At 40.1% G+C, this 288,358-nt stretch overlaps 2 protein-coding genes and 1 long non-coding RNA gene across 4 annotated transcripts; all 3 read right to left on the minus strand.

Moving 5' to 3' along the window:
* Positions 1-34,380: 34,380 nt before the first annotated feature.
* On the minus strand, positions 34,381-107,694 carry ken (ken and barbie). Of its 2 annotated transcripts, XM_065221920.1 has the most exons (7): positions 107,471-107,694; positions 63,321-63,388; positions 37,660-37,825; positions 37,373-37,587; positions 36,664-37,313; positions 35,282-35,543; positions 34,381-35,212 (listed from the first exon to the last, which is right to left on the minus strand). In XM_065221920.1, exons 2-7 carry the CDS (start codon positions 63,328-63,330, stop codon positions 34,524-34,526), a joined length of 1,992 nt encoding a protein of 663 aa, XP_065077992.1. In that variant the 5' UTR covers positions 63,331-63,388; positions 107,471-107,694; the 3' UTR covers positions 34,381-34,523. The 2 variants fall into 2 exon arrangements, with proteins under 2 accessions (XP_065077992.1, XP_065077991.1); XM_065221919.1 differs by lacking the exon at positions 63,321-63,388.
* A 2-nt stretch (positions 107,695-107,696) lies between these two features.
* LOC135701196 (uncharacterized) lies at positions 107,697-225,807 on the minus strand. Its single transcript, XR_010517620.1, has 3 exons — positions 225,096-225,807; positions 223,900-224,012; positions 107,697-107,760 (listed from the first exon to the last, which is right to left on the minus strand). It is a non-coding gene; the product is annotated as an uncharacterized LOC135701196 (long non-coding RNA).
* A 29,588-nt stretch (positions 225,808-255,395) lies between these two features.
* On the minus strand, positions 255,396-272,904 carry LOC135701100 (uncharacterized). Its single transcript, XM_065221806.1, has 3 exons — positions 272,646-272,904; positions 272,243-272,586; positions 255,396-255,437 (listed from the first exon to the last, which is right to left on the minus strand). Exons 1-3 carry the CDS (start codon positions 272,902-272,904, stop codon positions 255,396-255,398), a joined length of 645 nt encoding a protein of 214 aa, XP_065077878.1.
* Between the last annotated feature and the right edge of the window lie 15,454 nt (positions 272,905-288,358).

A 288,358-nucleotide genomic window follows, 5' to 3' on the forward strand; every position in this document is an offset into this window, starting at 1 on the left:
TTTTTGCGAAACCACTCATAGACATCTTTTCACAATAAATTCGGAGTTGTGTTCGGAATATGGTCCCTGGAGACAACGGTATGGTCCATTGGAAGATCCGGAACGTCCGTTAAAGTGGTCAATGCATGAAACTGATCCTAGAGCTCCCCAGTTTATTCAAAACCATTCGTAGACTTCTTATCGCAATAAATTCGGAGTTGTGACCAGATAATTTATACTGAGGACATCGGGTTGGTCCTCTAAAAGATTCGGAACATCCGTAAAAGTGTTCAATTCACGAAACTGATCCTAGAGCTCCGTGGTTTTTAGAAACCACTCATAGACGTTTTATCAGAATGGATTCAGGATTGTGCCCGAAAAATGGACATTGGGGACTGCGGGATGGTTAACTAGAAGATCAGGAACATCCGTATAAGAGGTCAATGCATGAAACTGATCCTAGAGCTCCACGATTTTTTCGAAACCACTCATAAATTAAAATAAATTATAACTCAATGAGACGATATTTTTCAATGGCTTGTTGATTCAATTTTGATGTGATGAATTAAAATTATAAACATTGAATATAGTTCCTCGTTAACTTGTAACTCAAAAGATAGATCTCCAAGAAGTCAAGACAAAGAAGTCCAAGAATAATATTTAAAGCGCCTAGAAGTGGTTCCAAAGCCGTATTTAGGAAGACAAAAATGTTTGCGCTCAAACCGTCAGTTTTAGGTACAAAGTGTCTTCGGGAAAGGTTCTTCATATTTTTTTCCGATCTTTTTATGTAAGTGTAATTAGGGTGGTCGATGAAATTGGTGAATTGAATATACAAACTTTTTTTTATTATTTGAGATAGACCAATGCAATGTTGCAAAAAGTTGTAGAACAATCAATTCGAAGCAACGTTGCTTCAGACACTAAATTTATATCGCTTATGGTTCATGAGTTATGATTTTTTTAAACAAGTAGGTGGACCCTAAAAAACAGATTTCGTTGAATATATTTTCACATTCAGTTTCATGTATTGACCTGTTTTACGGATGTTCCTGATATTCTAGTTGACCATCCCGTAGTCCCCAGTGTCCACATTCCGGTCACAATCCCGAATCCATTCTGATAAAATGTCTATGAGTGGTTTCGGAAAATTCGCGGAGCTCTAGGATCAATTTCATGAATTGACAACTCTTACGAATGCTCCGGATCTTCCACAGGACCAGACTTGTGTCTTTCCGGAAACTGACTGTTTCTTAAAGGAGGCCAACTATCTACTTAAATTTTTTTTCCAAAGACATCAGGAAGTTATCTCTTAAAACTGCCGTACAATCAGTGTTTGGTCCCAATTAGCTCAAATCCCATATGCTACATGTATTCGTTAATGCCGGTTCCTATTGTGCGGTACCTATTAACCGTACTATAGGAATCTTGACTGTATACTCATTGACCAATCGAGGCATTAAGTAACGCTTCCGTAAGATCGTTTTCCTCATATGATCACTGCAGGAATCAATCCGTGATGGATGCTGTTTATCGAAAACGTTCAGATCATTGAACATGTAAACTTTGCTTTCCTTCTCGAAGATCTCCGCTAATCTGGAACAGGAAAACTTTTTAGAATACTTCTCCTAAATTTCACCATGGTTGTATTTCTTTTCCTTACCTCGTAACAATCGGAACTGCCGCCAAAGCTCTATTTTCCAGAGCACGTTTTTAGCCGCTGGCTCAATTACATCTAACTTGTGTGACCTTATAATTACAGCACTAGTCGGAGCACTTTTGCCGAGAATCTCATAGAGAATTTCAACCGATTTGCAAGAATGGCAAAACATTTCGCAATCTGAATACTCCGCGCTTTCACGTTCTCAGTTCATTAGACTGTTGACAATTATTATTAGTTTTTACTCATTTTTTCTGCCTTAAGATATTTTCAAAAATGGGGTACTTTTACCCTTTTTATCATTATGAAAATACCAATTTTTTGACAAATCAGAACAAATATAAAAAATGATACTTTCGAGTAAGCGTGTACGCTTATAGTAATTTCTCCATACGAATGAGTAAAAATGACTCACTCTCTGAATAAGATTCGTTTTCAGTGCAGTATTTGGAAAACATTTTTCTGTTAGCCTTTTTGATATCATACCAATCTTAACAAGAAATCTACAATTTTCGCTAGGCATGTGAATTGTAATACTTAAATTTCAATTCACTTTGCGGATTGAATGATGAGCTCGCTGCAGGTCAATATGACACATTTTTTTTTCTCCACAAACAATGCATTTGAACAACATGAATTTGAGTACCTAGGGCAGGTCATTTAGAAGAAAGTGAATGGCAATTTCGCGTTTTGTTTGCTTACTAGCACCTTCGAAAGCACTGTAGGTTATCAACACAAGAATCACGCAAAAAGTCCCCTCTAAGAGCCTTTGTTGCCGCTTATTTTTCAACTTTCAACCCCCTGAAAACCAAAATGAAGAGAATTAAAACAAGCCTTTTAACGAGAACATTTGTGACAAAGATTGAATGAAGAAACTATATAGTTATTAGGAGTTTTGAAAGGTACACGAGCGAAAAGAACTTCATCTATTATACAATGTTTAATCCAAACTCAACACTCATCAGTACACCGAAATCAGAGTCTATACAAGCGCAGATCACATCGTATATATATTTACTCTATATTACTAGTTGTAACGAAAAAAAAGTGAATCAAGAAAACAAAAACAAAAAGAAGAAACGTCGTATTAAGTGTATTTCAAGCTAAACTCGTCCTATTTGAGTGTCGTTAATTTTTCAGAGAAAAAAAAACAAGATCCAAATCCCAAAACCTTCGCGCTTCAAAAATGTTTTTCCTTATCCCTCTAACTCTCTCTTTATACTAACTGTCCCCATCACTGTCTGGAAGTTGTTAAATGAAATTAGAAAAAAAAAAGCCTAACGCTATCTGTTTTATCAATCTCATTCTTGAAATTTTGAAGAAAACAAAAATAACTCGCACGGTTTTAAGCATCACACTACTAAGACATCTGAAATTCACAAAAAGGTCAACGGTGCCGTTAGAATATGTGGACAGTAAAGCATAAAAGGCCATGTTCTAAGCTGAATATTGTGTTTTGAAAACTTACATCCATAAACATTACACACAGCCCATCTCACACATGATAAAAAAAACCCCGTGCAAGCTAACAGAAAATTTAAAACAAAACAAAGTTATATAGATGTTGTATTCAATTTCAAGCTAACAAAAGTGAAAAGAGTCAAATTTATAATAAAAAAAAAAACACTGAAATCACTTGCAAACACGAAAGGAAAACATTGAAAAATACACACACACATACACACACAGACACATAAAAAACCAAAATCGTACGCAAACAAAAAAGAGAGAGAAAGAGTCTCTATAACATTAGTTGTAATAGCGGTTAAGGCAGTAAACAAACCAAAAAAAGCAGCACACATTTGATTCTCCCCTCAAACTAAATTAGTAAAGACAAAAGCGATTTGAAAAAAAACATTAAAAACAAACCAAAAGATACGAACCAATCGAAGTTATACATATTACCAGTAAACTTTATTATATTATAATTCATGTGAGAGAGAGAAAGAGAAGAAGATCGTCAAAATCGAGCTACTCCATGCTGACGGATTCAAGATTATTTTAATATTGAATAATCACATTCAAACCCCACCCCACGCCCCCGCAGTAGGCTCCGGTTTCCTTTTTGACTATAGACCATCCGTTGCCGCTTGGTAAACATTTTGCACACGATCGCAGAGCACACTCGAAGCAAAGTAGGCCGTAATGGTAGTAGAATCGTAAGTTGTGACACCCAGAAACAAACAAAAAATGTCAAAATATCACGTGGCGTCACACGTCAGTTAGCAGCAGCCAGCCATCTCACAGGGACTGAAACTTGGTAGCGTTACGGTAAATCGGTAGTTGTTATACACCGGGTCAAACATGTACCCAATAGGAAATGAGTGTAGTGCGATTTGACTTTTGCATCCCGAACAATACCAAAAAAAAAAACACTAGTTTCACTCTGTTTTCTTTATCGATTGACCCTTGATTTATCTGTTGTGGCACTAATTTACACTGAATAAAAAAGAATCAAAGAGGCGCAAACACAATTAAAAAAAAAAACGAAAGTGAAAGGGACGTAGCAATTATACAATATTAAAATAAATTGAAAATATCCTAAAGGACAATACATAGTGTTAAAGAATATAAAGAAACTTTAAACCGAAAAAAAAACAAAAGAAAAAAAAGGTTAAGAAGCAAACACAAAAAATAAAAACAATGGAAGAAAAATGTGTATGAATTATTCCGTGAATCAGTGTGTGTGTATAAACAAATGGTGACAGCAAACGAGGTAAAATTTCAATTGATACCATACAACCAAACTCCGTCGTCCAGCATCACACGGAACATTGCACCGATTGGCCAATGATTTTCGCGTGATTGTGCTTTGGCGACGAGCGATGGAAGTTATCCTAAAACAAATACAAAAAGAAATCTGATTAACAATCGTAACAACAATAGAGAGACATCCATAGAATGCAAAACGAACACAGATGCACTTGAGACAATTCGGACACCCCGACCCACTGCTAGAGGTGGTAATGATGGAATCTAACTTTAAAATTAAAACGAGAAAGAAGTAAAACACAGAAGAAGAGATACAGAGATAAGGTCGTTAATTGTGATTCATTAAAAGTAATATAAATATATATATAAGATAAAGAATAAAGCTAACAAGTGAACGATTCTCAAAATGGAATGGGAACGGTTTTTTTTTAGGTTGATAAGTTGTGAAAATTCCCATCTGTTTAGTGGACTTTTTTTTGGATTCATTTTGGTTCCCAAACAGCTGTGCAAAATTTTGGGACGATTGGTTGTAAGCCGGCTTTCCGCATAGCGTTTGAAATTTGTTCGGACATTAGTATGGAAAACCTACTGCATTTTTATCCCTACACGAAACGAAAATCAATTATTTTATTCATGCGTTTCACTTATACAGTTTTGCCAAAACATCAGCCTTATACATTAAATAAAACAAACCACCTAGGTCCTATAAGAATGCATAAAAGGTATGTGTGACCGCTTTTACATTTCATTTGACGCATGATCTTCATTAACTTTTTGCAAGGCGTCTGGTTATTAGTTGACTTATACATTTTATGAACAATCAGCAATAGAAATTTGTCAAAAGGTATAAGGAGATTTCTATCCGTGTAGAGACCACAAATGCAATTAACCAGTCCAGAAAGTGCCTAAGAACTTTGCTAAAAGAAGTACGGTGCTGGAATGTCTCTAAAATAGTTATTACTATTCAAATCAAGGAGTAGGTCACTCCGCGCACCAATCTTGGGTCATCTTTTTTGTCAGTGTGCCATTGTGCCGGTCATAGAGCAAGCTGCAATTAGATCGTATGAATAAAAGCGTTTACTTTATATTTCTCGTTACTTACTCTTTTTATTCATACGGCCCATTGTTTGTAAAATAAAGCCCTACTGTAAAAGTATGGAGGTCTGTCAAAAGTGGTTCCAATCGCTGCACCGCTTTGCTCGATTGGAACAGCTTTTTTCAGTTTTGTGGTGACAGTCGTCCACACTTTAACTAGAGGGTTTTAACGGCGCCGGTGGTGTAGTGGTAAGCGTGATTACCTCTCACCCCAGCAGGCCTAGGTTCAATCCCAGCCGGCCCCGCCGGGATGTTCTGAGGCATAACATCTCTGATCACGCCTTCCTTCGGATGGGAAGTAAAGCCGTTGGTCCCCGGTTCATGAGTTGATGGGTCGATAGGTAGGGTCCAGGTGTGGGAGCTGCCTTCGTGGCACGTCGGTAGCATTGGTGCTCAGCACGGAAAACAAGATCGACGGAAAAAACAAACCAAAGAAAAAAAAAAAAACTAGAGGGTTTTATTGTAAAACACTCATTCCGGCAACCCGGTTTTACGGTATTACACCTTGAATGTTTTGTTTTGAAATCGGATTGAGGATGACGCGGGAAGTGGCGGGTGTGCGAAATTTTGGTGTTTTGTGTTCATAGGATAATAAAAGACCTGTGTTTTAGGGTTTTATAATGCCCTTAAGGCAGACCAGAAACCTAGTCTTTCGTGTTGGAACCGGTGGGGAATATTGTTGGAGACCGACTTTTGACGTAAGCCAGCGCCGGTGGTGTAGTGGTAAGCGTGACTGCTTTCTAACACCCCGGTGGGTCTGGGTTCAATCCCAGCCGAGGTCGGTGGGATTTTTCTGAGGCATAAAAATCTCTGGTCACGTCTTCCTTCGGAAGGGAAGTAAAGCCGTTGGTCCCGGCCCATGTGTGTTGAATGGGTGCGATATCCTACGCAGGTGTAGAAGCTGCCTTCCTGCACATTCGATTGCCGTCAATGGATGGCAATCGATGTCCGTCGGTGATTGGCACTAGATTGTGGAACAGAGACGGACGTTAAATAAAGGAAAGAAAAAGGACTATTGGCGTTGACGGCAGCTATGTACCTCTTTACTCCTATGAGAAAATCCATAAGCAAACGTCAGACTGTGCGTGAAACATGGCGGACCTTCTTCTTCTTCTCCTTCTTCTTCTTCTTCTTCTTCTTCTTCTTCTTCTTCTTCGCATTTCAAGTTTATTGCATATCGCATATAAGCTTATTGAGTGCTCTCAACTTAGTGTTCTAGATGCACTTCCACAGTTATTAATTGAGAGCTTTCGATGCCTGTACCATTTTTGCATTGGTTTAATTGTGTGGCAAAGTCCAATCATACTCTATGCCCAGGGAAGTCGAGAAATTTTCCAACCTGAACCGGACCGGGAATTGACCCTAGCCACCTCCAGCATGGTCTTGCTTTGTAGCTGCGCCTTTACCGACTGAGCTAAGGGAGGCCCCTAACATGGCGGACATTGTACTATCCTTTCACTCCAACGAAAATTCCCATAAGAAACTGTCTATAAGAGCAAATTTTTCGTCGGTGCCGTCAACGCCAATAGAGGATGATGAATATGACATCTGTAGTTTGTTTTGTGTGAGCTGCAGCATTATTTGAATTAGAGGAACTATTCACAAACGAAGTGACAGACGGAGCGGCTGATCTTACCCCTGCAAAGGTTTGAGCTGGACGATTTATCTTTAAGATAATTAAATATGACATTTTAACCAGGTTAGCAAACAAAATCGAACTGGTTTCAGTTACAGATATAAATTCCCTCTAGAGTTTACAGTTGCTTCACAGCGATATAAATGTGGAAAAGCTCAGGCGTCCACCTCTTAGTTCGCCTTTTTGTCCACCTAAAATATTCATAAGTATTACAAGCAATCAAGAGTTAATGAACAATCAACAAAGCATCCTATTGCACTAGCAACCCCGCAATCTGATGCTATCATAATTTTCAGCAATGTCAGGAATGCTCACGAACCCCCAACATTTGCCAGAAAAACTTACTACTAACTCAAGGTATCTTCCAAATAAGTTTCAAAATTGCATTATTTTTTTTATCAAATGTTAAATTAAGTCCTCTATATCCGTAATACGCGCGCGAGGCTCAAACCTTTGTAGACTACTTTTTTTTTAAATTAATCTACTATAAAATCATATATTAAAAATCCATCATCACCCTCGTGGCGAACAGAAATAGTTTTTGCAGTGCTACAATAATTATTAAAAAGTCGTTATGACAGCTATCCATATAAAATAATCCGTTAGAGATAACTTCGTCAAGATACATAATTTGTCAATTCATAAAAAAAATCACTGGATAACTGTTCAAAAGACAGTTTTAACGTGTGAAAAGCAGTGTCTTTTAAATTCTGTAAGTGTTGCTGAACGTTTGATATGTCTTGGCATCGAATTGAAAATATTTATTCCTTTATAATATAATGAATTTTGTGAAGCACACGTCAAGAAATGTGGTGTTCTTATTTCAACCGCGTTTCTAGTATTATATCTATGAAAGTCACTTCCTCTTTCCATTCGATCACACAAATATCGAGGCAGCAAACCGTTAGCTACTTTAAAAATGAACACCATAGTCAAATATACAATACTTTGCTTCACCGACAACCATTGTAAGGCGTCTAGCATCAAATTTGAAGAATGAATATATTACATCTCAAAATCAAACGCATTATTTTATTCTGCAAGCGCTTTAATCTCGATATTTGTATTTCATTGGCCAGAAATAAAATGGAAGGGCAAAAGTCTAGATGAGGGAGATGATTGATTTGTATAGCTGTATTTTACTGCCAATAGTTAAATAGTTTTTCAGTCAATATAGAATTACATACTTCTTGGCAATTTTCTTTATGACATTGTCAATGTGAGAGTTGAATTTAAGTTTGTCATCAATAATCACACCAAAATAACCGTATCTCCCGAACGCGATCAATAGTCTCATAATCAATTACAACAGAGACGTTCTCATTTACTCGATTCCGTGAAATTACCATAAATTTAGTTTTACTTGTATTCAATTTTAACTGCTTATACTTCAACCATCTACTTAGAGAACGCAAATCTTCATTCAAGTGTAAAACGGCATCAGCTGCAATGAATAACACAGTATCATCTGCAAAAAGATTAATTGTAATTGTAATTGTAATTGTTCAGTGTATAGGCTGTGCCAACCGCTAAGTTGGCTTATCTAGGGACTAACCCCCTAGTCTATACACCTACTGTCCTTCCCGTTGCACTCGTCAGCTCGTGCAATACTCTAGACACACATGGGTGGTCGTATCCGGGTCCTCCCCTGGGTAGGCTCGTGTCCGTCCAGGTTCTGGTACATTAACTTATATCTATGCATGGTAATTATACTTTACAACTCACCTTTAGATTATAAATGTCGATAATGCTGAAACTATATGAATGTTAGTGATCATTATTAGGTGTGTGCTGCAATGGAGTAGTAATTGAAGGAAATGAGGCTTATAGGTAATTCTAAAATAGGTAAATCATGCAAGCACACACCTTTTACAATTCTTATCCTACTTACCAGTTCCATCCAGTATAAATAGGCTGTTTCCAAATGGCCTAATCCTTTCTGACTGCTTACTCTCTTACGTTTTCTCGCTTTTTTCCTTCTTCCTATTGAAAATCTGGCCGTGTTCCCATATTTTCTCAGGTAGGTAATATTGATACATGAGGGGAAGAAAGAAATAGAACAAGTTAAGTGTGAACCGCATGCGTTGATTAGTCGTTTGGGTCATGGTGTTGTGTTCCCTATTTTATTTGCCTCTATTCAGCTCTCAGATCGCCCCCCCCCCCCCAACTATTGTGGACGAGAAAAAGAACCCATATTTGGTAACCTCTCGCGAGCTGCAATGCATAAGATATGAATAACAAACAAATCTAGAACGGGGCTTAAACATATAACATTTTCTAAGACTGATCATGATTAATATAGTATGAATAATGAGAATAGTATGAAGAAAAGACGATCCCAAAAGAAAGTTCCCTAGCAATAAAACTGTTACTCTGTGCTAATATGAGTTATTTCAAAATGGGCATCCATACTGAGAAACTATACCCGACCTCAACAAACTGTACCGAAATCAGAACAGCTAAACTACTCGGTAAGATTTTGGCATTTCTATTTAATTGTATTAAGCTATCTCACAAAGACCAGACGTCCAAGTTCGGTCAGAAACTTGTGTAAAGTTAAGTGGAAACGTTGCCGTTACGTAGCGCTAGCATCTCCTGATTTCCTCTATAAATTTATCACTTTCGACCAATTTAGCGCTAGTATCGATACATTATCTGCTGAAAATTGCCACTTGGCGCTACCAGCACTTAGTTTTTTTTTATAATTACTTTATTTGTACAGGCTCAATCGAATAAACTTTACAGAGCCGAGTTATCCTTTGCGTTATACATTATTACTGTCTTAAATTTAAAGTTAAAGGAACTAGACCGAGTACTCGCGGTTGTCTCGAGGTTAGTGGAGATTTACATTTTTTTGGATGGGAAAAGGGAAGAAGGAGGTTTGAAATGTGGTTTACGATACAACTATTTAATTAATCCTAAAGCATGAAATTATTTCTATTCATCTTGAAAACAAACATTGAAAAAAAAAACCCACACGTACAAAATACAAACTAAGCACAAGGTTAATCAAACTTACAATCTAAGGTTAATATCCTTAAAGCAAACATATATGAGTTTCATAAACTCCAGATCGCGTCTAGCCAAAATATCCCGAACTGGAACATTAGGTTGTCTACCTCGAGCCCGAAGGGAATCATAAAAATGTGATCTGACTCCACGATACTCCGCACAAGACCAAAGGATGTGATCAGCGTCCTGGTAGCCTTGTCCACATTCACAGAGATTGCTGTCTCCCAACCCCACACGGAACAAGTGAGCGTTTAGACAATAGTGATTGGACATGAGACGAGACATCACGCGTATGAAGTCTCGACCCAAGTTCAACCCTTTGAACCATGCAAACTTCGACACCTTAGGGATAATTGAATGTAGCCATCGTCCCAAGCTCCCTTCACTCCATTGATGTTGCCAGCTAACGAGCGACTGCTGACGATAAATAGAGAAAAATTCACTATAGGCGATCTGTCGATCATAAATGTCGCCTTCCATAGCACCCACCTTCGCAAGTGAATCCGCCTTCTCATTGCCCAAAATTGAGCAATGCGAAGGGACCCACGCGAAGGTGATGATGAAAGAGCGCACGGATAAAGTACTAAGCAGTTCTCGTATTTTCAAGAGAAAATACGAGAAGTGCTTTACCGGCCTTATGGAACGGATAGCCTCGACAGAACTGAGACTATCCGTAAAAATAAAGTAGTGGTCTGGAAGAAGTGAAGCAATAGTTTCCAAAGTGTAGTGAATTGCTGCCAGTTCAGCCACATACACAGAACAAGGAGCTTCAAGTTTTCGAGAGGCGCTATGAAATTCATTAAATACACCAAAACCAGCGGACTCCTCTATTAGAGATCCATCTGTGAAAAACGTTCTTGCAGAATCAACATGGCCAAACTTCGCAGCGTATAATGACGGAGCAATCATAGGACGATGATGCTCTGGAATTCCGCGGATTTCCTGCGTCATAGATAAATCAAAATTCACTGAATTGCCGAAATCGGAGAAGATTACACGATTGGGAATATTTCTTGAAGGGCTGACATCCTGTGTTAAATATAGGTAGTACAAAGTCATAAAACATGTTTGAGGATTTAGCTCCAGAAGCTTCTCAAAATTTTCGATCACCAGTGGGTTCATTACTTCGCAACGGGTGAGGAGCCTAAGAGATAACTCTGAAAAACGGACGGATAGTGGCAACATGCCCGCCAGCACTTCGAGACTCATAGTATGAGTCGAGTGCATGCATCCTAACGCGATACGAAGACAACAATACTGGATCCGTTCCAGCTTGATGATGTGCGTTTTAGCTGCCGACTGGAAACAAAAACTACCATATTCTAGAACCGATAAAATCGTTGTCCGGTACAACGTCAGAAGATCTTGTGGATGGGCTCCCCACCACGTTCCGGTAATTGATCGAAGGAAATTGATCCTTAGTTGGCATTTTCGTCTCAGATACTCAATGTGGGATCTCCAGGTGCATTTGGAATCGAACCAGACTCCGAGATATTTAAAAGACATGGAATGAGTGATCGGTTTACCTAAAAGTTGAAGCTTCGGTTGTGCTGGGCTATGCTTCCTAGAAAAAACGACCAACTCAGTTTTCTCCGTGGAGAATTCGATACCTAGCTGAATAGCCCAAGTAGACAAATTGTCCAAGGTATCCTGTAAGGGTCCTTGCAGGTCAACCTCTTTTGGCCCTGTGATAGACACTACGCCATCATCTGCAAGTTGTCTCAACGTGCAATTGTCACTAAGACAATTGTCAATTTCTCTAACGTAGAAATTGTACAAAAGGGGGCTTAAACATGAGCCTTGGGGGAGACCCATGTAGCTAAATCGAAAAGCTGTTTCCATGAGAAAAGCTCATATGTTTTTCTAACAGCAAATTGTACAAAAAATTATTCATTAATGGAGACAATCCACAAGCGTCGAGTTTCTCTGAAAGAACTTCAACGGATACTGAATCAAAAGCCCCCTTGATATCCAAGAACACAGAAGCCATTTGCTCTTTCTTAGCAAAAGCTAACTGAATTTCCGAGGAAAGCAACGCGAGACAGTCGTTCGTTCCCTTACCCCTACGGAAACCAAATTGAGTATCTGAAAGAAGGTGGTTCGTCTCAACCCATTTGTCGAGGCGAAAAAGGATTATTTTCTCCATCAATTTCCGAATACACGACAGCATCGCGATGGGCCGATACGAATTGTGATCCGACGCGGGTTTATCAGGCTTTTTAATGGCTATCACCCTCACTCGTCTCCAATCGTCGGGAACAATATTGAGCTCCAAAAACTGATTGTACAAGTTCAACATGCGCCTCTTAGCGACGTCTGGGAGGTTTTTCAGCAAGTTGAACTTGATTCTATCAGATCCCGGGGCAGAATTGCCACACGAAAGGAGAGCGAGTGAAAGTTCCACCATTGAAAAAGGCTGACTGATTTCGTCTACCGAATTCGCGGTTTCGCGAGGAATCAACTGCGACGGCACGGAATCCGGACACACTTTTCGCGCGAATTTAAGAATCCATTGATCCGAGCATGCCTTGCTTTCGTTGTTAGTAGACCGGTTACGCATTCTTCGCGCCGTACTCCAAAGCGTATTCATAGACGTTTCGCGCGACAATCCGTCTACAAACTGCCGCCAGTAACCCCGTTTTTTGGCCTTGATCAGGCTCTTGAGTTCGCGTATGCGTTGAAATGCTCGCGTGTTCCGCGTTTCCGAAAAAGTTTAAACGCGTCGGACTTTTTACGGTAAACCTCCGTGCATTGTTGATCCCACCAGAGCGATGGTGTTTTCTTACGAATAGACGATCGCGGCACCGGTCGTGTTTGAGCTTGAAGTGCGCTGTCGACGATGAGATTAGAGAGGAAATTATATTCCTCCAACGGCGGAAGCTCTTCCACTGACGATACTGTATCGCCTATCGCGGATTGGAACTTAGTCCAATCGATGTTACGGGTTAGATCATACGCGACGTTAACGGATTCTGACGAGTTGAACCCACTGGCAATCGAAATTTTGATCGGCAGATGATCACTACCGTGCGGATCCTGGATTACATGCCAAGTGCAATCCAACGATAGTGAATTGGAGCGAAAGGTGAGGTCTAATCTGCTACCATTTGAGGATGGACCAGCCAAACGTGTTACTTCTCCATTGTTAAGTATTGTCATGTTGAAGTTGTCGCAGAGATCATAAATCAAAGTAGAACGGTTATCATCGTACAGCTCCCCCCAGCCTGTACCGTGGGAGTTAAAATCTCCCATGATCAACCATGGAGCGGGAAGTACCGCACATATGTCGAAAAGTTGTTTGCGATTAACAGAGACTCTAGGAGCAATATATACAGAAGCAATACAAAGGCTCTTACCTTTAATGGTAGCCTGACATGCGACAACTTCTATACCGGGAAATTCGGGAAGATTCACTCTATAGAAGGAATGGCACTTTTTGATCCCCAAAAGTACCCCTCCTCCACGTGAATCCTCACGATCCAATCGAATAATGTTAAAATCAAAAAAAGGGAGATCAATTTCTGAAGAGAGCCATGTTTCACAGAGGGCAAATGCATCGCAATTATTGTTATGGACTAAATACTTGAACGAATCTAATTTCGGAATAAGACTTCGACAATTCCACTGTAGAACAGTGATCAAATCCCCGACCTCGTTTGGAAAATTATCCATCGAAGGAGATGATAGCTGCAAGAAGGGGCCATTTTGAAGTCAATTGCTTCAAGAAGGATTTCACAGTCGGAAGCAATGTGAGGACAATGCTTTTCAGAGGATCAGAAATGTTGAGGTATTTGAGAATACCGTCCACAATGTCATCAAATGAGAACAGCCCAGATGAAGAAGGGGTTTCTGTTCTTAAAATTGGGGCATCAGGGGTTTTGGATGTCCCCGGAAGAGGTGGAAAATCCTGGGTATAATCAGTTCTGCGGAATCCAGGAGGAGTAGAAGTCTCCTTTTTTCCACCACTCCTTGATTTGGGCAAGCTGATTTGGGGTTCTTGATCTGCAACTTTCCGCGAACGGATGCGTTTTCGTTTCCGGGCAGAACCTTCCGGAAAACTGAAAGAAACTCCCTCCTCAGCCAAGTCAGAGCCAGACTCGTCATCTGACAAAAGAGCGAAGGGATTTGTTTCGTTGGTCGATGGCTTGGCTGTCTTAAGCATTTCTGCAAAAGACCGCCTGGAACGTTCCTTAAGGGAGCGTTTCATTTTGTCCCCGAGCTGTTTGTACGCCAGGCACGACGAGAGAGCATGAGGAGGAGTTCCATTGCAGTACACGCATTTTGGTGCAGTAGCTGAGCAGGCGCCATCCTCATGCTTCTCCCCACATGTGGAGTAGCGTGCCTTGTTGCCGCAGTGGGAGGCCGTATGTCCCAACCGCTTACAATTCTGGCAGTTCATGACCCGAGGTACAAACAACCGCACAGGAAGACGAAGTTTTCCCAGCTCGATGTATTGAGGAAGGGCAGATCCAGAAAAGGTCACCCGAAACGAGTCTGTGGGGGTAAAACTCTTTTTACCCTCGCTGAGCGATACTGACTTCATTCTATGAACGGCCAGTATCTTTACCGGAGGAAGCAAGGGGTTCTTGAATCGGCCAACCGCTTGCTTCTCCAGTATCTCGGGGTTCAGGCTCGCCTCAGTGACCACGCCTTCGATCTCCACATCAGAAGCTGGAATGTACACCCTATATTCCAGTGTGAAAAACTGGGAAACAGCAATTTCATTGGTCTGTTTCAGGTTAGCGACGGTCACACGAAGTTTGTTGTGCCTAACCTTCGTTATTTCGGTCACGGCAGAGAATCGCTTTGTCAGATCATCAGATATCTGAACAACATTCAAGGGTTTGTTTTTGGGCTGAAAATAGACAACCCATGGGCCAGTCGAGTCATTCGGGTAGGCCCGCAATATGGTGCTTTTCTCATCCTGCCCATTGACAGACTGAGACGACGAACCAGGGATGACATCATCATTATTCTGAGATGAATGGTCATCCATGTCGTCTTCTGACAAAACATCCATTTTGTTCAACTAGTGGGAGCGCAAAACGCTCTCCCACTGAACGCACAGACACAATACACAGAAAACACTACAAACACAGAAATACAAAATGAAAATTTAACTAATGGAGGAAGAAAAGAAACAAAAAAAAAAACAAAAACTTATCTGATAATTCTATACTTCTACCACCGAGCGTTATATGTGTAGGCGTTTACACAGATGGCTGGAAGAGACGCGCTGCGTGGATGACCTTCGTTGTGGTGCACTTGATCGAGGCTCGGTACTCAGCGCACACAGGCGCACGATGATTGATGAACGATGTGGATGTAGAAACGGGTGCTCACACTCGATGATGATGATACGTAAGCGGGTATGCGTGAGCGCGTATGCGTGACCACGCAACGATGATGCCCAAATTGGTTTGCGAATTACCAATAGCACGGATTAATCGTTCCGAAAATGACACTTTCTACTACAAAAAAAAAACTCACTTTTCGATCAATTTACCGGGAACTATGCCAGGAGTCACTTAGTGAGAAAAAACTGATAATTTATATTAAGCGAATACCGAGAAAACTTCCAAAACAACGGAGCGCGAAACAAGTCGACCGTACTTCTTGCTAGGACCGACTTAATTGCACCAGCACTTAGTGTCTAGGGTAAGTTTTGCAACGGCAACGCCATTATGTTGTCAAAGAAGGTTTTTAGGTGGGGAAGTCGCCGTTAGTGGCGCTTAAGTCGAATGGGAATCTTTACACAAGTTTTTAGAGAAATTTTGGAGCCTCAACGTCTGTTCTCTGTGGCTATATTATATCGAGCTCTTTTCAATAATTGCAACATGTGAATAAAGCAGAACAAGTTTAAAATTGTTCAAGAGCCAAATTGGTTTTGAAGGAAGGTCAAACTAAAGAGCCTGAATTTATAAAGAGGCGACATCTTATCCATTTGACAGGTCTTCTGCTCGATTGGAATGACTTTGACAGACAATCGATTGTTCCAATTTTGACATGTCGTCTCTTTATAAATTCAGGCTCTTTAGGTCAAACTACAAATAAACAGCTCAGCCGCTCTGAACCCTATGAAAATTATGCTTTCCCAATATGGTACATTCTCTCACTATAAACCTGTCATTTATAGCCTATCTGAACTATTTAATAAATGGAAACCATAACATGGGTTACGCTCCACCTAAGCGGGCCCTCCGCATCCTATCACTGTATATACATTGGAAATTACGTTCAATCAAATAAAACCATACCCCACTCACTTGGCCAGGCTTCAGAATCGTCCAGTGGGCAGTGCGCTCTACACTCCAAGTTCCCTTTCTTTCAAATTTACCCCAAATTTTATATTTTACCCCTTTGAGTGTTGATTAATCACAATGAAACATTGTGACAGAGCACGGACTTGAGGTTACTAGAGTATTAAATAATCTAGGTCCTATTTAGGATTATATCTGAAAAATCCAAATTTGGCCAACGCCCATCAGTATCATCTGCAAAAAGATTAATGCCGCAAAACCGTAAAACACGTCGCAAGTCATTAATATACATAATAAATAAAAGGGGCCCTAATACACTTCCCTGGGGCACTCCAAGGTTGTTCCCCACGGGATTGGAAACAGAATCATTAAAAACAGTCCGTTGAGTTCTGTCAGACAAATAGCTTTCAAACCATTTATATGCAGCACTCGTAATTCCAAAGCACTTGATTGATCTTAACAATAAGGGCCTAGAAATTGTTTCAAAAGCGCGTTTAAGATCCAAAAAAACAGCAACAATCGTATATTTACACTCCAAGTTATTTTTCCACTTCGCTAATACCAAATTCAACGTGGTTTCACAAGAATGACCTTCCCGATATCCCGATTGTTCTGGTATCAACAAACTATTACTATTTAAATACTCCAATACTTTGTTTTGATTTGAACAAAGTTGATTTTGTGTACAATGATCTTTGACAGCGTGCAAAGAGTGTATCATTTTGTAATTTTTTATGCATTCTAGGTTTGAGTAGAGTGAAAGAGATAGAACCAAAACATTTCAGTACATTTGGTGAAAATGCTAGTACAAACCAGTAGTAGTATAGAGGTAACTCAAAGACAAGAAGATCCCGAAGAAACGTGCTCAACTTTTTGGCTCAGCTCTGGTACTATCTTCGGTCCCAAGCTAATTGATGCACCCCTCGAAACATAGGAAAATACACGAACCCCTCATGTTATCTGTCAAACCACAAACGAAGTGACAGACGACTAACTGTCGAAGAAATCAATTAAAATAATGTGGTTCGCTGTAATAGAATTTTCTTAGAAGCTTGTGCCATCAGCCACCAGATGGGCTAGTATTTTTGTTTTGATTTGAACATAGTTGATTTTGTGTGCAATATGATCTTTGACAGTGTGCAAAGCAGGGCTCTACATTTTCGAAGCTCTAAAATGAACTCGAGTTTTGTTTCTCTCATACAAACGTGTTCAACGCTTCATTTCCATAACGCCTAGCTAGACTATCAGCAAGAAATGATAATGAAAAAGAAGGACGCTTAGAAGGAAACGCTGGCTGTGGATCTTTTCGTCGTTGCTTTGCTCATCGCTTTCAATCCCCTTTCACGAACACTCTATCACCGCTCTTTCAATTTGTTTAAAATGCGTTATGTCCCGTTTTCGTTCATTTTTTTTTAGATAAATATGAAGATGGAAGATAAATTAAACATATTACGTGTAATCTTCAAGTGTTTTCACGTGAGAAATGCTTTAAATGTGTTATTTCATTTTCCGTCATACACGTCATGAAACCTCTGTTGATGTGTTTCATGAAAGAGAAAACTATCAAAGTCGAGCGCTCTTTCGCTCATCCGTTTCACCGAAGCTTGAAAGGAAGACCAATGGAGCGACGGGAGAAAGATAGACAAGCGATTGAATATTTGTTTGTGCGCGCCGACTGAGGTTCTAGAATGCTGCGAAGCTGTTCGACTTTAACAGAAAAAGAAAGCCAGCAGTCTCTTCGTCGCATCGATTTGGTCGATTGAAGCTGATATTGTGACGCCCTGATGCAAAGAGTGTATCATTTTGTCATTTTTTTATGCATTCCAGTTTTGTGTAGAGTGAAAGAGATAGAACCAAAACATTCTAGTACATTTGGGGAAAATGCTAGTTCAATCCAGTAGAAACGTGCTCAACTTTTTGGGTCAGCTCTGGTACTATCTTCGGTCCCAAGCTAATTGATGCGCCCCTCGAAACATAGGAAAATACACTAACCCCTCATGTTATCTGTCAAACTTTCATAGCAAATCAAAACAAAAATTGTGTAGAACTAGAATTTCGACTAGAATGGGGTACGTTAATCGATTTGCTTGGGACCAATAGGCTAGTCAAGTAGTGAGCCAATTTAAAATCGTTGAGCACGTTTCTTCGGGACCTACTAGTCTTAGAGTTACCTAAATTGTAAATACACACTTTGGAAAATACACCAAAAAAATACGTAAATGCGTACACGCTGAAACTAAAATACCCTAATAAAAATACTCAAAAATACCTCGAAAATTCTTTGTTCACGAAAAATACGTTTCATAATGAATTAAATACACTTTAATACAAAAATACACAAAACTTGTAAATACATATATACGAAAAAAGAGAAAATACGACACCTTTTCAAGTTGAGTAGATGAATCGAAAATACTCAAGTTGACAGCCCCTTGGTTACCTCTATGGTGCTGTTTTCTCACTCATCGAAGGAAATTTTGATTAGAGTGAGAAAGTAAAGAACAGTCAGTGCGGGAACCGTGTGCGTTACTATAGGTGCGGCAGAAGGAATGTAGTCGACTCTTTCGTTCTAACGGTGTTCTTACGCATGATCCTACGTAACGTCACACTATATTATGCATAAGAACGTCGTGATAATGAAAGAGTTGACTTGTTTCCTTCTGCCTCACCAATCACATTGATCATAGCACTTGCGATTCTCCGTCGGTTCCTGGTGCATTTTTTGTGCCATACCATCCGATGATCGGACCGATCGGACCACCAGTCCAAACCCTAGATGTTTTAGAAGGTTCTCCCTCAGTACCTGCAAGCAGCGTGATACCACATGACATTCGCTCGTTATGGGTCAGGGCGGGTCCTGTTTGGCGTCCAACAACGATCTCTTCTCGGAAATCACTTCGACTCCACTTCTTGGCTAGCGAACGTAAAATAATCATTAAACAAGCGTTGCCTAGCAGTGAATATAAGTTAATTAAAACATGCATATACGAAGTTTAAACCAATAACTTATATGAGTGGATGTTTTTAGTAATGAATAAATATCAAAAAATGAATAAATAAAACTAAAAGGACCTTTTTTGGACCTTAAACGTTCTACTTACAAAGGTAAAACAAGATTTAATTAAACCGAAGACATCATATCAAGAAGACTGGCAACTCTTCCAATTTCTCATACGACCGCTATGAGACCGACACAATCTCGTCATCTGCCGCTTGTAAATGCTGCGAACGAATTTGATAGCAAAGATTTCAACCTCAGAAGAAAGGTTTGTGTATTTGCTCACTTTCTATGCAGTACTTCCACCTTCGCTCGAGCGCAGCGCTACTGTATCTGTCGCTTGGATTCTGTCAGAGTTGCCAGTCTTCTTGATTTGATGTCTTCGATTAAACACAAACAGGGGAGATGGCAACATTCAGGGTGGCAAGTAAACCAGGAAAACCGGGAAAAAGTCGGGAATTTATTTTTTACCAGGAAAATCCGGGAAAACCCCAGGAATTTCATAAGTCCACCAGGAAAATAATCTTGCTTATAAAAGTTGATAGTACCTTTTCAATTGTTGGTCTACAATATATTGAATTGGTTCCACTTTTGGATAGATCGAAATTCTATCCGTCAGACTATGAATATAGCGACTATACATATAGCCTGTTATAGAGTTCTCCAGATGCACAAAAGTGTACGTGAGTCCGCGCGCTACCTTTTCAAGGCTGTGAACCATTTGGCGAGTTAAATTTAACTCGTGGTTAAAAGTGACATTTCGAAAGTAATTTTCTATGTTCGAAAATCCCTGTGCTGTCGATCGACCGGTTTTCGACCCACGGTTGTCAAAATTTAACTTCTTGTCTGTCAGAAATAACCATGCTCGGATAGCAGGGTTCATCGATAACTTTCCAGGATATTCGGGAGAATTATCAATTACGTCTCCTTACGTGCAGCCCATTCATCATTTTAGGACCACCGAAATCATCTTAGCAACAAACAGTTCGATTTATTCACTTTAATAATGAGAAAGCGAAACGACGAACGTAGACTTTTAACGGGTTTCGCAGCGCTGTTACTTAAGTCAAACGGCATCTCCATAGAAATCGGATGACTTAAGTAACATCAAAAACTATTTTGATCGGAAGTTGATTACGTCAATAAGCAATTTGACTGGTAAATAAATTTAAAAATGGAATGTGATCCTATATTCGGACAGTATATAGTGTAATAGCAGGAGAATCGATTGACACTGATAGCTCGACTTTGTTTACCTTTGTTACTTTCGACGTAATGAAAATTTGCTCTTGATTTATGAATACAAGAAGAAGAAGCAAAAGCAAGTCGAGTGATGGTTAGTTGCCAGGAGACTGGCAATCCCATATCAATTTTATACGTTTGACAGTAGGCAAGATCACGAGCCTTATTTAAATACGGCCCGCCTGACATATACATAAAGGAAAGGGACGCAAAATCGTGTTGTAAGCAGAAAGACAAGAGCAGATGAAAGCATCAAAAACATGGCCGCCAGCCAGACCCCTGAGCAACTAAGAGGCAACTAATTTGGAGGGGCCTCCCTTAGCTCAGTCAGTAAAGGCGCAGCTACAAAGCAAGACCATGCTGGAGGTGGCTGGGTTCGATTCCCGGTCCGGTCTAGGAATTTTTCGGGTTGGAAAATTTCTCGACTTCCCTGGGCATAGAGTATGATTGAACTTGCCATACAATTATACTAATGCAAAAATGGTACAGGCATCGAAAGCTCTCAATTAATAACTGTGGAAGTACTGGAAGTGCATCTACAACACTAAGTTGAGAGCACGCAATAAGCTAAAAAATGCGAAAAGCATTAAGCTTGAAATGTGAAGAAGAAGAAGAAGTCTCCTCCTCTTGCTAGTACATATCAGGGGAAAACATGTCAGAAGGGTCTAACTCGAATCGTAAACAATGACATGGATCGCCGGTTTCTAACGAATGACAACACACCTACTCAAAGTAAATAAATCATCTGACAGAGCAATGTTTGTTCTATGTGCTGGTGTAGTCAGATTCCGTGGGTGTGTAGTAGAGTGATGCAAAATTTGAAATTTTCGCTCCACAATACTTAGACGATTCCAAATCGGATCCTGACTAACCTCTCAAAATTTGAACCCATTTGGTGAGAAACTGAAGTGGCACAAACCATTAGATGTTTGTATGGTAATTACTATGGTAAAACCACAGACAAACAGACATAACACATTGAATATTTCTCACTGTAAAACATCGTCGCTAAAGCATTACCGCCATCTGTTGAGCATACTGTGGTGGGTAGTACGCTGAACAGATGGCGCCACATGTGGCGGTACTACCAACTACGATACTTTTAAATTGACCGTTAAATGCTTGTTCGATGAACAACTTGCGACTGCTATGTCTGTTTGTCTGTGGTAAAACCAAGATTTTTGTTCATATCTATCTAATAATTCAAGAGCAAATTTCCATTATGTCGTAAGTAACATTCGCACCGATCCGAGAAAAATAAAGTTTTGTTTTGATTACCGAAAAGTTATTCCTATTTCCAATTAAACACATATAATCTCATAGTGATAGCAATGTTTAACATATTTAGCCGGGTTTTAATCATACAAAGGCAAATCGCTAGCTTTCATGCTAAGAAATGCTGGTTTTTGAGTCAAAAGTTATTATACGTCGTTTGGTGGCCCCTATTGTTACTTAAGTCAAAGTGTATTTACCAGGATATTCGGGAGAATTATCAATTACGTCTCCTTACGTGCAGCCCATTCATCATTTTAGGACCACGGAAATCATCTTAGCAACAAACAGTTCGATTTATTCACTTTAATAATGAGAAAACGAAACGACGAAAGTACACTTTTCACGGGTTTCTCAGTGCTGTTACTTAAGGCAAACGGCATCTCCATAGAAATCGGGTGACTTAAGTAACATCGAAAACTATTTTGATCGGAAGGTGATTACGTCAAAAAGCAATTCGACTGGTAAATAAATTTAAAAATGGGATGTGATCCTATATTCGGCCAGTATATAGTGTAATAGCAGGAGCATCGATTGACACTGATAGCTCGACTTTGTTTACCTTTGTTACATTCGACGTAATGAAAATTTGCTCTTGAATTCACCATATCTGTCTGCTTCATAAACTTTCAATTGTTCTTGTAGGAAGCAACTTTGCTGAAAACCACTTTTTGATTAAATGCAAGGATCGAAAGCTATCAATGGTTCAATGCGCTGATGTCTTATGATCATGCTCAATCAACTACTCAGCAGGCAACATTTGTGTTTCTGAGGCGTTGAATAGGACACATAAACCATGGCTACTATGTCACACTGCAAAATACAGTGTTGCCTACAGAGCAGCTGCTTGATCATATCATAAGTTTACCAATCTCTTAAATAATTAATAACTTTTTCCTGTCTCGTTTTACATAGAAACGATCTTCAGCAAAGTTGTAGCTGTAAAAATTTTCTATAAGAATGGCTATCGAACTGTTTCGCAGCTCAATATGGAAAAAGACTAGAAGGCAATGAACAAAAAGTTGAGATTTCCCATAGTAATTTACATGTAAACTTCAAATGGCTTGTGCAGTCTGTTTCTAATCAAATGAGTAGTAACTTTGGGAGGCTAATCAGGACCCGATTTGAAACCATTTAAGCACTGTGGAGTGAAAAAGTCAATTTTTGCACCAGTCTAGTGTGTTCTGACATGTTTCCCCTGATATGAGGATAGCACCGACACCCGAGCAAAGCTGAAGATCAAATTGAAAGCAAAATTTGCTGTTATGATGTAACTTATTTTGAATACTCCAGTTGATCTCATTTGTCAACCAAACACACGGTTAACACAGCAAAAATGAGAGCAAAATTTTACACTGTTGAAGCAAACGGAGAACTAATCCTGCTTTCAATGAAATCAATTTGTTTACTGATTTTGCATTCATAATGTTCAACTGAATACGGGCCTGGAGTAAATGGATACCATTGATGTTTCTCAAGCTGAAAGACTTGGGCTCCAATCTCACCCCGGGTACGTCACGAATGACCTAAAATGTGTTAAACAAATCAAATAAACAATAATCATTAGTTCAACGACAGATGAATTTCAATTAAATTTTAAACAAGACGTAAACAGCAGAACTTCAAGTTAAGTTGCTTTCATTTAAAAAGTCTTGACTGCATAATGAAAGCACAATATGATATTATCAGACTTATGTCGCAACCTTTGAAATCAAAATGAGTTTTCATTATGATAGCAACTGCACACTTTAATATCGATTTGCTTTCATTTTGATAACCGACTTTGCTCGGGCAAACCGACATGAATGACCATAGCAAAAGTTCTAAAATTTCTGACCAAAGCACACTACTGACATCTGGCTTCGTGTTCGCGGGAGATATTTAGCTAAGCCTTGAACTTGCATGCAAAAGTTGTCTGAACTATTCTGGACAACGTATTTTTTAAGTCCTATGGTTTTGACAGTTCGGATCACTGCACATTTAAATCGACCGTTTACGATTTTCGGGCATAAGTCAGAATTAAGTGTCATGTCGGTGAGGATAGTATCAGACCTCCTTCACTATTTGGAATTTATAGAGACAGATAACAGCGCCAAACGGTTTGTGACGAGACAACGTTGAACTGCTGCGTTGGAAGAAAACACGCACACCAACATCGATATATGTACGAACCCACACAACTGAGCGGACGATACAGCGCAAATCAAAACACGAAGCGGTGTCATCGCTTATCGTCATCACTCAGCTTCGGCAGCTTCCGATTCCGTTTGTATTCGCAGGCGTTGACAAATACCTTCCTATGTTATACAATAGTAAAGCATTCATTATCCAACATAATTTTTGAATTGAATGCGTGCTGCGTTGACTAAGGAAGACGGCATTTCCAATGGCTTGTGTGTGTAATCCTTCATGGAGAGTAAATGTTTCTCCACGTCTACTTATATGCTTATAAAGATTACATTGTGCAACAGCGTCGCAAATAATCAATTAGTTTTAGAGATTTGCTTCTTACCGGTGATGATATTGGAAACTCTTTCACTCCAAAGCAAAACATATTACAAGCCTCACCGAACGGGAATGTGCCACCAAAATGGAAGATTTCTTTCGCCCAGAAAACAAACGACCGTTGTGATTTTCAATTTTTCCAGTTTTATTGGCTTTTTGTCACTAATTTTTCCATCATCAATACTACACTTTTACAATAATAATAATAATAATAATAATAATAATAATAATAATAATAATTTTAATAATATAATCCGTATCACACTCGCTCGCTCTCACTCTCACTTCAATACCTTGCTCGGTGTGTGTGTTCGCCTCACACTTTAATGCGGTTCAACTGCTTTTTTGATTTAAATACCTTTTTGCAGTTCTAGATTTTTAGTTACTGTCCTCAAGATTGTAGGTTTGTTTTAGTTGTTATAATTCTACACGTCTAAACGAGAATTACACCAACTTTCTAGAGTTTAGTCAAGGTAGCAGTATTTAGATTTTAGTTTTCACAATTTTGCGTGTAATAGGTTTAATTTTAATTAAGTTTCCCCCTTTAATTTGAGTACATTTTTCCTGCTTCGACAGTGAGATAAAATTAAGAGGCATAACAGACGAAAACAAAACAACCGAAAATGATACTGGTGTCTTTTCTTCTTCTTATTCTTTTTGTTGTGGAGGGAGCGTGGGTGGATCATCTGTTCTTTCTAAGTAACACGAAATAATAGCTTTAATAATACAAAAATAATTACAGAAAATTACAACTCTATGCAACATTTACATTACAGATCAGCGAAAAATAATGGTTACAAACAAAAAAAAAAGACTATTTTCTTCGGTGGAAAATTCGGGCGCAGCCCTACGGGCTCGAACAAATCGAGGTAGGCGTCCTCCTGTTACTATGGTTGCCGTGGTGACCATTTTCTTCAAAATGGTTTCTCTACTATGTACATACGTGTCCGACGGAGGGAAAAACAGAAAAAAACAAAAACAGAATAACAGTTGTTGTTTCTCATTACTAGATGGACATTTCAAAAGGTCCCATCTGGTTGGATCGATTCTCTCCGTCGCTTTCGCTCTTTGGATAACCGCGGCCATGCAAACACCTTTCGGGCTATTCAAAAGAAGGTATTTATGATCTAGCATATAAAACGATAAGCACAGCAGGGAATGTTTTTGCAGCCGAGTCGAAAGACGGAAGTCGACGAAGTGAATCGATCAAGGCAGATGGCGGACCCTTGGGAAATGCTCGTTTAGTTAGTTCGAATGATTGCAGAAAGAAGATTGAGACCGCGACGTTCGAATGGGATGTGGTGGGTGACACACGACACGATGAAGATGCTGCGGGGGCGTTTGTTGTCTTTTTGTCTTTTCGCGCGAATTGCTATCTATGTACAATCTTACAACGGTTCTGTCCCTTGTTTTAATCTACTTACATGTGGAAGAAGGTAAAAGGTATAATCTAAAACGAAGTGGATCGGATATCTTCTTCTACTGTGCTTCGTCCTATGTTTGCCTACTTGTTCTATGTTTGTTTGTTTTTTTTTTTACCTATACATAAGATATATAGTAACGAATGTTTCATTTTTTTGGTGGTAAAGTTGTCTTTTCTTTCTTCATTCCAAGGAGGGGGGTTTGTTTTTGTTTGCCCGTCAACACTACTTTCTCGAGTATAAGGTTAAAATTACAACTAGAGGTTTTTTTTCTTCTTCTTAAGTAGCTGCATTCATAATACATGTTCAATATACATAATACACTAATGCGCTTTAAAGTTGGGGATTTTCGTACCTAGTTAAGTATGTTTTGATTGATCTAAGTTCAATTTGCTTAGATAAAAAGTGGAAGATGTTTACAAGGGTTGTTAGTTTTCGCAACGGACTGAGAATTATTTCCTTCAAACGTTTTGAACAATTGCATTTCATGTACTTTTCTTTTCATTTTCTGTTGTTTTTTTTTTTAATTTATTAAATATTAAATCACTATATGTACAGAGAAAAAAAAATATATAAATTTATATAAATTTAAACAGAAAAAATTAAACTATGAACAAATGGTATAGAATTAATACTAATCTTAAGGCGACGCAAAATTTACAACCTACTCTAGACAGAAGAAGTAGAAGAAGCTGTGGAAAGAAGCTGTACAAGTTGCACGTGTGCGGTTCTAACAATTTGTGTGTGCTTTTTGTTTGGAAGAACTTTAACTTTAAGTAATATTTTCTACTGGTTCTGGGAAGGGGGAGGCTTCTGCAGCACTCCGCATTCGTTAGTAGGGTGGAATTTGTCTTTTAATCTTCACTATCCGAACCGATCAAAACTTAACGCTTGATCGTTGGTGACTTATTTACTAACAGATTTTAGTCGAAAAGGGGACGGGGGGCGGATTAGCTTTGTGGCTGTTGTGGTGGTGGTGGTGGTGCGACAGTTTGTGTGAGTGACAGTTGAGTACGTAATGTAAATTTTTGGCTTTCATTGTTTCTGCTTGTTGTGTGGGTGAATGTGTCGGGTTTATTGTCGAGTTTTTATCTCTCTCTCTGTGGTGGTTGTCATTAGTTTAAGGTTAAGCAGCTTTCGTCGCTCATCGATTAAATATCCCCATGGGAAGAGGGGGAAAACATCTACACTCTACATTCGGTAAACATCTACTAGAACGTATCCTACTTGCGAACGGAATGATTGTGAGATTTTATCGTTTTTGCTTTGCATTCTTTATATGTATTACCATTAACAAGGTTAGTGTATGAATATCTTCACCGTCGTCGTCACATCGCTTCTTCTCTAAATGGTTGTTGGTTTAATATTTGTGCTTCACTACAAATGTAATTTGTACCATTGGTTCACTATATATTTTAAACTATCAACCACACACGCATTCTCTTCATTCAACTGGATTTGCTCAAGGTTCTTTACAAATATGGTTACTAGTATTTATGAGGATTTGATTTTGTTTCTTCTTCAAGAGTTAAATTTCGTTCTGTCTTCGTCTTTTCATTCTTGAATGTCGATTGATTCATCGAGTGGTTGATTTCCTAACAATTTACACGTGTTTCGAGTATATATTTTTTGGCATGTTGTTTTGAGTGTATGGTTCAATGGAAACTGCGCCTAGAGGAGGAATGTGTAGCGTTTGTGATTATTTTTGACCGTTTTTTGCTCATGTTCGGATCAAAAATTTGAATGTGAAATTGTATTTAAAACCTGAGTACTGCCATCTGGTGGAAACTAACGATTTTAAATTGGCTCACTACTTGACTAGCCTATTGGTCTCAAGCAAATCGATTAACGTACCCCATTCTAGTCAAAATTCGAGTACTACACAATGTTTTTTTGATTCGCTATGAAAGTTTGACAGATAAAATGAGGGGTTCTTGGATTTTCCTATGTTTCGAGGGGTGCATCGATTAGCTTGGGACCGAAGATAGTACCAGAGCTGAGCCAAAAAGTTGAGCACGTTTCTTCGAGACCTACTAGTCTTAGAGTTACCTCTATGGTACTGCGGAGTCTAAAGTCTAAACTGCTTGAACATGTTTGATAGCAGCAAGACAAAAACATCTTCAGTAGAATCCCACCAAAAACTCTGAGCCAGAAGTGCTCGAGCCCCCATGACTCTCAAAAAAGTTTGTTTACATTAATGTGCTAGTTTTTAAGCTTATTTCATTGAGTGTTTTGGTTTCTGCCGTTGAGCTTACAATCAGTAAGTGCAGTTCATTTCTATGAGATGACGATCCTTCACGATAGTTAAGAAGAATAACTGCATGTCAAGAACAACATGTGAAAAGTGCATATAAGCTTTTTGTAAACAAACCTTCTTATGTCCTTTTCTCGCCACCTATATGACGCCAACGCAAACCATCAACATCATCGGGTACGGGAAACTTTCCTTTTCCCGATAATGTTGTTGGTTTGCGTAGGCGACCCTCGGTTGGCGAGAAAAGGTCCAACAAAAGTTTCTTTACAAAAAGCTTGCATGTCCTTTTCACATGTGGCTCTTGATGTGTGGCTTCTGAATGTGTGGCTCCCGTTTGACAGTTCACATTGACTCCCAGTTGACAAGCATATTGAGTGAGTCCGCAGTACCCAATTTAAACCCCACCCAAAATATCCAACCTATTCTGCGTGGCGAATGAGGTGAGGTATCCCTCTGTTACTAGTGAAGTGAAAATAATTGTCACCTCCTGTGTGGTGACTCTCCGTGCAATTCAAATGGAGAGTCAGGGCACAGAATCGACTTACGCCTACAAAGGAGGAAAACCAGGGGCGGGATGTGCAGTCAAATCGGCCTACTGAAAATCCATCAATGAGATGTAAATGTGTAAGGCTCATTGAGTTTGTTATCTCTTTCGTTCTCCCGCTGTTTAAACGGTTGAAGGAGTTTGACGTCAAACTCTGTCATCCATTTAATCAGCCGGAGAACGAAAGAGACAGTAAATTTACTGGGCCTCACCTGTTTACGCTCATTGATTTTCCATATGTGAATTTGGTTCCAAATATCAACAAACCATCGTTGCTTAAGCGAACCCCACGCGAAAGGAAATTATTGACAATAATATTGATGATGTGAACACATAAATATCAACAATCAATACGAAACTATCGATTTGAAATTGGCTCACTACTTGACTAGCCTATTGGTCCCAAGCAAACGTATCCCATTCTTGTCAGAATTCTAGTACTACACTATGTTTGTTTTGATTCTCTATGAAAGTTTGACAGATAAAATGAGGGGTTCGTGGATTTTCCCATGTTTCGAGGGGTGCATCGATTAGCTTGGGACCGAAGATAGTACCAGAGCTGAGCCAAAAAGTTTAGCACGTTTCTTCGGGACCTTCTGGTCTTAGAGTTACCTCTATGGCTATACCAGCATACCTTCACACACGTGTGATGCTAAAGCAACGGTCTATCAGCGGCCGGAAAGAGTTGGAACCGGTGGAGAAAATTGTAGGAGACCGACTACAGAGGATGATGAATAGATTTCTGTAGTTTGTGTTGTGTTCTTTGCAGCATTATTTGAATTGAAGGTACTAATGGGTTCTGATGAACTGCCTCTTTCTCTTGAGCCCACTCTAGAACCTACATTTCGTATTTAGATCTATAAGTGAACTGCTGGTTCGAGCTCTTCTGGTATATTCAATTTGAGGATGTTCCTGAATATACAGTCAAACAGGACGTAATGTTGTGAACTACTTCAATGACAGTTGTCCAGAAGTGCTCCCATTTTATTTACAAAAACCCAATGACTACAAGATTGTGCCGATGGATATGCCCTCGCTGTGCCAAATCTAATTTAGGCAAAATGTGCTGAGTGATTTACCTCTTGAGCATCTCATTAAATTTTCACATCTGTATGACTTCTGCCAGTGAAATATTTAAACCGTAAATATTGTATCTGAACTAACATTTGCATGACCAGGTTTCAGAACAATATGCCCAACTAATTCTGTTTTCGCCGCAAATTAGATCAGATCCCAGAGCAACTCTGAGTTAAAGAGAATTTGAGAGGTACTCAAATTAAAAACAGTCTTCCTCCTCAGTGTAAACACCCCATTAAGCAGCTGATGAATTTCGAGTAAATCATGTATGAAAATCTTATCTCTGAGACGGGAGTCGTCTTAGTTACGGACACGATACGCCTTTTAATAGAAACTAAGCGATCGATTCAGTCTCTCGTGGTGAATGAGGGGGACGACTCTATCTACGATGCAGGAAATATTATGTTTTGCTGTAGATAGAAAGAAGATTTATCACGATTTTGAAGATTTCCTGCAAAAAGATGATGCGCGATGCAAGTAGATGCGAGAAATGAAAGAAGATTTTTCAAAGATTTATTGACTGGGGTGAGATTTTTTGAGCATCTAGAATTGAGATTTAGATGTGTCGCCCCCCTCGGTGGTGATTAGGAGAACGTCAAAAAGAGTGTTGTGAGCAGAAATCTCTGCCGTGAGATATATAGGAAGGAGAACACTTTTTTACTATTCGTGATCAATTGATTCATCGGACATCTTCAGATCTATGGAAAATCGTAAAATACGACAATTACTGATGGAAATTGGCAAGATGTTCAATGAAAAATGCTTTGATTTGCGTTGCGAAAAATCCTTATTCTGATGTAAACAATCGGTTTGTTTGACGTTTCCTCTCGAACTAACCTGGCGCTCCCTACATTGGTGGTGCATTTAAAAGGCCTATCCGAGTGGGTTAGCCATGAAAATCTCACCTCAAAGAAGTCGCAGCGGTGATGGATTTGAAATTGCCTGACAAACTACACATATTTTCAAGTTTGTGACCAAAAACATATTTTTATTCGTGTTATAAAATAACACGTTTTTTCATTAATTGATAGCAGACACGAACATAAAAGTAAAGCTGGTCAGAATGGTAAGTAACATGTAATACAGTTAAGGGGTTGGCCACTCCGCACAGTGTGCCAAAAACACTGTTGGGCACACTCGTTGACACTGTTTGGCACCCATGGTTGGAAATTGTCATTATCTTTGAAGTTACTGGCAACACTGTGCTATCTCTGTGCCTGCCCAGTGCATGCGTCAAATTATTGTTGTTTACACAATTCAATTTTTGGATTCGTATAACCGTAACCGCTAACTTTCGGCCGAAACCAGCTACAAATTCCGCAAAACCGAGTTGGGTTCCCCCGCAGCATATCCTAATTCCTGTCTGAAGCAGTACACTATCAGAAAAAAGTTGGCGTAAAATAAGTGTGTGGAGTGACCACCCCTTATGGTCTCCAAAAAGGTCAATCGAAACCCCCAAGGGTTCTGGTTCTTTCTCACAAGGTCCTAGAATTTATTCCTCATTATCCCTGTGCTTGTCTCACAAGGCTTCAGAGCTTACCCCACAAAGCTTCTAGACTTGTTCCATTTATCCTCTAGAATATTCTAGTAAGAATTCCTGATTTGTTCCACAAGGCCTCGGCACCCGTGTCATAGGATCTCTGGACTTAACCTCAACAGCTCTTTAAGGGCCACCCACATTAGATCCGTATCTGATGCGTTGTGGAAAAGTTACACCTAAATCTATTGTCTAACTGTCAAATTTACGTCAACGCAACGAAAACGGATCTAATGTGGGTGGCCCTTTAGACTTGACCCATTAACCTCTGGTAATAATAAGGAATAAGGATAGTTTAGCATGGTTTTAGACGAACTAGCAAAAGAATTACTCTACAGTCTTTTGAAGGATTTATCAAGCCTTGTTTTTAACACTGCGTCCGCACGAGTATTTTTCTTAAGTGTCAATAAAGGCTCAAACGCAATGTGGGTGGAAGCGGAACGGAAGCGGAAAGATTGACAGATGCCTAAGCGAAGTCTATTTGGTTCTAACTACTTTTCAATCCGACAATCGTATGTTGGTCTTCAAGACGGCTGGTCATCAAGGCTACGAATCTCAATGAAGAGACTAGTTTCCATAACCGCTGATTTTCAGGACTACTGATCAAGGCCGCTGATCTTCGGAATCGTCAGTTTCCACAATCGCCGTTCTCCGTCTGAGACAGCTGGTCTTTATCCAAGTTCGTCCAAAAATGACTTCCTAGATAATTTGTTAAAGGTGGATGACCCTAGTGTAGTGTTGAACAGCCATAACTCTCACACCAAAGTCACGAGTTCAAATTTCACCCGGACAAGTCAGGAATGACTCATGACTCAGTGACCATAACAAAAAAATGTTGAAACCCTTTGCGAACATCTAAGCATCATAAACCTGTCCATTGCACCTTTATCAGCAACCATGAATTTGTCCAGGTCCCAGTTGAAGGACAATTATGAATGTTTCTGAAACTTCTGTTGCCGGTTTCTGCAGATTGTCAATTTAGTGACATAACAGGCCACCATTGAAAACGGTCACAAAAGTTTTCATGTTACTAGGTACGTAACTCCATTTGCAATCTCCTTCAATTATTCTTGCTACGAAATCTTCCGAATCTTTCAGTGCCATAGTAAACAGGAGTCTACATAGGGGAAATGGATGTAATGTGGTCCTAAATGTCCCTAATTTGGGCCCATACATAAATTCAGCAATCGACTAAATTGGATTATTCAGAGTTTTACATTTCGAAGATTTGAACACCTTTCCAGCTCTCTTTCTGAAGCTGCTTTCGATTTTCAAGCCAATTCTATTGAAGTGCGCGATTCTAAAAAAATCATGATTTTCTCAAAAGACTAATCTAATCGCTCTGAAGTTCTTACTAAAATTATATATTGAAGGGACCATCGAGATATGGAGAGAACAAGATATAGAACAATAACAGCCTAATGAATTGACTGTACTTTTGAATGCAATCTAAGCCCTGATCTGAGCCCATTTTAGTAAGCTCACAAAACAACAAACAACTCTGTTAGGTTTTCCTTCATGTTGATTTTGCTAGTTCAATCAGAGATCTTGTTTACATGAAATTTGACTTTTTTCATCGAGTCACTCATAATGAGTGTGTATGCTCAAAAAATGATCAGGACTGGAGCGTTAGGAGGTACAACTGGTGGAAATCCTCCAGTGGAAATTTTAACAAAAGTATCAAAATCGCTCTAATCATCATCGCTCTAAAAGATAGCAAGAAATGGGAGACAAAACAAACCCTGCAGAACTGTTAGAAATCAGGGTTGTTAATCGATAACGTCTTTTCGTTAACGTTTGCTATGGTAATTTCCCATTGCAGAAGTTAACGAAAAGACGTTATCGAGTTATCGATTAACAACGTTATTCAGAATGTTTGTGGGTACACGCTAAATTGAAAGTACCCATTAATGATTAAAAAAAGAACCATTTTGAAGAAAAGGGGCCTAACTCATTAATGACTAAATTTGTTTACCCACTAATGAGTATCTGTTATCCGTTAATGAGTAACAATTACTCATTAATTTGTAACATATACTATAATGGGTAATTAATACTCATATAATGAGTTAAGCCACTTTTCTTCAAAATGTGTCTTTTTCCCCCGTTAATGAGTACATTCATGTTAGCGTGTTCGCTTAAATTTAGATTATGCCTTGCACTATGCACTGTTAAATCTGTTGTGGGTCAGCTAGTTTGGTTTTGTCACATTGGCCCAGCTCCATCAAGTTCAAATTAATCGCATTTTTTGTGGTCTCTTTTGCCTTCTCTTCGCATCAGTTTCCATTTGGTGTTCGTGTTTCTTTTTTAAAGGGTAAGATTATGTCCATCATGTGTGTTAAAGTGTGCGCAACCTCATTCATTCGCTATAGCTTGCTATTTTACTATTGTTTGTGCTGATGCATCGTCATTCGTGAGTAAGTAGCAATAAATTATGGGTAAACTTTTAATTTAAAACGAACGAAAAATACTATTACTGTATTCAACTTAAGTAACTTCCTTTGTAAGTGTGTGTTTGTGTATGTGTCTATTGTGTTTGTTTCTGAGTGGATGGTCTCCGTTTGTCTCACTAATGTGTATTGGTAATCATCGGTTTTCTCGGCTATTTGCGATTGTTTGTGCGTGTATTTGTTTTATACTAAATTTTGATTTCATTTGTTCTTGTCCTACAGTTCGAAAAAAAAAAAAAAACAAAAGACTCTTAAACATTAAATATTGCTTCGTATAGAAAATAAAAATTGAAAATTTCCCGAAAATTTAGCGTCACATTTCCATTGACGATTCTATTTTAAAACGAAAAACAATAACAAACTAAAGAACGCTACTCGCGGCGCAAAGGGAATTGCCGTCATGAAAAACTTTGTCTTTTTGCTACGTTTTTTTTTATGGGACATTTATGTTTGGAGTTTGTGAATGTGTTGGTATGTCTATTTTAAATCGTAGTAGTAAGGGCGTATACACGAGTATCCAAAAAACGAACAGCGTTGGCGTCTTTTTCTTTTCTTTTTTTTTTACAGGTTGTTGTGGATGTTGTTTGCTATGGGAATACAATCCAAGCTTACTTGGATGGGAATAATGGAAAAACAATATTTACACGAATAGCGTTCCGTTTTCGTGTGCGTGCGTTGATTTTTGCCTTTGTTCAACAATTGCAAAAAAAAGTTAGGTTATGTGCTGTGTTTCTTTGTTGCTTTGTTATCACAATGTCAATTCAAAAATTTAAACGTCTATCTTACAAACGGGTGGTGTACATTTCCAGCCGGTAGCAGCAGTAGTAGTAGTAGTAGTAGTAGTATCGGTCCAGATCCTCCAGGAGCTGGTATCATTCGTGGAGGTTCTTGCTCAGTAGTAGATTGTTATGATGCCCGGACAGATGTCGCACCAGCTCCTGTAGCGTCTCGAAGTACAGCGTACAGAAGCAGCAGGTATACCGGCCGCCCGCTTCCGGCGCGTTGATGATGTTCCGATGCACCGAACAGAGATGCTTCAGCAGGTGAGCCTTCTGTTTGAACATCGCCACGCATAACCGGCAGGCGAATGGTTTCTCGCCGGTATGCACCCGCAGATGCGTCTTCAGGTTCCAACTCATACCGAATGTCTTACCACAGTACTCGCAGCGGTACTCCCGGACGGCAGTGTTGCCGCCCATGCTGCCTCCACCTCCGCCTCCTGCATTTCCCGATCCGGGACCATTGCCTCCGCTGTTGCCACTACTTCCGGAGCGGGCATTCAGTTCGGCTTGGCTGTTCTCGAAGTTTTTCATCTGCTGGATCAGTTCTGCCGGACTGGTTTCCGCATTTGGACCACCGTGGACGTACGGAATGCCGAGCAGTTCGCCGGGGCCACCTGGAAGACCAGCCAGGGCAGCCGTCGGCCATGGGTACACGAAGGGGGCGACCGCCAGCTTGTTGTCCGCACTGGGTGGTCGTATCCGGTTGTTGTTGTTATTGTGGTTGTTCGCCAGAGCAATGTCGGTGGGCCGGCCAGAGTTCGGTGAACCCGGTCGCATATCTGTCAGGGGGTCAGTAGGTAGGTTTTTAGTGCTGGAAAACTGTATTGAGCCGGGGTAGCAGAACTTACCAGGCAGGTACGTTGGAGCGGACAGGAAGCACTTTCGCGTCCTCAGGTCATCCGGGCTCAGGTAGCTCGGAACGAAGGGCGGATTCTGGGCAGGGGAGTTGTGGAAACCGGGCCGACGCTTCCGGTGCGGCGTCACCATCAGGTTGTCCGGCGAGTTGTGGAGCAGCTCGTGCTCGAGCGGCTTGCACTGTTCCGGATCCGTATGGATGAAGTACGCTTTCCGTTTGCTGCGGAACGGGTCCAGGTACCGGGGTAGTAGATTCTGGAAAGGGGAAACATTAATTATCAACTGTGGCGTCATCGAAAAGTAAAAAATATTGCTTCCAATGGATACAAGTCAGCGAAACTGTGTCTTTGGAAACTGAAATGATTGTAAACATGACCCTAAATTAGGGTTTCAAAGTTGTTGAAGACCGCTAGTCTCCATGATAGTATTGGCTTTAAAAATCACAGGTTTCGAAGACCGCCCATAGTGAATATTTTTTATCTCGTTGACCAAGACCATTGCACAGTGGTCCAGAAGCTGTATTTAGGTGGAATCAGAGGCGTCACCCTAACCTCAATATACCTGTTCAACAGCTCTCAAACTGTAAACAATTAAAAATATATTGTTTTAAATCGATAAAAATCAGTGAAATTACAAGATGCATTTTGGGACCGATTTGAATATAGATATGGCTCTAAATTACGTTTTCAAACTTGTTGAACAGGTAAAAAGTGAGGTTAAGCGACGCCACTGGGTGGAATGCATTATTTATGCCTTAATCATTATTTTTAGGTACATAGTGTCATCGGGAAAGTTTTTAATTTATGTTGGCCAATATTTTTATTTGCAGGACATTACGGTGGTCCATACAGTTGATGAGTTCTAAATTTTAGATAAACCTGCGTAATGTTCAACAGATTGTAGAACAAGTTATTTGAAACAACTTTGCTCAAGGAAGCGATTGTCCATCTCTAATGGTTCACGATTTATACTGATTTTTAATAAGTGACTTAGGGTGACCCCTAAAAAATCGATTTTTGAACAGTTACTTTTTATACATTGTTTTCTCGTAAAATAACTGTTCTCGATTTTAAGACACAATCATTTGAAAAAAAAAACCGTATTTTTAAGTTAATAGTTAAAAACTTTTCAACTAATTGAGTTAGCAACAAAGTTGCTTGGACCAACCGATTTTTAGGGGCCACCCTAAGTTACTTATTAAACCATTAGAGCAGCGTTTCTCAATCTATGGATCGCGAGCTGCCCATAGGTGGGTCGCAAGAATTCATTTTTTTTTTTTAAATTATTTGGAATCAAACCTGAGCCGAACCTTACACCTATGTGTAAATGCTTATAACGGTTTAAATTGAGAATTAATAATAAAATATCAACTCACCTTGGCGGGTGCATTTCCTATCGTTTCCACGTCGATGTTCGCATCGTCCGAGTCGGCATCCTGTGTTTTCACAATCGACAAGTTCACCGGATCCGACGAACTTCGCCTCCTATTTCCAATCGCTTCACCGCCACACCGTTCCCGACCGCCTTCCGTGCTGTCGCCTTCCTCCCCTTCGCGATCCTCCACATCCAGCTCGTAGTCCTCGTCCTCCTCCGGATCCCGTTCACCACTCCCACTTCGCCGTCCACCGCCGATGCTCCCGCTCAGATTCGTGGGCGTTGGCCGATCTGTACTTTCGCCGGCCACCGACCCGGACCGACCTCGATCGCCACCGCAGCCGCCTTCACTTCCGTCGTTCCCGCTCCCACCGCCGGCGTCGTCGTCCCCGTCGTGTCGACTGATCTGATGGTGCTGCAGGTTGTTGTTGCTTTTGATGATCGCTTCGTCCACCTCGTCCATGTATTCGCCTTCTTCGCGATCACCTTCCTCACTACTTCCGGAATTTCGCTCACTTTTGACACTGACCTTCTGACTCGCTGGATCGGCGACGTACGACTCTTGGCTCTTGGATCTCCGCCGCGGGTGATGGCTCGATGCAATGCCCTCATTTCGGTTGATGTCCACTTGTGGTTCCGACTTGTGGGATTCTACAAAGGAAAATTGATCAATCGTTAGCTCATGATGACTCCGCACGTTGCGGTCTTACCACTGTCGTTGGACTCCTCGCCGTTCTTCCATATGCTGGCCTTAATTTGTAGCAGCGCTAGCAGATCCTGCAGGTGATGGTACTCCTCCACGGATCGCACGTATACCTGTCCGGAGTACAGAAAGTCCAGCAGTAGCCGGAAGTAGCACACCTGAACGTCCGGAAAGTATACCGTGGTGATGCCATCCAGGATGGGTGTGTCCTCCAGGATCATTCTGGTAAAGGAAGAAAGCAAATCATTATTGGACGTTGGTCCTGGGATCGATCGAGTTGCACAATGTTTGGACCTGATTAGTGGACTGGCCGCGGCCAGTACCAGCTTGTGTGCACGGACTGTCTCTTTGCCATCGCAGATCAGCAGAAGGTCTGTTGCATGCTCGCCCCGGAATGCTGCACCGATTTCCTGGAGTATGCATTCGCCGTGTTTGCTATATTGCAGCATCAGCATCCTAACTGGAATTGGAAAGGGGGAGAAAAAGAGACAGCCGATTAGTTGTGCGGTAAATCACCGGTTTGCGTGGAGAAAAAAAAAATAGTTACTTCAAGCTCGGAACGGGAATGACGGGAGCACGCAAAACACCGCCAGCCGCAGGGCTTTCCCCGTAATAGTGGTTGCGACTTGGAATTGGTAATGACACAAATTAGTTCTAATTGCGGTCACGACTTTGGCACGCTGGCTGTTCGCGATCGTTAGTCATTTTTAGAAAAGTTGCACCACTTATGACGTCAGGTTGGACTTTCTTGAAAGTTAGTTCACACACGTGTGCACTGCCAAGGTGGATTTGCATAATTTTCTGAAGGTGAATGTTGGAATTTACGTGAGTAATTTTACCTTAATCACGGTGGGTGTGTAAATTAAGCTTGCAAAATTTAATAGTAATAGTTTGCTCGGCTTTCTCTCTTATTTTGAATGAAGTGAGATAAATTGGTGATCAATTTTTGAAGTGGCTGATTCAGGTTCAGGAGGTCATGTACACGCGAATCAAACGGCAAATACATCAAATCTTCCCATCAACACATCAACTATCACATACCTAATTGTAGCAAAAAGGGAACGAAATGTTAGGTTGGACTTAGACCAACTGTACCATTGGACTCAGTTTTAATTTAGGAAAGCGCCACTAGAAGAATTCCAGTTTCATGTAACTATTGACGAGCACTCGATGGTTTACATAAGAAGACGGCAGCATGGATTTTTCCACTGGTCTATGCAGGTTTAGGTTAATTAAAGAGCCACATGTGAAAAGGGCCTGTATGTCAAATGTAAAGTGACTTATGACTCATTCAGACGAACAGACACCAGTTTGCTTTAATCAGCTTTCATGTACATACGATTTTTCTTCACCAAATGTTAGTTTGGGTGCTAAATTGGTTGGTTTCAGGCTCAATCGAATAAACTTTATAGAGCCAAGCTATCATTTTCTTTATACATTATAAATGTCTTAAATTTAAAATTTAAAGATTTGACCGATTACGCGTGGTCTTCTCGAGGTTAGTGGATGACAATTGTTAGGATCGGGAGAAGGAATATGGAAAATTAACATTGAATAATTAAAATTTCTACCGACACAATATTTTAAAATGAACCGATTTGTGAGAGGACCCAAACTAACTTTTGGCGTAGAAAACCCCGATGTACATGAAAGTTGATTAATCTAATATTTCGTACACACGTGCAGCGTTATAGTACAAAAATGCACCGTTTGGCGGCAGTAGTGTCCATTGAACAAGTGAAATAGTTAAACGAAGTTGAAATTTAATGAATTTCTTTTTGCATGGTTAAGAGATGAACTAGCCTATGGCTAAAAATCTCTCTAATAAAAAAAAAAAACTTTTGCATGGTCAGTGATTATTGAACTGCACCATATGATGGTGGTTTTGCAAGTAAATATACTTAGTTAGGAAAAAATCCAAATCTGAGAAGTTGTAATTTTTTTGCAAAAATATCTTGGTCAAGGTTCTTTTTTAATACCCGGTGTTAAAAAACCTCTCCCACGAGGCTACTCGCCCTCTTCAACGACCTATGGCGCACTGACTCGTATCCGGACCTCTGGAAACAAAGCCTAGTAGTGCCCATTCCGAAGAACAACGCGGCGAGTGGAGAAGCCTCCTCTTTTAGGCCAATTGCGCTCACTTGCTGCGCGGCAAAAGTGATGGAGAGAATGGTAAATCGTCGACTTAGGCAGTTCCTGGAGTCTAACAGTCTCCTTGACGAACGGCAGCATGCATTCCGGCAAGGACATGGCTCCTCCACTTACTTTGCAGCCCTCGGGAATATACTCAAGGAAGCCCAGGACAACGGTCACCATGCGGAGTTAGTATCCCTTGATATATCAAAGGCGTTCAACAGGACGTGGACGCCCGGCGTCATCAGGCAGCTCATCGGCTGGGGCCTGAAAGGCCACATCACGCACTTTGTACGGAATTTCCTCCTTGATCGTACCTTCCAGGTGACTGTCGGGAACACTCAATCGGATCCGTTCCCCGAGGAAACTGGAGTGCCCCAGGGATCCGTCATAGCGGTTACGCTATTCCTGGTGGCAATAAAAGGGGTGTTCAGCCGACTGCCCAAGAACGTGCACGTAATCGTCTATGCCGATGACATACTCATCGTCGTAACGGGACGAACGACTAAACGTACCAGGAATATTGCCCAAGCAGCTGTCTCCGCCGTCAGCAGGTGGGCGCTTTCTGTTGGTTTCCAGTTCTCCGCTCCAAAGAGTGTACGGTGCCATATCTGCCACTCGGGCCATCTGATTCGGGAACCACCGATCACCATCCAGGACCATCCAATTCCGCTTAAGAAAACAGTACGTGTTCTGGGGGTAATTCTGGATCGGACTCTAAGTTTCGACCAGCACTTCAGAACGGTGAAAGAAAACTGTCGTAGCCGCATCAACATCGTCAGGACAATCTCCCGCCCGCACCGCTCCAGTAACCGCGAGATCCGCCTTCGTGTCGCCCGGGCTGTTATCGACAGTCGACTTTTCTACGGCATTGAAATTACCTGCTTAGCCACCGAGAAGCTGAACCGCATCCTCGCTCCGGTATACAATACCTACGTACGCATCGTATCCGGCCTTCTACCTTCTACGCCTGCAGACGCTGCTTGTGCGGAAATCGGAGTCCTCCCTTTCCGCTATCGATCTGCTGCAGCTACTGCTACAGCCACTGCCCTCGCTGCTAAGACATCCGAGAATGATAGGGTCTTTCTCCTCAACGAGGGAAACAGAGCCCTCCGCACTGCAGCCAACCTTGACCTCCCCCCGGTGGCCAGGGTCCACTGGCATGGAGAGAAAACGTTATCAAAATAGATAAGCGGATTAAGAGAGGATTCCAAGCCGGAGATAACTCTGTAGCGTTGAGGCGTTCAGTTGCAGAACTTCTTGGGTCGGTCTATCCGGGGCACGTTCATCGCTTTACGGACGGATCGCGATCACGGGCTGGAGTGGGACTCGGACTGGCAGGACCAAACTCCGCAACAAGACAAAGTCTACCGGAGGAGTGTTCCGTTTTTTCCGCAGAAGCCACTGCTATTCTTGATGCAGCCATCACTCCTGCAGATCAACCGATCCTTGTGCTAACGGACTCACACAGCGTCATCCAGGCGCTGGAAGCCGAAGCCCCGAGCCACCCCTGGATACAAGCCATTACACGATATGCCCCACCCTCAACCGTTTTTAGGTGGATTCCCGGGCACTGCGGTGTTCCTGGAAATGAGGCTGCGGATAGGCTGGCGGGATCCGGTCCATCTGGTCCCCGCTTCACCAGGAACATACCACTCCTAGACGTCAAGCGTTGGATCGCGAATATTATCATGGAAGCCTGGCAGGAGGAATGGTTTCAGTCGCGGACCACTTTCCTGAGAAAGATCAAAGAAACCGTACGACCCTGGCTAGACAGCCACAAGTACAAGAACCAACGGATCATTTCAAGACTCCGGACCGGCCATGCGAGGATTTCCCACAATTTTGGTGGGACACCCTTCCACAAGGTTTGTCCAATCTGCAGCATCCCTGCCTCGGTGGAACACGTGCTGTGTGTCTGCCCAGAGTTTCAAAGGCTACGCGAACAACACCGACTCCCAGAGAACATCAGGGAGCTACTTGGCAACGACCCCTCGACGCTGGCTGCGCTGATTGTTTTCTTGAAGGACGCTCACCTGTACAACCAAATCTAGCACTCTCGTCGTTGGCTGCGCTGTCCGTGTTCTTTCACTTTCCTATTTTCCTACCGTCGGGGTATCTCTGCCGGACTGGGGCACTGTCTCTTACGGTGGAGCTCTACCTTGTTCGCGCATCCATTCCTCACCACAGTCCCGATGTAACTCCCATTTTACATTAAGTTTTTTTTTTTAAATGTTGTCTCAGAACCAGTTTTACGTTACGTTAATGTTAGACTGAAACGTTTCCTTAGAGGCAGGCCATAAGCCTGACCTTCTACTATCAAATGTGATGAACTAGCCTACGGCTAAAAATCACAAAAATAAAAAAAATCTTTCAAATAATCAAGTCCAAGAATTTTAAATCCTGTTAAATTATCTGGATTTTGATGATTTGTATCTTTCAAATAATGGTTTAAGGATTCCATAAATGTAATCTTGAAAATTATTATTAGGTAATCAAATATTAATTTTATTAATTCAATAATCAAATGCATTGTCTATTTCCTCACTCTGTACTGATTTTTCTGACTCGATTTATGACAACAAACAATTTATTAAGATGATTTTAAATTCCGATCGCGAATTGGTGTAATTGGCGAAAAATTGAGGCACAGAGAAAATTGTTCTGAGTCTCGGACTTGAACAAATTTTGAAAAATTTTTAGACAATCATATAAATAGATAACAGTCTAAGAAAAATAAATATATTAAATTCTGGAATGAGGAAAATTTGCCAAGATGGAGAGATCGCTGACATAGAACATTTTGCTTGCCTCTTGGACTTAAAATCTCGATCTGGGATATAATTTAGAGATTTTGAACCAATTTATTAATGCTGGAACTTAATAACTCTAGATCTCTATGACAAAAAAAAATTAAGAAAATTGTGCAGCTTGGAAAATTCATTGTATTTTGAATACATTTAAAGTAAGTACAAAGTCCTAGAAAAATTTATATGCATCTGAAACGTAAATATGGCATTTTTTTAATTCCATTTTACAAGTCCGGAAAAAGTACAATACAAGCCCATTAAGCTAAGAAACGAAGTCAAGATTCTGCGACACGATTTTTGCTCGATGTTTGAACCAATAACTACTTTTAAAATTCTAATCTTGGAAAAATGTCCAGAGCAAGAAAATTTTCCTACACCATTTTTCGAAATCTAAGGCTTGGAAAACTTTCAAGAGCACGATGTAAAAACGCCAGGATTTTGGGCCAGATTTTTTTTTTCGAGACATTTTGGGATCACAGGCAAGGGGAAAAAATTAAAAATTTATAATCTGGTTCGGACAAATTTGGAAGATAACGGACTTGAAGGTCTAGATTCTGGTCTGATCGCAACTCTTCTCATTGGACTTTATACGCTGATTTTTAATTAACCAAACCAAACTGTGATTTGAGGTGATTGTTTAAAGGCAAATTTCTTTACTCGCAACTTTATTGGTCGTAAAAAAAAGTGACTTTAGTGACTACATTTTAAGAAATAGTGACTTTAGTGACTTTTGGGTGGAAAAGTGAATTTTTAGTGACTGACTTGAGCATGCAACCCTGCAACCAACAATGCTAGTATGCATCTAAAAAAAAAAGTAGCATTTGTTGTCCAGGTTGAAACCCATATTAAAACATGGAAAAGACCTAATCCACCCAGCGTGACATGTGCCTTCTCGTAAAATGCATATAGAAAAGGTATTCGGAAAGAAAATATCTCCGGAACCGAAAGTCCGATCGGGACCAACAGAGTTCTACGTTAATCAGATTCGAACAAACTTGAAATTAAATCGATTCAGCGACATGCGATCCGAATAAAGTGAGTGAGTGGCATACACAGACCTGGAATAGTTCATGCACCCACAGATTACACATTTCCACATTTGACATGTCGGACAATTTTCGGAAATTTATTTCAAGTAATATTATACCCTTTCGGTCTGAGAAAAGCAAAATAATGAAGAGCTTTGAGTGACAGATTTTTTGACAGATACGCGTATTTCGTCTACTACTTGCAGACTTCATCAGTGCCAAGTACTCAACACCACTGAAGAATCCATCTTTTATCTACGAGTTATATACTTATCAATATGTACTAAAAATCAGCAGGTATCCACTGTCATGTCACTATTTACCTAACCAGGTAGGGTAGGTGTACCAGTTATGGCCATACGTTCCTATTATAGTGTGTTCCAGTTATGGCCTATGGAATTCCCATAGGCCATAATTGGAACACACCATAATAAGAACGTATAGTCATAACTGGTACATCTATCCTACCTAAATTTAGTCTCCAACAGGTAGAGGCATGCTACGATGTGTGGTGATTTCAGCTGATTTGTCCTGCTGCTGAATACTAAATCTAGGCCAAAACTTCTAAACTTCGAAATCAATGGTTTGGTATTTTTGTCGAAATTCACCGCTACCCGCCTTAAACCCTCAGTTACTGGTGTAAGAGTTGTCGAAATACGCTAAAATGATCCCTTGTTATTTTATCGATTACTGCTTGAATTGTTTTTTCTTGATACCCATTAAGTCTAGCGATTTGAAAAATGTGAGCTATTTCCTTTGATTTGCCTGTATCGCTAAGAGGAAGAGTTTGCATACTGTGAACTGTGGTGAAAAGCGGCCATTTTGTGTTGATGGGAATGGTTTGATGTGCTTGGTATTACTCTCTTTGTTTTTATTGGTTTCCTATAGATTTCGAAATTGAACGAAGACGTTTCCCTGATGATGAGAAGATCTAAGAAGAGGAGTTTGCCGTCTCTCTCCTCTTCGTGGGTAAATTTGATGTCCTTGTGAACGTTGCATATGGCCTCCAATTTTTTTTTAAATCTTCCCTTTTGACAATGCTAAAAATGTCATCCACGTGTCCATAGGAGCACCTTTAGTTTGTTTATAAAAATTTCCTTCGAAAATGAAATAATTTTCCTCCATACAAAGACGAGTAAGCTTGAGATATGACCGAACTTTGTTTTTCCAAGTAGAATCCTCATGTTGCTTCAGAAGCCAGTCCTCTAAAAGGTTGATGGCTTCCTTTACTGGTACACTCGGTTAAAGTGCTGTGACATCTAATGAAACCATGACTTCATCTTCCCGAATCTCTTCTGATGCCTGAAGTTGATTTGCGAATTCCTGTGTGCTGTTACCTGAGCGAGTGGTGAAGGGTTTAGGCATATTTTGAAATTACTTTACTAGCCATTTGGCAAACTTATGAGTGGGGGACCGTTCAGCCGAGATAATCTCTCTCATTTCGTTTCCTGGTTTGTGAATCTTTGGTAAACCTTTGATCCTAGGTAGAATAGGGTTTGAAACTTTCAATTGATTCGAAGTGTTGCCAATAAACGCCTTGCACTCTTTCAACGTTTTATCCACATGTTTAACCATAGATAGGAGGGGGTCAATCCTCAACTGCCTGTAAGGGCTGCTAGTATTTTTTCCATCATCCGATTACAGTCGGAAAAATCGAAATTTACTATTTTAATGCAGGCAAAAATTTAAACTTTTGAGCTAAGGTCGACCTTTCCAGGAAAGTTGGAAGAAATTTCCGGGAAATGTTTGAATTAGCTTCCAGAAAAATAAAAAAATAAAGATCTTCTGGAGGAAGCTTGAAGAAAATTCTATGAAAAGTCGGGAAAACTTGCGAGAAACTTCTGGAGAAAATTTAAAGAAAGTTTCGATAAAAATCGGATTTGGAAATCGGAAAAAAATAAATTCCAGTGGTAGCCATTTCCAGCGGAAGCTAGAATCATTTCGGGAAAACCTTTCAACAGATGCCGGAACAAACCTCCCGAAGAAGCTCATGCAGAAACTTCCAGAGGAAGAGGAATAAAACTTCTCCTTGAAAGATACTTTCGGACGAAAAAGAAGCTTTCTGGAGAAGACGGAAGAAACTTCTTGAGGTAGTCTAGAAGAATCTTATTGAAAAAGTCAAATGCTTCGTCCGACGGTAGCCAGAGGGTTTTCGGGAAGATGTCAAAAGAAACTTCTAGGGAAAGTTGGGATACCATTTCCGGAAGAAAGAAATTCCCGTGGAAATCGGTAAAATCTTCTAGTAAAAGTTAGCACAATTTTTCGGGGGAAGTTGGAAAGAACTGCCAGGAAAAGAGAAAGAACCTTTTGAGCGAAACCAGAAGAAACTTCCGAGGGAAGTCAAAATATCTTCCTGGCAGGAACCTATATACATTGCTTACATTAATGATATAAGTGTTTCCCAATTCCCAGTAATTACCGGAATGTGCCATCAGCTGTATCTCGATTCCTGGGTAGCCAAAATCGACGAGGAAATAGAAACCCTAGACAACATCGTATGAAGCTGAAAGTTGAACAATTTTATGAGCAATTTAAAGGCTATAAAATTCGAAATATTCAAAACGATAAAAGTCCTTCATAAAACCAGTTTCAGACCAAATAGGATAAAAACACACAAATTTTGACTTGACCTCCTCCGATTTGTAAGAAACACACAATTACTCAAAAATTACATGCATATTTTTCCCATAAAGACTTTATATTTCTGTAAAACTTTGTCTCACACATCATGCCGATCAGAAGTGACGTTTTCATGCTGCAATTAATTGAAAAATTGCATAGACGGCATTTTGAAAAAAAAAATGCAACATCCAATAATCATTTGAATTACACTGGAGTCGCTTTTTACGCGGTTTTTTTTACACGGTTTTTTACGCGGTTTTTTTTTACGCGGATTTCGGAATTTACACGGTTTTTTTTACGCGGATTTCGGAATTTACGCGGGACGTATACCCGCGTAAAAAGCGACTCCAGTGTATTTAAAAAATTGGTATAAAATCTCAAAAATCGGCATTCGGAGGAGTTTTATCTGTACATCGGTATCAAGTTCGAAAATCGGTACAAATGGCAATAAATCGGCATACGTGGCAACGCTGATCCCCACTGGAATTTCAGAATCAAACTGTTCATGTCTCAGAAATTTTGGAAAACTTTTTTTTTTAGTTTGAGGTGTCAAAAGTTTTGCAAAATCTTAGTTATTTTTCTGAGATACAGAAGCATGCACTTTTTCGAAGGCCACTTGGCTGAATGCTATTGGATTGAATGTTTCAAGAGGCCGAATTAAAGTGAGAGATTTACGTTATGAATATTGTTCTTGAAACTTGGAAAAGTTTTGAAAATATTTAAGTTATTTATAAAATAAAAACAAAATAAGATGTGCTTTGAAAAATTATCTCTTGACAAGTACAAAAAATGCTGCTTTCCGTCACTTTGAAGACATTTGTAGATAATTTTGATGAAAATTCCAAAGACATTTCGAGGGGAGCTTAAAGATATTCTACACACTGTTATAATCTACTGACTCCAGTTAAATATCAAAATGAACTGGAGTCAATAAATTATAAAAGTTCCGCAAGTAAAAATAAACATTCTGGCAACTCAATACAGAATCAGTGGGTTGAGATAAAATCTAACGATTCCAAAGAAGAGCTCCTAGAAATCTCGGAAAAGAATTTCATAAGAATTTTGGAAAGAAGTTTAAGAGTGTGTGTGTGTGTGTATTCCCTCTAACCCCAACTGGTCGGGAGTTAGAAAGTGATAGCTCTATTGCAGATCCAGCAACCCATTTCAGAATGTCTGGAGAGTCACGCCCATTCCGAGGTTACTTTCACTTACAATAAGCCCCGCATGTATGTATTACCTCTATCAATTGGATATTAGTATTACACACACACTTCTAGTTTCAAAGTGTTCTTTTGAATCCTGACACGTAATTAGTTTATGTTTTTTTAAATTGTAAAAAGTATTTGGACTGGTCTCACCATGTTAATTTGATCCTCCAATCCAAGGGTTCCGTAGATTTGCTTTTCTCTACGCTTTGCATCTCATTTCGTGATTCACATTTGTCGTAATACTTCCTTCAATCAAAAAAACACATACTTTGACTATATGTTTTTAGTATTACTTCTACGTGAAGTCATCGACACCCCTCACCATCCCTCTCCAAAGGGGGAGTTTGGTAAAGAGAGATGAAAAAACCGATTTGTACCTTCCTTAAAAGTTGTCCTAGCTCGCTTGTCTAATATCTATATACAATCTTCACACTGCCGTACTCTAACGGAACTATCAACTCTATGCTTTCATCTACTCCATCTATCGTATAAAAATTACCACTACAGTCTGTTATTTGAAATTAGCATCTTCAAAAAAACACAAATTTTCATGCATTTCCATGGTCATCTCGGAGGAGGTTCGCGTCTAATGCTTTCCCCAGGAACCGTTCGCGGTCTCCAGCTACGAGTGCAGTCTTCAGTCATCATTCAGATTATTCGCAATCTCCGACACTTGCGAGAGATCAGCAGCTTTTGCAAGCGGAAAACTTGCTGGTTCACGTTAACGTCGGCCACCGAATTACCACCAAAACTGGCGACGGACACATTATCAGCACGTTCCCTGGCTAATTCACCCACACTTGAAACGAAATTTCAGCATACAAATTAACAACTTTAAAGCAAAAAATGTTTAATTCACTACGTAGCAAAAGAAAAACACGTCAGCTTTCAAGCGCGGCCTACTGCGATCCAGCTACACTTTTGGTGCAATATGTGCTGAAATTGCAGGAGTTCTATATGCTGGAAGAAAAGCATTGGCAGCCCCCTGTGTGGACGATCTCCTAAACAAATATGGGACGTGGACACTGGCCAACGACCCTCCTCTCGCTAAACTGTCCAGGTCCACGTAGTTTATTGACAGTGATGTACGGCCTGCAAATCCATTACCCAATAGAGTAGACATCCCAGTAATGGCTATTATGATGGAATTCCATAGGCCATAATTGGAACACGCCATAATAGGAATGTATATCCATGATTGGCACATCTTTTCTATACTAGCCCTCAATATTTAAGCATGTAAGTACCATTAAACCCCTCTTGAAATTTCTCGGAAAAGTCACAGTGCCAGTTTCTCACCTATGGATCCATTGAAATCGTTCTTGATTCACACGCGTCTGGTCGTCCCCGCCAAAAGTGGGTGGTAATCGGAGCAATGTCGACACGATCGTCCTCTATCATGCTTCTCCCCCCCCCCCACCCACACGACCGGACGGACACGAACCGGGCGAAAGCTCATTTACCTACACACATCCTCTCTATCATGGCACTACAATGTGTCACCCTCTTTCACTCTCTTTCTCTCGCACTCAGACACGATGTGGGCAAACCCCCTTATCACATGCGAATTCATGGCACATGCTCAGAAGGTGGCACCTACCCAAAACAGACCGACTGCGACGCCGCCGAGTGGGGGAGGGAAAAGGCCAATCTCATTGACATTCCGACAGGTGCGCCCGTCCGAACCAACCAACCATCCATTTGGTGGTGACACCGGCCAAGGTTAGTCGAAAATCATCCCCCGCGACAAGTGCCTCCGTACCGCGGTGAAATCTAATTAACGATTCCGTCCACCGTCCGCGTTTTCGCCTCTATTCCAAAGTCATTAATTTCAAAGTGTGATTTTTTTTCCCGCGCTTCGGACTCCGGGGACTAGGTTAGGTGTATTGCTTCAAACGATTCAAGCGTTCCAAGTTGCTGGTTGTGGCTCAATGTCGTCCTTGGAAGGCCAACACGCACCGCTGACCGCTGGCTGACTGACTGACTGCGCCATCATAATCGCGGAGGAAAGAATTCGATTAAAATTCGAAAGTCGCTCCGTCCCTGGGGGCCTTTTTCGTTGTTGCGGGCTCTTGACCAACCTGTGGCTTGTGACAAACACAGTCGTCCGACGCACTATATACAAACATACCCACTAGGTTTAGATTTATTTCCTCATTAGCAAATGCGATCGAGCGAGCGAGCGACCATGCGTCTCCACCGTCAACGTTGCTCCGACTGCGGCCTGCTGGTTGCCGTTCGAAGGTAAACTGCTGCTTGGCCCCAAGCGAGCAGCGAAAGTCACTGTTGTTGTTCACACCACCATCACCACCGTCGTCGTCGTCGTCCGTCTTGTCGTGTCATTTCGCTTAGTGGACGACGGTAAATTAGTGGTTGTGCTGGTAGATTTAAACGTTCATCAGATTGCACAACTTCCCACCACTCGCCGCGCTCGCTTGGCTCGCTAGTCGCTGTAGAGGATCAGGTAGATATTTCTCAAGTGTAGCAACCTGCCGCCTGCCACGATCGAGCAGATTGATGGTGAAGTGGGTGGTAAGGGGAAGCGGGGGAGGGGCGATTCCAGTGAGACGAAGTGATTGTATCATTCACTCACAACTTATGACACATACGTAGTAACAGTTGTTGTGTGCACGAAAAGCGAAGAACAAAAAGAAGTGGGAAGTCGAGTCAAGTCCAAGGTCAACGTTGAGGCTGTCTCTTTCTGTCTCTCCTCCGGTATTATCCTCGGATGCTTTCAGATTGGATGTGTGATTTAGTGTAGGTAACGAGCAATGAATGATAATAATAATAATAATAATAATAATAGTGCTCCGTTGTATGCCTTGGGAAAGGGAAACCGTATTCTTCGTGGTCGACTGCGTAGCGCAATTTTGGAGATGTTATTTTTTTCTTTCGTAAGTTGGTTTTTAAATGCTTTGTTTGTATTTTTCCTGCGGATTACAGGTTCAGAGGTTTGAGGAAAGAATTTAAATGACTCAAGCGAGAAACCTGTTTACGAAAAAAATAATGGTCATTTTGCTGTTGAATTTAAGATGCCTGGGCTCGTGCTGCAAGTCGACAAAACATGTTATATTACATTTACTCAGTGCTCAATGCGATTCACTGTCACGGGATGAATTGGCTCTTTCTCTTTTATTTAAAATTAAATGTCAGCACTTAGCAGTGCACTGAAGTGATGTAAAAATCCATCGAAAAACAAAGATTAATCCACCTAACGTAATAATAAATAGCGAAAGAAGAAGGATTGAAGATCATCATTTATCTGACGAAGTCATCAAAAATGGTCACCATATTGAGAATTGACAAAACGAGAACGTACCAATAAAATTCGCAATTTGTTGTATTCATCTGAACGACTTTTCCAAAGACAGCAACCTTCTATGTAGCAGAGCAGCGAAGTTAAAGCAAGCAATCAGAAGTCAAATGGCACATAAGCATAAGAAATGAAAATTCTCCCCTTTGGTTTGTTTTCCGTCGATCTTGTTTTCCGTGCTGAGCACCAATGCTACCGATGCCAGGAAGGCAGCTCCCCCACCTGGACCCTACCTATCGACCCATCAACTCATGAACCGGGGAGAGATGTTATGCCTCAGAACATCCCAGCGGCGCCGGCTGGGATTGAACCCAGGCCTGCTGGGGTGAGAGGTAATCATGCTTACCACTACACCACTGGCGCCACTAAATGAAAATTCTGATTTCAGCTTCAGAGATTGAGTAACTTTTACTCATTCGTATGGAGACATTTCCAAAAGCATAGGTCACTCAGCGCATGAGTAACCTACGGTTTTAGAAATGTATCCATACGAATGAGTAAAAGTTACTCAATCTCTGAATAAGATTCGTATTCAGTGAATGTAGACTGCTTAAGCGAGCCTTTTCAATTAAAATGCCTCTAGCGCTGCATGGTGAGTCATTTCTGAACTGATAGGTCCATCCGAATAACTGAACAGAATACAGAAACCTGCTGGGGCCTCTCTTAGCTCAGTCGGTAAAGGCGCAGCTACAAAGCAAGACCATGCTGGAGGTGGCTGGGTTCGATTCCCGGTCCGGTCTAGGAATTTTTCGGGTTGGAAAATTTCTCGACTTCCCTGGGCATAGAAGTATGATTGGACTTGCCACACAATTATACCAATGCAAAAATGGTACAGGCATCGAAAGCTCTCAATTAATAACTGTGGAAGTGCATCTAGAACACTAAGTTGAGAGCACGCAATAAGCTAATATGCGATATGCATTAAGCTTGAAATGCGAAGAAGAAGAAGAAGACAGAAACCTGCTTTCTGGTCGTGCTGCCAAGTTAAAAATGGAATTTTATGCAAATTGTACACTGACCTTAACCATCCGTCCAATAGGCCTTATGCATCTGAATCACTTTATTTTCTAGCCGAGATGGCAAGTTACACTGAAAACTAATCTTATTTAGACAATGAGTCACTTTAACTCATTCCTATGGCGATATCTCTAAAAGCGTAGTTTACTCATACACTGAGTGATCTACACTTTCTGAATTTTTCCCATATGAATGAGTAAAAGTTACTCACAAACAGGCATGGAAAATCATTTACATTCATTTCATGCATTCATTTACATTCATTCGCCTCTAAAATTTTTCATCAACCGCAGTCCGCAAAATGATGTTCAGAGCTTTTGTAGGTTTTGTTATTAGCTACAACTTTTGCCAGTAACTTAAATCTGTATCTCTTATGCATCACGAACTAGAGCGGGCAGAACTTGATACTGTTTTTCAGTGAATGTAAAATACATTCACTGAAAAACAGTAGAGACTTCTGTTCGCTCTGGTTCGTCATGCATAAGAGATACGGATTTGAGTTGTTAACAAAAGTTGTAGCTAATAACAAAGCCTATAATAACTCCACATATCATTTTGCGGAATTCTGTTGATGAAAAAAGTTAGGGACAAATGAATGTAAAGAATGCACGAAATAAATGCAAATGATTTTCCATGCCTGCTCACAAATTAGTAAAATTTACTCTCTCTCTGAACTAGCTTCGTTTCCAATGTAAAGGATCATTTTTTGAGTATTTTTTTTCCAAAAAATCACTGAATAAGGCTGTGTTCCATTTGGAAAATTTTCACTTAGATTTGACACTTCGAAAATAAATTAAGATGTTCGAAAATCCCTCTGTTGTTGATCGGCCGATTTTCGAGAAAGCGTCTGTCAAAATTGATTCCTTGTCTGTCAGAAATAAGTCTGCTGGAATAGCAGGTTTATTTGAAAATTTTCCATCTGTCAAATTTAAGTAAAAATTCACCAAATGGAACACAGCCTAAGAGTGCATAGAATCGCAGTAGGCATTGTTTTTCAGAATAAGTTCATTTGTTTACATCATGGCTTCACCGGAGCAAGCACGTCGCGATTCGATCCTGCACGCTCGAAACAAAAATCCCGGTCTATCCGCTCCTGGCAGTTTTCGATCAAATTCCTGGGCAAAAAATTTATACCTCGGTTGACCGGGAGAACGTAAAACCAAAAAGAAGTCTGAATTCCCAAAAAAGTTCCTGCAGTTCTGCAGTTTTGGGCTGAAAAACGAAACTTTCGTTACTTCTGTGACCATGAACCAGCAAATTTACCGACCTACGGAAGAGACTACTGCCTATTCTGGAGCAGCATGAGGTGGATTGTCTATTCTGGCCGGACTTGGTAAGCTGCCACTACTCAAGTTCCACCCGACAGTGGTACAGCGAAAATGACGTTCCCAAGGAGATGAATCCGGCCAATACTCCGGAACCAAGGCCAATTGTGAAGCACATACTGAAGAAAAAGGGTGGAACTGCAATCGGCCTGAAGAATTTCAAGGGAAGATTAAATATTTCTCAAGTGTGAACAGGTGCAAAAGATGACGGGCCTTGTACGAAGCAAAGTTCTTGCCAAGGGGCAAGAAAGCTGCTAATTATGAGCAATTTCAGAGTTGCTTTTGAGGCACCTCGAGTAACTCAAATTTCTCAGTGAGCAAGATCACTGTCATTTGCTTTCTCACTTTTCGCATCACAACAACATTTGGAGGTGTGAAGCCGAAAAGCTGCTGTTAAGCAAAACAACAACAAAAACCGGGCTTCAGGCCTGCAACTCCAGGCGAGTATGATTGCGATTCTGAACTTTCGGTACCTAAAGTTTCTTCCTTCGGGTTTCAGCTCCCGGGATCGCTCCTCGAATAGTCTCCGGATTTATTACCAAAACGTGCGTGGGCTGAGGACTAAAATCGACTTGTTTTTAATGGCTGTTGCGAAGGCAGAATTTGATTTGATCGTACTGATGGAAACGTGGCTATATGACAGAATCTACTCATCGCAACTATTCGGATCACGCGGTGGAGTCATTCTGACTGCTGTCTCAACGAGCCTAACCAGCTACCTAAGTACCTCGCCAATTTCCAGTCTACTGGAACAGCTCTGGATTGTCATGGAATTTCGATTGAGTCTACACTGGGAGCTGGATTGCAGTGATGCTTCACCGACAGCGGCACACCATTCATTGACCATTGATGCTTCACCGACAGCGGCACACCATTCATTGATACAAACGACTGTTCAATTTCGCAAGCCATCGCTATCGAAAATACACACATTTTCTTTACAACCGACACGTGAGACGCACGGAAGCGAAAAGTTTTTGGTCGTTTGTTAACTCCAAACGGAAGGAATCCGGGTTGCCAAAAAGCACTTGCAAGACAGCAGGACTGTCATCTGATCACTCAATGCGCGCAATGTACTGATTTTCTGAAATAAACAAAGTGAGAATCAAGCAAACACAAAGTTTGCTTATCTTTCACCCTGCGCAAGTGTCAAGCAGCAGAGAAGAGAAGACAGACACACACCCAGAAATAACAAAAGCTCAATGTGTAGCTATCGCTCCGACGGCTCCGACGCAAAGAGTGCCACTCAGTGTAGGGTTGCAAATGGGAAACCCAGCAAAAAGACAAAATTATTCTTCGTTATGCCCTGCTGCATCTCCTACGCTAGCAGTTGTGGTAAGCAAAGTCTGCAAAGAACCTTAAAGAAGACATTAACGCTCGTTGTATTATATTCGCACCCTGCGCCGCACGGAGTGTACCGCTCATTGTGTGGATCGCTTTCTCACAGATTAGTTGGAAGAGAGTGTGCGAAGTAAATGGGAGAACCACACACTCTTTGTCGAGTGTTGTGAGATGCATGCACAAAGTTGCTTTGCTAACACTCTGAGGTGCTTTCCAGCCCTGCAAGACAGTAACAGCAGCAGCAGCAGCAACCAATCGGTACAGAGAAGCAGATGAAAATCCACGCGAATGCACTGGCGACGAAGGCCTCTTTTGGAAGCTTGCCCAGCATCGTTCGAACCGTTTTCTGGACAAATTCTGGAATTCACATCGTTTCACAAGACTGCGAAGGTGGTAAACGGAGTAAGTCAAGGAGTTAACAGGCTGAAAAATCGATGAACATCGATTACATTTTGAGGTACATTGAATTACTCGCGAGTTACTCACTGCAAAAAAGCAACTCAGAGCAAAGCTATCTCACCCCTTGGTTCGAGCAATGGCCTATGGTAAGAAGGAAGACTGAAACTATGCTCTTACAATACAGCCATTCCATAGCAAAATGATATAGTGATTCTCACAATTTCGGTAGTTTTGTTCCTTACCGAAAAATATTAGACCCGTATTTTTTATTTTCTCATTAGAGTGACCAGTTCCATGTTAGAGTGGTCAAAAAAATCGATTTGTTTCTATTTTTTTTTTCAAAAATGACATTTTTTTAAATCATAACTTTTGAACCACTGGGTCGATTTGAATTAACAAAATATCAAATTAAAGCTGGGCTGGGTACAGCTTTCATCGTGATGGGCGAAATGCAGAAGCGCGTGATTGGGTGGTGGCCAATCGATAGCAGAATGTGCAAGTTGAGGATCAAAGGCCGTTTCTTCAATGTCAGCATAATCAACATACACAGCCCTCACTTAGCAAGTGACGATGACGATAAAGACGCTTTTTACGCGCAGCTGGAACGGGAATACGACAGCTGCCCAAGCCATGACGTCAAAATCGTCATCGGTGATCTTAACGCTCAGGTCGGCCAGGAGGAGGAATTCAGACCGGTTATAGGAAAGTTCAGCGCTCACCAGCTAACGAACGCCAACGGCCTTAGACTCATCGATTTCGCCGCCTCTAAAAACATGGCCATACGTAGTACCTACTTCCAGCATAGCCTCCCATATCGGTACACCTGGAGATCACCGCAGCAGACAGAATCGCAAATCGACCACGTTTTGATCGACGGAAGGCACTTCGCGGACATTATCGACGTCAGGACCTATCGCGGCGCAAATATCGATTCGGACCACTACCTTCTAATGGTCAAGATGCGCCAAAAACTTTCCGTTGCCAACAACATTCGGTACCGACGCTCGCCACGGTACAATCTGAAGCGACTGAAGCTGCCCGAAGTCGCAACTGAGTACGTGCAGTGCCTCGACGCAGCGTTGCCTGATGAGGGAGAGCTCACCGAAGGCCCTCTTGAGGACTGCTGGAGCAACGTGAAAGTAGCCATTATCAGCGCTGCTGAAGTTGGGTTCGTGGAGCGGAATCGACGGAACGATTGGTTCGACGAATAGTGTCAGACGGTTTTGGACGAGAAGAACGCAGCGCGGGCGGCGATGCTGAAGCAAGGAACCCGTCATAATGTAGAGCGATATAAGCAGAAGCGAAGACAGCAAACCCATCTTTTCCGGGATAAGAAGCGCCGCCTGGAAGAACTGGAGTGCGAAGAAATCGAGCAGCTGTATCGTTCTCAAGAAAAACGCAAGTTCTACAAGAAACTCAACGCATCCCACAAAGGCTTTGTGCCGCGAGCCAAAATGTGTCAGACCATCTTTCGCCGTTTATCGCCGCTAGCAAGCAGATTTGTGGGAAGTTATCAAGTCTGGACGGGCGATCGACAACGGACCAAATCTTTACGTTGCGGCAGATCTTCCAAAAGTGTCGTGAATATCAAGTCCCTACGCACCACCTATTCATCGATTTCAAGGCTGCCTATGATACTATTGACCGTGAAGAGCTATGGAAGATTATGGACGAGAACAGTTTTCCCGGGAAGCTGACCAGACTGATCAGGGCTACGATGGATGGTGAACAGTGCTGCGTGAAGATATCGGTTGCGTTATCGGACTCGTTTCAAACTCGCAAAGGACTTCGACAAGGCGATGGTCTTTCCTGCCTTCTGTTCAACATTGCGCTAGAAGGTGTTATGAAACGTGCGGGCTTTAACATGCGGGGCACGATCTTCAATAAGTCCAGCCAGTTCATCTGCTTCGCTGATGACGTGAACATTGTCGGAAGAACGTTTCAGGCCGTGGTGGAGCAGCACAGGGGTATGTGAGAACGGTGTATGGAGGCGAAGGATGAACCAAGAGCTGGCGCAACTATCTGGCGAACCCTGTATCCAGAAAGTTGCGAAAGCTGGATGGGTACGATGGGCGGGACACGTTTTAAGAATGCCGGACAACAATCCCGCAAAAATGGTGTTTGCTTCGAATCCGGCCGGTACAAGACGAAGAGGAGCACAGCGAGCAAGGTGGTTAGACCAAATGGAGCAGGACCTTGGAGGTGTGGGATCGTCAATTGGAAATTGGAGACAAGCAGCCACGGACCGAGTGAATTGGCGTAACATTGTGATGCAGGTGCAATCCTGAGGGATGTCGGACCAGGATAAGAAGAAGAAGAGAAGTAATGTAACCATGTTACATCCGATATGTATCAATGGAGACGCAGGGTAATCTAGTCGTATTGGAGTAATGAGCGAAATTTCTAAACCAACCACTGAACCAAATTGGACGTAACAACCTCCAAATGAAAGGTTCCAGTTTTGGAAGCGGTGAACTGGTTCCGGAGATATGGACGGAATAAGATCCGAAAAACACGTATTTGAGGAATTAAGTCGTGTTTCTCGGGAAGTACTGAACCGAATTGGTGGCAACAAACACCCCCCCAAGTTAGCCCCGTAATGTGGGTAGATCACCTCTTCGTGGTAAATTACGGGATGTAAGATCTACCACCGATTCCTAGTCCTGACTACTTCAAACTAGGGGAACAGGATTTTTCAGTAATCCAAGGAACACATCACATCCTTGTTACTTTTTATGCCTTGTTGATATTGACAAGACTCGGCTTTGTCCACCGAGGGTGATCTTGAAACAAGGAAAAAGTAAGTTAGTTAGTCTTCATCTATGTGATTCCTAATCTTCTATTCGTTGTTCCCTAGTTTAAAGTGGTTAAGACTAGGGTTCTGATGCATGGTCATTATCGGTGTCATTCCTTATTTTTGTTGCAAAGGAATCCAATTTTGACTGACAAAGGGTCGCGCCTTTGGAGAGTGTTTCAACTCTCCGAAGGGTATAAATATCGGGAAACCAAATTAAAGGTACAATGGTCCCATACAATACTTATGCATATTTTTGTAATTGGAAAATTGGTTTATTTTGGTTATTAGATATGACTGGCAAATGTTCCGAATTGTATGGGCCATGAGATTAAATCCGATCTGAAACGAATAAAACCTATCATGTGACACCTTAAATCACTTAAGAATTCAAAAACTAGTCATTTGAAGTATCCACACTGGCCACATCCGGACATGTTCCGGGTACCCCCGAGAAAGTGGTCGCTTTCTGACTTGAACCAAAATCCATCATGCGACACCTCAAATCACATGAAAATCCAAAAACAAATGCAGTGGCCAAGGGGTAGGTCACTCCGCACACCAATCTTGGGTCATCGGTTTTTCGCTGCGATTGTTTGTAAAATATCCATCCCGGCAACCCGGTATTTCTGACACCTTGAATGTTTTGGTTTGGAATCGCAAGGATAAATCGGATTGAGGATGAAGCGGCAAGTGGCGGGTGTGCGAAATTTTGGTGGTTTGTGTTCCAGAGGGTAATAAAAGTCCTGTGTTTTAGTGCTTTATAATGCCCTCAAAGGCAGACCAGAATCCTAGCTTTTCGTGATGTGAAAAGCATTGGTCTATCAGCGGCAGGAAAGAGTTGGAACCGGTGGGGAGCATTGTAAGAGACCGACTATAGAGGATGATAAATAGACTTCTTTAGTTTGTTTTGTGTGAGGTGCAGAATTATTTGAATTAAGAGTACTAATGGGGTCCTATCTGCCTCTTCTCTTGTGCCCACTCTAGAACCTACATTTCATATTTGGATCTGCAAGCAAACTGCTGGTCTGAGTTCCTCTGGTATACTCAATTAGAGAATGTTCCTGAAAATACAGTCAAACAACACGTAATGTTGTGAACAACTTCAATGGCAATTGTCCAGCAGTGTTCCCATTTTATTTACAACAATCCAATGCCTACGAGACTGTGACGAAGGTGTGCCGAAGGTATGTCGAAGGTATGCCGATGAATGTGCCCAAGCTGTGCCGAATCTAACTTATCATATCAAGTGTCCAGCATCACAGTAGACACATTTGAACATGTCAAGACCAACAATTGAAATGGCCTCAACTCCATTTTGTAAACAAACCTTGTAAGGCCATTTTCTCGCGAACCGAAACCTACATTCGGAAACCTAAACCACAATCGGGTAGAGAAGAATTTCCCCTACCTGTTCATTCTGTTGTTTTGCCTTGGCGGACTTCGGTTCGCGAGAAAATTGCCTTCTAAGGTTTGTTTACAAATTGGAGTTGAGGCCTTTTCAATTCTTGGTCTTGATGTTTCGAGTTCACATGAAATCAATACAATAGAAGAGTTAGATCTCGCCACAGGTTTAACATAAAATTACACATTTAATGTGCGAGAGTAGGCTGTGCGTGTGTTCGAACCTGACGTTTGTTTTTTTCCGTCGAGTTTTTTTAAATCTATAATCGGTTACTGATCTGGCCATAACGAGGCGCAGGAGACAATTTCTAGTTCCTCATTCTAGGTCCCTATTATTTACCGCTGATAAGCTGTTCCGAAGCCAAGTAGAACCTCAACGAGGCGTCCCATCATTTGTCCCATCATTAGTTCCATCATTCGTTGTGTCGCAGCGTTGAACCTGACTATTGGCCACGAAAAGGCTTGCCAATGCACATCAAAACTCGGCTACATACATCCGAACATTTGTTTATCTCAAATCGAAGGAAGACATTCCGCGCAACTATCATAAACCGGACTAGTTCATGTTGATCTTCGCCAAGCTTCGTCTACAATTTGGTCTGGAGTTCGTTCCATTTTGTAAATTTTTATCTTTTCAAACCAGTAACTTTGGGAGATCACCTTTTTGTGGTGCGTTACTGGTATAAGATTTACCACCGAACCCTTGTCGTGACAACTTCAAACTAGGGAATCAAACTAGAGAATTTTACATGTTACTTTTTATGACTTGATAATAGTGACAAGACTCGGGTAATGTAATCCTTTTCCCTTTGACCTTCTCCTTTTCCTTTCCCTCTTCTCTTTTCAGAAAGCGAGTAACCCTGCTTAAATCCTTTTAAAACCAATTTGATCACAGTTGGGAGGAAATACTATACTTACATCAACATGAAGCCTTAGTGCGATATTTTATTAGCTAGAGAACGTTCTGAAGAGGATAGTTTGATAGTCTAGGCAGTGTGAAAATTGAGCAGAAGTTGAAATTGAGCGAAGGGCCTTTAATGCGATAGTGATAAAGGTAAAGAAGAATTGCATTATATCACACCATCGCATGGGAATGGATGCCCAGTTCCTTTTCCCTTTGTCCTTCTCCTTTTCCTTTCCCTCTTCTCTTTTCAGAAAGCGAGTAATGGCGCTATAGCCATTAGTGATAAAAGCTAGGACAAGAGTTAGTGCTCATGCCCCAACCGTCAGAAGAAAATGGAGCATCACTTAACTTTCTTGCTTTGATGCTTCCAATGACCAACCATCATATAATTACCAAAATCGGAACGTACGGTACGAGATGTCCACGTTTCATTGGATTCTGAAGCATCGTGTTTAAATCTTCGATTTAAACAGGTCCGATGTTTTCTGAATCATCTTGCCCCTTAAATGCTGCACAGTAGGCCTGGCCGTTTTGATATGTGTGACGCATCTTCGATGTGAAACATATCAAATAGAAATAGAAAATGCTTTCAAGAACTGGCTGTGTTGGTGTTAGATTAGATTAGATAAGATAAAATTACACGTTTAATGTGTTTCCTTGTAGAATCCTTTTTCTTAACATAATTCGCAATTTCAAGAGCACAAAGCTTACGAGGTTTTGACATCTGTAAATATCAGACATTGTTTGTTTCTCTGGAATAATCAACAAGTAGTAGTATCAGCTACTTGTATCCACAAAAACCTTAATATTTTGAGTTGTGGAATTGCGAAGTGTGATGCGAAACAAGGAATCACCAATCGCTGCTCCTTTCCGATTTGTTTTAGTTTAATTAGCAAGATTTTAAAGTTGCATGGACTGTCAATCAAAAAACTCATTGGTGTGAATTCAAATGTTCTCTGATCATACACACTTAGAAATAATTACTTTTACACGAGAGGTAATCCATATTGGACGTAAATCTTGGAACGTAAACAAACATTTCATGTAGGTAAAATAAAGTGTTCTCAAACCGAAACATAAGCAACTCGACAAAGAGAACGTTTGATTGAATTGATTTTCACGTTTCTTTCAACTGATTCTTATGTCAAAAGGGCCGCTTACATGTCATCAGGGAACTGAAATTAACATGTCTTTTTTGTAGTGTGTACTCTATCATTTGCTAAAAATAAGACCTAGTTTCATGAGCTGTGTGAAAAGTTATTAACAAAAGCGCAATTTGTGTAAAGAATGAGCATGCCAACCCTGATCCCAAGCAGGGTTGCTTGCACTCACTTGCTATAAAAAGTGTTTTCGCAATTATGAAATCATTAGATGATATAATGATATTTGGTACATGTAAGTAACAACAAGAGGATGTAAGGTATGTGTTTGACTCATAAAACCTGTCAATTCTAATGTTTGTTGGTACCTTTTTTCTTCAGTAGGCTGCACTGTTTATGTGATAACCCTTTTTAATAGAAACTAAACGATCGATTCAACCTCTGGTGGTGAATACGAGAAGGTCAAAAAGAGTGTTGTGAGCAGAAATGTTTGTCTTGAGACATAGGAAGCGGGACACTTTTTTACTTTTCCTGATAAATTGATTCATCTGAGATGCTCCAAAAAGATGCTCCAAAAGTTGAAAAATTTAATTCTGTAACGGTTTTGCAAACATCCTGCTGGTGTTCAGGAATATTTTTGTTGGGAAAAATGGAAAATTAGAAAAGTGCCTTAGTGGTTATGATCTTCCGAATTTCTGGTGTGTGAATAGTTAAGATACAAATCAGTTCAGATCTGTAGAAAATCGTACAATAAGATAAGTACCGATGGAAATTGGCAAGATGTTGAATGAAAAATTCTTTAATTTTCGTTGTGAAAAATAGTTATTCTGATGTAAACAACCGGTTTGGTTGACGTATCTTCTCTAACTCGCGTGGCGCACTCTACGTTGGTGGTGCATTAAAAAGGCCTATTATAGACAGGCATGGAAAATCATTTGCATTAATTTCGTGCATTCATTTACATTCATCTGCCCCTAACTTTCTTAATCAACCGAATTTTGCAAAACGATGTATGGAGCTTTTGTAGGTTTTATTATTAGCTACAATTTTTGTCAACAACTCAAATCCGTATCTCTTATGCATGACGAACCAGAGCGAACAGAATCCACTACTGTTTTTTTTTTCAGTGAAACAATTACATTCACTGAAAAACAGTAACAAGTTCTGCCCGCTCTTATTCGTGATGCATAAGAGATACAGATTTGAGTTACGGGCAAAAGTTGTAGCTAATAACAATACCTACTAAAGCTCTATACATCGTTTTGCGGAATGCTGTTGATGAAAAAAGTTAGAGGCACATGAATGTGAATGAATGCATGAAATGAATGTAAATGATTTTCCATGCCTGATTGTAGATAAAGGTATGTAAAAATGCTTGAAACATGTTAATATATACCATATTGTGAAAAATGTAAACCAGAGGTAAGACGGACCACTTTTGACGGGGTAAAAGCACCGACAAACCGACATGAATGACCATAGCAAATTCAATAAAATTTCTGACCAAAGCACGCTACTGACATCTGGCTCCGTTTTCGCGGGAAATATTTAGCTAAACCATGAACCCGCCTGCAAAAGTTATGAATTGGTTCGTGTCTGGACAAATTATTTTGATCTAGATCTTAAACTCCTATGGTTTTGACAGTTCGGATCACTGCACATTTAAATCGGCCGTTTATGATTTTAGGGCATAAGTCAGAATTAAGTGTCATGTCGGTTTGTCGGTGGTAAAAGCGTCACCCTTCTTTATTGCGTAGTGACTTTGATTGTAACTGAAATGACGTTTTTTCCAGATCAAGTTCTAAGCTACATTCATTCCTTTTCGCTATAATCAAGAATAAATACCTGGATTCATCCATATGTGGTGACCATTCTTATTAATTTACTTAATAAATTCTCCCGGGAGGTATCCGGGACACGTCCGTGAGTCGTCAATGTGTCTCATTCTCATGCGATTTTATGTGTCACAATATAGGTTTGTACCGTTATTGATCATTTCTAGACCTATGTTCGCCGAACTTATGGTCACTGGAAACTGTTCCGGTCATATATGTGGAACAAGTTCAACAAGATTTCAAAGATATTCAGTTATGATCTCTGTGACCATAGTACCTTTCATGTGGCGCTTGTTGCGACCAATGTTGTGCAATGGTCTCTTCTTGTAACTTACAAAGTACTAATTATAATTATAAAATCTAATGATTTCATAATTCCGAAAAACATTTTTTTATAGCAAGCAACCCTGATCCCAAGTTATAATTTTAGATTTATAATGGTTGTGTTGACCATGATTTAGACTTGTAGAATACTGTAAAACCGATATCCGACCAAGGAACTGTCCGGGTTGGATTTTTTTTTCTTGACTTTTAAACATGGTATGAACGTGTTTAGATATCTCTCAATTAACCGTTGTAAAAATGCCCAAAGACAATCACTAAGCTTAAGACAAACGCATAGCTCTACTTGGGAGTTCTTGGTTTAAATAAGAAAAACATTTACGTGGGAGAAAATTAAAGGGTAGTTGGCTTGTCCACTGACGCTGTTTTATGGTACTCACGAGTGTTCATATTTTTCCGATCTATTACAATTCCTGTGCCTTGGTTACGCTTATGTTCAAAAACATACCTGAAAATAAAAAAGCAAAAGACAAATGTTAGTGATCATTTCAATACAATGCTAAAGAAATTGTATATTCTTTGAGAATCATTCAGCATATTTTCGACAAGCCCCGATGTTTTGTTTTCAAGCTTTGATATGAAAGGCCCCCATACAAATATAAAAAAATATATAGAAATTATTTTGCTGATCTAGACTACGCAACAGTTTTCATTTTACAATTGTTAACCAAATTTGGCCAACTGAAACTAGAATTCAAAAGCAAACAGCGAGACAAATCCATTGAACGTGAAGTTGGTAACGATGGAATAATTTTCATATGAGGAACCATTATTGGTCCATTTATGAATATCGATTCAATCAGAAGAACCACAAGCCATTCGTTTGAATATACAGTATTGAACCTAAATGTACCCAAAAAAAAAGGGGTGCCGAAATGCTCTCACCCATGCATACAAATAGGTCCCGAACGAACTTGAACTTTCCACCACACCGGCGTCGACACACCATTTCGGTTCAACCAACGCTTTGAAGTGGTATGGACCTTCCCGGCCTTCTCTCTAATGTCTCCGAAAATCACCGAACTCCGATCGAACACGGAAGCATCAACCGTGCATTATTTTTCCACGCCAAACTGCCTCTCCCTGTGGTTGTTAAAGTACTCCGTGTCCGTACACACCATCATCAAACCTACTTTCATTGCAAAAAAAAGAAGTAAATACTCCTCGCTATTCGTGCCCATTATATTTTTATGAACCATCTGCGCTGCGAGAGAGGGAGTGGGTTGTGATGAGGACCACAGCATTCAATTCATATTTGCACATGCGAAAACGAAAATACGCAAACAGGGAAGTATGTAGGTCCTACCTACCTACATAAATGTAAACCAGTTTCGAACGAGGACGACGACGACGACGGCGGTTTCGCGGTGACCTTGAGTTGCGTTCACAAACACTCGCACTCACACTCACAGAAAAAAGGTCCTTTCTCTCCACTGTTTTGGGTTAATATTTTCTTCCGTGATTGTTTGAACGCGGGAAACGAAGGATTTCACCCCCCGTTTTCTTTTTTGGTTATCGCTAGCATCGAACTAACGCGTTCCATACAATTGTAGATTAAGGCGAAACGTGTTGGGGATTTACTCGGTTGAGTTATTACCTTCAATGGAAGAAATTTCATCGACCCCTTTCATTCAATTCGACTTTCAGCAGCGTGACTCAGAGACGTTCGTGGCGAGTTCAAGTTCATCATCTCGGAGCTCGGATGGACGGTGAGAGGAAGAAAAAAGTGTCAAGTTCACGATCAGTCATCAATCCCGGGAACCCATTCCGGCTGAGATCATTCATCTCGGATTTTTTTTCCCGCGAATTGCATAATCAGCAAGCGGATATGATTATTTCACAGCGCGCCAAGGCATCTAATTTTCTTTAGCCAACAAGCGTAGCTTGAAGAAATGAGCTTCGGAAATTATTCACCGCCAGTAAAGTGGAATTCGCCCACCACAACAATTGACACACAAACACACGTTGTCCCCCCTCCCCCCCGTCCTCCAAGGCAGAGTTTTTGTTTGTGTTATTCAGAATCAGAAGAGAGTGTGTAGAGGCCTGCCGCGCCTCAGGAAAGAGCGCGGAAATTCCCGCAATTTCCTGACGGAGCGCCGGCCCCCTACACCTAAGTTTGGTACGGCGCAATTTGTATGAGGTGTTTACCTTCTCAAGAGAAGCAGGGTGGCCAGATTATTTTTTTTCATTATCGGTAGCTTCTCAAAACTTTTATCGGTAGTTATCGGTAGGCCGTCTTAAGAAGGCTTCCCGAGACTTAAAACCTTTGTGAGCGGGGAAAGGATGAATACACTCAACAAATTTGTTACATAAATTTCACTGGAAAAAAAACGTTACCTTCAGATATTATAAACTATCAGAAAAGTACATGACGTTAATAGAATTCATTACAAATCATATTAAAAGCAATTTCATAAGCTTTAAAACTAAGATGAAATATATATAAATTTTAAGTGAATTTCATGTAAGATAATTTCACATAGATTCTACATGAATTTAGAGTGTGAAAATTTCTGAGTGGTGATGGCATAAACAAAACCTAATACGGCGTCCGAACGGTACATTACTGACGACCGATTGCTAGATTTGCAAATTCCATTGGATTTCTTGAATTTTCTGATAAGTATTTTGTTTTTATTTTCGTCATCATACACCATTTACTAATCATATATTTTTGTAGAACGAGGAATCGACGAGTTTGATTTCCTTACCATCTCACCCGAAAGATTGGCAGAGGAAGGGCAGCTGGCCGGGGGCGGCTGACAGTTGCATTGCATTGGATTGACAATAAGTTTTTTGTGTGTAAAAAATAGCTTAAACATGTCGATTTAAGAAACCATCTGCATTAAGCTGAACAATAAAATAAATAAACAAATATCTATCCAGTTATTTTTATTATTTCGAAAAATCATTTTAGAACGCCTCACAACAGTTTGGATGCTACGAAAATTGTTTTGCTAAAATTTAAGTGAAAGTGTAATAAAATTCACTTAGAAAGTACTATAAAAACTATGTTGCTTTCTAGTGGATTGGGGAAAGATCTTTTCACTTTGAGTAATTTTCACTCAGATGTTACATGAAAATATAGTCTAATTTACTACCTATTACAGTTTTATGTGGATTGAAATTAAAACTTTAGAGCCGATCTACATATGAAAAACGTAAAATTTATGTGAAAAACTAGATGGAAAAAATCTATGTATGTTTTCATGTAACATCTAAGTGAAAAAATTTCTGAGTGTATAAATGTACGCGCAATTTTGGACTTTTGAACCGAGCCATCAGTCCTTCAATCTCACACGTTGGATAGTCTAATCTAGAGTCGGTGTATAATGAGTCACACCAAGAGTGAAGCCAAGTCTACCTTTTGAACTGTCAAACCGGCCACCTATCGTGCAAAGTAAACAAACATGACAACGCTATGAAAGGTCCACGAAAGGTATTGCAATAAAATATAAAATATAATCGAAGAAATGATCATAAACACGCAGTGAGCATTTGTTATGGGATACGTTTGGTAATGATCAGTAATGAGAATTTCTACTATTTTTTGCTAAGATAATTTGACAATACAATGATACAATGATTTACTAAAAGCCACAATTTTCTTCTCTCGCTAGAAGTCATTTGAAGTTTATGTAGAAGTCCTCTGTTGCCAAGTGAAAAGAAAGGGAATCTTTCGAAAACCGTGATGCGAGTTCAACTGTTTTTCTTTTGGCGTGACTCATTATACACCGATTCTAGTCTAATCATAAGAAATAAGTGTGAGTAGGACGAACGGAATACGGAACCAAAAAAGGGAGAAATAAAAAAAAGTGCAAAAGTTTGTTTTATTGCAATTGAAAACTCAACTGAATCATAAAAACTATGCTAGGAGTTGTTATACATTCATCACTGAGTCTGATGTATTTTAACATTGTTCTTAAAATTAAGAATGTGTTATGAAAAAGTATGGATCATTTTTATGAGATTACAATGCTTGACGATAGATAAGAACAGTAACTTCATTTATTGCGTCTGAATGTTTGGCTCCAATTTGACAAGCACATTGAGTGAGTCCGCGCAATACTCAGGTCTCATAACCAAGCCGTATTTAGGAAGACTACAGTGTTAAGACATCATCTTTCTATCTCTTATGGTTCATGAGTTATGATTATTTTAAACAAGCAGGTTAGGGTGGTCCCTAGAAAATCAGCTCTCTTTTAATATATTTTTCAACGTTTAATTCTCGTAAAAAATTTGTTCCAGATACTGTTAGAACTTTTTCTGACGCACATTTTTGCTGAAGTTGTTATCTCTTTTACTTGAAAATTTATGGCTAGTTTTTGCTTTTAATGCTTTGAACAAGAAACGTGTAACGATAAGTTTAGAACCCTTTATAGTGACTTAATAGTTTGAATTAGTTTGCGCCTTTGATTAGCCTACAGACGGGATAAGCAACAATCTGCTTGACCCGTTTTTCTCATTTCCTTTACTGCTCGATTTGTTTCAATCTGATTATTTCATTTTCATTATGCAGCGTTTGGTGGGGCAATGGGAGCGCAAGTCAATCCAAAGTCGAGTATAAAGGACGGGTAATGGCTGAATAGTCTATGCGGACCACTTGAACGCCATGGGAAAAGGAAGGGATTGAAGAGGTCGGTTATTGGGGGGTTTTGAGGAAATGATACATAGTACTAGATTTGTGTTGCAAAATGTAAAGAAACCGAAAATCCATCTCCCACTGATTCATACTTTCACATATATACCAAATTGATATTTTAAAGCAACCATCAAAATAAACAGACAATATATGAAAAGGCTAGTTGCCTCCCTAAGCGGACCCCCCGCATCCTAACTCTTTTGTTAATCTACTTAATGTTATTAGGCTGTCTAAATTTTCTTACTTAAGTTCGTTAAGTATCTAAACTGCTATGTAATCTAAAATTTAACGTGTTTCAAGTAATTTTGACTTTGATCTATATTTATTATAGCTTAGATCACCCAGGTGACACCTTCAAGTGACAAAAATGCTTCACTTTGAAATTAGTTTCCTAGCTGATTTTTAAATTATATAAGGTATATGCTCCAACTACACTCACACGTTTCCACTATGTCGTCCCACAAAATTACGTATGGATATGTCACAATAGAAGCACGCCACAGTGGAAATCCCGAGCCATAGTTCAAACACTTATCCCAAACCAAAATGAAGCATATATAAGATTAGTTACAATACCATGGTGGTGTTTAATATTGTTCCTTGAGTAATGCTTCAATGAAAACAACAATGAAAGCTTGTCACGCAAATAGAAGGAGCACCGTTGAGCACTTTCTGAAATATTTCAATAGTATAATTCCCTTGCAAACCCAAATAAATCTATCTGCGTAAAAATAAATAAAATAAGAGTGATATGCGGCAAAACCCGCCAGTATCGCACCCAACGTCAGTGCCTATACGTAAGCGTACTACAACGCGGCTTTCAAATAAAGGAGTAACAAGTGTGATACTATCACTTCAGACTAGAACTTTGGTTCTCTTATGCAATGGTTCATCAGAGAGGGGAAGCTCAGTAAGCCTCATCGCATGCTCATGACGCTATTCTGTCACGGTATGAGCCAACGATGCCGGACCTAAACCAACCGTCTCCAACGCTCCACTATGAAGCATTAGATTAGGCCCGCCCACCAACGTCCAGGTTAAAAACTAGCCAAGGGGAGGGATTTGTTTCAATCAGATTATCACTTACTTACTTACTTAACGACCCTGCGCACCTCCAGGGGTGCAAAGGAACTCTGTGAAAGATTTCCATCCTGGGCGATTACTAGCTTTGGCCTTGACCTGTGCCCAAGTAAAATTTCGGTCAACGTTCTTAATTTCACTGTTTAGGCTCCACCGCCACGAGCCTCTGCGTCTGCCTCGGCTGCGATGTCCTGCTGGATTCCAGTCCACTGCTTGCTTGCAGATTTCGTTTCCGCTCCGTCGTAGTGTGTGGCTGACCCACCTCCACTTCCGTTCACGAATTTTTGTCTCTATCGGCTTCTAATGGCACAAACGATGAAGCTCGGAATTTGACATCCAATTGTGGGGCCACCAAACACGAATTATGTACCGCAGGCATCGGTTGATAAACACCCGCATCTTCTGAGTGTTCTCCGCTGATACACACCATGTTTCACTGGCGTATAACAGCACAGACTTCACGTTCGAGTTAAAAATTCGGGTTTTTGGTGCGTTGACTTATCTGGTTTGATCTTCATAGGTTTTGTAAACTCGCAAAGACAGCCCTAGCCTTCTTGATTCGTGCACCTATGTCGCTCTTGGTCCCGCCGTCCGACGCTATCTGGCTGCCAAGATGTTGGAAGCTTTCGACTTTCTCCACTGCTTACCCAGCTACCGTGAAATTGGAACGGTTTTCCGTGTTGACATCCCACGATTTGGTCTTGTTGACGTTGATGGTTAGACTTGCTTCAGAGGAGCATTCCACAAGGTCGGCGAGCTTACTCTGCATGTCAGAGCGTCGTTGTGCTAATAACGCAACATCATCAGCCAAATCGAAGTCGTTGAGATGCTCCATGGTAATAGGCTGCCACAGCATCCCACGGTTCGGTACATGGTCAACGGCTCCAACCATGATCTCGTCGATTACGATGAGGAACAGTAGCGGTGATAATATACATCCTTGCCTCACACCCGCGATTACCCGAATTGGGTCAGACAAAGCTCCGTTGTGCAACACTCTGCATGAGAAAGCCTCGTACTGCGCTTCGATGAGATTGACGATCTTATCAGGGACTCCCTAGCGTCTCAAAGCGCCCCACAAGTTTTCGTGGTTTAGTCGGTCGATAGCTTTTTCGTAGTCAATGAATACCAAGTACAGGGACTCTTGGAACTCATTGACCTGCGCCAAGAGAATGCGGAGCGTGACAATATGGTCCACACAAGATCTTCCACCACGGAATTGTGCCTGCTGTCGTCGGAGAGTCGCGTCGATCTTCTCCTGTATCCGATGGAGGATAAATTTACATAGAACTTTGAGAATAATACACAGTAACATGATGCCTAGCCAGTTGTCGCATACATCCCCCTTCTTGGGGACTTTTTCCAAGACGCCCTGCATCCAGTCGGCCGGAAAGGTCGCGGTGTCCCAGATTTTGACGAATTGTTGATGCAACATTTGTGAGGATAGCATATGCGATCGACCCCCGGGGCTTTGTTGGACTTCATACTTTGGATGACTGCTTCTATCTTCTGCAATTATAGAGCTTCAGTGTTGACGCGAGTAACGCGCCTCACCCTGGGCGGATCATGCCGAGATGTTGATGGTTGGTTGACCGTTGAAACTTCGAGAAGTTGTTCAAAGTGCTCAAACCAACGTTTCAACTGCTCAGTGGGGTCGGTGAGCAACTGTTCAGTCGCGTCTTTCACAGGCATCCTCGGGTTTATCCTTGCGTGAAAGGCGTCGTGAAACATTATAAAGGAGGCGGATATCGCCAGTTGCTGCGGCTTTTTCCCCTTCATCAGCCAGGGAGTAGACCCACGCTCGCTTGTCCCGTATACAGGGGCGCTTAACTTCCCTCTCTAGAGCCGAATACCATTAACGGGCCTCGTTCTTGGCTCAAGAACCAACCAGGAGATGATGGTCAGACGCGATGTCAGCGCTGCGTTTATTTCGAACATCAAGAAGGGTCCGTCTCCATTTTCGGCTGATGCAGATGTGGTCGATTTGGTTCTCTGTATATCCATCACGGGAGACCCATGTGACTTTATGCACTGGGCGATGGGGGAAGAGCGAACCCCCGATCACCATGTCGTTGTTGCCACAAAACTCTGCAAGCAGCTCGCCGTTCTCGCTCATATCTCCGAAACCATGGCGTCCCATAATGCGCTCATAGTCCGAGTTGTCGATCTTCGCATTGAAGTCATTCCATGTTCCAATTCTTGTCCGTTGTTCAACGCTAAAAGTCGTTGCCATAAAATCAATTCGTAATCTTTCACTATTGGTTTCTATAACAATTTGAAGGTTTCGTTTCGGTTAAGGCGACGCCACTGAGTAGGTGGTTGGCCTAAGGTCTCCGCCGTGATGGGACTGTTATCCTGGGTATAGCTTTCAGGGAGAAGCATTTCGTATTCAACCGCTGGATGCCAGTCAGACGCTGTTTGAGCCGCCCCTAACATGGAGAACAGACGCTAGGGTTTTTTTAACCTCATCCTCCGAAAAGGATGCAGCTCTCCCTTCGCTGTCAGCATAGGACCAAAGTTCCCACCGGGGTTGGCTACCCGATCTTCCCTGAGGCTACTCGTATCCCAGCCGACGCCGCGGGGAGGAAGGGATAGAAGTTACTGGGCAAGAGCCTAACGACCACTTTCACTTGCGTGACGGGTCTATTTTATAACCTTCAAGTACGCGAAGTAACGGTGGTACGCATTATCCCAGTCATTTACCAGCCCTGTATGTATCTGATTATCACGGGAGTTGATATACTTCTTTATTAATAATCCACAATATTACGACGCAAAATATTTCAAAAGGCCAGCTCAAGGACATAACCAGATTTGTTCGTCTAATAAAAATCACGGTTCTTTGTGAACAAAGAACTATTGCTTGTCTCATTTCGGAAAATTTAAAATATTAGAAGACGTGAGTTCTAGTGAAAATTTTCACAAAAAATTTGTGCCAAAGCAGTGTGGAATAAGTAAAATCTATTGAAGTTGTGAAAGTGTAAATGTTCGTTAGTTTAAATCTTATTTTGTAGATAGTTTATCGAAAACTTTTGGAACTCGAATTGTGAGATCGCCAGAACTACACAATAACTATGTAATGCCATGAAATTAGCATTTTTAATGTTAATTGTAACTTGTTGAATTCTAATTTAATAATAATAATAAAACTCGCCGAAAGGGGCAAACCGTAAACTAAACCTTGTGAAAAGCACAGGTAAGAATTGACATTGTAAAACAAGCGTCAGTACGTTAAGGCAACATATTTTCACGTTAATAGGAAACCCATTAACGTGGGTGTCGGTGTCGGCGTCTGGTTTGACGTCAGTGTTGGGAAAAGTGGGACCTTCTTCAACAGACTCTTGTTGGACGAGTCGACACGAGAAGATCTTTCCGTGTACGGTGGGCAGCATACGTATCGAGAAGCCAGCACGGTAGTGGCTGAAACACGAACATTCCACGCTCGACCGGAGACAACTCTACTCCTGGAATTCGCTAAGGGAAGGGATGTCCCAATGAGTGGGGAAGAAAAGCCCGCCTTCAATTCACGATCTGTTAACGACAGGAAGTTGGCAATTCCACTCTCTCCATCCAAATCGCTTCAATCGGGTGCCCTGGTTTGACCGTCCCATACCCAGCATATAATGTGTCATATAATAATGGAATGAATGTTAAGAGAACAATAAAGGAAAGATCTCACCCGATATGTTGCAAAGGAATCCATGACTTCACGGCGATTTCGAAGAGCTCCCATAGATTAGAGGACGTTTTATATCCTTCTGCAGTTAAATAAAAACTATCGTCTCTTGAAGACTCTTGATAGAACTACACGATGAAAGCGTGACATCCGAACACGGTGAACCGGCCTCCCAGGAGGCAATGCAATTCGCAGGCACACTTACAACCGCTGGTTACAAAAAACCCTGCCGTTCAAAGAAACGGATCCAATTAACGGCACTTTCGCGGGAATCGGTGGGAAATTTTGTGATTCGGAATTTCCACTGAAAATGAACCGGGAATGCACGAATTTAACCACATCCAACTGCGAAACACGTTCAAAAGCACTTTTAGAACACTTTCGATCGAAAACACTTTATTTTTTTTCAAAAATAGTTGCGAACGAACCAACATCATAAACTGAAATTAAAATTATCACTCGGGTTTTGTTTGCGGTGAAATGATATCATATTGAACTTGTTGATGCTGAGCGTCCAAAAAGTTACGTGAGCACCAATTGATAACTATATACATTTTTACATCGTCAGCGGCCGAATAGCCGGCATCCAGGTGGCAGTAGACACGAAAGCTCGTTGACGAAAAGCGAAAACAGAAGGCGTCCCAGGTTACTTCCTTGGGGAACGCCGGAAACGTTCGTGAACAATTCAGAAAGAGAAGGTTTAATCTTAACGAAAAGCGAAGGTAAGGTAAGATTTGAACCACGAGATGGATGATCCAGATCCAGATTTGAACCACGAGATGGATGATCCAGATGGATGAACCACGAGATGGATGATCCATCCAGAGTTTTTCAAGCTGGCTCACAAGAATGTTGATGTCTACTCGGTCAAATGCAGCCTTGAGATCAGTGTAAACAGCGTCGATTTGTTCGCCAGAGTCCATGGTCTGAACGCAGAGCGACACGAATTCGGTCAAATTGGTTGTATCTGACCGTTTTGTGTAGAATCCATGCTGAGCCGTGGAGATGTAATTTTTACAAGAGCTGAAAAGCGCCTCATTGATGATGATCTCGAATACTTTGAAGCAGCAACATTGCCGTTTAATCTATCTTATATCAAAAAGACTGTGGAATACGATGGTGCTCTCAAATCAAACAATTAGTTGCATCCACTAGAATAAATCGCGTCTTAAGGATTCAGTTGCAAAATTAAATTTAAATCTGGCAACACTGTAATAAAAAATAAGAGGTTGTATCCAAGACACTCCCGTAGATTTGACGTTGGATTACGTGCTCGGTACCAATATTCGGCGACTGTGATAGGGAAACCACTTTTTTGCAGGCAATCGGTGTTAATTTTGATCACCATTGCAAACAATTGGACATTTGTGTAATTTGCAATAGTGACCTATTGAAAATTGATAAAACGTTTATCTTAGCAGCATTTGTAGAAAAATTTCCAATCGATTGGATTGTTTAGGATTAAAATCCTTCCGCTATTGACAAAGTTGTAAGTTTTTTGAACTTGCACCCCCAATATGTTGTCGAAAGACGCAAACCTATGTCAAAAAAAATCTTGGTGGTATTATCAAGGAAGAACGCTAAGATCAAACAGATCAATACCCCTTCGTATGCAAGGTGTTTTGTGCTTATGCCCCTTGGTAAATTTGAAATTTTGCGCTTTTTTTTATCAAAACAATCACACCAAAATAAAAGATATCCCATTTTTGTAATTACTCGATTATTAACTAATCGATTGTTTTGTGTTCGCTGTGCTGTCATTTTCTTTGATTGAAAATGCAATCGCTCTGAAAAGACGCAAATAAGCCTTTGTCGTCAAGTGTTTCTTAAGTAAAAAAAAAAGGATGAGGAAACGATGGAGAAATCAAATCAAAAATTAATTTAAATTGATTTTGAGAAAAAAATTCAAACTCGAATGAAATATATTTGGCAACACTGTGCAAACATAATAATTTCATAATTTGATTCTTTGTTTGAATTTCTTGTGAAAACAGTACCACATTATCAAAATAGGAAGCAGGACTTACATGAAAATCATGAACAATAGAAATGCTGCTGAACCGAGGGGTGCTCTGATCGGCATAAGCATTTGGATTTTTAAAAGTTATTCTGAAATAATTGTCTCCTCCAAATTTGAATCTCACCGGAAGATGTCAATTTTACTTGCCTCGGACACTTGACGCGGAATGACCCATATAGACATGTTTTGCAGTGTCAGGTACTTTAGTTTGAAGTCTGTGAAAGGGATTTTTTGGATTTTTGACTGCACTGTCACGCCATGCAGAAATTAGATTTACTCGTTCTTCTTGTTGGCTTTTGGCGCTTCCCATGCGAGACTTTTGTCTGGTCTCAACTAAATGTTGAGGCACTAAAATTAATTTCCAAAGCAGCTTATTCTAGATTTTTTTTCTCACAGTTGGCAACACCCTCCGTGGTAGTCAAGTGTTTTCCCAGTATGGGGAAAAAATCGTTGATTCATGAAATTCTCAGAAACTTCGCTTTTATCTGAAAAACGGGTACTACCAACGGGTGCACACAAATTCTCCGCTTTTGCCAGGATATAAATTATTTATTTATTTATTTATTTATTTATTGTTTAGTAAATCATCTGACAAACAGTCTTAATGAATATCTAAATCATGTTCATAATTTACAATTATAGGGATAAGTGCAGTCGTTTTTGAGTAATCGAGCAAAACTTTGAGAAAATTTTCCATACATTCTTAGATTCAAAACTACCAAGCCCATACATTTAAAAGTGGGTGGCCTTCTAGATGTGACTGCTGTCAGAAGCTGTTTTCATCGGTTAATTAACCATTAAGTCAAGCTTCTGCATTCATTTTCCATCAGATGTCATTGCTGTTGATTGCGGTGACATCTATCGGAAACTACACAAAATCTGTTTTCCGTTAAATGGTCACAGGGGACAATGCAGTGCAAAACATTTCTGGTATCTCTCTGGCATTTGGATTAACATCCAAAGTCCCTCCTTTTTACATACTCTGCACAAAACCTTCTTTCTGAGCCCCACTTCAAACAGTATTTCCCGCCATTTTTATGAATAGGGCGAGGCTTAGAAAGCATATCTTGTGCAGAGTATGCAAAAAAGGAGGGACTTCGGATTTGCTATGTCAAGTGCTCTATTTTGTAGTCTGTGAGAGGGAAATCACAAATCGAGTGTCATCAAAATTGTTGGCATGTTGAGAGATTGAGCTCGCGAGAGAGAATTTTCTCTCTTAAATTAAATTTTTTTTTTGGCTCTCTGGGGACTGATCTTTTTTTTTAATCATTTCCCTTCACAGAGTTGTTTTCAGAATTCCTCTAAAATAAATTCGAGAATCTTTCCAGACTTCCCTTGAAATTTAAATTATTACAGTCAAGAAATTCTATGCAGAACAATCCTTACAAAAATCATGGAAATTATCCTAAGATTTACTGTGATTTTTTAATTATTCTTCCAAGAATTCACTATAAAGCTTCTTTCATAATTCTATTTACAAGTCGCTTAAATTCTCCATACAATTCACAACAGAAAAGTCTGTTAATTCTAATCTGAATTATTTATATTTTTCACGATGTGTTAAGCTGTTTGGGAAGCTTGAGAAAATTATTCAAAGCAGATAAAAAGGAACGATCTCATCCAAATAGACAAGCAGAGCACCTCTTAGCTCAGTCGGTAAAGGCGCTGCTACAAAGCAAGACGCTGCTGGAGGTAGGTGGGTTCGATTCCCGGTCCGGTCTAGGAATTTTTTAGGTTGAAACATTTCTCGACTTCCCTGGGCATAGAGTATGTTTGTACTTGCCACACAATTATAATACTGCACAAATGGTACATTTCTTCTTTTTCTTTATTTTTGTGATTTTTAGCCGTAGCCTAGTTCATCACATCACAAATGGTACAGGCATCGAAAGCTCTCAATTACCCAAGTAACATCGCGGCATTCTACAAGTCTAAATCATGGTCTACAGAACCCTCATAAAACCAAAATTGTTACTTGGGTTAATAACTGTGGAAGTACATGTAGAACACTAAGTTGAGTGCACACGATAAGCAATAAGCTTGAAATGCAAAGAAGAAGAAGAAGAAGAAGAAGAAGAAGAAGAAGAAGAAGAAGAAGAAGAAGAAGAAAGCTCATCTTTATCAGCGCACCCAGAAAGCTTGCTGTTTCAGGATCAGACAGTTTTTTTTCATAGCTCCGTGGTTGAAGATGCGCTCGCTAAGTTCCATTTATTTGATCCTGTTGTACCTCTAGCATTCGGTAACAATCGAACATCCAGCAGATTGAACAAGCAGCTTGTGAAGAAATACACATAGAAGTTCGGTTCTGGAAGCAGTTTTTTTATATCTTTATTAAGGAGATTTTCAGATTTTTAAAACACAACGAACATCGAAAAAATTACATTGATCACTTCTTGGACACTTGCAAATAAAGTTTAGAACATACATACTTCATAGTATTTTAAAAAGACTAATTGATCAACGAAAACGGAACGAAACAATCGCAGCTGAAAAACAACTGCTCCGATTTTTAGCGTGGCCTACTTCGATTCACGGACATATAAATTTTTGTGTTGTCAAACGATTTTTGCCATAAACGAATACCACGTTGCCAAACTCAAGAATTCAAGAACCATCCGTAGTATATATTTATTTGATAAGTATAGATTTTATAATGCTCCGACAGACAAGAAATGGCACGAACAGAGTTCAGAAAAATTCGGAAACTTCTTATGTTATTTGATTTTTTCAGATACATTTTTGGAATACTTCGGGATTTGTCGAAATGGGTAAATGACAATCCAAAGAAAGAGCACTCACAGAGAGGTAATCTGCATCGTTTGCTTTCGCTCACTCGTTCACAGAGCCAACAGTCGTTTAGTAAGAACATTCACCACCGTCTAAATTTAGCGAGCATTGGATACGTTTATTTTTATTTCATGTCAATAAATCAATGTAATCAGTAAATAGTATTAAGTAGAAAATAGTGCGGCATGGTTGCCAGCATAGTGGATTTTTCTTTAGATGATGCATTTCTTTTATGTGTTAACAACAGATATGGGCACACCTGGGCACACTCATTGGCACTGTTTGGCACCCATGGTTAGAATTTGGTATGATCTTTAATGTTTCTGGCAGCACTGCACTATCTGTGCGAATGTGTCAAACATTTGATAATCATAGTTGTTGATACAATCAAATTTTCGAAAACCGCAGCCGTGAATTTCCGCCAAGTCTCGCCATGGATTCCTTAAAACACATAGTCAGCTCACATGCCTGTATAAGAACGATAACAACACCCCACTCAATCAATCCCACATTCCAAAAAGCACCGCAGGCAGTGCCGGATGCGGTTAAAAAAAAAATGATCCTCCAAGAAATGGCCTAGTCCTCGGCAAATCTCTTATCCCTTCCGGATGCATGATACCCTCCAGCTCCGTTACCCAGAACTAGAAACCCGTCCACATTTCCTCATTTGAGCTCTATCTGTTCCGTACATTACAAACAACTGATTGTGGACTAATTTCCGGAATGTCAATGGCCAAACCAAAACATTGAAGCAGCCAGGATTACCTTCTAACTGAAGCTGCTCGTCGTGATTCTGAGCTGTTATTTTATACTGGACATTCCATCGCACAGCATAGAAACCTGCAACAAAGTTAAGGACCGTATCTCTGTTCACGTACTCCCAGTATTATTATCGGTTTCAGCAAGCAAAACAAAACATTCGAGATGTTAAAACAATCGGGTTGCCAAACATGTAATTATTCACAAACAAACAAAGTTAGCTCGATGACTGGCACTGTCGGCACTGCCGGCATAGCGGCGGCACACTGAGAAAAAAGTTGTGACCACCGCTTGGACCATACAATAAGAGACAAGTATCGATTTGTTAAGTGATGTTTTTGTTTAGTGTACAGCTGCTGTCGAGCTGTGGCTGTTGGATTATTATTTTTATAATTCTTTTGACATGGTCCAGATTTTCAGAAAAGGAGTGAAATTTTACTCATAATTGAATAAATTTGCTGGAATCTAGCTAAATTATGCTGAGAAATTCCAGGAAGCGTTCAGAGTAGAGTGCTTTGAATAGCCTCCTGAGGGAAATTAGAAAACTACTTCTAGAATGAATTCGTATGATTTCAAAGAAAAGTTAGAAGAACTTCGAATGGATGTTAAGGAAATTTGAGTGAAGAGCTGCAGGAAACTTCATCAAGAAGCCTACCCAATTTTGTAAGGAAAATTTTGGAAAATTTGATATACTTTCAATACAAACTCGGGGAATTAAGGAAGTGAATGTTTGAAATTATGTTGAAACTAGATCAAAAGAGGACTTGGAGAATTCCAAAATGACGATCGGAAAACTTCCGAAAAACGTTAAACGACGATTATGGAAGTTAAAAAAGATCAACGTTAAGTTCTGGAAGCCTGCAGAGGATTGATTGAGAGCTTCTCGGGTAAGTTCCGTGTGCTGCTCGGAGAATTTTTTTTCTCGTTTTTCTTATGGGTAATATTCTTAAAAATGCGATCTCAATTCCAGGTTGGAATGTAAAATCAACCTTTGCAGAAAAACAACAAAAATGGAAAGCCGTTGAACACCAAGTCAATCGAACAAAAAATACGAAGCTATAATTAATCGTCCGAAAAACCCATCCACCATACAATTCTAATTTTTCTAATTTCCTTCCAAAACCCTTCTTCCATTTGGGAGCGTGCAGAAAAAAAGAAGGAATTCTTTCTCCCGGTTTCGCATGCGAAACGATCCCACTGGGAAGCATATACAGACGTTGCTACCTCCGCCAAAAAGAGAAAGAATCCCCGTCGAAAAGAATCTAAACGCGCGCGCGGCGGCGAAAAGCAAGAAAACCGGTTTCAGTTCTTTTTTCAACCGCCGTCGAAATCCCTTTTGTGCACCAGGAAAGAGAGAGAGAGAGAGAGAGAGACAGGGGAACGGGAAGTTGGAAACCGAAATCGAGGCTGTTGCTGGCTGCAGCGGGATCATGCTCGTCGCGGGGTTGAGCAGACAGCAGCACTGCGGCTATGCTCCCACTTACATCCCCGCGAATCGGACGAAAGGCTCGCAGAAAAGAAAGGCGCAAAAAAAAAAAACTCGACCAAAGCCAGACAGAAAGTACAGAAGAAAGAGGAAACTGAAAGTGATCGCACAGCAGCAGCAGCGGAGAGTGGAGAAAGAAGCGAAATGAAGTGGGGAGAAAGGAGGAACGAGTCAGCACTGCGGAGCACTGTGAGGTGCTCCGCTGGAGGCGCGCAGAACGAGAGAAAGAGAAGAAAACGCAAAAAGGAGTGCATGGCCTTGAAAATTTTGCAATGTGTTACGAGTTTGCTCATCGTGCGAGCAGGAAGGAATGGAAGAAGGAAGAGCGGAGGAAACGTGAAAGTCGCGTCGCGCATATGTTGAGCGTGACGCGGTCGGTTTTTTGAGCCGTCGTCGTTGTCGAAGTCAGCGTGCATGCAGACAGGACAGGGAGACGTCATTGAAGAAAATTGGTGCATATTTATTCTTCTTCGTTGTCGTTTCATTATCTTTCTTTCGTTTTTTGAGTCGTTGAAAGAACAGAGGAAACAGTAGGCCTTGGAATTTTTATATGCCACTGGTAACGCTCGAGTTGGATTCCGGGAAGGACCGATCTCCCCCTCGATTTCCGTCAGCTAGTCACTAGAACGAGTTCCAAATATTGGAGGACCCCCTGCCGATTCGGCAATCGCTTCAACCCGACCATCAATTTATCGAGAGAAGGAAAAAAAAATGGTCGTTTGGATTTACCCTTGAAAATTTTCCGGTATTTGGAAGCGTTGCGTTGCCCACTGACCGATTCCGGATGTTAATTACTGTTCTCTTTGAAATCAATTCTCGCTTTAGCGTGCGCAGAAGGGATGGAAAATGGACGGGGGTTGCGAAAAAAAAACTCTTCTAATTGATGATTCATTTTGGTCGGCGACATGTGCCAAAATTATCGTTTATGCCCCTCGCTTCGCGGCATCACCAAGGGAGGCGTTTGTGATTATTATTTTTATTTTCCTCACAGTTGGCCATGTTGGTAGTGAAAATATGCTTCCTTCGATTGAGGGGGATGCCAATCGTAGGGGTGAACCTTCTTTTCTTTAATTTATTTGCAAGCGTTAGGAGCGAACGCTTGAAATGGAAAACAAATGATCTGGTTTTCAAATGATTGTTAAAATTAGCCTACATTAATCATTTTTGCCACTACGAGATCTAGTGACAGATAAACGATAAGAATTGTATTTCTAGAATTGTTGTTTTCTACATCGCAATAGTATCACCTTTTACTGTCGGGGTTACCCACCACCCACTAGGTATGGATTTCCATCGGGAATTTTCATCTACTTCCTCCAGATGCGGAGTGTGCTCAGCAAAAACCGCTTGACATTCTTTGCTGTGTTGCATTGCCATCTTGCGCGGGATTGAAAAAAAAGAGTGGGAGGAACGCGTTGCATCTGCTATTACTAATCCGATATACTAATAAGCACGATTATTCTGTGCGAATAATCGCTCTTTTTTCCCTTTAGCCAAGGGTGGGTGTTGAACACGCGCCTGACTGAGCTTTAGATAGTCGCCGTTAGCCTGCCTCTCCCACTCGATATTACTTGCCAGCAAGGGGGAATTATATAAGCTGCAAATAGTGGAGTGCAACCTCGTTCCGAACAATTTCCATATTCTCTTCTCGAATGGCCGTGATTGCCTATGCATGGGAATAGAAAATTAGCTTCCAATCGTCAATCGCCACAGGAATTCGATCAAGCTCGATATCGCCATTTTTTTTTGCTCTGACGTAAAAACGATAAATTTGCAAATTTGCTCTGTCTCGATTCGAATCAGCGAAATTATCTTCACACATTCGAATGCTTTGTTTTTGTTTTTTGCTGTCGCCATATTGTTCTGTTTTCCCACTCAATCAAAGATCTATTTTTTCCATCGAACGAACAAACGAACGGTTGCCATCTGAAAATCCGTTCGATCTCGATCCATTACACATAAATTTACATATTTTCCATAGGTTCAGCGCCAGTGGGATCGAATTCACCACCCCAACAAACGATTCTCACCACTCATCTCGGCATTTTTTTTTGCAATATAAGAATCAGCAGGGGTGGGACGAACTTCCCTCATTTCTCTTTTGCAACCCTTCACCATTTTCCCCGCATTCTCTCTCTCTCTAGCTCTCGTTATTGCATTTACCAGAGGAAAGGGCGAGGAAAATGGCAAACGGCCAGCTGCCGGGTTCTATGTGTTCCTAAACAACAATCACTCGAATTGTTTTCCCTTTCTTTTTCCCACACATCACAGTCTCAGTCCGTCAGGCAGTCAGTCAGTCAGCCAGTTAGCCGGCAAGCGATTAGAGATGCAAATATGCAAACTAAACGAGTTTGCAAAAAAAAAAAAAAAAATACGAAGCGGCGTACTAATAATAGTAATAAGACCAGAGGGAGGAATGGGATTCCAATCTAAAGCGGCAACAGGGTAAACCTCGGAATCTGCACCCATCGGGGAAACAGCGGCGATTCCGATCCTGATGGCATTTTAGCGCAGTGGGCCGAAATTCGCACCGTTTGGCAGATAAACGATAAGTTTCAAAATCGTTGCGTCTTGTGCTCATGTTGGCTCGACGATACCCCAATCAAGTTGAGAAAGATTAATGGATCGAGTGCAACAACGGCGACGGCAGTGCGACGATTGGTGGCGTCAGTGTATCTGATTGCATCGCGCCCGGCACTGCACACAAGATCCAATCAAAAGCGATCGAATAGCGGGTGGACTGCTCATTTGCATACGGTGATTGTAATGTGTGCGCAAAATTAAATCCAGTGCTGACGATATGGGCACGTGCTTGAAAGTGTTATGATCTCCGAGGCGAAAGGTTGGGTTTTTTTTAAAGTAAGGAACTGGGAGGAAGAAATGTATGTATGACAGGAAAACGATACAGAAGGGAAAATGACTTTAACAGTAGGGGCGGGACAACCTTTGTGAATGCGTCAAGATTGCATTGAAAACGAATATAGTCGTAGAACATAAGTTGTTCAGTACAAAAAACATTACAGTATATCTTTAAATAATTTCAGATAATCGTTATTCCTAATCTTTCTCAGTCCACTTCAAGATGGATGGTGCAATGAGACCACTGAAAAAGAACATTTTGTTGAACATTAGAAAAGATTATCAAAAAGGGGGCCGATGAAATCGGGGAATTACTGTATTAGTTTTTGAAAATTAAGTTAAATTTGGTTGCAAATTGAGATCAAACGATCAAAAATGAATTGCATAATTGTACTTAAATTTGGTTGATGATATTTTGAAATATTTGAAAATAGTTGCGTATATATCTAAGTTGTCTTGCCCCTGCTTAAAATGGTTTTCCTTGATATTTTTCTACTATGAAGCTCCTGTAACTTTTCACTCTAATGGGGAAATCTCACCATCAAACGTCAGACTGTGCAAAGCATTGCGGATTATTGCTTATTCGGTTACTAAGTACTTCACCGAAAAATCCCATAAGCAAGTGTCAAACTGTGCGTGAAAATGTCATACTCGCTCTGTTTCGTTGTAGTTGTAGTTTCATTTTTATACGTGTGATCTTGACATTTTTAACTAGGGGATGAGTGCTTGAGGGGGTTAGATTTTGATAAGTCACTAATGAAGACTGCACATTGTAGTGGGAAAATGCATTTTTCCTGTGCTCACTGGTCACCAAAGCCTGTCGAACATCAGCTTGGTCACAATTCACAACGCTTTAATGCCTGCGACCGACAACTCTCTGATGAGACAACGATACCCCATTTCCATGCTCCTCCCTTGACTCTTCCATCAAAAATGTTTCCCTTTCTAACCTTGAGCCAACCGCGAGTAATCGGTTCACCCTTACTAGACGTAGTATTTCTAAAAAAATGAACCATCGGCTCCGTAAAGCTAACGCGATTAAGCCTAACACATAAATTTATTGAAAAAAAAAAGAAGTTCTAAATAGGGTAGAGAACTGCTTCTACCAAATCGCCCATTTTGGGTCAATCGAGCAGACAACTTCAGATAAATCCATGATTTCATAGTTAACAAGTCAATTATGCGTTTGGTACGATACTTTAGTTAATAAGCTACCGAACGAAGTCAATGAGAACGCGTGATATGAAGGTTTGCACCCATAAACAAAAGAAGCACTCCGACCGAATCAATTTTTATCTTCATCCGATAGGCCGAAGTGAATTCATTGGCGTTTCAATGCCTTAGGCCGAGTTTAGAATCCGTAGGCCGAGTTTGACGTCAAGAAGCAGTATTAGACTTTTGATAATATCTCCAAGATTGGTTTCTTAATAGGCTTAATAGGCCGGGAATGGGGTAGTTAACCCTATCACTGCTTGATTTAAAAATCCAATCTCAGAAGTTTTCAGTGTTTTAGAGTTTCAAAAATTTGTTTGACTTCAAAATCTTGGAATCTCCTCAGCATTTTCTGAGTACTCCTCCAAAACTTCAATGGACTTATTCCTTGAATTACTCTTGCGTTTACTCAGGAATTTCATAAAATATTCTTCAGAATTTTCATGGTATGCCACATTGAGTTTTCCTAGTTAAGGCATTGAAATACTCCATGGAATCTCCTATGAATTCCCTTGGAATTCTCTTCAAAATTTGTTAGGAATACACCTCATATATTTTTTAACTATCATGTGAACTAACAAGGAGTACTCCTCATAATCATAATGAAATTCTATTTAGAACTATCTAATATTTCTCTCCAGAATTGTGTTAAAATTCTCCTTTAAATTCTCATGTGATCAGTTCAGGCTGAATTAAAAAAAACAATGATTTTGATTTGATAATTGGTGCTACAATTTATTGAAAAACGACAAACAAGCTATTACAAAAAAAAACAATATACAAAATGGCTGATTTTTTTTTAATAAAATGTGAATGATTGCCCATAACACACAATAATGCAAAACTTCGTGCAAATCGGAGAAGGTTGAGTTTTTCAGAATCGTCATTTGCCGTTAAACTGCTCATGTAATTCTTTTTACAATTCCTATTCAATATTCCATGGCATTCCTTAAATTTTCTCCTAAAATACCCGTGAAATCATACTTCAAACTTCCATTGAATTTTTCCTCAGAATTCTCTTGGAATTATTTTCTTCTATTTCTTAGCAATTATGCATTTATTTGCAACCTGGAATTCGTCGTAGAATTAATTTGGGATTCCCTTCTCCCTTGAGATTCTACTGAGCGCTTACCGGAAATCGAGGGGTCCTTAAGTTTACCTTGGAAGTATTTTTTTTGGGAAAATGGTTTTTGCGGTATGAAAACGATGAAATGCTCCTTAAACCATGGAAAAATGCTCGTTTACTGCGTAGCTTTCTCAGATTTACTGTCCTGGCCGTGTTTTTATAAGCCAGAGAAGCTCATATTAATATCTTCTAAACAATCTTCTAATTGAGGTTCCAATGAAGATTCTTTAATAAGTTTTCAGAAGTAGCTTCTTTAAAAAACGACGCATGCAGAATTCTGGCTTCTCCAGAAATTGCCTTTCGACTTCATAAGAAGTTTTTCCGACCTCGGAAGTTTATTCTGACATCATCCGGAAGTTTCTCCAAACTTTCCCGGAATGTTTTTCTAATCTCAAGTTGAAGTCCTTCTGGTTTCTCGAGGAAAGTTTATCGGATTTCCTTCAAAACTTGTTCTGACTTCCCCCGGAAAACTATACCATGATCTCCTGGTAGTTTTTTTTTTTTAATTCTCGCTGGAATTTGTTTGCCAACTTGGCCTGGAAGATCTACTGGACGACGTATGAAGAATTTTAGTTTCTCCATAAATTGTCTTAGTTTTTTTCTGACATCATCCGGAAGTTTCTCCGATTTTTCCCGACCAACCTCAAGTGTAAGTCTTTCGGGTTTCTCTTGGAAAGTTTATCGGACTTCCTTCTAAAGTTCTTCTGACTTCACCCGAAAGGTTCTACCATGATGTCTTTGTAGTTTTCCAACTTCCCCTCCCTTGAATTTGTTTGCCAACTTGTCCCTCAAAGATCTATTGAACGACGCATAAAGAATTCACGGTTATCCGGAAATTGCCTTTTGACTTCCCAAAAAGTTTTTTTTTTCGGCCTCTCCCAGATGTTTCTTCTGACATCATCCGGAAAATGCTCCGATTTTTTGCGGAAACTTTCTCCAACCTCAAGTTTAAATTTCTTCTCGTTTCTCCAGAAAAGTTTATCGGACTTCCAACAAAAGATTCTACCATGATCTCTCGGTAGTGGTTTTAACTTTCACTTGAATATGTTTGCCAACTTGGCCTGGAAGATCTATTGAACGACGCATGAAGAATTCTGGCTTCTCCAGAAATTGTCTTTCGACTTCCCAAGAAGTTTGTTCCAACATCTCCCGGAAATTTCTTCTGACATCATCCAAAAGTTTCTCCTATTTTTCCCGGAAACCTCTTGCAACTTCAAATCGACCAACCTCAAGTGTAAGTCCTTCTGGTTTCTTCAGAAAAGTTTATCGGACTTCCTTCTAAAGTTGTTCTGACTTCACTCGGAAGATTATACCATGATCTCTTTGTAGTTTTTCGACTTCCCCCGGAATTTTTTTGTCAACTTGCCCTCAAAGATCTATTGAACGACTCATAAAGAATTCACGGTCCAGAAATTACCTTTCGACTTTCCAAGAAGTTTTTTTTTTCGACTTCTCCCGGATGTTTCTTCTGACATCATCAGGAAGTTTCTCCGATTTTTCCCGGAAACTTACTCCAACCTCAAGTTGAAACCCTTCTCGTTACTCCAGGAAAGTGTTTCTGACTTTACCCGAAAGATTCTACCATGCTCTTCAAGTAGTTTTTTCAACTTCCCCTGGAATTTGTTTGCCAACTTGCCCTGGAAGATCTATTGAACGACGCATGAATAGCTTCTCCAGAAATTACCTTTCGACTTCCTAAGAAGTTTTTCCGACTCCTCCCGGAAGTTTCTTCTGGCATCATCTGGAAGTTTCTCCAATATTTCCCAGAAACTTTGTCCAACCTCAAGTTGAAGTCCTTCTGGTATCTCCAGAAAAGTTTATCGAACTTCCATCGAAATTTTTTCTGACTTTACCTGAAGGATTCTACCATGCTCTTTTAGTAGTATTTTCAACTTCCCCTGGAATTTGAACGACGCATGAAGTCTGGCTTCTCCAGAAATTACCTTTCGACTTTCCAAGAAGTTTTTTCCGACCTCTCTCGGATGTTTCTTCTGACATCATCAGGAAGTTTCTCCGATTTTTCCCGGAAACTTCCTCCAACCTCAAGTTGAAATCCTTCTCGTTACTCCAGGAAAGTGTTTCTGACTTTACCCGAAAGATTCTACCATGCTCTTCAAGTAGTTTTTTCAACTTCCCTGGAATTTGTTTGCCAACTTGCCCTGGAAGATCTATTGAACGACGCATGAATAGCTTCTCCAGAAATTACCTTTCGACTTCCTAAGAAGTTTTTCCGACTTCTCCCGGAAGTTTGCTCTGGCATCATCTGGAAGTTTCTCCAATATTTCCCAGAAAGTTTGTCCAACCTCATGTTGAAGTCCTTCTGGTATCTCCAGAAAAATTTATCGGACTTCCATCGAAAAATTTTCGGACTTCACTCGGTAGATTCTATTATGATCTCTCCGTAGTTTCTTCCAAAGTCCCTGGAATTTGTTTGCCAACTTGCCCTGGAAGATCTATTGAACGACGCATGAAGAATTCTAGCTTCTCCAGTAATTACCTTTCAACTTCCCAAGAAGGGTTTTCCGACTTCTCCCGGAAGTTTCTTCTGACATCATCATTTTTCCAACCTCAAGTTGAAGTCCTTCTGGTATCTCCAAAAAAGTTTATCGGACTTCCATCGAACTTTTTTCTGACTTTACCTGAATGATTCTACCATGCTCTTTTAGCAGTATTTTCAACTTCCCCTGGAATTTGAACGACGCATGAAGAAGTCTGGCTTCTCCAGAAATTACCTTTCTACTTCCCAAGAAGTTTTTTCCGACCTCTCCGGAAGTTTCTTCTGGCATCAACTGGAAGTTTCTCCGATATTTCCCAGAAACTTTTTCCAACCTCAAGTTTAAGTCCTTCTGGTATCTCCAGAAAAGTTTATCGGACTTCCATCGAAATTTTTTCTGACTTTACCTGAAGGATTCTACCATGCTCTTTTAGTAGCATTTTCAACTTCCCCTGGAATTTGAAAGACGCATGAAGAAGTCTAGCTTCTCCAGAAATTACCCTTCCCAATAAGTTTTTCCGACTTCTCCGGAAGTTTCTTCTGGCATCATCTGGAAGTTTCACCGATATTTCCCAGAAAGTTTTTCCAACCTCAAGTTGAAGTTCTTCTGGTATCTCCAGAAAAGTTTATTCCATCGAAAATTTTTCTGACTTCACTCGGTAGATTCTATTATGATCTCTCCGTAGAATCTTCCAACTTATCCTGGAATTTGTTTGCCAACTTGCCCTGAAAGATCTATTGAACGACGCATGAAGAAGTCTGGCTTCTCCAGAAATTACCTTTCGACTTCCCAATAAGGTTTTTCCGACTTCTCCCGGAAGTTTCTTCTGACATCAAGTTGAAGTCCTTGTGGTATCTCCAGAAAAGTTTATCGGACTTCCATCGAAATTTTTGTCTGATTTCACTCGGTAGATTCTATCATGATCTCTCCGTAGTTTCTTCAAACTTCCCCTGGAATTTGTTTGCCTACTTCTACAGAAATTGTATTTCGTCTGCACAGCAAGTTTCTCCTATTTTCCCGGAAACATCTTCCAGCCTTAAGTTGAAGTCCTTTTGGTTTCTCCAGGAAGGTGTGTTGGCCTTTTTTCGAAAGATTTTCTGACTTCACCATTCTACCATGATTTCTCGGTAGTCTTTTTTCAACTTCACCTGGAAGTTGTTTGGAAAATCTATTGAACGACGTATGAAGAATTTTGGCTTCTCCAGAAATTGTCTTTCGACTTCCCAAGAAGGTTTATTCCAACCTCTCCTAGTTTCCCGGAAACTTCTCTCAACTTCAAATTGAAGTCCTTCTGGTTTCTCCAGAAAAGTTTATCGGACTTCCTTCGAAAATTTGTCTTACTTGACTCGGTAGATTCTATCATGATTGCGCCTTAGTTGCTTCAAACTTACCCTGGAAGATATATTGAAAGACGCATGAAGAATTCTGCCATCTCCAGAAATTATCTTTCGACTTCCAACGAAGTTTTTTTTTTTCTAATCTCTCCCTCATGTTTCTTTTGACATCATTCGGAAGTTTCTCCGATTTTCCCCGGAAATTTCTTCTGGTTTCTCCAGGAAAATTTATCGAACTTCCTTCGAAAGTTTTTCTGACTTCACCCGGGAGTCTACCATGATCTCTCGGTAGTTGTTTTCAATTTCCCTGGAATTTGTTTGCCAACTTGTCCTGGAAGCTTCTCCCGAAACTTCTCCCGGCATTCCCCAGGATTCGTCCAGGCATCGCTTATGAGTGCCTGTTTTCTGATTTCGTTTCGTAATCTTGAGGAATTTTCTAAAAAAGTTTCTTAGACTTCCATCTTCTCCAGGAGCTTTAACATATTCTTTATATATATTTTATTCCAAAAGTTTTGTTCGACTTCAAGTGGAAATTTTTCTCCATATTTCAAACTGACTTTAAATTTCTCTCGAGATTCCCCTGACATTGTCTTTTGATTCTGGGAAGTTTTATTTCAGTTCCAACGGAACATTCTTCCGACTTCACATGGAACTGTCTTCCTCCAGAAGTGGTTTTGACTTCCTCTGGAAGATTCTTTTAACGTTCATCCGAAGGTTATTCTGACTTCCTCCAAAACAAGCTCCTGCCTTCCACTAGAATTATCATTTGTCTTCTGCGATTTTTTTAGATTTCCTTTGGAATTTGCTCCAGAAGTTTCTTTCTTTTTTTCGTATCTTTAAACTACCTGCAGAAAGTTTTTCCAACATTTTCCGGAAGTTTCTCCGGACTTTCCCCAAACACATTAAATAAAATTTCCAGAAATAATAAAATTAAGCTGTTTCGCGGGAAATCCAAATCAGATCCCCGGGAATCGAGAAACGTGAATTTTGGTAAATTCTCCGGAATGGCCCGATTTACTACTCTAGCAAACTTAAAACGCATTTTTCTTGGCTTTCTGATTTTTGCCATGGGACGGGCTTGGCATTAGCGGCAGTGTAGCAACGTTTGCTCTGTTAGTAGAAATTGCAGGGACCTAATTTTTTTTAGATCACTAAGCCTGGCCGAAACCAATTCCATCCGAAGAAGAAACGGGAGCGACTGTTGAAGAAGTTCGTAAGGCACCACTCGTTGCGATGACCGTCCTTCAGGTGGACTTCTGCGACGATTTGTTTGCTCGTTTCTCCAAGTTTCGTCGTGTTACAGCTGTCTGCTTACGCTACGTGCATCGCTGCGCCGTTGTGATCCGGTAAAGTACACCACCCTCAGCATTGAAAACCAGCCAATTCCTCCACTCCTCGGCTGTGTTGCCTGGAACAACAGCAATCGTTTCCCGAAGAAATTGCCGATTTAGTCAACGGGGAAAGAGTTGCCAAGTCTTCCGCTTTAAAGTGGCTGAGTTCATTCATCGACCAGGACGATATTCTTTGAGCCGAAGCTCAGCACGTTGAAGCTCTACGGTGGTCAGTGGAGGAATTGGCTGGTTTTCTGGCTGCTCATCGCAACGAGTGGTGCCTTACGAACTTCTTCAACAATCGCTCCCGTTTCTTCTTCGGATGGAATTGGTTTCGGCCAGGCTTCCGGAGCACGTGACAGCCACTCAGGACCGTTCCACCAGCGCTTGCATTGCTGAAGGTCCACTGGATTCAGTCCTCGCGAGATATCATCGGCAGGGTTCTCCATGCCAGCAATGTGTTTCCAGCAGTTCACGTCGCTTGCGTGCTGCATTTGCGCCACTCGATTCGCTAAGAATGCCTTCCAACAGCTAGGCGATGATCTTAGCCATTGGAGAACGGTGGTGGAATCCGTCCAGAAGAAAGCAGTGGCAGATATCTTCAGGGCAGCATTCACCTTCTTGTAGAGCTGCGTCGATAATCGTGCAGCGCAGAGTCACCATTCTGCTTCAAGGCCCACAAACGCTGCATGAATAGTTTGGCGACAACGATTGTAGGACCCACGAGACCAAGCGGGTCGAAGATTTGAGCGATGTAAGACATCACCTTACGCTTCGTCAGGATCGCAGCAGGAAGTGGTAGCTGGACCTTGAACCGAAGTTCGATGGTTCCCAGACGAGACCGAGAGTTGAAACTGCTGGCTCATCTTGTAGGTCGTGTAGAGGTTTGAGCGCCAGATCTTCCGGTGGAACGTCCTGGAGAACCTCAGGAATATTCGATTCCTACTTCTTGATTGGAAATCCAACAACATTAAGCATCTCTGTTACCTGTTTGCGAAGCTCGATGGCAGATTCTACATCGTCGGTACCAGACAGAAAATCATCGGCGTAGAAATCGTGGTTGACCGGATCGTGGATTGATCACCATTATCTAGAGCAATTTGTTGCAGAGTCCTCGTGGCCAAGAACGGAGCAGACGCAGTACCGTAGGTGACTGTCTGCAGTTCGTAGGTGGAAATTGGATCGGTGCGGCTCTTCCTGAAGCGGATTCGTAGGAATCTTCGGTCGCTGGCGAAATGAAGCATTTGGCGATACCTTTTCTCCACGTCGGCAGCCATAGCCACGAAGCGAATGCGAAACCTCAGCACCAGGACCAACCAATAACGTGTTGTTCAGGGAATATCCCGACGACGTCTTGCACTACGCGTCGAAGACGACCCTGACCTTCGTTGTTGTACTCGACTCCTTGAAGGCAGCGTGGTCCATGAAGCGGTGGTATGCATCCTTGGTAGCAGGATCACGTTCGAGTCGCCACTCGAGGCTTGGAAGACGACGGTCTGCGGTTTCCCGGGAGCTTCCTAGGACAACTTTGGGATTGTCGGTTCGAGGGGGACTGACGATGTACCTCCCAGATGGATCACGAGTAGTGGTCGATGCGTAGTGTTGCTCACAGCGATTTTCTTCGACAGATAGTGGTGATCCATCGGATATGGTTTCGATTTCCCAGAACTTCAGGAGTGCGGATTCTAGAGGATCGTTCTTTGTCGAAAGATTGTAGATCCGAGGAATGCATTTTGACTGACTGGATGCAGTCCCATCCGAATGGTATTTCAGTCAACCATGGAAGATCATTTCCTAATGACATCTTCCGACCAGTATGGAGTTTCCAGAAGGCTTCACTGCCGATGATGAGCTATATCCTTCTTGGGACGTGGAACTGTGGATCTGCAAGTGCAGTTTCCGGCAAATTCCATGACGAAATGCTGATCGGCATTGTCGGTTTTGTTTGAATTGTTTGAAAAGCCTTACATAATTCGTGGATGACCCTTTACTGGTGGAAATAATCCAGATTCGTTGAGCAATTCCAAATTCAAATGACGAATCGATTCTGACGCGGCCTTCTTCGATTTGTGCAAAACTTTGCAGTATTGCTTTTCATGGGTAATCATTCACATTTGAGCTAAAATTCGGCCATTTTGTGGATTCAATAATTTTCAAAAAACCATAGAACGAAAACGTCATTTCCAATTAAAATGTGAATCATTAGCCATTACAAACAATGATACAAAGTTTCACGCAAATCAGAGAAGGTCGAATCAAAACCTATTTAACCTGTCCTCTTTAGCTTGGCACCTAGCTTCAAATTATGTATTTCGAGGTTCACCTGTTTTTGATTTGCACTCATAAGCGCCACCTACTCCGATGTAGTTGCACCGTAACCACGAAAACGATTTACATTGCTCGAACTGACACTTAAACGATAAGTTTGCAATAGAGTGTCTAAAAATAGGTCACTCATCGTTCAACTGTTACGAAATTTGTTCGAAAATCCAGCTTAATCAAATCAGACACCGACTCCTCATTACGAAATCCAATCACACGCATTTCTCGTCTCGCCGTCATCGCCGTGGTCTTCGTATGGTATCATAAAATACACACATGTTCCACGCCGAACGCAATTTCCTTCCAGCCCACAAAGCCCCTACCCTCCCAGCCTCATCGACTCATCATCAATGGAGAAAACCTCGAAAGCAAAAGCCACGTAAATTTCAGGGTCAATCGAAACCCGCACTCGCGAGCGCCGTCGCCGCGTAGAATTGACAATCGTGTGACATTACATCTACACCACAGAGAAAGAAAGAAAAAATGCCGTGCCATTCCACACGCACACACCTGAAAAAACTGCTAATTGAAACAAAAATTACATAATTAATATTATTTTTATATTTATGACCGGAGCGCGATTTCACGTCTTTCACCTTCGGCGGTGTCATTTTGTTTCCAATTCCCGCGCCGTCGTGAACACAAACGACCCTATTAAAGACACTCCGAATGAGACCGATGAGTGACCCTCGAAGACCATCGAATCCATTGTTTATTTTTTTCTATAATGAGAAATTATGTCGTCGGCACGGAACTCTTTCACGTGACGAAACTCGGTCAAACCCTTGAGTAATCGGTTGAATAACGTCACAAAAATGATCGTTTTTCTGTCGCTTTCGTCGTCAAAAAGTGCATGGCAAACTAGGTTCGCTTTGGCATCGGATGATTCTTTTCCGAGAATTCTTCGGTAATTACTTATCGAAATTCAATCCCAGACTCGATTCTTGGAAAAGGCCTCATTTGGTGTGGCTGCCGGGAGCAGCCAGCAGCAGATCGAACGAAGATATATATATTTCGTATTTTTTCCCATCAAGAAAGCAGCAGAGACGACGGTTGGAGCACACGCGAATATTTTTTTTATTATCGCTTCGTTCTCCAGACAAGAGAACCAGTTTTGAGGTCCTTTTTCTTTCTTGCTGTCGCTACTTTTACTTTCATGCAAAACCGGTTCGGCTTCGAAGAAAGAAGTAGAAAAAAATTCGCACCGATCGCTCCGAGCCGAGCCGAGCCGAGCCAAGCTACCTGTTTTGACGATTGGCGATCTCCTTCCTTATTTCTTTCTTTCTAACCCGTTCTAAATTCATTTTCGTTTACACGGTTTTTGCTTCGTCCCATTCATTCTTCGCAAAAAAATGCGAACGAGAACCTCTTTCATTCGTATGTGCGAAGCCGATCTCTGAATAAATTAAATCTAAATCTTGCGATTCCATCATTTCTCTTTCTCCTGTTTTTTTTTTTTTTTTATCTCAGGCGGGAGTTCTTTTCTCCTTCAAGAAATTGTTCTGATTTTCTTTCGCTTGTTTTTGAAATTCGATCGCAAAACAGCGAACAGAAGACGATTCAAATTTATGCACCACAGTCGGCTGGTTTTTAGTGCGGCAGTTCCAGTCGGCTGGGTTCTCTTTTTCTGCCGGCAGCGATTCTGGACCCCATCCCTCTTCCACCCAAAATTTGACAGCAAAACGATAAGATGTGGATTACTGCGATGGCATAAAAACTTGGAAGAGCCATATTTGAAAGTTTGGCGTGACGGTATTTCCCCGAAGGTTCACCCGTCAGACACGAATAGGAATGTCTCTAGTAACTCAGCCCGCGGACTCGGTTGTCAGTCAATCATCAACACTGGATCCGGGAATGGGAAAATTTCGCTTGGCACTGCACTTAGCGCACAGGGTGATAATTGCTGCTCCTCTGCGAGCGTTGAGAATCCAAACGAGGTGAAAAGTAAAGTTGCGTGACCAAAGTGATGTTTCGCTGTCGTACATTGTAGCACTTTGTGTGCAATTTAGGGAATTACTCCGGGACGAATGAGTAAGTCCCATCAATGAAGCAAGCCTAATAAATCAGCGTGGACAACTATCATTAGAACAGCTCTGGAACCGGTACCGAACCGGTTAGCGAGCGTGAGAAAAATAGACTTGAACTGATCTAGCATGATTTACTACCTTCATTAACGTCTATCTCGTATCGAACCATAAAAAATGGCAACTTTAGAACCCCTCCGAAACGATATATTGCCCATGAAAACCCTAAAACGATCAATTAATTTCGTTTATCTGTCAATTAACACATTTCTAATATTGTACAAGCAGATCCCAATCGGATCGTATTTGTCCTGCCTACGCCAACACTATTTTCCATAACAAATCGCGGTTGTGTGTCTCAAAATTACACTTGTTGCTCGTTTTAGCTCGCTTTGTACGTCTTGGAATGAGTAATTAGATGCAACTACTCCGCACAAACCGCCTCTGTTCAACCCGCCCCATGCCCATTCGTGCAGCACACACATGGCAGGCAAGTGAATGGAAATGAGTAATTCTATATCTTTGCTTTCCCATCTATTCCCTTACTAGACACGGTATCATGGAGGTGCTCCCCCCCCCCGCCTCGTTCTCTCCCGCGCACGCCTTTAGATTGGTGTGCGATGAGGAAATGTCTAGATTATATAAACATAAACAAGCGAGCGAAGCGCTGCGCTGCGCTGGGCAGCACTTTCAAATTCGTTGGAGTTTCCACGTGTCGCCGTCGTGACGGAGCTCCTCCTCTTTCGAATTCGAATCGACGACGAATAAGACGAAATCCAGCCAAAGTTATCGGTTTCCTTTCACTTTTTTTTCTCTCTCTCTCTCTCTCGATGTGATTAGGTTTTGGTTGAGATGCGCGGCTGATCGTCAATGATCGTGTACTTTTGTATCTTTTATTTCTTACGTAACCATTCTTACGGGTGCTGCATTACTTATGGCACGCGGTAGCGACAGCAGTTTGACCTTGATCTTAGGTTAGCAATGAGCGAGATTGCAATATTTTTGCCTCCTCGCGTCGCGTTGCACTTTGTCGCTCTCTTGTCCCACCGGATGTGATCTTGGAAGGGAAAGAAAAAAGAGGGTTTGAATTCTTTCATCTGATTAGACGATTCAAAGGTCTGTATCCAGTATTTTACGATCGCTTATGGTCGACACAATCTGGCTGATTTTCTGGTAGGGAACATAAGATTTGAAGTTTGGGTTGTGTCACTTGACGTGTAAACGATCACATTTCAGAAATGTCGAAAAAGTCTTTCAATATTACGTAGATCTTCAAAAACGATATAAACGGTCAGTTGAGGTTGCTCCTTTTGCCTCTTTTGAATGTGAATTCAAACATGACCGACAGATGGAGCGGAGCGGGATTTGCGATTGTAACTACTTAGGAAAGATGCATAAATGACGTAGCATTTTAGGGTGACCAGCCATGAGGAAATACGCTGCAAGGGGGAGAGGGTTCAAAATTGGTGCTTCATCTAACGTAAATAAACGTTTAACGTTTGTTTACGTTTCATGAAGCCTTAGCTTTGGCTCCTCTCTCCCTTGTAGCGTATTTTTCTACATGGCTGGTCACCCTAAAATTCTACGTCATTTATGCATCTTTCCAAAGTAGTTACAATCGCAAATCCCGCTCCGCTCCATCTGTCGGTCATGTTTGAATTCACATTCAAAAGAGGCAAAAGGAGCAACCTCAACTGACCGTTTATATCGTTTTTGAAGATCTACCTAATATTGAAAGACTTTTTCGACATTTCTGAACATTGTTTTTAAAGCTTTCAGATCCTTTTTCAGAGGTACTGGAGATACATCTCTTGAACTTTTGGTTTACTCGAGAACCTACCAAACAATGTACCTTTCCATATCCTAAGATGTTAAAATGCTTTTAAACATATGTCTACACTTCCCATAGGAATTTTACGATTGCTTCTTTGTATCTCCTACGGAAATGTTCAAATATTTTCTCGGAGGTCATCAGAGACTTGTTGAAGGTGTTCCACACTCTAATGGATTTTTCTAAGGCAACTGAAAATTCTCCACAGCCTCAGTGGAAAGGCATCTTTCATTTCAGATCTGAACCCTTCTTTGAGTACTCTGTCAAACATTATTAAAGATAACGGATTGATCACATTACCACCGAATGGGTCTAGTCTAGAGTATAGCTTTGACACGCTTTATTCCAACACTATCATGTAAGAAGGCGGCAGACCTAACAGCCTAAAACGTGATATAGTAACAGTAATTAGAGAATAGAAGACTTCAAAATCCGATGTGAGAGAAGATATCAATGGGATTGTAATTCAAGTTAAACTTTCTACTTAGAATTCCCTTGAAAGGCTTCTAGAAGCTCCATCCCATTCTTCGCTCTGAACTGCGTTGTCATTGTCTTGGAATTCTTCTCGAAGCTTCCTTGGAATTCTTCTTGGAATTCTCTTTTAAAAAAATCTTCTGGATTTTTCATAATTCCCTGGGAATTCAATCCAAAATATTCCACATAATTTTCTCAGAAGTTTCCCAAAAATCATTATGAATTAGCTGAAAATTATCCTTGAAATTAACCTCCAAATTTTCTCGAAACTCTCCTTAGAATTCCCTTGAAATTCTTCAAAGAACTTTAGTGGTACTCTTTTAAAAAAAAAAGTAGAAGGGTCTGTGCCTAGGAGCACGATCGGAAGCTTGACGTAGGACCGCTAGTGGACGGAACAAATATACTGATCAATTAGTTCTTAACTCTTTCCGTTTTTGAATTGGTGGCCCTTAAAAGGTTGTTTTTCAAATGGTGGCCACACCAGTGCAAGTCGATGCCGACCGGATGACGGCAGCCTATTGCGGGAAGCCTTTTCTTCGGTCGATGTGGGTGCTTTCATCATCGTCTTCGTATCGGTGCGATACGTGCTGTTCCACTCATATTATCGCTGCTTTTGTCCTCCCTTCCTTTCATTGGTGAAATGGTGAGCGGTCAACCGAGCATTGAACTCGCTCATGTGAGCATGCGCAATGTGTCGTGTGTTCGATTTGCGCTCTATCGTTGCGTCCGTGTTTGGGATTTTTCGTTACATGTCTGAATTTTGATTTTTTTTATGTGAACCCCAGTATAGAAATTAAAGACGTAGTCCTAAGTCAAAAGTGTAAAATTCTTCAGAATATGTTTGAAAATCTGCTCCAAATTCTCCTTCAGAAATTCTCTTCATAAAAATACTCATCAGAACTCACGTGAAATTATCTTCAAAATTTGACAAAATTTTCCAAATTATCTTGAAATTTTCTTTGGAATTCATCAGGAGTTCTCCTAACCATTCCCTAAAAATTCAACATAGAAATACGTTGGAATTATTGTCAGACATCCATTTGATTACCCCTAAGAGTGCTCTCTTGGAATCTTCCGTAGAATTCTCCTTAGGAGCAGACGATTTTTTACACATGTAATTTGGTTGCAATCGGCTTGGAATTATCATTAGAATTCTCCAGAAATCCTCCTTTAGAAATGCATGGAATGCACCTTAGAATTCTTTAGGAATTATCTTTAAAGTTCGATTATTTTTTTTTCCGAATCATCTTGGAATTCATCAAAAGTTCTCCTTAAAATTCATTAGAAATTCTTCACATAAATACCTTACAATTATTATCAGATATCCGTTTGATTCTTTCTAAAAGTGCTCTCTTGGAATCTTTCGTAGAATTCTTCTTAGGAACAGTTGATTTACCTCTTCTTCTATTTTTTTCCAAGGACTTTGGTTGGAATTTCTGAATTCTCTAGAAATTCTCCTCAGAGTTTTTTAGGAATTTACTTCCCAAGTAACACTGTAAGTTTTATTAAGATTTTATAGCATTCTACAAGTCTAAATCATGGTATACAGAACCCTAAAAAAACCCAAAATGTTACTTGGGTTTGAACCTTTTATTTAATTTTTCTCAAAAAAATACTCAGCAATGCTTCTAGAGATTCTTTTCGGCGTTTGTTTGGAAGTAAACTGAGAATTGATTGTTTTTAGAAAGCTTATGGCGATTTTCAGGGAACTCTCCTCAGTTTTTTTTTAGAATTCCGCTAAAAATTTCTTTGGAATTATCCTCAGAATCCTCTTCAAAATCCCTTGTAGAATTATCCTCAAGCTTCCAAGGAAGTTCCATGGAATTTTTTTTTATTGTGATTCATCTGAAATTTTTCTCAGAATTATCTTGAAATTTTAGTCAGCTCTCGCTTAGAATTCTCCTTAGATTTGTTACTCAAATTCCGTTTCAAATCTCTTCAAAATTCATCATCAGAATTATCTTTTAATTTTACTCAAATCTATCTTCTTCTAAAGGCCCAAGCGCACTGACAGCGAAAGCGGAACGGCAGCGGCAGCGCAAAAGCCCGATCTGAGTAAACGTGTTTGTCGAATTGAAAGCTAGTTAGTATCAAATCGACTTCGGTTAGACATCTTGATATCATTTGTGACAACTGTCAAAATTTCCGTTTCTGTTCCGCTTCCGCCCACATTGCGTTCGGGCCTTAGGAATTCACCAGGCGCTCTCCTTACAATCCCACGGTAATCCTCCAAAGAATTACTTTAGGATTCTAGTCAGAAATTCGTAAGATACGAACCAGCCTACGGCGGAAACCAGCCAAAAACTCAGTAACTGAGTCGAATTTGTAAAGCAGAATGAGTAAAAATTGTCTCACTTTTTCAGCAAAAACTGCTTGAAATTGAGGAAAATTGACCAACATTTTACTCAGTTTAGGAGAACACTAATAGTCTGAGTGAAATATCTCAAGACTTTCTTCATGTTCAAGAAGTATTTTCTAGGAAAATCGAAAAAACAATTCGACTCAATTTTGAGAGTGGCAGTGTAATATTCAAAAATTTTGACGACGAGGACGCACATATTGACGCAGAATCAAAAAAGTTGGATTTCGTGCTTCATTCCCCTCGTTTTCCCCTTCTCCCGTACTTCTGAAGCAGGTGGGGCTTGCTGCAGTTGCCATTTGACTTGGAAAAGTCCGTCGGATATAAGCAATATACCCAAGTAACAATTTCGGTTTTATAAGGGTTCTGTAGACCACGATTTAGACTTGTAGCATGCTTTAAAACCTCCATAAAACTTGCAATGTTACTTGGGTAGTGAAGAGTAGAGAGGATCTAGTATAAGAGAGGAGCGGATTCCAAACAAACTGCCTTGGCAACCTATGCCTAGGTGAATTCTAGCAACACTGCCAATGCAATCAAGATAGGCGTTGCTCGATTGGCTCTGGCTTTGACAGTTTCTTTTGGCTCAAAACCAACCAGTCCGCTCCTCTCTTATACTAGGCGCTCTCTAGTGAACAGCATCCCTATGTTGATGACCCAGCAAAAATATTGCTCGAAGTATTGATATTCAAATATTGATGGAAATATTGACGAACTTCTGTCGGGTGGGGGTTCATTTTACAGATCGATCAACGATGATCAATATGGATTGCTTATTCTTATGCTTCCTATTGTTTATCTACTGTAAGTTTAAAAAATGTGACCTCGGAACAGGGATGCCAGCTGTAATTAAAAAAAAAAACTTCATCGAGATGGACGAAATGTCTTCACATGTCTTCACGACTGCTTTCAAATTCGCAAGTTCATGTTTATCAAAAAAGAATCTTTAAAGCAGTTGATTTCAGGGAACTTCGTATAAATTCTCGGAAAGTTTCATTACAGGGAACTTCGTAGATCTCCAAGAAACTTCATAGGTCTTCACGAAACTTCGTAGAACTTCAGGGAACTTAAAATCCAAAAATTCAGGAAACTGCGTAGAAGATCACGGAACTGCTTAGAAGTTTTGGAAACTTTCTAGAAGTGCAGCAATTTTTTTTTTAGGATTTCAGCAATCTTTGTAGAACTTCAAAGCTGTATAAGTACTTTGTAGAAGTTTAACGAATTAAGTAAAAGCTCAGCAATATATGACGCAGTTTAGTGAACTTTATAAAACTTCATTGAACTTTGTTAAATTTGTGTGAACGTTATAAAACTTTTCCCTAAAGTTGAGTATTTCTTTTCAACTTCAAGAAACTTCAAGGAACTTCGTAGATTTCAAGAAACTTCGTAGATCTCCAGGAAACTTCTTAGAACTTCAGGAAACTTAGTAAAAAATCAGGAAACGGTATTTCTGAGCAGTTTAGTTTTGGTAACTTTCTTTAGGAATAACCAACTTTGTAGAATTTTAGAAATCTTTGTAGAAGTTCAGCGAACTTCACAGCTGTTAAGAGGACTTTTTAGAAGTTAAGCGATAATATAACTTTGTAGAACTTCATCGAACTATGTAACAAAATTGGGTACATTAGATATATTCTCCTTGAACTTGATGTTCTGGTATTTATTTTCAACTTTTAGAAACTTCAAGGAACTTCGTAGATCTTCAAGAAACTTCGTAGATCTTCAGGAAACTTCGTAGAACTTCAGGGTACATAGTAAAACATCAGGAAACGGTGTAGAAGTTCACGGAACTGCTTAGAAGTTTAGGAAACTTTCTAAAGGTGTAACCAATTTTGTAGAATTTTAGCAATCTTTATAGAACTTCAAAGCTGTTAAGAGTACTTTGTAGAAGTTTAACGAATTAAGTAAAAGCTCAGCAATATATGACAAAGTTTAGTGAACTTTGTCAAACTTCATTAAACTTTGTTAAATTTGTGCGAACTTTATGTAACTTCTCCCTAATGTTGATGTTTAGGTATTTCTTTTCAACTTCAAGAAACTTCGTAGTTCTTCAAGAAACTTCGTAGATCTCCAGGAAACTTTGTAGAATTTCAGGGTACATAGTAAAATATCAGGAAACGGTATAGACGTTCACGTAACTGCTCAGAAGTTTAGGAAACTTTCTAGAGGTGTAACAAATTTTGTAGAATCTTAGCAATCTTTGTAGAAGTTCAGTGAATTTCAAAGCTGTTAAGAGGACTTTGTAGAAGTTCAGCGAAATATGGCGAAGTTTAGTAATCTTTGTAGAACTTCATTGAACTATGTAGCAAAATTGGGTACTTTAGATATATTCTCCTTGAAATTGATGTTCAGGTATTTCTCTTTAACTTCAGGAAACTTCAAGGAACTTCGTAAATCTTCAAAATACTTCGTAGATCTCCAGGAAACTTCGCAGAACTTCAGGGAACTTAGTAAAAATTCAGGAAATGGTGTAAAAGTTCACGGAACTGCTCAGAAATTTAGGAAAGGTTCTAGAAGTTAAGTAAATTTTGTAGAATTTTAGCAATCTTTATAGAACTTCAAAGCTGTTAGGAGTACTTTGTAGAAGTTTAACGAATTAAGTAAAAGCTCAGCAATATATGAAGAAGTTTAGTGAACTTTGTAGAACTTCATTGAACTTTGTTAAATTTGTGCGAACTTTATGTAACTGTTCAAGTATTTCTTTTCAACTTCAAGAAACTTCGTAGATCTTCAAGAAACTTTGTAGATCTCCAGGAAACTTTGTAGAACTTCAGGAAGCTTAGTAAAACATCAGGAAACGGTGTAGAAGTTCAAGAAACTGCTCAGAAATTTAGGAAACGTTCTAGAAGTGATTTTTTTTTTGTAGAATTTTAGCAATCTTTGTAGAAGTTCAGCGAACTTCAAAGCTGTTAAGAGAACTTAGAAGAAGTTCAGCGAAATTTGGCGAAGTTTAGTGAACATTGTAGAGCTTCATGTAACTATGTAACAAAATTGGGTACTTTAGATATATTCTCCTTGAAATTGATGTTCAGGCATTTCTCTTTGACTTCAGGAAACTTCAAGGAACTTCGTAGATCTTCAAGAAACTTCGTAGATCAACAGAAAATTTCGTAGAACTTCATGGAACTTAGTAAAAAATCAGGAAACGGTATAGAAGTTCATCACGTAGCTGCTCAGAAGTTTAGGTAACGTTTTAGAAGTGGTGTAAATTTTGTACAATTTTAGTACACAATTCTCTTAACAGCTTTGAAGTTCGCTGAACTTTTAAGCTGTTAAGAGAATTGTGTAGAAGTTCAACGAATTAAGTAAAAGCTCAACGAAATATGACGAAGTTTAGTGAACTTTGTAAAACCCCCTACCCCTTTGGAAGTTCAGGAAACATCGTAGAAGTTCAGGAAACTTTGCAGACATCCAGAGAGCTTCAGAAAAATTCGTAAAAATTCAGCAAATTTTGTAAAAAATCAGAAAACTTTGTATAACAGGGTAATTTATGCATATTTGGGAAACTTCGTGGAAGTTAAGATAACATTGTTTAATTTAAAGGAATTTCTTAAATGTTTGGGAAACTTCTCTTAATATCATGCCACTTCGTTGAAGTTTAAGGGACTTGAAATGGTTCAGGTAATTCCGTTCATGCTCAGGAAACTTTGAGAAAGTTCATGGAAAATCAACGAGAAACGTAGAAGTGTAGAAAACTTTGTATAAGTTTAGCGAATTTCGTAACAATTCGAGGAACTGCATTGAATTTCATACAAATACAGGGAATTTCTTAGAAGATCAAACAATTTCGTACATCTCAACGAGCTTCAAGGATTTTTTCTTTTTTTTTAGGGAACTTCGCAGCAGTTTGCCAGAGATCTACTTGCCTAAGCGGTGTTGCAATAAACTTTTCGAGAACTTCATGAAATTTTAAGGAACTTCCCAGATGTTCATGAGTACTCGTAGAAGTTCAGTGCAGTGCACAGATGTTCTATGGTCCTCATAGAGGTAAGAGAGTTTGATTGTGAAACGTGGAAAAAGTTCAGGGAACTTCGTATAGGTTGAGCATTTGTTCAAGAACTTAATGGAATTTTGCAGATGTTTTAGAAGTTCAAAGAGCGTTGTAGAAGCTAACGGATATTTTTGAAATAGGTGGAAAGTTTTTCAAGAAGTAGTCGAAAGATCTCCAGATTGACGAAGGTTTCAGTTGAGTTTTGTGGATATTTTTTTCAACTCAATAGGTTGATCAAGTATTATTCTTAAGATCTCCAGCTGTTTAAAAATATAATTTTGTCTTTCAAATATTAATCCAAGACGGCAAAATATATAAGCACGTAATACTTTAGACTGATCATGCTAATTATTCAGAAAATCATAGACAATAAATGGTAATTTCGTCGCTAAGATAGTCTCCCAAAATGGGATGCTGTGAAAAGGAAGGGTTTTCTTCTTCACTGAGCGTCAAATCACCAACTCTCATTAGAGTAAATTTGCCTAATTTTCGCTAACAAGTTTTACGAACCAAAATGTGAAGCGAAAATTCGTGTGAATCAATTCGGCGTCTAATTTAACAATCGTAGATCGCCCCTGGCCATATCACAACTAATCTTTCCGACTCAAGTTGGGAAATTTTCCAAGGACGTCCCTAAATTCCCTTCCTAACTGAGCTTCATTATCTCCTCAAAACACATTTCGCTATTTTTACCTATTTTCGGACGGGTCAACCTTACTCTTGCGGAAGCGGATTGAACCGGTTCCCGGCGCAACTATATCCGTCCCTTTCGGGCAGTTCTTACATCCACCGTCGCTCACCTAGATAAGACTTGTTTACAACGTTGGAACAACTCTTTTCCACTTCTCCAAAACAAAAAAGAAGGGGGCGTTGTAAATTGTCGATTAGATTACATTCATTTGTTTTTTTTTTCGGGAAGGGCCCCGGGACTGTGTAAATATGGTCACTTTCCTCAAGGGTTTCTCAAGGCTCGCGCATCGTTCGTTATCTTTGCCTTGGACTTCACTCGCCGTGTGAGCTTACAAGAAATTCCAGTGTTTACAAGTCTGTCGGACACTAAACTACATCGGGAATGGGGATGCCAGATTTGAAGACATGTCTTCATTTTGATGGTATTCGGTGATATTCTGCACACTTACTCTTTTTTGCCGAATCTGCCGGCAAACACACTTTGCCGAGTTCTCAGCAAAAGTGACGTTTGTTTACTGAGTCTTGGAATATGTTTTGCTGAATTTCAGCAATCAAATGTCATGTTTGCTGAGATATCAATAGAATGTATTGCCGATCACTAAGCTGTGCAAATCTCCGCAAAAAATTGCCGAGCAGGCGAAAACAAAACTAAGTGTGTGTGAAGACATTTCATGTTTGGTGATGATTTTTGAACAAATGTTGAAAGTAAAGAAGATTTTCGAAAGTTTTTTGAATTTCAAGTAGACAAGTGAAAAATTTTGATGAAGAAGTGGCTTCCAATTTGAAGCTCTTTGATTTTGATTATGAATATAAGACTTAAAGTGAACATTTTATACGATACACGAGGAGATGAAAGTATAGAGTTGGTAGTTCCGTTATTGTACGGCAGTGCGAAAATTGCTAGGTAAGAACAATTTTGAGTGAGGTACGAATCAGATCGCGCATTCCCTTTACCAAACTCACCCGTTGGCGAGGGGCGGTAAGGGGTGTTTCCCATCGCCACCACTGGTAAAAGGAATGATCGCCGATTCGCTTATGTACCTCCGATGTGTGGAAACGGTTCTATCGATCGTTACACACGTAAGTCGCCATCTGACGTAAGCATCACACTGCCGTTCTGATATGATATGATGATAGTGGTTTACCACCCATTGCAGTACGGAAACTAAGTCCAACAGCAGTGGGCTCTCTTCTCTGTTTGTCTTGATCAAGCTTAATAACCTCTGATTGCCCTCAACATGTCGCTGTATGAAGGGCCAAAAACGGATTGGGTAGATCGATAGGAAACAATAAAGAATCTCCTTCCAGCAACTTGATCAGCCAATTGGTCAAAAAGACAAGCCCCCAAACAGGAAGATGCCCCAATGAGTGGGGAGCAGAGCTCGCCCTTTATCCACGAAATGTTATCAATAGGGAGTTGGCATTCCCACTCTCCCCGTCCAAATCGTTAAGCATCACACTGCCGTTCTGTAACGAAACTATCAATTCTATACTTTCATCTCCTCATCGATGGTATTCAATGTTCACTTTAAGTCCTTAAGTTGGCGTTAAGCATCTCCAATTATGTGAGCAATGTATTGAACAAACATCTACAGGTCTTAACTGAAATTTTCGTTTATCTGGATATATCCCCTGATTTTGGGAGAAACCCTTAATCAGTCCTCTTTGATTCCCTCTTAAAATAAATTTAACACATTGTCCTGAATCTTGAACCTAGGATCTCAGTAAGTTATTGCATGCTCTAGAATGTATTTTTGTGTGCGGAAAGCTTTCCAACGCGTCTGATATGTTATGTTTAGTTGACTCACAGAATCCTGGAATGTTTTCAAATCCTATAAATGGTATTATTTTCGGGTTTGATCTAATTCTTAATTGGGATAGTTGGTCGAATTTTCTACAGAGATAAATTAGACTTTGGAATTATAAAAATAAAAATAAAACTCAAATTAACTAGGATGGCGAAAAGTTTTTATACTAAGATAACGCTTCAAAACTGTGGAACTTAAAAAAATAATAAATATCTGGCGTTTAATTTGATCACGCTCTAAAAAAACAAAACACATAGAAACGTTTTCGAAATCCAGGACCTTGAAAAAAATAGTCCAAGCTTGGAAACAATCAAGATTCTAGAACAAATATTTAACTGTCGGATTTTGAAAATTCTGAGCAATAACACTAGAATTTTTACTTTAAGCTTTTCACAATTACTAACTTGATCAGCCTGAAGTTTTGAAAAACATCAAGAGGACTTTATTCAAATCTTCGAACAGCTGGACAACTTTCTGGTCAATTGAATATCTGAGAGACGTCAATCTGAAGTCTTGAAAAAATATCTCGAGAACTTTACTGAATTATTCGTCTATCTTGGGATCGTTTGTATACTTCCTGATCAACCTGCCGTCTTGGGAGAATATCTGTATTTTTGAACAGTTGGAAATTTTCAGAATAACACTTGATCAATGTGAGAGAATATCTTATAACTTATACAACGTTCCCTGAACTTCTTCCAAGTTCCACATGTTTTTCAAACTCTCTTAATTCTTCCAAGGTCTCAGAACATATATGAACTTCATCAAAAACAACATCTGAAAAGTTCCCTGAACTTAAACGTTTCTAAACCTTCCAGGAAGATCATTAAGCTTTTTTGAAGAAAGATCTCTTTCGAACTGCTACGAAGTTCCCTAAACTGAAACGAAGATTGCTGAAGTTGTTAGAAGTTTGCTAAACTTAAAAAAAACAAATGATCTTCTACGAAATTCCCTGAACTTTTTCAAAATTCTTTGCACCGCTATGAGGTTTTACGCAATTCCTCGAATTGCTACGTAATTCTTTAAACTTCTACAAAGTTTGGTGCACTTAGATGATTTTCCGCGAAGTTCCACGAAGTTTCCTGAACTTGTCCGGAATTCACTGAACTATTTCAAGATCGTCGGCTCAGCTCCCAAGTAACAATTCAGGTTTTATGAGGGTTCTGAAGACAATGATTTAGACTTGTAGAATGCTTTAAAACCTCGATAAAACTTGCAATGCTACTGGGGTTGGTAATAGCGCGGCTACAAAGCAAGATCATGCTGGAGGTGGCTGGGTTCGATTCCCGGTCCGGTCTAGGAATTTTTCGGGTTGCAAAATTTCTCGACTTCCCTGGGCCATAGAGTATGGTTGTACTTGCCATACAATTATACTAATGCAGAAATGGTACAGGCATCGAAAGCTCTCAATTAATAACTGTGGAAGTGCATCTAGAACACCAAGATGATAGCACGCAATAAGCTAATATGCGATAAGCTTGAAATTCGAAGATGAAGAAGAAGAAGATTCCAAGATCGTTAAACTTCAATGAAGTGCCCTGAAATTAAAAGAAGGTCCCGAACATTTACGAGGTTACCTTAACTTTTACAAAGTTCCTCAAACTCATAAAATTTTTCCACTTCTACGATGTTTCCTGAACCTCTAAGAAGTTCCCAGAATTTCTACAATGTTCCCTAAACATCTAAGAAGCACCTGAAGTTAAAGATAAATCTCGATGAACTTCAAAATGATTCACTAAAGTTCGCTTAATTTCTATAAAGTTCAATGAAGTTCTTCAAAGTTCACTAAACTACTACAGTCTTCGCTGAACTTCAACAAAATTCGTTTAACTACTACAAAACTTCCTGGACTTCCACGAAGTTTCCTAAGGTTGTTTGAAGTTCGCTGAACTTCTACAATGTAAGTAACTTCTACAAAACTTGCAAACAATTCTAACAAGTTTCCTGAACCTCTATGAAGTTCCCTGAAATTCTACGAAGTGCCATGCAATGATCTATGAAGCTTCTGGAAGTTCTAATACGATCCCTGAACTTTTACAAAGTTCCCTTAAATGCCATCCCCTTCCCCGGTCGCAAATTTGAAAAATATCGCTGAAGACATATGAATTCCATTTTCCAAACACACCTGGCATTCCTAACCGGGAACGCAGATCGTCGTCAAGCAAGATCGGGGATGCAAATGCAGTGTCACTTTGTCGCGTTGAAATATGGGATTCGATTTAATTACCTCCAAGCATTTACACGGTCGCGTTTTGCGTACTGCCCGGCTGCCACAAAGTTGATGTTTGAGAAGCTGCGCAGCTTGGTAGTTGTGTGGTGGGGAATGTCCTCTCCTAGGTGTATATATTTATATATATCACTGGCCTCCACGTGGTCCGTACCGGATAGTGCACCGGAAACGGAAGGGGAAACGGGGAATGTTGTCGAACGGTGCCACCCCCAGGTGAGGAGCAGTGTCTCACCGCGCGCACTCTACGACGATGGACTGGACGGCATCAGAGTGGAGGGGGACGGGGGCTGCAATCAGAGAGCGAAACAAGAGAGTACAGGTTAGTTGTAATTATCAGGTTGTGTTGTAGATCTTTGCTATGGACAAAGAATGTTGATTCGAAATAAATATTCTTTTAATGGTACAAGTCAGATCAATCGCTGGGACGTTTCCCCGCGAGGAGGAGGTGTTACCGAATACATTTCCCCACTTCCAGTGGAACTCGTTGCACCACGGACCGGTCGCCTAGGTCGGCAATCATTAGAGTCACGTTGCGGTTGAAAGTTTGCCGCAAGATCGCTTCGAGAAAAGGAAAGGTATCCATCGGCGATGATATCACGTTTAACCTATCTCTCGCCTTGTGGATCGGAGGTTCTGATGAGCGAGCGAGGGGTCCATCGGTGCCCGTTTCGTTTATATCGTTTCGCTTTAAACAAAAACCTGCCCGACGGGTGTGATCCCACCTCTGATGCCGCTGCCGCGAGGAGGTAATTATTTAATCAAGAATCAATTTCCACATACAATCAAAACAACAGCGGCACGACTTTTGCGCACTGGTTGGCAAGCACAAATCACATTTTGCCCTATGATTATGATCTCTCAGTCCTTGGAGAAATATCCGCACAGAACAGAACTTCAGCGCATGCACATCAGAACACAGATGTGTCAAGCAACATTAATTTCGAATGGGGTGCTCCACTCACTCAGTTTTGCGCTTTACTGATGCGGTCCCGCTTCGCACTCATCGTTTTACTGTCAAGGAAAAAGTAGCAGTAGTGCCTACTTTGGGATGCTTGCGGCAATAAATGAGGTAGGTATGAATACGGAGCAGCAGCAGTAGGCGCGGGATGATTTATCTGTGCTCAGGAACGTGGAAGTCAACCGTCTCGGATGCGGTTTTGCTGTGGGAAGGAGTGTTCTTGGTCACCCTCTGACGATCCGTCGGCATCATCTGGTGAAGGTAATACGATCACGATGATTCATTTGGGGTGGTTGACGTGAGTTCGATAAAAGGGATGCTTTCACACTTGGCTGTTGTAGTTTCATCAAGTTTCATCATGGTTTTGATGAAGCTCATAAACTTATCAACTGTAATTTTTTTTCTTTTTTAGAAGGGTGATTGTATTTTTAGTACACTAACTGAAGATCCCTATGGTTTTTCTCAGATACATTTTAATAATTTAACTGTTAGACGCTTGATTTGGTCCGGTAGATGGAATAATCATCGAACGCCTGACGCTTAAGGCATGTTATTTTATCATGTTCCATGACTGTAGTTTAGACGAAATTTATGAACTAGGAAAAGGTCACAAGCCTCGGATTATTAAAAGACTAACGCGTTTCATTGAGTTATTTCAGTTACAGCTCTGAAGCAAGGCTTGTTCATCATAAATGATGAAATATTTATTTAATGAAAAAACGTTAAAATATTTCAGTTCAGTTTACTTTTCATATTAAACGATAGCAAGGACTTATTTTGGTAAATATCAGAGTGTTTTTCAAATACCGTTTTCGATTTAGGTTCAACTTGGATCTTGATTATTGTACTTGCTAAAACCAAACGTCAGAGGTTTGTGTTTGGCGCCAACGAGCACTTGATGTTTAAATATAATGGGTTTTACAATACATTTCAAAGAAGGGAATTACTAAAGAAGCTGTTGATTTTCAAAATAATTTTTAGCCATTTTTCGAAGAAATTTCCGGAATGTTTGTGAGTGTAGAGGAGTAAGGGGTATTTTCCTGAAACTTTGATTATCACACTCGGAAGAAACTTGGATGTATTTTCAGAACAATCTTGTATCTTGTTTATGAAGTTTTCTGAATTTTGAATACCTTCGAGGCGCAAGGAAGACAACCCTATATCCCTATCAGAGACGTGTTGGGTACCCGGGATCTCTGCTATATGCAGTCGATTTATATGTTTCTGCAAATGTCTAGTATAAGAATTTAATTCATTTGTCTTTTGTATCTCTTTATTAGTTTTTGTTTATCTTGTCCCCCGTCTCGATGAGTTTCATCGTCGCCCACTGGTCACCATAGCCGGTCGAACTCCAGACGAATCTAGAACCACACTACTGTTCATACTGTCGACATCGCTCTGATGAGACAACGAAACCCTACCCCCAAGATCCTCCCATTTTCCTATCATTCGACAATGTACCCCTCTAACCTCGGGTAAGCCGCGAGTATTCGGCCCAACTCCTACTAGACATAGAATCAAGTGAATTTAGTTACAAACAAAAAACAATAAATTAACGGCTCCGTAAATCTAACGCGATTGAGCCTTACAAATGAACGAACTAGATAAAAAAGAAGTTTTCTGAACGCATTTGCGCCGCGACTCGAAAAACTTTTGAGAGTCTTCACAATCATGTCAGAAGTCCTCTGAATTAGTTCACCGAACTCATCCGAAGTTTACTGAATAGCTAGGGAGCGATTTGAAACCCTCTGAAGTCTACAGAACTGTTCTGAGGATCGCAGAATCTCTCTGAAGTTCGCTGAATCTCCCTGAACGCATGTAAAGTTCATCAAATCTCCCAGAAGCTCGCCAAACTTTACAGCTTCTTCAATGTAGATCCTTTCAACAGATTTCCAAACCGCAGTACTGAGTACTCAGTACTGACTAAATTTGTCAGTAGTTCTGTAGAAAGCTCAGTATAAAGCTGCTTTAACGAGCTTTAGAGAAGCTCAGTGAACTCGGAGTCACTTTGGAAAGAACTGAATCATATAGAACATGTTGTGAATCACTTCGGAAAGTATTGAATCCCTTCAGAAATGATAGTAAGCACTTTGGAACATACTGAATCACATCAGAAATGTTCAGACATACTTCGAAAAGTACTGAATCACTTCAAAGAAATTCCAAATGACTTCTAAAAGAACTAAATTGCGTCAAAAATGTTCGGTATCACTTTGAGAAATATTGCATCACTTCAGTAAAGTTGTAAATTACTTCAGAAAGTGCTGAAATACTTTTGAAAAACTCGGAATCCCTTCCGAAAGTACTGAATCACTTCATCCATCATTTCGGAAAGTACTAAATCACTTTAATGAAATTCGTAATCTCTTCTAAGAGAACTAAATCACCTCAGAAAGTGCTGAATTATTTTTTAAATAATCGGAATCCAGTGCAGAAATGTTGAACACCGTTTCGGAAAGTGGTGATTCACATCAGAAAAGCTTGGAATCACTTCGGAAGGAACTGAATCAATTCAGAAATGTTCATAATCATTTCGGAAAGTGCTGAATCACTGTTCGAAATGTTCAACATTACTTTAAAAAGTGCTGAATTACTTTAAAAAAAAAATCGGAATCCCTTCCGAAAGTACTGAATTACTTCAGAAATGATCAGCATAACTACGGAAAGTACTAAATCACATCAGAAATGTTCGAATACACTTCGAAAAGTACTGAATCACTTCAAAGAAATTCCAAATCACTTCTAAAAGTACTAAACTGCGTCAAAAATGTTCGGAATCACTTTGGGAAACATTGCATCACTTCAGTAAAGTTGTAAATTACTTTAGAAAGTGCTGAATTACTTTTGAAAAACTCGAATTCCCTCCCGAAAGTACAGTATCACTTCAGAAATGATCGGTATCATTTCGGAAAGTACTAAATCACTCCAGAAATATTCGGAAACACTGCGGAAAGTACTAAATGACCTCAGAAAGTGCTGATTTACTTTTTAAAAATCTGAATCCGTCCGGAAAGCACTGAATCACTTTACAAATGTTCGGAATCACTGTGGAAAGTACTACAAAAATGTTTGACACCATTTCTAAAAGTGCTGATTCACTTCAGAAAAGCTTGGAATCACCGGAAAGGAACTGAATCAATTCAGAAATGTTCATAATCGCTTCAGAAAGTACTGAATCACTGTTCGGAATGTTCAACATTACTTTAGAAAGTGCTGAATTACTTTAAAAAAATCGGAATCTATTCCGAAAGTACTGAATCATTTCAGAAATGATCAGCATAACTTCGGAAAGTACTAAATCACTTCAGAAATACTCGGAAAGTACTGAATCACTTCAAAGAAATTCGGAATCTCTTCTAAAAGAACTAAATCACCTCAGAAAGTGCTGAATAACTTTGAAAAAAAAAAAAAAATCGGAATTCTTTTAGAAAGCACTGAATCACTTCACAAATGTTCGGAATCACTGTGGAAAGAACTGAAGCACTACAGAAATATTTGAAGCCATTTCGGAAAGTGCTGATTCACCTCAAAAAAGTTTTGAATCACTTCGGAAGGAACTGAATCAATTCAGAAATATTCAAAATCACTTTGAAAAGTGCTGAATCACTGTTCGGAATGTTCAACATTACTTTAGAAAGTGCTGAATTACTTTTGAAAAACTCGGAATCCCTTTCGAAAGTACTGTATCTCTTCAGAAATGATCGGCATCATTTCGGAAAGTACTGCATCATTTAAGAAATACTCGGAAAGTATTGAATTACTTCAAATAAATTCGGAATCTCTTCTAAAAGAACTAAATCACATCAGAAAGTGCTGAAATAGCTTGAAAAAAAAAATCCGAATCCTTTCGGAAAGCACTGAATCACTTCACAAATGTTCGGAATCACTACGGAAAGTACTGAAGCACTATAGAAATGTTTGACAACCTTTCTAAAAGTGCTGATTCACCTCAGAAAAGTTTGGAATCACTTCGGAATGAACTGGATTACTTCAGAAATGTTCATTATTACTTCGGAAAGTCGTGAATCACTGTTTAGAATGTTCAACAGTACTTTAGAAAGTGCTGAATTACTTTAAAAAATTCGAAATCCCTTCCGAAAGTACTGAATCACTTCAGAAATGATCGGCATAACATCGGAAAGTAGTAAATCACTTCAGAAATACTCGGAAAGTACTGAATCACTTCAAAGAAATTCGGAATCTCTTCTAAAAGAACTAAATCACCTCAAGAAGTGCTGAATTACATCGAAAAAAAAAATCGGAATCCTTTCGGAAAGCACTGAATCACTTCACAAATGTTCGGCATCACTGCGTAAAGTACTGAAGCACTACAGAAATGTTTGAAACCATTTCGGAAAGTGCTGATTCACTTCAGAAAAGTTTGGAATCACTTCGGAAGGAACTGAATCAATTCAGAAATGTTCATTATCACTTCGGAAAGTACTGAATCACTGTTCGGAATGTTCAACATTACTTTAGAAAGCGCTGAATTACTTTTGAAAAACTCGGAATCCCTTTCGAAAGTACTGTGTCCCTCGAGAAATGATCGGCATCATTTCGGAAAGTACTGTATCATTTAAGAAATACTCGGAAAGTGTTGAATCACTTCAAATTTTCTCTTCTAAAAGAACTAAATCACCTCAGAAAGTGCTGAATTACTTTGAAAAAAAAAAAAAAAAAATCGGAATCCTTTCGGAAACCACTGAATCACTTCACAAATGTTCGGAATCACTGCGGAAAGTACTGAAGCACTATAGAAATGTTTGACACCATTTCGAATAGTGCTGATTCACCTCAGAAAACTTTAGAATCACTTCGGAAGAAACTGAATCAATTCAGAAATGTTCATAATTACTTCGGAAAGTGCTGACTTGCTTTTAAAAAAATCGGAATCGCTTTGGAAAGAATTGAAGCACTTCACAAATGTTCGGAATAATTTCGGATAGTACTGCATCACTTCAGAAATGATCAGCATAACTTCGGAAAGTACTAAATCACTTCAAAAATATTCGGAAAGTACATACTGAATCACTTCAAAGAAATCCGGAATCTCTTCTAAAAGAACTAAATCACTTCGAAAGTGCTGAATTACAATCGGAATCATTTCGGAAAGCACTAGCAAATGTTCGAAATCACTGCGGAAAGTATTGAATCACTACCGAAATGTTTGACACCATATCGAAAAGTGCTGATTCACTTCAGAAAAGTTTGGAATCACTTCGGAAAGTACTGTTTGGAATGTTTGGAATGTTTGGAATCACATCAAAAATTACTCAATCACTTCAGAAATGTTCATAATCGCTTTGGAAAGTGCTGACTTGCTTTTTAAAAAATCGGAATCACTTCGGAAAGCATTGAAGCACTTCAGAAATGTTCGGAATTATTTCGGATAGTACTGATTCACTTTATAAAAGTTTGGAAACACTTCGGAATGAACTGAATCAATTCAGACATTTTCGGAGTTTCTAAAAAATAGTACTCATTTAATTCGGAAAATTTCTAAATCGCTTCGAAAAATACTGAATCCCTTAAAAAAAATAAATAAAATCAGAATCACTTCGGAAAAAAAACTGATTATCTCCAGAAAATCTCTAAATCACTTCGAAAAGTACTGAATCACATTTGAAGCTTTCGGAATCACGTTTAAAAAGCAAAATCCCTGCAGAAGCGTTCGGAATCTTTTCGAAAACTTTTTTTGAGATAAATTCATTTGTCAAGGCCTTATTGCGTTAGCTTTGCGGAGCCGTAATTCAACATTTATTAACAATATTTCTTATGAATTTGGAAACTACTGAATCACTTCAGAATAGTTCTAATTCACTTCGGAACGTACTGAACCACTATTGAAAAATTCAGAAACACTTCGAAAAGTACTGAATCACTTCACAGATGGTCAGAATCACTTCGGAAAGAACTGAATCACTTCAGAAAAGTTTGGAATCTCTTCGGAAGGAACTGAATCACTTCAGAAATGTTCATAATCACTTCGGAAAGTACTGATTCACTTCAGAAATTATCGGAATAATGCTGAATCACTTTAGATAAGTTTGAACTCGGTTTGGAAAGCGTTCAATCAGCTCAGCAAACTATTATAAGACTTCTTTCCGCCCCGGAACCACTGAGTTCCTGAAGGGAACCCTCTAAACCCCAAGCTGCTGGTCTTGACCAACGGCGGCTTCCAGGGATGGCACTCAAGACCTTTGTAGGTTCCGGGTCTCAGGGCTTTTAGGCGTGGGAGACTTTTCGGACACGGGAGAACCTAACCAACACTATGTAAACGGTTACATTGCGGGCGGTGGGCGGCGATGGTGATAGTTCGGAGGGGACGCTGGTCCATAGGACGCCGGTACAGTGCGGGTGGTGGGCGCCGATGGCAACGGTGCAGGAGAGACTTCGGGGTGAAGTGGAGATGAACGTGATGGCGGCCACTACATGGGCCGAGCCAATGGCCACGACCAGGGCGATCTCTTGGTGCCGGCGAAGCTAGTAGGACATCGCGGGGTACTCGGTGACGCAGTGACCAGTGGTATTTCTCGTCCGTAGCTCGGTAGCAACCCTCACAAAGGCGGTGGCTCCGATCAAGGCGTGCTATTGTGGTGGCTGACCGGTGGGGACGCCACTGGACAGGGCTTGGCACTAGTAATAGCCAAGACAATGGCGGCGGTGATGGAGGTTGACTGGTCGCCTGAGGCTAGATGCGTGCCGGATCCCCGGCAGCGTAGGTGCCCGTTAGCGCGATAGATGTTGCTTGGCGGAGCAGGCACGGAAGGTCATCCAACACAGCTTTTTCCAAGACCGTTCGCGGTAAGGCAAAGCCACGACGTCGAGGTGGCAGAAATTGGTCACTTAGACTCTTCCTCCGTAAACTACACGAACAAGGTTCACTCCGTGATCTCCTTTCTGTAGCTCGATCCCGATTGCCTTCGCCCCGTTGTCGTTCTCTGCTCACGATCATGCGCTCACTGGCTCTCCCCTGAGAGAGTTTCCGCCCCAACTTCATTCAGGTTCAGTGGATTCCATCCACCCAACATTAGCACTCAAACATTAGCTGTTCGGTCACTCTTCTGATCTCAGCCGCCCGCGCATTCAAACTTGTCGTTACAAATCGGAATAAATCAATTCCCTAATATAAACATTCTTTCTCTTCCGTGTTATTTAATTTTTAAGTCAGCAATGTTACCCGCCGGTAACACTATGGACTTGCTTCGGAAATGTATGAACTAACATGGAAAAGTATTGAGTCTCTTCAGAGAATCCAATTTAAAAAATATGAATCATTTAAGAAACCCAAGTAACACCCTGTTACATCCTTTTATGTACCTTTTTACCATGTTTTTCCTTTTAATTCTACTACTATTGTATGACTTTCGCTTTCATTATTCACTTTTACTTTCACTTAAAAAAAAAACTACAACAGATACGTATTTCGTTTACTACTTGCAAACTTCTTCAGTGTCTAGTCATAGACACTGATGAAGTTTGGAGATAGTAAACGAAATACGTATTTGTTATTGTTTTTTTATTTTAAAGTGATAGTGAAAGTAAATAGTGAAAGTAAATAGTGAAAGTGATACAATAGTAGTAGAATTAAAATGAAAAAAACATTGAAATAAAATATACCATTATTATACTAAAACGCCCATTAATCAATTTGGATCTTTTTATAATAATGATTAAAAGTAGCCATGAAATATATGCAGTTACATATCGTAGAGTTGATTGCCTGAGTAGCATTTCAAGTTTTATCAAGGTTTTAAACCATTCTATAAGTCTAAATCATGGTCTACAGAAGAGATAAACCAGCCTCTGGATGAAAGTCTCGCTAATAAAGATAACCTAACCTAACCATGGTCTACAGAACCCTCATAAAACCTAAATTGTTACTTGGGTGTCGATCTAATGTTATCAATTGGTTGAACTGTAACTGAGTTGCTACACTGTAGTGGCCGAAAAGATACGAATAACTTGACCTGTCAAATTCCTGCGAAAGAGTTGTTACGTTGGAACTTTAGTTTTAAGGCAAATGTGTAACTTGGCATTCATTGAATGCCGCATTTAAGGCTCGCCTCTCGCAAACAAACATGACCAAGGTTTAGGGGAAGACTTCCCCTACCCGATGGAGATGTTGATTTAAGTAACCAAGCCATGACTTTCTAGAAATCATCGAGAGAAGTCATTGTTTATAAAAGCTGTTACGTCCTAATTCCCGCTCTATCTAGATTTATTTGTCGCCAATAAGTGTAGACTATTTTACAATTGTTGCCTTATGTTTTAGTGACTTTAATAGTGGCAAGTTTTTAGATGGTTTACATGTTAACTCGCATCTTGTGCTTTTTTCGTTGCATTGCTGTTGCCTGTAATGATTTTAATGCGTAAAATTTTGTCACAAAATAGTGGCAGCAACTTGTGCTACTTGGGAAATATTACTTTCTTCGGTAGCAATTGAATCAGCTCAAAAAGTTTGAATTCAGTTAAAAACTGCTGAATTACTTCAGAAATGCTAAGCTCGGAAAGTATTCAATCACTTTAGGATTGTATTAACTCACTTCGGAAAGGTTGGGACTCGCTCCGGAAAAGAATTAATCAGCTTAATAAAATGTGGATTTAGTTCGAAAACAATTAAATCAACTCAATGGTCCATAATATTCGAAAAAAAGGTTCATAGAGGTTGTTCATGCATGATGGGAGTTGGGTTTAGAAAAATTAAGCAAATATCCACCTAGTTTGTGGACAGCTACCTTTCTGATCAGAATCAATTAATTCCAATGTAATTCCAGACTTATCCGGAAGTGATTTAATACTTTCCGAAGACAGTCCAAGCCTTCTAAAATTTTCGACCTGTAACCATCATAGATTCATTTCCGAAAGTGTTAAATTAGTTCAGAAAATTTAACACTTTCGGAAGTGAGTCTATCCTTGAGTGATTCAAAAAATTTCCTTACCGAATTCAAGCTTTTCTAAAGTGATTAAGTATTTTATGAGCTGAATCCGGAGATTTAAAATTTTCCTAAGTTCAGTACTACTAGAAATGATTCTGTACGGGCTAAACTTTTTTTAAATGGCTACTAGGGTAGAGAACTACTTCAGCCTAATCGCCCATTTTGGGCATATTGATCAGAAAACTTCAAATAAATCCATGATTTCAGTGTTAATAAGCCTATTATGCGTTTGGTACGATACGTTAGTTAATAAGCTACCGAACGAAGTCAATGAGAACGCGTGATATGAATGTTTGCACCCATTTTTCCCAAAAACAAAACAAGCGCTCCGACCGAATCATGTTTTATCTTCATCCGATAGGCCGAAGTGAATTCATTGGCGTTTCAATGGTATTTCAATGCGTTAGGCCGAGTTTAGAATCCGTAGGCCGAGTTTGGCGTCAAGAAGCAGTGTTAGACTTTTGACAATATCTCAATGATTGATTTCTCTTTATCAAATCTTACGGTACGTACGGAAAGGTAAATAAATTTGGAAGCCATCAGTAATAAAAACATTCCGTTCGGTGCTAAACTGCTATAGATTAAGAAAGACTAAGTGCGGGTTGTGCTTAATAGGCCGGAAATGGGGTAGTTAACCCTACTACTTTCCAAAGTGATCCTAAGCTTTTCTCAAGTGATTCAGTACTTTCTGACGTGAATCTGAAATTTTCCAAAGTGATTCCAAAATTTCCTAATGTAATGCAGTAGAGTGGAAACATAACTACTTCAATTATGCTGCCGAATTCGTCACCTTTTTCGATGTGTCACAATTGAGTGCTTATATGGCTTAACGATAAGAATCCCTCCCTTAAGTGAATCCTGTTGAAATTCAATTGAAAAACTCGTAGAAGCGAGTACTTTCTGAAGAGATTTGAAACTTTTCTGTCGTAATTCAGTACTCTTCGAATTGATTCCGATATTTTATTAATTGTTTCAGTACACATTTAGAACTTTATTAAAATGATTATATGCTTCCTGAAGTGATTCCGATTTTTCTGAAGTGATTACATACTTTCTGAAGGGATACCAAACTTTTCTGAAGTGTTTAGTTCTGCAAACTCAATTCAGTGATTGCAAACTCAATGAAATTGAGAGAACAATCCAAAACTTCAGAGTTTCAAAGATATTCAGCTACGGAGCAGTTCAGGTATAGGAAATTCAGTGAACATCAATGAAGTTTAGGGTTGAGGTTCCCTAAAACCTAAATTTCTATGGATTTTTTTTCCAGTGCCTTTCTCTGAAAATACCATAAATGTTTTACTATGGATTAGCTCACCATCCCTAAATACAGTTGGGATGCAAGTGAACTGTTAAGGAAATGATTCCCTTAACTTGTCAAATCAGTATCGCAGCCAGGAAACACTCTGGTTTCTCTTGTACTTTTTTCTGAATGTCTCAGACGTCCTGAAAAATCCTGGATGTCCATACGGAAATCATTGGACTTGTCCAGAAAATCTCTTACCCTGTAAGACTTTTGGAGTTCTTTGAACATTATTTAACATTAATCTTGGAAGAATTGTGCCAAAATGTGTTGTTTAGTTTCGCAAACATCGTTTAAAATCTAAAGCGGCAACACATTTAAAATTAAGCTAGCTGCTACTGAATAAGAATTATACTATACCTGCTTGACTCAGGATTTCCAATCAAAGTGCTAGCCATCAATAGGCTACTGGAATCTATCTACCAACACCCAACCTCCTGTCTCCACACATAGTTACCGCACCAGAAGACCGTTACCTATACACATTTCCCAACCAGATTTCAGCAAACATCACTTTCTTCTGATAAAACAAAGTCATTTCGTAACACGTGTGAAGCACTACCCACTCCAGCCAACAATGGCTAATATCGTGGCTCAGTTTTGAAAGTGAAAACAAACAGCCTGGGCTGTGAAATACGTTGCTCAATTTATGGAGCGAATTTTATCTCCCGCAAACAATACCCCCTAACTCGTTGCGTTCAAGATATACCTGGCTGCCCGCGGTCCTCTCGCTTGCTTTGATATTCAAATATGCAAGGCCTACTGCTTATGAGTGTGGCCTTCTTTGATTTGCTTAGCCCGCCAACACCTGACTGCCTGACTTGGCTGACTGACAGGCGACTCTGAAAAGCAGGAAATCTCCCAGAAGATGCGGCACGCTCGGAATGTCACAATACCGACCGACACGCACATGTGTACGCGGGCGCGTTCACGCATGTCTTCCGCTGCTTGTGCTTATCCGCGAGCCCACTTCTCCCGCACACGTGTCGTTCAAATATCAAAGCCACACACAGCTGTCGCAATTGCCGGGTTGAGATTAAACTATTCCACGCAACGCATAATAGGAAAACAAAGCCACGTACCGAAACATTGAGCGTTGTTTTTGGAAGGTTACCTTCCCTAAAGTCGCACACACCGTAGCGCTATCAATCGATAACGAATTGGTCATCGCCATAGTTGGTCTCCGGTCCAAGGTTGACCTCGTGTCGTGTGAACGCGATGTGCGCACTCATTCAACTGTCAAATAGCCGGGATCGTCGCGTCCCGCAACACAATGGCTGGATTTCGTTTTCGAACCTACTCCAATCTCTTTTCCATTAATCCCATTCCCGGGGCCGGGCGGGCATTGTTGCACAGTCGCAGCTCGCGAAGATTAGCCCCCTATACCTGTATAGCCACATCAGCCGTTGCTGCCGTTTGTAATGGCCGCGGTCGATAGAGCCGTGCAAAAACTCGTTTTCCACAGCGGGTTACATAACCTCACTTGATGCGATTGCAAGCATCCAAGCAACCGAGAGAGTCATGATCCAATTGTCATTCTTTCAAACTTTATCTAAGCTACTAGGTTAGGCACTGTGACTCTATGGTCGACAAGCACGCGGAGAAGCTGGGGCCTTTTGGCCGCGCTCAAAGCCACCCGAGAGGGGTTCACTCGTTCGTAGATAGTCTTTTATTTTGTTATTGTCATCTCCCGGCGTGGAACAATAAAACAAAAGATTTTACTATTATTGTTATTAGCGCGGGGATAGAGACAGAGAGTTGGAGGTTAGTTCATTCGGTGGAGATTGCTGCAGCATTCACTTCCATCCGAAACGACGACGACGACGATGATGACGGCCGGGTCTAGAACATTGCGCTATTCAAACGGGAGATGAGAACTATCACCACACCCTTTTACGGTCCAATAGGTACGAATAATCGAAATTTTCTGCCCGGGTGGAGTGGCAGATTAGGAAATTTGTGACGGGAAAGGGAGGGAGTGGGTGGCTGCCTCTAGCGATGGAATGTGGGATTAGCTTCCCCCCCCCCCTTCATGATCGTAATTGATGGTACCTATTTAGATAGATTGTTTGCGTAATCTGGTTGGTACAATGTATTCTAGGTAGAATGTATGGAAGTGGGTATTTCTATAGAATGGGATGTTCTGCGATTGAATTTACACTCAACTCTCATTTTTTTTGTTTTGCTGAATTTGAACTGATTACCGTAATAGTTTCGAAATAGAGTTAAGATCTAATTTCCGTTATGCCAAGCGCAACCCGCACTTTACCTCTATTTTACGAAGGGTTTGAACGACAAAATGGAATGTTTGGATCAACAATTACTTCTAAATGTATTTACCTTTACCTATTATTCGATAAAGAGTCACAAAGTGTTGAGATATTGTTCAAAATTCAACATTGCTTCTTGATTAAAATTGGTTAAAGGCAGAAAAATTGATTCGCTAGGAGTCTTCTTTTATTTTTGAGAAGATTGTTTATACATATTGATGACCTTATAGATTTTGATTTGTAGCTTTTGAACTAAACTATCGTACGAAACTTTAGATTGATTCGTTCATTTCCAAATCATTGATATATTTGATGTTTCTATCCGATAAGGTGGAAATGGGCGCTTATTTCCAAATAGTTTTGCACCCTGCTTCGAAGGTCATGGTCAACAATTTCAGACCTACACTCAAAAAATTCCACACGTCATCAACATGTGTATCACAATTAATTTTGCGCTTATTGTGAAACAGATCCATTTCATGTGTGAATCTTATGCTATGAATCATGATTCATGTGCCTCATTTGGTGATATCAATAGCTTTCCACATCATTGTTCAATATTCTACAACATTCGTCTTTATCGACTTCTACTTTACCGACTCTAAAAATGAATCGACAAATATATAAACAAAACTGCCAGAGCTTTCACATATTTTTTTAATGGGTCTGATTTTGGATTCAATCATGGACTGTTGGGGTGTGCTGCTGTCGGAGTCTTCGTTCAATGTCACTGTGCCACGGTTGTTCTCAAATATGAGGCGGGTTGATAGGATAAAGTCACAACTCTTGTTTTCTGTGTTTACTTTTCTGAGCAAGCAATTCACATCGCATTGAAATGCAAAACACTTTAAATCCATCTGTTAAACAGTAGTGTGATTCAATGTGCAATACACTTGAATAGATAGTTAAATTTTTTCAACATATCAAGGTTTGAAACACTATAAATTAACGTGTATAACACCTTGAACCAAGGTGAAATACATTTAAAGTAAATGTGATTATGCATTTAAAAAATCAAGTGTTTAAACACTTCGATCAAACGTGTGGAATTTTTTGAGTGTAACTGTATCTTGCAGGGATGCCAGATTTGAAGATATCTCGATTACTTTTTCGAAGGGACGTATCTGCTTTTGTAAACAATGCATTTGATCGTCTATTTGGCGTAACTGGTAGCTCGCCCACGCATGCTCACACTACCATCAGATAGGGGAAATTTCCCATTACCTGATAGTGGTATTAGTATGCGTGTGCGAGCTATCAGTTACGCCAAATTGACGATCAAATGCATTGTTTACAAAAGCTGATACGTCTCTTCGAAAAAGTTATCGAGATATGTCTTAATTTTTAAGATATATCTTTATTCAGAAGACAGTTGAAATCCGGTGAAGACATTTTTATCCCGCATATATTTACTTCAAAGTTTAAGCTCCTTCTTGATGTTGATTATGAATTAATAAATATTGTCTTAACAAATGTCTACAGGACTTAACTGGAATCTTCGACTTACTGAATATCTTCTGAATACTTCCTGATTAAGTAACCATCTTGGAAGAATAGCTGAAAGACGTAATTTGTATTTTTGAACAGTTGGAGGTCTTTAGAATAAAACTTGATCAACCTGATGTTTTCGAAAACATATCCAGAGAACTGAACTGAACCAGTAACGCTGCTAGATCACTTTTTCGTGGTGCGTTACTGTTGCAAGATCCACCACCGAAACTTAAACTTAAATTGATATAAGATCTACCACTTCAAACAAGGAAACAGGATTTATCAGTAATCATAAGAACCCATTTTAGTCAAATTGTCATATAGGGGAAACGGCTCTAATGTTGGCCTATGTACCTAAGATTGGGCCCATCGCTAAAAATCTGCTATTTATCTATTTTATCAAAGTGAACGCGTCATTGAGACAGTACTTATGGCTATTTTTGGTCGCTATTGAAAATTTAGTCGATTGCTGAATTTATTTATAGGCCCAAAATAAGGGCATTTAGGCCGTTATTACATCCATTTCCCCTATCATCGAAGATTCAACTGATTTTTGAGATTTCAAATGTTTTGTAAAGTAAATTTAATGTGCTTTCAGTTTGAATTATCAAAACTCATTTTAGGAGGTGCGTCTCTCACCCATGAGGTGGCATATTTGGATGATACAGATGTTTACATCACGAGATCCCAACCAAATTTTCAAAACTATGGATAGTTTCAGTGCTGTACATTCTCAAAATAAATTGAACATTTTTGATAAAAATGAGAAAAGCAGCTATTGGCTATCGAAGGGGACCTCCTTCGAATGGGTGATATCAGTTGCTTAGTCATTTAACGAAGGCATGGATCATTATCATTTGAGAAACGCTTGATATCATTCAATTGAGTGTAACCTACACATAAACAGCTCTGGTCGACATTCCGGCGAAAAAGCTAAGCCAACCCGACACCAACCTGACTTCTACCAAACCCCAACTCGATGTTGAGCTGACATAAACCCACAATTAACCCGACAACAACACGAAATTGGGTCGACATCGACCTTAAATTTGCCTTACATTGATCCGACATCGGGTCGACTTGTCTTTCGGGTCACTGTCGTATATCAAATGATAGTGAGTGACTCAATTGACAGTAACGATGAGGTTCGAATGAGAAAGGGGCTAAATATGGACCAGTTAGGTCTGTACCACAAATGGGAAAGAAAGGGGCTCTGTGTGTGTGTGTATGTGAGAATTTGTTTCCACAGAATTGATTGAATGGTTGTATTGGTTCATCTTTAATCGAATCATATGAAAATTAACAGCACTGGATAGTGTATGACAGAATTGACTCACTAGATGACGCTAAAACGCCCTAACTTAACATATGGACTAGATAGAAGCTTTTCGTCTTCGGTAAAGTTGTTCAGATGAACAAGACTTATCCTAAGGTAAAGGGTTTATTTCATAATTCACTCACTAAACAGCGCTTGTGTGACATTCATGTTTTATTGATTGCCCTAACTTAGCATGTGGACTAGATAAAAGGTTTCCGTCTTCGGTAAAGTTCTTCAGATGAACAAGATCTATATTAGGGTAAAGAGTTCAGTTCAGAATTAACTCACAAAGCAGCGCTAGTGTGACATTCCTTTTGAATTATTTGCCCTAACTTAACATGTGGACTAGATAGAAGGTAATCGCTGATCTTCTACAAAGTTAGCTGAACATCTACATAATTTGCTGCACTTTTAGAAGGTTTCTAAAATTGCTACGTAACGCAGTTTCCCGATCTTATACGAAATTCTCTGATGATGATCGACGAAGTTCCCTGAACTTTTACGAAGTTCCTCGAACTACTACGAAGTTCTCTAAAATCAAATGGTGTTTCATTCACTTTTCTGAACTTCTGTTGGACTTTTGATTTCAATCCACTTCGAGAAATTTTATAAACTCGCAACCCATCATGAGCATTTTCCATTCTTTAAAATAAAACAAATTGTTCCAATGGATCCTATTTTTTTCTCGAAAAATCAGTATTAATTGAATAAGCAAGAGTACGGTCCAATTTTAACACTATTTTTTCTACCTCGATTTTTTAAAACATATATTATGTTGATTGAAGATTCCCATCACGAATTGGTTTTCACCAAAACATACCTTTCGACGGCTTTATCTCAATTTTGTTCATGCATAGATCCTTTAAATTTGTTGAACCTCTTAACGGAATCCTTTTGTGAAGAGCTTTGAGTGGGTTGGTTTATTTCACTGATGAAGTCTGCAAGTAGTAGACGAACTTTGCGTATCTGTCATAGCCTATTTGTAGTCTTGAAATCGATCATTGACCATATTGGCCACTCCGGGGGAACCGGGATGCCCCCGGGAGAACCTATAATAGGGTACAATTGAAGCTTTCCATCAAAACATGCCTTTCGACGGCTCTAGTTTCATGGATTTTCATGAACAGCCTATTTATAGTATTGAACTGGACCATTGACTATTATGCCCACTCCAGAATTTACGGGGGGGGTTCACGTAACTTTTCTATTGATATCTAAACTTCTAAGTTTTTTTTTAATTTTTTTTTCTTTGTTAACAATGTATTTCTGCTCTGAAGTTCTCACAAGTGTTCTAAAGTTGACCCGAGAACTTCCTCAGGATATTTAAACATACCAGAAGTTTTCTGAACATCCATGAAGCTCTTGAAACTTGCGCAGGTTTTTCATGATGATTTTTTGCAGTGCATCTGTATAGGCGTCCAAAAAATTCCTTGGTCGAATTTGTTGATCAAAATTTCTACGCCTACTTAGTTTTGATTGAGGGAAAAACAGGGTGTCTACTCAACGATGAAACATAAATTCCCTGATTTTATAGTAGTTTTTCAGAAAACAGTGATAATAAAGGAAATTAATTAAATAAATTAGGCTTACTGACTAATGCTTAATACGTGAATCTACAGATGTGGTACTATGCTTTACTGGAAAATGATTGGTTTAATTACAAAATGAACTACTAAGCTCGTCATCCATTAATAGGCACCCTTGTTTATAGTTGTCGAAGTTCCTAATTTTGGTTCCTACAGTAGAGGAAACCATTGCTTCCTATGGATTCTACTATTTTAATAACGCTATCTTAACCAAATTTGATATTTGATATGAGCATGAGCATCGATGACCATACATTTCAGTAGGAGGAAGTCCGTGATTGACCAGATTTAGAGAAATTTGCACAAAGAACCATAAAGGCGTTAAAAGTAAATTTGTACGCACAAAAAGACCTGTAATTTGTGATTCAATAAGTTTAAAAAGTCCATTAATGGTTGCTTTACAGTACTTTGATTAAAATTTCAAAGTTACAGCATTGGATGGTTACATTTCTCCAGTTCGAAAGAAATCTCGAACCTTCCTCTTGATGGAGCCCATCAGCGCCCGCACAGTGGAAATGGACACGGAATCAACGCATTTCTTCCATTGTGCCCGCATTTGCTGGATGAACGGCAATACACGCTTTTTCAGGCATTCTTCGATTAAACTTGGTATGTCATCGTCGAGGATGTGCCGAATGGTTCCGTTTTCAGGCCACAACTGCAAATCACTTGCCAAATCATGGCCTTCTTCGCAAACTTGTCGGCAAACACGAACTCTTCCCAGCACATCCCCACGTCCAATCGCGATGTAAACCTTTTGACCGGGAAAATGCTTAAAATCGAGTATGTTTCGTCATCGATCAAAGTGCAGCCCTTGTGATTCATCAAAACACGGTTGTACAAGAGCCTTGCACGCTTTTAGGCCACGGAACTCTGCTTCATGAGCCGGTTCGGATGTTTACTGGCTTGATACGACTTACGACAGGGAAGGATACTGGCAAGGATGTTCCGCACCGTTTGAAAGTTGGCGTTGTACCTTCTGGCCACATCTCGGATCGAAAGACTGGGGTTTGGCTTTAACACACCTCAACACCTGCGCAGCTGACGATCCCTGGTTCCTGTTTTTTCGTAGGTCCACTGATTCCTTTCCGCACTCAGGGTTTGCTTATAGGTTTTGAGCACTCGACAAACTGTTGTTTTCGGCATCTTCAGCACTTCAGTCAGCTTGGAAACGGACCACTCCGGTTTTGACAGGTGTTTGCGAACAATATTTTTTATTCTTTCGAGTTCCATTTGACGTTATTTCTGAACGCGATCGACTACTTTGATCAAACTTGCACCAGTTGTTCTCTATAGAAGTTTAAACAAACCACTGTGAAAGATTTTCGATTCCCAACACTAGAGACGTGCTAGCGGCTAGAATCTTGAAAATATTTCATAGTCTGGAACCTCTGGGATCAAGATTTTATTGAAGTCCAGCAGCAGAATTCCGGGCATAAACTTTATCGAAGAGAATTAAATTTCTTAATAATAATATAGGGTAGAAATTGAAAAATTCAGGATTTTGAAATTTTTACATGTTCTTAAATCTATGAAATTGCTCCAAGCTTAAGATGTTGCTATGTGTGGTGTCTATTTAATCTTTCAAAGCCTGTGATTTTGTTTTATTAAAATCTAGAATCTTGAGTAGCCGCCGCCGGTGGTGTAGTGGTAAGCGTGACTGCTTTCTAACACCCCGATGGGTCTGAGTTCAATCCCAGCCGAGGTCGGTGGGATTTTTCTGAGGCATAAAAATCTCTGGTCACGTCTTCCTTCGGAAGGGAAGTAAAGCCGTTGGTCCCGGCCAATGTGTGTTGTTGAATGGGTGCAATATCCTACGCAGGTGTGGAAGCTGCCTTCCTGCACATTCGATTGCCGTCAATGGATGGCAATCGATGTCCGTCGGTGATTGGCACTAGATTGCGGAACAGAGACCAACGTTAAATAAAGGAAAGAAGAAGTAGAATCTTGAGTTGAAAGTATGTTTTACTCTTTGTCGTATTCCAAGATTTTAATTAGGCTGTTTCCAAGTCCAAGATACGTTACATTTAAAATGACCCACAACCTTGTTTTTTTTTGTTTTACGGCTGAGAACTTAAACAAAACTTAATTAAAAAATAAAAATAAATCGGGAGTACGAAACCTTGTAAGTCAAAACTCAAATGATCCATAATTTTGTTTTCGATGCGTTGGATTTTAATAAAATGCCAAGTCCACAATCTTCGAAATGTGGAATGCGTCCCAGAATCTAGAAATGGTCCATGTCTTGGATCTTTAAAAACTGTTTCTAATCCAAGAACTTGTCCCTGGATTTAAATAGTTCAAGTCCAAGTCTTCTAAATCAATGAATTGTTTCCATTCCTGGTGATATCATTATAGTTTATAATGCAGTTATGAATAAGGATTGAGAAATGCTTTCCTGAATTTCGTGAAAATCCCCTGAGATTCCCAAATTTTCCAGGTATTCTCAGGTAGTCGACAACCTGAACAAGTTTTCGGGGCATGTTAGTCATGAAGTAACTATGAGTAACCACGATGACAGGCCTGTTTCTGTACAGAAATCCAGTTTTTATGGAGATCATGTAACGGATAGTAATTCTGAAGACATTTTGAAATGATGCAAAGGAAATTCATGGCTCGAGTTCGAATCTGAGGTTGCGGATTGTACGTTTTGAGGCGCACCGTTTTGGAATTTACTGCTATCGGTATTCGGTAGCACCACAGGTTCCTCTCACAGGTGAGTTGAACAGTATATGCCCAGCCGAAGCAGACAATTTGCATACTACATCGCCGATTCCTTTCGATTCTCGGATCTTCCAACGTTTCGCCAAACTTCGAGACGCAACTAGTACCTCCCAATTGACTGGCTGTTGGTTCTTCGTTTCCGTACCGTGATTCCTCCGACAACAATCATGTCAACGAAGATTACCAGATCAACAGACTCCTTCAAGGTGTTGAAGTCGAAACTCAAGGATCTTAAAGCGTCGATAAACAACATTAGTCAGTTCGTTAGGTATTATAAAGAGGGTAAAACAGCTAGTCATGTCCACCTTTGAGACTGTTTGGGAGATCGAAGCACACGAGGACTACGAACAGCAAGAAGGTGTCGAAAAGAAGCAACTGGAGTTCGAGAATCGCTACACTACGATGCAAAATCGTTCTTGATGGAGAAGGCCAAGAAGTTCCAGGAAGAATCAGCACTAAACCAGTCAACACGAAATGCGGACACCGCCAATACGCATGGTACAATGGACCGTGTACGCCTGCCGCAAATCAAGCTGCAGACTTTCGACGGAGACATCGATGATTGGCTGAGTTTCAGGGATCTCTACACGTCTCTGATCCATGAAAAGCCAGATCTTCCGGAAGTGGAGAAATTCCACTACCTCAAGGGTTGCTTAGCAGGCGAAACTAAGGCACTAGTGGATCCGCTAAAGATCACTAGTAACAACTATCCGATTGCTTGGGAGTCGTTGCTAAAACGATACAACAACAGCAAGTTACTACTGAAGAGGAAGCAAGTGCAAGCGCTAGTGAAACTACTTTCACTTACCAAGGAAATCGGTCACGGATCTCCACAGACTGGCTGATGGATTCGATCGTGAGATTCAAACGTTCGATCTAAACGTTGAACCAGCCGAATACAGGGATTTGCTGCTGGTAGAACTGCTAAGTTCACGTCTGGATCCAGCTACTCGACGTGGCTGGGAGGAACGCACGTCCGCTAAGGAGCAAGACACGCTGAAAGACTTGCAAGAGTTTCTTCAACGGAGAATTCAGATCCACGAGTCTCTACCAGCAAAAGTAGAATCCAGATACGAACCTCTTCAACCCAAACGGAAGCCATTTTCTCCGAAGGTTAGCCACAATGCCGTACAATTGAATAACGCTAAGTGCCCATCTTGTACGGAGGTTCGTGGACTATATTCGTGTCCAGCCTTCCTGGAAATGTCACTGTCCAGCAGGGAGTCGTTCATTCGAGCACAGTCACTCTGCCTCAAATAGTCTCAAACGACGACATCTAGCTCTAGCTAAATTGTCAACATTTTGAGAATTCAGTTGACAACAAATTTCAAGATCCTGGTCTTGGAAAACTGTTCAAGATTATGGGGCTAGATTTTAGACTTTGAATAGTTATCAACAAATTCATAGTTTTCTCGATTCAGTCGTCAACCTGAAAATATTGTTTTAGAGTGGATATTTTAATGAGCGTAGCGTAATTGCGAACAGCAGGTATTTTAATTTTAATAAAATATCACGTGAATACATAAAATACAGGGTGACTCAGAATAACTGTCACCGATTTCACATATATGCAATTCTCAATAGGGAAAATGGGTATACGTTCAAGTATATTTGTTTTGAAGTGTGTACAACTATCAGCTTGTATTGATAGTAGAATTTGAAATTTCATTCCTTTGCGATTTCAAGCAGCCATGGACGTGAAAATGGAGCATGTCATAAATCCAGGGTGGCCAGTGAATTTTCATTTTGAAATTCCCGGTTTTTTCCCGGTTTTCTCGGTTCAAATCTTAAAAATTTCCCGGTTGTCAATATTCTACAAAAAAACGAAATTGAACGTATTTTTAAAAAAACGTGCTGAAAGGATAAAAAAAAGTGATTTAAGAAGATTCCCAAGATTCTGGGGCTTTGAAATTTGTGTAGAGTATGAAACTAGAAACATAATTTGTGATTAATAACAATCTTCGTGATGCAAGATTTTTAGAAAAAAAATTTAAAATGTGAGATTTCGAAAAAAAATCGTGGAGTCATATTTGTCACGCTCTGAGACTTGGAAGCATTTTAAGTGTTATAACAAATTACAGAACAATCTATAGAATCTGGCGGATAAACCCTGGATTTTTTCAAAAAAATTAAAAGAATTCAATGTTTTGATTTCAAACAAATATAGAGAAGGATTTCCTCACAGTTTTCGAAGGAGAAGTTCTGAGCACAATTCCAGAATTACAGTTCTGAGCAAAATTCCAGAATTACAGCATTACGGATAATGCTTAGCTGAATCTCAGCGAACAAATGAAATGTTTGCTGAGATCTCAGTAAAACTTTTGCACCGCCGAGCTCGGTAGAAAAAACTAAGTGTGTAAGAGTGTTCTGGCAATAGTTTCAACCCTACCTAGTGCGAAATATTCATCACAGAATTCCAACAAAATTGATTGCAAAAAAAAATGCTGATAGTTAGAAAGAAATTCTTTAAAATACTCCAAGGGTTTCTAAATAAAATTTCGAAAGATTTCTGCTGTTTTGAACAGAGCTAACATAAATGTTTGAAAAGATTTTTAAAGGAATCAAAGTCTCCGAATAGGTTCAAGGGAATTCTAAGAGAGATTCCAATTAAATTCTTAGAAGGTGTTGCTAGGAAATTCCAAAACGAATTCAACGGTAATTATTACGCGGAGTGTTTTCTGGTTTATTTCAGAAGAATTCCATGATAATTCAAAGCATAATCCAAGTTTATTCTGGAATTCATATCATGAGAATTTTGAACAACGAAAAATTAAAACCCTGAAAAAGAATAATTCAGTTTCAGTTTTTTAAAATATTTGTTTCCTTAAGTCCAGCATCTTCAATATTTTCTTTTAAGGACCAAGCACTTTGCATCTGAAATTGAAACGACAAAAATCAATTTGCAATATTGCTGAGTGATTAAATTCTAAAAACAATAAGACGGCAAACTGAAGAAAATTATGCACCAAATAGAGCAAGGCATTCATTTGGCAAAGGATCACTCTGTTTTAAAGATTTATTCTGAAATTCTGGTGTAAACATTTGTTCCCATGGTATGGTCAATTTATTATTCCCGGTTCTCTTGCCGAATTTCCGAGATTTTCCCGGATTTCCCGGATACTTTTCAAGTTCCCGGATATTTCCCGCTATTCCCGGTTCTCCCGGTTTACTGGCCACCCTGTAAATCTGTATAAAATCGCGTGTTATCTCTTAGAAACTGCAATCTCTTCGAAAGAATGAAACATTTATTTTTCGCATCATCATAGGTGGTACAAAGGAACCATGCGTGGAAAATCCGTTCAATATCAGAGATTAGAGCGCATTGGCAGGACTCCAAAAGTGCTGAAACCAAACCGTGCGTGCCAGCTTTGGTTCATTTTCGTGACAAATGTGGCTGGTAATTAAGGTAAAGGGAGATTGATTTGAATTAAAGTATGCCAAGTATGCTGATCTAAAAAATTAATGCAAGCGTTCAATCGTTGTGACCGTTTTTAAAAGTGACAGTTATTCCGAATATTTGCAATTTTGTGATAGTTGGTTGATAATGTTGAGCAGTTCACACTGAACAAAAATTTGTTTTTAGACTTGACTCTTTTTTTGTTTTCAAATGAATCACCTAATTTTTGTAACTTTTGATTTATTAATCAGTATTGTGCTAACCAATGAATTACATACCTAGTGGAAGTATATAGTGTACCGTCCATGCATCATAAAAATCCGTAAGGATTGTGGGGGAAATTCAATTACCTGCAAATAGAATAAGAGAAACGGAAAACATTAGATACACTGCAACAATAAAACAATTTCAAATCAAACTGATGAAGCTAAAAGTGCAAATGGAATCGTTCACCGCCGCCCGCCATATCGTTAAACTATTACCTCATGCGCTTCGCTGGAGGAGGAACAATGAACCAAAACCGACAGCCAAGCAGAGTTGCAGATATTGCAAAAAACTTAATGTTGAGATAGTTGCCACATCAAGCGCAATTATTAGAGGATGGGAAATTATGCGCTACTTGCTCGTAGAAGGCGATGACAATCCCATCAAAAGTTTGCTCCGTCTGCATTAAGTTAATCTAGTTAGAAATCAATTGCGAAGTAGGTAGCGAAGTAAGTTGCACGCGAGAAAGTTTGCCTTTTTACTGTTCTGCACAGCGCCAGCATTGGTGACTGATGAGTGATTGACGAAATATTCGAGTTCTTCCTTCGATGAGAATGAAACAAGTAGCGAGTGAAAGAGTTTCGAGCCTGACAGTTAACGGTGATTGAAAGTGCTTTTCTCACTAGAACTCTAAGAAGTGTGCAGTAGCTTGCTAGATCGTTCTACTGCTGTTAAGAACGGTGGATGGCATGCAGGCATGTATGCATGCTAGAAGCGATCAGCGAGAGCGGCGAGGCGGATGGATGGGAGCTAGCAATTTCGACCTAAATTTTTCGAAATCGTTCGGCGTTCATCGGAGAATCGCACACTGTCGCTGGGTTCCACTCGTAGGCAGGCACAGGCAAGCAGCGCAGCGTGTCTAAATAATATAAATGTGCAACACAGTGCTCAGGGTGGCGGCGTTATGATGAACGATTATGATGGCGCATATGATGGAAGGTACGGGGCTGATTTCGAGTTGATGATGTGCTGATTTTCATAACTTGAGAAAATTTATAACGTATTAATGAAGGGGTTGGCGGAGTTTGTACCGTATATCTGTGGGTGTTGTTTTAAGTGGAGTTGATGTCAACTTGTGGAATGTTAAAATATGCTTGTTATATTTTGGCCATAGCTGTTCCTATTGATTGCTAAAGCCTTTGATAAAATCGAATGACCAAACATTGGGACCACGACCCTAATGTAGATTAACAATGATATTGTATAGTTTTAGCAATACTCTTATATTTTGGTCACTCCTCATTCTGATGCAATTATCTTGCGTGTGGTAGACGGTATTACCCCTTAGCAAAAAAAAAAAAAAAAAATTGTGGGGTTGTGTATAAGACACGACCGCATGGTTGTGGACTACGTTAAGCTGTGTAGTGCAATTCTCGTGGATTTTTCTAGATATTGATTTAAAATACAGTAGAAGTAGATTTCGGTCCTATGTACATATTTTGGACTTCCTTCTTGGCAAAACTTGGTTAATTTCAGGACATCATAAAAATGCGAATATACATTGTAATACATTTGGTTCCTAAATTACAATCAGATATGAGTAAGGCTTTCTTCAGGTGATTCATGGAAGCGTCCAACAATGACCGTCATGATGACTGATATTCCCTATCACTTCAAGATTTCTAGGACACAAATCTTGGACGGTTGTGACATCACTCATGAAATTGAAACTCCTTATGTACTGCACTACAGCAAACGCGAAGTTCCAGTTTCTTTGTTATAAGTTTTGTGAGAGCTGGTATTTGTGCTCTTGAATTTTTATGAGGTAATGAGATTGATCAGAAATAAGGTTTCCACAGCGATTCAACTTCTCAAAATGCTAAAAAATGCACACACAAAAAAAAACGGAGTGCACTATTTTGCACCAATGTTATGCAACATTTCGTAGTTGAATAAGTTCTCGGTTCATCTACCGATGGAGCAAAAAATAAATACTAAATATTACTGTTTTTTAAAGATTTCGTTCGCGTTTTGTAGACGCACATTCATCATTTGGTATAAGAACACTAGGCGTTTCTGTGGCGGGATAAAAGTCACTTCCATATCTATTACAGATTAGAAATGATCTATCTTCGCGATGATCTATTTTCTGTCTTGGTGTGTTTGCTGTTGCTTTTGATAGCCAATACAACCTGTTACAGCACTACATTGAAGAAAACATCAGATAATAGTCAACCTGAACATTGCGTTTCTTGTTGTGTTTGTCGTATTAGATGCTAGATAAAGCTTCTTGTATCGATCTGTGCGCTGAAAATACCTGGGAATGTCTTTACATGGCCGAGGGGATACAAGGAGAAAGTTGACGAAGAGAATCTTGTTAATGTTAATTAGGACCTAATGCAATGTTCAGCTTGAATTGTTTCGCTTAGCTGTAGCAATGTAAAGAGAAAATCGATGAAGATAATCGATCAGTGCTGTTAGGCCCTTTTGAACGCTCACTGTCGAATTTCAGCTCTGAAGAAAAACTCGACTCTATTTATGCTAAGAAACAAGCATTGAAAGTCCCTCCTACTTAAAGAATTTTGCAATCGAACGGCTTGCTATGCCTCGCCCCCATCAGCAAAAAATCTGGGATTTTAAGGTAATTTTGGCGTTACAACATCTGTATTGGTGTGTGAGTGCAGTTTCGAACCCCTTCGGATAGGGTGGTGTTTAAAGTTTGCTCTCTGTTTTGTGCGTGCGTTCGCTTTCATAGTTTTCGGCTGCATTTGCCGGATTAGCCCTGGCACCTCCCGGACGGTTATAAGTGACGGCTTGACGTAACGTTTATTGGATACGTTTCTTTACACAGCTGTGTTTTTTTGTAAGCAGCGGTTGTAAGTGTGCCTGCGAATTGCATTGCCTCCTGGGAGGCCGGTTCAACGTGTTCGGATGTCACACTTTCATCGTGTAGTTCTATCGAGAGTCTTTCAAAGACGATAGTTTTTGTTTAACTGCAGACGAATATAAATCGTCCTCTAATCTATGGGAGCTCTTCGACATCGCCGTGAAGTCATGTATTCGTTTGCAACATATCGGGTGAGATCTTTTCTTTATTGTTCCCTTAACATTCATTCCATTATTATATGACACATTATATGCTGGTTATGGGACGGTCCAACCAGAGCACCCGATTGAAGCTATTTGGATGGGGAGAGTGGAATTTCCAACTTCCTGTCGTTAACAGATCGTGAATTGAAGGTGGGCTCTTCTTCCCCACTCATTGGGAACTTCCTCTCGTGTGATGGCTTGTACATTACCGGGTTGTTGGAAGGAGATTCTCTTTGATCCCGCGGACTAAGCGTAAGTGTCTCTGCTTAAAGTTTCGCCCTCCGTTTTTGGCCCTTCATACAATTGTAAATTGAATACAATCAGGTGTTGTACTTGATCAAGTCGTACGAGGTGGACAGTCCACTGTCTAATGGTTGTGCCTGCAACAATGAGTGGTTTACTTTACATACATACAACATCCTTATTGGTGGTTCGCGAGCTAATGGAATGTTTCAAAGTGAGTCGCAATCGTCAAAAGTTTGAGAACCGCTAACATTAGAGCCATTTCCCCTATATAACGGGAAATGAAAATATATATTAAAAGCTATTTTCACGTGAAAACATTTGAAGATTCCACGTAATACGTTTAACTTATCTTCCATCCACATATTTATCTAAAAAAAAAAAAAAATAACGAAAACGGAACAAAACGTTTGTTATATAAAAATAACATTTGCCGCGTTTCATATTATTTGAACGGGACCGAAAACAGTATCAATAACTCGTTCTGTAAACTATGTGTGGTCCTGAAAAGGACCAACTGTTCGATCTCCACAAATTCCACATCCTCTTCACTCCATCGCTGCTGCTTGTCATCAAGGTGATCACGTTGACTGCTGCTATTTTACCACACCGTCCGTCCGATGCGAAAACAACCGCGACACTCTAGCCTGACTGCGGTAATGTTCAGCAGAGGCAGAGGGAAAAACTCCACCTTTTCCTGATATGCTCGTGCTTCTGCTTGCCACGCCGTCCGAGGCTTGAATTAGCGGAGGAACGACAGCAGAGCAGATTCAAGCAAAACGATAAGCAACCAAATGGTACTCGATTATGACGACTTGATATGGGGTTTATTTAATTGAAAAAGTGGTAAAATTAGCACTTTTTTGTACATTTTTCAACGATTTTTTTGAGGAAATGGCAAAGCATTTAATGTACCAGATTGTTAGAGTTATTTCCTATCGATTGGTGTACTTGGATTTTAATTTCATCAATAAATGACAAAGTTATAAGCGTTCAAAATCTTACACCTTTTCGTGACGGGCGCAATTTTAGATTTTCGATTTTCCTTTAGTACCTTCCCGTAAGACGTAGTCTACGTCAAAAAAAGCCAAAAACACTCACCCTATAAATATGGCCATTGTAAACATTTGAGGAAACCTAAATGAATGGGCAAATGATAACCATCTACAACGATGGGTCAACTTTACAACATCTAAGGTTCATTGGTCTTGCAATTTGTAGTGAGGTTCCAAGTATTTGGCCAAATGTGAACGAAATCGAATGCCATCTGGATTTGCGGAAGGATTTCTAACTTTATATAGGAAAATGTAAGGTAACGGAAAAACCATTTTCATTGCTCAATTTTGCCAATATCTGAGACTTACATTTGGCAAACTATGCAGAACAACTTTATCGAAAACCGCAAATCGATTCGACTTATGTAAAAAAAAAACTTTGACCTCAATACAAATCGAAAAAGCAATGGCGACCAGTAGGTTGTAATCCGTCTTACAAACTTGTCTTACCTTACTGTGAGCATTTCCAGGCCAAATAGCAATAAAACATTGAATTTCAGACTCGACCTACTCCGATTTGCGCAATTGTTAGTTATGGTCAATCATTTACATTTGAGCTAAAACTCGGCCATTTTGAATCTCGCACAAAAAAAAAACTTCAAATCATAACTCGAAAACGTTACTTTCACTTGAAATAACGTCTTTAAGGGAAAGTTCACTGCTTCGAAAAAAATAATTACGTTTTGATTTTTCTAAAAATATTGGAAAAAAGTATCAAAAATCTAAAAAAATCACATTTCTTTCTTATTTTTCAAAGAAAATTCACGTGCAAAAACATTTTTTATAAGTCATTATGGCAAAAAGTTGGACTCAAAAAACAACAAAACATCGACTTTTCGGTTTTGCTGAGAGTCCAATTTTTTTTTCATGATGAGATAGAAAAAATATTTTTACATGTGGTTTTTGACAAAAATCTAAGGAAGAAATTGATTTTCTTGGATTTTTGATTATTTTTCCCAATATTTTTAGAAAAATAAAAATGTACCGAAAATATTTTTTTTCATTTTCGGGCCAGTAAGCTTCCCCTTAATTTTTTGAGCAAGAAAAAAAAATATCAACAAAAAGACTAAAAATTTGATCAAATTTGTTGTTCTATGATTTTTTAGATTCAAAATGGCTGAATTGTAGTTAAAATGTGAATGATTGACCATAACAAACAATTATGCAAATCGGAGAAGGTCACATCAGATCGATCCATCATTTGGCGTGGAGCTAACCGTGTGTAATTTGTTAAATTGAAATATTTCGCAATTTATTTGATACTAGTTTATGCACAGCAAAAAATAAATTTTAATATTACATCCAACAGGATGCACTTCAATCATGTCGAAAATGTTATGTAATTTTTATGGCCACAACAATAAGCAATAAAAGTAGCGTAATGTCTGTTCATACACTGTATTAATGATAATTTTGTCCTTTTTGGCAAGTAAAATTACACCATATTTTTGACACGATTGAAGTGCATTCACTGTGATGTGATATTAGAATTATTTTTTTGCTGTGTGAGCATCAAATTAATTCAATCAAAGTGTGTTGTTACTTCGTACGTGAAGTTTACGATTTTCAGAGTTGACTTTTATCAACATGAAGCTCTAGTGCGATAATTTATTAGCTAGAGAAAGTTCTGAAGAGGACAGATTGATAGTTCCGCTAGACTAGGGCAGTGTGAAAATTGACCAGAAGTTGAAATTGAACGAAGGTCCATTAATGCGACGATACTAATCAAACGCACACTCCTTTACCTAGCTCATACATTGATTGATGAGGGGATCTGAGGTATGTCCTCAAATCCACAGGTAAAATAGTGCGCCTGCGGTCTGCGTTTGTGGAATAGTTCTGGCGACGTTTATCACTACCTAAAGCCCCACGCTGCCGTAAGCATTTCCATGTGATGGTGTGATATAATGCAATTCTTCTTTACCTTTAGCACTGTCGCATTAAAGGCCCTTCGCTCAATTTCAACTTCTGCTCAATTTTCACACTGCCATAGTCTAGCGGAACTATCAAACTATCCTCTTCAGAACGTTCTCTAGCTAATAAATTATCGCACTAAAGCTTCATGTTGATGTAAGCATAGTATTTCCTCCCAACTCTGATCAAATTGGTTTTAAAAGGATTTAAACAGGGTTGATTTTTACCAATTCATATATGTTGCTTTGATTGTCTCCAGAAACAATCAAGTGGGTTATTATTTCAAGGCTGACAAGCTTAGTCTTCAATGGGTTTTCCAGCTTCACATTTTCAAAACAATCAAAGCTACAGGTTGCTTTTGTTCTATTAATTAAACGATTTATGGAAACAAACAGGTGCTTATGATAAACCCTCGCTGTTCATTTGTTAACGAAGCTATATATTCAAACCACGCAAAACATTTCGATTAGTCCGGCTCATCCGGTCCCGCGACATCTTCTTCTCCAATCAGCCAAACTTCCCAAACCGGCAAACTTATGCAATGGGGCCCCATTCATTAGTGTTGATCACAGTCAAAACAATCTCATTCGACCTACATCCCACCCGTGCAGATCAGAGACTCAACTTGTTTCCATCTCGTCTTCCCCTACGACGACTGGGGAAAACATCCAAATTGAAAGAAAATATGTCTATTTAATAGCCACCAAAAATCGAAACACACTACCCAAGTGACTACACCCGGGCAGAGGCAATAAACTTGGGTGTCAATTGTTGTCACCCTCCGAGCGAGCGAGGTTCCCTTCACCCTATACGATCGACGCTGTAGGGTATGGTGGCGGTATATTTACACACAATTTTCAGGGTCAAACCGCTTTCGAAAGTTGTTGAATCTACTACGCGTGCTGCTGCTTGTTGGTGGTGCTGGTAAACCCACACACTCGTACGCTCTCTCTCACTTAGTATATATGCTAGTTTCAGAGATGTTCTTGGTTCGACTCAGCACCAGTCGTCAAGTCATGTGGAAAAAGTGGAAGTGATGGAAGTGTGGAGGACACCAAGGCCATCCCCTTAAGGTGATGGGACGTCTCCCCGCCGCATCGCCACCAAAAAGGTGACAGTCAAAAACGATAGTAGTGTAGCCGATAGTGATAGTGTGCGAGGTTGTGGTTGGTCGAAGTTCTTTTCGATTTGAAAACAAACACAAATTTTCTACTACCGCTTGGCGCTTCAAGGTGATCGACTCATGTGATCGCCATTGAAAGTAGTTTCCCATACCGACGTAACAGCTGATTATAGTGTAGTCGCTGTTTAGAACTTTGGTGCGTGTATTTTTCGAAACACGAGAAACACTGTCGCAATGCCGTCTTCCGATTAGGACCTGTTGAATAACGTGGGGGCTACCTTTCTCTTATCTAGAAATTAAAAGCAAGCATGTCGAAATTACATACGGCTATGGTGGTTGGCGTCGTGTGAAAGGAAGGAAAATTTTGAAGGAAAATAAATTTTAAAGGCGTAGTAATTTGGCGCGGGACTGTTGTTTGCTCTGGCGCGTCTACACAATCGTCTGTGAATCACCTCGGTGGCGAGCGGAGCTGATAAGCCCGGTGAGAGGTGCGAAGGTAGACAGACCGGTAGTCTGCTGGGTGTATGACTGCATGGTGCTACTACACCGGAAGTAAGAAGAATTCGATTTTATGGGGGGGATGAATTGCTAAACCTGCGATGACACGAGTTTTCTTCCATTGATGATTTTATCTAGCAATGGGATTTTTACTGCTTCTGACCGTACTCACCACCACCAGAGAGCGAGCAACTTTCAAATGTATGAGCTGGTGGACAACCAACTTGAGAATGTAGGGCGAAATTCACTTTTAATTTAATATATCACTAATTGTGCACCCTGTTCCATACTATATTACTACAATGAACAAAATGTAGAAATTTTCTCATCGAAAGATGTAATGCCAAATTTTCCGATTGCTCCATACAGCACGCAGAAAAAGTGATCTTCGTTTCTGGGCCTAATGTATTTTATTATTGATTCGAAAATATTGTATATTTCAACAAAAAATATGTTTGAATCAACAACTTGGTATTTAGAATCAACAAAGGGATTATTGACTCTACAACCGGTTTGTTGATCAAAAATATTTTTCGATTAATTTTAGCCTAGCCCCTCACCTCGGCCTATCAAGCAAATTACTAATTAATTCAGCAATAATGCACAATAGTAAAGAAAAACTAATACAACATCTGCTGTAAAATGGAAATCCGTAAATTAAGTAAATTTTTCGGACACATTTTCAACATTTATTGCTCTTTTTCAATGAAATTTTTTACCGAAATTTACTTAATTTTCCATTTTTAGACGCCATGATCTTGCCGTATTATTGCACTAACGAAAATCTTAAGAACTGTGGTCATCAAAAAACCTTATAGTTTCATTAATTTAAAGGAATTTCCTTTTTGTAACATGCTAGCCTAATAAATCATGGCATATGAACTATATTTGATAACTTTGTTTTGGTATTTGTGAAACCATTTGCGTTGACGACGACTCTGCAACTGTTCACTCCAATAGGAAAACCCCATAAACAAATGTCCTATTTCGTGAACCATTGCGGATCGTTTCCTATTCTTTTTCTCCACTGAAAAATCCCGTACACGCTAACTTGAAAGTACCCATTAATGAGTAAAAAAAAGGTCCATTTTGTAGAAAAGTGGCTTAACTCATGAAATTAATTCAGCAAATACGTCTAAAAATGGGTACTTTTCATCCATCATGTTTTTGTTCTACATGAGTAAAAAGTACCCATTTTATTGATTAGTTTTTTTGCTGTCAGCGAACGTTTAAAAAAAAAATCAAATCATAAAAATACTTCATATTCGTTATTGCACATTAATAACAATACATATTACATAAATAAGTAGAATCTACCCATAGGCACGGTTGCAGACATTCAAGCTGAATAAATATGTTCCGCAAGAGCGGTTTAAACATTCGGCCCAGATCACTGCTGGGAGCTGTCTGCGAGGGATGCTACTGATCGAACAGGTTTAGACCCTTCCGCATGTAAATTACATTTACCTCATAGATGGTTTTTGCTGACCTAAAACTAATTTGTAGCACAATGGGTACCAGTTCGTGTCCAGATCTGTGCTATTTCGGGTTTTTCGGTTTGACTCTCATCATCTTTCTGTGTCTGATAGTAGATAAAAATTAAACGGCCGGCCGTAGCACTATTTCCAATAAACTTTTCCACCTCAATAAACATTGGCCGGAACAAACCACTGTATCTATTGGACCTCCTCCGTCACATAATCGCAGTACTCGTCTAAATATTTTAAATGTGAGTTTTTACCGATTTGCACGCATTATAAAAAATATTAAACATTCCGTCCTGAGCTTCCGGTTCTTTAGAGAATCCTTGAAGTTAATTGAAGACATGTATTTAACCATTTTAACAGTAGAATATATTTTCAAAAATGGAGAAAAATTACCCGCTTTTCGGTTTTGGATAATACCCATTTTTTGACAGTTTTGAATAACTTAAAAAAACTGAATACAAGAAACTCATTTAATGGGTATTTTCGAGTTAGCGTGTAGGCAAAATGTTAATCTTTGCGTGAAAGGAGGGGTCGACACGGTACACACGCTATTTCTAATCAACCCAAATTTGAAAAGGATCCACTTGAATAAACAATGGAATGGAAAACATCGACCTGAATCCGAACGATGTTTTTCATTTGTCATCTTGTCAGTTGCAACTTTGTTTGCTCAATTTTCGGTAGCCCTAGTTTTGGCGGATATGAGTAGATCCTGCTGAAATTTGTGTTGTTTAGAAATAGCGTGCAGTCAATCCTTCCGTCAAAACAAACTTCACGGCAAATGAGACTGACTCATATTTGAGTACCGATCACTCAAACTCGCAAAAGCGTAGATCACTCGTAGAATGAGTAAATTTTCTCATATTTGATTGACATTTAATCATATTTCAGTAAATATTTACTCATTCTATGAGTGACTTACGTTTTTGCGAATTCGAGTGATCGGGATTCAAATAAGAGTCATATTCATTTACCGTTTAGGTCCTTCGAAAAACTAACAAGCCGAACAATGCATTAGATCCTAACTAACATTGATTGATTATCTTAGTCGACTTTCTCTATCGTTAATAACTTGGCTACAAATCCGATTCTCGCCGTGTTTGCCATATAAGATGCTAGATAATAGCTTATTTTATCGAACTATGTGTTGTAAATAGTTGGAAGTGTCTATACATGGCCGTGAGGATGCGAAGATAAAATCTACTAAGAGAATCTGTCAATGTTTCTTAGGAGCTAATACAGTGTTTGGCTTGCTATCACTTGATTTGACAGTTCGTTATATGTGTGGTCGTGAGATGATCTATTTGGCTCGTGATTTATCATCATTTCATCATCATCAGTTCTTACGCGAGAAGTGAAAGTGACGTCAACAATGTGATTACGTATGAATGAAAGTGGAGTGAAAAAGAAGCGCGATTCCACATGCCGATCCTTTGTAGATCGAGGTTCATCTTCGATAGGACGAAGCTGTATCCATTTATAGTCCCAATTTGAGTACAGTAGACCGACATTACATCCACGTACATGGAACATTTTCATGTTAAAATGGTGAGATTAAACAATTTTCAGTCATGTCTAATCAATATCCAAATAATAAGAACATCTAAGCTTACATGTTCACAGTGTAATATCGACTGCAGCTCAATCATTACATAAGATACGGCATAAAATGTAATTGAAGCCTTCGTACTGGACCGAAGTTAGGGACATATACCCTATTTGAATTCATACCAAAAATATATTAGTCCCTGATTCAAAAATATATCGATTTGAATTTAAAGATTATTTCTCAGCGTGTGCAAAACTGGTTGTGCGACATCGGTCAAATTCGCTGATGAAAGGATTAGTTTTTATTTTTTTTTGAGATTCTAAATTACGTCAGAGAATTTTGAAATACGAAAAAGGGTATGCATTTCGATTCCGCGGAATTCTACAGAAGTCCAGTGTTCGGAAAAACTTAAAAACTCACAAACTCAAATCTCATGCATGAGTTTTGCGCTGGGCAAAGCAGGTGCATAAGAGCGCTCGTCAATGGTTGTCGGGCTCTGCCCGACGATCGTCGACTTGTGTTTTCTGTGCATCTGAACTCCGATTCCTACCTCCACGCGGGGCTCGGTGGGGTTGCTGGCTATGATGCGTTGTAGCCAGTAACGCGAACAAGACCGTCGGAGTCCGAAGGTTTTGAGTGCGTGCAGGATGGGACCTAGTCACGTCTTAGGCCCATCCGATTACCGTGCTCAACCTTTCTGGCGGCAGTCAGTTGTCTACCGGACTTTAAACAATTGTAGATAGTGGATTTCGTGTGGCCAAAGTTTGTTCAGGATGAATGCATTCTGTAGGTAGAGCCTACTTCTAGCGTCCACGTTTGATTCAGGCTGGCAGATGGAACCTCCCGTCTTAAGTGTTTCCGTTCAGTGTGACAGGGGTGAGGCACTGTCCTATATTTTTTCGCCAAGGGTTTACATTGGGAGCAGACTCCGGCGGCTTATGCCCGATTGGGTCTCTCCCGTACGAAATAGTTGATTTGATGAAAAATAAAATCAGCTATTGTGAGGGTCGACGGACCCTGGCGAAAAATAAACGTAGCGGGACGATTGTTCTCCTCATGAAGGCAATCGATGGAGGGAAGAAGGTAGCGTGGAACCATCTCGATGTGGCTTCAGCGGTTTAGCGTTCTAATGGGCATACCGTTGAGGCCCATACAGGGCTGGTTCGCGCTACGTTCTAGAGTACAGTGATCCTGAAAAGCTGAAGCAGATCACTGAACTAAGTGGAGGGTTCAAAGTTCGGGTGGGCGCACACCCTACTTTGAACAAAATTCGTTGCGTGGTATCAAGTGTGGATATCATCAACGAATCGGAGCAGGTTCTGAAGGAGCATTTTGCTACACAAGGTGTAGTAGATGTCCACAGAATTTGTAAGGGTAGTGGCGAGGGGAAGGTTAACACCTCATCCGTGGTGTTAACTTTCGAGGGGACCAGCTTTCCGGAAACGGTTAAGTATGGTCTCCTCAGTATTGAAACCCGAGCGTACTACGCCTTGCCCTTGCAGTGTTAAAACTGCTATGGCATTGCTGGTAGTGATCACTGCTGTCAAAAATAGTGATTTTAGTGACCACGTTAAAGAAATAAGTGACCAAATAGTAACTTGGAGTTCTTAAAATAGTGACCTAAGAGAATAAAAGTAGTCGTTATGATGGCACACAAAAGCTATAATACCTCAAGAAGTTTTAAGAATCTGGAGTAAAATTCCATGCACTGTTTTAAAGGCTCGTGGAATTTTATTATTATTTCTAAGGACATTCATTCCAAGGGAGTTTTGGAAAAAAAAATCTTTCAGAAAAACATCAAATGCTATCTGCTTTCAAGGTAGTTCTGAGGAATTTTGATTTCGTGTGAAGCCTGATAGTTTTGAGTAGAATTTCAAGAAACCCTGAATTGAATTAAAAGTAAATTTTAATGAAAACTCCAAGGGCATTCTGAGGATAATTTCATAAAGTTTAAATCTAGAGTATAAGTCCTTGGAATTGGTATTAAAATACTAAAAGAAGGATTACAATTAAATCTAAGAATAACTCCAGGACATCTCCAGGAATTTGGAAAATAGTTTGCCAAACAAATTATGAGAAGAAATCGAAGGAATTTGTGAGGAGAAATGCCAATCAATTCTTAGAAAACTTTCAATGTGAGTAGAATGCCAAGGAAAGGAGTGAGATTCAAAAGGAAATCGGAAATTAATTCAATGAATATTCGGAGAATCTCAAGTTAATTTCGAGGAACAAAAAAAAAAAAAATCGGAGGATAGCTTCACCGAAATTTTGAGGAATGGAAATCTCCGTTGGATATGGAATGGACTATTCTGAGGGCTTCAGAACTACTTGAATGTTCCCAAAATTTTCCTGAAGTTAATGAAACTGCCTTGAAGTTCTTTTGTAGTTTGAGAAACTAGCCTGATGCCCACAATGCTACTCATCAAATTCATACTTCCCTGAACTTTATAGGACTTTTTAAAGTTTCCTTCATTTTTCTAACGATCATGGATCTTCTCTAAAGGTTTAACAATTCGCTGAAGTTCTGTAAACTTCTTTAAAATTTATGTGACTTCTCTCATGTTAACGGAACTGCTCTGAGGTTCTGTATTCTTTTCTAAAATTCTCAAAACGTCTCTAAAGTCTTTGCAGTTCTCATGCAGCTTGTTGTACTGCGATGAATGTAATTGAACGGTCATAAAAATGATTACGCTTCAGTGAACTTCTGAGCTTATGCGAAGACCTCAATTAACTTTTTGATGTCTCTGAAGTTATCTGAAAATCTGGGAACTGCTTTAAATTTCCCACTAATTTTCTGAAACTAACAGAACTGACCTACCCCTGAGATTCTTCCAATTTTTTTGATGCTCCCGAAGTTTGCCAATGTTCATAAAAAAAGTTCGCGGATCTCCTCTTAAGCTCCATAGATTTCTAAGAAGTTCTCGAAATGTTTCTGAAGACCACTGTCCTTCTGTAAAGTTTTCGAAGTTTTTTCTGAAGTTCATGGAACAGCCCTTAAATTATCGACACTAATTTAAAACTTCTTCAATAGTATAGACTTTCCTGGTGCCTAAACGATTGCTGGATTTCTTCAAAGTTCTCTAAACTGCCTTGAACTTGTCAGTATTTTTTAAAAACCCAAAACTTTACTGAAATTAATAGATTTACCTTGAAGTTTCAATAATTTTCCTTAAGTTTTATAACCATTATTAACACTCGCTAATTTTCCCTGAACTTATCTATACTTACCTGAAGTTCTCATAATTTGTTTAATAATACGGCAAATTTTCTGATATATATTCTTAATACTCTGACGCTTCTGACGTTTTCGGATTAATCATAGAATTCTTGGAATACCCCATAATTCCATGGAACTCTTTGTAAGTCGCTACAAATTTTCTTAAGTTAATGGGATTATTCTAAAGCTATCTGATTGTCCTCGAAGTACTCGGAACTTTTTAAGAAATTTTGTTGTCTAAACAATGAATATCGGCTCCGCAAAGCTACAGCAAATGAGCCTGGAAAAATAAACGAATTATTAATCTAAAAATATCTAAATTTTTTGGGAGTTCTCTGGAATTTCTTGAAGATATCGCTGCTTGCTAAAAGTTCTCACATTTTTCTTTAATTAATGGAACTTTGTTGATGTTCTCTTATCAACTTAGCTAAATTTTCGTATTTTTTTTATGTTTTTGAAATCTCCATGACATAACACCCTTAAAATACGTTCCGGAAAATCTCTCGCAGCTTTGCTGAAGTTTCCGGAAATTCCCTGAGTTTCTCGAAATTTCTATACGGGTTTTACTATTTCCTTGAAATTATTTGAACTGCCCTTTGATTCTCTGACCTGTCTTGATGTATTCGAAGCTTCCACAAAGCTCTTAGTTCTATTGAAGATCTCGGTTCTGCTCCAAAGGAAAATAGAACTCCTGGAAACACCTATAAATTTACATTGGACTTCTGTGAAGTTTCTGAAATATTTTTGAAATTTCATAAATTCTCTGAAGGTTTCTGTACTTCTCTGAAATTCGCGGAACATCTTAAGGGTTCTCGATTTGTTTTCAGCACATCCTGGAACTATCTTGAATTTATCTAAATTTACGATTATAGATTTTTAATCTATATAGCTTTTCTGAGGTGCTTAAAACTTCTTAAAAATTTGCACAATACCCCTCAAGTTTTCTAAATTTCTCAAGTTCGCTTGACACCTATGAAGTTATCTGCTTCCAGCTTCCAGTAAGTTTCCCATGTTTTCAGCGTGTTAAGTTCCCTTACGTTCCTACAGTTCGTTTATAGAGCTTCACTGAAATTCTCAGCATTTCCTTTCATTCCTCAGAACTTCTCCAAAGTTCCTACAATTGTTGTAAAGTTGATAGGACTGCAATGAAGATCTCTAATCTTTCATAAAGTTAATTACGAACTTGAAATAAATTATTTATTTGTTTACTTAATTCTGGCACTTTGAATATTTTCAATATCTTGAACGTGTACATGGAATACGAAACTTCAAGACATTGAATATTATTAGATCTTGGACTTACTTACTTGGAAAACTCAGATACTTTTATCCAGAAAAATGAGTAGACATCCTTTATATAGAGAAAGACGGTTAAACTCACAACGCAAAGAGTAATCAATCTTGAAATAAATTCACGCTAAAAAAGTTGAAAATAGTGACTTATTACAAAAAAAAAGTGACTTTAGTGACTTTGAAAAAAAAAGTGACTTTAGAGACTTTTTAGTGACTGACTTGAAAAAAGTGACCAAGTCACTAAAAAGTGACTCGCTACCAGCCCTGCTATGGGTATTGGCATGGTCACGCGGGTTGTAAGAACAAGACCAGGTGCAGGGTCTGTTCAGGGGTCCACTCGGTTGCCGAGAAATGTGGAGCAAAGGCCTTCTGCTCCAATTGTCGAGGCAATCATCTGTCGACGGTGCCCTACCTACGTGAAGGAGTTTGATATACTGCGTATCAAGACCAACCTTAGTGTCTCCTTTGGGGATGCCAAGAGGGTCTATAGCGCTGAGAAGAGTGGGAAGTCTTATGCAGTGGTTGCTAGGACTGCACCTGTGGACTCTGGTAAGGGTCCTCAGGCGCCTTTTTTACCTCCCAAAGGTAAGAAGAAGAAGAAGGTTAAGCAGGGAGCTGCGAAATCTATCCCTCAGGGCAAAGGGACAGATGGAGCTTCGTCTGCTAAGGGTGCCAAGACCGGCAAAAAGGGGCCTACCCAGTGCAAGAGTGCTGGGCTTGGTGCTAGTTTGCCTGCCGGTCTTGCGCGAACTGCTAACCCAAGAGGTTGGCACTGACCCCTTGCCTGATGCCAAAAATGAAAAACAGCTCCTGGACAATTTGGTGGAAAGCCTACGAAAAAAGGTCGCCCTTGGCAAGGGAAAGATCAAACAGCTCAAGGAGTCGAAGATTCGCCTTGAGCTGGAATGTGCTTCCCTTGTTGGACAACTCGAAAGAGTAGGCGTTAACCTCGACTCCGAGGGGAGCGAGCTTACGGTTCCCATGACCCGGAAGAAAAGGAAACAGACTGTCGGCCTCGAGGACACTCGTGACCATAAGAGTCGTAAAAGAGGAGAAAACGTAGTACCTTCTCCTCCTATAGACTCGGTATCGGAGCGCGAACAGAATGGTAAAGAGCCATCGAACGTAATACTGCAATGGAATGTCCATGGGTTACGATCAAAGTTATCTGAGATCCAACTATTGACAAAGAAACTGAACCCTTGTGTCATCGCCCTCCAGGAAACGATGGCCAAGGTAGCAGATCTACCCCCAAACTATCTCGGTGGTAGATATAAGTGGTATATCTGGCCTCACATTAACGCCTACATCCACGGCACTGGATTGGCTGTCAGAGAGAAATACCACATAAGGTAGAGCAGTTGGATTATGAACTGGAGGCCACCGCGGTCACCATTCGGTTTCCGCAAAAGCTGACTGTTGTTAGCTTATACATGGCTCCGAGGAATAGGGTTGGCAAAGAAGTGAACGTCATCGGAAAACTGCAAGATCTCATCTCGCAGCTGCCTGTCCCTTATGTGATAGTGGGCGATCTGAATGCGCATCACCCCTCTTGAGAATCACATAAGGCTGACGTTCGCGGTGAGAGCACTATGGGGCATTTTCATACAACCAGGCAGAGGTTGTATCAGCTACTGGACACGTTGGGTTGTTCAGTGCTGAACGATGGCAGACCGACTCCGTTCGATCCCACCACCGGGGTCGAGTCCGTGATTGATCTGGCCATAGCCTCTTGGGATGTAGCCAGCCAGTTTATCTGGCGGGTTGACGATGACTTACACGGAAGTGATCATTTCCCTATTTCATTGTCACAGGCTGTAGACCTCCCGTCTACTGTGACAAGACTTAGATGGAACCTTGAGAAGGCAGATTGGTGATTACACGATACTGAGATCAGGTGACTGGACCCAAATCTTGAGTAAGGCCGCTCATCGCCACATCCCAAAGGCTGGAAGTAGGGGAGGTGGGGGACAGAAGTTCATACGGCGATTCGGACTAGACGTAAATGTCTTAGGGCGCTGCGTAGGTTGCAACTTGATGATCCTTCTAGGGCCGACAGATCGAGGGAGTTTCAGCTCGCCCGGTCTATATCTAGAAGTGTAATCAAAGCTGCAAAGCGGGATACATGGTCTGCTTTCACTACGGACCTATCGGAAACTGCTAGCTCTGGTGAGCTATGGCGAAAGGTAAAGTCTGTCGGTGGTAAGAATAGACATGTTGAAAGGTTGATTAAGTTGAACGGTGATTACACTAAAGACCCAGGACTGATCAGTGAGGCCTTTGCTGATCAATTTGCCAAGCTGGATTAATCATAAAATGGCTAAGCTCAAAAGAAGGGGCTTTTTAAGTGCACAGACTTCTCCGAAGACACTATATGGCTTAAATGGACCGTTTTGGCACTTTTAGACCACTGTGCATTGACCTAAGGACATACTAGGGGACATCCCTTAGCTCAATCAGTTTGAGGCTTAGCTATAAGCAATACGATTCTGGAGGCGCTTGGGTTCTATTCCCAGTTAAGTCCCGGATTTTTTCGCAACATTGCACTTGCCACACAAGATTCGAATGCCAATAGCTCTGTACTAACAACAACTAATTTCCAGTACGACAACGTAATAAAGCCAAGAAAAAGAAGACTTATGTCTCTCTCTCTCTCTCTAATGAAATCCAACTATTGAAATTTTTCCTAGCTGCTACCATCAGAAGCTCACCCGACCGCGAACAATTAGTCAAATTGTCACACGCGGACTCTCGGTGTGCGCGTTTCTCGCGGTGGTAATTTCTCACGCACCATTAACATTTAATCAAAACAAACGGCTTAACAGCGACGTTCGTTGGCTGGCTCAGAGTCTCCCAGCATAGGCCTGTGGCTGTGGGTTGGGATGGAGTCCCACGATCGTCGATTGTGCAATTTTCTGTTGTAATTTATTAGAAAAACGATGACAGGCTCCTTCTGGCGTGGACCTCTCTGACCTAAACGCATTTCTATTATTGCATGCATTTGGCCGTTTCCACCGAATTTTGCGACAACTTTTCGGTGCATGGGGAACGGGGCGGGGTACCAGGAAAAGAAAACATATTCAGGTTAAACATGTTGGGAGTGCAATTTCTCAAAAAGAATCCGTGATCTGGCCAGCGAGCACAGGAGTGAGTGAGACAGGGAGAAAGTACAGCTGTGACTTTGACGAGCGGTCCGAAATAATAATTTATAATTAAATCATTTATTTTTGCTTAAAATTTGTCCACTATATTCAGGGTGCAGGTCGGGAATAAATCACCGGTCCAATCATGACGGCGACTTTTCTCCTCTGTAGCAGCGCGGCGGCGTATCGTCGGCGTCACATGCACTGCACTGACTATGCACATGCTTACTGTCTCCCCAAGTGACATGGTCGAGTTTTACGTGGACAATTTATGATTTTAATTTTAATTATTAATAATGGGGAGAGAGTGGGCCTTGTTCGTCTTCCCCTTTATCTCCCACTCGGGGCCGCTCCCGGTCCATCAGCATCATCTGAGATTTCGAAATCCATTCTGTACCCGTTTTTCGGCATGCTGTTGTAAGAAGCGTTCTGATTCAAGGGGGTAAAGGTACGGAAACCCTCTCGTTGCATTTTTTGTCCCCAGCGGGAGAAGCTTATCGTCGCCATGGGCGTCTCTGGAATTTTGTCGAAGCGATGACTCTGAAATAGGAATGCAGCACCAAGCCAACCGAAGCAAGGGCCTACTATTAAAAAAAATGTTTACTCTTTCATTTCACTCTCATTTACACCCTCCCGTATGGCACAATTGGTGGAAGGTGTTGAGTGGTGGGAGTTTACTTCGTTTTTGCACCTCCGTCTTCTTCTCCGGCAGTGAATGCAGAAGTGTGGAGAAACAAGTGCAACAATTGCACTGCACTGCACTGATGCTTGAGTAAACAAACAAACGTGCGGTGCGGTGCCGGTGGCTTGCAGCAGGCACTCTTGTGTACTCCACGGGAGGGGGACCGGAGTCGGAGCCGGAGGGAAGACGTATTATGTCAGCATTTGGTGTGAATTTTGTAATAATTAAGGCTTTTGTTTTGCCTTGTGTGAGGAGACGGTTGCTTGTTTTCATTTGAGCTCTCGGATGCACTCACGGACTTGCCGGAAGGCTTGCTCCAGGTAGGGAGAGATGCAACAACGTTTGTGCAATGGTGTGGATACATTTAGGTAAGGCTCATGGAAATTCGGAGTCAGGTTTTGATTTTTGATTAATTTTAGAGGGTCCAAGATCTCAAAATATGATGATTTTTTTGAGTTGGTTGGAAATGCTTTCTAACATGAAGCTTTAGTGTGATAATTTATTTGCTAGAGAAAGGTCTGAAGAGGGTAGGTTGATAGTTCCGCTAGAGTACGGCAGTATGAACATCGAATAGAAGTTGAAAATGAGCGAAGGGCCATTAATGCGACAGTCTAGTCGAACGCATACTTCTTTACCTAGCTCATACAATGTATGAGGAGATTTGAAGTATGCTTGCGGGATGAGCGGGAATCCTTCCGGATGGTGCTGGAGTCGCTACCGGAAGACTTCGAGATCGGAGAACCTCGGCTCAAGGCGATCGAACTGTTCAGGGATCTGGTGCGGAAGGCTTTGGTGTTTCAGAACAGTTTGATCAAAGTTGGGATTCGGAATGTGATTAGTGAGTTGGTTTGTGGGGAGAGCGAGACCCTGAAGGAGCAAGTGAAGGGAACGTTGAAGACGTTGATAGATTGATTTGGGGCGGGGAGATTCGTGGCGGAACTAAAATAACAGCCGAAGAAGATTAAGTGGAATTGTAATATGTTGATTGGACACTTGTTGGGCTTGAACGTGAGCTCCTCAAAGACGACATCAGGTTTAGCTCTCGGACACGAACCTGGTAACCCAGGGCTGAAAATAGAATATTTATAGGCTTGGCGGAGAAGAAGTCCCGGCGAAGTGTAAAGTGACCGGTGTTTTCCATGATGCCCAGCGATTGCAGCAGTTCGGTAAGCATTTCAACATCGCGATGTTTGCAATAATCCTCGTAGAACTCATCCGAACGCAGCTTTTCGAACTCTATGAGGTACGAATTGGTTATGGAATCCGAACCGCACAGAAGGTCGTAAGGCGATCGGTGTCCATGAAAAAGGCCTGGCCGTAGTAGTTTTATCAGTGGTCGTTTACCATGTTTGATTCCGTAATGCTTCACCACTTCATTGCTCAGCCAACCGACATTCCGTTCCATGATTCGTTCCACATCGTAACTGACATGGATGGATTCGCTTTCGGACCATATTCGGAGGTAGAATCTTCACCGGTGTTTGCTTTCGTACCATCGACAGCGCCCCAGTTTTTACATGTTTTCTCTGACCGACACTGATATTCGCCAGAGACATCATAGTTCTCTCCATTTGTCCGACCGTAGGACTCTCTGACCGCGTCGACATATCAAACCCTACCAAGTCTGATTCCGGTTGAAACTCCCACTAGAACACTGGCGACGCATCTTCGACTGATTCGATGGCTTTCGGGAGAAACTCCTTCATCAGAATGTGCACCAGTTTCCTCTGATGATGCACACTCGCTTCGTCTGTGGTTCATCCGAGTCCTCGTCATACTCCAATCCAGTATATATAATTGTCCTGTTGGAAGTTGGAAGTGCCTCCCCCGGAGAACGTTCCCGCTCGAAGTTTCGATTCGGTGACCGAGGCCATTGCTTATTAGGTTCAGTGCAGTTCTTTTCCGAGAGAATTGGGGAGCAACGAACCGAGAGTCACGACAGTTAGGATCTGGGATAAGATTCCACTGCTTGTTGTTTTGTTTCTTCAAAACAAAACATGTGAACTGTCAAATTAATCGGGTTGCCAAACATACCATCATACAAAAAATAAATCAGTCTGATGACACTCTCGGCACTGCCGGCACAGCTGTGGCACACTGAGAGGTAGTAAGAGCAAGTAAAAGGCTGTATCCAAGACACGACCGTAGATTTGTCGTAGGATTACGAAAGGTAGTTTTGATGTCACAGCAAAAGTATAGTAAATATTGAATTGATTTCTTAACTCGTTATCAGTGAGAAAGTTCGATAGGTTGAAATTTGGAAGCAGTTTGAAAGTTCCGTTTTTGATGTGCTCTGTCGGTGTCTTGGATACAAGCTCTTACTCTTTAGTTATCTCTTTTATCAGTCATTTGTTTTCCTGAAAGGACCGATGGGTTGGAAGTTTGGAAGCCAGTTTATTTAGAACAATGCTGTGGATTTTTTTCTTCGGTGTTCTTGGAGTTGACAGAGGTGCGGAATTGGTGCAAATTTTAATTATGCTTTTTGGTGCAAATTTTAAGTTACTTCTATTAAGAGAATTCGGCAAGATTTTTTTTAGCATAATTCTCTTAATAGGACGGGCTTAAAATTTGCATCAAAAGGCATAAAGATAGGTACCGTCTGGCATGCTCAGTTCTAGGTATCAATATTCGGCGACTGTGTTAGGGAAACCACTTTTTTCCAGCACGGAAACGTCTCGTTTTCTGATTACAAAATTACGTACTTTCGTGCACAAAACGCACGAAATTTTTGATTTAAAAAAAAAGCGAAAATTTATTGGAGGAATTTCTTACTAAAATTAGCTCAGCATTATTCATGCATCACGACAAAACGGTTGTTTTCAGGACCACCGTAAACTATTGTTGTTTGCTGCCAACCACATCACCCCCAAAGCTCTTTGATAATGTATACAGCAATCAAACGTTTGTGATCAAATGCGTAACAGTATTGAAGAGGTATATAAATTTTCTCCCTATGACTGAATACCACATGACCTTGTCAATTGGGTTCTTTAATTTAGAAAAATTTATCGGTATTTATAGATGATCTGAAAAAGCTTCGTTTTCTGAGCACAACGATATTTTTTCCGACCCCATTTACATCCATGTCGATTTTCAAATCAAGATTTAAAGCAAAATAATCATTTCACTGTTTGACACAAGCCTAACAAAATGACAGCTCGCTCCCATACAAAGTACTTTCAAGGGGCGCTAAGGTGGTGATTTTTCCTAATGTAATCACACTTATTTAAAATAGTTCCAGTGCTCTAAAAGTGATGAAATTTTGGACTTCGTTTCCATTTGCAATGCAGATTACGAAAATGCAATAACCTCATTACCCCTAAAGAACCCAATTAACCAGAAACACTTCGAATCAAGTTAAGGTTTTCTCCAGGACGCTAGATGATGATGATGATGATGATGACCACTGGACACCCCCACTCATCACACGCAGTGATTGAATACACACCCGTCGGTGAGACCGGAGTGAATTCGATTTTTAAATCTGTGTTAGGGAAAGCGCTTTTCAATCGGTGATACTTTTCATTATTATTGCAACAGTTGCACATTCGTGAAATTTTCAATAGTGACCATTTGATAATTGATAAATTGTTGATTTTGGCAGATTCGTAGATGACATTCCAATCGATTGGCTTGTTTAGAATTAATATCCATCCGCTATTGACAGAGTTATAAGTGGTCGAATCCTGACCACTTTTCGTAACGCTCGTCGATTTTGGTTTATTGAAAATGCACCCTCAATATGTTGCCGAAAGACATAATCCTACGTCAAAAATTGGCGCAAAATGAGTGTGTAGAGTGACCACCCCTTGGCTTCCTCTAATAATTCTCGGAATTTCTGCTGAAGTATAGAGTCTAAGAAAGCTGTTGGCTGCGTGAGCAGCTCTCATTTTGAAAAAAAAAACATAACAAAGTACGGTAACATGGGGTAAATTTGATCAGCGTGGTGTATTTGAGCACTGATATTTCAGGGCGTAGGGATGCTTCTTACTTCAACATCATTTGACATAAAAAGTGCTATATCCCATTAAAAGCTATGAGAAACCTAAGTGATCATTTTGGCCCCGTTTTCTGGTAATGTTCTTCGAGGCGACACTGTGTGGTGAGAGACATTAGTATGGGTTTTTTGATTGTTGCTGTTTTGCGAGCTTCGGAAGCAAAGGCAGCCGATTATCTCAGGAATTTTGTTGACTACTGTGGCCGCTTACAGCACTGGGCCTAACTTGAATACCGAACCAGATGACATATCAGAACCGCTGTTGAAAGTTCTTCAAACTTCGACTTCTTTAGTCAAATGTATATTATGCAATACCGGCGCGTCCGAATGCTAGTAAATTAGGGAAAGGGGAGGAAATTGTTGCTGTGAATGCTTCAATGAGTATTACAAACAGGCTTTATGGCAGGTAAAAGATAAGGATTCGGCTTGGTAAACTAATTGATAAATCATGTAGTTGTTTTTAGAGAGAGAAAAAAAAGTTTGACTTGATTTGTTTTCCGTGCTGAGCACCAATGCTACCGACACCAGGAAGGCAGCTCCCACACCTGGATTCAATCTATCAGCCCATCAATTCATGGACCGGGGACCAACGGTTTTACTTCCATTCCGAAGGAAGGCGTGTTCAGATATGTTATGCGTCAGAAAATCCCGGTGGCGCCGCATGGGATTGAACCCAGGACCTTTAAATAACTGGTCATATTTAAAAGAAGGAAACATTCCTATAAATCAAAAAATATTGATTATTGAAAAAATTCTGAAATTAGTACAACTCAAAAGAACTGCCCATTTTCAAAAGAAGGAAGCAGTACATTTGAATAAAGGTGTCCACGATGAAATTGCCACACTATGAAATTGCTCTAACTTTTTAACCGTTGGGTAGAATTTAATGAAAATTTGGGTGGATTTAGTTCATAGTGCATTATTTACATCCTGCAAGTTTTAAAGTCCTGTGATCAAAACTCGCGGAAATGGAGTTGAAAGAACAGCTCGTGCGTGATAAAATCTTGCGCATTCATCACGAGAACAAGGATCTCTCGCACCGTTCCATCGCTAAAACGTTGGGAATCGCGAATTCCACGGTGTCGCGAGTGATTAAGCGGTTCGAGGAACGGTTGACCACCGATCGGAAGCCCAGAAGTGAAGGAAAAAGTATTCCGTACAACACCAAAAATCACAACCGCGTAGTTGGGGCCTTCAACCGAAATCCGAACGCCTCCGTTAGGGATGTGGCTAAGAAGCTGCACCTAAGCCGAAGTTTTGTCCAGAAGGCCAAAACTAAGGCTGGGCTTCGAACGTTCAAGGTACAAAAGGCCCCTAATCGCGACGAGAAGCAGAACAAGTCCGCCAAAACCCGTGCCAGGAAGTTGTACCTCAACATGCTGACGAAAGTTGAATGCTGCATCATGGACGACGAAACATATGTGAAGGCCGATTTCAAACAGATCCCCGGCAACCTGTTTTTCACGGCCAAGGATAAGTTCAGCGTTCCGGAGCATGTCCGCACTCAGAAGATGTCCAAATTTGCGAAGAAATTCCTGGTTTGACAAGCCATCTGCACGTGCGGGAAGCGGAGTGCACCTTTCGTGACCCAGGACACGATGAACGGACAGGTGTACATAAAAGAGTGCCTCCAGAAGCGGCTGCTTCCTCTCCTGAAGGCCCACAACGTCCCAACAATCTTCTGGCCGGATTTGGCCTCATGCCACTACTCCAAGGACGTGCTGAAGTGGTATGCGGACAATAAGGTCAATTTCGTGCCGAAAATGTTCAACCCTCCCAATACTCCGGAGCTCCGCCCCATCGAGAAGTACTGGGCGATTATGAAGCAGCATCTTCTTAAACGACCTAAGGTAGTGAAGACAGTCGAGGAACTGAAGAAAGTATGGGTTTACATGCAAAAAACGGTTGATTCACAGGTTGTGCAGAATCTTATGGCCGGGGTTAAGGCCAAGGTGCGGGCATTTGCGTATGGACTGTAAATAAAATACGAGTAAAATGGTAAAATGAAGTTTAATAGTTATTTCTCAATCCCTGAAAATTTGATGGCAATCGGATGAAAACTCGAATTTTGCGAATCAATTTTGTGTGTGGCAATTTCATCGTGGACACCCTTTAGCTTGCCAGGTTGATAAAATCGAACCTTCTTAATCTCTTTTCGTGACTGATTTCAACATTTACTGAGCTTTGAGAAAAGTTCAAAACCGTAGAAAATGGCTTGCTCTTCGGCGAAATGATCCATTCGGTGAAATGTCCCGCTCCCATTGTATCGTTGCTATGGATATTGTCCCTGTCCAGGTAAAGTTCATGTTCTCAAACATGAAATCTTCATAAGGTTTTGGATATCTACACACTAAGATTTTGTTTTCGTGTTCGGTAAATTTTACCGAAATTAGAACAGCTGAACGTTCGGTAAAACTTTGACCTTCATTTTAGAGGCTATTGAATTTGAAAATAATTTCAAAACATGTCAACCTTGATTAAATGATAAAATCTTGTCATTTTAGTAGAGATTTAGTTTCAAAGAGGCTGAAAAGCAATTGAATTGAATTGCATAAATTTTACCGAACAGTTCAGCTGTTCAGATTTCGGTAAAAATTACCGAAGTCGACGATAATTTTTATGTGTGTAGGCCATCAACTTTGGTTATAAACTTGTCCTTTCATATTTTTAATGTAAAGATAACATCCGAAATTATCACTTTTCGCAAGAAAGTGTACGCCTAACTAGGGTAAATGCTCATATAGTTGCGGTACGTTAGAAGCGTTCGGTTCCTATAGTTGTGTATTGAGTACCGCAACTAAAGGGTGTCCTACATCAAATTGCATCACGGAAGAAACGATGTGCATTGGGGGGGGTTCATGTTCTTGTGTACGAAAGTGACTCCGTTGGCTTCGTGTCACTCCAGGACAACATTTGAATAGTGGCACGAAGCTAGATCCAGCCGGAAGATCGTAGAGCCCTCGTGTTGCTTCAACAGAGGAAGCAGACACTTCTGTAGGCACCCCTTGAGGTAGATCTTCCCGTTTACAGTCCCGGTAGTCACGAACGGCGCACTCCGTTTGCCACATGAGCAGATCGCTTGCCAAATCATGTATTTCTTGGGAAACTTATGCTGGGCGGTGAAGAATAGTAGCCCCGGAAGCTGCAAGAAGCCCGCCCTGACGTAAGTCTCATCATCCATAATGAGACAATGAGGCTTCGTCAGCATCTGGGTGTACAGTTTCCGGGCCCGTGAATTTCCCACCTATTTTGCCGTTCGTCACGATTTGGAGCCTTCGGCACTTTGTACGTAAAGGGTGTCCACGATGAAATTGCCACACTATGAAATTGCTCTAACTTTTTAACCGTTGGGTAGAATTTAATGAAAATTTGGGTGGATTTAGTTCATAGTGCATTATTTACATCCTGCAAGTTTTAAAGTCCTGTGATCAAAACTCGCGGAAATGGAGTCGAAAGAACAGCTCGTGCGTGATAAAATCTTGCGCATTCATCACGAGAACAAGGATCTCTCGCATCGTTCCATCGCTAAAACGTTGGGAATCGCGAATTCCACGGTGTCGCGAGTGATTAAGCGGTTCGAGGAACGGTTGACCACCGATCGGAAGCCCAGAAGTGAAGGAAAAAGTATTCCGTACAACACCAAAAATCACAACCGCGTAGTTGGGGCCTTCAACCGAAATCCGAACGCCTCCGTTAGGGATGTGGCTAAGAAGCTGCACCTAAGCCGAAGTTTTGTCCAGAAGGCCAAAACTAAGGCTGGGCTTCGAACGTTCAAGATACCAAAGGCCCCTAATCGCGACGAGAAGCAGAACAAGTCCGCCAAAACCCGTGCCAGGAAGTTGTACCTCAACATGCTGACGAAAGTTGAGTGCTGCATCATGGACGACGAAACATATGTGAAGGCCGACTTCAAACAGATCCCCAGCAACCTGTTTTTCACGGCCAAGGATAAGTTCAGCGTTCCGGAGCATGTCCGCACTCAGAAGATGTCCAAATTTGCGAAGAAATTCCTGGTTTGGCAAGCCATCTGCACGTGCGGGAAGCGGAGTGCACCTTTCGTGACCCAGGACACGATGAACGGACAGGTGTACATAAAAGAGTGCCTCCAGAAGCGGCCGCTTCCTCTCCTGAAGGCCCACAACGTCCCAACAATCTTCTGGCCCGATTTGGCCTCATGCCACTACTCCAAGGACGTGCTGAAGTGGTATGCGGACAATAAGGTCAATTTCGTGCCGAAAATGTTCAACCCTCCCAACACTCCGGAGCTCCGCCCCATCGAGAAGTACTGGGCGATTATGAAGCAGCACCTTCTTAAACGACCTAAGGTAGTGAAGACAGTCGAGGAACTGAAGAAAGTATGGGTTTACATGCAAAAAACGGTTGATTCACAGGTTGTGCAGAATCTTATGGCCGGGGTTAAGGCCAAAGTGCGGGCATTTGCGTATGGACTGTAAATAAAATACGAGTAAAATGGTAAAATGAAGTTTAATAGTTATTTCTCAATCCCTGAAAATTTGATGGCAATCGGATGAAAACTCGAATTTTGCGAATCAATTTTGTGTGTGGCAATTTCATCGTGGACACCCTTTATGCAGTCCCTCCCGGTCCTTGGCTTGGACATAACTAAAAGCTTGGACAGATTCAACTTTTTGACAACATCCCTGACGGAAGCATTGGGATTCCGCATAAACGCTTTCCCGACACGCTTGTGATCCTGATCACTAATAGAACATCCATTCTGACCGCATTTCTCCTTCCGTTCGATGCTCGGACTTTCGTAGTAACGTTTAGTCACACGACTCACCGTTGACTGCACGATTCCGAGTTGTTTTCCGATGTCCCGATGAGAGAGTTGAGGATTTTCCAGGTGCTTGCGCAAAATCAATTCGGTACGTTGCTTTTCACGTGACGCTATTTTTTATTCAACTATCGAAAAACTGATAGCGATAAAAAAAACAGTGTAAACAATACACTCTAAACTACTTCTACAAATTTTTTTTTCCATGATGGAATTTGTTGTGGGGCACCCTTTATAGGAGCGTTTCCCCTATCACTTGTAATTTTATAAAGCCAATCATAGGAGGTGGACATCTATAACCCATCCGTTCTGAAAGGGTTAAAATACTGATTTATTATAAGAAAATTGAATTGTTTTCGAAAGTTTATGTTGATCTCTTTATTAATAATTCAAAATTCTTGTTTTTGTTAGAAACAAATAGATCCAAATTTAAGTTTGTAGTTTTGTTTGTAAAAAAAAATAAAATTTAATTTCCTGTGATCCACTTATGGACAGCTCTTGACCATAACTTGTGGTCAAAAAACGCCACTTTAGAGGCATTATGCAATGAAGCAAAAAAATCGCATACATTTTCAATGCAGCACCCAACCGATTGTTACTTTCCAAAAATTGTCCTTGATTGGTTGAAACTGTACAACTGCTGAACCTCCGAGTTGATCCAGCATACCTAATCGCCTACGTTTGTGGTGCAAAGAGGCTCATTAAGCACTGCACGTGAAAATTGACACAATTTTCCTCTCCCTTCGTCTCGATCATAAACTTCACCCCAGAACAACATTACAATTCGATCCGATCGATGTCATTTTAGAATGTGTGTTGATTGTCATCATCTTCTCGATGCGCTGGTGATGGTAATGACAGCATAAGACGTGATATATCAACACCACCGACACGCCACGTCCGTGTCTGTCCCCCCTCCCCCTTGTGACATTCACCGACGAGATTGACTCTGGCTTATTATTGGGGCTTCTTGCTCAAATTGTAGCTACAATCTTGTGTCGATCGCATCCCACGATCGCGCTCTGGTAGGTATTGTGATCGATGCAGAACGGGATTCGATCCGACACCAACGGATTGACATTCGTGTCTTTAACGATTTTGGCGCGAAAATCGACGATTTTCGCCACCCTGCCAGTGGATTTAATCAATGCGACGGTTGATTGTTTCTCGGTCCAATCATTTCCATCCAAGTTTCATCACAACTTGATTGCTACCGAGACACGATCGCTCAAATTTCACGCTCTCGTAGTCTTTGTTTTTGTTGTGACTTAGAACAAGCAGCTGCCGTAGTAGGTATCAGACTTAGTTAGTAGATGCGGGGCATTAGAAGGCAATATTGGCACCGCAGAAAAAAAAAAAAGCCCAGAATAACTCAATTAACTTCGATTGGAAAGGGCCTGACGGTCGCCTGAGTTTCGCAACCCTTGGCAGCTCAGTAGTGTGTCGGTCGGTCGGTGTTCTAATGATCACCGAGAGAGAAACACAAAGCGAGAAATCTTCTACAGCAGTAATCAGCGTCGGTTGGTCCCGGGTGTCTCGGGTAATGATGGTCCCAGCCAATCACGATGCCTATAATGGTGATTACGATGCGATAAAATGTATGCAGGCATCTGAATGCTGCACCGCACCGAATCGGAAGAGAGGCGTGTTTGGGCAATGGCACGATTTTGACGTCTAGCAATTGTTCCGACCTCGCTCGCAGTCAGTGATGATGCGTCAGTGGTGTTTAGAAGGGAATTCGAACATTCACTTTGCGTCGGAACACAGTGACACTCATCATCCTGGAATGTCATTGTTTTTGTTAACACATGCCGCCACCCTTCAAGGGTGGTGAAGACGGCTTCGATGACGTGAATTTTTTGGTTTTTATCACTTTGATAGCGTAAAAATTAGCGCCACATTCGGAGGGAAAATTACACGCCGCCATCTGTTGGAGAGAGCACAAGATAAGAGGTTGTCCAAAATTGGGTGCGCGTGTATCCTCGTCGATAGCACCGTAAGAGCGGGCGGTCGTGCGTCGGTAACCGTCAGAGATGGTGCAGCTGTTTTTTTTTTGGTCTCAACCGCAAATGTAAACACGGGCCGCAAACACACATATCGGTAATGTTGGAAAATGTAGGACAATGCACTTGCAGTTTTTAATTTGATTGATTTTTTTTATCAGAATTTATGAAATTCCTGAGGTTTGTGAATTTCGGTGAAATGGCCTTTTGTGATGGAACAACCGCCACAGGTTCACAAAAATAAATGCTCTTAAACGCTGTGAACGAATTAACATGAGTTAGCCTATTGCGCAAAGAATTCCAGTGAACTGGCAATTCCATTGTATACCTCACTCATAAAAGTCACGCTATCAGTCCCACTCCCGTGACTGCTGGTCCGAAGTCTATGCATGACAATCCCCTTCCTCTCCACTCTTCCGGCCGGTGGTCAGAGCGTACTTATCTCCGTCGTATTGTCCATCCATGCCACATTAGGGTGGTGAAAATCGCGAAGAAATTTCTATACGTCGCCGGTTCTAACTGTTGAGATAAGATTGCCAAACCCCTATTGACTGGCCTACCTCCGTCACGGCATTACGATACGATTGGAACGGAAGGCGCCTTTCTTCCAATTGAGTTTTCAATTTTATTGCGGGATTTCTTATCGCAAACCCCGAAAATATCAATAATAATAATAATAATACAAACTGCTGTTGACGAGTGTGTTGACACATGTCTGCCTAGACTTTTTTTTCGGGTGGAAAGTTAGTTAATCACACCTCCCTCTGTCGCAATCATGCGGTGACCATTTTTTAACCTGACAAAGTGGGGAAGCCCAGTCTCGGCACGATTTTGATGGACATGTGGATAAGCTACTTACGATTGGCTGGAATCACGAATGATCGAGAGTGGGATATTCGTTCCGTTTGCCCAAATGTCCATCTGTGATAATTACCTGAAAATAGAAATGAAACCCAAACTAAATTAATCAACCGTGATTCGTCAGGGTCAGCTGAAATTACTATCTGTTATCAGTTCATTTTTTTTTTCAACCCTAAATCAAATGCAACCTTCAAGTACCAATTGCTGCCCACAGAATTTCACCGTGCATACGATTGGACATCGGCACAGTGAGTGTGAGGTGGTGAAACCTTGAGCGATAAACTTGAATTATGGCCACAACTATTTTCGACAAAATTTTCAATGCCCTGTCCGATAACGAAAGACTCCCTATCTCCCCATTGGAGGGTCGGATGGATGGATGGATGGAGTGCCCTGCAGTCCCGCGATAACGCAGCATATATTAAGAGAGGAAGGCCGGACCTTTTTCGGGGAGGACAAAGTATGTTTCGAAATCTCAGAGGAAGTAGAAAAAACCGTGGCTGCAGTTATCAGTAGTTTCATGCGTGATGGGCTGGTTGGGAAGGTGTGTAAACTGTTGAAGGACTTTGGGAAACTTATCTAGCGGGGGTTGAGCTGATGGTATGGAACTATCACTCACTCGAGCAAGGCAACTGTCAGTAGACTTTTTTTTCCTTGATTTGTTTTCCGTCGATGTTGTTTTCCGTGCTGAGCACCAATTCTACCGACGCCAGGGAAGCAGCTCCCACACCTGGACCCTAACTATCGACCGGGTACCAACGGCTATATTTCCCTGATCAGAGATGTTATGCCTCAGAACATCCAGGCGGCGCCGACTGGGATTGAACCCAGGCCTGCTGGGGTAAGAGGCAATCACGCTTACCACTACACTACCGGCGCCGCTATCTGTCAGTAGACTGAAGTCCTCGCTGTTCGACTTGATCAAACTTAATAACCTCTAATTGTACCAAGCAATGGTCACTCTTTACACTTATTTTGCGCCAACTTTTTTCTCAGTGTGCCGAGAAGTCATTAAACTGACTTTTGTTTGCTTGTGAATAATGCCTTGTTTGGCAACCCGATATTTTACCAGCGCTTGTTTTTGATTTTTTTCGAAACGTGAGATGACCCGGAAGTAGGAAGAACACTTTCGTTCTGAGATGCGGACCTTGCGGGTTTACCTAGTACGAGTCTACGTTGAGTGAGGAAAAGTTCCATGTTTTTCAACAGCGGTTATAAGTAAAGCATAATGCCCTTCCCTCCTCAATGCTTGCCCGTGTGTGCTAGTAAACAGAGCTCAATTTCAATGATCATGGCGTTCAACGGAAACGGTGCCGGCGGTGGCCAGGACGGGCCGCACAACAAGCGCCTCTGTATCGTCCAGGAGATGATCGAGACGGTTCCACTCAATAGCCGGAACAACAACAACGTCAACGTAACAGATGAGCCTCGGCGAAAGCGCGAGGAAGCAACCCAGCCCAACCATAGCCTGCTGTTCAGCATAATTAATCCAGTCTATCCTATTACCACAGAGAACAGACGTCCAACTTGGGTCAGAAACTTGTGTAAAGATAAGTGGAAACATCGCCGTGACGTGGCGCTAGCATCTCACGATTTCCTCCATAAATTTTCTACTCTCGACCAATTTTGGCGCTAGTATCGATAAATTTTCTGTTGAAAATTGCCACTTGGTGCTATCAGAACATAGTGTATGGTATAAATTGTGCAACGAGGCTCGGTAGCTCAGTGGTTACCGTTTCTGCTTACTGAGCAGAAGGTCGGGAGTTCAATCCCAGGCCCGTCCCCTTCCTTGCAATTTTCCACTTTGCCATATTCTATACCCACTAGATTTTAATGAAAACAAATTCTTCTTTAACACCGATCGCATCACTTACCACAGTGTGGGTCCTGATCTAAAAATAGAAATTGGATGAGTGCGCGCGCGGGTGTGTGTGTGTGTGTTTGTGTATTATAATCGATCTACCAAAAACGATCCCTGCGTGTGCGTGCAACCTTTCCCCACGTCCAACATCCCAGTGATTTCTCGTGGAAGCGCAGAGGATTTCTCGGTTTCCTTCACAGCGAGTACCACGTCAACACATTCCTTCCCATTCCCTAGTTGACCTGCATTCGGACACGGCCGGCGCTGGTATTGCTAAATATTAGATCTCCAGTTTTTACACATTGAGGATGAATGTTAGTCCCAAACATCATCTGTTGGTTCTCTGTGTAATTGCAGCTGATCTGGTAATAACAGAGCAGCAACCGTGGGCGGTCAATCTGATTTTTGATTTTTTTTTTTTATAAATTGTGCAACGTCAGCGCCATCAGGTTTTCAAAGGGTTTTGAGTGGGGAAGTCGCCGTTAGTGGCGCTTAAGTCGAATAGAAATCTTTACACTAGTTTTTAGAGAAATTTTGTTCAAGCCTCAACGTCTGTTCTCTGTGCTATTACAGTGGACGTTCTACACACCATCTGCTCACCCAACGGACAAGTGAAACGTATCAAGATATTGAAAAAGAATGGAGTCCAAGCTATGGTTGAGTTTGACAGCATTGAATCCGCCACCAGAGCCCATCGTGGGCTCGCGACTGTGACATCTACTCCGGTTGCCGCACACTGAAGATCGACTATGTCAAGCCAGAAAAACTCAATGTTTACAAAAACGACATGAACTCCGTCTCCATGGATGCCTGCAACGGACGTGCCCCGTGGCTACATGACCCTACCATCTTCGGCAGAAGGTCCACCCCGTACAACGACCGTCAATCATTAGTCAACCAGTTAGTCCTAAACCAGTCCCTCTGGGAGCCGGCGGAGGAAACGGATTTGCACTGAATTTTTCACCGCCCGAGTTTCATCCGTCGGAAAACTGGAAACCAACACTGGCCGGAACACACGTCGGACTGATGAAGGACGTACCGCTGACCCGAAACGGACAAGCCAACTTCATTCAACCGGCACAGCAACGGAAATGTTATCAGGATAAAGTTCCTGAAAACCAAAGAGCATCCAGCACTTGAACAACATTCCAATCGGAAATGATGGTAGCAAAATTCAGATTGCATTTTCCAATTGCATTTTGTCAGAGTCCACCAACCCCTACACGTACAATGTGACACATGCACACTGCGCAGGAGCAGAAAAATTTCAGTGTTACCAGTGATCCGAAAAATTGTAACCATTGATGCCAAACAGTGCCAATGGCTGTGCCCATGTGTGCCCAAGCTTATTTTTGGCACACTGTGCAGAGTGACCAACCCCTTGAATTGTACTCAACCTACCATTGTATGAAGGGCCAAATACGGTTTGGGTGATTCCGTGGGCAACATATCTCACGTGCATCCACGTAATAATCAGGGAATCAAGAAAATGCTATCTTCCGATGCTTACCGACGATAAAAATACTAGTAAACGGAATCATGATCAGTGTACAGTAAGATCATGGATTATCATTTGTTTTACACATCATGATCAGCAACAAAAACGATAATCTACTGATATGATAACAATCACTTGGTAACGTATCTCAAAATCTAGGAACTTGCTGACTTCGGAAAAGTTGTTCTAGAGGTCAAATACCCTACAATACGGATATTTTTGGAATCGGGATGACACATATATTTTGAAAATCAATGTAGGTCACCATTTTGAAATCCGTCATCTCGGCGTTGGTTTCGGGAAAAAAAACTGTCAAATACCCTACAATATGGGTGTTTCTGGAACTGGAATAATGTGTAGATGTTGAAAATCGATGTCAACCGCCATTTTGGAATCAATTTGGCGGCCTTTGGTTTTAAATAGAACTGACAAAATACACTAGTCAACATGGCGGCCGACATCAATTTAGACATCCACACGTCATCCCGGTTTCAAAAATGCCCACATTGTAGGGAAAAGTTGTTTCTAAAATCAATAGCCGCCATCTTGGATTCCCAAGTAGCGGCAGATATTAATTTTCTACATCTGCATGCTATCCCTGTTCCGAAAATACCCACATTGCAGGGTAATCTTGCATTTCCAAATGGTGGCGGACTGACAGGTTTTTCTTAAATCGATGGTCACCATCTTGGATTTCTTAATGGCGGCAAACATCGATTTTCGATCTCTATACGTCATCCTCATTGCGAAAATTCACACATATAGGGTATTTGATTAGCCTTGTCTTAAATTGAGAATTTTCAGTGACGAGAGCTGATGATGATGATCTGAGATTATCGCTATTTCATATGATCATGATCTGTTACACAAATGATAATCGCATTATCGTTTCCAGAACTGTCCATTGTGATTTATTGAGTTGTACTAATCATGAGTGTAACCAAACTGAGAATGCCATTATCTTTATCTGAATCGTTCATTTTGATTCCTTGGTAATAATCGAGAAACTTCTTTCAATAACAGGATCATAGAGCCGATCAAAAAACAGGCCATCCAACAGGAGGAGGCCCCAATGAGTGGGGAGAAGAGCTGGCCCTCTATTCACGAAATGTTAAAGACAGGGAGTTGGCATTTCCACTCTCCCCATCCATTTCGCTTCAATCGGGTTCCCTGATGGACCATTCCGTACCCAGCATATAATAATGGAATGAAAGTTACGAGAAAAATAAAGGAAACATCTCATTCGATATGTTGCAAAGGAATCCACGACATCACGATGATTTCGAAGAGTTCCCATACATATCATGCATCAACACTCTCGCCTTTAGTTCCTCACAGAGTAACGGAAACCTCCAACAACCACTAAACACACTCCAGCTGCTCAGCAGAAAAAAAGGACTGCGACCACTTTTCATAAGCAATAACTACTTACGGCTTCAGTTGACCAGTACACAGTCTGGAATACGTAGCGCCAACCCCTCACCGGCCGTATCAATTCGGGACCAACGCCGAAATCAGAACCGACAACTCCAGCGACCGAAAACAAACGCGCCGAATAGCGGCCATGGCACACTTCGATAACATTTTCAGGGTGGCCAGTTAATTTTCATTTTAAATCAATTGAAAAAAAAAATCCCGGTTGTTAATGCTTAGAAAAAAACGAAAGTGTTCAATGATTATATGTTTTACGTGACCGAGTGCAAATTTTAGAATATTGTGAGGATAACTATCTTCGGTATTGAAAATGCAGGAAGCATTTATTAAAGCTGGAATGATTGGTTTGATATATTCATAAACAATACGCTAATGTTTGGATTAATTATATACGTTGTCACCATCCCACAATTATGGATCAGCTATTAACCACACACTTAGAAATACCTAATCTTACACGTGACGGAATCCATCTTTGACATAAAGGATGAGACGTAAACAAATATGTCATGTAAAATTAAGTGCTCTGAGACTGTAAGGTTCGGTACTCGACGTTAAGTACGTTTGATTGAGCTGAATTTTGCGTCTATTATGACTCAATTTTGTGTCAAAATTGACGCTCGTATATGCCAGTCTTAGAGCACGTAAATTTACATCAATTTTTCTAAGTTTGCATACTCCAGTAGTACACATGTTCTTTAACAATTTATATAACCTTTGTATGGCTGGTTTTGGTTGTAAAGCAGTTTACTCAACATAATTCTATGCATTTGTGTTACTTGAGTAACCATATAATACTCATAAATCCGTAAGTTCAGCTAGTTAGTAAACTGGTAGTGGTCCTTAAATGTGGAGATACTTAAAGTAAATGTAAACTTATTAGACCGAATTGTAAAGGGACATTGAATTCATGATTTTATTTTAAAAGTATTGGCAAAATATCAAAAAATCAAATCTCACTAATGCTCAAGATCACGCTTGATTTTCGTAGACAAAAATCAACAAGCAAGCAACTGCGGATGATATCACAAGCAGTGACATCGTAACTATGAATATCAAGCTAAAAAACTCACCAGCAACAGTTCTAACCAGCGTTGCCAGTATTTCAGATTTTCCAGATTTACACACCATTTTTAAAATATGTTCGAGATTTTTACAGATTTTTTAAATAAGTTGCTTTTAAAATATCACTGCAATTGATTTACCCTCTAGTAAAAAAAAATAAAAAGAAAAACTTGCTACTTTAATGATTAAAGGCCATCAACGTTGGACATTATTGGAATTTTAAGTTAATTCTGAAAATAGTTCACAGTTAAGTGTGAGGCGAATTCTTTGTGAAATCAAAGGAGAATTTAAAGCTACTTCTGAGTAGAACTACATCGATCTTTGTGAGCTTCGGGGTCGGGTGGCGTCACCCATTATTTAGGCGTATTGTGAGTGCCACGAAGTAAGGGTTCAATTCCCGCTCCAGCCGGTGCAAATTTTGGCAAACTGAAAATTTCCCTACTGTTGTAATGGTGTCCGTGTTGTCCGTTGGCTACTGTTAAGTATTCAGTCTGTGCAACCTCTGGTTGAAGACGGTGTCAATTATCTTGTCAACTCTGATGACAATTGCATGGAGATTTCGTCAATAAAGGAAATACAATTCGGAAGAGAAATCATAGAAAATTCTTATGATGAAACTTTAGGAGTATGCTGATACGAATCGTGAGAATAATTGTAATTCTTGGTAATTATTACCAGTCTTAGGGAGTTGTGGAATTGGAGAGTGATTTATAAGAGATTTCAAGAGGTAATTCTAAGAACTCTTAGAATGTTGCTAGAAGAGTTTTGATATTTTTAAAATTATTTCAGGGGAATATAGAAAAGAAATTCTAGGATGATACAAATATTTCATTTTGCAGCGTTTGGTGGGGCAATGGGAGCGCAAGTCAATCCAAAGCCGAGGATAAAGGACGGGTAATGGCTGAATAGTCTATGCGGACCACTTGAACGCCATGGGAAAAGGAAGGGATTGAAGAGACCGGTTATTGGGGGGTTTTGAGGAAATGACACATAGTGATGCTAAATGTAAAGAAACCGAAAATCCATCTCCCACTGATTCATCCTTTCACATATATACCAAATTGATATTTTAAAGCAATAATCAAAATAAACAGACAATACATGAAACGGCTAGTTGCCAGTTGCTTTAAAGGCTAGTTGCCAACCTAAGCGGACCCTCCGCATCCTAACTCTTCTGTTAATCCACTTAATGCTACTAGGCTGTCTAAATTTTCTTATTTAAGTTCGTTTGATGATTATGATACCTCTAGTCTACACACTTAGAAATAGCTAATTTTACACGTGACGGAATCCATCTTTGACATAAAGGATGAGACATGTCATGTAAAATTAAGTGCTCCGAGACTGAAAAGTTCAAAAGTACGTTTGATTAAGCTGAATTTTGCGTATATTATGACTCAATTTTGTGTCAAAATTGACGCTCGTATATGTCAGTCTCATAGCACCTAAATTTACATGATTGTGTAATTTGTGTGTAATTTTATAAATAATTGAAATCTCTAATCTCCCTACCATGCTTTATTAAGTACCTGCACTTGTGAATGTAATCTAAAATTTAACGTGTTTCAAGTTGTTTTTGACTTTGACCTATATTTAATATATATTAGTTCGTCCCAGGTGACACCTTCAAGTGACTAACATGCTTCACTTTTAAGTTAGTTTCCTAGCTGATTTTTAAATTACATAGGGTATATGCTTCAACTACGCTCACACGTTTCCACTATGTCGCACCACAAAAATACGTATGGTTATGTCACAATAGAAGCACGCCACAGTGGAAATCCCGAGCCATAGTTCAAACACTTATCCCAAATCAAAATGAAGAACATATAAGATTAGTTGCAATACCATGTACAAAAATGGTGTTTAACATTGTTCCCTGAGTAATACCTCAATGAAAACAACAACGAAAGCTTGTCAGTAGAAGGAGCACTGTTGGGCACTTTCTGAAATATTTCAATAGTATAATTCCCTTTCAAACCCAAATAAATCAACCTGCGTAAAAAAAATAAGAGTGATATGCGGCAAAACCCGCCAGTATCGCACCCAACGTCAGTGTCTATACGTAAGCGTACTACGACGCGGCTTTCAAATAAAGGAGTAACAAGTGTGATACTATCACTTCAGGCTAGAACTTTGGTTCTCTTATGCAATGGTTCATCAGAGAGGGGAAGCTCAGTAATCCTCATCGCATGCTCATGACGCTATTATGTCACGGCATGAGCCAACGATGCCGGACCTAAACCAACCGTCTTCAACGCTCCACTATAAAGCATAAGATTAGGCCCGCCCACCAACGTCCAGGTTAAAAAACTAGCCAAGGGGAGGGAATTCTAGGTTGATACAAATATAACTAAAAAAAGACGAAGATATCCTGTGAAGAGTTCCAAGTTAATTCAGACTAACAAAAAAAAACATGATCTGGGACGCAGGAAAAATATAAATTCAGGAATTTAGAATCATTACAAGATCCTGAAACTTCAAAACTAAAGCTATCAGACTTTCATTTTAGTTCTATAATAAAATTATTCTTTGGCATAATGGTCATGCGAAAAGTGGAGTTACCCGTAGTTTCGGTAAACTGTGTGTGAGTTCCACGATGTTAGGCTTTGATTCCCACTTCAGCCCGGTGAATTTTGCTTCAAAATAAAATTGCCTACTGGTCTGCTGGGTGTTGTGTGTTGTATGATGTCAAGAATTAAACTGTAAATCTGATCAACTCCAGAGTAATATTAGAGTTATTTAGAGCTAATAAAATCTTTAAATTCTGGTACTGCATCAAGTAGTAAGGACTATATCGACTTTTAGTTCAAAAAATCCATCCCATCAAATTTCCTTGATTCTTTGCTTTTCATTCTTTTTTAATAAAAAACAATTCTAACCATATTTTCTGCTGTTGTTTACCCACATTTAACTCAAATTTTGAACTGCTGCGTAATGGATATTTGAACTTTTTGGGCACATCGTGTCAATACTTTTCAATTATCTGATGATTTTAGCAATGCTAACAAGTTATTTGCTTTATATAATTTATTTTAACAAGTAGTTTATAACCATTCTAGTACTTTAAATAAATTCCAGATGATCATACTGACCTATTTTTACGGGAGATTGGCACATCACTTTGATTTCAATAGCATTATGTTATGTTAAAAAGAGGATTTTTTGGAGCATTCCAGATTTTTCCAGATTTTATATTTTACCTGGTCCATATTTTTCTGAAAATGACCTGGCAACGCTGGTTCTAGCCAAAGTGTGGTGAATTTAAGTTTCACGCTTTTTGCTTTACATCCGAACGCAACCCGAAACTACTGGCACTGCTGGCAGCCGTAGCTTCGTGTCTGCCATCGGCGAAGAGAAAAGAGAGATAGCAAACTATACATTCTCTTTCTAAGAAAACGATGTCCAATGGAAACATTTTTGTGTCGAGTCAACTCTCAGTTGCATGGTTGCATGTTGTGAATAGTCTCGTAATATCAAAGGAGCTTGTTAAATCAATACCAAGAATGATATTTTGTTCCAAAATCACGCGTGATATTGAAAGCATATGAATGTGGAAAGAAATCATTGATGATTTTGCCAACACTGTCTGTAAGACATTTGTTAGCACTCCGCAGTTTGTAATATCAAGACAATAAGATTCATGACATTTGTTATGTCTTAGGGTACGATTTTTCCCGAGATAAGTGTCTTTTAAAAATGCTCGTAATCCTGGATTAAGGGAAAAACAGAATTGTACAGTTTTTCAGCAATCTGGATTTGAGAAAAAATCATTCTTGCGGGATCTCAGAAATATTCATGATTCTTACAATTTGAAGAATTTTGTATAAAATTCTGACGATAATACCGAGAATTTAAAGTAGACCCACTTCGAGAAAGCTCACATCAGGGCTCTCTTCCCAAGGAACGTTGCTTGTTTTATCGAAGTTTTAAAGCACTCGTCAAGTCTAAATCATTGGTCTACAGAACCCTTTTTCGAAGAATCCGCGTTGTTCAGTGGATATGAAGCGCTGGCAGCTGGCAAACAAAGCATCATTTACAATGATCTCGAACACCTTCGAACCAGCACACAGCGGATGTGATTCCACGATAGTTTTCAATGTCAGCCTTATCACCTTTCTTGTGACAGAAAATTTCCAACACGTGGGGAATTTACGTTGCACTAAGGAAGCATTGAACAGTCAATGGGTAGACAAGAGCATCTGCACATCTTTTCAATATACAAGCGGGAATTCCGTCGGGACCAACAGAGTATGAAGGTTTCAATTTGTCTATGGCTGCTTCAACATGATGCGTTGAGATTTCGAAGGAACTGAATTCAATTGCATCCCTTGGAGTACCATCAAGTGCAGCAACTAGTTGCGAGTCCGATGCCACTGAGTTATTGAAAGCAGCCTTGAAGTGTTCCGCGAAAAGATTGCATTTGCCGTGTCTTTGAGATGCATCTCCAAGACACGTGTCTTTGAGATGCATCTCCACAGGCAATCCATTTCCTACGAAGGCTGCTCTGCTTCAGAATGACGTATCTTTTGTAAAGAAGTCGGTTGTATTTACAGTCAATACCTGTTACTCGCTTGCGTGAATCTCCGCTTTAAAACAGGGCAACGAGAACGGCAGAAATTTTGTAGAGCATGTGATCTTATACGTTTCAGCTGATGTAAACGCGAATTGAACCACGGCAGCTTTGGGGCAGGTCGGCGAACAGGAACACTGCTGATGATGGCTTGATTCACCTTTCCGTTGAAATAAACCACTGCATCGTCTATATAGGCAGCCATCTCGAGAGTCTGCCAATCAATACCACGGATTGCCTCACACAATGCTGTGAGAATCCAAGCTTTGCAGATCATCGATATCCTCGAATATGGTGAGGGTGACCTCCAGAGCAGGATGATTCCGATCAAGGTTGATTAATGGTTCCACAGCATTCGAAACAGTACTTTCACGTAAGACATTTTTAATACAAGATAAGTTCGGAGAAGAATTACCACAAAATTTTGGCAAACATCTTAAGGGAGCTCTAACCAGAATTCCAAGATAATGTCCCAAAAAATTCTGAGATGAATTCTATGGAATTTCTCGGGAGAAGAAAGGAGGTTCTGAAATGAAATCCTTGGTAATTCTTAACACAATTCCATTGTAGTGATGAAAATAACTTCAAGGAGAATTGCCATAACTTTTTGTTGTTTAATAATTTATTTGATAAGGCTCAATCGAATTAACTCTACAGAGCCGAGGATTCTTGTTCATTCTTCAATACATCTTAATACTATAGTCAAATAGTCAAAAGGTACAACACAATAAACACTTTATCTTCCGCTATCCATCCTCCATCTAAACGGGAGCCACTTCCAGTGGTTTCATTGTATGGCAGTAGCGCCAACGAGGGGCAGAGCGCTTCCATTGCAGCAATGGATGCAAAACGTGGTCAGCACTCACACACTCATCACGAAACGGTTGCTTTCCAAAACCGACGACGCATCGACCGAAAGAACTGCTGATGAAGAACAAAGATGAGGACCACACAATGGTTGCTACTGAGTAAACAGACGATCGCGTGACACACATCGAGAGTGGTCTACTTCTGACGACAGCCGAGTGAGCACTGAATTGCTATAACTTTAATGTCCATCATTTCTCCATATTGAAGTGCAATTGATGACATTGGCTGTCTCCTAAGACATACAAAAAAAAAAAAAAAAAGTTTCTCTCAGAGATTGGCGATTTATAAAAATCTTCATAATCCAAAATTTAAAAAATAAAAAAATTGATTTTTTTTTTATAAATATGGGATTGAGAATAATAGTCGAAATGTGGAATTTTGGAAAATTTACAAGATCCCAGATTTAAAAAAAAAAAAAAATTTTTAGGTCATGAAAACTTTTCAAGGCCTGTAACTTGGAAGAATGCTCCGAATTCCAACAATTTAAAAACAAATCTATATAAATCTGAGAACTGTTGCATTTTTAAGAGAGTTTTAAAGGAATTAAAGTGATAATGCAAGAGAAATTCTGAGAAGAATTACCACCAAATTTTGGCAAACATCTTAAGAGAGTTCTGACCAGGATTCCAAGATAATCATGAGATAATGACCTAAGAATTTCATTCCATGCAATTTTTGGAGAGAAGAAAGGAAGATTTGTATTGAATTCCTTGGTAATTCTTAGAATAATTCCATGGTAGTGATGAAAATACCATCGAGGAGAATTGCCAGCTGATTCTGAGCAGAACTTTTTGGGAATCATGAGGAGAATATCAAGTTTATGTTTAGGATAATTACGTGAGATTTATGGCTAGAATTCAAAAAGAATTATAAACAGAATCCACAAGTAACATTTCTTATTTTATAGTGGTTGTAAAGCATGCTAAAAGTCTAAATGATCATGGTCTTCAGAACACTCATAGAACCAAAATTGTTGCTTGGGTTTAAAGGATGTTCTAAGCATCAGACTTGGGTAGTGAACCAATACAGTTTTTATCGCAGTTCAGTTAACCTAAACCGTGGTTTGAAAAACTTTGGGGCACCGTGTGGTTTCGGTACGGTTCACCACGGTTTTAACGTAAGGCTACGTCTGTGATTTCTACATGAGGGTACACTTTGTGAAAACCGAAAATGGAACATGTAACAAAATTATGATAGATTTTGAACGTTAATAACTCAGCTTCCCCTGAACCAATTTCAATAATTTTATCGCCAATCGATCAGAAATATTACTACGCATCTGTTAAGTTTAAGAGTTTATGATTTTTTCAAAATGTCACTGTTGAAAATCCCTAACACAGATTACAAAGTTGAATTCCATCCGGTCTCACCAAACGGTGTTTAGTCAATCACCGCGTGATCTCCAGTACACAACGAAAAGCTCCCCGCAAGCACTGATAGGATTCAGTTCCAATCACCATGTGTTGTGGAGTCCGGACGTCGGCATCAGCAGCAGCAGCAGTGCTTTCGGCACGTGGCGTTGAACATTGTTCTCCAGTACATAAAGAACGGTTGCCTGAAAGCAGCGAGCTGCAGCCCAAATGAGCATTAGACTGATGAAAAAAATAACTTTTTCGCTCCACAGTGCTTAAATGGTTTCAAATCGGATTCTGATTAGCCTCCCAAAGTAACAACTCTTTTGGTTAGAAACAGACTTCGCACAAGCCATTTGAAATTTACATGTAAATTACTATGGGAAATCTCAACTTTTTGTTCATTGCCTTCTAGTCTTTTTCCATATTAAGCTGCGAAACAGTTCGATAACCATTCTTATAGAAAATTTTCTCAGCTACAACTTTGCTGAAGATCGTTTCTATGTAAAACGAGACAGGAAAAAGTTATTAATTATTTAAGAGATTGGTAAACTTATGACATGATCAAGCAGCTGCTCTGTAGGCAACACTGTATTTTGCAGTGTGACATAGTAGCCATGATTTTTGTGTCCTATTCGTCCTATTGTTGCCTGCTGAGCAGTTGATTGTGCATGATCATAAGACATCAGCGCATTGAAGCATTGATAACTTTCGATTCTTGCATTTAATCAAAAAGTGGTTTTCAGCAATGTTGTAGCTGGGAAAATTTCCTACAAGTACAGTTGAAAGGTTTTGAAGCAGACCGATATGGTGAATTATTAGATAGACATGAATAAAAATCTTGGTTTTGCCATAGTAATTCCCATACAAACTTCAAATGGTTTGTGCCATCTCAGTTTCACACCAAATGGGTTCAAATTTTGAGAGGTTAGTCAGGATCCAATTTGGAATCGTTTAAGTATTGTGGAGTGGAAATTTCAAATTTTGCATCACTCTAATGAGCATCCATAGAAGGAGGAAGCAGCCGCACCGCTATTGATCGGAATCAGTAGCTCTTCGTGAGTCGCTGTGGGTCATCTATGTCAAGCGCGTCATACTAAAGAGTATAAACAGAGAGAACCCCGCTAAAATTCCTATTTCTACACAAAAGCTCCTGCTGCAGTTAACAAATAAGAATTATTATATAAGACCACGTAGTCCTACGTCATTACTGTGTACAATCCCTTAGGGCTGTCCCATGTAGTTTTGTGAGGCATGGTTCGTGTAAATAGCTCTATTTTTTTCTTGAACATTTATCAGTTGAATAAACATCGGATTCATGAATAAAATATTCATTTCAGTGTACCGTGGTGAAATTTAACGCTTGAAGACCTCTGTTTACAACCCAAGCCTGCCGAGTATAATTTCAAAAGAAGTAGACTCAAGAGGATTCCCGAGCATAGGTTTCTAGACTAGTCTACACATATTAGGCTTCATGAGGAGAGTAATGTTTAAGGGATTTAATTCTCAGCATAATATTGCATGGAGAGTTCCGAGCAAATTTTTAGGGGAATTTCAAGGGAATTCCGACTATAATTCTATGATACGAGCAGAGTTCCAAGAGAGGATTTCTAGACCAAAACGCAAGAAAATCAACGTTTTATGTTTTTTTTACTATGGATGTACTGAGTTTTTTCTGTTAGTGTATTTTTTATCAAAGAAAATTTAATAACCTAGAACTTTTCATGAGATGTAATTTTGATCAGGTCAATGATTTTCATGTTATGGTTTTTTGAAAAAAACTAATCAATTTTTTTAAAACACAATTTTCAAAAGATAATATTGAGAAAAAAAAATCATATTTAAATGAAAAACCATTCGTATCAGCGAACAAATGAGTAATGTTTCATTCAAATCGGAAAAACCCTTGTCCAAGCGGTATGCGTTTTGGGCTGGAAACGATTATTCTGAACAGGATTGAGGTAAGGTAATTATGAAAAATATTTATTAAATTTTAAATAGCTTAATATTAAAGTGTTTGTAAAAAAATAACGCATAAGTTGATTAAGTTTAAATCAATTCGATTCAAACTTTATAAAAAGTTGGTGCAGAAAAAAACTTTATTAGTCATAAAAAACTTGTACATTAATATTTAAAAAAATAATATTTTAAATGACCGTATATTAACCGTGTATTAAGGATGTTTCCCGGTTCTTTCGTCGAATTCCCGGATTTTTCCCGGTTTCCTCAGTTACTTTAAAAATTCTCGGTTATTTGCCGGATTTCCCGATTTGCTGCCCCCTCCCCTACTTAGTGTCGATCACCAATGATCATTTCCCAAGTAACAAATTTGGTTTTATAAGGGTTCTGTAGACAATGATTTAGACTTATAGAATGCTTTAAAACCTCGATAAAACTTGCAATGTTGCTTGGGTTATGCGATTCAGTGAACAATTGTCCCATTACCGATGGTCACATCGGCCATGGAACAGTTTACATCAATTACACGCCAGCTGTCGCTCCTCCGCCGATAACAACCCAAACAAGAGGCCACTTCACGAGTAGGTACGTTGCCGTAGTGTATATTACGCGACGTCGGTCGTTCGCTCGCGCTTGCAACGAGAACTACTTTCACTTGGCCCAATTTCGCTCATGTAATCACTTTCCATTTCAACGCGCACCGCGTCTGCCTCCGCGTCTGTCTGTCCGTCCGTCCGTCCGTCCACTGGTCTGTTTGAGCGCTTGCTGGCTTCGCACTCACTCACTCACTCACTCACTCGTCCAAGCCATAACCTACTGACTCCGGCCGACCGAGTCCGGGCTGGACGCGTGAAACTCGAGCTGCAATACAAAATCACCATCCATCGTGCCGCGGTCTGATCCGGAACGGGAGATGGCGACGATGGCAACGTTGACGACGACGACGACGACGAGAGGTTAGTTCCAATACAAATGTCAACTTTTGCCATTTCTGTACACATCCATCCGCCGCCGTTCGCCAGTTAGCCAGACCAACTTTCCAAAAACAAACATATCCAACCTAGTCGTTGGCTCGAGAAACCTTCATGCTTGACTGCTGCCATGCTGGTTCATGGCGTTCAAACCTTATGAAGTAATGGTTTGCGTGCTGCTGGCTTCGAAGGAAAAAGGAAATTCGCCTTAAAAGCCTCACACGAAGAGCAAATTACGTAACTGTGAAACTCAAAGAAACGGAAGGGAAAACGACCTGCTGCTGCTGCTGCTGCTCCAAGCAGCAGATCGCGGTCAAAAGTGACCCAACCAGCCGCCTCCCTTGCTGCGCCGATCTCGATCGTCGGACTGGTTTCGGTTTGTGCCGCATCTGTCACCTTACCGACAGCCGACCGATCGTCATCGGATATGTGTTATTCAATATCAATATCATGGCAGTGAGCTAATCGTAAACTATTTCACTCTCTAATATGTGTGAGCCGTGTGCCGTGTCGTGATCCACCGATGTCCAAGTCGATGACGACCTTGAAACTCAAAGTCAACGCAATACGACGACGACGATGACGATTGTTACGTGAGTTCACACGTCGTCGTTCGAGTTGTCATACCCCTGGTGGGGCTTGAAGTGGAAAGTCGTGGGATAGCCGCACGCACGTGTGCGACTGCATTTGGCTCACGATCTTTCGTGCGGTGATCGGTACACGATTTCTTCCCAGACAGTTGGACCGAAGTGGGTCACCTCTTCTAATCTGCGCTTATCTTATCCCAAAAAATGTTCACAGACGAAAAATCAACAAAAGCTTCCATTCTCTGCACTTTTCGCAATCATAACCATTTCACAATTTCTCAAAAAATCTTCACCGTTTGTCCGCAATTGCGTGAAGCAGATAAGACAACGCCGTAAATATTCCTACGGTGACTTTTTTTTTCTCCATTCAAAGATAACCTCCATCACTCGTGGGCCGCCGTAGTAATCGTATTCGTATTCGTATTTACATTCATGCGTAACAGCGACACATCAAAGTGACTTTCTCAAGGTTCACACGTTAGAAGCGAGCGTACGTAACGCACATTGCTTGCATTCCAAGGTGGACCACTTACCGATCGATCGATTCACTGATCGATTTCCCGCCACTGATTGCACAATTTGCGGAAAATTCTGAAACTTTGATTCGGTTCCACGGGACAGGAAGTTTGACCCAATGCCTCCTCCTCCGCTATCGTAAACGGAGGCAATTAATCGGAAGGCTGCTTTCAACCTTACCACTAATCAGGTGTTGCCGGTGTACAAAATGCTCATTAGTAGAGCGTAAATCCTTGCTGCTGTTGCTACCACCACCACCTCCGATCGGCTCTGGAAGGCAGTAATTAAGGTGCCTGCCATCGAGCAACGAGACTACCGCGCCGGTGATAATTGGTTGAGGAAATACACTTGGAGGGATTGGGGTGAACTTGGAAAAAGTAGCTTTCGGAAGCAACGAAGGTTGTCACACGTGTGTTTCGATAGGTTGTTACATCGTTCGAAAAAAAAATCGTGTAAATTTCACACCTTGATGACGCTGGATTTCGCATAAATTAAAACGCGATATAAGCATAAGACAGCAATGTTGTGTACAAGCTTGCAAACAATTTCATACCATCTTTCAACTCAAAATTGGGAAAAAATTTCCTTACTACTTTGTCTCAGACGCCATTTCGATTGAAAGTGACATTTTCGTGTTTTGAGATTCAAAATGGCCCAATGTTAACTCGAATGTGGATGATTGGCCACATCAAACAATTATGCAGTCTCATGCAAATCGGAAAAGGTCGAGTGTGATTTCTTGTTTATGAGAGTTATTTATTGTTATTTAAGTTTGAAATACTTTTTTTTTTATATTTTTAACCAAAAAACTTTCACGTAATTTTGAGTTAACAATTTTGTACCGTGTATATTCTTCTTGAAAAGGAATAATTTTTCTTTACTGCTTTGTCTCATACCGCAGGGCCCCACAAAGTCACTTTCAATCCAAAATCGTCAAGCGACGATGAAGCTGTCAACCATCACTTTCAATTGAAAGTCATTCTGTCTTCTCTTCGAATAGACCTGTCAACATCAACAGAACCACTTTCGATCAGTTTTCATGCTGTTCGATATAAATTCGTGCAGTTTGTATGACTTTTGTTGCTTGTTCATTCGGTCCATTTAAGCGTATGCGCATAGATCTGTGCACGTGGATGTCAAATTTATCACTGTCGGGTGGTTTGTTTACTCATCAATATGGGTATTTTTTCAATCGGGGTGACGTCTAAAATCCAAATGGGAATCCACGATGGCAGCTTCCAGTTTAAGAAAAAGTGGGAAATGCTGTCATATACTTATCAATAAAGGCATTTTTGGAATCGGAATGATGTCTAGAGGATGAAAATCGATATCCGACGCCATTTAGAAATCGAAGATGGCGGCTTTCGGTTTACGAAAAAGTGGAAATATAGTCAAATACACATCAATATATGGTATTGTTGTAATCGGTATTAAGTCTACAGATCAAAAATTGATATGCGACGCCATTTCGAAATGCATGATGGCGGCTTCCGGTTTCAGATTAAGTGGAAAATACTGTAAGGTATTTTTTGGAATCGGGATGGCGTCTAGACGTCAGAAACCGATATCCGACGCCATTTTGAAATCAAATATGACGGCTTCCTATTTCAGAAAAAAAATGGGAAATGCAGATGCCGTCCCTTCAATATTGGTATTTTTGGAATCGGGGTGACGTCTGGAGAAAAGGGAAATCAATATCCGACACCATCTATGATGGTGGCTTCCGGTTTGAGAAAAAGTTGAAAATTCTATCAAATACCCATACAAACGGTTTTTTTAGAATCAGGGTGACCGCTAGAAGCCGGAAGTCAATATCCGACGCCATTTTGTAATCCAATACGGCGGCTTCAGATTTGCGGAACAGCGTCAAATATCCTAAAATATGGTTATTTTCAGAATGGGGATGAGACGTAGATGCCGAAAATTGATGTCACGCCGTCTTTAAATCCAAGATGGCGGCTTTGGGTTAAAAAAACTGAAATACTGTCAAATACTGATCAATATGGATTTTTTTGGAATCGAGCTGACATCTAGAAGAAATAAATCGATGTCCGACGCCATCTTGAAATTCAAGGTGGTATTTCAGAAGACGTGTCAAATAGCCTACAACTGGCATCGAATATCGATTTTCAGCATCTACGCGTCGTCCCCGTGCCGAAAATATCCAGATCTTAGGGTATTTGACACTTTTTGTGAAACCCGATTGCCGCCATGTTGGATTCCAAAATGGCATCGGATATCGATTTTAGGGATTCACACGTTGTCCCCATTCCGAAAATGCCCATATTGTAAGGTATTTGACACTTTCTGAACCTTGATGGCTGTCATATTGGATTCCAAAGTTGTATCTGATATCGATTTTTGGCATCTACGCGTTGTCCCTGTTCTGAAAATAACCATGTTGTAAGGTATTTGACACTTTTTCTGAAGCCCTATGGCCGCCATATTGGAGTCCAAGCCAAGCGTTGTCTCCGTTCCGAAAATACCCATATCTTAGGGTATTTGACACGTTTTATGAAACATGATGGCCACCATCTTGGATTCCAAAATGGCGTCGAATATCGATTATCGACGTCCCCGTTCCGAAAATATCCATAGTGTAGGATATTTGACACTTTCTGAATCCAGATGGCCGCCATTTTGGATTCCAAAATACCGTCGAATATCGATTTTCGGCGAGGGGGGCGACGCATCTAAATCTCAATTTTAGATGCTCAAAAAATCTCACACAAGCGAATCAATCTTCGAAAAATCTTCTTGCATTTCTCGAATCTACATGCATCGTGCATCATCTTTTTGCAGGAAATCTTCAGAATCGTCATCAATCTTCTTTCTATCTACTCAGCGTGCGAGCAGCTAACCACAGCACAACACAATCTTTCCTGCAACGTAAATAGAGTCGTCCCTCTCGATTTTCGGCACCTTCGCGTCGTCCCCGTTTCGAAAATACCCGTATTGTAGGGTATTTGAAACTTTCTCTGACCCCGACGGCTGCTATCTTGGACTCCAGAATGGCCCCGTTAATATTCGTTTAATATAAAATACATTATTAATGCATATAATCCGGATGCCATCCCTATCGGCAACCGATATTGTGCGGATACTATCCGGATACTATATTTTGATGCCTGCGTCGTCAGGTCGTGACAAGTCGAATGAGCCCCGAATTGAAGTGAAAGTGAAAACAAAAACGAAGGAAGCAGTCTTCGAGTCATTCATTGCGTCAATTGAAACAAGTCTTTGTTTCAAATGAAATGAACAGAAGCACTTGACGAACGAAACAAGTGATAGTCCAGGCATTTTTGAAAAGAGGAATGTTCATCGTGACTCGATAACGAGAAACACGATTACTTACTCGAAAATGATATTGCTCGAAATGAAGCGATTATGCGGAGAGTGCTAAGACGTCATACCGATTGGAAGTGACGTTTTCGAGTTATGATTGGTTGGAAAATATCGAACACGCCATTTTGACGTATGTTTTTGCGAGATTCCAAATGGCCGAATTTTAGCTCAAATGCGGATTATTGTCCATAACGAACAATTATGCAAAGTGGGAGTTATTCACCGCTATTTTTGAAATTTGAGAACGGCGGAAGGTGTTCAATATTTCAGATTCATAAAACTGAATCTTCCCAGAAGTTTACGGACCATCTTAGAAGTTACGGGCAGATTGTGTGCCTGGAATCGCTGGAGGAGAATTTGCGTCTGCCATATCCCGAATGTATCAAATTTGTGTATGTTGGTCGAGTTACGGGTCGATTTCTTCTTCTTCTTCGCATTTTAAGATTATTGATTATCGCATTTTAGCTTATTGCGTGCTCGCAACTTAATGTTCTATAGATGCACTTCCACAGTTATTAATTGAGAGCTTTCGATGTCAGTACCATTTTTGCGACATTTTCCAACCCAAAAAATTCCTAGACCGAACCGGGAATCGAACCCAGCCACCTCCAGCATGGTCTTGCTTTGTAGCTGCGCCTTCACCGACTGAGCTAAGAGAGGCCCCAGGGTCGTTTTCTGCCATTTATGAATCAAGTGAAATTCGAATTCATAATGTTATGAATCCGCACCATTGGACAACGATCATAGCTGGATTGGGTTAATTTGTTCCAGTTGAAAAACGTTCTTATAAATTTGTTATCATTGTTTGATTTTGTGAGTATTTGCGATTGGCATTTCACCGATCGGAGTGTGTGATTGGGATTGGTGATGAAGGTTCTGGCCGGGAGATAGTGAACATTATATGGAAGGATCGTTATTCATATAGGATTATCGTGCAGCTTTACGACTCAACGCTCTGATGAGATAATGAAACCTCACCCCCAAGCTCCTCCACTGATCCTATCCTTTGACAATGTACCCCTCCAACCTCGGGTAAGCCGCGAGTATTCGGCCCAACTCCCACTAGACATAGAACTAAGTGAATTTTGTTACAAACAAAAAACAATAAACTATCGGCTTTGTCAAGATAACGCGATTGAGCCTTCCAAATAAACGAACTAGTTAAAAAATCGTGCAGCTTTAGAATTAACAGCATACCATTTGTGACACAGATGTTACAAACTACCATTGGAGCTATAGATTAAAATTATTTAATTGTACCAGAAGTCTCCTTAATAGAGGAACAACAACAACAACTCATTTAAGTTTATTTTCAGCTCTTCGATGATGGAACATATTTAAATTAATTTTTTCAGCCTTCGTTCAGGTTGAGTCTAATGATTCAAATTTAATTTTAGCCCAGTTGATGGAAAATCTTTAGCTTTATATCAAACATCCATATTCTCGTGTTCGTTCGAGCCGTGTTTTCCATATAAAAAATATAATCGCGTTTATCTCTTTAATTAAGGCTTAAATCGCGTTTTGAAGGTTGTTTGGAAGTTCGAAATCTTTAATCGCATTTATCTCCTTATTTAAGGCCTCAATTGCGATTTTGTTCACCGAGTTGATGAAGGGTGGAAGTTTTTGCGCGTGAATTTTCAGTATTTTTTATAATAAAGACGAGATACAGTTAACTTTTTCATTTTGATATGCGTATATATTTTATTAGCGGTAAACTTGGAAAAGCTATTAATTTTAAGGTTATGAGACATTAGGAGACCGACTGAGTACAGATCATTCGGATGAGATACTTTCGAGTTATTTGTTTAAACTTAATTCAATCTTTCAAAACATTAATTGGGAAGGTCGACTAGCTTGACGGCTGCCACTTTTGCTTACTAAATAGAAGATCATCTGCTTGAGACGTGTGGAAATCCATATCAAAACCTTCTGAACAGCAGTTGTTGTTGTCGTCTGTGAGGTCACCGCTGCTACCGAAATCTAGTAACAGCAAGTTGAATGGGAACTTGTTCGTTATTTTATGTGATATGGGGAGCTCGGTGGCCTAGTAGCGACCGATTTTGCTTATAGAGAAGAACATTATGGGTTCAGTCTCAAGATCCTTCACAGTTTTTTAGATCCTTCAGAGTTTTAGTTCGGATTTATTCTTAATATTAAATAAAGCGTATTGAAATTCGGTTGGGTATGTAAAAGGAATAATATTCGAGTTTTAGGAAAGACGTTTTCATCGGAAATCAATAACAAATCCTTCTCAAGAGCAGTGCTGCGTGCTGTCAATTGACGCAAGATATTGACCTAGCATTGAATTTCATTTCCGAAACTGATATTCTTGGTAAGCATAATATCAGGCGGTACGGCTTTGATGGTACTATCCATATGAATATCACAAGGGAAAAGTTGATATTCTTACTTTTATTTCAATAAATCAACTTGATTGTATAACCATTGCATTGTTTGAATATTACTGATGAGTTTTCTAAAGATCGATAATCGATTAGCTGGCGTATATAAGAAACATTTGCAACTGAACTTTGAATATCAGTGGCCCCTTTACGATGTCAATGTCCTTTGTGAACTGACATTGAGGCCAATGATATTGTTATTCTAACTGTGTGAACTGATACTGACATTAGGTGGTTGGTGAAATTCAGCATTTTGTAGGTATTGATATTGATATTTTGCAGCACTGCTCAAGAGTAGTTGTCGTAATTGTTTTGTGAAATAAGAAGCTCGGTGGCCTTGCGGCGACCGATTTTGCTTACTGAGCAGAAAATCATGGGTTCAATATCAAACTCCTTCACATTGTAGAGATAGACTTGCTTTCATACTATGATGTAAAGCGTAATGACATTCGGTTGGAGGGCCGGGTACGTACAAGAAGTAATATTTGACTTTTAGGAAAGACGTGTTGATCGGAAACACATATCAAATCATTTTCAAGAGCAGTTGTTGTTGTCGTCGGTGAACGGGAACTTGATCGTAATTGTTATGTGATATAAAGAGCTCGGTTGCCTAGTGGCGACCGATTTTGCGTATTGAGTAAAAAACCGTGGGTTTAATCCCACGCTCCTTCGCGCTATTGAATTTTTAGGACATCAGTTCAGCATATCGTGCAACAAAACGAATCCTGCTGCAATCCCAACCATTTTATCCAACATCCCAGTGATTTCTCGTGGAAGTGCAGAGGTGTTCTTGGCTTTCATTAAAGCGAGTGTTTCGTCAACATATTCCTATCCATTCCTTTCTTTACCAGCATTCGGACGTGGCCGGTGCTGGTATTGCCAAGTTTTAGATCACTAGCTTCACACATTGAGGATGATTGCTAGTCCCAAGCAACGTCTGTTGGTTCTCTGTGTAATTTCAGGTGATCTGGCAATAACGGAGTTGCATCCACGGGCGGTCAGTCATGCTTATGCTCATCTTATAAGTTAAGGGTATTTCGTTAAAGTTAAGTGAACATCATTTGATTTCAGATGACTTCGTAGAAGCTCGTTCACTTCTTAAAAGTAAAGAGAACGTTGCCGAATTTCAAATTACTTCCCAAGTCTTCAAGAAAAATCGTGTAATTTTCGAAACCTTCGTAGACATTCATTGAACTCTTTCTGGAAACTATATAGAAGTGCAGTATTTTATAGAAGTTCAGCTAACTTTGTAAAAGCTTGGAAAACTTTGTAGGGGCTCAGTGGACTTCAAAGAACTTCAGAGAATTTTTAAAAACTTCAGCAAGTTTTGTAGAAGTTCAGAGAACGTTCATCAAAATCAGCGAGCTTTGAGAAATTTAGCGAATTTTGTGCAAATTCTTTGAAGCTCAAGGATGCTTCTGTAACGCCATGAGACTTTTTTTTTAACTTCAGGGACATTGTTGATGTTCTTAGACATCGCCAAATCACTATAAATTTGGGGAGCTTCGGAGAGCGTCAAACAATTTCGAAAAAATTCAGCGAGCTTTGTAAAAATTCAGGAAAACTTCGCAGAATTGGGAAATTTATGCAGGTTTAGAAAAGTTCGGTGAAGTTAATAGAACTTTGATAAACTATTAAAAATTTAATAGAAGTTCGTTGAAGTTTAATGGGCTTAAAATAGATCAGCAAATTTCGTAGAAGTTGAGGAATCTTTGTAGATCTGTGTGGCTTGGTTCGATTCCCGGTCCGGTCTAGGATTTTTCCAGGTTGGAAAATTACTCGACTTCCCTGGGCATAAAGTATGATTGTACTTGCCACACAAATTATACTAAAGCTTTTTAGACAGGGCAAGTTAAGTGATCAAGTCAGTTGAATTCAACTGACTTGAACGCGAATTGAACGTGTAAACCGTGCCATTCAACTGACTTGATCAACTCACTTGAATTGAAAAAAAGTTGAACCAGGCTCAACTTTTCAAGCCAATTGAATTCAACTGAGTTGATCATTTGACTTGCCTAGTCTAAACCCAGCTTAATGCAAACATGGTACAGGCATCGAAAGCTCTCAATTAATAACTGTGGAAATTGCAGCTAGAACACTAAGTTGAGAACACACAATAAACTAATATGCGATAAGCAATAAGCTTGAAATGGGAGGAAGAAGAAGAAGCTGTAGAACTTCAAGGAACTTCGCAGAATATCAATGAATTTCTTAAAGATTCAGGGAACTTTGTAGAACTGCAGCGAACTTCATAGGAATTCTGAGAACTTTTTGAAAATCAAGCGAATTACGTAGCCACTAGGAGAACTTTGTAATGCTACCCGTTTCTGGTAACACAATCCCATCAGCTATTACTTTCCTCCGATATATTTTGGTGCTTTCTGAAATGTGTTCATGAAATAACACAGAGCTCATTTCAGAATTCTTCTAAAGTAAATTTGAAATTCTGTCCGGATGTCCCTTGAATTTTTTTACAACAGTCCAGAAAAATGTCTGTAGAACACTCCAAAAATTCTAAAAAAATTATCCTTAGATTCTCTTTGAATTTAAAACCGGAGCTTCAATTTTTTTAAATTTCCCTCATAATTCTCATTCAATCACCTCAGATTCTCGACCAACAATTTAAATGGTTTATTTGGGTTAAATTCTCCCGCAGATAATTGTCTTAAAATTTTGCACAGTATTATCTTTGAGTTCCCTCTAAATTCTGTTTGGAAATTACATGCGATTCTCATTCAGATTCTCTATAAATTCCACTCGAAATGCGCTTGAAATTATCCTCGGAATTTCCTTATAGATCTTGGCAGAATTATTTTGGAATAGTCCCTCAAAATTCGCTTCCCTTTTTTCACGAATTCTAGAATCCTCCTAACTCTTGGGAGTTCTACTAAAAATTCTCTTAGATATTTTCCTACAGCTCCCTGGAAAATACTCTCTGAAATACCTTGACGTTAGCTCTAGAATTTTAAAATCTACACAAATTTGTTTTGGATAAAAATTCTAAAATTCTCTCCATAGTTCTTCAAAGTGACTGAATTCTGAAAACCTAGTCGAGTGTAAAGGTCAAGAAATCTTATTGTTTTCGAAAAGAGGACGAGGTATAGTAATTCGTCATCGTTCGGTTTTTCCCGGTGACTTCAAATTCTCAGCTTTTTCCCGGTTTTCCCAGGTCACTGGTCACCCTGCATTTTACATATGTAACATTTGTTTTTAATCCCACAGCACATTTTGAGACCCTGGTCCACAAGAAAATTATTCCGGATAATACTCTTAACCAAAAGAAATTCTCGGGCGGATTCATTCGGTAGGAAATCGTAAAAACAGCGCTTTCACCTCCAAAATCCTGCAAGTTAATTCTATCTAAATTGCCAGGTTTACAATGAAGATCTAGAATACAAAATAAAGCCACTATATTCTGTCAATCATAAAGGTGCTACTGCTAGCTGTTAAGAACACAATAAGGAACAATACTACAGAAATTCAGAAAAAAATCACCATCTTCTCTCAAAGCTTGGTTTACCCAAAGCAAGTCAATTGATCAACTCAGTTGAAACCATGACATTCAACTGACTTGATCAAAACACTTGAATTGAAAAAAAAAACAGGCAGTCCAGTCAGACAGAACAACGGAAATGAGTTTATAATAGGCTCAAAAACACCGAAGTACACTTTTATTTGATTAGCTTTTGCTCAACTCACAAAAATGCAACATCAATCATTGAACAACTACAAGTTACACCGAGTAAGTAAGTTGTTTGAAACTAGCGAAGTCAGCCATACTTATAAATAAGTTTCTGATATAAAGAAATATTTCCTTGAATTTGAATTAAATTCCCTGAGATTCCCTGATTTTCCAGGTCCAAAAATGAATTCCCTAATATTCTCTGTATTTCCAGGCTTTCCGAGGTAGTCGACACCCTGTTACTACAATGAAGTTCAGATAAATCGTCAATTGTAGAAACTTCATTGAATCCAAACATATTTCCTTTTAGCAACATCGAAATACTAAAACATCATTTAGAAGCTAATTCTATTAACAAGTCTTTTAAGCACACAATAAAGAACTACAATAGGGCAGTCAAGGGGCACGGCTTGTCTAAGAACCCACTTAAATCTATAATTTTTGTTTGACCGAACTAGATCCAGCGTCCAATAAACCTTTCGGAGGTTAAAATTGGCCACAACCAGAAACGGCTAGCGCTGCTTATCTAATTCAAATATTTTTTTAACGACTCTCTGGATTTTAATTCAAGCCAGAGACGTGTTAACTTTGTAAGAGTTAGGTTCACCAAATCATCAAAATGCCCTTTTTCGAAAAATTTCCAGCCCAACTTGAAAAAATACTGCATCAAACATTAGAGGAACTCCAATCTTACAACTCTAGTCGACACGATGAGGATGGATGTTAACCTAAATGGTGCAATTTAAGGAAATTAATGCGAACATTGTCCGAAAGTTTTGAATTATTCATACTCATAGGACTAAGTTTGTGATATCTATATGGGGATACACTTTGTGAAAACCGAAAATGGAACATGTAACGAAATTATGAAAGATTTCGAGCGTTAATAACTCAGCTGCCCCTGCACCAATTTCAATATTTTCATAACCAATCGATCAGCAATATTTCTACACATCGATAGCAATGCTCTTGATTTTTAATTTTCAACAAGAAACTATTGAAAAAGTGGTAAATTCCAAGCATTGTCCAAAAGCGTCAAAATAACTAACAAATCCACCAATTACATACATGCATATGCTACTTCTCTAACACAGTCATCAGAGAATCGTTTCTAGACAAAACATGTCAATGTAACATTGCTGTTTCCCCAACACAGTCATCAGAGAGTCGTTAGCAGATGAAACAAGTCGAAGTGGTGCCTCTGATCTTCGGGCGTGTGCGAATAGGGAGTATGCAATTGCGTAACATATTGCACACTCATCGCCATATTCAGAACCTCACGCCCTCAACGACCACACAAAATGCTCTCCACAGTTGAAATCTTTAACCAAACTTGGAAGCAGGGGAGTGCAAGTGATTTTGATCGACTATCTTTATCGACTTTCTGTTTCGTTAATAACTCAACGGTAAACACATTCATTGATACGTTTGTTGTTCTGGATGATAGAAGAGCATATCAGAAATAGTGCAAAATAGGTTAGTGAAACCATGGTCATCAAAAGAGGAAATCGATGAAGAGAAATAAGTTTCACCCCTCTGCTTCTAAACCCTTTTACCTTAATTCAGTCGTCGTCATAGCAATGAAAACTAGCATCGTACCGCTTTTGGTTCTTGGATTACACTTGCTGGTTGCAACTATGCTGTTCGAAATTTTCGAAGGACTACCAAAAACATGAAATTATACTATTTTTAGAGATGCCTAAAAGTTCGACATCCCTACTTATTTCTACTCGTTTGATTTACCCAGTAGAGAAAATAAATAAAAGCACTAAATTATCTGAACAGGCATATAGAAGAATCATAAATTTGCCGAAAACAGTGCGGAGCGTCTTTCTGCTGAAGGCTAAAATTTACCAACTTGTTGGGAGAAGTAGTTTATCGAGAAAAACTTAAAAGGGAAGGAGCTTTATCTGAGTGGACACTGATATTCTGCGGCCTCCCAAACTCTCGCAGACACCAGTTCAACTCCTGTCCAGCAGCAGACGGGCCGAGACTCTTGCAAGCGCCCAATCATTGAACCGAAGAATATGGAATTGTCCGGTCCGATTTACTGATCCAGCTGCCCACACGTCATCTTCCTAAGGCTTTAAGCCTGTACTACCATCGGTCCTTTTCAGGGCCATCAAGATTTTCCAAAAGAGTTAAATTTCTGAACATGTCCCAACTAAAATGCATATCAAAAGGTTCTTTTCAGGGCAATCATAGTCATGCTGAAGAGTATAAACAGAGAGAACCCCGCTCAAATTCCTATTCCTACACAAAACACAAGGTCCTGCTGTAGTTAACAAATAACATTTATTATATGTAGTGCTACGTCACCATTAGGCTGTCCCTTGTAGTTTTAAATTCAAAACAAGAGATCACTAATAATTGGCATGTCATTTGTTGAAAACATGTAATCTACGCGGGTATCTAGAAAAATTTGTTTAACATTTCCGAGAAGCATGGATTGGTGGCATTATCGGTGTGACACAGTTGCTTCGTCCACAAATGCCCTACTGTACTTTTTCCAACATTAGGCGATGCTTGAAAAATGACTGCTAAAACCCCCGTATCTGAATCGATTCACTCACACGCACCGCTAACAAGTTGCAATATTCTCACTAGCATGACCTCATTTAAAAGACAGCAAAAACTGTCCCATCACCCATCATCGTCCGCCGACGGCAAAAGGCCAAGTGAGATGCTATCTCTTTCGATCTAATTTCACACCTCAACCGAAGTCCGAGCCAGTCAAGCGTCAAGCCAATCGGTCCAGAGCGATGCATCTGCCACAGTTCTCTTCCTCGTCGGCGTCGCGGTCGTTGTAAATGCCACGTGTTGCGTACCATCTGACTGAGATATTATTGCGCATAAATCATCGTCCAGTATTCCACTCGCATGCAGTTATATGTGTATTCTTGGCACGCGGTCATCAGTAACCCTCGGCGGCACGCCGCGGAGCTAAACGTTTCGGATCGCATTCAAATTTGACCACACAAATTCGATTTACATTGGAGTTTGACAGTCTCAAACATTCCAGCATCCAATTACAAAAGAGCTCATTCTTTGTTGCATCAACTAGACCTTTTCCGAGCGAGAATTCGTGAGAAAGACCTACCCGCACCACTAGCTGAATCGGCGTGATCTTTTTGCCATACTTTTTTCCTAGTGCCCTCTCACATTCAATCTCACGTATTGTTCCAGCATCTAGCGACAGAAGCCCTGCATAACTTACTTGCAATAACGTGTGGCGGCCGGGAAGAAAGGAAGAGCACTCTTCTCATCACCCACTCACTCCCATTCGAACATCCAAGCAACCAACCAGTGCCAGTGCAGTGGTGAGAGTAACACGCTCCACTGCACTGCGCCCCGCCAGCTTGGAACCGAACGAAAGCGAAATGAGCGAAACCGAGAGATTATGCAACCAGCATAAATTTCGTACCAATACATTGGTCGGCGGAGTTCGGTCGGACTGACTGGCGGAGATCTACTTCACGGTTCGACTTCATCATCATCATCGCCATCATAATAAATGCCATTTACAAACAGCCGGAGCTCGGTTCAGTCAGTCGTGTGAGAATCGCGCGGAGAAAGGCGGAGAGAGCACCTCTCACTTCCTCCTTTCACCGCGCGCGCGCACCCGGTTTGGCCGCTACGAGATGATGGAGTGTGGAGTGGGTGGGCGAAAGTGACGATTACAATACTCTTTTGCGGGTCGGGTGAGAAAGTGACTCACACAGAGTGGCGTTTGTTTGTAAATACGACGCAATCGACGATCCACTGGTTTCTTCGATTATTACCGACCGACGACGGCGACTGCGACACGATCACAGTGAGCAGCCCAGTGAAGCGAGTGGAGAGTGGCGAGTGGTGGCGGGAGGCGGAAAGTATTGCCTCATCGTGGTTTTGCTTTTGCGCCCTATTTCGCGCGCGACGCGCCGCTTTGGACGAGTTTTTCTTTCGACTGTTCACCATCTTTCTCCATCTATCTACCTACCACGTGCACATTCACCACCATCACTCACTACCTATATACTATCGAGAGCTCATCGGCTCATCTATTCACTCGTGGTGGGTTGCGTTGTCTTTCGGCGCTGGTGAAGGAGTGGGACACCGGTTTTGAATGATTGGTAAGTAATAAAATGCGTGGCCTACTGTGGTGCGGTTTGTGGATTGCCGTGTGTGTTTTAGTGGATGAGGTCTGGGTTTAGCCGTGAAGAGTGTGATCGGGTTTTGTTCACAGTGGTCGTGGGAAATGGAATCCCGTGGATAAGATGGCAAGTTTTTTTTTTCTGATTGAGTTGGATTGGGCGAAAGCGATGCACTGTTATTTATTTTAATTCTACGACAAATATTTCATTTGAATTATCTTCGGAACGTAAAAGTTATGACCTACTGAAAATACTTACTTGAATATTTTAAATTTGATGTATGACAAGCAAACAACGTACCTGTAATGGGAAAAGAGGAAAAGGAAATAATTATTAAAACTGTTGATGCATGTAGGCGATGAACTTCAAAGAAATTTCATGGTTTTCAGGAAAATTAAGAGAACTTTAGGGAAGATCTGATAACATCAGGACTAGTGTTTCGAAGTTCAGAAAGGTAATTTGAATTCATGTCAGTTATTCATCAGAATGTTTATTTTTTAACATCTGTAGAACGATTTGTTAAAGTAAAGAATAGATTCCCGAAATTTTCTCTTGAACTACCCTCGGTAGTTTCTTTTGACCCAGAAGGTAATTCTGCATTCTGCCAAAAGTCTCTTCCAACTTTCCTAGAAATTATCATCTGATTCATCGTGGCTTCCACGGTAGCTTCTTTTGACTTCCGCATCCAGGTTCATCGAACTTCTAAATCCTTTCATTGGAAGTTTCTATTAAATCCGAGATTCAATCGTTTTTTTGACATCCAAAAATTTCTTCACACTTCCTTGATAAGTTTTTTTTTTTGCTTCGCATGGAAATGAATTCCACCAGAAGTTTTTCCTGACCTCCTCAGAAAATTTCTTCTGGCTTCCCTCAGAAAATTTCTTCTGGCTTCTTTTGGATCTTTCTTTCGATTTCCATTAGAAGATCTCCAGACTTCCTCTGGAAGCTTTTTCAAACTTTCGCACTGGGAAATTTCTTGTAACTTTCAACCAAAAATCCTTCTTAAATTGGAACAGAGGGAATCGGGAAACGGGACATGTCCCGGGTAGGATCCACTACTCGGGACAAAACAATCAATTTCAAGGAAATTGTTGAAATGTTAAAGGAGTTCCGAGAAACTCAAGGATCACCCATAATGGATAAGTTGCGTTAGTGTGGATTTGACAGTTAACCCATGGGTTATCTGTCAAACTTACGCCAACGGAACGCAAACGTATCTATTGAGGGTGGTCCTCCAAGGTATTTCCGAAAACTTCAGCACAATTCCGAGAGGTTCATGACATTTTTGGAAACGTAAGGGAAGTTATATGAACATCAGAAAATTGTGAGAACATTTTAAGGGAGTTTCCGTGCTTGATAATGGCATGTCGAGAACTTAAAAACATGGGAAGATCACAGAGCTTCTATGTTCCATTAATTTCAAGAAAATCGTGAGAGCACTTAACAAGCTCCGAAATCTCAAAGAAAGTCCAGAGACCTTCAAAGAAGATAAGAGATTTTCCGGTAGTTTCATTATAATCATGGACGCTTCGAGGATGATCAGAGAACTTCAAAACAGCCCCATCAACTTCAGGAAAATAGTTAGCAAGACCTTTCGACGAGTTCCGAGAAGTTATGGGACACTCCGAAGTGCATTTCAGGAATTTTGCGAAAACTTCAGGAACATTTCGGGGCCTTCAGAGACAATTTTCTGGATCATTAGGATCACATGTAAGGAACTTCAGGAAATATTGTGCTAGCATCCCTCAGATATATCTTTCTTCCGGAATTTTATTCTATCTTCTCCTTGAAGTTTTGTTTCGATTGTTCTGTAAGCCCTCTGGCTTCCGAATTTCTCCAGAAATTTCTTCCAATCGAACTTAGGAAGTTTCATCCAGCGTCTCCAGGAATATCCATTAAACTTATACCGGATGTATATTTCGAATTCTCCCAGAAGTTTCTTTCGTCTGCCTCTGGAAGTTTCTCCATAAGTAATTCTCCGTAAGTTTTTTTTCGACGTGTATTAGAAGATTTTTACGAGCTTCTTCTGGAAATGGCTATTCCTGGAATTCGCTTCCGATTTCCAAATCTTTTCTGGCTTCTGGATATGTCATCCGATTTTCTTCCGAAAATTTCTTAAAATTTTCGCCAGAAGATTTTCAATATTTTTCTTGGAAGTTCCCCGGACACTTTCCCGGATTTTCTAGGAACTTTCTTCAAACTTTCTCCGGAAGAACTGCTTTGTTCTCTCTCGCTGGAAGATTATTCAGCATTCTTCACAAGCTAATTCAAACATTCCCCGGAAATTTCTTCCGAATTCTCCAGAAATGTTAATGTATGCTTTGATGTTCCTAACAGTTCAAGGAAGCTTGGTCTAGAGATCTTCAGGGAAGCTGATGAATTTTCAGGGGCAATCACACAAACTTCAGAAAGGTCCAGAATTTAGGGCAACCTTTAAAAGATCTGCGAAAGCTAGTTGCGATAAATTCAGGACTGTAACATTTTGAGAAACTTTAAGAAGTTCCAGGAATTTCAGTGCATTCCTGAGAAGTCATGGACATTTAAGGGAAGCTACGTAACTTCAGTCAGTTTTGTGAACCCAGGGAAATTGGGGAAATTTCAGGAAAGTTCCGAAAACTTAAAGTAACTGTCGAAGGAAAACATCAGGGAAGTTTGAAGAACTTAAGAAAAATGTCAGAAACTTCACAAAAGTTTCGAGAAATTCATGTACCCTGCATAAAGCGTCAGGAAGTTGAGAGATCATAAGGGCATTTTTATAAATTTTGACAGAAACATAAACAGAAGAGTAGGCAGAACTTCAGAGAAGTTCCAAGAACTTCAATCATGATTATAGCTTTACAGAGTGGTCCGAGAATATTCAATAAGCTTTAAATAAATTTTGGGAATAAAAGGAAATATTGAGGATTACGATGAAGTTTCATGAACCTACTTAGGGATTGTAAAGTAATTTCAGTTAATTTCTGGGCACTTCTGGGAAGCTTTAAGAACTTAAAGGCGGTCTCCATCTGCTTCAGGGAAAATGCAGAAAGTTTTAAAAAGATCCAGGAACTTCAGAGCTATCCAGAACAGTACATGAAAGTCATGAAAACTGCAGAGAAGTCCAGAGAACTGGAGAAAAATGGTGTATGCCAATGTGTTAGTTCCAAATACTTCAAGGAAGCTTGGTCTAGAGATCTTCAGGGGCAGTCCAACAAACTTCTGAATCGTCCAGACTTCTGGGCAAGCTTTAAACGGTCTATGAAAGTTAGCTGCGATAAATTCTATTCAACATTTTTGAAAGTCCAGGGAAGTTATGAAAATTTTAGAAAACTTATGACATATTTTTGAATTACTACAGAAAGCCAGAGATTTTTACTGAATTTTAAAGATTTTTAGGAGCGTTCTATTAATTTCAGGGAAGTACCAAGAACCTCAGGAGAACTGTGGTAGCTTCAAAGTAGCTTCGAGAACATCAGGAAAGATCAAAGAACCTTAGGGCAGTTCAATTAACTTTTGCATGCAATTGCACGAACTTTACTTAAGTTAAAAAAAAACTCTGATCTCATATATCTTTAGGGAAGTTTGAGTTAGCGAAATTTAATTATTTTCAGGCAGTTTACCCAAGTAACGATTTTGGGTTTAAAAGGGTTCTGTAGACAATGATTTAGACTTGTAGAATGCTTTAAAACCTCGATAAAACTTGCAATGTTGTTGGGGTAATTTTGTTTGACGATGTTGCGAGTATTTCAAGGAACATCAGATAACTTTAGAGCAGTTTCATTAATTAATTGCGGGAACTTTCAAGAAGTTGCGAGGATTTATGAAATATTCCGAAAATTTCAGGAATGTTCCAAAAATATTCGAGATTTTTGTGGGGTATTCAGGGAAGCTCCATGAATATCAGGAAATTTGTTAAAAGGTTAGAGAAGTTTTCATAAAATCTTGAAAATTAAGGGAACTTAAGGTAAGATCCGAGAACATCTTGACAGTCAAGGGATCTTCAGCGAAGTCTAGAGATTTTAAAGGAAGTTCGCTATTAGTATACTCTTGGACTGAGAAAAATTTTGGTCGATTTTCCTCATATTCAAGCAGTTTTTTTTTCCTGGAAAAGTGAGGAACATCTTACTCACTCACTGAGTAACCCTACTTGTTGCAATTTTGAAATGAATTAGTCTAAGTTTCTGAGTTACTCTCATCGGTCGTGTATGCTAAACATGCATTTTCACTAAAAATAACGTCATCCAGTAAATTTATTTATTTGATTAGTTTTAGAAATCTGGAGTAGAAACCGGTTACGATTTCTGGACTTCTGAACTTCTTTACGACTTATTTCAGTCATAAACAAGTTGCTGCAACTTTTCTTAACGGAAGTGTGCTACTCGGGAAGAAAACTCTGAGGAAAGCTGGGAGAAATTTTTGGGGGAAGTTGGAAGAAATTTTTATCTGAAGTCGGAAGCAATTTACGGGAGCGAGGAGGGGCGATCTGGAGAATATTTCCGGAGAATCCAGAAAAAAACACTTCCTGGTGAGACTGGAAGATACTTTGGGAGCAAGCTGACGTAAATTTATGGGAGAGGATAGCGGAAACTTACGGAAACATTCGGAATAAATTTCTAAGGGAACTCTGAAAAAACTTTCCGTGAAAATCAGAAGACACTCTCGGGGAAATTCAGAAGAGTATTCTTGGGAAAAATAGAAGACAATTTTGGTGAAGCCAGTAGAAATTATGCACGGCCGATTAAACCAACTCAAATTTTAGTTTAGTTCATTTGTTTTACAAATCTGGCCGCCGGTAACAACTTTTGGAATTTTCTGGGATAAGACGGAATAAATTTCCGGAGAACTCTGAAAAAATCTTTTTGTTAAAATCGGAAGAGAGAACTTCTAGGGAAGACGGAAGAAACATCCTGGAGAATTCTTAAACTTTTTCCGGGGAGGTCAAACCTTCAGGGAGAAGTAAGAAGAGAACTTCGAGGAAAATTAGAAGAAATTTCCGGCGAAAGTTTGGAGAAATTTTTAGGGGGAAGAATTTTTTTTCTGAAGTCGGATGCGACTTTCAGGGGAAGTCGAAGAAATCTTGCGGAGGAAATCAGGAGAATATTTCCGGAGAAGCCAGAAAAAAACTCCCTGGGGAAACTGGTAGAAACTCCCGGAGAAAGCTGACGTGAATTTTCGGGAGAAGTTATTGAACATTTTCGAAAACAGTTGGAATGAATTTCCAGGGGAATTCTGAAAAAAACATTCTATGTAAATCAGAAAAACACTCCCACGAAAAGTCAGAAGAGTCTTCCGGGAGAAATATGGAACCATTCTTCTTCCAGATGAAGTCAATAGAACCTCTACACGGTAAAATTTTCTTCAATTCTCCAGGAAAAAACTTTTCAAATATGAGCAAATAAGGGAGATGTTTCATTAAATGAATTATATGATGAACTAAACTAAGTTACTGAGTTACTCTCATCGGTCGGGTATGCTAATCATGCATTTTTACTTAAAATAACTTCAGCCAGTAAATTTACTAATTTGATTAACTTTAAGAATTCTGGAGAAACTATGCTCAGGAGCCGGTAACAATTTTTGGAGATGACATAAATTTTCGGGAAGTTGGAGGAATCTTCCGGGATAACATAGAATAAAATTCCGGAGAAACTGAGGTACAAGGATCGCAAAGGTGTTATAAATGGCCAAAGCCACCGTCTGTGTTGTGTTGAAACGTAGATACTCCTAGACTGAGCTGCATTTTGGATGATTTTCCTCATATTCGAGCAGGTTTACCTGGAAATGGGAGGAAAATTTTAATCACTCACTGAGTAACCCTACTTTTTGCAATTTTGACATGAATTAGACTAAGTTACTGAGTTACTCTTGATTAAATTCATGAGATTTCTGAAAAAAAAACTATCCAAAGGAGCTGGTGGCAACCTCTGAGCTGGCAGAAACTTTCAGGGAAGTTGGAGAATTCTTCCGGAATAAATTTCCAGAGAGACTCTGAAATCGGTGAAATCCGAAGACAGAAAAACTTCTCGGAAAGAAACTTCCAGGAGAAGTCGGCCGGGACAAGTTGAAACTTACGGAGAAAGTAAGAAGAAACTCCAATGAAAATTAGAAGCAGGTGGGAGAAATTATTGGGGGAGGTTGGATTTTTTTATCTGAAGTCGGAAGCTGGAAACTATCGGTGAAAATCAGGAAAATATTTCCGGAGAATCTCTGAGAACTCTGAAACTCTTGTTGAAATTGGAAGAAACTTTTAGGGGCAGCCAGAAGAACTACTACGGACATCGGAAGAAACTCGGAAGTTGCGGGGAATGATGGGAGAAATTATTGGGGGAAGTTGGAAGACATTTTTATCTAAAGTCGTAAGCAATTTCCAGGGGATCAGGAAATTATTTTCGGAGAATCCAGAAAAAAATACTTCCTGGGGAAACTGGAAGAAACTTTCGGAGCAAGCTGACATAAATTTCTGGAATAAGTTAGTGGAAATTTACGGAAACAGTCGGAATAAATTTCCAGGACAACTATGAACAAACTTTCCGTGGAAATCAGAAGATACTCCTACGAAAAGTCAGAAGAGTTTTTCGGGGGAGATAGGAGACAATTTTCACTTCCAGGTGAAGCCAGTAGAAGTTCTACACGACCGATTAAACCAACTCAAATTTTAGTTTCGTTCACTTTAAGAAAGCTGGAGAATCAAGAAACTATCCGAAGGAGTCAGTAACAACTTTTGGAACTGGCAGAATCTTTAAAGGGTAGTTAGAGATGGAGGTAGTTCCGGGATAAGACGGAATAAATTTTTGGAGAACTCTGAAAAAAACTTCTTCTTGAAATCGGAAGACAGAAAAAACTTCTAGGAGAAGTCGGAAAAATCTTCCGGGGACGTCGAAACTGCAAGGAGAAGTCAAATCAAAACTCTGAGGAAAATAAGGATTCCGGCAAAAGTTTGGGGAAATTATTGGTGAAGTTGAAAGAAATTTGTATCTGAAGTCAGATGCTACTTCCGAGGGAAGTCGAAAGAATCTTCCGAGGGAAATCAGGAGAATATTTCCGGAGAATCAATAAAAACTCACCTGGGGAAATTGGTAGAAACTTCCGGAGCAAGCTGACATAAACTTTCCGGGAGAAGTTAGTGGAAACTTACGGAAACAATCAGATTTTTAAATATACTCCTAGAATGAGTAAAAATTTCGTCGATTTTCCTCCTACTCAAGCAATTTTTCCTGGAAAAGAGAGTAAAATTTCGCCCACTCACTGAGTCATCCTACTTTGTGCAATTTTGAGATGAATTAAACTCAGTTATTGAGTTACTCTCGTGTATGCTAAACATGCATTTTCACTAAACAATAGTATCATCCAGTAAAATTACTTATTTGATTAACTTTGAGAAATTTGGAGAAACTATGCTAAGAAGCCGGTAACAACTTCTGAAGGAAATTTGATGAGTTTTTCGGGATAGAAGAACTTCTAGAGAAGTCTGAAGAAACTTCCAGAAGAAGTCGGAACAACCTGGAAGAAGTCGGATAAATCTTCCGAGAGGAAGCGGAAACTTTCGGGGCAAATCTAAAGAAAGTTCCGAGGAAAGTTGGGAGAAATTATTTGAGGAAGCTGGAAGAAATTTTTATCTAAAGTCGGAAGCAGCTTCCGGGAGAAGATAAAAATTTCTTCCAACTTCCCCCAATAACTTCTCCCAGCTTTACTCGGAACTTACTTCTTATTTTCTACTTGTTTCACCCGGAAGTTTTGACTTTCCTCGGAAGTTTTTAATATTCCGGGAGAATATGTCCGGAGAATCTAGACAAAAAACTACCTAGAGAAACTGGTAGAAATTTCCGGAGAAGTAGACATAAATTTTCGGGAGAAGTTAGCGGAAAATTCTGGAAGCAGTCGGAATTAATTTTCAGATAACTTGATCCAGTAAATTTACTAATTTGATTAACTTTAAGAATTCTGGAGAAACTATACTCCGGAGCCGGTAACAACTTTTGGAGCTGGCAGAAACTTTCGGGAAGTTGGAGGAATCTTCCGGGTTAACGCAGAATAAATTTCCGGAGAAACTCTTAAAAAAACTTCTTGTTGGAATTTGACGCCACTGATAGGGAGGGGCAGCCAGAAGAACTTCTAGAGAAGTCGGAAGAAATTTACAGAAGAAGTCGGAACAACCTGGAAGAAGTCGGATAAATCTTCCGAGGGAAGCCGAAACTTCCGGGGCAAATCCGAAGAAAGTTCCGAGGAAAGTTGGGAAAAATTATTTGGGGAAGAAATTTTTATCTAAAGTCGGAAGCAGCTTCCGGGAGAAGATAAAAATTTCTTCCAACTTCCCCTAATAATTTCTCCCAGCTATACTCGGAACTTACTTCTTATTTTCTACTTGTTTCACCCGGAAGTTTCGACTTTCCTCGGAAGTTTTTAATATTCCGAGGGAAATAAGTAGAATTTGTCCGGAGAATCCAGAAAAAAAAACTACCTGGAGAAACTGGTAGAAATTTCTGGAGAAATTGACATACATTTTCGGGAGAAATTAGTGGAAACCTATGGAAGCAGTCGGAATTAATTTTCAAATAGCTTCATCCAGTAAATTTACTAATTTGATTAACTTTAAGAATTCTGGAGAAACTATCCAAAGGAGTTGGTGGCATCCTCTTAGCTGGCAGAAACTTCCAGGATAACATGGAATAAATTTCCGGAGAAACTCTGAAAAAACTTCTTGTTGGAATTTGACGTCACTGATAGGGAGGGGCAGCCAGAAGAACTTCTAGAGAAGTCTGAAGAAACTTCCAAAAGAAGTTGAAAGAAACTTTCAGGAGAAGCCAGATAAATCTTCCGGGGGAAGTCGAAATTTCCGGGAGAAGTTGAAACTTCCGGGAGAAGTTGAAACTTCCGGGAGAAGTAGAAAACTCCGAGGAAAGTTAGGTGAAATTTCAGAGGAAAGTTGGGTGAAATTTTTGGGGGAAGTTGGAAGAAATTTTTATCTTAATCGTTTCCGGGAGAAATCAGGAGAGTATGTCCGGAGAATCCAGAAAAAAAACACTATCTGGGGAAACTGGTAGAAACTTCCGGAGAAACTGACAGAAATTTCCGGGGGAAGTTAGTGCAAACTTATGGAAACAGTTGGAATGAATTTCCAGGAAAACTCTGACAAAAAAATCCATGGACATCAGAAGACACTCCCACGAAAAGTCAGAAGAGTTTTTCCGGGGAAATAGGAAATAGTTTCCGCTTCCGGATGAAGCCAGTGGAACTTCTAGGCGAAGTCATATGATACTTCCGGGGATTGTTGAAACAACATTTCGTGCAAACTCGGAAGAAACATCCGGGAGAAATCAATGGAATCTTTCCTAAGAAATCGGAAGAAACATTTAAGAAAAGTCTGTAGAAAAATTTCCAAAGGAAATTCGTGATAATCTTCCGTGAGACAACCAAGTATAATAATAAATCGATGTAACAACGACTATACTAAGCACCTAACTGGTCTCGGTTTGAAAGTGTTTCCAGATTCTCTCTCCCCTTCTCTATTAGTTGTTTCCCGATTCCCGACTGGCCGGGAAATGGAAACACTATTCTGGAACATTTTCTTAGTCCATAATTGTTAGATTAAAGGCCTAGAATTTTATAAAATTTTGCCTCTGTCTATGGGCCTTGAACATTATTGAAAAATTTCCAAGCTTTAGATTACAGCCCAAGAAGCATTGCAAGATTTGTCGAGGTTTTATAGCATTCTACATGTCTAAATCCTGCCCTACAGAACCCTGATAAAACCAAAATTGATACTTGGGAGCAATGACCCATTTTAGTCAGCCCTTCCGTGCATCAGACTTTTAGTTTTAAATAATTTCACATAACCGTATGTCCACATCTTTCTCATTCATCTTCAACATGGATGGTTAAGGTATCCGTTGGTGCAATACGACCATTGAAAAAGCGCATGAGGTTCGTAGAACATTGGAAAATATTTTCAAAAAAGGGGGCCGACGAAATCGGGTCATTACTGTAGTCCAAAAAATCTTAAAGCGTAAATTCGTCCAGTGCGCTCGATTTCTAGTATTCACAGCTGTCACTACAACAGGGAACAAACCTGTTGTATTTCTTCGGCTAATTAGCTTGTTGTAGCGAACAATACATAGCTCTAACATTGATCTGGTTACGGACATAAAAATACATGGCATATAAAAAACCGCTTTGGGTTGCTCCCACGCGAAAAAAAAAGTGAGCGAAAGGAGAGACCCTGTCAAAAAGCAAAAGTGCTAAATCCAAACACAAGTAATCAACCACCCGGGCGCGGTGGAGGGGCTCCTCCTCCACCGCCCAAGTCCGGCACAGCTGAGAAAAAGTTAATGGAAACTTGAGTCTTTCATTATAGCGAACGGCGGGGAATGGGCGGTTGGTGAGTGAATGCGGAGTGGCACAGCGCTAGGATTGCGCCACCTTCTCCGCCTCCGTGGTGGTTGATGTGTTCTATCACCCTCCCGTTCGCCCTTGCTGCCGCCACCAATCGCCAACTTGATTGCTTTGGCTTTTTTTATTTTCCTCTCTCTCTCTCTTTCTCTCTATTCTTTCTCCAAAGCAACCCGAGCTGGCTGTGTTGCTTTGCTGTATCGATGGAGTCAGAAACCAACAGAGCGCGCGGACGAGAGCGAGAGGCGAGGGCAATACTGCAATATGTCCCTATGCCTACTACAGTGAGCCAACTTGGAGCGCTTAGTTCAACTTTAAGTCAAGTCAGCGTCGCTCAATGGTTGATTGCATTATATTGTATATGGTACGGTTTGCTGCTTCTCACGATCTCGGGCTTTCGTAATGCAACACAGCACATTTAGTCACCGCTGTTACTGTTGCTCTACTAGTTGCTAGGCTCAGCTGGGTGGTAGATTGCGGTGTGAGCTTCTCTCGCGGTAATTCAATCCCAAGCGCTTGGGAAAGAAAAGAGTAAAATTTATCGTTGAGAAAAGCATCATCTCTCGTAACCCTGCCTTGTCTTTTAATCACATTTAGCACTTTGTTGGAAAACGGATTTTTCGGCTCCCCAGAGATTCCCGGTGAATCGATTTTCCGAAAGCACTACGGTACTACGGACTTCAAAGCAACACTAAATAGAACCATTTGTCTAGTTTTGAATGGTGAAATTAGTCTGTTATTATGTTTACACTCAGAAAAAATAAGCACCACAATTTTCTACCGAACATTGACTTTTCATTAGAACATCGATTTCAATTGCAGAAATACGTTTTGGCATTTTCGCATTTTCAGTGGAAAAATCTAATTTTGAGTGTAGGCAATCCCACATCACTCGTTAAGCGACCGCAACGGAACACATTCCCCGAACCTTTCGACATTGGAGATTATCTGACTAAATTTTCCACCAACATCATCATCATCGTCGGAGCGAACAAGATCAACTTTCAATATCATCCCAAGACGGTCGGGGTTTTCAGTCAAAACATTGTTTTGCTGCCTTCGCCTTCAGCAACATGACGTAATGCCCCCCCCTTGTGAACGAAAGTGTTGCAGCAGGCTCAGGCGGTGCGAAAGGGAGAGAACGAGAGACGATGAGAGTGAGTTGTAACTCACTTTTACTTGCATCCACACGCTTCTCATCTAGTTCGGTGAGGGGAAGCTGAGGAGCAGCGGAGTTGTTGCAAAACTCGCCGACTACTCTTCTGTTCACTCGCATTCACTTCACATCGTTCGTCTTCGGGTGAGAGTGTGTAAATTTGTGTTAAGTCACTATGCACCATAGTGTAGCATTTCTTTTTCCTGTGAGGTTTTCCTCGAGTGGACTCTTCTCATTCCTCTTTCTTCTTCGATTTCGTCACGATTTTTGCAGTTCGTTTTGCTCCAGCCGTATAATGAATAGATTTTCGTTCCTCTTCACATTGCACTTCGTCATCGGAGAGTGCTGGTGCTGGTAGCACTGCGCTTCTAGGACTGGTCGTTTGAAGAATGTCGCAATGGTGATGACGACGACGACGACGACGATTGCCTTTGTTGTGTAGTGCGAGAGAGTGGAGAATGAAGGAAAAACGTTCAAAAGAGACTTGATGCTGTAATCTATTTGACTTGGTGGAGGTGATGGGGGGAAGTGCGTGCGGGGCAAGGGACGGGGTTGCGATCCATGCATGCGTGACTGACTAACTTACTGGCTGATTTAGTTACTTGGTGTAAAACTAACTAGGTGATGCATGCCGCATGGAGAATGGTGGAAAAATACAAAGAGTTGCTTGTTTGTTGATGGAGGTTTTTCGCGAATAAACAATCTCGGTTACTTTTTCAAAGAGACGTATCTGCTTTTGTAAAAAATGCACTTGATCGGTGCTTTGGCGTTAACTGGTAGCTCGCTTGTACATACTAACACTAACAGGTAAGGGAAAATTTCCTCTATTTAATAGTAGTGATTAAATCCATTGTTTACAAAAGCAGATACTTCACTTTGAAAAAGTAATCGAGACATTTTTTGTACACTTTGAAGCCATAAACCCATATTGAAATCTACTGCAAATAGTAGGTATAACCAGTGGCGTCGCCCTAACCTCAATCTACCTGTTCAACAACTCTCAAAACGCAAACAAACAAAACATAATTGGTTCAAATTGATACAAATCAGTCAAACTAGAGGACCCTGTGTCCTTTGAAATTGATTTGAATGGAAACATGACCCTAAATAACGTTTTCAAAGTTGTTGAACAGGTAAAAAGTGAGGTTACGCGACGCCACTGGGTATAACAATTCAAACAGTTAATCACTTGTTTACCAGCCTAATTATGCTTCTAAATATGGGAATGTTCAAACAAATTAGGGGGGTTAGCGAGGGTCTACGATTCATACAAATTGTTGAAAAATATGACTAACGTAGTTTATAGACAGACACTTTTTAAATTTTTCGTAAGAAGCTGTGAAGATTGTAACTTTTTGACCTGAAGCTAATTCTAGCTTTAGATTGAGCATGAGCATGATTGACCACCCTTGGGACCTCTGGTCTATTTTTTTAACCCCCCCCCCCCCCCCTCCCTTTAATTTGATATAAATTTACAAATTCTAGCGCACATGAAATAACAATGGAATCGCTTAGAAAAGTTTGGCAACACTCATTTTAATATTGCATGACCTCCCAAAAAGTTTAGCATCACATCACCCATATCTCGAAATCCTGATAATCTGCAAATGTGCTGTCTTCAGCAAAGTTGTTCAGAAGGCCAAGGACATCCGGAAAGTGGACAGTTTGTTTCGGAATTCTGAAACTAGCATGGAGCATTTTTGGATTTATTCTAAAGGGTGTCCACGATGAAATTGCCACACACAAAATTGATTCGCAAAATTCAAGTTTTCATCCGATTGCCATCAAATTTTCAGGGATTGAGAAATAACTATTAAACTTCATTTTACCATTTTACTCGTATTTTATTTACAGTCCATACGCAAATGCCCGCACCTTGGCCTTAACCCCGGCCATAAGATTCTGCACAACCCGTGAATCAACCGTTTTTTGCATGTAAACCCATACTTTCTTCAGTTCCTCGACTGTCTTCACTACCTTAGGTCGTTTAAGAAGGTGCTGCTTAATAATCGCCCAGTACTTCTCGATGGGGCGGAGCTCCGGAGTGTTGGGAGGGTTGAACATTTTCGGCACGAAATTGACCTTATTGTCCGCATACCACTTCAGCACGTCCTTGGAGTAGTGGCATGAGGCCAAATCCGGCCAGAAGATTGTCGGGACGTTGTGGGCCTTCAGGAGAGGAAGCAGCCGCTTCTGGAGACACTCTTTTATGTACACCTGTCCGTTCATCGTGTCCTGGGTCACGAAAGGTGCACTCCGCTTCCCGCACGTGCAGATGGCTTGCCAAACCAGGAATTTCTTCGCAAATTTGGACATCTTCTGAGTGCGGACATGCTCCGGAACGCTGAACTTATCCTTGGCCGTGAAAAACAGGTTGCCGGGGATCTGTTTGAACTCGGCCTTCACATATGTTTCGTCGTCAATGATGCAGCATTCAACTTTCGTCAGCATGTTGAGGTACAACTTCCTGGCACGGGTTTTGGCGGACTTGTTCTGCTTCTCGTCGCGATTAGGGGCCTTTTGTACCTTGAACGTTCGAAGCCCAGCCTTAGTTTTGGCCTTCTGGACAAAACTTCGGCTTACGTGCAGCTTCTTAGCCACATCCCTAACGGAGGCGTTCGGATTTCGGTTGAAGGCCCCAAGGGCTTCCGATCGGTGGTCAACCGTTCCTCGAACCGCTTAATCACTCGCGACACCGTGGAATTCGCGATTCCCAACGTTTTAGCGATGGAACGATGCGAGAGATCCTTGTTCTCGTGATGAATGCGCAAGATTTTATCACGCACGAGCTGTTCTTTCGACTCCATTTCCGCGAGTTTTGATCACAGGACTTTAAAGCTTGCAGGATGTAAATAATGCACTATGAACTAAATCCACCCAAATTTTCATTAAATTCTACCCAACGGTTAAAAAGTTAGAGCAATTTCATAGTGTGGCAATTTCATCGTGGACACCCTTTAAGTATGGAATCGCTTAGAAAAGTATGGCAACACACAATAAATAGCATCAATCAAGTTCAAATTCACTTTGGAATGAACTGATTAACTTCAGGAAAGTACTGAGTTACTTAAGTAAAGTTCGGAATCACTTGGTTGCTTCATCTTATCCCAACTCCAAAGCATTGCAATCCTAGACCCTGACCTATATGGGTCATTCTAGCTCAAGTGGGTTCACCACATGTGGTCGATGTCACCGATTTGAGCCAAACTTGGCCAAAGCGCTTATTTTGGCATTCTGAAAAAACGCCTTTTTATGATTTTGCTCTGAAGTGCCTAGATCTCTCTCGGCTACAACCCTGGATTTTCGAGATTAAAAAAAAATATCTTTTAGAAGATATTTACCGCAGAATATCCTTTTGATTCTGCTTATAATTATTTTTGAACTCTCACCTGAATTCTTTTGGAATAGCATTTTCTCCTGTTTTCCTTTGTTAGGAGTTTATTTAAGAATTTTATTGGGATGTTGGTCAGAGAATGTTTCCCATTTTTGACGACCGTGTGGACTTCACTGGGGTGCAGTAAAAAATTTTGTGACGAAATAGTGTTAGGTTTTGAACGCTTATAACATGGTGATTTATGAATGAATTTCAATTCCTATTACACCATTTAATTCAGATTGGACGTAAGATTTGTTTGGAATAAAGATGATAGCTGTTTATCAATTGTTAGCTATTGAAATTTTTAAAAACTTTTTACCCGTAATCAACCAATCACGCGTTTACTCGCTATGACTATCGAGAGAACAGAGAGCCAATTGCGTGATGTTATACTTAGACAAACTAAACTGATCTAGAAAAAAAAACGAACTAAACCTCCGGCAGCTGGCGAGTCAGGTCAAAGTCAAACTGTGCGGAGACCCTATTGAAGAGTCTCTGTAAACCACCGATTGCGCCGAACATGCTTTAATTAGTTCACTGCAGTGGCGTCGCCCTAACCTCAATCTACTTGTTCAGCAACTCTCAAAACGTAAATTTAAAAAAAAAAATTGATTCCAATGGATACAAATAAATAAAACTAGGAGTGATCCTGTGCCTTTTGAAACCGTTTTCATAGTTGTTGAATAGGTAAAAAGTGACGCGACTGGTTCGCTGTATGGCCAGGCGCAGCATTGTATTATTCCGTAGGGCTCGGGGTTGAACATTGATGTCAACTTGCTCAAGGAGAACAGAGCAATCGGTGCGTCCTTGCAAAATACCCGCAATTAGCAATGCCCTTGCTGTATCCAGATGGATTAGTTACAAACGACTTTCGTAGCTAGGCAATCTGGAGGGATCCGTCCACGGCAGTTTACGTAGCGCATATCTCAGGAACCGCCGCTGAACAGACTCAACTCTTTCTACACCTTTGTTGTAGTGAGAAGTCCTGGCAACCGAGCAGTATTCTAATATGGAGCGAGACAAGGAGCAGTACAACGATTTACGGCAGTAGATAGCCGTGAAGTCTTTGGCAATCCTGAAGATAAACCCTAGAATTCTGGAAGCTTTGTCGACGGCATACGAGATGTGCTGCTAGCAAGAGAGTTGTGTTAGTTTGACTGACGCGCTCAATTTCAGTGCCTAACAAAATATATTTAAACATAATAGACTATTTCTTGCGTGAAAACGAGATAACCGAACATTTGGACGGGTTATCCTCCATATGATTCAGAATACACCAATCAGCAAAAGCATTCAGCTGACGTTGAAGGAAGTAAAAGTCTTCAATTGAATGAATTCTAAGGAAAAGTTTAAGGTCATCAATTACCAGATTAACGTCGTTGAAGTAAATCAGGAAAATCAGCGGTCCCAGGTGACTTCCCTGGGGTATGCCGGACGTGGCAGCGAACATGTGGGACTGGTGATCACCAGTAGCAACAGTAAGATAGCGATCGGTGAGGTACGACTGAAACCATTGCAAAAGGCAGCCGTGGATACCAAGCCTGTCCATTTTTGCGATTGATATGCGGTGATTCAATTTATCGATGAGCTCGATCCGACATACTGTTAGAGATGTAGGAAGTAAGGCACAGTAAGTTAGTGGCAGTGGAGCGACCAGCCATGAAACCATGCTGGTCGATACTAATATACGGCTTCCAGTGAGCGAGTGACGGTTCCATGACAACGAGTTCGAACAATGCATCAATAGCGCTAAGCGAACGTCCTGTTTGTTGCCCTTCTTGTGTACTGGAAACATAAGCGCTAGGTTCCAACAGGATGGGAAAACGCCGACGTCCACGGATCGTTGAAAAACGTGCAGCAGTGGAGACAACAAACTGTCCAAATGCGTTTTGAGGAACGGTGATGGAATTTTGTCAGGATTGTATACAATTAATTGAGTTTCGAGGAAGCCCTGGAAACCATCTAGGGGTTGATGTCAATTCTGCTCATGGTTCGACCAGAGAGTTGTACGTAACAGGCAGTATGTTATGCGTCAGTTCGTCTGTGACGGAGGACACTATTGCAGGTCGATTTGAATGACTCATTCCAATATCGAAATTCCCACCGAATGGAAGGATACCAGCAAAGATGTTCAGATGGACAAGGCCTATTAAATGGAGGACAGTTCAGTTGAACGGCACAAGAGTACCGTTTGGCTACCTATTGTTTGCTTTAAATTAACATCTTCATTAGATAGAATATTGTGGTCTTTGGCAAATTGGCTCAGATGGATAATTCGTCGGTTTCATGCAATATTGTCTCATAATATACCATTTTCCGCTTAATCGCTTACACAATTTAAACGCCGTGCATACTTAGATTGTATTGCCGAGATTGGCACCGCTGACTTGCTAGGTACACTGAAATTAAATCTTACTCAGACAGTGAGCCACATTTACTCATTCGTATGGAGACATTTCTAAAATCATAAGGGTTAGCATGCGCTGAGTGACCCACCTGAGTGTCAATGGTTACTTGGGTAATTTCTGATGAATTTTAAGAATAATGCCAAGGAAGTTCGGGAATGATTTCCAAGTTAGCTCCAAAGACCATTCTAAGGAAATTAGGATTAAATCTTAACGATAATTCTAACTAGAATTCCCAAATAATCATGGGATTTATAATTCGACAGCAATTGAAGGGAGCACTTCAGTGAAGTCTAATGTGAGTTTCAAAATGGTTGTGAGTAAAATTCCAAGGCAATTCTAAGAAGTATCCGACGCTAGTAATGCTGAGGAGAATTCCTAGGAGAGTTTCAAAACAAGTTTCGTGGAGTATTCCTATTGAATTCCTAGTAGAATGCCAAGGCAACTCAAACGAGAATTATATGAGAATTTCGGAGGTAATGTCAATGTCGGTTAGACATTTCAAATGAATTTTAGCGTGAATTTCAAGTGTAGATAAATCCTACAATCCTCAGATATTCAGATAGATTATAACCTCAAATGTAAAATGTCAGGATAATCCGACTAGAATTGAATTTTTATGTTTAGCGGATAAGATGATAACGCGTTGAAAAATTGTAAATTTTTGACACATTGATCCATCAAGAAGTTCAATGTATGGAAATCAGCTAATTCAAACTCATAAAGCAATCAACGATACAGACAAAATGGTTGCTACGACTTCCATGTCAAACTCGCTCTGTAACACAACTCGATCTGAGCGGTAGAAGGATAATGATATACAGCTATCCCCCGAAGAACGCGTTACCCGCTGAGTTCTACCCAAAATCTAAAATTTTCCCATTAAAAAACGTGTAAAAAAAATTCCCATTAACACACGTGTATCATCTTCGGCTTTACTTCGTGAAGCAGCTTGCCAAAAAATTGCTCGTTTCCTTCTAACGCCCTGAGTGAGCGGTGTCTCACGGGCTGCTTGTCATGAGAAAAAAGGAAGAAGATTATATCATTATTGCTTTCCACTTCTGACATAGCGTTATCATTCGGTTCGTTGATCGCTTGTCATTTTGTCATTTGGAGATATTTTTTATTCCTTGATGTGAATGGTTACATTCAATCGCATCATTTTTTCTAATCCTTAACGAGGTAAACTAACGCTTTGTATAGCCAAATTACTTCAAATCAAGTAAAATGTAGATTCAGAAGCATCAAAGTATGTTGGTTGGTTTCATTACGACTAGTTTTTGTATGGCGTCGTCCCACTGTGCACTGGTATTAATCAAATATATGAGGCATCGAAATATTTTATAATTGTTGTGCTTGATAGATATTGGATTCCAACCAAAACTTGATATTCTAGGACATTGAAATTTAATGAGGTCTGACATTAAAAACAAGTTGCGATGTTCCGAACTAAATAAAAATATATTCATTTATAATAATCATAATCAGATTCCATTGGGATTGTGACCCCTCCCCCCCCCCCTACTTTTAATGACGACTGGAGCCGCCTATGCTATTGAGTAGTGCAGACAAGTACTGTGAAGGGAGAACCTAGAGGATAATCCCAAAGGAGTTCTGAGGAAAGTTCCAACCGAATTCGGGGGTAGAGTTTCCAGTAAGTGCGCATAACTCCAAGCAAATTATGAAGAGAGTTTCAAGAGAATTCTACAAAAAATACCAAGAATATTCCGAAGTGATTCTGATGAAAATGTCAAGTGAAAAATGAAGATGAATCCAGGAGTGCACCTGGATGAGTTTTTAAAAGAATTTGGATGCCAATGCTTAGGATATCTCAGGTGACCTCAGGCTTTCTAAGTGGAAGATCTTGGATACGGAATGGGTCCAGTTATCAGTAAATTATTATCAAAACATTGCTCGTAAGAGATAGGTATCAGTTAAACTAGAAGATTCTGTACATTTTACAATCGATTTGGATAAAAATTCAGACATCAGGTTTCTAAAGTTGGTGCACAAGTAAAAAGTGAGGTTACGTGACGCCACTGATCAAACCCTATTTAATATTATTCTTAGACATTCCGGATAGTTGTTTTGCTTTGGGCGTGATGAGTTAATTGGGTTTACAATTATTAAAAATTGTGAAAAGCTTTATCAAATTACAAACAAACAGCACGGCTTTTTTAATTTTTTTTTTAAATTCTTTATTTAAGAGATTTTTAGCCTTAGGCTAGTTCATCTCTATGCTTTTTTAAAGCTCGTTTAGCTACCTCTAATCTTCTTGAATTTGTAACCTTCATTCTTAACGCAATGGACAATGGCTAGCACGTGGAAGCTCTTTTTACTGACGTCAGTAAAGCATTTGACCGAATCGACATACCATTATTACTCTTTAAATTGCAAAAAATAGGAATGGAATCTAGACTTCTGAATTGGCTCCAATCATACCTAACACATCGTAAACAAATAGTCCGCTTTCAAAATAAACTTTTAGAACCAATTTCAGTCACCTCTGGGGTACCCCAGGGTTCTCATTTAGGCCCACTTCTTTTTATTATGTACATAAACGACATTTCCTACATACTTAAAAAAAAAAGTTCTTATATATGCAGACGACATGAAGCTCTTCATGGAAATAAGTAATTCTATCGACACAGCAGAATTTCAGAATGAAATCAACACTTGGTGTAGTAAAAGTCTACTCCAACTCAATGTGAAAAAATGCAACGCAATTGTATTTAGCAGAAAAATAGAAACACCTCTTTTTGAAATATTTTTAGGCAACCAAAAAGTAGAAAAATGTAAAATTGTAAGGGACCTAGGTGTGATCCTAGACTCCAAACTCACTTTTGTAGAATATTATAATACGATCATAACGAAAGCGAATAGTATGTTGGGCTTCATTAAGAGGTTCAACTATAATTTTCAAGACCCATACACTATCAAATTATTATTTATTACATACGTAAGACCTATTCTGGAATACTGTAACCTAGTATGGAATCCGTACATTGCCATACACGAGAAACGCATAGAATCCGTCCAAAAACAATTCCTTTTATATGCCCTTCGCAAATTGAATTGGACCGCATTTCCTCTTCCATCATATGAAGCACGTTTTATGCTCATCAACTTACACACACTCAAAGAACGCCGCGAATTTGCAATGCTTTTCTTCACCAATGACATTATTTCACACCGCATAGAATCATCAGAAATACTTTCACAATTAAACTTCTACACACCCTGTCGGCATCTAAGAACACGAAAATTATTCTCAGAAAAGTCACACAGAACAAATTACGCAAAAAAATGGCCCCTTCAATCAAATGATGCGACAGTATAATCTACACTCTGAAGTCATTAGCATCACTATGTCAAAAGAAGAAATTAAAACCCAACTAAAACATTATAGAAATAATGCATAGTATGTAAGTAAAACATTGTAACCATTGTATGTAGTCTACTTTGCTTGACGAAATAAAATAAAATAAAACTTTCGGCCTACAACTCCAGGCGAGTTGGTTGCAATTCTGAAAAAAAAAGCTTTGATCTAAAAAAATAAATTGTGTTGGTTGCCAAAATCAGACGCGTACTGCTTTTGTCAAAGTCTAAGATTGTTAGTTCCAGATAGGCTACTACTACCCTTACCAGTCTTTGAATTCAATCCTTCATAGCATGAACCCAATTTTGTCCGACAAATCTTTTCGAAATCCGCTTTTTCAGTGGTCTTATTGCACCAAAGTATACCTCAAACATCCATCTTGACAGGGCTGGTAGAAGGTAACTTTTTAGTGGTTAGGTCACTATTTTATAGTCAGTCACTAAAAAGTCACTTTTTGCACCCAAAAGCAACTAAAGTCACTATTTAACCAATAAATGATTTGTCGTGAAAAAATCACATCAAATCACATTGTAAAGCGGAAGATTTTTTTAAAATCCAGGATCATATGCTTGTCTAAGCAGGAAATCTTTAAAAAACGTAAGCCTTAGAATTTCAATCCTTTTCCAAATCCTTGAATTCTGATCCTTTTTCTGTGTCCAGGATCTCAAAATGTTGGATGGATAAATTGAATTTAACTTGAAATTAATAATCTTGAAAATCTTCTGCAAAACGCTCGCTGAATTCACTCTGCAATGCTCTGCATATTATTAATAATTCTAGCAACTCCCCGAAAAATACTCCTGAAAAAATCACTTGAAGTTCTCCTGTTTATGCACTTAGTATTCTCCTGAAATTCCCATGGAACTACCATAGAAATTGCTTTTTAGTTCTGCTCAGGATTTCCATTAACTCGGTGAAACGCTCCTCATAATTTCCTTGGAATTTTCTAAAAATTATCACCGAAATGTCCTTGGAATGCTCCGCAGAATTCTTAATAAATTTTCATTAAACAATTGTTGGAGTTATCCTCGGAATTCAGAATTCAATTCCCTTTCAATTGTCCTAGGAATTACCTTTAAACTCTTTTCAAATACTCCTAAGAAGAATTATTTTCAGTATTATTGTTTTCAAAAAACGAATAGCTCAAATTTTATGTAATTCGTTCTATGCATCGTGTTTTTTTGGATTTGAATGTTAATCATTGTCAAGGTAATTTGCATTTCAAATTAAAATGCATAATTTTTTTTAAATTTATAAAATTTTATTATAAATTTATTTTGTTCACTAAATACTTTTTTATACTACCAATATCACACATGATGCATTGTTTTTTTTTCAACTGATGCAAACGATATTCCCTTAGCTCAGTCGGTAAATGCACAGCTACGAAGCAAGTCCATGCTGGAGGCGGCTGGGTTCAATTCCCGTTCGGCTTGGAAAAATGGTCCGTTTTTTTTTGGGCATAGGATGTTACAGGCATGGAAAGCTCGCAATTTAAATGTACACTAGGTTGAGAGCAGGCAAAAAGCTGATATGCTGTAAGCATTAAGCTTGAAATGCCATGTAGTAGTAATACGAATGGTATTTTTAAGTGATGGAAACATTTTTTTATTTGTCGCGGATTTCTTTTGAGAAATCGTAGAAAATCTTGTAACAGACCTGCACTACTATTATGTTACATACCCACTACCAGTCCTGATCTTGAAGATGAATGAGAATGATTTGGAATTACAGACATGTGAAATTATTGAAAGTTAAAAGTCTGATGCTCGGAGAGACTGACAAAATCGGGTCATTACTGTACTACGAAAAATAAAGGCAACACGTTAAAGGCTGACTAAAAGTAAATTGGTACGCTCCTCGCGCCTAGTGTTGGGAATCGAAAATCTTTGACAGTGGTTTGTTTACACTTCTATAGCAAACTTGATCAAAGTAGTCGATCGCGTTCAGAAATAATGTCAAATGGAACTCGAAAGAAGAAAGATGTTGTGTACAAACACATGGAAAATTCGGAGTGGTCCGGTTCCACGCTGACTAAAGTGCTGAAGATGCCGAAAACAACAGTTTATCGAGTGCTCAAAACCTACAAGAAAACCCTGAGTGTGGAAAGGAATCAGCGTAACTACGAAAAAACTGGAACCAGGGATCGTCAGCTACGCAGCAAAGTGTTGAGGTGCGTTAATGCCAACCCTGGTCTTTCGATCCGAGAGCTAGGTAGTGTGCTGTGCTCGAAGAAAGACATGGAAAATTTTCAGCCGTCAATTTTTGCTCCGTTTTTTCTCGACTTTTGTGAAGTTGTAATTAGATTTCGCTTATGCTCCCGCTCCAGAAATTTGTGGCATCGCGAGTGATAGTTTTAAGTTCAGTTTATTTATGCGTTGTATGATTTTATGAGCGGTCGCTTCGTGTTTGCGTCAAGGAGCAATTGACTATATTAAACCTGAGGATTGATCCCCGTAAGGCGGATCTATGATCGGAACTACTACACCAAACGTGACAGAGCTGCTTTCAAAGGATTCACTTGGACTGATTTGGTGAGATTGTTCCTTTTTTACTTTTATCTATTTAAACTTAATTTCTATGAATCCGTAGCATTTTGAATCATTTGATTCGGATGAGACTTAACTTTCATCCTATGGATTTTAGACATCCTATTTTTTTAGGAGACATCCTACTAAATACGTGCCATCTACAAAGCAGGAATTGCTTTGATGATGGAAGTGTACACGCAGTACCAATATACATTTTATATCGGTACTACGTGTATGCGGGGCGTGTAAGTTGTAAGTTCATGCATTGTTTCTTCTCATTGTAAACAGCGAATAACGAATAGCGAGCAAGGGCGCTATAACCTAGGCGAATACAGCATTCCCTCCGTATAGGTTACGTCCGCACACCGCTCTCTGTTGTCCTTCGACTGAGGTCGGCTGGATCGATTGAGGGATGGCAGTGGGTGGGCGGTGCCGTCCACGCTTGTACGGAGGGAGGACTGTACGCTCGAACACAAGGGGTAAATACCTGTGTTCCATCCCAGGAGATCGGACAACCAAGGAGTGTACATTAACTTAGCTCTGTCACTCCCAACGATTTATATAGCCTATTTTCAAATCCTGCATACGGAGCGGTTGGTACGGTATGTCCCCGCTCTTTGATTACATGTGGATTAAATGTTAACCACTGTCTATACTTATTAAGTAGACATGGTAAACATTCACTTCCACAAAAATTAACTAAACGCTACACAGTAGGCCTGGCCGCTTTATTGTTTGTTTCACATCCTTGATGTGCAGCAGGCATTAATAATGACAAGAAAAATGATAGATGTATCATTTTCCAGGATTCTTTCAAGTACTGGCTGTGTATGTGTAGACTGTGTAGACTAGACTAGACTAGACCCTGGTCTTTCGATCCGAGATGTGGCCAGAAGGTACAATGCCATGCTACATGATTTGGCAAGTGATTTGCATTTGTGGCCTGAAAACGGAACCATTCGTCACATCCTCTACGATGACATCCCAATCGAAGAATGCCTGAAAAAGCGTGTATTGCCGTTCATGCGCAAGCATAGGGGCAAAGTCATCTTTTGGCCCGATTTGGCCAGCTGCCACTACTCCAAGGTGGTTCTGGAGTGGTATGCTGCCAACAAGATCGATTTTTGTCCCCAAGCTAATGAATCCTCCGAATTGCCCGGAATTTCGACCAAACGTAAAATACTGCGCAATTTCAAAGCAGCGACTTCGACGGAGCGGCAGGGCACTGTTCGGATGCTGATGGGCTCCATCAAGAGGAAGGTTCGAGATTTCGTTCGAACTGGAGAAATGTAACCATTTAATGCTGTAACTTTGAAATTTTTAATAAAAGTACTGTAAAGCAACCATTAATGGACAGAGTGCGCAGTAGGCTCTGCCCGAAACGGACGGTTTTAATTTCGCTGTCACAAATTCCGTGTTTTCCGCGTGTTTTTTGACTTGTACCAAGGCAAAAAGTAATTCGTTTTCATTATTATCATGTGAATATAGATTCATCATGATTAATTTATCGGTGTTTTAATATTGTAAATTATTGTGAAAATTCCTGGGTTATAATTTGAATAGTTGTGTTGCTGTAGCGTCGTGCTAGTGTGTTTCGGTGCTACGCCTCCACTTCCGGAAGCATTGGCGTTCTGCCCCCTGGACAAAAACCGGGAAAGATGAATTTGCAGATTAGACTACGATGCTTCCACGTCGAGGACACAATACATAAGCGGTGAGATCTAACTGATTACAACTAGATATAAAAATATGAAATGCATCCTACTAAATACGTGCCATCTACAAAGCAGGAATTACTTTGATGATGGAAGTGTACACGCAGTACCAATATACATTTTATATCGGTACTACGTGTATGCGGGGCTTGTTGTAAGTGAAAGTAACCTCGGAATGGACGTGAGTGACCAGGCATTCTGAAATGGGTTACTGAATCTCAACAGAGCTATCACCTTTCAACTTCCGGGCTAAAATTGTTTGCAATGAGATCAGTATAAGATAATAATAGATTATATTGCAAACATTTTTCTTCCATAAAAACACTGCCGGACAGTGGAAGTTGGATTGTATATACATACATACATACATACGTAAAGCAACCATTAATGGACTTTTTAAACTTATTGAATCACAAATTATACGTCTTTTTGTGCGCACCAATTTACTTTTAGTCAGCCTTTTTACCTCTGTAATATTTAATAAATCAAACCGAAAATGTCTCGATTGATAGTATCTTTGTAATTTCAAATTATGCAGCACGGGTTCCAACATTAGAAAAAGTTCCCCAAAATCCCACAGCCAGAACAGCTACATCCCAAAAACGCACCCATCCGGGAATACCGGGAAGCCATCTTTCCGTTCCGGTTCCCATCCTTCCCAAATGTTTTCCAAAATGGTTCACCCTCACACCGAATCACCCTCAATTTTAACACGCAGCTCCCCCCTCTCATTCAGGGCGAATACACACAACGCTCAACAACACACGGAAAGAGCCTGAGGCACGTTAACTCCAGAACGACACTTTCCACGCCACTTTGCACAGAGCCTCAAAGGCCTAGAGAAGAGAGAGAGTGTGTCCCAAAATAAACTCAACACCCTCCTCGTTCCGCCTGAAAGTATGCTTCCATGGACATTCCAGCCTTTTACTCTCCCTTTCAGGATCGTAACGACGAAATATAAAAAAAAAATCTTACCCAATTTTCGTAGTAGGTACGCAGCAGAGTAAATAAACCATATATTTTTTTTTACGATGCACGCAATGCAACACCGAAAGCGGAATAAGGATGAACGAGGAGAACAAAACCAAACAGAACGAAAATCCCTCCTGAATGCAGAGCAAACACCGAAAGGAAGAGGGGGAAACTCGAGGGAAAAGTGCAGCAACTCTAACTACGTTCCTTCTTCCTTAAATGGCAGCGATGCGACAAAGTGTGTCCCTAAAAATCTACCCATTTACTGGTATCGTACTCCGGCTACTGGGATGTAGTGAGGGAAAAGAGGGACGAACCTCGAGCGGCGCGTCACCCGGGTGTGGCGGTAGAAAGGACCAATAAATGGAGTGAAAATGCAATAAAATCTGGATAGTGAACAGAACGCCCACTCCAATTCGATTTCTCCCGCTGCTAGTCGAACGGCAAATAGAATGGAACAACTTTCGAAAAAAAAAAAAACGGCAGTAGTCAGAAGCTCCTTGAACTAGAAACCAATCGGAGTGTGAAGCCGGTCGAGAATTGCAATTCAGTTCGAGAGGCCCCCCCCCCCCTCAACACGGAAAGGAAATTGATCGCTTGGAACGGTTGGAATTGGCGGTGTTTTGCGCGCACACGTGAGAAAGAGAAATTCGAGTTGGGAAATTCGGTCGGACGGCGACGGAACGAGTTCGAAGAAGGTGCATTTCTTCAAGGACTCAAGCCGTTCGATTTGTTCGGCTGTTGAAAGCGGCAGGCGAGATATTCGTGTCTATTTGTTATTATTAATTAGACGCGGTGCATTGGGGAAAGGAAGAATGAGAAAAGAGAGTTCTTGAAGGTTGCAGGTTTTTCCGTTGCAATCGATTAGCACCACCAAGGTAGTGTGAAGCAACAGTCGAAACGCTCGGTAGGAATGCGCTTTGTCTGGTCAGAAACAAAGAGAGCTTGATTAGTCGGATTCGGGAGACGTGTTAATTTTTCCGATCGATCGGAGATTGGCCCCAATTCATTGAGCGGAAGTGCAGTTTCAAGAATGCTGGTTGCGGCTTTGTTCTGCTTGGAGGTGAGTCAAAATCTGCGAAATTGCTGCAGGATTTTGTGCTAGATTTCACCAGTTCAGATACCCGGACGATGAATCAGTTGGTTTTGATCCAAACAGATCAGTCGATTCAACGAGTAAGCTAATGGCTGTTTCAGAAATATAAGGTTACTTACGACTAGCATAAAGCTCGGTAGCCTTATATTAACCTTATATTGAAAAAAGGGCAATTAGCGGGCATTTAACGGGCTTGCTGGTTTCTTGGGTAGATCCTGCTCAACAACCTAAAACTGGAGCTCATAAAGGGTGTCCCACATCAAATTGCACAAATTGCATCACGGAAAAAATGCTGTAGAAAATTACCTAGTTAACCGATCCTTTTCAAACTTTCAGACAATAACACATAACCCATTAGTAAGCTTTTGGCATATTTATTTCATTCAACTTCAATACCACAACCGTACGCTCGCACCTTACGCTTAACTCCACTCATTAGGTTCTGTACAACATTTGGCTGCAGCTTCTTCTGTACGGGAACCCACTTTTTCTTCATATCTTCCTCAGATTTGACCTCCTTGGGATGCTTCCGTAGTGCCTACTTCATAATGGCCCAATATTTTTCGATGGGTCATAGTTCCGGTGAGTTGGGGGGTTCATGTCCTTGGGTACGAAAGTGACCCCGTTGACTTCTTACCACTCCAGGACAACATTTGAATAGTGGCACGATGCGAGATCCGGCCAGAAGATCGTAGGGCCCTCGTGTTGCTTCAACAGAGGAAGCAGACGCTTCTGTCGACACTCCTTGAGGTAGATCTCCCCGCCAAATCATGTATTTCTTGGCAAACTTTGAAAGTTTCTGCTTCCTTTCTGGGCGGTAAAGAACAGTAAAGAACAGTAGCTCCGGAAGCTGCTGGAAGTCCGCCTTGACGTAAGTCTCATCATCCATGATGAGACAATGAGGCTTCTTCAGCATCTGGGTGCAGTCCCGCCTGGTCCTTGGCTCTCTGAACGAAAGACTTGGACAGATTCAACTTTTTGGCCACATCCCTGACCGAAGCATTGCACACTGGGCCAGAAATTGCTTGTATATGCAGACGACATGAAGCTCTTTATGGAAATAAGTAATTCTAACGATGCAGAAGAATTCCAGAATGAAATCCATATATTCCACACCCGGTGTAGTAAACGTCTACTTAAACTGAACGTAAAAAAATGTACTGCAATAGCATTTAGCAGAAAAATTGAAACACCGCATATTGAAATATCATTAGGCAACCAAATAGTAGAAAAAAGCAAAATTGTAAGAGATCTAGGTGTAATCCTAGACTCCAAACTAACTTTTATAGAACATTATAATACTATCATTAGTAAAGCAAACAGAATGCTAGGCTTCATCAAAAGGTTCAGTCATAATTTCGAAGACCCATACACTATTAAGCTATTATATACCACATATGTAAGGCCAATTCTGGAATACTGCCACCTAGTATGGAATCCATACATTTCCATACACGAAGAACGCATAGAATCTGTCCAAAAACAATTCCTTTTATATGCTTTACGTAAATTGAATTGGACTGCATTTCCATTACCATCTTATGAAGCGCGCTGCATGCTCATCAATATACAAACACTTAAGGAGCGCCGCCAATTTGCAATGCTTTTCTTCATCAACGACATTATTTCAATGCGCATAGATTCGGCAGAAATTCTCGCACAATTAAATTTTTACACACCTTGTCGATATCTTAGAACACGGAATTTATTTTTAGAAACATCGTACAGAACAAACTATGCAAAAAATAGCCCAATCAATCGAATGATGCGCCTATATAATTTGCATTGCGGAACTATTGACATCACTATGTCCAAGCAGCAAATACAAACTAAGCTAAAACAGAATAGAATTAATGTATAGTAAGTAAGTAAACATTGTAATAATCATTGTATGTAGTCTACACTGGCTTGACGAAATGGAAAAAAAAAAAAAATAAAAATGCAATCTAGCGGAGCAAAATTAATAACTCCGAAACGAAGAATTTCCGCGACTTGGTGTCTTTGGCGAAGTTTCTTATCATAATAAGAACCATCTATTGACATAAACAAATAGTTCAAAACTCTTCCGCAAAGATGGCGCCACAATCTAACTTCTTTCTCTGACGATTTGAAGACTTGATGTCTTGTGCAAAGTTGTTTGCCTTGACAAAATAAAGAAAAGTTGAGAAAAGAAATTCAAGGGAATTCCGTAAAAATATCAAATGAATCGTATTTTAAGGATTATCCTAAAAACAAATTGAAGAAGAATTTCAAAGACAATCTTAAGGATAGTTTAAAGAAAATACAGTAGAGATTTTCAAGAAATTCCTGAGGAGAATTCCGAAGGATTTCTAATGCGGGTTTCAAATTCAATGAAAGTTTTAAGAAGAATTTAAAAGGAATGTAATGCTCTTAAAAGAATGCAAAGGAATTTTTAGAAGGATTCCAAGGAAATGCGAGATGTAAGCAATTACCATGGCATTACCTCATTGTGTGCATGTTCGAAGGCATTCGAATTCATAGTGAGCGACGCTCTTTTTGCCCGATGATTCATGATTCTATCCAAAAAAAAAGATCGGTTGCTACATTGCTCAATTTATCTCACTGAGCATACAAGCTATCGATTCTAGGAAGCAAGTGGATGTTGTCTACATGAATCTGAAGGCTTCTTTCGATCGAATTGATCATAACATCCTACTGAGGAAGTTGGAGATACACCGTTTGAATTTTTTAAATAAAATTTCTGCACACAAAATTAACGCTAGATTTGGAGTAAAATGACGCGATATTTCGATAAATAATGATTAATGATACTTTTTATTTGTAAGATGCAAGAAGAGGTGGTAAGTTTGTATATCTATCTATCTATATATATAAAAATGAATTTCAGTCTGTCTGTCTGACCCTTATAGACTCGGAAACTACTGAACCGATTGGCGTGAAAATTTGTATACAGGGGTTTTTGGGGCCGTGGAAGGTTCTTATGATGGTTCGAGACCCCTCCCCCTTCTGTAAGGGGGGGCTCCCATACAAATGAAACAGAAATTTCTGCATAACTCGAGAACTAATCAAGCAAATGGAACCAAATCAGGCATGTGGGGGCGAGTGTGGGGGTATAAGGAGATAATTAAGGGGGTAGCCCCTTAGATAATAGGGGGGGGGGGGGCTACGTACAATATAGCATGCTTTTTTTTAAATCGGCGCATAAACTCAAGCTAATATTGAATCCCGAGCAAGACCGGGCACACTCAGCTAGTGATATATAAAATTTGTCAATTTTGCTTTCAGAAGCTCACAACTAGCGATTAGCTGTAACGATGAGCGAGCAATCAGCGATCATAAAATCGCTAGTTGTAACCTTCTGAAAGCAAAATTGACAAGTTTTATATATCATATACAAACTTTACCACCTCTTCTTGCATCTTATAAAAAAAAATTATCATTATAGTATCCCATTGTTTCATAATACCGAAAAATAGCATTTTAGCTGTAATGAGCAATTGTCTGTTGAAATTTTGGTAAACATCACCGAAGTCCGTGACAATTTCTACAGACTTAAAAAAAATTGAGTTTCAGAAAACCTTTTTGAGATACGCAACAATTAACAGAGTTCATGATTGCAAATTAAGCCATTTGTCAGCTCAACTTCCATTACCCAAGTAAATCCTCCAGTTTCAAAGGCACCTTTCCACCTCCAAACAAGTGGAAATAAAGGAATTATTTGCCAAGCAGCGAGCGAGGAAAAAAAAGCAACAAAATAGCAAACTGTTGCAACTGTTCACCAGCCAATGCAATCACATACATCAATCGAATGCCTTCTAGTGCAGCAGAAGAAAAACAAAATTGCCAACCCAATGGAAAAACGAACCCCGCAAAGAAATTGCTTCAAACCTGACGCCGACGACGACGACGACGATGACTATCGCCGTCGCCAGCCCCATGTAAGTAGCTATACAATAAATAATACGTTTATTTTTCTGCAATTGCAAAAAATGGCGAAAACTGCTTGTTTGCACTTTCAATGAGCCAATGACACCTTAGAGGCGGAATGCCGACGCACTTACCTGAACTTGTTGGTTGTTGTTGTTCTGTACACTCGTGTCCAAATTAAACCGTTTGACTACTGGATCCTCGCTCTTTCCCTTTGCATCGATTTGATGAATTGGACTTGGGAGTTCTAGAAGTTCATAAATTGACGGAATTAGAACACACGGGGATGATTCAGAACATTTTTCGTTGTTGTTAAGAATAGAAATGGAAAGATGCTGAAGTGCAGTGCCACAGTAGAAGCTGTCCTGCCGAGAGCGCGAGAGAAGTACGATTCTGCACAACTCCACAGCTAACCTGGATTCGGCGGCCAGAGCGGCCCGGGTTGCTTCGATTTTCTTCACGGCGATCGTTCACAGTCACTTCCGGCGCGCTGCCGGAAGTCCCTTCACTTTGGAGGTTTTTCACGTTGGCAGCCCTGACACCGGGAAAGCGCCGTTCACGCGAAAGATATTATGTAATGTTTCATAAGAAAGAAAAAAAACGAGAAATAATAACGCTGCACCTCCGCCGTTCGAAAGTTACAACATCGATTTCCTCACGCTTACTCCCAGACTACGGTGCTCGCTCGTTCGTTCGTTCGCACACACCCACCCCGCTGTCGATCCTCCGAGGCGGCGAGGTACGCGATCGCGTAAAACGAAAGTAAAAGTTTATGCTGGATCCAAGTAGGCTACTCTCCTAGGCCTACTTTTCGATCACTCTGCTCGCGCTCTTCGAGCCTCTGGGCTTCCAACAACAATCCAATCCAGCACCACTGAAAACAACAACTACAACAACAGCAGCAGCAGCAGCACTTTTTTTTATGAAATAAATGCTAGGTTTTCTTGGGCTCTTCTTCGGGCAACTCTGCGCCGCCGTCCATGTTTAGCCGTGCAAGTTATGCTTCAACACTCTCTTGAGGCCCAGCTCTCTGGGCCCTGGCACTTCTTCCTCCGTGAAACAACACTCGCTGCCGCGCTGCAGCGGCCCGTCACGCGGTTTCCTCTTTTTCGATTCCGTAACCTTTTTTTTTCGCTCTCCACTTCTTCACTTCGTCAATTGTGTAGTTAGGCTTCGTACAGGCAGTGTTGAAAAAAGACTGAAATTATTTCTCACTTTTCCTTTTACTTGAAACTGGTTTCATTCATTTGCGTAACTCGTGCTTTTCGCTTTTGTCACTCCTTTTCGGTAGGTTCTGTAGAGACCTCCCCAATTATTTCGAGACACTCACCAAGTTTCTTGGACACTGCTTCCGATCGCTGATAGTTATCTGAACTTTCGCATAACTTCACTATTTCACCACAAAAAAAAATCAAATTGATCACCTTTGCCCCGTCAAAACTTCACTGTTACTAGTTTTACAATTCGATCTGTTTCTTCACTTGTTCCGAAAAACTTCGCACCGATGTTTTACTTGTTTTTGTTCACTGTTATTCACGTCGAAACCCGCTGTCATCCGTCATGATCGTTGACAGCTAAAGTACCCTCGAGAAGAACACATTCGTTTCGAAACGTCATTTTGTCGCTGAGCTGCGATTCCCGAATGTATTGCACTGATGACGATCAACAATCCAACGACGAAGATGGGCAAGTGGCGGCGCCTACTTGACTCACTCAGAACCCTTCTGGATGTAGAACTTCTTCGCACATCGCCTGCTCAGTTAAGTACGATCGATCATTTTTCACTTTCTTCTCACTTTCAATTCTCCAGAACAACAGCTCTTCCAATCCGGAACCGGATTTTCTGTTTTCCAAAATTTCGCTCAATCCTCCGATTAATCACTTTCTAGTTAGAACACTTTTTCTTCCTCGTCAAAAATTTGCCAAAAAAAAAATACAACGAGAATGCGATCCGATCCGTAGGTAGTGGTCGTCGTCGTCGTCTTCGTCAAAACTCAAACCAACCAAACACAAAAGAAGAGCCCGCGCGCCGTGTGTGATCACCTAACGGCTGTCTACTCTCGACTACTTTTGCTGATTTCCGTAGATGAGGTAGGAGTCGAGTTTCGGAGGAATGAAAAAAAAGAAGCGAACGCGCGCCCGCAGCACTCGGTCGGGGCCTAAGCAGAAAGAGAGAGAAAGAGAGGAACAAAAATTACAAAAGCTGCTGCTGTCGATTGTTGTTGTTGTTGCTATTGTTGCCGTGCTGTGTACATTTCGCGTTCTTCCACTATGCCTTCTCTTCTATACACACGAACGGCGATCCAAGCTGGCCGCGAATGAAACCGAAACTTTCAGCTTTCGTTGCTGTTTCAGTGTGGTGTGGTGACGGTGATGGCGGCGACGGCGGCGGCAGAGGTTTGCTTGCCTTCCTGCTCTCTCGTTCATCCAACGAACTGAAATTATCCGAATCGGTGTACGATCGGATCGGACGGATAGGATCGCGAGGTGGTGTGTGCGATTTAGGGATTTGTGCACGCGCAGCAAACGTCGTATCCACTCTCACACATGCATACAGGCGAGCGACGGACAAATTGCACTGAAGCAGGCGCGCGCGTCCCCCCAACCCCAACCCAACCACGGGAAGCTTTGTGGGAGGGAAGCAAGGAACGAAGAGAGAACGAATGAATGCTCGGATGAACGATGTGATTGTCTCTACGTTTGGGTGATATTCATTCGAGTGGTTCTCACCAGAAGTTCTCTGGTCAGCGCGACAGTGTTGCTGTTGTGAGGATAATTTTATGATTGTGATTTGGTGTGTAGAACGTTAACTTGAAGGCGGACGTAATTTAAGATTCAATTTACTTTGATTTGCTATTTTACACACAATGACGCGAGATTTTTGAATTCTGCGGGTGGCCACCCATTCGGGAAAAGTGGGAATTAGTCGGGAAAATTGAATACGAATATTGTCATTTGTATGACAATGACTTCTCTCGATGATTTCTCAAAATTCAAGGAACGCCCACGCATCCCAACATAACCATTGGCAAGTCTTCCCCTATCAGATGGTGAAGTTGATTTGAGTGAGCGAGCCTTGGCTTTCTAGAGATCATCGAGAGAAGTCATTGTTTTCAAAAGCTGTTACGCCCTAATTCCAGCTCTATCTAGAAATTATGTTTCGTGACCAAAAATTTAAAAAATCTATTGAAAAAATAAACAATAGTGCTGATAGTTTTGCATGACAAGCTAACGATATCTTCAAGGATTCATGACATTAGCAGATGCTGTAATGTCAGGATTGATGGTGAGTCACTTTTTAGTGACTTTGTCACTTTTTTCAAGCCAGTCACTAAAGTCAGTTTTTCTTGTAATCAGTCACTATTTTCAACTATTCTAGTGTGAATTTATTTCAAGATTGATCGTTCTTCTTGCAGTGTGTTATATTTTTCGAACAATTTCAATGTCTTGTGCTTCTATAGAACTTTTTGACGTTAAATCGCCTTTCTCTATTTACAGGGTGGCTAAAAAAATCCAGTATTTGACTAAAAAAAAATCCAGAGTTTTCCAGAATAACTTACAGGTTTATAATAAGAGTGTTATTATTTTAAATGCGTTAAAATATGCTTTTTTTGACGTAGGACCACCGACAAACCGACATCCCACAGGAACATTTCCTTTGTCCACAATTCGATTTGTTTAACGAGCGATTTGAACTTTAAAACGGGCGATCAAATCTGTCAAACGAGGTGAGACACAAACCATGGCAATTTTAATTCTACGTGGGTTCATGTCCTTGCTCGTGTTATGACGCGATGGGATGAGTAGATGGCAGTAGTGTTTAACTTATTTTAAATATGGCGTCTTGGGCAAGAATTTTGGGCACTTTGTGAAAACCAAAAATAGAATATGTAACAAAATTATGAAAGATTTTGAACGTTAATAACTCAGCTGTCCTTTGACCAATTTCAATAATTTTATCACCAAGTGATCAGAAATATTCCTACGCATCTGTGAATTTAGGACTTTATTATTTTTCAAAAAAATACTATTGAAAATTGCACGAATGTGTAACTGTTGCTATGCAGATTGAAATTATCACCGATTGCCTGCGAAAAGCGATTTCCCTAACACAGATTTCAAAGTTGAATTCCATCCGGTTTCCCCAAACGGTGTTTATTCAATCACCGTGTGGTAAGTGATAGTGTTCTCCAGTACACAACGAAAGGCCTGCAAGAAGCGAGCTGCTTCCCACATGAGCATCCATAGAAGGAGGAAGCAGCCGCACCGCTATTGATCGGAATCAGTAACTCTTCGTGAGTCGCTGTGGGCATCTATGTCAAGCGCGTCAATTCCTATTCCTACACAAAACACAAGCTCCTGCTGCAGGTTAACAAATAAGATTTATTACATAAGACCACGCAGTCCTACGTCACCATAGCGTACAACCCCATAGGGCTGTCCCTTGTAGTTTTTTTTAAACAAGAACTTACTTTTCTGATTTCCTTGAAGCTACTCGTTTTTGCGATGAGATTAGCTCAAAGCTGTAAAGATTTAATATTCGGTAACATTTTAGGTTAATTTAGTTTAATTTACGTAAAAGTTGTCTTGTATTAAGCATTTCACGCATTATTTAACAGCAAAAAAATCAACATACTTTTTGACATTAGTTTTAATGATAAGTTTAAACAGTTTTAATTAGGTATAAACAAAATATGATTTAATTCACTTTATCACGTTGTTCAATTCTTGCAGGGCCTGAAGCCAGAGTTTCCATGCCTTCAAAAATTTCCTCCGGTATCTTGTATGAGGATCTTCCTTTGGACTATCAGCGAATCTACCAGCCCCAACGGATCGTAGATTTTCATGGCAAAGCTTAGCATGATTCGTTTGGTTGGTGCAATCACGCCTTCCACTAGTTCTTCAAGATGTCCTTGCAGAACACATCTTCGCTCGGCAGCCAAGATATCCCAAGTAGTCGCTCAAAACCACTCTGGTTGTTCATCGTGAGATTCTTGACAGTAGGTGGGCTAACTTCTCCAATAACCTCCAGTACTTTGGATCTATTTTCCGATGGACCTCCACCACCACTACTTCCAGAGCCAGCTCAATCATTTCTTCCTCCGTGTTGACGGTGTTCAAGTAATAGTCGATGTTCTCTCAATCCCTACCCTGCCATCCATTTGTTACAATTTGTTACCCCTAACCTCGAGATAGCTGCGAGTAATCGGCCCCCGATTTACTAACGCTAGTTTTAAGTAATTTTGTGATCTAAACAATAAAAATCGGCCCCGCAAAGCTACAACAAATGAGCCTGAAAAAATAAATGTATCATAAAAAGACAACGTTCGGTCATTGGCCTGCTATTCGGGAATTCTATGGAGTCTTTCCACAGGAGTCCAGTCTCGTACTTCTCGCTTGTTGTTCTCACCGTCGTTTCTTCGAGGATTCAACGAGCTCGTTGATCTTCACTTCTTTCCAAATTCGGTGCCACAGAAACTCCTTAACTTTCAACAGAGAAAAATTTACGTATGTATTCGAGCAGATTGAGCTCCACTAATTCCACGCACATGTGCATCTGCCGATGTTGGAATTGATTCGTAGACTATCCGTAGCGATTGGTTCTTGTTCCTATTCTTTTCGAACCTTTGACGCGGCCAGGAGGTCCCAAGCCACACGAAAGTTCTATAACAGGTTATATAACCTTAATATAACTGGATATGGTTGTAAAGAAGTTTACTCAACATAATTGAATGAAGATGTGTTACTTGGAGGGAGAGTTGTTTAACCCATTGGCAAGGACCGGCCCTCTGGAAACTCTTGACTGGAAAGATTCGAAAATGCTTGTGCTGCTTTACCATGCTTTCAAAATCCAACGATTGCTCCGGTAGCCCCAAGTTCTCGACGGTGCACAGTGGGGCAAATTCAAAAATAATGAGACATAGCTATTTGCGATGAAACTATTGAGTTTAGCATGTTGATGTCTTCTAAAATGTTTCTCCCTTTTTTGAGTACTTTATTTGAGTAGTGAAATTTTTTGCTTAAGGGGGTATACACTGAGATAAAAAAAAACTTTTTTATGAGCTGTAAAAATTAATGCACATCTATGAAAGTATTGTAGATTAAGTCATTTTAAGAAACATTGACCCCACCTGCGGAACCGTGAATGGATGAAGTAAAAAGTTGTTCATTGCACTTCTAGCGTCTCCTTTCAATGCACGTTGAAGACGAAGAAGGTTCTCAGAGTCTGAATATCCACAGGATTCCGATGAATGTTGATAGCTGCTAATGAAGAGCGGCCTGTCAATGGGATCCCCCGCGAAGATATGCAACTCTTTCGAAAGTACCTGCCGTGCAGCCAACTGTTGCTGTGTCAGACAAAGCACTTCTGGTTGAAAGCCGCGACCAGCAGACGCAGGATTTGGAGGACCGGGAATGAAATTCCCCACTTGAAACACGCGTGGAGGAATGGGTGGGGGTATTATCGGTGGATAGATTGGTACAGCGTATGACGAGCGACCCCCGATAGGAGTTGGAGATATTGATGGCTGGTAGCCATAATAGGGACTATTAACAAACCTGCCATCCCTAATCCTTGGGAGTTAATCCGGCGCTGAATGATCCAGTTGCTCCTGGGGCGAACGCACTGGGGGTGGCTGCTGCTTGCTCAACGATTCAAGCTGGTTCTTCAGCTGTTGTTCTGCAGCTCGTAGACGATCTAGGTCTGCATAACGTCGCTTCAATTCCTGCTGCCGTTGTACTTCCATGGCGGACTGCCTTTCAGCAAACTCCTTTAACTGATTCCTCGTATTCGAATCCTGTTTGCGAAGTTGTTCCACATTCGCATCCTTTTGAAGCCGCAAAAGCTTCATCTGCTCTACGAGGTTCAGTTCCCGTTTCCTTCGCGTTTCAATTTCCTGCTGATGACGAAGTTCCAGCTCGTACGGTACCACTGCTCTCATCGCAAGTTTCGGTATTATCCCCTTTCGTGATACGATCGGCTTGGGTTCATCCAGAATATTCCATAGCGTTTGAAGGTTCACCAGCGAAATCAGGTGCGGCTAATATAAAGCATCCTTATATTGCAAAAAGGCGAATTAGCGGGCTTGTTGGTTACTTGGGCGTCGAGCTCGTTGTCACCGATCGTGATACTATCCATCGTAAGGTCAATATCGTTGAATTGAACGAGATAGTTCTGAAAATGGAGTGGGTCCACCACTTCGTCCTGGATTGGGGTAGAAGCCCGTTGCTTCACTGGAGCTTTGACCGGAATCACTGGCGTATGGTGAGTTGGCTTGGTTGGCTTGGGCATCTCTTCAACGACGTCGGGGTCAGTAAGGCTGGTTACGTTCACCTGCTTGGCGATCCAATCCTCTACCCGTTGATTGTTTAGAACGACTACTCCTACGGCTCGCAATTTCGTCTTCTTCCTGTTGCTGGTTGAGCAGATCGCGCTTTTTCGCAAGATACTGCCTATCGCGTTCGATTTTCTCCTTCGCAGCGCGTTCGTTCATCAACTTTTCCCGCTCGAGCTGTTCCCGTTTAGCGTCTTTCTGCATTCTTATTTCTTCTTCCAGCGGCTCTTACTCACATGTATTCTAATTCTCAGTGGTACACGATTTGCATGACACTCGATAGCGTTCGGCATTGTTTGGGCGATTGCAGCCGGGACCATCTCCCCGTTATTGGCATCAACTGTTGACGTCACGAGTCTGGCCTGAGGAACACTCTTCTCATTGCGCACAATGTCAGCCATTGTCGCCTCTCTTGCACTGTTCAACGTCGGTATGGAGGCATTACCCTGCAAGATGCCATGGGTTTGCTGGTTAGCCACAGCTTCTGCCATTCGCTTGGTTTTCGTTTGGGCACGCATTTTCTGAGTCATTGCAAGACCTTAAAATCTTGAGATTTGGTTCGCTTTCGTTCGGAGTCTTGTAGCAAAACTCTTTTTTTTTTGTGTTTGTCCTGGGCAGTCCTTTCATGACAACCTTGAACACACGTTCAGTTTTGGTGTCGTAAGTAAAAAATTTGTGCTTCTTCTCAGTAAGATACTTGAGAAGACATTTAAATTCGTCCAAGGTTTCAGCCAATACACGGCATTCACCCCGACGTCCAATTTGTAGTGAAAACTTAACTTTCACGAAATTCAAAAGTTCCATGCGAAGAGCATGGAAATCGGAAGTGGCTATCACAATAGGGGGAATCTTTTCCTTCTTGGCATTAAGCCGGGAAAGTTTACTAGAATTTTTCTTGGATGATGGATCATTCTCATCATCCGTGAGCAAATCATATTGATTACTCAAATTAATTTCATCAGAAGGGAGGTCAAGAGTTTGCTCCTTTCTTTTGCGTTTAGGCGCCATGGCGGCAGTAAATTTTTATCCAAATTGACTTCCAAGCAGATTACTATAAGAATCTGAAGGATCGAAGAGGAATTTTCCAAATCGATATCCAAGAAGGATTACCTCGGGTAGGGTCCAAACGAAGAGGAATAGAGTTGAAAAAGGTAGAAATTTTTTACAGGTTGAGCACTGAAAAGTACTGTTTAAATCTGTTGTAGCTTTAGGTAGTAGTAACACTTCCTTAAGCAAAAATCAAATAGATCCACACGGCAAGAGAGCACGATGCGGACTGACGTCTTCATGGCATGATTTGGCCGTCATATAGACGTCACCGCAGTGCTCGGTGCCTAGTACATAGGTGCCACAGTCGGAAGAAGTGTTAGTTTGTTTACTAAAATGAACCATGCCCATTTTGTTATGGCATGTTTGCTATAAGAAATGCGCCTCGTGTTTATTAGCGAATTTCACATCAAAGATTGATCAATTGAGTAGAAAATCAGTTTGGCACGGCATTTGTGACCAGCATACACCTTCCGGTAGTATGAAACAGGTCAAAAACTGTTCAAATCCGCAGTCAACCTGATATCTTTAAAAAATATCTGAGGAACGTTATATGAATTGTTGGGCAGTTGAAGATCTTCAGAACAATATCTGACCAACCTGAAGTTGAAAAAATATCCAAAGTACTTAATGGAGATCTTTGATCAACTGAAGGTCTTTAGAATAATTCCTGGTCGACCTCATATCTTGAGGGAATATCTGATAAGCGTGACTTGAATTGATAAACAGTTGAAGATCTTCAGAGAAACACTTTATCAACCTGTCGTTTTTTTCCGCGGGGGATACGTGTCGCGTAAAAAAACCGCGTAAATTCCGAAATCCGCGTAAAAAACGCCTATATTCCAAAATTCGCGAAAAAAAAATGTAAAAAACCGTGTAAAAAAACCACGTAAAAACCGCTCCAGTGTATCTTTAAAAATTGATACTTCTGACAGGTTCATTGAACTTCCGACAAGAACTTATTCATTATTATCATCATCATCATCATCATCATCATCATCATCATCATCATCATCATCATCATCATCATCATCATCATCATCATCATCATCATCATCATCATCATCATCATCATCATCATCATCATCATCATCATCATCATCATCATCATCATCATCATCATCATCATCATCATCATCATCATCATCATCATCATCATCATCATCATCATCATCATCATCATCATCATCATCATCATCATCATCATCATCATCATCATCATCATCATCATCATCATCATCATCATCATCATCATCATCATCATCATCATCATCATCATCATCATCATCATCATCATCATCATCATCATCATCATCATCATCATCATCATCATCATCATCATCATCATCATCATCATCATCATCATCATCATCATCATCATCATCATCATCATCATCATCATCATCATCATCATCATCATCATCATCATCATCATCATCATCATCATCATCATCATCATCATCATCATCATCATCATCATCATCATCATCATCATCATCATCATCATCATCATCATCATCATCATCATCATCATCATCATCATCATCATCATCATCATCATCATCATCATCATCATCATCATCATCATCATCATCATCATCATCATCATCATCATCATCATCATCATCATCATCATCATCATCATCATCATCATCATCATCATCATCATCATCATCATCATCATCATCATCATCATCATCATCATCATCATCATCATCATCATCATCATCATCATCATCATCATCATCATCATCATCATCATCATCATCATCATCATCATCATCATCATCATCATCATCATCATCATCATCATCATCATCATCATCATCATCATCATCATCATCATCATCATCATCATCATCATCATCATCATCATCATCATCATCATCATCATCATCATCCTGAATTTCTGTAAAGACTCTTTTTTTAAATTTGGGCAAACCCCATTACTCCTTCTTCTTCTATGGCTATATTTAGCCTATATCGGGAATTTGCGCCAGCTCTTTGAGCACATCCATATTTGCTTTCTACGCTAGTACCATTTTTGCATTGGTATAATTGTGTGGCAAGTACAATGACGTAGTAAGTTGCAGTGAATACATTTGAAGACATTTCGTGTATCTCGATGATGATATTTTCTAAAAACATCTGGCATTCCTGAGTATAAATCGGAGTTTCAACCGGTTTTTGAGCTCTATACTGATACATTATTGAGGTTAAAAATTCTACCGGTTTTCTATTTATCATTGCGATAAATACCGATATTTTGTCCAGAGCAGTGCGATCTAAGACGGTATGTGGTATGAGATGGAAATTATTGAAATACCACGAAACTTTCATGTTTTGGATTGATTTTTTCGACGCGTTTTAGCCCGAAACAATGCGCCACTCGATAACATAGTTCTAGAAAAGAACTTTAGTGCAAAGCAAGTGCAAGTCATCTGGAGAAATGCATTTCAAAGTGTTTTTTATCAGCATTATTTTCCTCAGAACTGTTATTAGGCGGTTGGCAAGCTGGGATTCTGATTGGATTGGAGGCGGATTGTACAAGAGTTTCTACGAAGATTCGATGGAATGGTTTGAAGTGTTGAGCTAGAACTAGGAGATGCAACAATCTTCCAAGTTTTTGCTTCACGGGCAAACCTTCGTTCATTTGGTGAGATCGTTCCTGTTTATATATACACCTGTTTCGGTTTCTACAACTTTGTCTTAGACATCATTTCGAAGAGTCACTTTCGTGCTGTAAAGGTCGAGTGCGCTATTGTCAAAGGTTGGGAACGAGTGGGTATGCCCAGGCATGGAAAATCATTTAAATTCATTTCATGCATTCATTTACATTCATTTGCCGCTAACTATTTTTGATCAACAGTATTCCGCAAAATGATGTATAGAGCTATTGTAGGTTTTGTTATTAGCTCTTTCCACAACTCAAAGCTGTATCTCTTATGCATTACGAATTAGAGTGGGCAGAACTTGTTACTGTTTTTCAGTGAATGTGAAATACATTCACTGTAAAACAGTAGTGATTTCTGTTCGCTCTGTTTCGTCATGCATAAGAGATACGGATTTGAGTTGTTTACAAAAATTGTAGCTAATAATAAAACCTACAAAAGCTTTCCACATTATTTTGTGGAGTTCTGTTGATGAAAAAAGTTAGGGGCAAATGAATGTAAATGAATGCACGAAATGAATGCAAATGATTTTCCATGCCTGGGTATGGCCGAATATATCTGACTACATTTAACAAATCAAGCTATCAAAATATGTGTAACGCATTGCTGATTTGTGGAGTTGTGTTAAGCTTAAATAAGGCTTGTTCAATCTTTGGATCAGCTAACCTATTGAGGTTGTATTATGGGGATACAATTCGCTTTATGCACTACTAATCAACTATATATTCAGCCTGATGTTAATCAGCTTTGTACACCTTAAATCAACCAATAATCAGATTCTGTCCTCAATGTTAAGCTTGTATTGTTACTTGGGAAGTGTCACTCGAGCCATAACAGCAATTCTTAAAATAACGAACATTTTGGATGGCTCGAGTGACACTTGCCTTTGATAAAAAAAACACGTCTACTGAGGATTCATATTTCTAAAAAAAATCATCTATCAATGAAACAGTCATCCGTCGTCATTGAAAGCAATGCAACTACGTTCTGTCAATCTAATTGAAACTTTCATTGGCTCTGTTGTCTTGTGAATTTTAGCTATAACGGCCTCTTTTCTGATTTTTATCTCTCAATCTATGAAATCTACACAAAAACTTTGTTTGAACGAAATTTCTAGAACAGTATAAGAAACATTATGCTGTAGACTATACATTTTTATATCATATGGGTGGAAAGTTCGTAGAGCAAATACTTTAAAATTCTTCACTTTTTAAGATATCTTCGAGCATGAAACTAAGTCAAACTTTAATAAAAACACTTTGAATAGTCACAAAGTTGGTAGATAACATATTAATCTTTGGTATGAAAGCTATTACAGCAGTTTTTGTTGTTTCAGTCTCGAGATACAAATATTACAAGCCGTAAGTTACCTTAAAAACATAAAATTAACTTGAGGCACCTCTAAATCATCACCGATTTTGGTGAAAATTTGCACAGAAGTTCAAATTAACATGACAAACAGTAATCACGGTTGACCCGGTACATCCCGAACATTTCTGTTAAAATGAACAGGTCTAATATTTTTATATATATATATATATATATATATATATATTTATATGTTCTTAAATTTATAATATATTTTCGTTCTACTACTCTCTACTGAAATCTAGCTGTCACCTGTTCGTGTTTAGCGTTGCAAAATTTTACGAGATTTTATGAAGCACACAAAAGGAAAAGTTCGCGAGTCATTGTGAGTTTTAGCGAACTTTTCCTGTATATTGATTAGAACCCGTTTTTTCAGTTTTTACACAAGGGAATATAGAACTAGGGTTCCTTTCTCCTACGGCCTTTTACAGTCATACCTCGATATAAAGCAACGTTACGTTATATCGAGTTACGTTATATCGAAGCAAAAAAAAAATTATTTTTTTAAATCGAAAATTGTTTATCGTAACCCAAAGATGACCCAATTTTTTTTCTAGTCATCTAACAGGCTTACAAAACCTTTCTTAAATAACTTTCCCCAATTTTATTATATAAGTTCTCAAAGCTTACATGAAAGATATGAAAATTAAAAAAAAGTACTAGAGTCTGTGCCTAGGGGCACGAACGGAAGGTTGATGTAGTACCGCGATTGGTCGGTACACTTGTTTTTGTGCCTAGTTCTTTTCGTTGTTTAAAATCTATATCCTTAAAACTTTTTAAATATTTCAAATGGTGCCGTTTGTGTGAACATGGAATCGATACCAACAGTGAATGAACTGCGGCACCGGTGGTTTAGTGGTAAACGTGATTGCCTCTCATCCCAAAAGGCCTGGGCTTCAATCCCAGTCGGTGCCTGTGGGGTATTTCTGAGGCATAAAATCTCTGATCACGCCTTTCTTCGGAAGGGAAGTAAAGCCGTTGGTCCCCGGTCCATGAGTTGATGGGTCAATAGGGTAGGGTCCAGGTGTGGGAGCTGGCTTCCTGGCGTCGGTACACTGGTATTCAGTATGGAAAACAAATCAACTTTTTAGTACAACCGCTGCATTGTTTTAATATTACCGATGAGTTTTCTAGCGGTGTCTCATAGCCTAGTCAGTAAAGGCACGGTATTACCAAGCCAGAGGCGGTGGGTTCGATTCCCGGTCCGGTCGAGGGAATCTTTCGGGTTGAAAAATTTCTCGACTTCCCTGGGCATAGAGTATCATTGTGCTTGACATACAATATACAAATTCATGCATTGGTAATGCATTGAGGCGAATCTAGGAACCTAATTAAACGTGCCACACAAGGAAGAAGTGTTAGTTTGTGATGTCCGTGCGAGAGAATACAGATTCATCCCATCCGTTAGTGATTCTGATGAGTACACGACATATTCATATTTTATTTGTTAAATTTCTTAATTGTTCAATTGTTCTATTTTCACTATTTGTACTATACATACATCAAAAAACTACAAGGGACAGCCCTATGGGGTTGTACGCAATGGTGACGTAGGACTACGTGGTCTTATAATCTTATTTGTTAACTGCAGAAGGAGATTTTTAACAAATTTATGGTGGTACAGATAAGGACCATTTTGTCGTGATGATTGAGTAATGCTGAGCTACTATTAGGGTGTTCAACACTGATGAAGCTGACGAGCTGTATGTTGTTTGGAACGAGGTTGACGCACTTGGCATACATGGCCCACAGCGGCTCACGACGCGCAACTGAATCCGATCAGTAGTGATGCGGCTTCTTCCTCTTTCTTCGGTGAATCCAGGGCTCTTGTGGGCAGCCTTGGTAGCTAGCTGCTTGCAGGCAGCCTTTCATTATGTACTGGAAAACGCCACGCGCCGAAAGCACTGCTGCTGCTAATGACGATCGGACACCACCATTCACCACGCACGGTGATTGAGTAAACACCGTTCGGCGAGACAGAAGGGAATTCGATTTTTAAATCTGTGTTAAGGAATGCGTGTCTGCAATCGGTGATAATTTTGATCGCCATCGCAACAGTTGCACATTCGTACAATTTTCAATAGTGACCTTTTGTAAATTGATATTCTTATTCTCATTTGTAGAAAAATTTCCAATCAATTGGCGTTTACGAATTAAAATCCATCATCTCTGGATCAAAATCAAATCACTTTCATGCTGCGACCAACTTTGGTTTTTGTAATTGTGGGTTGTCTTAAAAATACATGGTATGTTAGATTGAAACTTATGGGAACTGATATCCGATTAATGACCTTGTGAAATGTCCAGAAAAAAACTATTTAACAAATTTATGGTGGTCCTGAAAAGGAACGTTTTGTCGTAATGGTTGAATAATGCTGAGCTACTAGTAGGGTGTTCAATACAGATAAAGCTGGCGAGCTGTATGTTGTTTGGAACGAGGGCGATGCACTTGGAATAGATGGCCCACTGTGGCGTACGACGCGCAACTGAATCCGATCAGTAGCGGTGCGGCTTCGTCCTCTTTCTTCGTAGAATCGAAGGCTGAATCGAGAGCATGCAGCTAGCTGCATGTCGGCAGGCTTTCATTATGTACTGGAGAACGCCAAGCGCCGAAAGCACAGCTGCTGCTGCTGATGACGACCGAACACCACCACTCACCACACGCTTTGATTGAATAAACACCGTTTGGCAAGACCGGAGTGAAATCAGTTTTTAAATCTGTGTTAAGAAAAGCGCTTTTCGCAGGCAATTGATGATAATTAAAATTATGATAGCAACAGTTGCACATTCGTGCAATTTTCAATAGTGACCTTATAACTGTTCAAAATCTTTCAAAATTTTGTTACATGTTCCATTTTGGGTTTTCACAATAGAGATCACAGACGTAGTCCTACGTCAAAATTGCTGGATGTTTTCTCCGTCGAATGAAATATTTCCCAGTATGTATTGGTTTATTTCTACATTTATAAACTTTTCGTTACATGCCTCCCATGCCTGAAATAATAAAAAGCTGAGAGAGAGGAGACAGCTTTGCTATCGATCACGCAAACGTCATCGAGATCCAGTCATGAACTGTCACTGCAAACTAGGCCGAACATTAGAAATGGGGCTATCATCCTTTTGAAAACAACTTTTTTCGTGTGGGCCCAGGCTTGCCTTCGCAAACCAACAACACGATTGGGTAGGGGAGAAAAAAAAGAAGGCAAAGAAAACAAACCATTCGTCATTGAGCTGGCTTTGCTCTCTAGGAAAAAAATGATGTTTATTCAAGAAGTCGGCTATGGCGTATTCGGCCCCAACCTAGATACCAGCAGAGGCCTACCTAAGCCTACATCGATCTTCCCGGCTGAGGCAGCTGCCATCTTCTCAGCCGTTACGGAGTCCAGTTTTCCTGGAAGCCCATCATTACCGATTCGGCCAGTGTGCTGAAGGCCCTTGAGAGTCCGAAGAACCGACACCCGTTGGTGCAAGCAATCATAATGGCTTCGAACAGTAACACCGTATATGTCTGGGTTCCCAGCCACTGCAACATCAGTGGAAACGATGCTGCGGACAAGCTGGCAGCGATCGGCAGATCGAAAACCCCAGTAGAACCGGAAGTCCCTGCAGCGGACTTAAAAATCTGGATCAAAACGATCATCGCTTCGACATGGGACAAGGAATGAGCTAATACCCGAGACCCTTTCTTACGCAAAATAAAAGGAGATACGAAATGCTGGTCCGACACCAAAAACTGGAAGGACCAGAGAGTACTGTCCAGATAACACAGCGGCTACACCAGATTCTCACACGATCTCGGATCCCGTGATGGATTCCACAAACAATGTATGGGGTGCTCAACCAAAATGTCAGTTGAGCATCTCATAATAAATTACCCTGCACATCAAAACCTCCGAGACCAATGCGGTATCGGTCTCAGCATCAGACACGCATTATCCAATGACCTAGACAGGGAAAGATCACTTTTCGACTTCCTTAAAGACACAGGCTATTATCAATATACGTAGAACCCCGCAACAAACAATGACACGACAACGGACGAACGACGGCACTTGGACAACACCAGCTCTCTAAATGACATGTCAAACGGAAGAACAACGATGACAACCCCGCAGGCTACGGACATTGACCTCTCTCTCGGAAATTAACCACAACTTCGTTCACCTTCCTTACTGTTAAAATAATCGACACAGAACTTTGAGATACTTAAACTCTGTAACAAACACTATGTAATTTATTTATTTTCTCTCTCCGGGACCCCCTCTGGAGCCCCAATCCTTCAAAGAGACGAACCAGTTACAGGCTGAAAGTCTCTATAATAAAGCAAAAAAAATGTTTATTCAACCCAGCGTTACATGGAAAATTTAATAATACTATGTATAAAATAATTTAAAATGGATTTGTAACGTTCATAATCGATTGTGAGTTGATATTTTTCAATTTTTAGACTTAAAAAAAAAGTTACGTTATATCGAGGTGGAAATTACGTTATATCGAGTTACGTTATATCGAGTTACGTTATATCGAGGTTGCTTTATATCGAGGTATGACTGTATTCCATTGTTCAATTTTCAGAAAGCGAGTAATGGCGCTATATGGCTAAGACAAGAGTTAGTGCTCATGTCCCAACCACTCGAGGAAAATGGAGCATCATTTAACTTTTTTAGATTAGACGCTTCCAACGACCAACCATTTATAGATAACAATACGAGATGTCCACGTTTCATCCATTTATTGGATTCGGAAGCATCGTGTTTAAATTTTTGATTTAAACAGGCCCGATGTTTTTGAATCATCTTGCCCCTTATATGCGCCACAGTAGGCATGATCGTTTTGATATAATTTGCACATCTCTGATGTATAAAATAAACCAAATACACAAGAAAAAGGATGGAGGTATATCTATCATTTTCCAGGATGCTTTCATGAACTGGCTATGTTGGTGTTAGATTAGATTAGATTAGATTAGATCACGAAACTTTCATTTTTTGGTTATCAATACAGCAACATGCGGAAAATGGTGGGCGTTGGCCAGATTTGGATTTTTCAGATATAATCCTAAATAGGACTTAGATTTTTTGATACTCTAGTAACCTCAAGTCCGTGCTCTGTCACAATGTTTCATTGTGATTAATCGATACTCAAAGGGGTAACATATCAAATTTGGGGTGAATTTGAAAGAAAGGGAACTGTCTAGAGCGCACTGCCCATTGGACGATTCTGAAGCCGGGCCAAGTGAGTGAGGTATGGGTTTATTTGATTGAACGTCATTTTCATTTTATATATTGATACATTCAAACCATTGGCATTTGGTATTTGAGATAAGACAGAGATAGGATGCGGAGGGCCCGCTTAGGGGGAGCGTAACCCATGTTATGGTTTCCATTTATTAAATAGTTCAGATAGGCTAGAAATTACAGGTTCATAGTGAGAGAATGTACCATATGATGCCCGTTCACTGATCAAAATCAAATTCGCATCGTATCCTACAATCTCGTTCTAACCGACAGGTAGGAAACGCTCCACGTTTCCGACCAGGTACAAATTCCTCTGCTGTTAACAACGGTCAGCGAGGAACAAATTCTACATTCGTACCCGTAGGTACAAATATCACCCCTGCTTCAAATGTTTCATCTGTACCTACTCCCCTCGCTGCTAACAATGTTCAGCGAGTTAATGGAGCTACCTATGCTGCTATTGCAGCGGGTAAAAATCAAAATACTAACCAACGTTCTAACGGAAATTTTGACAATTTTGACTTAGGAAGCATTACTGCCCCTAAAATGGAAATTTTACAGAATTCATTAATTGACATGATTTCTGATATGCTTAAATCTAACTCCATGTTTGATGCTATTCAAACTGGAGTAAAATTTGCTAATAATATTGTCATGACTTTAAAATTCAGTAATGGATTTTAAAGCATTAAACATTTTAAATTGGAATGCTCGATCTCTTAAAGATAATGAAGACGAGCTATTTAATTTTTTGAGAGTTCATAACGTGCATATTGCCGTTATAACTGAAACGTTCCTTAAACCTGACCATAAGGTTAAGAAGGACGCAAATTACTTGATTTATAGAAATGATCGTCTTGATGGACCCTGTGGTGGCGTTGCCATCATTATTCATAGACGAATCAAGCATAAAATTCTTTCTTCATTTGAAAACAAAGTTTTTGAAACTTTGGGAGTTTCTGTTAAAACAAAATTTGGACAACTTACGTTTATAGCTGCCTATTTGCCATTCCAATGCGTAGGCCAGCAAAAGAATTTTCTCAAGGGTGACCTCCAGAAACTTACCCGTCATAGGTCTAAATTCTTCATTATTGGTGATTTTAATGCAAAACACCGCTCATGGAATAATGCTCAAAGCAATTCCAATGGTAATATTCTGTTTGATGATTGTTCTGCAGGTTATTACACTATTCAATATCCAAACAGTCCAACATGCTTTTCTTCTGCAAGAAATCCCTCAACTATTGATTTGGTCTTAACTGATTCATGTCAACTTTGTAGCCAATTGGTTACCCATGCTGACTTCGGTTCTGATCACCTTCCAGTAACTTTTGAAATATCTCAAGAAATAATTTCTAATCCCAACAGCTCTACTTTCAATTACCATAGGGCTGATTGGGAGCAATATCGAACATATATGGAATATAACTTCGATCCAAACATTCCTTTGCAAACCAAAGATGAAATTAATTATGCTCTTGAATCTCTGACTACTTCTATAGTTGAAGCAAGAGCTGCCTCAGTACCAAAATGCGAGGTTAAATTCGATTCAATTATAATAGACGACGATCTTCAGCTCTTGATCCGTCTTAAAAATGTCCGTAGGAGACAATATCAAAGAACACGCGATCCTGCCATGAATGTTATCTGGCGGGATTTGCAAAAACAAATTAAAAAGCGATTCTCTGCCCTGAGGAACAAAACTTTTGAAAATAATGTTTCTAAATTAGACCCGAGTTCCAAACCCTTTTGGAAACTCACAAAAATTTTGAAAAAACCTCAAAAGCCAATTCCAGCGCTTAAAGAAGGTGGTAAAATTTTGATCACAAATTTGGAAAAAGCTCAGAAACTTGCTAAGCAATTCGAGAGTTCCCATAATTTCAGTTTGGGTCTTACTAGTCCTATTGAGAATGAGGTTGCTCGGGATTTTCGGAATATTTTCTCTCGGGAAAATATTTTTGATGATTCCTGGGGGACTGATTTGGACGAAGTAAGGTCTATAACTAAAAAAATTCAAAATATGAAAGCTCCAGGTGATGATGGAATTTTCTATATCCTCATCAAAAAACTCCCAGAGAGTAAATTGTCTTTCCTGGTAAAATTATTTAACAGATGTTTCAATTTGGCATACTTTCCTGATAAATGGAAAAATGCAAAAGTTGTTCCAATTTTGAAGCCGGATAAAAATCCAGCTGAAGCTTCTAGCTACCGTCCAATAAGTTTGCTTTCTTCAATAAGTAAACTTTTTGAAAAAATAATTTTGAATAGAATGATGCTTCACATCAATACGAACTCAATTTTTGCAGATGAGCAGTTTGGATTTCGCTATGGGCATTCAACTACTCATCAACTCTTGAGAGTTACCAATTTAATTCGTTCAAACAAATCTGAAGGCCACTCAACTGGAGTTGCTCTTCTAGACATAGAAAAAGCATTCGACAGTGTTTGGCATGAAGGTTTGATTGCTAAATTGAAAAAGTTTAATTTTCCACTTTACATTATGAAATTAGTTCAAAATTATTTAACTGACAGAACTCTGCAGGTAAATTAATAAAATTCCAAATCTAATCGACTACCTGTTAGAGCAGGAGTTCCTCAGGGTAGCATTCTTGGGCCTATATTGTATAACATTTTCACTTCGGACCTCCCTGATTTGCCTCAGGGTTGCCACAAATCTTTGTTCGCTGATGACACAGGCATTTCCGCTAAAGGAAGAAGTCTTCGTGTTATTTACAAAAATGGAAGGTTTCTCCCAACGCTTCCAAAACTCAACTTATAATATTTCCACATAAGCCCAGGGCTTCCTTTTTGAAACCTAGTAGTAGTCACATAATCACTATGAACGGAGTTCCAATTTCCTGGTCAAACCAAGTGAAATATCTTGGATTAATACTTGACCATAAATTAACTTTTAAAGATCACATTGAGGGCATTCAGGATTAACATTAACAGGAAATCCAAACTTTGCCTGACGAATAAACTTCTAATATTTAATCAAGTTTTTAGACCGGCCATGCTTTACGCTGTGCCAATATGGTCTAGTTGTTGCACTACCAGGAAAAAAGCACTTCAAAGGATTCAGAACAAAATTCTGAAGATGATTTTGAAGTTGCCTCCCTGGTACAGTACTACCGAAATACATAGAATTTCGAATGTTGAGACTTTAGCACAAATGTCCAACAAAATAATTAATAATTTCCGGCAAAAATCGTTACAATCCTCAATTGCAACGATTAATTCCCTTTATACTTAGATAAGATTTAGTTTTAGTTATTTAGTTTTAAGCTATCAATTGTTATACTGACATGCAGGTTTAAAAAACCTGTTTAAAATACTGAATTGCCAAGACAGGAACAATGTAAAAACACTTAGATATATATCATAACAATTAAGGCTGGTAAGTTACTGTAGTAACTGGAGCACCTAGGTTAAAAATGAAATGTAATTTATTTTGAATTTGAAACAAATAAAGAGTTAAAAAAAAAAAAAATTCGCATCGTCGGGCCGAGTCCAAGAATGGTGGATATTTTATTTTATACTCTCTATATTATAATCTTTGAATCAGTTTTAGGGTTTTGGGTTAACAGAGGCAGAGCGCGGAGGGACCGCTTGGGAAAGCATAATGTTCATACTTGAAGGGTTCAGAGCGGTTGAGCTGTTCGGTTGTAGTTTGACCTTTCTTTCAGAACCAATTCGGCTCTAGAACAATTTTAAACGTGTTCTGCATTATTCACATGTTGCAATAATTTAAAAGAGCTCGATATAAAGTAGCTTGATACAATTAAATAGAAATGCCAAAATCTTATCGAGTAGTTAAGCTGTGATGATGATGATGGTCTTACCTCTTACCCCTACAAAGGTTTGAGCTGGACGATTTATCTTTAAGATAATTAAATATGACATTTTAACCAGGTAACAAAATCGAACTGGTTACAGTTACAGATATAAATTCCCTCTAGAGTTTACAGTTGCTTCACAGCGATATAAATGTGGAAAAGCTCAGGCGTCCACCTCTTAGTTCGCCTTTTTGTCCACCTTAAATATTCATAAGCATTACAAGCAATCAAGAGTTAATGAACAATCAACAAAGCATCCTATTACACTAGCAACCCCGCAATCTGATGCTATCATAATTTTCAGCAATGTCAGGAATGCTCACGAACCCCCAACATTTGCCAGAAAACTTACTACTAACTCAAGGTATCTTCCAAATAAGCTTCAAAATTGCAGTTTTTTTTTATCAAATGTTAAATTCAGTCCTCTATATCAGTAATACGCGCGTGAGGCTCAAACCTTGGTAGACTACTTTTTTTTTTTAATTAATCTACTTTTGAATCAAATATCAAAAATCCATCATCACCCTCATGGCGAACAGAAATAGTTTTTGTAGTGCTACAATAATTATTAAAAAGTCGTTATGACAGCTATCCATATAAAATAATCCGTTAGAGATAACTTCGTCAAGATACATAATTTGTCAATTCATAAAAAAAAAAATCACTGGATAACTGTTCAAAAGACAGTTTTAACGTGTGAAATGCAGCGTCTTTTAAATTCTGTAATTGTTGCTGAACGTTTGATATGTCTAGGCATCGAATTGAAAACATTTATTCCTTTATAATATAATGAATTTTGTGAAGCACAAGTCAAGAAATGTGGTGTTCTTATTTCAACCGCGTTTGTAGTATTATATCTATGAAAGTCAGCCGGCACCGGTGGTGTAGTGATAAGCGTGACTGCTTTCTAACACCCCAATGGGTCTGGGTTCAATCCCAGCCGAGGTCGGTGGGATTTTTCTGAGGCATAAACATCTCTGGTCACGTCTTCCTTCGGAAGGGAAGTAAAGCCGTTGGTCCCGGCCCATGTGTGTGTTGAATGGGTGCGATATCCTACGCAGGTATGGAAGCTGCCTTCCTGCACATTCGATTGCCGTCAATGGATGGCAATCGATGTCCGTCGGTGATTGGCACTAGATTGCGGAACAGAAACCGACGTTAAATAAAGGAAAAAAGATCTATGAAAGTCACTTCCTCTTTCAATTCGATCACACAAATATCGAGGCAGCAAACCGTTAACTACTTTAAAAATGAACACCATAGTCAAATATACAATTCTTTGCTTCACCGACAACCATTGTAAGGCATCTAACATCAAAGTTGAGGAAGTGAATCTATTACATCTCAAAATCAAACGCATTATTTTATTCTACAAGCGCTGTAATCTCGATATTTGTGTTGCATTGGACAGAAATAAAATGGATGGGCAAAAGTCTAGATGAGGAGAGATGATTGATTTGTATAGCTGTATTTTACTGGCAATAGTTAAATCGTTTTTCAGTCGACATAGAATTCCATACTTCTTGGTAATTTTCTTGATGACATTGTCAATGTGAGAGTTGAACTTAAGTGTGTCATCAATAATCACACCAAGATATTTAATCTCCCGAACGCGATCAATAGTCTCATCATCAATTACAACAGAGACGTTCTCATTTACTCGATTCCGCGAAATTACCATACATTTAGTTTTACTTGTATTCAATTTTAACTGCTTATACTTCAACCATCTACTTAGACAACGCAAATCTTCATTCAAGTGTAAAACGGCATCACCTAAATCCTTAGTTGCAATGAATATCACAGTATCATCTGCAAAAAGATTAATGTCGCAAAATCGTAAAACACATCGCAATTCATTAATATACATAATAAATAACAGGGGCCCTAATACACTTCCCTGGGGCACTCCAAGGTTATTCCCCACGGAACTGGAAACAGAATCATTAAAAACAGTCCGTTGAGTTCTGTCAGACAAATAGCTTTCAAACCATTTAATATGCAGTACTCGTAATTCCAAAGCGCTTGATTGATCTATCACGTTGGTTGGAGACAGTCAATTTATACTGGACGGAAATGGTAAGTAGGATAAGATTTGTGAAAGGTGTGTGCTTGCATGATTTACCTTTTTTAGAATTACCTATAATCCACATTAGAACCTCATTTCCTTCAACTACTACTCCACACCTAATATTGATCACTAACCTTCATATAGTTTCAGCATTATCGACATTATTATCAGAAGGTGACTTATAAAGTACATATAGTTACCATGCATAGAGATAAGTTAATGTACCAGAACCTGGACGGACACGAGTCTACCCAGGGAAGGACCCGGAGACGACCACCCATGTGTGCTTAGAGTATCGCACGATCTGACGAGTGCAACGGGAAGGACAGTAGGTGTATGGACTAGGGGGTTAGACCCTAGATAAGCCAACTTAGCGGTGGGCACAGCCTATACGCTGAACAATTACAATTACAATTACATTACAGCAACATGCGGCAAATGGTTCTGCGGGTCCAGATCCCTCGGTTGAATACATTAATTTTCAATGACTGTTATTTCCGTAAATTGAAAACCATGCTGGTTCATTAGGCCCAAGGTTGTTAGGTCGAATGGCTACTAAAGGGTGTCCACGATGAAATTGCCACACACAAAATTGATTCGCAAAATTCGAGTTTTCATCCGATTGCCATCAAATTTTCAGGGATTGAGAAATAACTATTAAACTTCATTTTACCATTTTACTCGTATTTTATTTACAGTCCATACGCAAAGGCCCGCACCTTGGCCTTAACCCCGGCCATAAGAATCTGCACAACCTGTGAATCAACCGTTTTTTGCATGTAAACCCATACTTTCTTCAGTTCCTCGACTGTCTTCACTACCTTAGGTCGTTTAAGAAGGTGCTGCTTCATAATCGCCCAGTACTTCTCGATGGGGCGGAGCTCCGGAGTGTTGGGAGGGTTGAACATTTTCGGCACGAAATTGACCTTATTGTCCGCATACCACTTCAGCACGTCCTTGGAGTAGTGGCATGAGGCCAAATCCGGCCAGAAGATTGTTGGGACGTTGTGGACCTTCAGGAGAGGAAGCAGTCGCTTCTGGAGGCACTCCTTTATTTACACCTGTCCGTTCATCGTGTCCTGGGTCACGAAAGGTGCACTCCGCTTCCCGCACGTGCAGATGACTTGCCAAACCAGGAATTTCTTCGCAAATTTGGACATCTTCTGAGTGCGGACATGCTCCGGAACGCTGAACTTATCCTTGGCCGTGAAAAACAGGTTGCCGGGGAACTGTTTGAAGTCGGCCTTCACATATGTTTCGTCGTCCATGATGCAGCATTCAACTTTCGTCAGCATGTTGAGGTACAACTTCCTGGCACGGGTTTTGGCGGACTTGTTCTGCTTCTCGTCGCGATTAGGGGCCTTTTGTACCTTGAACGTTCGAAGCCCAGCCTTAGTTTTGGCCTTCTGGACAAAACTTCGGCTTAGGTGCAGCTTCTTAGCCACATCCCTAACGGAGGCGTTCGGATTTCGGTTGAAGGCCCCAACTACGCGGTTGTGATTTTTGGTGTTGTACGGAATACTTTTTCCTTCACTTCTGGGCTTCCGATCGGTGGTCAACCGTTCCTCGAACCGCTTAATCACTCGCGACACCGTGGAATTCGCGATTCCCAACGTTTTAGCGATGGAACGATGCGAGAGATCCTTGTTCTCGTGATGAATGCGCAAGATTTTATCACGCACGAGCTGTTCTTTCGACTCCATTTCCGCGAGTTTTGATCACAGGACTTTAAAACTTGCAGGATGTAAATAATGCACTATGAACTAAATCCACCCAAATTTTCATTAAATTCTACCCAACGGTTAAAAAGTTAGAGCAATTTCATAGTGTGGCAATTTCATCGTGGACACCCTTTAAGCTAAATGGTTATTATGCCAAACGGTCATTTGGCCGACCCAGGAAACCACAAATCGTATAAGGATGTTCGTTTAAAATCGTATAAATATCCAAATCAATTTGAAGTTGCATAAGATGCAATTCAAAATTGGTTGAAATTGTTTAAGATGAAAAATTATGATTCAATTATAATCCTCTTTGCGAGATTATATAAAAGTTCGTTTGATGTCAATAAGGAATTATTTAATGCTTTCTATTTTAAAAATGTTGATGATCTTATATATGTGTACATATGATCAGTTTCAGTCATATTGTCAAAACAAAATATTGGACTATAACAAACAAAAAGTAGCAGCCAATTGTTCCCAATATTTACATGCTTCCTCACATTCTAAGAGATGAACTAGCCTACGGCTAAAATTCTCAAAAATGAAGTCTAAAAAAAAAATCCTCACATTCAGCCAATGAATATCGGAATTTACTATGGAGCTAGTAAACTCGTGGATGCTGATGAATTTTGGTCACCGATGACGCAAGAGCTACTGCTGCTGTTGGATTCTGGAGTACTCATAAATAATCACCGGATTTCATTGAAAATTCGAGCATTTATACAAGCGTTGAAAACTTAAACGGGAGACATGGATTAAATGCACTACCAAGGGGAAATCCAGATACGAGAGCCATGGTGTTTCCAAAAGTAGATGAGGAGCTGAGAACTCATGAGCTATTCCGTGACGGTAAATATCCAGATCATTGCCGATGCATTTCATCTTCTGGCACTAGGAAAAATGCGGCAATCATGCACGTATATGGCCTCCATATGTGTACGTCTATGCACTTTATACGATTTATTTTTACCGAATAAAGATTCACATAGCAGAGTAACATCTCAGTAATGTGAACAAAATTGTTGACAGGGGAATGGTCATTAGGCCGCATTTCGTAAATTTATTTCTTTTCACTTGCGACGATGAAAAAAGTACAATAGAAATTCTTAGTTTGATTTCTATTAGTCCAACGTTAAAAAGAGTACAAATTTCTGGTTTTCAAGTTACAGTAGTGACACGATTTTGTCAGCCCCCCTTTTGAAAATCTTTTCTTATATTCTACTAAATTCATGCGTATTTTCAGTGGTTACACCAAAGTATACCTTAAACATCCATCTGGAAAATGGACGAGAACGATTTGGAATTTCACTTATGTTAAATTATTGAAAGATAAAAGTCTAATGCGCGGAGGGCTGGCAACATCTGGTGATTACTGTATTTCTAATCCATTCCTTATGTGCAAGTTGATAAGGAAAACAAGCACATAAGTCAAATAATTAATCATATTCCTTTCTTACTTCAAACTAATACCAGTTCTACTTTTCCAATCCATCGCATTTGCCCATTTGCCCAGAAATCAGAAATTCTGCTCCCATCATAAACCCGTCATCCTCTCGCAGTCGGTGTCCCGACGGCTTCTCATAACAAAATCAAGTGATTCTTTCCCCCCAAGGAGCATACAAATCCACCAGCCCCAGACATGATGAATATTCAATTTGCAATTCTGTACCGGTACCGTTTCATGTTTATTGATATCGATTTGAAAGGTAACATTCCGTGGCTCAAAACGGAACCCGCGAGCGTCAACCGGTTAACGTTCAACAAGTTGTTGACAGCATGCAAAATGTGAAAATTACACCCACAATATAGTTTTGCTCGAAGGCACCAGGTAGGCAATAGGCATGTATGTAGTAATCCGTGTACGCCTTTTTCACAACCGGTGAAGTGAAAGGGTTTACTGCCTACCCGGGAGGACCTTTCATTCAAGTCTTCCTGTTTCGCTGCTGTCGAGCTGAAGTCGAAGGCAACCAGAGCGCGCGCAACAGGCGGCAAAAGAGAATGTGTGTAATTGAGACGGCATTGCCGCCGGTCCCTGTCCCTTTCGGTGATCGGGTGTCGTTTTTACACGTCGTAGAGCATGCGGGCAGGGGGGCAGAGAGAAAGAACTCTCACTTTTATTGCATCGGATTGCACTCACTGCACTGCAATGCAATGCTTTCCGGTAGTGTTGCCATACGATGAATTTGGATGGTATCATGAAGTGAGTTACCCTAGTCTCAATGGAAAACATGCTATCAGGCAGAATGAACGACCATCTGTTGAATGTTTGATCACGCTCGAAGCTTCCAATAAATCAGACAACATCCACATTCTGCTGGGGGGGGAGAGGCACGCTTCCTAAAGTGCTTTTACTTTTTGCCTTCCTCCCGTACAAAATACACGTACAGCACACAGAGAATGCCATCTCATTTCTGCATTAGGGGAGTGCTGTTTTTGCAATCCACTCACTCTTACTCTCGCTTTGGACTCCCTACCCGTTCTTTGTATTTATGTGTGCAGCATGGACAGCGACACGGTAATTCATTGAATGAATGAATGCTTGCTAGCGAGAATGAGGTGAAGCTCCATTTCAACGCTGAATCCTCAGATGGGTGGGTGTTAGAGGAATGAATTGCTTGCAGCAGTGTTGTCAGTTGTTCTGAATGCATCGGTAATCAATAATATGAGATGGATACATCGAACAGATAATTTACGCACTACCCTAATATAAATAACCATAAAGAGAGCTTAACGATGTTTTCGGGGTATCATCCAAACAATTTGTGGAATAGTTTACCCAGTCCGGGATAGGGTATACGTCCCTAACCTCGGTCTAATATGCAGCCATCGATTACGTTTTTAATCATAACTCATCAATGAATTTACCTGCAAACGATATTCTACTGCTAAATGGTATGCTTAGATATGCTTATCATGTCGTTTGCTATCAGAAACCACGAAAAGTTGAAAAACTTACTTTTTTTAAGACAATAACTCACGAGGGAAATGTATGTAATATGGGTCTATTGTCCCCAAATTGGGTCTATTTATGGATGCAACTTCGTCCTATCTTGTTTGATCCTCAAAAAAACGCTCTTGGTAACGTTTTCTGATGTATTTTTTTTTATCACTATCACTGTTAACTTAATGCTCTTCATTCCTCAAAACATTTCTTAGAGAAAATTTTACGAAAACTACATTAAATCACTCAATTTAAAAATTAAAAATTAAAAATTTCGCTTATCGTCTTTTGACCGCAGAATATCTAAATCAGAACATTGTGATGTTCATTATACAGGTTTGGCAGAAAAAATCTCCCTTCCTGTTCGTTCCTTATCATCCAAATGCAAAACAACATTGTTGACGTTACTCTTATTGCTATATGCTGTCAAATGAATTTCATGGGCCATAGTTAGGAACATAGAAAAGAAATGTGTCCCTAAAGTTGGGTCCATGTTTTACTTGTGAAAACGTTGTTAAACAATTAAAATAAACATAAAATATTCAAACAGCAACTGTAAGTTTTACGTCTAGTGTGTATTATCAGGTAATTCCAATCAATAAATGCCATAATCAGGCCATTTGATGATCGTCAGTCAACCTTCCCATCTTAACCTTATAAGTCATGGCGGCTAAAAACTCCGAACATTGTGATATTCTAAACCAGTTTTATTACTTACGAGAGCTGAAAATGTATTGAAATGTTGTGATATAAATTGATTTGTGTGTGGTACACATTTATCAACCATCAGTGATCAATATTTTCCTTATTTTTTGTGTAATATTCCTTAATTAATTATTTATTTGCGTGATAGGCCGAATGAAAGGACTAGACCCACATTACATACCGTAACCCTATATAAATTAAAAGTTAGGGGACCGCGGATACGTTTTTAAAAAGGAACTGACTCAAGTAACTGATGGATTAAGACTGATTTTATTAATTGAAATATTCCCTAAGCTAAGCTATGGTTCCTATCAAAGGCGCGTGGCTGTGGTGATCCATTCTGCTGACTCTGGTTTCCGTCCTCCTTGGTAACGATGTCGTGTGGTCGATGGACTTCGCTCTGGTTAGAATGCTGACTCGATGCGTGGATGGTTCGATGGGTTTATGATGTCAATACCCTCGTTGGGTTTACTGCACGCAAGGTGTTTATGCTGCAGTATGATACTCGGTGCACTTGAAATGTTGATGTAGCAATATGCTGGTGAGCTGATCGATATGTGTTGACCAATTAGCTTTTGGACTTAGCCGGTGCTAATATGATGATATTGCTTACGTAGGGTTGGAGATACGTTTGATAACTTATATATTAGGGTAAACACATGAAACTGTTTTCTTTGATAATGGAAGAACATTATACCATAAAATGTTGCATAAATTTGAGCTATTTAATAATTTTACTTAGAATTCTAAGTAATGACTGGTCGGATATTAGTACAAGCCACTGAAGAAGCCTGCAGATTGTAGACGAAATACGTGAAGCTGTAATAAAATGAAAATTCTAATTCTTCTCTCTTTCTCAATAAAGATTGTGCTCGAAAAAAAAGCAACACTTTCTTTTGTGTATAAATTTTAATTTCATGTGTAAAAATCGATGAAACTTTGAGTAAAACTAGTTTAGAGTGTATTTTTTACACATGCAAAATCTCGTCACAATCTGTCAAACGGTTATCGAGATGGCTTCCATGGCAAGAAGTGCTTTGACAAAAAAAAAATATGAGACCGGTCGTGGAAAATCCAGGCCAATCACACAGGTGGATCGCAAAACAGTTTGGAATTGACAATTCGACCGTGTTTAGTGTGGTAAAATCGTTCAAGGAGGACCCAGAACCGATAAACAGAATACGGTTACCAAATCCCGCTCCAGAAAGCTTTACCGCGAGTTGTTGGTGTAGGCGAAATGCATCGTGATGGGGACGACGTACATCAAAGCGGACACCAAGCAGTTCCCCGGCCTGGAATTTTACGTCGGCAAGTTCCGCCTGGATGTTCCAGAGAAGTTACGGAAGAAGAAGGTCGACAAATTTTCCAAGAAGTACTCAGTGTGGCAGGCGATCTGTGGGTGCGGCAAATTCAGCAAGCCGTACATAACGACCGGCACCATCAACGGCCAAATATAAAAAAAAAATAAAAATGTCTCCAGAAGCGCCTGCTGTCCTTCCTCCGGTCCCACGAAGGTGACACTCTATTTTGGCCGGCTCTGGCATCGTGCCATTACGCGAAACCGGTGATGGAGTGGTACGAGAAGCCAGTGATGTTGTTTTTGTGCCGAAGGAGGCAAATCCGTTAAACTCGCCAGAACCTCACCCAATAGAAAAATTCTGGGCGATTATGAAGGGCAAGCTCCAGAAAACAGGGAAGGCAAAAACGGCAAGGATTTTAAGAAAAAGTGGATGAAAGTGTGTAAGAAAGATGGCGAGAGTGTTGAACAGGATTTGATGGGTAGCGTTAAGTCCAAGTGCGTCCAAATTTTTTGGAAAATAATTATGAAATATCAAACATTAACTATTTTAATACTGAAATGAACCGAATTTGAATTTAAATATTTTTTATATTATTCTACGAAACCCATGTACTTTTCCAGAGGTCTTATTGCCTCAAAGTATATCTTAAACATCCATCTTGAAGATGATGGAGAAAGGTTTGCAATTACCATTATGTAGAATTATTGGAAGATAATTCTTTGCCGCACACAGCGTAAATATTTACGTTCTTTTGACAAAACTCAGGTAATCATGACATATCCTGTCGCAGTAGGTCTCTTTTCTCCATTCGCGTTATTTCCATAGATCAAAATGTCATGACTACCTGAGATTTGTCAGTGATGTAAATATTTACACGTCGTGCATTGAAAAATGAAAACCAGCTGAGGACTGCGCGAGGGGTGTGACACATTCAAATCTCAATTTTAGATAGTTGAAAAATCTCACGCTAGCAAATTAATCTACTAAAAATATTGTTTCATCTCTTGCATCTAAATCCATCTACTCGCATCGCTCTCCACTTTTTTGCAGAAAATCTTCAAAATCGTCATCAATCTTCTCTCTATCCATTTAAGCGTGCGCGCATTTCACAACAGCAAAGCAAACATTTTCCTGCATTTTAGATAGAGCCGCCCTCCTCGGGACTGCGCTATTGAATCCATTGAACACTGAATCTAATTTGTGGATAAGCTAGACCGAAACATTGGAAAGAGTAATTTTGCCAGAAATCATACAAATTGTGCCTTTCAGTTTCATTCGACCTTTTGCCCTTTTCGACCATTAGCCCATTGATAGCTTTTGTCCATTCGACAGCTTACATTCGATCTTGTTCATATTCCGACTTTCTGTGAATTCAGCCATTTGTCCCCATCAACTCACTCTTTGTACATTCGACCTTTTGGAATATATTCGTCTTCCTGTGAGAAAGGGAGAGAGAAAGATTTCGAAGACAAGTGGAAGTGATAGGAGAAGTGGGAGTCCGAAGATGGAAGGTCGAAGAGGGATAGGAGGTTGAAGAGAGATGAGTTTTCATAGAAAATTGGTAATTCGATATGAAACGGGAGTTCGAAGCGCGATGGGAGTTTGAAAAATATAGGAGAGACGTGAGTTCAAGGAGATGGAAAGTTCAAAGCAAGAAGAAAAGCTCTGAGAGAGATGGAGAGTTTGAAGAGAGATGGGAAGTTCGATGTAAGATGGGTCTAAGAGAAAAGGGGAGTTTGAAGAAGCATGGGTAGTGTAAAGACCGATGGGGAGTTCAAAGAGAGAAGGCGAGCTCTTAGAGAGATGAGAGTTCAAAGAGAAAAGGCGAGCTCTAAGAGAAATATGCGTTTGAAGAGAGATGGGGAGTTTGAAGAGGGATTGGGAGTTTGAACAGATCCCTAGTAGCACGCTTGTCACAAATCGGTTGTGGCAACTTCTATACAACTTATATCAGTCATAAACAAGTTGCTTCAACTTATTTGGATGGAAATGTGCTACTCGGAATATGAGCAGTTTGAAGAGAGAGGGGAAGTTCGACAAGATATGGAGAGTTTTGAAGAGAGTAGAGGTGTTTGAAGAGAGATGAGGAGTTCTCTGAGAGATGGGGAGTTCAATTAGAGTTGTGGAGTTTGAAGAGAGCCGGAGTGTTTGAAGAGAGCTCGCTATCTCGAAGAATGATGGGGAGTTTAAACAGAGATGAGGAGTTCAAAGAAAGATGGGGAGTTCAAAAAGAGATAAGGAGTTGAAAGAGAGAAGGACAGGTCTAAGAGAGATGGGAATTCAAAGAGCGAAGGGGAGCTCTAAGAGAGATGAGTCGTTCAAAAAGAGATAGGGAGTTCAAAGAGAAAATGATAGCTCTAAGAGAGATGGGAAGTTCAAAGAGAGATAGGGAGTACAATTAGAGATACGAAGTTTGAAAACAGATGGAGTGTTTGAAGAGAGATAGGGTGTTCGATTAGAGAAGGGCAGTTCAAAAAGAGATGGGGACTTCGAAGAGAGAAGACTAGTTCAAAGGAAGATGAGGAGTTTGAAGAAAGGAGGGGAGATCGAAGAGTGATGGGAAGATTAGAGAGAAATGGGGAGTTCAAAAAGAGATTGAGAATTTAAAAAGAGATGGGTAGTTCAAAGAGAGAATACTTGTTCAAAGGGATATGAGGAGTTTGAAGAAAGGTGGGAGATCAAAGAGTGATGGCGAGTTTAGAGAGAAATGGGGAGTTCAAAATGAGATGGGGAGTCCAGAGCAAGAAGAAAAGCTCTAAGAGAGATGGGGAGTTTGAAGAGAGAAGGGAAGTTCTTTGAGAGATGGGGGGTTCTAAGAGTGAAGGGGAGCTCTAGGAGAGATGGGAGTAGGTGAGATAATGGAAATTCGAAGATAGATGAGGAGTTTGGAGAGGGATGGGTAGTTTAAAGGTCGATGGGGAGTTCAAAGAAAGAAGGCGAGCTCTAAGAGAGATGTGAGTTCAAAGAGAAAAGGGGAGCTTTAAGAGAAATATGAGTTTGAAAACAGAAGGGGAGTTTGAAGAGGGATGGGAAGTTTGAAGAGAGATAGGGAGTTCGAATAGAAATGAGAAGTTTGAAGAGAAAAGGGAAGTATGACAAGATATGGGGAGTTTTGAAGAGAGTAGAGGTGTTTGAATAGAGATGAGGAGTTCTCTGAGAAATGGGGAGTTCAATTAGAGCTATGGAGTTTGAAGAGAGGCGGAGTGTTTTAAAAGAGCTCCCCATCTCGAAGAGTGATGTGGAGTTTAAAGAGAGATAATGAGTTAAAAAATATATCGAGAGTTCAAAAAGAGATAAGGAGTTCAAAGAGAGAAGGACAGGTCTGAGAGAGATGGGAATTCAAAGAGCGAAGGGGAGCTCTAAGAGAGATGAGTCGTTCAAAAAGATATGGGGAGTTCAAAGAGAAAATGATAGCTCTAAAAGAGATGGGAAGTTCAAACAGAGATAGGGAGTTCAATTACAGATGTGGAGTTTGAAGAGAGATTGAGTGTTCGAAGAGAGATAGGGTGTTCGATTAGAGAAGGGGAGTTCAACAAGAGATTGGGACTTCGAAGAGAGAAGACTAGTTCAAAGGGATATGAGGAGTTTGAAGAAAGGTGGGGAGATCGAAGAGTGATGGGAAGTTTAGAGAGAAATGGGATGTTCAAAAAGAGATGGGGAGTTCAAAAAGAGATGGGTATGTTAAAGAGAGACGGACAGCTCTAAGAGAGATGGGAGGTCAAAGAGAGAAGAGGAGCTCTTAGAGAGACGATAGTTTGAAGACAAAAGGGGTGTTCGATGAGAAATGCGAAGTTTGAAGAGGGAAGAGGAGTTCGAAAAATTATGGGGAATTTGAAGAAATGTTTGAAGAAAGATGAGGAGTTTGATGAGAGATGGTGGGGGGGGGGGGGTTCAAAAACATATGGGTAGTTCTAAGTTAGATGGAGCATTCAAATAGACTAGTTCCAGGACAAATTGGAAAAAATTAACAAATTTTAGATTTTACCTTTCATAATCCCATGAAACTTTACATAATTATTATGAACACATCCAGAAGGGAAGTTTGAAGAGATATGGAAAGTTTGAAGAGAAATGGGGTGGCGAACCAGCCAATGGCTAAAAGCCTTGTAAATAAAGGAAAAAAAAATGAAATGGGGTGTTTGAAGAGAGATGAGGAGTTTGAAGAGAGATGGGAATTACAAAGAGATTAGAGGAGTTCGAAGAAATATGGGGAGTTCTAAGCGAGATGGGGAGTTTGAAGAGAGACGGAGTAATAGCAGTAGGATTAAAAGGAAAAACAAACGTAATAAGGTATACAATTATTCTACTAAAACGCTCATCAATCAATTCCGCGACGGAGTGATGGAAGAGAGATGGGAAGATTGAAGAGTGATCGAGAGTTCAAAAAGAGACGAGAAGTTCAAAAAGAGATGGGGAGTTCAAAATAAGATGGGGAGTTCAAAATAAGATGGGGAGTTCAAAGAGAGAAGGACAACTTTAAGAGAGATGGGGAGTTGAAAGAGAGAAGGACAGCTCTAAGAGGGATGGGAGTTTGAAAACAACGGGAGCTCGAAGAGATATGGGAAGTTTGAAGAGGAAAAATGAGTTCGACAGGATATGGAGAATTTGAAAAGAGAAGAGGTGTGTGAAGAGAGATGAGGAGTTTGATGAGAGATGAAGAGTTCTAGAGTTCCAGGCGAAGTAGCGAAAAAATAAACAAATATTAGTTTGAAGCTTTGTATAATTAATGAAAAACCCATGAATCAAGTATATGCCGGAGTTCGGTTATTATGACTTACGTAGAATTAAAAAAATGGCGTATTATAAATTTTTAATATATCATAGCACGAATATGGCTCATCTAATCGGAGTAATGTCTGAAGTTGTAGGAAATTTTGATTGCCTTTTAGAAGAAAATGACAAACCAAAAAAAATATCACAAATTTTCATCAACATAATAAAAAAAAAAAAGTTTAATACTTAGTTACTTAATTTTAGAAACAATGACTAGACACTGACGAAGTTTGCAAGTAGTAAACGGAGTAAGTACATATCTGTTATAGCTTAAAGAGATAGTGAAAATGAATAAGTGAAAGTAAATAAGTGAAAGTGAATTAGTGAAATAGAATTAGTGAATGTGAAAGTGATACAATAGTAGTAGAATTAAAAGGAAAAACAACTTAAAAGGTTTACAATTATTCTACTAAACGCTCATCAAAAATTTATGGTTATTTAAAAGCTTAATTGAAAAATTAAGCAACGTAAAATTTTAGTAAAATGTTCGAATTTCATTTCACGCAATATTTATGTGATTTGTGAAGAAAAAAAAACAGAAAACAGAAAACAGAAAACAGAAAACAGAAAACAGAAAACAGAAAACAAAAAAACAGAAAGCAGAAAACTGAAAACAGAAAACAGAAAACAAAAAACAAAAAAAAAACAGAAAACAGAAAACAGAAAACAGAAAACAGAAAACAGAAAACAGAAAACAGAAAACAGAAAACAGAAAACAGAAAACAGAAAACAGAAAACAGAAAACAGAAAACAGAAAACAGAAAACAGAAAACAGAAAACAGAAAACAGAAAACAGAAAACAGAAAACAGAAAACAGAAAACAGAAAACAGAAAACAGAAAACAGAAAACAGAAAACAGAAAACAGAAAACAGAAAACAGAAAACAGAAAACAGAAAACAGAAAACAGAAAACAGAAAACAGAAAACAGAAAACAGAAAACAGAAAACAGAAAACAGAAAACAGAAAACAGAAAACAGAAAACAGAAAACAGAAAACAGAAAACAGAAAACAGAAAACAGAAAACAGAAAACAGAAAACAGAAAACAGAAAACAGAAAACAGAAAACAGAAAACAGAAAACAGAAAACAGAAAACAGAAAACAGAAAACAGAAAACAGAAAACAGAAAACAGAAAACAGAAAACAGAAAACAGAAAACAGAAAACAGAAAACAGAAAACAGAAAACAGAAAACAGAAAACAGAAAACAGAAAACAGAAAACAGAAAACAGAAAACAGAAAACAGAAAACAGAAAACAGAAAACAGAAAACAGAAAACAGAAAACAGAAAACAGAAAACAGAAAACAGAAAACAGAAAACAGAAAACAGAAAACAGAAAACAGAAAACAGAAAACAGAAAACAGAAAACAGAAAACAGAAAACAGAAAACAGAAAACAGAAAACAGAAAACAGAAAACAGAAAACAGAAAACAGAAAACAGAAAACAGAAAACAGAAAACAGAAAACAGAAAACAGAAAACAGAAAACAGAAAACAGAAAACAGAAAACAGAAAACAGAAAACAGAAAACAGAAAACAGAAAACAGAAAACAGAAAACAGAAAACAGCAAACAGCAAACAGAAAACAGAAAACAGAAAACAGAAAACAGAAAACAGAAAACAGAAAACAGAAAACAGAAAACAGAAAACAGAAAACAGAAAACAGAAAACAGAAAACAGAAAACGGAAAACGGAAAACGGAAAACGGAAAACGGAAAACGGAAAACAGAAAACGGAAAACAGAAAACAGAAAACAGAAAACAGAAAACAGAAAACAGAAAACAGAAAACGGAAAACGGAAAACGGAAAACGGAAAACGGAAAACGGAAAACGGAAAACGGAAAACAGAAAACGGAAAACAGAAAACAGAAAACAGAAAACGGAAAACGGAAAACGGAAAACGGAAAACGGAAAACGGAAAACGGAAAACGGAAAACGGAAAACGGAAAACGGAAAACGGAAAACGGAAAACGGAAAACGGAAAACGGAAAACGGAAAACGGAAAACGGAAAACGGAAAACGGAAAACGGAAAACGGAAAACGGAAAACGGAAAACGGAAAACGGAAAACGGAAAACGGAAAACGGAAAACGGAAAACGGAAAACGGAAAACGGAAAACGGAAAACGGAAAACGGAAAACGGAAAACGGAAAACGGAAAACGGAAAACGGAAAACGGAAAACGGAAAACGGAAAACGGAAAACGGAAAACGGAAAACGGAAAACGGAAAACGGAAAACGGAAAACGGAAAACGGAAAACGGAAAACGGAAAACGGAAAACGGAAAACGGAAAACGGAAAACGGAAAACGGAAAACGGAAAACGGAAAACGGAAAACGGAAAACGGAAAACGGAAAACGGAAAACGGAAAACGGAAAACGGAAAACGGAAAACGGAAAACGGAAAACGGAAAACGGAAAACGGAAAACGGAAAACGGAAAACGGAAAACGGAAAACGGAAAACGGAAAACTGAAAACTGAAAACTGAAAACTGAAACTTGAAAACTGAAAACTGAAAACTGAAAACTGAAAACTGAAAACTGAAAACTCAAAACTCAAAACTGAAAACTGAAAACTGAAAACTGAAAACTGAAAACAGAAAACAGAAAACTGAAAGCAGAACCTAGAAAACAGGAAACCGAAAACAGAAAACAGACAAAACAGACAAAATAGACAAAACAGATAAAACAGACAAAGCAGACAAAACAGACAAAACAGACAAAACAGACAAAACAGACAAAACAGACAAAACAGACAAAACAGACAAAACAGACAAAACAGACAAAACAGACAAAACAGACAAAACAGACAAAACAGACAAAACAGACAAAACAGACAAAACAGACAAAATGGACAAAACAGACAAACCAGACATAAACAGACAAAACAGACAAAACAGACAAAACAGACAAAACAGACAAAACAGACAAAACAGACAAAACAGACAAAACAGACAAAACAGACAAACAGACAAAACAGACAAAACAGACAAAACAGACAAAACAGAAAAAACTAACAAAACAGACAAACAGACAAAACTGAAAAGAAAACTTTAAGCTGAAAGCATAAATCAGAAAACAGAAAACTAAAAACGGAAAACAGATACAGAAAACAGAAAACAGAAAACAGAAAATAGAAACAGAAAATTAAAAAAAGGAAGCAGTTGAATACTACTCATATATGAGTTCACTTCACTCCAATTTGCAAAATTATTGGCTCTTAGAATAAGGAAAATTTTCCTCGATTTTCCAGGATTTTTTTTTTCAAATATTAGAAAATGAAGAGAATATGAGACAAAACAGAAAACAGAAAACAAAAAACAAAACCGAAAGTAGAAAACAGACAAAACAGACAAAACAGCCAAAACAGACAAAACAGACAAAACAGACAAAACACACAAAACAAATAATATAGACAAGACAGACAAAACAGAAAAAACACACAAAACAGACAAAACAGTCAAAATAGAAATCAGACAAAACAGACAAAAGAAACAAAACAGACAAAACAGACAAAATGGACAAAACAGATATAACAGACAAAACCGACATAACAGTCCAAAACAGACAAAACAGACAAAACAGGCAAAACAGACAAATCAGACAAAACAGACAAAACAGACAAAACAGACAAAACTAACAAAACAGACAAAACAGACAAAACTGACAAAACAAACAAAACAGACAAAATAGACAAAACAGACAAAACAGACAAAACAGACAAAACAGACAAAACAGACAAAACAGACAAAACAGACAAAACAGACAAAACAGACAAAACAGGCAAAACAGACAAAACAGACAAAACAGAAAAGAAAACTTAAAGCATAAATCAGAAAACAGAAAACAGATACAGAAAAGAGAAAACAGATACAGAAAACAGAAAACAGAAAATGGAAAATCGAAACAGAAAATTAAAGAAAAAAAAAAAACAGAAACATTGAATATTACTCATATATGAGTTCCCTTCTCTCAAATTTGCAAATACATTGGCCACTCTTATAATAAGGAAAATTTTCCTCGATTTTCCAGCATTTTGTTTTCAAACATGAGAAAAATTTAGAGAGGTTTCACATATTCGAGCACATTCTCCATTTTGAAGAAACGCGAGGAAAATTTTGAGTCAATCTAATCGGACATGCAGAAAACAGAAACTGATAAACGGAAAATGGAAAATTGAGACGATGTCATTCATTTTGGACAAAGAGCAGTACCTCTATTTTCTGTTTTCTGTTTGTATGTATTTTTTGCCTTGAATTTTTTACTTTGCATATTTTTTTCTGAAAGGAATATTTTTATCGTATAACTTTATCTTAGAATTGGAATTGACCTTTTCAAGTTATGATTTGTTGAAAAATATCGAATACGCAATTATGATGTTTTTTTTTGCGAGATTCAAAATGACCAAATTTTTCCGGCCAAATGATTGACCAGAAAAAAAAACCATTATGCCAAGATTGGAGACGGTCGTATCAGATCGAACGTGCTCTTTGTCCAAAATGAATGATATGGTCTCAATTTTGAGTTTGTCTCAGAAAATTATAAATCATATATTGTTAAACGGAACTCAGCTAGCGGAAATCGGGAAACATAAATCGAAAATCTACAAACGAAAACCATAAAACGGTAAACGGAAAATTGACATCAGAAACTCAAAAAAGCAGAATTCAGAATTTCTGCCTTTTTGGTCAACCCCATTTGAGGAAACACCCATCCAGGACCGAAAAGAACCTTTCAAGATCGCTATCGCTAATTCGTTCGCGTGCAGTTATGACTGTAGGCATATTAGATTTCCCAAACCTAGTCGTTGCGTTGGTCACCTTTTTGTTCGTGATAAATGGCACCCATTAAACGATTTCCTGCATTTCACCTATTTCTCCTCGGTGCCGTCATTTCCACTTCTGCCATTGCCCACTTGTAGTATAATTTTATTAAAACTAACAACCCCACTTGTCGCTAGTCAAACTTTTGAAATTGACATTTAGCAACCGCAGCGAACAACTGCCTCACGAGAGGGAGGGGGCGGATACGATTGCTAAACCTTTATGGATGTGGGAGGCGTGAAAGGCGCTTTTCTTTGTACCACATATTAGTCAATTGTAGCGCTGGCTGCTTTGCCCAATTTTCCTTTGTTTTCCACCCCCAAGAGTCGCATTTCGGCACCACTGGCAGTGGCTGAACGACCAAATGAACGACGAACGGAATGAATCGGCAACATTTTAGTGGGTTTATTGTTTTATCGTTTGTTTTCTCATAACCCGGCTCCAAACGAGCAGCCAGCGGTTGGAGCTAGGTGAAAATGAAAGGAAAAATGCTTGGCTTGTCCGAAGTGGGTGGTGGTTGGCGGCGGTTGCTGCTCGTTCGCTGGGTTGCCGTTGTAAGGCCAGATTTGATTAAGTAATTTCCTCTTTTCTCATCGTCATCGTCTTGGGTGTCGTTCGGCTTCAGTTGTTAGGCCGGTGATGGAAAAGAAGTAAGTGGCTTTTTGAAAAATAAAAAAATAAAAAAAACCATGCCAAGAAACAAAAGAAAACACAATGAAAATTTATTGCCCGTAAATCGGGGTTGGTTATTTTTTTTTAGAGGCTTTTAAACAAAAGTTTAACATTTTCGCTATTTCACAACTGCCGGGCCACGATCGGTGAAGGCAGCCGCAGAAGTGGGAAACGGGGGTGAGAGGAATGGAATAAGCCCAAAAAAAGAGCTAACCACTTTTGATTTCTTCGGGTAGGCTTTTCTGCGCTGGTGGTGGCTATTGTGTTTGTTTGTCTGGCCGATCTTCTGATTAGATGACGACGATGGTCGTCGCTTTTCAAAGCTGGTGGCAGTGGCGTTCAACGGTGAAGGTTTTCGGAAGAAGCGTGTGTGTGAGTGGTGCTTGCGAAAGAGGCAATGCACGTGGGTGGCATATGTCGTAATCACTAATAAGTACAGTGATTTCAATTAGTTAGAGTGGTATTTGCAATGGTTTGGTGGAATATTGTGACCAATGGAACAACTGGTGATATCCGTCTCCTTTACGACGCATGAGTGGAGCAAGGATGAACCCAAGGATGCCTGTGAAAGACGTGACTGGACAGTTGATTTCCGACCCCACTGACTAGCTGAAACGTTGTTGGTTTGAGCACTTTGATCAATATTGTCAAGTTTCGAGATCCAACCAACCATTAACAGCCAGTACCGTATTCAGTAGGTGGTAAATGTTGCTCAAATTCTCAACTTTTACGAAGTTAAATCAACTTCTCATGTTCCTTAATTATATTTATTACAAGTTCTCAACTTCAATTTGACCACGATCATACACACTTAGAAATACCTAATCTTAAACGTGACAGAATACATCTTTGACAAAAAGGATGAGACAAATAAATAGGGTAGATGAGCCAGTTTTGGCACTAGTTAGTGAGCATATTTAGTTTTCAAATTTTATAAAATCGAAACGCCATAGTTGTGCAGCAACTGATACAATTAAATTGAAGTTTAAACGATTCTGAATAATAAAAAGATCTAGAATGGGTTTAATTTGTACCGAAAACGTAAAAAAATAGATTATAAACTTCTAGCTTCAGTACCAGTTTTGACAGCACATGTTCCTTTATTGGCCGTAGGCATGTATCAGTTTTTGGCACCAGCGAAGCATTCTCTAACTCTACATAGGTGCAATGAAATCTCGCAGATTTTGAAACAAATTCATCTAAATTCATGAAGGGGGGCGTCTCTAGTGGAATACCTATGATGGGAATGAGAGGAGATGTCATTTCCATTTTATTCCACTATTTTATTCTTGGCACATGCGCGAGTCACAGAAAAGAATATATATGATTTAACATATATCAATATTCCCTTATTGGAAAACCTTCTTTTGCAATAGCAGCAGCTGTAACATTGTTATTCATCAATTTTTCACATACAGAAATACAAAACCTTACAGACCTTATGTTTCACATAGAAGAACCCGATGAGAATTTGGTAATGACTTCACTGCGAACAATCTGTGTGTGGGAGCTACAATTCGTGCGTAGAATTGTATTTGTAGAACGACCCCGGCAATAATCAAATTTATATTGATATCAACGACCATGAACTCAGTTTGAAACAATTTTGTAACTCCCAACCTAACTGGGAAATTCTAGATTCATTGAATAGAAGAAGGGATATGTTATTCTATAAGTTAATTTATTAGATGAACAATGATTAATGATTGTTTATTTAATAGCTAATAATTTATTAATAAAACATAGCTTAGCATGGATGAAGTAATTTAATTGTTATTTGTAACGAGTATGGTATATGTGTTTAATATAATAGCTGACAAATTAATATTTTAAGTCAACCTTGGTTTTTTTACTCCTTTTTCTTATCATTTTCTTCCTTTTCGCGTTTCCTTTCTTCAGCCTTCACTCGTTTTAAATTTTCCCGCTCGATGTTAGCTAATTCTCGCTGTTGAGCTTTGATTTTCTTTTCTGCTTCAATTTTCAATTTATCATCTTCCTTCTTACGGATTTCTTCCAGGCGTTCTCTGGCTGTTAGTACAGGATGAAACTTTTTTGAGTAACATCGATGCTTCCCACTACGACGTGGGATAGGCGGTAGTAGTAAAACATCAGATAAGCTTATCTGTTTCGATGCCGGACTGTTACTGGAGGTTATTCCGAGAGTCGAAGTGACTTGTGAGAAAAGTCACGTCGTGGTGACGTGACTCTCTGTGCAAATCAAATGGAGAGTCACGTCACCACGACGTGACTTTCCTCACTTCACTGGTGACAAAAGTCACTTCGACTCTCGGAATAACCCCCACTGACATCTTGTAAAAAATGCCTTTCCTCAAGTTGTTCTTTCCTGCTTGTTTTATCTATAAAAAAACAGATGAAGTTTCGCAATAAACACATATATATACCTATAGTGAAAAAAGTGATCGTCAAAGTCCATACCTTTTTCGGGTTGTTGTTGAGGGGAGGAGAGAGGTTGTTGAGGGGATTGAGAGGTTGTTGTGAAGGGGGGAGGGGGTTTACATACATTGCTGTTCCTCATTGTATCGCATTCCTCATTGTGGTCACGCCGTGATCCACCTTTAGCCACTGACTTGGTCCTGCTTGCTGCAGGACCAAGTGCCACGCCATCCGAAGCGACAATGAGCAAAAGCATGACAGCAGCGCTGTTTTATATCTTTTCAGGTTCAAGCAGAACGATGAGCGACCGAACATGAAAGGATTTCCCGCCGTATTTTTATTAATGGGGCGGAGCAAAAAATTTCTTTTGTGCAAAATATGTAAAAAAGGATGGACTTTGGATGTTAATATAATTGCATATATAGAGGTATCAGATATGTTTTACAGTCAGTTGGTAATTCATCGAGTGTATGTTTCCTGTTAAGCAATTTTTTTTTAAATGTTGGCTCTGCATGTAAAAAATTAATTGCTTATACATAATTGTGGTTTGCTTAAAATTTATTTCTCGGAAAAAAATGATCATCAAAGTCCATGTCTTTTTTGAGTTATGTTAAGGGGGGAGGGGGAGAGGTTGTTAAGGGAAAGGGGGTTTTACTTGTACGTTTTTTCAAGTCTCATTCCCCATTGTGGTGGACCTTTGGCAGCTGACTTGGTCCTGCTGTGCAACCAAGTGGTATTCGTTTATGATGACTGGGTTTGGGAAAAAGGCTTATTTCATGAAAACAGTGATAAAATTATCATTTGTACATTTTCAAAAGTTTAATTGCAAAAAAATTGGAAAAATATTTATTTCAGCAGGTTTGTAATGTAATATTCTATCGATTGGCGTACCGTGCGGGACCGAAATCCGTACACCTAAGCACGAGAGAATCATTAACAGTCAATACTAAATAATGCTATCACATTATGCTCTGTATCACATCTTTTTCCTTTACATTTATCTTTATTTTTCCAATATTTGCAAACACCAGGTCTTAAAATTACCTTTAATTATTAGAAAAAAGGATTTAAATTGCACATATCTTGAATCAAAATCCGTACAGCGTTTTACGATTGAATCAAAATCCGTACAGTTTTGAATCGAAATCCGTACACTGTGTTGAGAATGAATCAAAATCCGTACAGTCATGAATCAAAATCCGTACATGAATGTAAATCGATCCAAATCAATGAAAAAAAAACGTGTTGCTATCTTGAATAAAGTATTTTTTGTAGTTGCTTGGCTAAGAGTCCAAAACAGCTATATTCGTTTAAATACACTAGTTTACAGCATATTTCAACTTTGTACGCTGATGGTCATTTCCCATGTAAAATCGTGCGCTGAATCCAAAAATGTAGTCCAAAAAAATCTCGGTAAGATAGTTTTGGAGATATAGGGGTAAGAGAGGCATAGTGAACAGGTGGGGCATAGTGAGCATCGCGCGTGCTCCAGCTTGGACTTCCGGCCGTTCAGAACAAATTTGTTGGCTGTAGGATCAATATCTTAATGATATTGATCCTACTACCAGTTGATTTGTTTCATGCAGTTGGAGATCCAGAGCCAAAGTACGAGATGCTCACTATGCCCCACCTGTTCACTATGCCCCTCCTTCCCCTAGCTAAAAAATGAAATCTCACGTTAAATTAAACTAAAACACAAATATCTCTGGCTGCAATGAAGTGATATTAATTATTTTAACGCCAAATTAAACGTGATAAAATTTTATTTCGATCGTTATAACACTATTTTTCCGTGAGAGTAATGGTAGAACCACCATAAACATTTTAATTTACATTGCTTAAAAACTTAGCAGAAATTCAATTTTTCGTAGGAAAACTTAAAAAAACAAACTATTAACTAACAACAATACCATCAATCTCACTGACAACTGATGTTCAATTGATCGAACGAAAAAATGTCTTACCTCTAATTTAGCGTTAAAATATTTGATATAATCTCATTACAACCGGAGATATTTGTATTATAGTAATCAAACTTGTTTAAAGTGAATTTTCATTTTTAACTGTATCTCAAAAACTATCCTACTGACATTTTTTTCGACTACATTGTTGAATTCAGTGCACGATTTTACATAAGAATCATTCGTCAAAGGTTCAAGTTCATTTATTTTACTTTTACTTTTTAACTAATGATATCAGCGTTAGATTAATTGATGCTCCAATCGATTCAAAGGAGAGGTAACTGAATTCTTTTTATTTAAGAAGGTAACTGTTCTGGATTTTTATGCTAACTAATATCATGTTTAAGGATTAATTTCTTCCAAATTTTATTCTATACCAGTGCTTTGGGTTAAATATTCTTACTGGAGTTTTCCTCTGATCACAACTTCGAGGTTTTTGAAATTTACATGTGATAACGTGCAAGATGCGCCATACTTTGAAACTCCACCAACCCACTGGCATCAAGCGATAAATTAACCGGTTCCTAAGATGGTAGCTCTATAATGGCGGATAAGTAAAAGAAAAACACAACCATCTTAAAAACCAACAAAAAAAAGACAATGAACTGACATCAAGGATTAGTTTTTCGTTTTGTGCATGAAAATTAAAATTGGTAAAATAACGACTTTAACTTAATTTAATTTAATACGTCAAAAGAGTAATAATCATAAAAATACAGATCTTTCATTGCTTCTTTTCCACAGCTTTCTTTTGCTTCTTCTCCATTGTTACCATTGCCTTTTCAAGTTATAATGCTTTCTTGCTTCCAACCCTAAAACATAACCATAATAGAGAGCTTAACGACGTGTTCGGGGTATCATCCAAACCATTTGTGGGAAAGTTTACCCATCCGGGATAAAGTTCGTTCATGGTATTTGTTTATTAGGGAACTTTCTTTGCTCTTCTTCCTTTTCTTCCTCCTCTTCCTCTCTCGCTCAACCTTTTTCTTTTGTCGTTCCTCAATCCTTTGTTTCTTTGCGTTCTCTTTATCAATTTTCGCCCGCACTACTTTCATGTTTATTTCCGGTCATTCCTCGCTGGTAGCTACTGCTGGGAATGCTCTCTGTCCCATTTCTGTCTGCTCTCTGTAAGGGAGCATCCAAAAATGACGTATCATATTTTTGATCAATTTTATACTCCTCCCCCCCCCCCTCGTAGCGTATTTGGCTATATCCAATACATGGCCGGTCACAAATTCTGAAACCCTCACCTCCCCCCTCAAATGCTACGTCATTTATGCATGGTCCCTAATTTGTATATGCGTGTTGGTGATATCCTGTAGGGGAGCTGCGTTGTTTTACTTTTTGGCTGGTTCTTGACGCTCTTCATTAAAAGATATTAATAATATAACATTTACAATACGAATAAAATAAGAGAGTAGCGATTCAATACGGCATCTCTTATGGTGGTGAATTGAACGGCAAAATCCCTGGATGCTTCTCGGTAAGATTTCTCCGCACGCATCATTGCCACAGTCTTCTCCAAATCCTCCGGCGTGTATTTAGTTTCGATGATCTGCTGAAAAACATTGGATAAAGTAGAATCGTCATTAGTGATGCACAAGTGTACGGATTTAGAATCAGCTGTTATATATGGATCGAAATCCGTACAGTACTAATTTTGATAAATAAATACCATATGAACGATCCATTGCTTAGAATTGAGATATAAAACGATAAACACTAACCTTTTCGATCGACCTTCAGGAAACTACTTGCAAACATCACTGAAATACGCTTAACAAGCTGAAGTAAATCCGAGAGATTTTCTTAGAAAATCGTTAAGAACGCAACCGATTGACAGAAATGCCCGACACGTGTTAAGGTTTTTATTTTTCTTATTTTAATTGCATGACATTCTGCTTAATTGTTGACGTAAACATTAAGCTAATGCATGAATGAACATGAATATGTATTAATATATAATATTTACATTGTTATGATGCATATAAATAAACAAATTCAACAGGGTGTACGGATTTCGGTGCTGTACGGATTTCGGTCCCGCACGGTATTTGGTTTTTAATTTCATCTATAAATGACAAGGTCTTCAAAACCTAACACTTCTTCACCACACATATTTTTTGATTTGCACCCCAGTATAGTCGTCAAAGACGTAGTTCTACGTCAAAATGACAAAATGATACACTCTTTGCACACTGTCAAAGATCATATTGCACACAAAATCAACTATGTTCAAATCAAAACAAAAATACTAGCCCATCTGGTGGCTAATGGTACAAGCTTCTAAGAAAATTCTATTACAGCGAACCACATTATTTTAATTGATTACTTCGCCAGTTAGTCGCCTGTCACTTCGTTTGTGGTATTACCACTCTCGACTTCTTCAACAAAATCATTGTTGAGCAAGTTTTGACTTTCAGTGACCACGGTTTCTGTTGGTCCATGCTGAGCCTGTGGCAGACTTATATTGTCAGCTAATACGCATTCAAAAATTATTGATCCTTCTTCAATCAAGTTTGAATGTAAGGATCCACCAGAGTCTTTAGGATAAAAATCAAGTGCAAATTTAAGTAAACAATGTTTTATCATAAATTAATAATTTTCAAATTTAAATGTTATTACCGTCATTGTGAGTAGTTTCACACATCTCATTCTCAATCGCCGTTATTTCGGTATGAGAAACACAATAGTAATCCTGTGACTGTCCTGTTGTTTCGTATCTTGCTGAACGATCTACCAATCCGAAGCTTTCTTCTGGCGTGAAGTTGCTGGTTGCATTAATATACGGTTGTACGAACTTGAGAAAAAAGAATCGAAGTAAGATTAGATACATCGCCTTGTATCTTCTGCATTGTCTGACAACCAATCATTTCAACTGCTTGAATGATGTCATCTTCAGGAACGGGGAAATGCTTGGACGATGATGGTGATGTTGATTGCGGAGGAATAGCTTGTAGCACTTTTGGCAGATCCATATTGTCCAGCGTTGGTGGATTTGGCTCTGTTGCATCCATAAGGCCGTGGCAATCGAGACAGGTAGTATCTATATCGACATCATGAGCAGCTGTATCGATGGTCTCTCTGCTACTTCCACTACAGCTGGAACATTTACCTTTTGAGTTAAGCATTTCGAGTAATCTACTTTGTCCGGATTGAAAGGATGCAACCCACAAACGCGGAAGCCGTTAATAATGCTCTGTGGCTTGATTCCATCTTCTACAGCCTTAGCCAACGCTTTGCCAAAATGTGGCAACGTGAATACTTCACCATAGTGTGCCAACCGCCATTCCTCCACAACCTGCCTCCATTTATCTTTAAGTGGCTTAAAAACGGCAACATCGCACGGTTGCGTAATGTGGGTAGTATTTGGATACAATGCAATTAATATAATACCCAACGATTGGCATAAATCCGCCACGGCCCTGGAAGTGTGACCGTCCACAAAAAAATATCACTGGGAACTGTACATTTTCTTTGACAAGAAAAGGATGAAATTCTTTTCTTATGTACTCGGCAAAGTTATGAGCAGTCATCCAACCACGTTCGCTTACCCCAATAAGCCAGTCAGGAGGAAATCCTTCAGCGACCTCTTTGCGTACTCGCTGTACAGGTAAAATTACCTGCGGAGTCACAACTGCACCTGCCGCGCTAAAGGAGAACATTACAGTAACATTTTGTTTTCCTGCAGACTGCTCCACTTCGTAAACGTTTCTAGATCCTTTTCGAGCGATCACTTCTCTCGTTTTTGGGTGGAGGTAAAACGACGTCTCATCACCGTTCCATACCCTAGAAGCATCTAGCAGTATCTCTGAGACATCGTTCTTCTCTATCCAATCCTTTGTCATGGTAAACCATCCTCGGATGTCACCTTCACTTACACAGGCACTTGCAGTTGTTATAGATTCCGGTGTGCGCAAAGAAAACCCAGGATTTTTGCGCATGAACGATTTGAACCATTTTCGCCCTAAGACCATAATTTGATGTCACTTTGTAACTCACTACCCAGGATGACCTGTTGCTTACCTGGTTGAACATCCTTGAAAGGTGTTTTCCGAGAGTCTTGCACAATGAACTCGTTCACTTTGAATTTTAAAATTGCTTGTGAGACCGGAAACCCCCTTTCCTGCATGTTGGTTAACCACTGAATGATTTTCTTCTCTTCTGAATCGGTCAGTACCGATCGTGGTCCCCGGGTGATTTGATTCTTCCACTTGCCGCTCATCCTATACCGGATTGATGATACCGGAACACCATACATTTTACATGCTGTGTGGCGGGACATTCCATCTTTTATTCGTTGGATGCAAAGCTGTATTGACTCTCCTACACACCTTTCACTCCTGGGTTTCTCAGACGTCTTTCCCATTTCACTAAAAAAAAATCATATTCGTACACTTGTCAAGTTATGAAACAATGTTTCTCCTTACCTTGAAATACGATCCAATCCAAATTGAAGTAGGAATTGCGAACCGAAGAACTATTAGCAAAAACCATCAATAAACGCTGTCAAAGGCTCGCTATCACACTAGTGCCAATTAGCGCACACTATGATCTGATGGTCCACTTTTTGGCCGTAGTTAAAAAGTATAAAATAAAGCGAAATATCGACTTCTCTTGCTTTCAAGTTTAAAACTTGAATAGTTTACTCAACAATTACATGATAAATCAAATTATTTGCTCCATATTTCCATTGTTACACACTAAATCAAAGTGACTGACTTTTAGCCATATGGTTAACGAATTGTCTCATATGACGGAGTCATTACTTCAAACAAGTCCCATCGCTTCAATTTGAATTGTAAAACATTGCAACTTTTGCCTACAGCTCAAGTATGTATTGCTCTTTGAAATTATAATCATTCAGAGATCTATATATGTGTAGCATCGGATAATTTTAATGATTTATCCACTAAGGCCAATTACTGGACCAAGGGTCAAAACTGGCTCACTTGTTCTATGTCATGTAAAATTAAGTGCTCCGAGACTGAAAAGTTCGAAAGTACGTTTGATTGAGCTGAATTTTGCGTCTATTATGACTCAATTTTATGTCAAAATTGACGCTCGTACATGTCAGTCAGTCAGTCATTTGCGTAATTTACATCAATTTTCACATCAAAGTGTGTACGACATCCATGATCTTCTTCAAACTTCAGGAAGTACCTTGAATCTTTTCTACGAATTTTCCTCAACATCTGGGCGAAACTAAGTTCCCAACATTTCCAGTAAGTTCCCAAATCAAACTCTAAAGATCGAAGAAGTATGCTGAAATTTTACAATACTACTTGCGCTTCTACGGAAATTTCTGAACTTCTACGAGTTCGCTGAGCTTCCAAAATTTTGGCTAAACTTCTATGAAGTTGATTGAACTTAAGCAAATCCCCTGAACTTCTATGAAGCTTTTCGAAGTTCCTCAAATTGCTACGTAATTCGTTTGAGTTCTACAAAGTTGTCAGAATTTCTATGAAGTTCACTGCATTTCTACAAAGTAACCTGCACATTTTGAAATGTCCATCATTTCCTGCGAAGTTCCGTGAACTTCTACAAAACATCCTAAATTTCCACGGTATTTCCTGATTTATTTTAAGTCCATTAATCATTAACGAAGTATAATCCCTAGGCTTTGATTAGAGAGCGTATCGTTGTTCCAGGATGGTTGTGGCACATTTCGAGTATGAAAGGGTAACTGCAGTTTGCTCAAAAGTGCCTAGGTAAAATGCAAGTACTTTCAATGATTGCAATAGTGAAGATGTATACCCATATTTTCGTTTATGTCCAGGCGTGTTTGCCATGCAGAAACCTTTTTATTTGATTATGTGTGGGGGATGTGGACGGGCATAAGATTAAAATTTTTAAGTTTACGTTAGGATAAAGTTGAAACATTGAGAAATGTATCCCTTCAGTTTGAGAAGTACTTCACTTCGGAACCGATGAACCATCCTGATGGCCCACATTACCGTGCAGGCGGCGTGGGTTGGCATGGTCCAATATGGGTTAGCTTGATGTTTATAAAGTACTGTTCGCAACAGCGAATAGATTGGTACCACTGCCGTGTATCGATTACACCGCCACCGCTAACCACTCCACGTTTCCGATGTTGGCCGCAGAAATCAGCACAGCAGAAATATTTCCCTATCCTTTTTCCCCTCCTTGCATTTTGTTTTACTAACCCCGAGAACGCCGCTAGCAAACGGCTTCCCTTACTAACACTAGCAATAAGAACAGAAATAAGTGTAAACATCCAATCAGAATCTAGCTTTTATGACATTGTACACGTTCATTCCGTTTTGCGTAGTAGATTGTTAGACCAATCATCATCGTCATTTTAATTTCTCTTTGATTCAAAAAAGTATAAAACCAAGCGAATCACGCATTCACATTGTCAGTCGTTTCCGAATTGCCAAGCAATATAGATATAAAGTGAAGAAACTGAAGTTATCCTATCCAAGAAAGAACATTCCAGTTTTCCCGTCGATTCGATATCGATGCAAGGGGTCCCTGTTACCGTCCCAGTTTTGTCGATGGTCCTGCTCAGTGGAGTTCCTGTTCCCTCTACTTCCGAAATGGAGAGTTGCTGTTCCCACCGCTGCTTGTTGCTGTCGCTGCTCTAAAAAGAGTTTTATTTTCGCGGTGTTCTTTTAAGAACTACCGATTCCGAGTAAGCGATGTCGGCTCGCAGCTGGTGCAGCTGGATTTTGTCGTCATCTGTTGGCAAGGCCCAACGAGCAGCCGTTTCAGTTTTTAACTCGAACATCACGTTGGCAGTCGAGCCAACATAGTGGTCCGTTCCGAACCGGATAAAAGTGCGAAACATACAGTCCACGAGTGAACTGTTTTCCCGTGTCACGGAAAGAAGAACATAAACAGTGTACCGAAGAAAAAGTGAATTGTTATAGCTTCCATTGATCTAACCGTGAACATGAACAAACACGTATGAACATGAACAAAGTGAATTGCTAGAACGCAAAAAGAACAAGTTGTGAAGTTTGCTGGATTCCCAATATCCAAAAAGTGATGTTCCTGTGAAGCAGTAAAGTTCGAAGTGGTCCAAACTGGTATCATTTTCCTCGAGAGTTACTCTTCCGAAGTAACAACATCCTTCCTTCGTGATGCCAGTGGATTATACCCCAACCAAACCTGTGAAGTTGACCATGGAGGACATCAAGCCACTCATCCACCAACGTGGTCAGGTAAAGGCCAAGGTCACTGCGATTACAAGTGCCTTGGAAAGAGTCGTAGACGATCCAACTCAGGTGAGTCTACCCATTCTCAAAGTTTATGCGAAGAAGCTCGAAGCTCATTACAATGATTACAATAACTTGAACAAGGAAGTTCTTTGTTCCATCCCTCCTAACAAAACTAATGATCAGGATGAAAAGTTGAATGAGTTTGACAAGCTTCACACCGAATCTTTGATTCGGTTGGAGCTTCTGATAGAAATGTCAGTTTCCAAGATTTCCCCTGTTACATCCAATACACCAACTAGTGCTACACATGTAATCGTGCAACAACAACCGCTCAGAGCTCCAATCCCTACCTTTGACGGGCGCTATGAGAATTGGCCCCGTTTTAAGTCCATGTTCGAAGATATAATTGGTCGAAGCTCTGATTCCAATGCAATCAAACTGCATCATCTAGAAAAGGCACTAGTTGGTGAAGCCTCTGGTATACTTGATTCAAAAACTCTTGCTGACAACAATTACAAGCATGCTTGGGAAACTCTTACTGATCGTTATGAAAATCCCAGAATTATCATTGATACTCACATTGATGAGCTTTTGACAATGAAGAAGATGTCAAAAGAATCCCATAAGGATCTTCGAGCTCTGGTAGATACGTGCACGCGTCACGTTGAGGGTTTACTTGATACTTGATACTTGATGGGCTACGAATCGCCAGGTTGATTCAACGCCGAACGAAGTACTCTTCTCCATTGGACTCGGTCCTGAGCCAATCGCTTCCAGTCGCCATGAACGTTTAGCGACCTGATGTCCTCCTCAACTGCAAATAGCCAACGTGTCCGAGGTCTACCCCGGAGTCGACGACCTCTACCGGATTCTCTGCTGAATATAATATTTGCTTGTCGTTCTTCCGGCATCCACACTACATGCCCAGCCCACCGTAGTCTGCCGTGTTTTATAAGCTTCACTATATCCATACCGTTATACACTTGGTACAACTCGTGATTCATGCGACGCCGCCAGATGCCATTCTCCTGTTTACCTCCGAGTATTGTTCGCAGCACCTTACGCTCGAAGACACCAAATGCTCTCCGGTCAGACTCTTTTAACGTCCACGATTCGTGGCCGTAGAGGGCTACCGGAAGTATCAGCGTCTTATACAGAGCGAATTTCGTTTTCGTTTGCAGGCTACGGGACTTCAGCTGGCTACGTAATCCGTAAAAGGCCCTGTTTGCAGCTGCAATACGTCTCTTCACCTCGCGGGTAACATCATTATCGCATGTCACTAGTGTTCCAAGATACACAAATTCTTCCACTACCTCAAATTGTTCACCATCTAACAACACTACACTACCAACACCACTATTGCTCCCACGCTGTCTACCGGCTACCATGTACTTCGTTTTGGTAGAACTTATCGTGAGCCCAATCCTCGCCGTCTCCCTCTTAAAAGGCACAAACGCCTCTTCCACTGCTCTACGGTCAATTCCGATGATATCGATGTCGTCCGCAAAGGCAAGGAGCATGTACGATCGTGTGATGATGGTACCGTTCCTCTGCACACCAGCTCTCCTAATCGCTCCTTCAAGAGCAATGTTGAACAGTAAGTTTGAAAGTGCATCACCCTGCTTCAATCCATCTAAGGTCACGAACGAGGTCGAAGTCTCATCTGCAACCCTTACACTTGATTTCGATCCATCTAGCGTTGCGCGAATCAGTCTAATTAGTTTCGCCGGAAAACCATGTTCTAGCATAATCTGCCAAAGCTCATTTCTCTTCACTGAATCGTATGCTGCTTTGAAATCAATAAACAGATGGTGAGTCTGCAAGTTGTACTCCCGGAATTTATCAAGGATTTGACGCAGGGTAAACATTTGATCCGTCGTTGATCGGCCCTCACGAAAACCAGCCTGGTATTCACCGACGAAGGACTCCTCAAGCGGTCTCAATCTGTTAAACAGAACGCGTGACAGTATTTTGTACGCCGAATTCAGAAGAGTTATTCCTCGATAATTGGCGCACTCGAGTCTGTGCCCTTTTTTGAATAATGGGCAAATGAGGCCATCCAACCAGCTAGCAGGCAGTTCTTCGTCCTCCCATATCTTCGTTAGAATACGGTGGATTGCTTGATGCAGCTGCTCACTTCCGTGTTTGAAAAGTTCGGCCGGGAGCTCGTCCTTCCCAGCAGCCTTATTGTTTTTCAGCTCACGTATTGCCTTTTTAACCTCGTCTAGCGTTGGAGGCTCCACAGCTTGATCGTCATCTGTGATGTTTACTCTGTTCCTCGATACTCCCTCACTCTCTCCATTCAACAATGTCTCAAAATGTTCTTTCCACCTGGCAGCCACCATTGTTTTATCTGTCAGCAAATTCCCCTCAAGGTCATTGCACATGGCGGGAGATGGCGCTGTTTTACTCCGCACACCATTGACAGTCGCGTAGAACCTTCGCATATCGTTCTGTTCCATACTTTCTTGCGCCTCAGCAATCACGCGTTCTTCTTATTGCCTTTTCTTTCTGCGGTGGGTTCGTTTCTCAGCTGCCCTTGCTACCTTGTACCGCTCTCTGTTCAGCCGGGTACCAGACACTAACATCTGGCTTCTGGCAACGTTCTTCTCATCCGTCAACCTCTGGCACTCCTCATCAAACCAGCCATTACGTGGTCGTCTTTGAGCTGTACCTATCACTTCTTGTGCTGTTGTGTTCACCGCTCCGTGGATTGTGTTCCACAGATTGTTGAGGTCCTCGTTCACGTTGATTTCGCTAATCCGCTCATCAAGCTTCTGGCGGTACTCTGCAGCAACACCTTCTACTGACAAGCGATGGATATTGAAACGCATCGATCTCCGGTTCGTTGAATTCGTAACGGTCGATAGACGCGCCCGAATTTAGCAGACAACAAGATAATGATCTGAGTCAATGTTAGGCCCCCTAAAAGTCCTTACATCAATGACATCTGAGAAGTGCCGGCCATCCACCAACATGTGATCGATCTGGGTGCAAGTTTCGCCATTTGGGTGTCTCCAGGTGTGCTTTCGGATATTCTTGCGTGCAAAGTAGGTGCTACTGATGGCCATACCTCTAGCAGCGGCGAAGTTTATCAGTTTCAGGCCGTTATCATTGGTTACTGTATGTAGGCTCTCTGTACCAATGATTGGACGAAAGAAATCTTCCCTCCCGACCTGCGCATTTGCATCTCCGATTACAATCTTCACGTCGTGTTTTGGGCACTCATCATAAGTTTTATCGAGACTGTCATAAAACGCGTCCTTCACGTCATCGGATTTATCGTTGGTTGGCGCATAGATGTTGATCAGGCTGTAGTTGAAGAATTTGCCCCGAATCCTTAATACACAGATGCGGTCGCTTACCGGTCTCCACCGCATAACACGCTTCATCTGCTTCCCGATCACTATGAACCCTACTCCATGTTCTGCCCTATCGCCACCGCTGTGATAGATATGGTACATGAAGGAAGTGTTGGCGATGGGATCCACCGCCCGGAATTCACGTTCTCCGGATCTAGGCCACCGTACTTCCTGAATAGCAGCTACGCTCACATTCACTTTTTGCAGTTCACGAGCCAAAAGGCCCGCTCGTCCAGGTTCATTTAAGGTTCTGACATTCCAAGTACCGAGTTTCCATTCATTGTCCTTATTTCGTTGCCGGGTCGGTTGCCGAAAATTCCGTTCGTTGTTTTCTCTTTCTTCGTTTTTCTGAGTAATGTTGGGGGTTTCAGTATGCTACCTTACCGGGGTCGCGATACCTACATCATGTTGGTGGGGCTGCCACCTTAGGTGTAGCTGACGTGATACAGCATTTCTTATTCAGCCGCTCGCTCCGAGACAGACGCTGTTTGAGCCGCACCTCCATGGTGAACAGACGCTCGAGGGTCGCACCTCCTCACTTTGCTATCACCACGATCCGGATCCATGTTTTTATCGTGGTGACATTGCCCAGGCTACGCTACCAGCATCTTTTGCTGGCGGTCTTTGTCATCGGCTGACCCGTGGAAGCGTGAGGTAGGAACTTGTGAAGACCAGAGCTGTTGGGACAACACTCCTTCCAGTTTGTCGACTCACCATTTGTAGCCCACGTTGAGGGTTTAAGGTTCATGAAACAACCAGTTGAGGGTACAACGGGATTAATAATCAACAAAATTTTGACTTCCTGTCTCGATGCTGCCACTCGTAAGCAGTGGGAACGATCCCTTTCTCATGATGAGTTGCCGAATCTCAATAAGACACTGACCTTTCTGAAGGAACAGTGCCGTATCCTTGAACGCTGTGAAGCCGATACTCATACAATCGTGAAAGCGCACCCAATGAAACCATCCCAACAATATGTTAAGCCTACCAGCGTTAAGGTTCATGCGTCAACATCCAGTACTAACAATGAACCATGTCAGTTGTGTGGCAAGGGCCATTTCAACTATCAATGTCCCGACTTCTCAAAGTTATCAGTGGCTGATCGAGCTGCCAAGGTAAGAGAAGCCCACCTATGTTTCAATTGTCTGCGTCGTGAACATCGGTCCATGAACTGTTTGTCGAAGAAAAGTTGTAGTAAGTGCAACAAGCGCCGTCATTCCCTTTTGCATGATGATGCAAGCAAAACCGACAGTAGTGTTCCTTCAGGTAATTCGTCCAATCAGAGTAAGGGTGATAATGGGCCTGCTTCTCTTCCAGTTGTTACACAATCCCAAAGCGAGCGTTCTGCTGAATCCACAACCCTCGTCTCGTCTTCTTGTTCTCTGACTGCTACGGTACCAAATGTTTTGCTTCTTACTGCTGTGGTGAATTTGGTGAATAAAAATAACCAACCAGTGCCATGTCGTGCTTTTCTCGACTGCGGGGCCTAGACGAATCTGATGTCTGCTTCAATGTACCAAAGGTTGGGTATCGAGGGCACTCCAGTGAATGTTGACATTGTTGGAGTCAGTAATGTTCGAAGTAAGTCTAACTGTCTCGTAACCGTAAACCTTCAGTCCCTCTACAGTGACTTCAAAGTTTCTCTCAAGTGTCTGGTAGCTCCAAAGATAACCAATGCTCTTCCGTGCAGGAAAGTTGATATCTCACAGTGGAATATTCCTTCCGGATTTCAACTGGCCGACCCCCAGTTCTATGTACCTTCCGATGTTGATTTGTTAATTGGTATGAATCACTTCTTCAGTCTTCTGCGAACCGGTCATCTAGTACTTGGTGACGGTCTTCCAGAATTGCGAGAAACCGAATTGGGTTGGGTGGTCTCAGGTGAGATTCGGGATGAATCAGTTGCGTTTGTGAGTCCACAACAAGTTGACGCTGTCTCTATTGAGTCCCTTAATGAAATGGTCAAACGGTTTTGGGAAATCGAGGAGGTAAATAATACTTCTCAGCGCACTTTAGAAGAAGAAGAATGTGAAAAAATCTTTCTTCAAACTCATCGTCGTGATTCATCCGGTAGATATGTCGTAAAGCTACCATTCCGAGATAATGTATCTCAACTGAACGACAACCACTCTTTGGCTCTGCGTCGTTTCTTCTTCCTTGAAAGACGTCTTCTCAGAGATCAGGAGCTACATGCACAGTATTCTGACTTCATTAAACAATATGAGTCACTAGGGCATTGCAGAGATGATGATGATGATGGTCCCACCTCTTACCCCTACAAAGGTTTGAGCTGGACGATTTATCTTTAAGATAATTGAATATGACATTTTAACCAGGTTGGCAAACAAAATCGAACTGGTTTCAGTTACAGATATAGATTCCCTCTAAAGTTTACAGTTGCTTCACAGCGATATAAATGTGGAAAAGCTCAGGCGTCCACCTCTTAGTTCGCCTTTTTGTCCACCTAAAATATTCATAAGTATTACAAGCAATCAAGAGTTAATGAACAATCAACAAAGCATCCTATTACACTAGTAACCCCGCAATTTGATGCTATCATAATTTTCAGCAATGTCAGGAATGCTCACGAACCCCCAACATTTGCCAGAAAACTTACTACTAACTCAAAGTATCTTCCAAATAAGCTTCAAAATTGCATTTTTTTTTTTATCAAATGTTAAATTCAGTCCTCTATATCCGTAATACGCGCGCGAGGCTCAAACCTTTGTAGACTACTTTTTTTTTTAAATTAATCTACTATAAAATCATATATTAAAAATCCATCATCACCCTCGTGGCGAACAGAAATAGTTTTTGCAGTGCTACAATAATTATTAAAAAAGTCGTTATGACAGCTATCCATATAAAATAATCCGTTAGAGATAACTTCGTCAAGATACATAATTTGTCAATTCATAAAAAAATCACTGGATAACTGTTCAAAAGACAGTTTTAACGTGTGAAATGCAGTGTCTTTTAAATTCTGTAAGTGTTGCTAAACGTTTGATATGTCTAGGCATCGAATTGAAAACATTTATTCCTTTATAATATAATGAATTTTGTGAAGCACAAGTCAAGAAATGTGGTGTTCTTATTTCAACCGCGTTTCTAGTATTATATCTATGAAAGTCACTTCCTCTTTCAATTCGATCACACAAATATCGAGGCAGCAAACCGTTAACTACTTTAAAAATGAACACCATAGTCAAATATACAATTCTTTGCTTCACCGACAACCATTGTAAGGCGTCTAACATCAAAGTTGAGGAAGTGAATCTATTACATCTCAAAATCAAACGCATTATTTTATTCTGCAAGCGCTGTAATCTCGATATTTGTGTTGCATTGGCCAGAAATAAAATGGAAGGGCAAAAGTCAAGATGAGGAGAGATGATTGATTTGTATAGCTGTATTTTACTGGCAATAGTTAAATCGTTTTTCAGTCGACATAGAATTCCATACTTCTTGGCAATTTTCTTGATGACATTGTCAATGTGAGAGTTGAACTTAAGTGTGTCATCAATAATCACGCCAAGATATTTAATCTCCCGAACGCGATCAATAGTCTCATCATCAATTACAACAGAGACGTTCTCATTTACTCGATTTCGCGAAATTACCATAAATTTAGTTTTACTTGTATTCAATTTTAACTGCTTATACTTCAACCATCTACTTAGAGAACGCAAATCTTCATTCAAGTGTAAAACGGCATCATCTAAATCCTTAGCTGCAATGAATAACACAGTATCATCTGCAAAAAGATTAATGTCGCAAAATCGTAAAACACGTCGCAAGTCATTAATATACATAATAAATAACAGGGGCCCTAATACACTTCCCTGGGGCACTCCAAGGTTATTCCCCACGGGACTGGAAACAGAATCATTAAAAACAGTCCGTTGAGTTCTGTCAGACAAATAGCTTTCAAACCATTTATATGCAGTACTCGTAATTCCAAAGCGCTTGATTGATCTTAACAATAAGGGCCTAGAAATTGTTTCAAAAGCGCGTTTAAGATCCAAAAAAACAGCAACAATCGTATCTTTACACTCCAAGTTATTTTTCCACTTCGCTAATACCAAATTCAACGCGGTTTCACAAGAATGACCTTCCCGATATCCCGATTGTTCTGGTATCAACAAACCATTACTATTTAAATACTCCAACAGCTGGCCTTTAACAACAAGTTCTAAAATTTTCTCTAATGTGTGCAACATGTTGATGGGACGAAACTCTTCGGCTTTAATCGTTCCAGCAACTTTTTGAATAGGGACCACTAAGGATTCCTTCCAAATTTGTGGCACATGTCCAGTTTGTAATGATTCATTAATAAGGTCCAGCAAGATGTGGCCAATGACATGAAAGCAATCTTGAATAACTCTAGCATTAACATTATCTACTCCAGCCGATTTTCCTAATGAAAAACAAATAACTCTAAGTTCATCTAATGTGATTGGGTGAAAAACTTCAAATCTACAACTACTATTAACTGGCTGTTTTATTTCGTCAGGTTCATCGACCAATTCAATACCAGAGAGGTTCGAGAGTCCAATGATCCCCCTGGTATGATTAAATATTACATTCCACACCATGCTGTTATCAGACCGTCGAGTTGTAGTACCAAACTCAGAGTTGTTTTTGACGCGTCAGCGAAACCTCCTTCTGGAACCTCCCTAAATGATGTTTTGCAGGTCGGAGCAGTTGTCCAAAGCAGCCTTGAGACTGTGATTTTAAGATTCCGTAAGCACACGTACGTGTTCACTGCTGACATTGCCAAAATGTTCAGACAGGTTTTTGTTGACCCCCTCCAGGCGGCTTTCCTTCGAATTTTCTGGCGTTCGAAGCCTTCGGACGCTCTCAGAGTTTTGGAGTTACTTACTGTAACATACGGCACTTCCTGTGCTCCATTCCTTGCTACCAGAACTTTGTGTTGATGAAGGAGATGAGTTCCCTTTGGCAGCACATGCTATCCGGGAAGACTGCTATGTTGATGACATTCCTTCCGGTACAGACAGTATTCAAGGGCAGTCGAATGTCGGCAGCAAATTCAGGAAATGCTGAAAAAGGCTGGATTTCCAGTGCACAAATGGTGTGCCAACCATCCGGATATTTTGGAAGGAGTTCCCGAGTCCGAACGTGAAACTTTAGTCCAGCTGAATGAAATGTCATCCAACGAAGTAATCAAAACGCTTAGTCTTCTCTGGAATCCGCACGATGATGAATTTCTTTTCTCAATCCATCCGAATCTGACAGATGCAACACCTGTCACCAAACGAAAGATGTTCTCAGAAATCGCAAAGCTGTTTGATCCAATCGGCCTCGTTTCACCCGTTATCGTACTTGCAAAGCATCTGATGCAGACAACTTGGAGTCTGAAGATTGGGTGGGACACACCTCTCGACGGAGACATTTTGCAATCCTGGGTAAAATTTCGTTCCTCATTGATACAAGTCAAGGATATTCATATTCCGACACATGTGATGGTACCTCAATACGAGTACGTCGAACTGCATGGGTTTGCAGCTGCTTCTGGTATGGCTTACGGTGCCTGTCTGTACGTTCTTTGTATCCAAGCGAATGGTTCAGTCTCGGTAAGGCTGTTATGCAGCAAATCTAGAATAGCTCCGCTCCAGCAATTGACAATTCCACGCAAAGAACTCTGTGCTGCCTTAATCCTTTCCACGGACTGTTCCCCCGATGCAAGATGAATTTTCGTCAATATTTCTCTGGTCAGATAGTCAAATCGTCATCGCATGGCTTCGAAAGCCTCCCTCAATGTTGCAACCATTTGTCCGCAATCGGGTTGCAGAAATCACCAATGACAATAATCACAAGCAGTGGAACTATGTTCGATCGAGGGAAAACCCCGCAGATGTTGCCTCTCGTGGTCAATTGCCTGATTCGTTGAAGTCAAACTCATTATGGTGGAATGGCCCAGAGTTTCTTAGATCCGTTTCATTCGATCAACCCGATATTGAGGAAGTTCCAGAAAATCAACTTCCGGACGTTAAACCCACTCCACTCGTTGTAATGATCGTGTTGAATTCAGATGACCTTCCCGTTTTCAAGAGATTTAGCTTCTTTCGCAAATTGCAACGGGTGCTTGCCTATGTACAACGATTCATTACCAATTGTCGAACAAAAGAAGTTGAAGCTCGTGTTAAGGAACCTTTATCTACCATCCAAGAACTAAGATCTTCACTTCACACAATCGTGAAGGTCATCCAGCATGAAACACTTCTTGATGAAATTCAGAGAGTTGAGGATCAGGAACCCTGTCGAAGGATTGGTATGCTAGGACCCTTTCTGAAGGATGGTGTTCTACGCGTAGGAGGTCGGATCCAACATTCTCGTGTCCCTTTATATACGAAACATCAGTATATTTTGCCTAATCATCCTTTGACGAATCTCATTATTCAAGCATATCATGTAGAACATCTTCATGTGGGACCATCTGGTCTTTTGTCCACGCTACGCCAACGCTTCTGGTTACTCGGTGCCCGATCTGCAGTACGAAAGATAACACGACGATGTGTTCGATGCTTCCGTGTGAAGCCTAGAGGAACAGCCCAGTATATGGGTCGTTTGCCAGAAAGCCGCGTAACGCCTGCCGCTCCTTTTAAAGTTTCCGGGGTAGATTATGCAGGACCGTTTCTGATCAAACAAAGATCCCGAAAACCGACTCTCGTTAAGGCATATATAGCGGTGTTTGTTTGTTTGGTGACGAAATCAATCCATCTCGAACTTGTGTCTGATATGACGTCTGTTGCCTTTATTGCTGCTCTGCAGCGGTTTGTAAGTCGAAGAGGGTTGATTCGAGAGCTACACTCGGATAATGGTAGCAATTTCCGGGGTGCCCAAGCAGAACTACATGACCTTTTCCTCTTATTCCGTGACCACATTGCTGTCCACGATATTGAAGCCTTCTGCCCAACTAAAGAGATTGTTTGGCATTTTATTCCCCCAGAAGCTCCGGAATTTGGTGGTTTGTGGGAAGCTGCGGTCAAAAGTACGAAATACCACCTTAAGCGTATTCTGAAGCAAACACCTTTGACTTTTGAGGAGTTTTACACATTGCTCACACAAATTGAGGTCATTCTTAATTCCCGACCGCTGTTTTCGCATTCTGATGACCCAACTGAGGGTGAAGTTATAACTCCTGCACATTTCCTCATTGGAAGGCCATTGACCGATGATGATGATGATAGGCCATTGACCGATGATGATGATGATGATGATGATGATGATGATGATGATGATGATGATGATGATGATGATGATGATGATGATGATGATGATGATGATGATGATGATGATGATGATGATGATGATGATGATGATGATGATGATGATGATGATGATGATGATGATGATGATGATGATGATGATGATGATGATGATGATGATGATGATGATGATGATGATGATGATGATGATGATGATGATGATGATGATGATGATGATGATGATGATGATGATGATGATGATGATGATGATGATGATGATGATGATGATGATGATGATGATGATGATGATGATGATGATGATGATGATGATGATGATGATGATGATGATGATGATGATGATGATGATGATGATGATGATGATGATGATGATGATGATGATGATGATGATGATGATGATGATGATGATGATGATGATGATGATGATGATGATGATGATGATGATGATGATGATGATGATGATGATGATGATGATGATGATGATGATGATGATGATGATGATGATGATGATGATGATGATGATGATGATGATGATGATGATGATGATGATGATGATGATGATGATGATGATGATGATGATGATGATGATGATGATGATGATGATGATGATGATGATGATGATGATGATGATGATGATGATGATGATGATGATGATGATGATGATGATGATGATGATGATGATGATGATGATGATGATGATGATGATGATGATGATGATGATGATGATGATGATGATGATGATGATGATGATGATGATGATGATGATGATGATGATGATGATGATGATGATGATGATGATGATGATGATGATGATGATGATGATGATGATGATGATGATGATGATGATGATGATGATGATGATGATGATGATGATGATGATGATGATGATGATGATGATGATGATGATGATGATGATGATGATGATGATGATGATGATGATGATGATGATGATGATGATGATGATGATGATGATGATGATGATGATGATGATGATGATGATGATGATGATGATGATGATGATGATGATGATGACGGAAGACCCGGAACATCCGTAAAAGTAGTCAATCAATGAAAGTGATACTGGAACTTCAGTTTTTTTTTAAACCATTATTTGACATCTTATCAATATGAGTTCGGAGTTGTGATCGGAAAATTGACACTTTGGTCCACGAAATGGTTCACCAGGAAGATCCAGAACATCCATAAAATTGTTCAGTTCTTGAAACTGAGCTTATACACAGATAAAAAATCTGAATTTTAATTGTGATGTAAACATTCATTCACGTAGACTTGTATTTCATTTCACGCAACCGAAATTTACACTACTTTTTCGAACTGTGTAGGTCCGCTTTTTTCGAAACGCTTTTTATTGGCGTCTCATCAGAATGAATTTAGAGCTATGACCAGAAAATTGACCCTGGGGACCAGTGCACAATGGTCCCAAAGCCGTATGTAGGAAGACAAAAATATTGGCGCCCAAACCATTACTTTTAGGTATACACTTTCTCCAAGACACCTGAAACTGACAGTTTGGGTGCAAACATTTTTGTCTTCCTAAATACGGCTTTGCGACCATTGTGCATTGAATGGTCCTCCGAAATATTCGAAATATCCGTAAAAGAGGTCAATTCATGAAACTGATCCAAGAACTCCGTTTTTTTTCAAAAACTCTCATAGACGTCTTATAATTATGAATTCGAAGTTATGACGCCCGATTACTCGTAACAATTTTGCATTTTGGAAAATATCTGTCTTACATAGGGGAAATGGCTCTAATTACATCATTTAAATTACTAGACCGAACCGGGAATCTAACCCAGCCACCTTCAGATTGGTTTTGCTTTGTAGCTGCGCCTTTACACTGGTCAAAATTTGACCGCGGTAAGTTGGAATTTTCACTCGTAAATCAAATTGCCGAAAGGCTAAAACGAGGTGGACAGAAC

This window comes from Ochlerotatus camptorhynchus, unplaced genomic scaffold (assembly GCF_037179485.1).
Source record: "Ochlerotatus camptorhynchus isolate MF236.1 unplaced genomic scaffold, CSIRO-AGI_Acam_v1.1 ptg000150l, whole genome shotgun sequence".
NCBI classification, from domain to species: domain Eukaryota; kingdom Metazoa; phylum Arthropoda; class Insecta; order Diptera; family Culicidae; genus Ochlerotatus; species Ochlerotatus camptorhynchus.

Excerpts from the sequence above, each read along its gene's own strand:
- ken (XM_065221919.1), bottom strand. Across the intron at positions 37,314-37,372 it reads CGAGGAGTCCAACGACAGTG|AATCCCACAAGTCGGAACCA; the intron begins GTAAGACCGCAA and ends TTTCCTTTGTAG. Across the intron at positions 35,213-35,281 it reads CGCTCCAACGTACCTGCCTG|ATATGCGACCGGGTTCACCG; the intron begins GTAAGTTCTGCT and ends ACCCCCTGACAG.
- LOC135701100 (XM_065221806.1), bottom strand. The coding sequence starts at position 272,904 with ATGTCCCGCCACACAGCATGTAAAATGTATGGTGTTCCGGTATCATCA. Across the intron at positions 272,587-272,645 it reads TTTCAAGGATGTTCAACCAG|GGCGAAAATGGTTCAAATCG; the intron begins GTAAGCAACAGG and ends TTATGGTCTTAG. Across the intron at positions 255,438-272,242 it reads GTGCAGTTGTGACTCCGCAG|GAAGACGAATATATTCCAAA; the intron begins GTAATTTTACCT and ends CCTTTCTCACAG.